General features: G+C 44.8%; 2 protein-coding genes across 5 annotated transcripts in view; both read left to right on the forward strand.

Moving 5' to 3' along the window:
- The first annotated feature begins 52,672 nt into the window (after positions 1-52,672).
- Positions 52,673-180,509, forward strand: LOC141126910 (putative N-acetylated-alpha-linked acidic dipeptidase). The gene is made up of 19 exons (XM_073612968.1): positions 52,673-52,938; positions 57,857-57,965; positions 79,968-80,154; positions 99,017-99,118; positions 104,582-104,707; positions 113,393-113,579; positions 118,309-118,402; positions 119,617-119,715; positions 125,147-125,232; positions 130,384-130,503; positions 138,433-138,515; positions 144,683-144,746; positions 145,452-145,519; positions 146,898-146,989; positions 149,617-149,707; positions 156,423-156,687; positions 168,984-169,065; positions 169,311-169,403; positions 180,202-180,509. The coding sequence occupies exons 1-19, from the start codon at positions 52,815-52,817 to the stop codon at positions 180,389-180,391; spliced, it is 2,262 nt and encodes a 753-aa protein (XP_073469069.1). The 5' UTR covers positions 52,673-52,814; the 3' UTR covers positions 180,392-180,509.
- A 24,332-nt stretch (positions 180,510-204,841) lies between these two features.
- The window catches only part of LOC141126913 (N-acetylated-alpha-linked acidic dipeptidase 2-like), a 160,632-nt gene continuing 77,115 nt past the window's right edge, over positions 204,842-288,358 (forward strand). The window contains exons 1-9 of one of the 4 annotated variants that reach the window (XM_073612969.1): positions 204,842-205,112; positions 205,713-205,899; positions 238,052-238,176; positions 260,222-260,333; positions 266,412-266,598; positions 271,679-271,780; positions 279,695-279,820; positions 284,752-284,938; positions 285,527-285,620. In XM_073612969.1, coding sequence (XP_073469070.1) covers positions 205,766-205,899; positions 238,052-238,176; positions 260,222-260,333; positions 266,412-266,598; positions 271,679-271,780; positions 279,695-279,820; positions 284,752-284,938; positions 285,527-285,620 — 1,067 coding nt within the window. In that variant the 5' untranslated portion in view covers positions 204,842-205,112; positions 205,713-205,765. Of the gene's footprint in view, positions 205,113-205,712; positions 205,900-229,692; positions 229,860-238,051; positions 238,177-260,221; positions 260,334-266,411; positions 266,599-271,678; positions 271,781-279,694; positions 279,821-284,751; positions 284,939-285,526; positions 285,621-288,358 lie in introns of those variants that run through there. The other 3 variants (XM_073612970.1, XM_073612973.1, XM_073612971.1) reach the window with 3 other exon arrangements.

The raw sequence follows: 288,358 nt of genomic DNA on the forward strand, positions 1-288,358 counted from the left end.
TAGTCTATGTGCTGATGTAGCCTCCTTCGTAGCTGCTTGTTCCGTGTGTGCTCAGAGTTAGACACCACGACACCTTCCAGTGGGCCTCCTACAACCCATACCCAATGGAGAAAGGCCATGGACCCACCTGTCTATGGATTTCATTGTGGAGATACCCAACTCTCAGGGCAAAACGGTTATCTTATGGTGGTTGACCAGTTCTCGAAAATGTCTCATTGTATTCCACTTAAGAAGTTGCCCACATCTAAGGAACTGGCTTCCATTTTTGCTTGGGAGATCTTTTGCTTACATGGGCTACCCAAGGTGATCGCCTCGGACAGGGGTAGTCAGTTTGTGTCCCGGTTCTGGTGAGCCTTTTGTGCGCAGTTGGGAATTTAGATTTCTTTCTCCTCTGCGTATCACCCGCAGTCTAATGGTGCCGCAGAACGAGCCAACCAGTCCTTGGAGCAGTTTCTACGTTGCTATATTTCTGACCATCATAACAACTAGTCAGACCTCTTACCTTGAGCGAAGTTTGCTCACAATAGTGCCATGAATTCTGCTTCCCGATTGTCCCATTTATGGCGAACTATGGTTTCCAACCATCCATGTTGCCTGACTCATTTGTTCCTTAGGGCATTCCTGCGTTAGAGAAGCATCTCCATGGTCTTCATTCCACTTGGGTACAAGTCCAGGAGGCCTTGATAATATTGATAGGTACAAACTCCATACTGACCGCAGACGCCTGCCTGTGCTTTCCCACCAGGTTGGGGACAGAGTCTGGCTGTCATCTCGCAACCTCCGACTCTGTGTTCCCTCACTGAAGTTTGCACCTCGGTTTATTTGGCCTTTCCGTATTCTCTGGAGGATTAACCCAGTGGCTTACACTTTAGACCTTCCTTTGAATATGCGTATCTCAAATGTATTTCATACCTCTTTATTAAAACCTTTGGTCTGCAACTGCTTCACCACCTCTGTGCCATGTCCTCACCCAGTACAGGTTGAGAACCATGAGGATTATGAGGTACAATCCATTGTTGACCTCCGTAGGTTTTGTGGGCACATACAATACCTGGTTCATTGGAAGGGGTACGGTCCGGAGGAATGCTCTTGGGTCATATCCTCGGATGTACATGCCCCTGTCCTGCGACGTTTTCCCCTCAAACCTAGTGGTCCTCCGAGGGGGAGGGGTCATTGAGGAGGGAGTACTATCAGGGCTGGGCTCAGCCCTTCCTTCTCTGAGCAGGCTGTTCAGCTGTTGGTTAATTGTCAGCTCCAATCTTTTCACAGTGACTCACCTGGTGATGATATCCTGTTCATCAGTCCTGCTGGTTACATAAGCCGTTCCGTCCAGATCATCTCTGCCTTCACCCTGGTCAAACATATCAAGAGGCGCTCTCCTGTGTTCCCATTAAAGACTTGCTTGGCTGACATCCCTTCTGGTTGAAAAATGCCCTTGTTATAGGTGTAGGCCATTTATGTACCTCCCAAAACCTGACTGATAATCTCCCAGAGATTGCATCTCCCCATCCTTCCTTGTTTCTTGGACATTCCTAAGACACTCTCAACGGTTACCGTTCACATCTACCACCACAGGATCAAACTCTCAAACACTAAGCTCAGAGCTACTGCACCAAGGGAGAGAAAGCACATGTGAAGGGTTTTGAATCAGAGAAAAAGCACCCACCTGTATTAGTGGACGTAAACAGTAAGAGCTGGGAGTCTCTAAGGCTGGCTTCACATATGCCCAAATTGGATGCGGGTTTCCCCTCCCACTATCCTCTTCACCATAACCTAGGGGAAGGTGTTTTTTTCCTTCTTTTTTTTTTTTGCTCTTAGGAAATGGGCATAACAAACTTCAATGGGATATTTAACAGACCAAAATAAATAAATATGAAAAGTTCATTGTAAGGGTTTCCGTACACTTTAAAAAGAATCTGCCACTTTGTCCATTCACTGAAAAGTGACAGGTTCTCTTGATATGACAATTTCTGCTTTCATCCACTGCTCCAATAGGCTTAGGAGCGTTAAGTTTAATCCCTGAGTAAGCCTTGTGTAGGGTGAGTGTCCATATAAAAATGTCCAGCACTTATTCAGTTAACATGCTTCTGTAGCAGCACAGAGGTATTTTCCTTCTTTCTTTCTGAAATTATGCTCTCTGTTCTCTCTGTTCTTCATTGTGAAGATCTGTGTGAAGACCAGCGAGTCCCCCTCTGGGTATATTAGGTAGTGGAGATCATAGTACAGTAAGCAAGAGTATGAGATGCAAACCTCAGAGCAGCACATGGGATTTCATGCTGTATCTGCTGTTTATATATACTTATCTGAAGACTTTATTAATCACAAATCCCAAAATGGCTTCCTCTGATTCTGAAGAAATTATTCATTCAGCAGTTCAATCCTCAGTTTGATGACAGCCTGCTGCTGCATAGATGCCAACAGTCCTAGATTTTCTGGGACAGCCCTGTATCTTGGACCTCAGTCCCGATGATGTTTTGTTCCGGGCTGTGTCCGGGGATCACCCTTCTTTGAGTTGCTGTGTATGCATTCTTTTTCCGTGTCTAGGTTATAAAGTAAAATGGGGAAAACTGTTCTTAAAAGGATAGTTCACCTTTACGAAAAACCTGCCTATGCAGGTAAGGGATGTTTGTAGATAAAAATAAACTGTGCAGCTCTGACTAAAGTTGAATAATACCCTAGTTGTAGATGTAGGCCATTTACATACCTTATGAAGAATGACTGGAATACTCCCAGGATGTTGCTAAGTACACCTAGGATATTGCCTAGTTGTCACTACTCACCTCCACCATCACAGAAGTGAGCTCCTTTCTCTGTTTCAAATCCCCTCACATACTCTATCTATCCCCTGATGCAATAGCTCTGAGCTTAGCATTTGGGAGCTCACTCCTGTGATGGTGGAGGTGAGCAGTGATGACTAGGCCTCATTTAGCAATGTCCTGGGAGTACTGTGATGGTGGAGGTGAGCAGTGATGACTAGGCCTCAGCTATGTCCTGGGAGTACTTAGCAACGTCCTGGAAGTATTCCAGTCAGGCTTCATAAAGTACGTAAGTAGCCTACACCTATAGCAAGGCTATTATTTAACTTTAGACAGAGCTCCACCACTTCTTTTTATCTACAGACGTCCCTTATTTGCATAGGCAGTTTTGTGGTAAAGGTGAACTATACCTTTAACCACTTGCCGACCATCCGCCGTCATTATAGTGCTGCAGGTCGGCACGTTCACGCGAACTGTTGTAGCTGCAAATGAGTGACAGAAGTTCCGCGCTTAGGAAATGAATAAAACGGGACTGCTGCCCCCCTTAAAAGTGAAAATCACCGAGGTGAAATCCAAACTAAAAAATTGTTCTAAACAGGGGAATTGGCGCTGTCCTAGTATGTATGTATGAGTAATAATTCTTCTAAAGTATACAAAGCGAAGTATTAGCTTATAAACAAAAGTGTCATAAATATCAAAAGAAAATTAATGTGCAAAAAATACTAAATTATGAGTGAATCACCTGTGAGATGCAATAGAAAGAAAGTGCAGAGCGTTCTAAAGTGCATATAAAATCGCATATACAAAAATTATATAAATCATAGATATCAATATCTTAAAGGTGATTCCTCTATATCAAAGTGCTTGGGGAACCAAATCCAATAAAATTAATATATTTGATGATCCGCATAGACAGTAAATTCATACAGAGTGAAAACCTGAAAAGGTTAAAAAGTTAGAAGTGTAGGAAAACCTCTGTAAGTGTGCAAACACAGTTCAATGAAGGCAATCAAAGCAAAACACTTCAAAGGTGTATAAACACAAAAAATGGATTAAAAAAACAATCAATAATTGAATTCTTTGGGAGAAAAAAAAAAAAAAAAAAAAATTTCAAAAACAGTTCTAAAAGTGTGTCCCACTGGTGAAGTAGAAAAGTAGTCACAGCTTTCAACCGTTGGTGTTCCGACCTTCACTGCACCCCCACTCGTGTGTACACTTACCGGACTGCCTAACCCCTGCAGGGGTAAAAGGCAAATGCAGACAGTCCTGCGATGGCAACAATGGAAAGTGGTCCTCCGTTCAAGGGTGCTATATCCTGCTCCGGCGTGAAGTCAATCCCAGTGCTGGCAGACAGTCCTGCTATGGCAACAACGGAAAGTGGTCCTCCGTTCAAGGGTGCTATATCCTCTCCTCACACATGACGATGTCTTCAAACAGATCCTCTGCAGATCCCATTGTGGGGGTGAAATCGGTGACAACAGCAGAGACCTTGTAGAAAGCTTTCCTTTCCTGTGAGGCCGCAAACCACACTGTGACTGTGCTAACCAAAGAAACAACAAACCATCACCGAGAACACAACACTTCCAGCACTTCAGTGCTGGAAGTGTTGTGTTGTCGGTGATGGTTTGTTGTTTCTTTGGTTAGCACAGTCACAGTGTGGTTTGCGGCCTCACAGGAAAGGAAAGCTTTCTACAAGGTCTCTGCTGTTGTCACCGATTTCACCCCCACAATGGGATCTGCAGAGGATCTGTTTGAAGACATCGTCATGTGTGAGGAGAGGATATAGCACCCTTGAACGGAGGACCACTTTCCGTTGTTGCCATAGCAGGACTGTCTGCCAGCACTGGGATTGACTTCACGCCGGAGCAGGATATAGCACCCTTGAACGGAGGACCACTTTCCATTGTTGCCATCGCAGGACTGTCTGCATTTGCCTTTTACCCCTGCAGGGGTTAGGCAGTCCGGTAAGTGTACACACGAGTGGGGGTGCAGTGAAGGTCGGAACACCAACGGTTGAAAGCTGTGACTACTTTTCTACTTCACCAGTGGGACACACTTTTAGAACTGTTTTTGAAATTTTTTTTTTTTTTTCTCCCAAAGAATTCAATTATTGATTGTTTTTTAATCCATTTTTTGTGTTTATACACCTTTGAAGTGTTTTGCTTTGATTGCCTTCATTGAACTGTGTTTGCACACTTACAGAGGTTTTCCTACACTTCTAACTTTTTAACCTTTTCAGGTTTTCACTCTGTATGAATTTACTGTCTATGCGGATCATCAAATATATTAATTTTATTGGATTTGGTTCCCCAAGCACTTTGATATAGAGGGATCACCTTTAAGATATTGATATCTATGATTTATATAATTTTTGTATATGCGATTTTATATGCACTTTAGAACGCTCTGCACTTTCTTTCTATTGCATCTCACAGGTGATTCACTCATAATTTAGTATTTTTTGCACATTAATTTTCTTTTGATATTTATGACACTTTTGTTTATAAGCGAATACTTCGCTTTGTATACTTTAGAAGAATTATCACTCATACATACATACTAGGACAGCGCCAATTCCCCTGTTTAGAACAATGTTGTAGCTGCAAGTCGGCTCCCTTAAATGGGGATAGCAGGCGAGGCGCGCGCCGGCTGCACTGCGGGGGTGCCAATGCACGTGGCCGGGAGCCAGAACAGGGACATGTGTGTGTGTGTGTGTGTGTGTGTGTGTGTGTGTGTGTAAACACACAAATCCCTGTTCTGTGAGAAGAGAAGAGAGAGACTGTGTGTTCCTGCTAGCTAGGAACAACCAGAGGTGGCTGGTGCTCAAAATTTTTGGGGGGGCGCAAACAAACTGAAAGATCCTGAAAAAAAAAACCATCAATTGCAGCTTCACTGTGCCATCAATCGCAGCCACTGTGCCATCAAATGCCGCCACTGTACCATCAAACGCAGCCACTGTGCCCATCAATTACCGCCACTGTGCCATGTCAAATGCTCCCACTGTGCCATCAAAGTATTTATTTTGCATGGAAGTGTCACATCCAATATTGTTGGGAATATCGATGTGATGAAGTGCTGAGCTGTCCGGGGGATACATATAGAGTAATAAGAAGACAGATCTGCCAACAAAAGGATAAAATAAGATCTATAAAGTGAATGCGGACATAGAGATCCATGATAACAGAGGACAATGCATGGTTATATAGGAGGCCAGCATGTACAGAATGCACTTCAAACATTTACCGTCCCTGGGCAGTGTGGTTGGTGTCACCTTGCTGGGGTAGTCGGGCTCCTATGGAGGAGACGGGTCGGTGCTGTGCTCCGCTCTGATCAGTGCCCGGTGTCGCTTGGTGGAGTATATAGAGGGGGAGGGGAGTTCTCCGCGGACAGTGTCACTTTTTCTTTTCTTTAATAAAAGCCGATTCCCGGAAAGTGGGGGTTACCGGGGTTGGGAGAGTCTGATAGGCACCCAAGCGAGGGCAGAGACACGGGAAGAGCATCAGAGACCAGACACCAGGGAACAGACACTGGAGAGGACATCAGAAGTCCTGCTAAGGACAGACAGACAGAGGAGTGCATACTGCACATACACAGACTGTGGGCAGCAGCGGCGGCGGAGGAGTCTGATCCTCCAGCTTCCTCCCTTGTATGTCGCTTCCGCCAAAGTGCCTGGCATTAAATAGGTATATATTCTTCTACATATTTTTTGTCAAAAAAAAATCGCAATAAGCGTATATTGATTGGTTTGCGCAAAAATTATTGCGCCAACAAAATAGGAGATAGATTTATGGCATTTTTGTTATAATTTTTTCTTACTAGTAATGGTGGTGATCTGCGATTTTTATCGGGACTGTGGCATTGCGGCGGACAGATAAGACACTTTTGACAATTTTTTTGGGACCATTGACATTTATACAGCGATCAGAGCTAAAAATAGCCACTGATTACTGTGTAAATGTCACTGTCAGGGAAGGGGTTAAAACTAGGGAGCGATCAAAGGGTTAACTGTGTTCCCTATGAGTGTATATAACTGTGGGGGGGATGGTCTTACTGGGACATGACAGAGATCACTGTTCTCGACCACTGGGAACAGTAGATCCCTGTCATGTCACCAGGGCTGGACTGGCCATCGGGACTACCGGGAGATTCCCGGTGGGCCGATGGCTCAGTCTGGGCCAGTTTCACTTTCGGCCGCGCATCGATCTACCCGTCAACCGCCGACAGCTGGCGCCTGACGGGTAGATCGAGATTAGCCAGGATGCAGAGTAGCGCAGGGAGCTTCTGTAGTAGTAAGTTCTCTCTCTCGTGTCATCACGCTGTTCCCCGGCGGCCCCTCCTCTCTTCTCGTCTATACCAATTGGCTTGTACGATCATCTGGTATAGACAAGAAGAGAGGAGGGGCCGCCGGGGAACAGCGTGATGACACGAGAGAGAGAACTTATTACTACAGAAGCTCCCTGCGCTACTCTGCATGCTGGCTAGTAAGATCTCACAATGTGCCCTGATGATGTTTCCCCCGATGTGCTATGTGCCCCATCATGTGCCCCGATGTGCTATGTGCCCCATGTTTCCCCCGATGTGCTATGTGCCCCATCATGTGCCCCGATGTGCTATGTACCCCATCATGTGCCCCGAAGTGCTATGTGCCCCATCATGTGCCCCGATGTGCTATGTGCCCCATCATGTGCCCCGATGTGCTATGTGCCCCATCATGTTTCCCCCGATGTGCTATGTGCCCCATCATGTTTCCCCCGATGTGCTATGTGCCCCATCATGTTTCCCCCGATGTGCTATGTGCCCCATCATGTTTCCCCCGATGTGCTATGTGCCCCATCATGTACCCCGATGTGCTATGTGCCCCATCATGTGCCCCGTGCCCTGATGTGCCACGTGCCCTAATGTGCCATGTAGCCTGATGTGCCCTAATGTGCTATGTGCCCTGATGTGCCCCGATGTGCCATGTGCCCTAATGTGCCATGTAGCCTGATGTGCCCTAATGTGCCCTGATGTGCCCCATCATGTGCCCTGATGTGCCATAATGTGCCCTGATGTGCCATGTGCCCCGTGCCCTAATGTGCCCTGATGTGCTATGTGCCCCGTGCCCTGATGTGCTATGTGCCCCATCATGTGCCCTGATGTGCCATGTGCCCCGTGCCCTGATGTGCCATGTGCCCCATGCCCTGATGTGCACCATAATGTGCCATGTGCCCCATCATGTGCCCTGATGTGCCATAATGTGCCCTGATGTGCCATAATGTGCCCTTATGTGCCCTGTGCCCTGATGTGCCATGTGGCCTGATGTGCCCCGATGTGCCATGTGCCCTGATGTGCCATAATGTGCCCTGATGTGCCATGTGCCCTGATGTGCCATAATGTGCCCTGATGTGCCCTGATGTGCCCTGTGCCCTGATGTGCCCCGTACCCTGACGTGCCCCGTGCCCTGATGTGCCCGTGCCCTGATGTGCAATGTGCCCCGATGTGCCCCATGCCCTGATGTGCCACGTGCCCTGATGTGCTATGTGCCCTGATGCGCCCTGATGTGCCTTGTGCCCCGATGTGCTTTGCCCCGGTGTCCTGTGCCCTGATGTGCCCTGATGTCCTGTTCCCCCGGTGTGCTGTGCCTCAATGTCATGTGCTCTGATGTTCTGTGTCCTGATGTGCTATACCCTGATGTACTGTGCCCTGATGTGTTGTGCCCTATTAGCTGATGTGCTGGACTCTGTACCCTGATGTGCTGTGCACTGTACCCTGATATGTTGTGCCCTGTACGTTGATGTGCTGGGCACTGTACCCTGGTATGTTGTGCCCTGTACGCTGATGTACTGGGCACTGTACCCTAATATGTTGTGCCCTGTACGCTGATGTGCTGGGCACTGTACCCTGATATGTTGTGCCCTGTACGCTGATGTACTGGGCACTGTACCCTGATATGTTGTGCCCTGTACGCTGATGTGCTGGGCACTGTACCCTGATATGTTGTGCCCTGTACGCTGATGTATTGGGCACTGTACCCTGATATGTTGTGCCCTGTACGCTGATGTACTGGGCACTGTACCCTGATATGTTGTGCCCTGTACGCTAATGTGCTGGGCACTGTACCCTGATATGTTGTGCCCTGTACGCTGATGTATTGGGCACTGTACCCTGATATGTTGTGCCCTGTACGCTGATGTACTGGGCTCTGTACCCTGATGTGCTGTGCCCTGATGTGCCTTGTGCCCTGATGTGCCTGGCTCTGTACCCTGATGTGGCCTGATATACCGTGCCCTGATGTGTTGTGCCCTGGGCCGGTCTGGATGAAGTCCAGGGCCACATTTTTGTCCCAGTCCAGCCCTGCATGTCACCTGTCAAAACAAGGAAATGCCTTGTTTACATAGGCATTTCCCCGTTCTGCCTGTGTACAAGGCAATCGTGGGTGGCCAGAGGACATCGAGTCCTCCCGACCCACAACTGAGCCTGCGCGAGCCGCTGTACAGCTAGGGCGATTCGTGCAGGAGAGCCACGGCGGCCGGTCTTAAAGTGGTTAAGGACCAGGCCTATTTCTGACAATTGTTGTTTACAAGTTTAAAATCTGTATTTTTTGCTAGAAAAATACTTAGAAGCCCAAAATATTATATATATTTTTTTAGCAGAGACCCTAGAGAATAAAATGGAGATCATTGCAATATTTTATGTCACACCTTATTTGGACAGCGGTCTTACAAATGCAATTGTTTAGTAAAAATACACTTAAAAAAAAAGAAAAGAAAACAGTAAAGTTAACCCAATTTTGTTGTATAATGTGAAAGATGATGCTACGCCGAGTAAATAGATAGGTAACATGTCATGCTTTAAAACGGTGCACGCTCGTGGAATGGCGACAAACTACGGTACTTAAAAATCTCCATAGGCGACGGTTTATATCTTTTTACAGGTTACCTGTTTAGAGTTACAGAGGAGATCTAGTGCTAGAATTAGTGCTCTCGCTCTAACGATCGCTGTGATACCTCACAGATGTGGTTTGAACAGAATTTATATATGTGAGTGCCACTTAATTATGCGTTCGCTTCTGCGTGTGAGCTCAGAGGAACAAAGCGCTTTAATTTTTTTTTTCTTTTTTCTTATTTATTTTACTTTTTATTTTTTATTTTTACACTGTCCCTTTAAAAAAAACATGTTGATCACTTTTATTCCAATTACAAGGAATGTAAACATCCCTTGTAATAGAAATAAGCAAGACAGTCCTCTTTATTGCGAGATCTGGGGTCAAAAAGACCTCAGATCTCACATTTACACTTAAAGTGGAGTTCCACCCACTTTTACAACTCTTCAGCATCCCTCACTAAACTGTGCACTGTAAACGAGTTGGATATTTTAAAAAAAATTTTCTCAGCACCTACTGTATATCTGCTGTATTCATTTTTCACTTCCTCCTCCCTGGCCGGGGCCCATCGCATCATTTCCTGTTTGCAATGCCTTCTGGAAGGGGCGGAAACTTCCTCTGACACTGCCGTTGCTATGGAATCTTGACCTGAAACTTATTACACTGCTTTTGCTGCACTGAGCATGTGCGAGATCTGCAAGGATGAGAACCAGGAAGAAATACAGTCTGGCTTCAGATGCCCACACTTAAGATGGCCACGGCCTGCTGGAAGTTTATAAAATAACAAACTACTGCTATAAACTAACAAAACAGACTAACTTTACTATAATACATTAAGCTTGTGTATTATAGGGGTATTTTTATTTAAAAAGTATCATTTTGGCCGGAACACCACTTTAAGAGCAAAAAAAAAATGTAATTTTACATTTACTAAAAAAAATAAAAAGGCCTATAGGTGGAAAAGACATCAGACGTCACTCCGGTCCTCCAAGAGCATAGAGTCGAGGAGGGGCCATCTTGCCCTCACTCGACTTCCCGCCCCATCATTCCAGGGCAGGGGTCTACAAACTTTCTAAACAAAGGGCCAGTTTACTGTCCTCCAGAGTTTACGGGGGCCGGACTGTGGCAATTGGGAGTAGAAATTGTCCTGGTGTTAGTGGGATTAAACAATGCATCTTTGGTATTGGGGGAGAAATAGTGCCCTATCGGTGGTGTCAGTGTGGGGAATAGTGCCCCATCTTTTGTGTTAGTGGGAGGAATAGTGCCCCATCATTGGTGACAGTGGGAGCAATATTGCCCTATCATTGGTGTCAGTGGAAGGTATAGTACCCCATCATTGGTATCAGAGGGAGGAATAGTGCCCCATCATTGGTGTCAGTGGAGGAATAGTGCCCCATCATTGGTGTCAGTGGGAGGAATAGTGCCCCATTGTTAATGTCAGTAGCAGGAATATTACTGCATTGTTGGTGTCAGTGGAAGGAATAGTGCCTTGTATCAGTGGATGGAACAGTGCCCCAAGGGCCGGATAAAGTCAAGAAAAGGGCCGCAGTTTGGAGACCCCTGCCTCAGGGGATCGGATTGTTCCCCCCTTTACCAACATCTCTGGTAAGTGGGGAAATGACCAGAAAGCAGCGGGAGGGAGGGCCACCTCTCCCGCTGCCTTTAAAAGTGATTTTGTGGCGAATTCGCCGCTGAGACCACTTTTATCGAATCACCCATTGCCATAACAGCGGTATATAACATCAAAGTAATGATGTATATATACAGTGGGCGGTCCGGAAAAGAGATTAACAGGCAAACTTTTACTTTGAACTCTACCATTACTATAAGTTATGTTAGTAGTAATTGTGGATAGAGAGGAGAGAGATTAGAACACCTGTCAGGTTTTTAACCTCTTCAAGCCGGCCCACGCGCATTTATGCGGCCTCTTGGGGGGTGGGCCTTAACGGCAAGGCGGCCACATATATGTGTACAAGAATGTAAACAGAGCTACGCCAGGAGTTACTGGCTGCTAATGGAAAGCTCCCGATCTCTGGTTTTTGATGTTATTTATTGGCTTAAGCTGGCTAACTAGGCCATTGGTTATGTGGATTTATTATCTATTAAATTATTAATAATGGTTGATAATTTTTTAAGTCACCCCCTAATAAAGCACTGTTCCCTATTAGCCAGGTTCAAACCAAATAAATGAAAGCGGTAGTACACCACAGCAGTTTAACCACCTGCCTACTGGGCACTTTCACCCCTTTTCTTTCCATGCCAATTTTCAGCTGTCAGTGCTCTCACACTGACAATTGCGAGACAGAGCTTTCTTTTGGTATTTAATCACCACTGGGTTTTTTTTTTTTTGCTGAACAAACAAAAAAAAAACCTGAAAATGTTGAAAAAAAAGTTTTCTTAGTTTCTGTTATACAATTTTGTAAATAAGTCATTTTTCTCCTTCACTGATGTGCACTGATAAGTGGCACTGATGTGCACTGATGTGCATTTATAGGCAGCACTGATGGGCACCGATAGGAGGCAATGATAGGCAGCACTGATTGGCAGCACTGGTGGGCACTGATTGGCACAGATTGGCAGCACTGATGGGTACTGCTGGGGCTGCACTGATGACCAGTGCCCTGATTGTCAGTGCAGATGTCCCCTGTGTGGATTTGCCTGTTTTCGGCTCTCCTCTTCTCATGCACTGTTAGCGTGAAGGGAGGATTTCCGATAACCGGAAAATCCTGTTTACATTCAAAATCAGCTGTGATTGGACACAGCTGATCACATGGTAAAGAGCCACCATGATTGGCTCTTAATCCCCATTAAAGATTACAGTCAATGCACGCCGCAGGGGGTGTGCAGGCAGCGTGAGCATGGGAGGACGCCCATCAAAGTGCGGCCGCGCTGTAGCCATCATTCAGCTAAAGCGCGGTCATGATGGGGTTAAAAAAAAAAAAACATGTAAGGCAATTGCATACTGTGCTAGTATGCATCACATACTAGCACATTATGAAATACTTACGTTAGGATGAAGCCCTCCAGCGGACAGGGCTTCCATCTTTCCCCAGTCTTTCTTCCAGGTTTGCGGGCTCTGGCTTTATGAGTGGCCACAGCCACAGTGACATCACATGTGCGCAGGAGCGATCGACTTCGGCGCGAAGCTTCGAAAGTCCGCCATCGAATGCAGGACCTTCAGAGCGCATGCGCCAGTGATGTCCCCGGCTTTATCCAGTGTGAATATCTCCTAAACGGTGTACGTTTAGAAGATGTTTATTTTACCTATAGGTAAGCCTTATTATAGGTTTACCTGTAGGTAAAAATCACAAAGTGGACTTTACTACTGCTTTAAGGTTTTTTTTTTGTCTTTAGATATATAATTAGGCCATTGGTTATGTAGTTTAGTTATTAAATTATTATTTATGGTTAATCATTTGTTTGGGTCACCCCTTTAATAAAGTACAGCTTTTCCTTATTTATTGGTATAAAAATAAGATGGTATGCTTTCAAAGAATTTTGAATAATATGACCTAGTACAGTCTGTGTCGCCATTGTAAAAGTATGGAGCACAATTATGCCCTGCATTACAATTGAATTAATGGTCAAATGTGAAGGAAGATCATAAAAACCGCGACGAACACTGTTATAACAATTTTAATTGTAGCACTACCCCCGTAGGAACCACTAAGCAGTTTGCCCAGGTCCTTTCCCCAGTAGTTTCCTTGCAGAAAAACACACATTTTCAATCACTCTTCAGGCTCATTAACTAGTCTAGGGGTATGCTTTTTCTGATGCATTCTTAGGGACTTGGATAAGTAGTGGGTAATGGTAGGATACCTCAGGAACCCTTAGCAAAGATTTGAGGACACTGAACTTTTATGAGTCAAGTCCTTGTAGAAATGAAGAGTGGACTGAGCTTTGATGTAGCAACTTGAGGAGATGCATCTTCCTCCGTGGACAGTCCAACCAAAGTCTTTTCACTAGGACATAAATAGACTAAGCTCTTCAGGACACAGTGTCCCCTTTAAACAAACTGACTCTAACACAAGAGGCATGGCCTTAGCATGCAGTCTCTAGGATCTCTCTCTCCAGTCTGTACTCAATAATGACCTTGGAAAATTGGTTGCCTCCTTCCAATATCCTTGTGACACTTCCACCCTATGGTACCAGACTAGATCCTCAGAAAACAGTCCCTCAGTCAGCTTCAGCAACTCTCAGTAGCATATGTCCTCAGTTAGCCTGAGGCCTTGACACCCCACAGTCACATGGCAGCAAGGGCTCTATCCCAGAGTGTTTATACAGACTCCCAATCACCATCTGGGCACCTCTCCCCAGGGATTGTCCAGGGCTGTATGAATATTTAGCCTCTGATTAGACTCTTCCTGCCCACTAACTTCCAGAACTTTGTGGACTTTATTTAAGACAAACACAAACACTTTAGCGGTGCACAGCATTTTATTTTTGTAGTACACACTATAGGTTTTACCCCCCCGCTAGCAGCCGAGAAAGGGTTAAAAACCACTGCAAAGCGCCTCTGCAGAGGCGCTTTGCCGGCGGTATAGCCGCGCTGTCCCATTGATTTCAATGGGCAGGAGCGGTAAAGGAGCGGTATACACTCCGCTCCTTCACCGCTCTGAAGATGCTGCTGGCAGGACTTTTTTTCCCGTCCTGCCAGCGCATCGCTCCAGTGTGAAAGCCCTCGGAGCTTTCACACTGGAGACAAAGCAGCGGCACTTTCGGGTCAGTTTGCAGGCGCTATTATTAGCTCAATAGCGCCTGCAAACCGCCCCAGTGTGAAAGGGCCCTAAGAGACATATAGGTAGCAAGCAATATCCCATGTGTAATCCAAGCCTCTTAATAGTCATACTATTATCACTCAGAGTTTATTTTAGCTAGGATTTTGCAGGGACCTAAATGGGTTACAGGTAAAACAATAAAATTAATGATTATTTTACAACGCTGCACTGATATTAATATATATTGAGGTCCCTTGACCACATACGCTATTTTCTGGAAAAGGTGAGCTTAGCCTTTAACAGCTTGCCGACCAGCCGCTGTCATTATACTGCAGCAGGTTGGCACGATCCCGCGAGCCGTCGTAGCTATACGTCGGCTCTTTTAAGCGGGATAGCAGGCGCGCGTGCGTCCGCTGCACTGTGGGGGTGCCGAAGCCCGTGGCCGGCAGTCACGATGACCGTCGGCCACGAGCGATCGCGGGCACGACAGGCAGAACAGGGACGTGTGTGTGTAAACACATAAATCCCAGTTCTGTTCTGTGAGGAGAGACAGATTGTGAGTTCCTAATAGCTAGGAATCACAATCCGTCACTTCCTCTAGGTCAGTCCCCTCCCCCCACAGTTAGAAACACACACAGGGAACACAGTTAACCCCTTGATCGCCCCCTAGTGTTAACCCCTTCCCTGCCAGTGACATTTTTACAGTAATCAGTGCATTTTTATAGCACTGATCGCTGTATAAATGCCACTGGTCCCAAAAATGTCTCAAAAGTGCCTGATGTGTCCGCTATAATGTCGCAGTCCCGATAAAAATCGCAAATCGCCGCCATTACTAGTAAAAAATAAAATAAAAATAAAAATGCTATAAAACTATCCTGTATATTGTAGATGCTATAACTTTTGCGCAAACCAATCAATATACGCTTATTGCGATTTTTTTTTATAAAAAATATGTAGAAGAATACATATCGGCCTAAACTGAGAAAAAATTTGCTTTTTTTTAAAAAAAATGGGGATATTTGTTATAGCAAAAAGTACAAAATATTGTGTTTTTTTTCAAAATTGTCACTTTTTTTGTTTATAGCGCAAAAAATAAAAAGCGCAGAGGTGATCAAATACCACCAAAAGAAAGCTCTATCTGTGGGAAAAAAAGGACGTCAATTTTGTTTGGGTGCAACGTCGCAAGGCCGCGCAATTGTCAGTTAAAGCGTCACAGTGCCAAATCGCAAAAAATAGCCCGGTCATTCAGCAGCCAAATCTTCCGGGGTTAAAGTGGTTAAAAAACATTTATGGCGTCTATGTATTTTATTTATTTGAACTAGATGGACTTGCGTCTTTTTTCAACCTGACTAACTATGTAACTATGATATTACTTATTAATCCCATTTATTATTCCACAATGCCCATGACAAGCAGCAGCAGGGCAGCCACTCGGCATGGGACCCCGGAGCTACGGGGAAGCTAGGAGGAATTACAGTAGTACAAGTGCCTACTACAATGATTTCCAACTTCCACTAGGATTGGCTGGGTATGGTATATACATACTTGCAATAGTCCAAGCTGGACCAATGTAAATACCTGTATGCGACAATTGTCATACCTGGAATTCTTCTTCTTCTTGAAATGCATCAAGATTTCTTTAATGTATATTAATGTATATTCACCTCTGCATATCTGTGTTCTTCTACAACAAACGTCAAGGAAGAGAACAAAGCATTTTTTTTATCGAAAACGGTTGAATATTTTTATTTTATTTAATATTCCGACCTTCAAACTTAGAAAATATGATGGAACGTAGTTCCCCAGCTGGCAATCTATCAATGACTGCGTCTATTCATAGAAAGTTACCAGTGGCCTAAATTACCAGCGCCCCCTCTATCCACGGCAACCACCCCCATGGTCTATCCACGGCCGCTATTTTAACAGGACACCGCCAGCCCCCTATTCATGTGTGCCCGGCCTCTTACAGGATGCCGCCGGACACATGAATTACAGTGGGGTGTTTTTTTTAAGCACCCGTTTAGAGCCATAGGCTCTAAAAGGCTTCAAAATTGGGTGGGCTCATGGCGCAGAGTATTGCGCCAGGAGCCCACCCAGGTGTTACAACAGCGAATGAATCCTCAATCCGGCCAATCAGAAGCAGGTCTGAGACCCGTTTTCCGATTAGCCGAAAAGAGAATGTCCCTATTGGCCGCCGAGGAGGAGGGAGGAAGCGTAAGCCGCCATGATGCCTGTGGAGAGCAGGGGGAAGGGAAAGCCGTCACCACCACCACTGCCACCATGCAAGGGAAGCCGCCGGTGAAGCCCGGGAGAAGCGCTGCCCACCATAGATGGGGTAAGTGCACCAGACCCACCCGACCAGGGGGGTGGTACTGTTTGTCGCCCCCCCCCCCCCCAAAAAAAAAGAATAAATTACCACCGTCCGCCACTCACAGTTACTATGATGGATCACTCCTAAAAAATCAGAAAGAATAACTAAAAATCCTCTTTCCTTTTCCATCTGTCTTATGTTCACTAAGAGAAGTAAACAAAATGCCCTATTGTACATAAACAGTCTTCTAGATCCCATGAACTGTATCTGTTGCCTGGCAACCAGGCAGTGACATTGACATGGAAAGCCCAGAACAGTGCGTACTGTAATCAGACTAGAATCCTCACTAGACATAATGGAACTCCTAAAATAACGCCGCTGTATCTTGCCTCTTTTAAAGCGTAAATATAACTGTTTCCCAAAACAGTTACTTTCAAGGAATGCCATTGATTCTAACTATCACAGTTGCTTGTGCGCTCAACTGAACTGTCAAGTCATCAAATGGCTGGTGTCATAACTGATCACATAGAAGTGCAGATCAAACAGATCTAAGATGGCCGCTTCCATGGCTGGAAAGGATAGGAGGGTTTAGTTCAGCTTTCAGTTTAAAAGGAGACGGGTCATTTAATTTTGATGCACGTAATTTGGTGACAGCTTAACGGCTCAGATAAAATGGTGCATTTTAAAAAGTTAAAAAATAAAAATCACAGAGGTGATCAAATACCACCAAAAGAAAGGTCTATTTGTGGGAACAAAATGATAAAAAATGTGTTTGGGTACAGTGTTGTATGACCGCGCAATTGTCATTCAAATTGCGACAACGCTGAAAATTGGCTTGGGCAGGAAGGTGTATAAGTGCCCTGTATTGAAGTGGTTAATGCTTAAGTTAAGGCATAGCAATTTTTAAAACAGTACATTGGTGCAGCTTGGACCAATGGAAGTATGAATATAGCATACCTGCGGGATCCCACTGGAAGCTGGAAATCTCTAAAGTAGTACTGCACTGATTTTCAGTTTGCTTCCGGGTCCTGCGCTTTCCTGTTGCATTCTTAACACAGGAGGGTGCTCACTTGGCATGGGTTCCATTCAAGGAACACTTTGCATTTTTTTCAATTAATGCAAAGAGTTCATTGATTGGATGAGGTGGAAGGGTGACGTCATGATCTCCACCACATCCAATCAGAGAAAACTTTACATTCATTCAGAAAATGCAAAGTGTACCAAGCAAATGACCTCCTGTGTTTAGGACAGCCACTGGAAGTGGGACCTGGAAGCTAGTGGAGATAATTGGAATAGTGAAGCCTACTTCAGTGATTACCAGCTTCTAGAGCAGGGTTCCTCCAGAGGTTGCTAGGGGTTCCTTGAGCAATTTCTGCCTCCTTGATAAGTTCTCACTGACACCAATGATGTTTTTAGCTATCTAGAAGGAGGGAATTCTTTCCAGTGACCACAAGTGTAAAGAGCATTCTTCCCACTGACCATCACACTAATGTATCATGAGACCGGATTGTTATTAAAGGGTTCCTCTGTGTTGGAAAGTTTGAGAAAGGCTGTTTTGGAGAGATCCTACAGGCATGGTACATACATACAGTACTTACATACTTTGACCATAAAAAATTGCCCATTCCTAAACTTCAGTTTAGGAAATTAGGACAATTTGTCAGAAATGTCAGGATCTCCCTCATTCCAAAGAAGCACACAGTTTACTACTTGTATCATATAGTTACATAGTAGGTGAGGTTGAAAAAAGACACAAGTCCATCAAGTCCAACCTATGTGTGTGATTATGTGTCAGTATTACATTACATATCCCTGTATATTGCGGTCATTCAGGTGATTATCTAATAGTTTCTTGAAGCTATCAATGCTCCCCGCTGAGACCACCGCCTGTGGAAGGGAATTCCACATCCTTGCCGCTCTTACAGTAAAGAACCCTCTACGTAGTTTAAGGTTAAACCTCTTTTCTTCTAATTGTAATGAGTGGCCACGAGTCTTATTAAACTCTCTTCTGCGAAAAAGTTTTATCCCTATTGTGGGGTCACCAGTACAGTATTTGTAAATTGAAATCATATCCCCTCTCAAGCGTCTCTTCTCCAGAGAGAATAAGTTCAGTGCTCGCAACCTTTCCTCATAACTAAGATCCTCCAGACCCTTTATTAGCTTTGCTGCCCTTCTTTGTACTCGCTCCATTTCCAGTACGTCCCTCCTGAGGACTGGTGCCCAGAACTGGACAGCATACTCCAGGTGCGGCCGGACCAGAGTCTTGTAGAGCGGGAGAATTATCGTTTTATCTCTGCAGTTGATCCCCCTTTTTCTACCATCTGACCCATAAAATTGTCCTGCAAGACACTAAGGAACTGGCGAGCCTTAAATGAATGCGCGGTTCCCTCCACCCAGTCTATGTCTGGATAATTAAAATCCCCCATTATGGGGGGCGTGGCCGGCATGGCGAACTGAGTGGACGTGTTCCCTTAGAGCTCCTGGAGTATAGCTCTAACATCATCCGTAAACTGCAACAACCAACCTGAACTGTGACTCCCTTGGTAGCTGGATGCCTTCCAGAACTCCTGGCATACAAAAGCGGGGTAAGAAACTTAAATTCCCCCCGAATACTTCAAAAGAAAGTAGCCCGGTCTCCTGCTCTCCCGGCCCTCCTGCGCGCCATTCTAATATGGCGTCGCAGACAGACCATGAGGGGGATCTCCCTGCTACTAACCCGGACATATCTGACATCATGGCGGCTATAACCTCATGCCAAGCGGCCGTTACCGCCTGCCAATCGGCCCTAGCTTCCAAAATTGATGAGGTCCAGATGGATGTGGGCCTACTACGGCAAGATTTTGATAAAATTAGATCCAGAGTGTGGGAGGCTGAGAGACGAGTGGGGGCGGTAGAAGATACGGTCACAGAACATGCAGCCTCCATCCGCACCCTCCAGACGAAGGTTAAGGCACTTGAGTATAGAGCGGAGGACGCCGAGAACCGCAGCCGGCGGAACAACCTACGTATAGTGGGTCTACCAGAGGGATTGGAGGGGAGATCACCGGCCCTATTTGTGGAGGATTTGCTGCGCACTCTGCTTCCAGCTGCACAGCTCTCCCCTTACTTCGCGGTTGAGAGGGCGCACCGCGTTCCGCCTAGACCCGGTCCTGAAGGAGCCCCCCCCCCGCACTCTAATACTGAGGCTCTTAAACTTCCGCGACAGAGATGAGCTGCTGAGGGCCTCGCGGGCTGCGGGTGAGTTGCCGTACCGCAATGTTAAACTCCTTCTCTTCCCGGACTATACTATGGAAACCCAGCGGCAGCGACGGTCATTTGATGCAGTTAAGGCTGGCCTGAGAAGACGGGGAGTGAAGTACAGCATCCTATTTCCTGCAAAACTTCGGGTGGTGGATGGTGAGTCGATTCGTTTCTTCACTAATCCCAAAGATGCGGCTGCCTGGCTGGAAACCCTGACGCCGTAGGGCGCGCAGAGGCCTTTCTGTCACCCTGTGGATATGTGGCTCAGGCTGAATCGGCCGATACTCTTTTCCCCCCGTTTTGGATAAGTATTCATTTTCTTATTTCTGGATTTTATTTTTTATTATTTTTCTTATCTGCCAACTGTTGCCACATAGATGGTCCGAACACATTCGTTCTGCACCCTTGACTTTCAATTTGTCTAACACAGTAACTGAGGGAGACAGAGGAGAACTAGCTATCTGAAGTCTCACCCACTCTGTCTGGAGACTGCCTCCCTCAAATATCTGCTGCAGGGTGCTGGAGACTTGCACTTGTCGGCACAGACCAGTTTTTTGCCTCTGTCTAGAGGCTCCTGTTTTCCTCTAATGGAAGGTTACACTCCTACAAGTATAGGGAGGAACTGACTACTACAGCTACCTAAGTATGTGCCCCTGCTTCGGCAGGCGATTTTATGGTTTTTCTTTTTTTTTTCTTTTGGTTTTTGCTTAAAGGATTTTCATAAATACTACTCCATGGCTCGGGGACGAGTCTCCTTGTGGAACTTCACGTCCAGATTCCCCTACTGGTGGGAATGGAATAGTGACTGCTTCGGTAGCACGACCCCCCCTTTTAGTTGTCCATAGTTCCCCTGGACTATGGGTGTTTTGGGATATAGGTGCGCCTCGCTGTTTCGAGGCGCACGGGGTGGGGGGTGGGGGAGGTTGGCATCTGTTTGCCCTTGGGGGATGTTATGGTTTTACTTTATGTATTTACTTTTTGTTGGTCTTTTGCTGCTAAAGAAGATGGTATGTGCAATGAGATGTTATGGCTGTGCTGATCTGGAGGCTCTGTTACGGGCCTGCGGGGGAGGCGCGGACCGGGGTGCCATTTTTTGGCTGCCCCGGCTGGTGCATCCTCTGATCGCGGACACGGTGCGGACAATTATGTGCTTGTACATATGGCTAAGTGTCTAGTGGTGGCATGGAACGTGAGGGGGCTTAATTCAGCTATAAAGCGCTCGCTGGTACTGAATTATTTAAAGAAGCTCCGCCCACAGGTGTGTGTACTTTTGGAGACACATCTGTTGGGCTCCCGTATCCTGAGCCTTAAGCGTGCTTGGGTGGGTGCTCACTACCACGCGCCCTACTCTAACTACGCTAGAGGGGTTACAGTGCTAGTAAATAGATCCCTGCCTTTTCAGCTCATAGATGTCAAAATTGATCCCGGGGGTAGGTACGTGCTTCTACATGCCCTACTTTCGGAGGTTCCGGTTGTGATTGTGGGGTTGTACCTACCTCCCCCCGCTGATATAGATGTGCTTCACATGCTGATGCAGCAGGTCACACTTTATAATGTTGAAAATGTACTTTTTCTTGGGGACTTTAATATGGCTCCCTCTCCAACTATGGACAGACTGCATGCTTCTGGCCCTCCGCGGCTGGGGCTCTCCTGTTGGGCTTCCACATTCCACTTGACAGACGTATGGCGTCATTTCCATCCTTCTGACAGGGAATATACATGTCTGTCTACCACATACCGGTCATTGTCTCGTATAGACCTGATTTTTGCCTCGGGGGCTTTGCTGCGGAGGGTGACCTCTGCGGAGATCCTCTCACGTGGTATTTCGGACCATGCTCCGGTATCTGTTACATTTAGGCTCTCTGAGGAGATAGGTGTCAGGGCTTGGAGGCTGTCCAAATTTTGGATTATGGACCCTGATATACAGGAGGAGATGCCGGAGGAACTTTGCAATTTTTGGACTGGGAATATAGGATCGGCTGGACCTTTAGTGGTCTGGGACACCCTTAAGTCTTGGCTTAGGGGATCATATATGGCGCGTATTGCTGCCAAGAGGCGGCGGTCTGAGCAGTCTCTGAGGCACCTGGAGGAGCAGGCACGTTTGAGGGAGGCTGAGTATGTGCGGGCTCCCACTCAGGGAACCTATGTCCCCTGGCAGGATACCCTGAGGGACCTGTCCTTGCTCAGGGTTAATCTTACAAAGAAGGCTATGCTTGATAGTGCCCAGAGGGTGTTCGAGTTTGGAGATAAAAATGGGCGGCTATTGGCATGGCTAGCTAAAGGGCAGCATCCTGTGACCCACATTGGCAGAGTGAAAGATATGGATGGTCGCATTTTGACCGACTCAGCAGATATAAGGGCGAGATTTCTGACATTCTACCAAACGCTATACTCTTCTAGGGCAACTTTCCTCACCACTGAACTTGTGGAATATCTTGACATGATCCCACTCCCCTCTCTAGAAACAGCTAAAAGCGAGGACTTGGATAGGGACATTTCTCTTGAAGAAGTGCAGGAGGCATTGGGGCGTATGCAGGCAGGCAAATCACCAGGACCAGATGGCATCCCTATCGAATTTTATTCTACATACCAAGAATTTTTGGCCCCTAAGTTCACCTCATTGTTACAACAGTCCCTTGACCTGGACTCTCTTCCGGAGTCGTGGTCTGAGGCGATAGTGGTGTTGGTGCCCAAACCTGGTAGGGACCCGGAGGAATGTGGCTCTTACAGGCCTATCTCCCTGATAAACGCTGATGCCAAGTTATTGGCGAAAATTCTAGCACGCAGGCTCAGTGGGGTCATAGAAGATCTGGTCCATGTAGACCAAACCGGGTTCATGCCGGGCAAGGGCACGGATATCAATATCCGTCGGTTATTTCTCAATCTGGCCACTCATCATCAAAACACAGGTTCAAGAGTCATAGCCTCTCTGGATGCGGAGAAGGCTTTTGACTCCATAGAATGGGAGTATCTGTGGGAGGTGTTGAGGAGATATGGGGTTGGACCTAAGTTTTTACATTGGCTTGAGCTTTTATACAGGGCCCCTAGGGCTAGGATTAGGGTCAACAATACCCTCTCAGATTTTTTTCTCCTCCAGAGGGGAACCCGACAGGGCTGCCCTCTGTCTCCAAGTCTTTTTGCTCTGGCCCTAGAACCCCTGGCGGTCTTGGTCAGGGAGGCTGATAATATTAAAGGATTCAGGGTGGGCCCTCTGGAGGAGAAAATATCGCTATATGCGGACGATACTTTGTTATACCTGCAAGACGCTGGCCCCTCCCTGCAGGCTGCGTTAGCGGCCTTTGACAAATTTGGGAGATTTTCTGGAGTCCGGATCAACTGGAGTAAATCAGTTTTGTTCCCGGTTGATGCGCAAGCCAGACAATCCGCGGTGCAATCGTCGCTGAGATGGGTGGAGGAATTTATGTATTTGGGAATCAAGGTAGCGAGAGATCCCCAGTCCTTCCAGCGACTTAATATTCAACCAGTGGTGTCGCGCCTCAAGGAACATTGCTCCAGGTGGTCCAACCTACCCCTTAATCTGCTGGGGCGTATCAATGTTCTCAAGATGATCTATCTCCCTAAGTTTATCTATTTATTTAGGAACTGCCCAGTCCTGCTGCCTCGTTCCCTCTTCCGGGAGCTGGACAGTTGTATCGGTTCCTTTTTGTGGAGGGGCTCCTCCCCTGGACTGGCTAGGTCGACTCTTCAGCTCCCGGTCGATTTTGGAGGATTGGCACTGCCCAGCCTGCTGATCTACTACTGGGCGGCCATTTTGGTCACGGTCAGATGGTGGTTAGAACAATCTAAAACCAATGCTGCGGTCTGCCTAGAGGCGACTGTAGTAGGGTCTCTCAAGGAATTAGGAAATTTGATATATCGGGGAGTCACAGCTTACCTCTCCTTACCGGTATCTACCAAAACTACGTTAGCAGTATGGAGCCTGGCTAGAAAGAGATTTATCTCCCCAGGTAGATGGTCGCCCTTCTGCCCCTTGTGGGGGAACCCCTCCCTTCCACATTTCCGGACAATCCCGGACCCACAGGTCTGGGCCAGGTATAATGTTAAACTGCTAAAAGATATTGTGGTAGCCGGCTCTATCCGCCCCTTCTCAGAATTGAGTAAGACGTTTGGCCTTCCTCGGTGGATGTTGTTCCGATACCATCAGTTGAGGCACGCCTTCCGTGCGCAGTTCCCGACCCGCCAGATCTCACATCTGATGCGGTTGAGGACTTGTTGGCCCAGGAGGATCTGTCCAGGCCCTTGTCGGCCCTATATTTTACTCTTATTAAGAAGGACTCTCCCAAGATGGAGATGCTTTGGACTAGGTGGAGTGCGGATATCCCTACCTTGGATAGGGAATCCTACGAAGAAAGTTTTGAGGAAAGCTTTAAGCTTGTGATATCCTCTAGGGACAAATTGGTACAGGCCAAGTTTTTTCATAGGACATATCTTACGCCTCAGAGACTGCACAGAATATACCCCGATAGATCCCCGGAGTGTCCCAGATGCCGATCACCGGATGGTTCATATATGCATATGTTTTGGTCCTGTCCTAGGCTGCTGATCTACTGGTCCACAATAATGGAAAGTATTAATGCACGTCTTCAACTAGAACTCCCATTAACCCCCGAATTAGCGCTGTTAGGTATTCACGATGATGACCAGCGACCTAGATATACCAAGCTGTTGATATCCTTGCTGTTATTTTATGCCAAGAAAGGGATTGTATTGAAATGGAATTCTCGCAACGCTCCCACGGTAAAGGCGTGGGAAAACTCAGTCAATGCCGTCCTACCTTTGTACAAACTGACCTATATAAGTAGAGGGTGCCCTAAGAAGTATATGAGAGTGTGGCGTCCCTGGACGGACCCCGGATGTTGAGTATATAAATACTATGGTTCCAATGCTACATGGGGTGTTTTGGTATTGCTGGTCTTCCTCCCCCCCCCTCCCCCCTCCCTTCTCCCCTTCCCCCCTTCCCCTTCCCCCCCCCCTTCCCCTCTCCCCTTCCTCCAGTTCCCCCTTTTCCACTCCCCCCCTACTCCATCGATAAGATCAAGTTAATTGCTTATGTTATACTCTATGAAATTGTTTCTTCCTGTAAACCATGTCTGCATTATCTTGTGGCCACTTAATATTCTGTTTGATTCTACTGTATATGCCATTCTTCTTCAATAAAGACCAACCTTGTTGTAAAAAAAAAATCCCCCATTATGATAACACTTCCCATCCTTGCTGCTAATCCAATTTGTGATAGGAGATCCGTCTCCACTTCCTCCCTCAGGTTAGGGAGCCTATAGCATACTCCCAGTATTATTTTCCCCTTAGCTTCATCCCTTTGGAGCTCTACCCATAAAGATTCCACCTCCTCCCTAGCCCCCTCAGTAGGGATGAGCCGAACACCCCCCGGTTCGGTTCGCACCAGAACCCGCGAACGGACCGAAAGTTCGCACGAACGTTAGAACCCCATTGACGTCTATGGGACTCGAACGTTCGAAATCAAAAGTGCTCATTTTAAAGGCTAATTTGCATGGTATTGTCCTAAAAAGGGTTTGGGGACCCGGGTCCTACCCCAGGGGACATGTATCAATGCAAAAAAAACTTTTAAAAACGGCCGTTTTTTCGGGAGCAGTGATTTTAATGATGCTTAAAGTAAAAAAAAAAAAGTGAAATATTCCTTTAAATATCGTACCTGGGGGGTGTCTATAGTATGCCTGTAAAGTGACGCGTGTTTCCCATGTTTAGAACAGTCCCTGCACCAAATGTCATTTTTAAAGGAAAAAATCTCATTTAAAACTGCTTGCGGGTTTAATGTCATGTCGGGTCATGGCAATATGGATGAAAATCAGTGAGACAAACGGCATGGGTACCCCCCAGTCCATTACCAGTCCCTTTGGGTCTTGTATGGATATTAAGGGGAACCCCGCACCCAAATTAAAATAAGGAAAGGTGTGGGGCCACCAGGCCCTATATACTCTGAACAGCAGTATACAGGCGGTGCAAACAAGACAGGGACTGTAGGTTTGTTGTTAAGTAGAATCTGTTTGTAATTTTGAACATTTTTAACGTGTTTAGCTCCAGCCAAAAAATCTTTTCTAAGCTTTTTGGAAAACATAGGGAAGGGTTATCACCCCTGTGACATTTGTTTTGCTGTCTTTCCTCCTCTTCAGAAGATTTCACCTCACTTTTTTGTCCCAATGAAAAATGTTTTTTGAAAATTTGGGTTTTTTTGTGGAACAAGGATTGGAAAGCATCAGTGGAAAGGAGAACTTGTTTTCCCATATTAACTCTTACAGGAGAGAATTTCCCTTCCTAGGGGTAGATTTCATCTCACTTCCTGTTGTCTCCTTCCGTTTGCAAGTAGGAGTCGTTTGTAAGTTAGATGTTTGAAAGTAGGGTCCTGCCCTATATACTCAGCAGAAATTTGGGCCTTAGGTGTTGCTGTGGCCACAACACTGTAAGCCCTCACAGGGCCCTGCTGTGAAATATTAGATCAAGAATTGTAATTACATGCCCCTGTTGAACAGCAGCTGAAAAATTAGGCCTTAGGCACTGGTGCTGGTGCCACAACACTGCAACCCCTCACAGACACTCTAGTTGGAACGCAGGAACGAGCCCTGCTGCAAATTATTGCTTCAAAAATTGTAATTACACGCCCCTGTTAGACAGGGGCAGAAAAATTGGGCCTTAGGCACTGGTGCTGGTGCCACAACACTGCAACCCCTCACAGACACTCTAGTTGGAACGCAGGAACGAGCCCTGCTGCAAATGATTGCTTCAAAAATTGTAATTACACGCCCCTGTTAGACAGGGGCAGAAAAATTGGGCCTTAGGCACTGGTGCTGGTGCCACAACACTGCAACCCCTCACAGACACTCTAGTTGGAACGCAGGAACGAGCCCTACTGCAAAGTATTGCATCAAAAATTGTAATTACACGCCCCTGTTAGACAGGGGCAGAAAAATTGGGCCTTAGGCACTGGTGCTGGTGCCACAACACTGCAACCCCTCACAGACACTCTAGTTGGAACGCAGGAACGAGCCCTGCTGCAAATGATTGCTTCAAAAATTGTAATTACACGCCCCTGTTAGACAGGGGCAGAAAAATTGGGCCTTAGGCACTGGTGCTGGTGCCACAACACTGCAACCCCTCACAGACACTCTAGTTGGAACGCAGGAACGAGCCCTGCTGCAAAGTATTGCATCAAAAATTGTAATTACACGCCCCTGTTAGACAGGGGCAGAAAAATTGGGCCCTAGGCACTGGTGCTGGTGCCACAACACTGCAACCCCTCACAGACACTCTAGTTGGAATGCAGGAACGAGCCCTGCTGCAAAGTATTACATCAAAAATTGTAATTACACGCCCCTGTTAAACAGGGGCTGAAAAATTGTGCCTTAGGCACTGGTGGTGGCGCCCAGAACCAAAAATGTTCTTACAAGCTATCAGCGTGATGATTGAGGAGGAAGAGGATAATTACTCAGGGATAGTCACTCAGCATCAGCATAGGCAGTCTTTGAAGGGATCTGAGATTTCAAAAAAAATTATTCGGTTACATCAGCATCAGGTGCTTGGTAGCTGGTGGTGATCCAAGACTCATTCATTTTTATGAAGGTCAGCCGATCGACCGAGTCGGTGGACAGACGCACCCTGTGATCGGTTACCACGCCTCCAGCAGCACTGAATGTGCGTTCCGAAAGAACGCTGGATGCAGGACAGGCCAGTAGCTCAATTGCATACTGTGCAAGCTCTGGCCAGTGATCCATCCTCAAGACCCAGTAACCCAGAGGATTTTCGGTGGGAAAGGTGTCCAAGTCTGATCTTGCCCCTAGGTATTCCTGCACCATGTAAAACAGACGCTGGCGATGGTTGCTGGAACCGATCATACCTTGGGGCTGCGGACCAAAAAATTGTCTGAACGCATCGGTCAGACGGCCACCTTCTCCACCGCTCCTTCTTTGACTGACCGAAGCCTCAGCAACACGTTGTCCAGAAACAGGAGTTTGTAACCTCCCAGTCTCTGGGAACGCGTTGCACAGACCTTTCTGCAAGGCCTCCCGAAGATGTTTCATCCTCTGCTCCCTCTGCGATGGCAAGATAAGGTCCGCAACCTTACCCTTGTAACGTGGATCAAGGAGGGTTGCCAGCCAGTATTGGTCCTTCTCCTTGATACCACGAATACGAGGATCCTTACGCAGGCTTTGCAGGATCAGGGAGGCCATGCAGCGTAGGTTTGCTGAGGCATTCGGTCCGGAGTCCTCTGGGTCACTAAGAACGACATGGTCCGCAGCCACCTCCTCCCAGCCACGTACAAGTCCATGTGTTTCTTGGGACTGATCCCTTAAAGACTGCTGCTGATGCTGAGTGCCAGGCTCCACCTCCATACTGACACAATCTTCCTCCTCCTCCTCTTCCTCCTCGTCCTCTTCCTGTGTGATCGGCGGGCACGCAGGAACACTGTCTGGATAAAGGGGGCCTTGAGAGCTAAGGAAGTCCTCCTCTTCCTGCCTCTGTTCTGCCTCAAGTGCCCTGTCCATTATTCCACGCAGCGTGTGCTCCAACAGGTGGACAAGGGGGACAGTGTCACTGATGCATGCACTGTCACTGCTCACCATCCTCGTGGCCTCCTCGAATGGTGACAGGACAGTGCATGCATCCCTGATCATGGCCCACTGGCGTGGGGAAAAAAAACCAAGCTCCCCTGACCCTGTCCTGGTGCCATAGTCGCACAGGTACTCATTGATGGCCCTCTGCTGCGTGTGCAGCCGCTGCAGCATGGCCAACGTTGAGTTCCACCTGGTGGGCATGTCACAGATTAGGCGGTTCTTGGGCAGGTTAAACTCCTTTTGGAGGTCCGTCAGCCGAGCACTGGCATTATATGACCGGCGGAAATGCACACAGACTTTCCTGGCCTGCCTCAGGACATCCTGTAAGCCCGGGTACCTGCCCAAGAACCGCTGCACCACCAAGTTAAGGACGTGAGCCAAACAGGGCACATGGGTCATTTGTCCCTGTCGGAGGGCAGAGAGGAGGTTGGTGCCATTGTCGCAAACCACCATTCCTGCCTTAAGTTGGCGTGGCGTCAACCACCTCTGAACCTGCCCCTGCAGAGCTGACAGAACCTCTGCCCCAGTGTGGCTCCTGTCCCCCAAGCACACCAGCTCAAGCACCGCATGGCATCTTTTGGCCTGCGTACTTGCGTAGCCCCTTGAACGCCTACGGAGCACCGCTGGTTCCGAGGAAGAGGCCATGGAGGAAGAAGAAGAGGAGGGGGTGGAGGAGAGAGGTGTGTCACAATCAGCATTTTGGAGGCGTGGTGGCGGAACAACCTCCAACACTACTGCACCTTGTCCTGCATCCTTCCCAGCTGCCAGCAGAGTCACCCAATGCGCCGTGAAACTTAGGTAACGTCCCTGTCCATGCCTGCTGGACCATGAGTCAGCGGTAATATGCACCTTACCGCTGACCGCCCTGTCCAGCGAGGCATGGACATTGCCTTCCACATGCCGGTAGAGAGCCGGAATCGCCTTCCGTGAGAAAAAGTGGCGTTTGGGTACCTGCCACTGAGGAACCGCACATTCCACAAACTCACGGAAGGGGGCAGAGTCTACCAACTGAAAAGGCAGCAGTTGAAGTGCTAGCAATTTTGCCAAGCTAGCATTCAACCGCTGGGCATGTGGATGGCTGGGAGCAAACTTCTTTCGGCGGTGCAGCAGCTGGGGCAGGGAAATTTGCCTGGTACAATCTGACGTCGGTGTACCAAAAGCAGATTGCCCACAAGTACTTGGCTGTGACACACCTAATTCTACACCTTCATTCCTCTCACTGTAGGTCTCAGAGAGGACTGAAGGTCTAGTGGGGTTGGAAATCTCAGCTGATGAGGAGCAAGGAGAGATCCTCTTTGTTCTTTGGTGTGGGTCTTTTAGATACGCTTGCCAACGAACTGCATGGCAGGTCAACATATGTCTGGTCAAGCATGTGGTACCCAAGCGGGAGATATTTTGGCCACGCGAGATACGCTTGAGACATATGTTGCAAATAGCAGCGGTGCGATCTGATGCACTCGTCTCAAAAAAGGCCCACACCAAAGAACTTTTTGAATAACGCGCAGAGACTGCAGCGCCCTGCACATGTGGAGCTTTGGGGTGTGATGCAGTCAATGTGCTGCCCTTAGGCTGGCCCCTGGAGGGCATCCTGCCTCGTTGGTGATGTGCTGCCGCCTCCTCCTCCTCCTCCTCCTCCTCCTCCTCCTCCTCCTCCTCCTCCTCTCTCCTATCAGGCACCCACGTTGAGTCAGTGACCTCATCATCCCCTCCCTCCTCATCACTGGAGCAAACCTGGCAGTATGCTGCAGCAGGGGGAGCATGACTGCCAGATTGCTGTCCTTCTTGGGCACCCCCTCTGTCCGCGCTCATGTTACTGCCTTCATCGAGCTCAGTATCGTCATCAGAGCCTTCCAAACGCTGGGCATCCTCCTGGAGCATGTACCCAACACTGTGGTCAAACAGTTCGAGGGAATCCTCATGAGGACATGGTGGAGCTAGGGAAGGAGTCACTGATGACATTGAGCTGAGGGAAGAGGCCGCTGCTTTGCCAGACAAAGCACCCTGGGCATGGGTGAGAGAGGATGAGGAGGATGAGGACGGCTTGGTCATCCACTCGACCAAGTCTTCCGCATGTTGCGGCTCAACATGGCCAGCTGCCGAAAAAAAGGCCAAGCGTGTCCCATGGCCACGTGCTGATGAGGATGCACCGTCTCCACGACCAGCACTAGACACAGAGCCTGCTTGCCCTCTCTTATTGGCTTGTGACTGTCTGCCTCTCCTTCTTGGCCTTCCAGACATACTAATGGCCTGTAGCTGCACTAAGCTGGGATAGAACACCTGTAATTTTCTTCAAGTAGCTTTATATACTGTAACCAGACAAGCCTGCCTGTCAGTAGGAAGATAACAGGAACGGATCTAGCTGAACACTGTGAGCAGGACGCACTGTACTAAATGTAAATAGTCTAGCTGCCTGACCGTGGTACTAATAGGATCAAATAGAACACCTGTAATTTTCTTCAGGTAGCTTTATATACTGTAACCAGACAAGCCTGCCTGTCAGTAGGAAGATAACAGGAACGGATCTAGCTGTACACTGTGAGCAGGACGCACTGTACTAAATGTAAATAGTCTAGCTGCCTGACCGTGGTACTAATAGGATCAAATAGAACACCTGTAATTTTCTTCAGGTAGCTTTATATACTGTAACCAGACAAGCCTGCCTGTCAGTAGGAAGATAACAGGAACGGATCTAGCTGTACACTGTGAGCAGGACGCACTGTACTAAATGTAAATAGTCTAGCTGCCTGACCGTGGTACTAATAGGATCAAATAGAACACCTGTAATTTTCTTCAGGTAGCTTTATATACTGTAACCAGACAAGCCTGCCTGTCAGTAGGAAGATAACAGGAACGGATCTAGCTGAACACTGTGAGCAGGACACACTGTACTAAATGTAAATAGTCTAGCTGCCTGACCGTGGTACTAATAGGATCAAATAGAACACCTGTAATTTTCTTCAGGTAGCTTTATATACTGTAACCAGACAAGCCTGCCTGTCAGTAGGAAGATAACAGGAACGGATCTAGCTGAACACTGTGAGCAGGACACACTGTACTAAATGTAAATAGTCTAGCTGCCTGACCGTGGTACTAATAGGATCAAATAGAACACCTGTAATTTTCTTCAGGTAGCTTTATATACTGTAACCAGACAAGCCTGCCTGTCAGTAGGAAGATAACAGGAACGGATCTAGCTGAACACTGTGAGCAGGACACACTGTACTAAATGTAAATAGTCTAGCTGCCTGACCGTGGTACTAATAGGATCAAATAGAACACCTGTAATTTTCTTCAGGTAGCTTTATATACTGTAACCAGACAAGCCTGCCGGTCAGTAGGAATTTAACAGGAACGGATCTAGCTGAACACTGTGAGCAGGACGCACTGCATTAAATGTAAATAGTCTAGATAGAAGATAACAGGAACGGATCTAGCTAAACTGAATACAGTGTATATATATATATGCAACACCTGGGATGCATATATATACACAATACACTGTAAGTGCAGCTAACTGACTGACTGTTCTGCCTAATCTATCTAACTCAAATCAAATGACACTGTCTCTCTCTCTCTCTATCTCTCAGCACACCGGAACACACACTACACAGGGCCGCCGTGCAGGCGGCCTTATATAGTGTGGGGTGTGTACTAAATGCCCTGAGCCGTAATTGGCCAAAGCCACCCTGGCTTTGGCCAATTACAGCTCTCTCTACTGACAGCGCTGTGATTGGCCAAGCATGCGGGTCATAGTGCATGCTTGGCCAATCATCAGCCAGCAATGCACTGCGATGCCGCAGTGAATTATGGGCCGTGACGCGCCACACGAATTTAGCGCGAACGGCCCATAACGTTCGCAATTCGGCGAACGATCGAACAGCCGATGTTCGAGTCGAACATGGGTTCGACTCGAACACGAAGCTCATCCCTACCCCTCAGTGATGTCATCTCTCACATTCACTTGTACATTATTCTTGATATATAGGCATACCCCTCCCCCTTTTTTACCCTCTCTATCCTTGCGGTATAGGGTATACCCTTGAATGTTTGCCAGCCAATCATGAGAGCTGTTGAACCAGGTCTCTGAAATTCCCACAAAATCCAAATCCTCCTTGTACAACAGTATCTCTAGTTCACCCATCTTGTCCGCCAGGCTCCTGGCATTGGTGAACATGCCACATAGTTTAGACCGGTCGCATATTGTCCTCGTATTGGGTGTTTCAAGATTGCAACTTGGACTTGCTACTATACTCACCTTGTGTTTTTGTGCTTTGGTTAACCTACCACTAATGCCCCCAATACTACCCTCTGGAATATCTTCCGCGCTGGCTATCACTGTCTCTGGACCCTCCCCCTCATCGCCTAGTTTAAAAACTCCTCTAACTTTTTGGCCATCTTCATTCCCAGCAGATCTGCACCCTCCTCATTTAGGTGCAGTCCGTCCCTTCTATAGTACCGGTTACCGACTGAGAAGTCGGCCCAGTCCTCCAGGAACCCAAACCCCTCCATACTACACCAGCTCTTCAGCCACTTGTTTACTTCCCTAATCTCCCTCTGCCTCTCTGGTGTGGCTCGATGTACCGGTAGTATTCCTGAGAACACTACCTTGGAGGTCCTTTTCCTCAATTTAGCTCCTAAGTCCCTAAAATCGTTCTTTAGGACACTCCATCTGCCTCTGACTTTGTCATTGGTGCCAACGTGCACCATGACAGCCGGGTCTTCCCCAGCCCCTCCCAGTAATCTGTCCACAAGATCCGTGATGTGCCGAACCCGAGCGCCCGGTAGACAACATACTGTTCGGCGCTTCAGGTCTTGGTTACAGATTGCCCTCTCTGTCCTTCTAAGAATTGAGTCCCCTACCACCAGAATAGGTCTTTCCTTTCCCTTTGCTGCCCCCCCACTCTCACCGGAGGAGTTCTTCCCCTGGCAGCTAGGAGAGTCCCTCATCTCCAGCAGTGCTGGTCCCTGACTGGTTACACCAATGTCACTCAATGGAGCGTACTTATTGGGATGCTCCAGTCCTGGATCGGCCTCCCTGGCACTTCCCCCTCTACCCCTCCTGACTGTCACCCATCTACTCTTTGCTAGTGCCTGCACCTCTTTGTCTCCACCTGCCTCTGTGCTGGCCCCTGCCGGCACCTGCTGTGTACGTTCCTGGCTCACCTTTAGTATGGAGGGACTTCTCAGTGCTGACAGTTGCTTCCCCAGATTCAGAACCTGGGCTTCCAGGGAAACAATGCGCTTACATTTTGCACAGCAGTATTCGCCCTCGATCGGATGATCAAGGAACGCATACATGCGGCAAGATGTACAAAGAGTCGCCTCTCCACACCCGCCGGGCATCGTACCTATTAAATTTAGTGAGGATTTGGGGATTTTACCCTATCCAAATTACCTAACAACTAGCTTCCTGGCACTAATACTCAAGACAATACACAGGTACACGACAAGACAATACACAGGTACACAATACACAAGTACTAACGATCCACACACACTACTCAGACAACACTCAGATACTCACACTACACAGGTACTATGACCCCTGTTATAACCTCCTGTTTTAAACACTTGTTTTTAACTCCTACTTAATCCAGCTCCACTTACACCAAGCTCCACAGCTTCAAACTGAGCACGCTCAGACTGAGTCCTACAACAAGTTAAATAGGCACCTGTGAGCAATTAACCACACCCCTTAATTGATAGACTGATGAAACAAGAGAAAAAAAAAAAAAAAGAAGCTATTTAAAAAGTGACAGCAAAAGGCAAATTAAAAACTAAAAGGAAAAGTCCCCAAAATGCAACCCAGCAAACACCAACAGACAGCAGCAAACACACACCAACAGACAGCAGCAAACACACACCAACAGACAGCAAGACTTGTATACTCTAACACTTGTTTTTAACTCCCACTTAATCCAGCTCCACTTACACCAAGCTCCACCGCTTCAAACTGAGCACGCTCAGACTGAGTCCTACAACAAGTTAAATAGGCACCTGTGAGCAATTAACCACCATCAGATAATTGAACCACAGATTAACATCCATGGACCTTCAAACTGGGACAATTCAATCTTAGTGGATTTCCAAGTTCCTCTCTTTTGTATAATCACAAGTTTCCATGAAGGCCCACAAATCTTTATCGGTTTCTGTAAATGCGCATAAAAATCCAAAAAACATAGATGAGCTACAGCAGAAAAAGGCTAAGTGGTCCATCAAGTCAGCTCCTTTTTTTAAAAAAATGTCTTGCTCTTTTTAAATTAGCACCAGGGACAGTACTTACAATGAATGAAAAGTGTCCATTGTGCTGGTCACTGCTTTCTTCTGTGAAATCTTCATTCCTCAGCCATCAAGGTCCCAGCTAGGACTAGATCAGACAGAGAGATAGACTGAGTTAGTATTTGGACCAAAAACCAGGAGATCTGGAGTGGAGAGACTCCATTTTCTGGGACTGAGTGAGTACTTGATCCAGGTACTCAAAGGAAGTGACTTTGGGGTGTTTCACACTGCAAGTCAGGGCTGGGTGCAGCCAGGAGTTGTGCAAGACAACCAGGAGTGCGCCATATTTCAGAGACAGACCTTAGTACAGCCAGGAGCAGTGCAAGGCAGCCAGGAATTGTACTACTACCAGTGGTGGCTAGTGCTAAACTTTTTGAGGGGGGCAGCAAACAAACCCCCCCAGGTCCGCACTCACCCTTCTATGACATGGTTCCCGCCGCACTTACCCCTCCACGACATGGTCCCCCCGCACTCACCCCTCCACACAATAGTACCCCCACACTCAGCCCCTCCGCGGCTTCCTCGGCTTCTCCTCCCAGGCCAACCCGATCCGCCTCCTGTCCTGATTGGCCGGGAGGAGAAGCCGGAGGACAATAGCGAATATTGATTCGCTATTGTCACAAGTGGGTGGGTTCGGGGTGCAGTGCTCTACGCCCTGCGCCCAACCTTTTTTAAGCCAATTGGAGCCTCCGGCTCTAATCATGTAGCTCGCCAATTGAACCACTTCTCTAAGGAGTCCCGCAGGGCTCAGCATTGTCGCCCCTGCTATTCAACTGCTACATGCGCCCACTCGCTGACATTATTGCTACAAACAAACTAACATGCCAGATCTACGCAGATGACACGCAAATCCTGGCTGACGCTGACGATGGGCCAAATATGCACCTACAACTGAGAAATGGACTCCTTCACATACAAAAATGGATGGCCGATAACAAGCTAGGCCTTAATGAGGTAAAGACCGAGGTGATGCTGGTGGGCCCTCAATCAACCACCAACTTTCTCTTGGCCTGGCCCACTTCATTCTGCCCCATCCCAAGGCCGGCAAAACAGGTCAGGAACCTAGGTATCATCTTTGATTCCTGCCTGTCATTTATACCTCATGCAAAACTCTGTATCAAAAACTCCAACTTCTATATACGGAGACTCCGGAAAATTAAAGATCTGTTTTCGTATGAAAACCAGCTAACGCTTGTACAGGGTCTTGTGCAATCCTGGTTGGATTGCTCTAACATCTTTTTTCTTGGACTTCCATCAAAGTGGCATAGAAAATTGCAAGCAACTTAGAATCAAGCTGCTCGCCTGGTCTCCGGATGTGCCAGAACAGACCACATCTCTCCCGTGCTGGGAAAACTGCAGTGGCTTCCTATCGCTAAGCGAGTACTATTCAAGGCAATGTGCTATATGTATAGGGCACACCGGAAACTGGGCCCGATTTATCTGTCTGAATTGGCCTCTCACCATGTACTGTCAAGACCACTCCGATCGGCCAATTTACTTCTCACAGAACCGACAATCAGCAGACTATAATTTACTGGTAACAGATGCCTGGTTACAAAGGGCAATGAGCTGTGGAACTCCCTTCCAGTGACTCTAAGCCGCCTAAGTTTCAGGAAGGGTTTAAAAACCTTCCTCTTTATCTTATCCAGGCCTACAGATAATCTGATGTAGAATAGGAATCGTGCAAAAAACATGGATTTTGTGTGCTCTTTTTCCTCCCCCATCTGGAGGGTTACCCCAACCCCACCCCCCAACACGCCCCGCTGTAGTTTTGCAACAGCTGGAGGTCCGCTAATTGCTTATCCCATGCCCTAGACTGATTATTGAGCCTGTGCACATATGCCAAAAGTGCTGTGTGCCTGGTTGGGAGTGCTGCATAGGGGAAAATAGGCCCAATTGCCAGCGGCTCTTTCGAGTGTAGCGATACACATCCAACAGGAACAGTGGGAACCCCTAATAATAGCCAAAGCAGGTGTACAGACCCAGGAACTTATACAGAGTTATCTCACCAGAAGAATCCCAGAGGGATATAGGAAACTATCAGGGGGTTTAACTGGCCAGTATCTATCAAAGCTTGAAATACCAGTTTTGGGCAGCATGACCCTTTAAATGAGATTTCTAAAAGTGTCAGTAATGCTGCTACGGATTAATGATGAAATGTATCCGATGCTCTTTACAAATCATCATTGCCATTTGGGTCTGCCGTAATGTCTCCTCCAAATGTCTCTCCTGTGCTTATTTTATTAGCGATCGCAATTTAGCTACTGCACCAGTAATTGTTAGCGCTGTAGCGGGATGAAATGTACGCAGAGTGTGAATAATGAGTATTTGCCTTGCAAATGGATATACTTTCTCCTGAAAGTAGGCTTGAGTCAAAAGTTCACATCTGCAGGCTTCTGCTTTAGTCATTTTAATGGCATCCGCATTTTCCAGTTGTTCTCATGGGTAATGTTAAATCGCCACCTAGTGTTAGAGTGACCTACTACAACTTTCTGAAATCGGGCTTTAAAAACCTTTTCTCTGAAATGTAGGAGTGCTGGAAAAGTCAAAGCAATGTTACACATGGTAAGGGCAGCCATATTTAAAGTTAAAGGGGTATTAAACTCAAAAACAAAAATGTATTATATTACGAGTAATTGGATGTGGTGGCTGCATTCATTTTTAGGCTTTTTTTCCGTGCATAAGTTTGTTATTTTTCAACCTTCTTTAATAGACTAAGTTGTCCAGCAAAAGTGATAGAGGGTTGAGATAAAGAATTTACTACTGACAGGGATGCTTACAATGGTCAGCTGTTATTTATTTATGTATGTAGTGCTCTCCCCTAGTTAGGCTGCTAAGTAAATTTAGTTTTGGGCTCCATTGTAGTGAGTGGAGCAGTAATTGATTGTGTAGGTCTGCTCAGGGTCTCCTGAGCTGAGAGTTTGATTACTCCCACCTGCCTCTGAAAAAAAGTTTCCAGAACATAGGTTCGGGAGATTCAAATGATCAGTTAAATATTTATAATGCCCCTGCCAATAGCTGGAGGGAGGCGGAGGTGGCTGGGGAGGTAATAAATGTGCAGGAGGCCTGAATATAGGGTTTTTTTTTCCCTCAAGCGAGGGTTCAAGTTCTCTTTGGGCTGCTGCTCCAGGAATTCAGCCATTTTCTAAAATGTGCCAGATTGCCATGGGTTACGTCCAGTGAGGTGCATGCCACCTCATAGACTTATCTCTTAAAGTTAGTTTACATTTTACTAAGCACCAAAAGCATAGCTTTCACTGTACTTCCGGAGCTCTGACACTAGACCTTTTCTAGCAGCAAAGTTGTATGCAGCCCATCTGCCCACCCCTCCCCTCCCCTCATCCTTTCCAATCACAAAGCACTTTGTATTATATAAACCTATTCACAAAATACAAAGCTTTCTGTGAATGGACAATGGAGGGGAGAGATGAGCAGAGCTGCTGTGTGTGAAAATGCAGTGTATGTCCTTTAAAGCTCCAGGAGTATAGTGATAGCTGTACTCCCAGCACTCGGTAAAGCTCACCATACATTGTATAATTTTCCTTTAGATTTACCAAAACCATATAATATGAGGTCAAACCTAAACACTTTACATTTGTTTGCAATCAGAAAGGCTCTTGCATTTCATAGGTGAATGTAAATGTAAAGGAAATTGAACAAGAAACATATATGGCCAGATGTAAATAAAAGAGATCCATGAGGTGCCATGTACCTTTTTGGTCTTGACCCATAGAAAGCCAGCAGATTTTAGATAGTGGCTGAATCCTTGCAGTTCAGCTTTAAAGAGTAACTCCACTTTTGTTGAGCAATAAACATTCCCCTCTGGGTGATCTATGTACACTAAAAGGATTTTAACAAACACTGTAGCAGAGTCCTACCTGTTTCTGCTCAGTAGAAATAGATGTTAGTTTAAACAGAATGTTTACAGACTGATTCTGAATGGGAAGGTCTGGTTCATTATAATAAACTGATACACGCCTAGTGTTCTGAAGAGAAAAGCTGCAGTGTCGGCATTCCTGTAAAAGTATTTAGCCCATTGGGAAGTATCTCACCAAATCTGAACTTTCTATTGCAAAGGATGCCTAAAATCTGACTTGCATCTTAGAACAGATTTCTGGGAAAATCAGTGAGCCAATCACACAAACATATACAGCAGCTGCCGACTGAAAAGGAAGGGTAATTTTTATGATCATTAACTATAAATTACAAGTCTACAAATTATTAGCAATAATAATAAATATGTGTAGCACACTACCCCCGTAGGAGCTGCTACTTAGTTCATTACAGTACATGCTGGTTTAACCCCCGCTTCTTCCACCCCGCTGTAGTAATCACAGAGGCAGTTGAACAGTTCAAACATTAACTTTTATTCCTGATTCGGCAATAATGTTACTTGAATGATGCCAACAGATATAAGTTGCCTCTTGTCTAAGCTGCACGAGTAGTTAGAATCTTCCCTTAACGAACCGGCTCATGCCCCTCTGAAAAGCATGTGGTACTACTGAAATGTTGGGTGTCTCAGGCATCACCTGCCTTCTCACCTCCGATCACTTCTTCCCTTGCCAGCTCAAGGAAGTCCAGGAATCCCTGGTCTACTCAGGTCGGTTTGCAGCCACTTCTTGATTCTTGGTTGATGAAACCTTCCAGCTATGGAGTCTCTGAACCTTCATGCCTTCCGGCAAAAGTTCAGTGGCCTTCCAGCTCTGGGTCTTTGAACCCCAGGCCTTCCAGCCCTGATCCTTAACGTCACATCTTGCTGCCTCTCCACTCCTACCACACCACACTTCTCTCTCTCTCTCGTAGACACTCGAACTCTCCTAAAACATGTGACCCCCAGTGTATATGTGTGAACCCGCCCCTGCCCAAACAAATTAACCATTGGACCAGGGTCATACACACTGCCTGTCCTTCAAGCCCTGACCCGCCTCCTTTCCAGAACATTACTCTGGAGAAGCAAGGGAGGGTTTTCCAGGGTGTTGATGAACAGGTGGTCACCCCCCAACTCTAACCTACAACTCCACCCTAACCCAAATCAAACCTCCAGACCTATACAAACAGTAAGGCACTGGTAATTTAACCTGTCTTTTAACCTTATAGCACCCACCTGAAAGTGGTGGGCGCTACATATGTGAAAAGTCTGGCGTGCTTTTATATTCAGCCGCCCTGAGTCAAAACCTTGTAGAACCACCTTTCGCTGCAATTACAGCTGCGAGTCTTTTTGGGGATGTTTCTACCGGCTTTGCACATCTAGAGAGTGACATTTTTGCCCATTCTTCTTTGCAAAATAGCTCAAGCTCTCTCAGATTGAATGGAGAACGTCTGTGAACAGCAATTTTCAAGTCTTGCCACAGATTCTTAACTGGATTTAGGTCTGGACTTGGACTGGGGCATTCTAACACATGAATATGCTTTGATCTAAACCATTACATTGTAGCTCTGGCTGTATATTTAGGGTCGTTGTCCTGCTGGAAGGTGGACCTCCTCCCCAGTCTCAAGTCTTTTGCAGACTCTAATGCTGCGTACAGAGGAGCGGACTTTTCGACCGGACTGGTCCGACGGACCAAGTCCGGCGGAGAATTCGACCGTGTGTGAGCTTTATTGGACCTACAGCAGACTTTTTCGGTCGAAAATCTTACGGACTTTAAATTTGGAACATGTTTCAAATCTTTACGTCAGAATTCCGCCAGACCCAGTTCCTATCGAAAAGTCCGCTCGTCTGTAAGCTAGTCCGACAGATGAAAACAGAGGCTAGGGCAGCTATTGGCTACTGGCTATCAACTTCCTTATTTTAGTCCGGTCGTATGCCATCACGTACAAATCCGTCAGACTTTGGTGTGATCGTGTGTAGGTAAGTCCGTTCGTTGGGAAAGTCCGTTGGAAGTCTGCCGAAAGTCCGTCGGATAATCCGTCGGACCAGTCAAGTCGAAAAGTCCGCTCATGTGTACGCGGCATAACAGGTTTTCTTCTAAGATTGCCCTGTATTTGGCTCCATCCATCTTCCCATTAATTCTGACCAGCTTCCCTGTCCCTGCTGAAGAAAAACATCCCCACAACATGATGCTGCCACCACCATGTTTCACGATAGGGATGGTGTGTTGAGGGTGATGTACAGTGTTAGTTTTCTGCCACACATAGCGTTTTGCTTTTAGGCCAAAAAGTTAAATTTTGGTCTCATCTGACCAGAGCACCTTCTTCCACGTGTTTGCTGTGCACCCCACATGGCTTGTCACAAACTGCAAATAGGACTTCTTATGGCTTTCTTCTTGCCACTCTTCCATAAAGGCCAGATCTGAGGAGTGCCCCCACCTGAGCTGTGGATCTCTGCAGCTCCTCCAGAGTTACCATGGGCCTCTTGGCTGCTTCTCTAATTAATGCTCTCCTTGCCCGGCCTGTCAGTTTAGGTGGACGGCCATGTCTTAGTAGGTTTTCAGTTGTTCCAGCTTGGGATATTTTTCTATAACCTAACCCTGCTCCACAACTTTATCCCTGACCTGTCTGGTTTGTTCCTTGGCATTCCTGATGCTGTTTGTTCACTAAGGTTCTCTAACAAACCTCTGAGGGCTTCACAGAACAGCTGTATTTATACTGAGATTAAATTACACACAGGTGGACTCTATTTACTAATTAGGTGACTTATGAAGGCAATTGATTCCACTAGATTTTAGTTAGGGGCATCAGAGTAAAGGGGGCTGAATACAAATGCACGCCACACTTTTCAGATATTTATTTGTAAAGAATGTTAAAAACCAATTATCATTTTCCTTCCACTTCAGAATTATGTGCCACTTTGTGTTGATTGATTAATCAATTATTCAGATAATAACCTTAAAAAAAAGTGTGGTGTATAATTTAGTTAGTATGTAAAGTATAAGTATATACTATAATAAAGTATTTAATCCACAGAATAACACTGTATTAGAGGTTGAATCTGGTAAATATCATTAGACTTGGATCAATTTTTTTATTAAAAGAAAACAAAATTAAAGACTGTTTTGCCGATTTTCAGACAGAACTGTAATATATTATATGCTGACCATACAAAAACAATGTCTTCCTTTGAAAAATTTCAATTTAAGGATGTTCGTTTGATTTTCTAATAATTAGTGGGGTCAAATCAATGTTCTTTTCGGAAAATTCTAAGGAACAGAATAGAAAACTTCTTGGTCAAAGCCGCCGAATGTATGACTCGGCCCAGGTAAGTAAAACGGGGGGGCTGGTCACTGCCAGGTGTTTTTTCACCTTAATGCATAGGATGCAGGTGTAAAAAGGACCTGTCACCTCCAGTGGCGGCACATTCATAGGGGGAGCCCGGGCGCTGCCCCCCTCCTGTAGTCACAAAAAAAATAAAAAAAATATTTTTTTTTTTTATTTAACGACCCCTTTAAGAAAAAATAAATTCGAAAAAAAGTCTTTTAACTAAGTGCACTGTGTTTGGGCACCAGACACAGTGCACTATGGGATTCAATGCAATCACGAGATTGCAGACATGGCGCTTCATTGGCGGGGTTTGGAGCTGCTTTGCGGCGCAATCCATCACGCCGAGCAGCATCCGCCCAAGGCCCAGCCGGGTGCTTTGTGCTCAGTGTGAGAACAAAGTCACGTCCTGCGGGCTACAAAAAGATGGCTGCCATGAGGACTATTTCCCTTGTGTTCAGTGGAGAGGGGAGGGGCCTCACACACATGGAGAAAGCCAGGAACTAGCTACAGACGCGGCTTGAAGGAGTGCTGTGCTGCCGGGGACACAGATGTGAGGAGGACCCTGCTGCTCTGCTGATGGGGACACAGATGTGAGGAGGACCCTGCTGCTCTGCTGATGGGGACACAGATGTAAGGAGGGACTCTGCTGGGGACAGAGATGTAAGGAGGGACTCCGCTGGGGACACAAATTTAAGGACAGACTCCGCTGGGGACACAGAAGTAAGGACGGACTCCGCTGGGGACACAGAAGTAAGGACGGACTCCGCTGGGGACACAGAAGTAAGGACGGACTCCGCTGGGGACACAGAAGTAAGGAGAGGCTCCGCTGGGGACACAGTTGTATGGAGGGGCTCCACTGGGGACACAGATGTATGGAGAGACTCTGCTGATGGGGACACAGATCTAAGGAGGGACTCTGCTGACGGGGACACAGATCTAAGGAGGGACTCTGCTGATGGGGACACAGATCTAAGGAGGGACTCCGCTGATGGGGACACAGATCTAAGGAGGGACTCCGCTGGGGGCACCTGATGTAAGGAGGGACTCCGCTGATGGGGACACAGATCTAAGGAGGGACTCCGCTGGGGGCACCTGATGTAAGGAGGGACTCCGCTGGGGGCACCTGATGTAAGGAGGGACTCCGCTGGGGGCACCTGATGTAAGGAGGGACTCCGCTGGGGGCACCTGATGTAAGGAGGGACTCCGCTGGGGGCACCTGATGTAAGGAGGGACTCCGCTGGGGGCACCTGATGTAAGGAGGGACTCCGCTGGGGGCACCTGATGTAAGGAGGGACTCAGCTGGGGGCACCTGATGTAAGGACGCACTCAGCTGGGGGCACCTGATGTAAGGACGCACTCAGCTGGGGGCACCTGATGTAAGGACGCACTCAGCTGGGGGCACCTGATGGCATCTGGTGGCAGGCGATGTGGCAAGTGACACGCTCAGGGCTCCCACTGATTCTGCATTATGGTGAGTTGAATGATGTCATTTTATATTACAATGTAATAATAGAAATAATGTGCTTCAATCATCCTGACACCATAACAACCATGGTGCTGGGATGATTGAAGAGCTAACACCAGGTTTGGAGTATCTTTATCTGCTGATTGTTAAACTTTCTAGAATACACATATTTCTATTGTTGTGTATGATCTGGGCCTGCTGTCCCTCCCTCTCTCCCTCCCTCTCCCTCCATCCCTCGTTCATCTCAGACGGTAACCACACCACATTAGATCCACCCCCACTATTTAGCTGAAACAATGGCCATTTTCACCAAGTGGGAGGAGTCAAAAGGAAGGCTGGGGTCTGGCGCTTCCCCATCCTAAAACTTCACCAGCTGCCACTGGTCACCTCTGTACTACCCATAGCAAAGAAAAGTACTGTATGCTGGGCATAATTTATTTAAAACTTTATACTCTTTGTAAAACTTTGTGTGCTTTAAATGTTAACTCGTTTGCCAGCCTGAACATCAGAACTATTTTTAGCCCCCTCTCTAGGTTACAGATGGTTGTCCTTTGCCCTAATGGATAGAAAAAAGCAATCTTATTAAGTTACTTAGTAGGGAGGCAAAAAAGAGCCGTATGCCAACTCCTGCTATGATATTAAGAACCTTTTATCTGCTCTTTAGAATGAACAGTAAATGGTTTCCATTAACACTCTGGGGAGTTACTTCTTTTCATTATGCCGTTTAACTCGCAATATCTGATTAAAGCGAAGTCCAATTTTCGGTATCAATAAACTATCTGTGGAAGTCGCGTCTTTCTATCTTTTATTTAAAGGAAGCCTGTAAATATGGAAATATGGGGGCGGCCATTGTTGACCTCATTCTAAGAATACTAGTGACTCATAGAAAGTTAGAATTCCAGCTCCACATAATGACTCAGAATGCAGTGAAGCCACTGGATCAACATGACAGCCATGCACCTTACTAAAGACCTGTAATGTCATCTCGTGTTCATCTTTTCTATAAGATTTTCTTTAAAGTGGTTGTAAACTCATATATACTCAGCGAAGTGACTGGCCTCCGGTGATACACAGAGATGAAACAAATCTTCCTGTTTATCTACAGCAATTTCATCTTTACAGCCTTATAAAGCACACATTTTACACAGCATTTCTCATCTATAAAAGTCAGGGGACGGGGATCTGACATCAGACACTGCACAGCATACTGCAGCGAGCCGAGTGTAATCTGAGTCCTGAGTGGAGGGAAAGGACCCTCCCCCCTACACAGTCTCATAGGGAAACACTCAAATGCACAGTTGAGGCTTTCAGTCACCTGCTGTGTGTTGGGGGGGGGGCTATTATTTGGGATTGGCTGGTGTCAGCATAGACCAGTGATGTCAAATCTTGGCACCCCAGATGTTTTGGAACTACATTTCCCATGCTGCTCATGTACTCTGCAGTGTAGTTGAGCATCATGGGAAATGTAGTTCCAGAACAGCTGGGGTGCCAAGGTTCGCCATCACCGTCATAGACTGTCAGAATGTCAGAAGTGACTCACTCAGATAGCAGAGGAATGAGACAGCAGACAAGAATCACTTGGTGCTTTGGATTGAGGCAAGTACACACCATAGAGGGATATGCTTTGTTCATTTTTCATTTCAGAGGTTTAGGACTGGTTTACACCAGATGCAGTGGGACTGCCTTGGGCGGCTATTCCTGCGCAGTCCCATCACATTGACATGTCTTCTATGTGCCCAGTTCACACCACTGTGTTGCAGGCATGATGCAGTGAAAAAAGTACTGCATGCAGTACAGTGCGAGGCAATCCACAAAGTATACAAGCACATTGTGCCATAATCACTGCAGGTAAAACTGTGACTGTTCTGTCCCCCAATACACGTTTCCCAGTGTGTAACTCGACATGCAGCTTAACCCTCCTATTCTGCAGTAAGCCAGACTGTCAGATAAGGGTACTCACCGAGGCCGAGATGCTGAGAGCGGTAACCTCTTGCGACTAAGTGCACTCCACTCCTGGAGATGGTACAGGGGGTGAAGGGCACAAAGAGGCAGGAGTCACCAGCAGGCTGGGCAGGTCTTGCGTGAAGGTCACCGGGAGGGAGACTGCTGTGCAGGACTGGAAGATGCTGAAGCTCAAGAAGAAGGATGAACAGCTGATCCAACAACAGGCCGGGGGTCAAACAACGTTGACTAGTAAGAGTTTCTAGGCAAAAACAGTCTAGTACAAAGGACTGTTAGCAGGTCTGTCAGCAGGCTGATCACTTAGTACTAAAGATTGATTAGCAAAGTCCGTAAACAGGCCAAGGGTCAAACACAGGTAATTGGAAGCAAAGTCTGTGAGCAAGCCAGGTGGCGAGCACTGAAGACAATAGCAAAGTCCAGGAGCAAGCTGAGGGTCAATCACTGGAGACAGGAAGCAATATCCGTAGACAGGCCGAGGGTCAAACACAGGAAGCAAGTGGAGAAGTCCGAGAGGCAAGCCGAGGGTCAGATGCAGGAAGAGATCAGAGCAGGTCAATCCGGGTCACAACAGGTAATCAAGAATCAGGATACAAGCAGGAAACACACAGGGAGCTGAAAGGCAAACCAGCAATCTGGTCATGGCACAGAGTGGCTTTTATAGGTCAGTGGGAGGCTCATGTTGTGCGCGCTATTGCGTACGCGCGTTTGCCGTTTCGCCGAATTGCACACAAACATTAGCCGTTTCGCTGTATTGTGCCCAGGGATGCGCCGGAGTGCCACTCTACCGCGCATGTGCGAAAGAAGGCAGCGATATTGGCGAGACTGGTACTTGCCTCTTTCCTGACACAGACTAAGTGTCATTTTAAAGCTTTATTAACAAAACAGGGTGAGGTGAGACTATAGGAGGAAAACAAACAAAGTACACATAATCAGTATGTGAAACACATAGAAATAAAGTACAATAAAGTAGTGGATGGCAGCAGGGCCAGGACAAGGGGTGGGCAGGAGGGATGGCTGCCTTGGGCGCGATTGGTTTATTGCAGGGTTGGATGCGCCCTGACCCTAAGGGAAGGGGGGGCACAGTTTGGCATCTTTGGCTTGGGCGCTGAATGACCTTGTCCCAGCACTGGATGGCAGCAAGGTTCATACCGGCGTTGCTGCAATTAATTGCACAAAAGAATACAAGTCTCTGTCAACATGAGCTCTGGTAGCAGGTTCTTTCTATTTCAGTCCCTAAGATGGAGTCTGAGTTCCCAGGATGTACCTGTCTCTTCCATAGATTGAAGAATGATGGGTATTTTTGTTAAAGCTGAACTGTTTCTAGAATCTGCAAACACAGTAAATTTACTACTCACTCCATATTGTGGTCAAATATGATATTGCAAACAAACAACTTAATTTATATCCTGCTGGAGGCAGAACAGTGACATTCAGCCAGGTCTAGAATGGTTATACATCCACAGGACGTTCATACAAATGTATGAACGTACAAACGGTTAGGAGCTATGAGCATATCTTCTAACTGTCTCTGCTTTGGAACCAAATCCCCCTGTCCTCTGTCCTTTCCTCCATGGTTGTCCTTCTTCTTGCTCTGTATGATGTATGGAACTCTAAAAAATGTACATAAGATTTTTAATAAAAAACATAATGGTTTTATAAGTTCCGGTAATGCAAGTCAATCACCATTCAACTTCTGCCTTATGTTAAATTATATGAAAGCCTACACATTTTGTTCTAGCTATAGTCTGGACACAAGTGTTTTCATTTAAAATGTAACTCCACTTTCATTGGAAATAAAAAAAAAATTTAGTGTATACAACTGTGACCAAAGTCATATTGCAATTGAATGTTATTAAAAATTACCTTTCATTTTCAAACTGCAGCTCTGTAATTTTGTGTAAATGCAATACAATATGGCTACCCGGAGGCATTCTGTACATATATGATGTACGGAATGTCCCCCAGAAATGTCATTTCCTGCTTGTGTGATTGGCTCACTGATTTTCTCAGAAGTCTGCACTAAGATATAAGCCAGATATTGGGCATCCCCTGCAACATAAATGTAACTTTTGGTGAGATATTACCAAAGGGAAATCACGTCTAAAGGGATGCAGACCCTGTCACTTTCCTCATTAGAGCCATGAAGGTGCAGGAGCTGATTGATAATTGTAAAACCACTCCCATAGAGATTCAATATGCACATGGAAACAGGCAAACAACTGTTTCTTCAACAAAAGGTAGGAATCTGCAGTTTGTTAAAATCCTTGCAATGTACATAGATCACCCAGAGGAAATTTTTTTTTCAACAAAAGTGGAGTTACTCTTTAAATATATTCCTCTAGAGACATAAAGTAACTTAAAGTGGTTTGTTAACCCACTTTCACATGTTAACATAATCCGTGTTGTCTGCTAATACAGTGCCCCCTTATCTCTGTGTTTTATTAAAAAAATTCCTCCTTTACCGTATCTCACGGCGGCTCTCGGTGCTCATGTAACTCACCGTGTCTCCTCTCTGCCCATCTGACAGAAGCAGCAGGCGGGGCCGAGATTTCCCCACTGATGTCAGGCAGTGGAGGGCAGTATGATGCGAGAGGTGTCAGTGGAGGGCAGTATGATGGGGTGGAGGGCAGTATGATGGGAGGGGGGGTAGTGGAGGGCAGTATGATGGGGTGGAGGGCAGTATGATGGGAGGGGTGGCACTGGAGGGCAGTGTAATGGGAGGGGTGGCAGTGGAGGGCATTATGATGGGAGGGAGGGCAGTATAATGGGAGGTGCAGCAGTGGAGGACAGTATTATGGGAGGGGTGGCAGTATGATGGGAGGGGGTAATGGAGGGCAGTATGATGAGAGGGGTGGCAGTGGAAGGCAGTATGATGGGAGGGGGTGGCAGTATGATGGGGTGGTGGCAGTGGAGGGCAGTAAGATGGGAGGGGTGGCAGTGGAGGGCAGTAAGAGGGGAGGGGTAGCAGTGGAGGGCAGTATGATGGGAGGGGGGGCAGTGGAGGGCAGTATGATGGGAGGGGGGTAGTGGAGGGCAGTATGATGGGAGGGGGGGTAGTGGAGGGCAGTATGATGGGAGGGGGCAGTATGATGGGAGGGGTGGCAGTTTGATGGGGTGGAGGTCAGTGTGATGGGAGGGGTGGCAGTGGAGGGCAGTATGATGGGGTGGAGGGCAGTATGATGGGAGGGGGGTAGTGGAGGGCAGTATGATGGGAGGGGGGTAGTGGAGGGCAGTATGATGGGAGGGGTGGCAGTATGATGGGGTGGAGGGCAGTATGATGGGAGCAGTGGCAGTGGAGGGCAGTATAATGGGGTGGAGGGCAGTATCATGGGAGGGGGGTAGTGGAGGTCAGTATGAAGGGAGGGGGGTAGGAGGTCAAATTGGGTGAAATGTGCAGCGCTTATGTGATCATATAAACCATAACAAATAATATGAGTCCAAAAAACGTGAATAATAAATGATGTGCTAAAAAATACTCCAAGAAGTCCTCTATTATGACATGCGATGTCTATAAACAGAGGAACTTGGACGTGTGATGTCCAAAAAAGAAAGTCAGTGACAAGCTTCAGTCATGTGTGATGATAATCCTCAACCACATGTGGATATAATATAGTAACAGTCTTTAACTTCAAATATGTATGATGTAATAACAGTTAATAGTAGGTCCACAACCAAAGACACCAGAAGCTGCTTACCAGAGGGATTGAACTTAAATAGGTGTACACCTAGTGAGTCAATCAAGCTTTGTGGTATAATATACCAAGGGGATCAGATGCTCTATCCAGATATGACCTCCAAATGGACCTCCGAACAAGTGTAAGGTATGGATGGACTCAGTAGATATAGGCAGTCAGCCCCATCATTAAAAGAAAGAGGAAGGCATATAGTGTAACTCCGTATGGAAATTTTAATACATAAAAAGCAAAGGAAATACACTCATGTGTTTAGCAGTAAAATCAAGCGCTTGTATCAAAGAAGACAGTGGTCTCAGCATATCCTTCTGACGCGTTTCGACTTAGAAGTCATCATCTGGGGTGCTGGACCACTGTACTGGCTGAGTATTTATAGATACTGGTTACCCCCATAACAAGTGGCAGCTCCGTCTGATTGAAAATGCAAATTATGGAGATTACTTCCTGGTTCCTCCAAAATGGCGCCTGGGCTTGCATTCCAAGCCTCGTTTTCATATGTAGAGGAGGATTACTTCCGGGTTCTCCCAAAATGGCGCCCGGACAAGAGTTCCAAGCCTCATTTTAACATGTGAAAGAGGATGCAACATCATGTGGAACAGTGACTGGTTTAAACAGCCAAAAACATGGCACCGCTATTTTCGGGGACATATAGGGGCAGATGTGGCTTAAAACGGCACAATGTCCGGTGTATATAACCTACAACATGGCGCCGTTTGTCATAAGGACATGTATATTAATACACTAAGTAACAAGGTATCACCCTTCTGGCAGCAAAAATGAAAAACAATATAATACATCCAAACATTGCTCTAGCCTGAACATGGGCAGTGGCGTATTTGAGGCATGATGGGAGCAGTGGCAGTGGAGGGCAGTATCATGGGGTGGAGGGCAGTATCATGGGAGGGGGGTAGTGGAGGTCAGTATGATGGGAGGGGGGGTAGGAGGTCAGTATGATGGGATGGAAGGCAGTATGATGGGAGGGGTGGCAGTGGAGGGCAGAATGATGGGAGGGGTGGCAGTGGAGGGCAGAATAATGGGAGGGGGGGCAGTGAAGGGCAGTATGATGGGAGGGGGGATAGTGGGGGGCAGTATGTGGGGACTGTACAACATGACTGGAGGGGATCAGTGTATGGGAGGGAGTAGAGTGACCATGAGCTTCCTCGTGGCACTGCAGGGAGCATCTCTCCTACCTTTCTTCCAGCGGCAGGAACAGCCTTCAGGCGAGACCCGGAGTCGGGGCGGAGCTGGCGGTCCTAGGTACGGATGACTGTGGAGCTTAGGCTCAAAGAGGAGGAAGTTAAATCCTCCTCCGGCTCGCTCTGAATGCTGGAGCCCCACTTTCCTCCTCGTCATGACGTCACTGGTTGCTAGACGCCAGGCGGGCTGCGGCTAGCAACCAGTTGTTTGGACAGTGAGCCAGGCAGCGCCTGGTGGTGAATAATAAAGTGGGTCTCGGCCAGGAGTACACCAGGCAGTGACAGCAGCGATACGGCTTCATTTTTTGGGGGCATCAGATCAGCCCAGGGGGCAATTCTGGGACACTGTATTGTCCCAGAAAGACGGGCCCTGAACCGACCTCCCAAGGCGGGACTTTCCTGGGCAATCCGGGACGGTTGGGAGGTATGGTTTTATTGGGATTTTATGTGAACAGACCAACACAAAGTGGCACATAATTGTGAAGTGGAAGGAAAATGAAAATAAATATCTGAAAAGTGTGGCCTGCATTTGTATCCAGCCCACCTGAGTCAATACTTTGTAGAGCCACCTTTCGCTGCAATTACAGCTGCAAGTCTTTTTGGGGATGTCTCTACCAGCTTTGCACATCTAGAGAGTGAAATTTTTGCCCATTCCTCTTTGCAAAATAGCTCAAGCTCTGTCAGATTGGATGGAGAGCGTCTGTGAACAGCAATTTTCAAGTCTTGCCACAGATTCTCAATTGGATTTAGGTCTGGACTTAGACTGGGCCATTCTAACACATGAATATGCTTTGATCTAAATCATTCCATTGTAGCTCTGGCTGTATGTTTAGGGTCGTTGTCCTGCTGGAAGGTGAACCTCCACCCCAGTCTCAAGTCTTTTGCAGACTCAAACAGGTTTTCTTCTAAGATTGCCCTGCATTTGGCTCCATCCATCTTCCCATCAACTCTGACCAGCTTCCCTGTCCCTGCTGAAGAAAAGCACCCCCACAACATGATGCTGCCACCACTATGTTTCATGGTGGGGATGGTGTGTTCAGGGTGATGTGCAGTGTTAGTTTTCCACCACATATAGAGTTTTGCTTTTAGGCCAAAAAGTTAAATTTTGGTCTCATCTGACCAGAGCACCTTCCTCCACATATTTTCTGTGTCCCCCACATGACTTCTCGCAAACTGCAAACGGGACTTCTTATGGCTTTCTTTCAACTATGGCTTTCTTCTTGCCACTCTTCCATAAAGGCCAGATTTGTGGAGTGCACGACTAATAGTTGTCCTGTGGCCAGATTCTCCCACCTGAGCTGTGGATCTCTGCAGCTCCTCCAGAGTTCCCATGGGCCTCTTGGCTGCTTCTCTGATTAATGCTCTCCTTGCCCGGCCTGTCAGTTTAGGTGGACGGCCGTGTCTTGGTAGGTTTGCAGTTGTGCCATACTCTTTCCATTTTGGTATGATGGATTGAACAGTGCTCCGTCAGATGTTCAAAGCTTGGGTTATTTTTTTTATAACCTAACCCTGCTTTAAACTTCTCCACAACTTTATCCCTGGACTTCATGATGCTTCACTAAGGTTCTCTAACAAATCTCTGTGGGCTTAACAGAGCCGCTGTATTTATACTGAGATTAAATTACACACAGGTGGACTCTATTTACTAATTAGGTGACTTCTGCAGGCAATTGGTTCCACTAGATTTTAGTTAGGGCTATCACAGTAAGGCCCCATACACACTATTAGATTTTCTGCAGATTTTTGTCTTCAGATTTACCAAAACCATGTAGTGCAAGGGCCTGCCTGATTGCATACAAATTGAAACTCTTCAGATTTACCAAAACCATATAATATGAGGTCAAACCTTAAGACAAAAATCTGCAGAAAATCTAATAGTGTTTATGGGGTCTAAAGGGGGCTGAATACAAATGCATGTCACATTTTTTTAGATATTTATTTGTAAAAAATGTTGCAAATCATTTATCATTTTCCTTCCACTTCACAATTATTTGCCACTTTGTGTTGGTCTATCACATAAAATCCCAATAAAATACTGTTACATTTTTGAGTGTAACATGACAAAATGTGGAACATTTTCAAGGGGTAGGAATACTTTTTTTTTTCTGTATACCATAAGATCAGCATAGAGAGACTTTAGTATTAAGGCAAGTACATGCAAAATGCATGCAGTAAAATGCAGAAGGTCCCACGATGACACTCAAAAACGCACAAAACTTTTTTGCAACAAGAAGTGTGAATCCGACCTTGATCTCTGAAAATCGCTTGTCTAGCACTCATTGAATTAGCTTCACTATAACTCTGTTCTCTGCAAGTTAATCTATGCATGAGGTTTCTCAGGGAACTTTGACCTGCTCAGCCAGGCATGCCTATGAGAAAGGGAGGGTCCAGCATTAATTAGGTGAACTTCTTTTGGAAGCTGTTAACTTTCAAGGTCTGGCAGGAGTTTCACATGCTGGCAAGCAGTCTCCTCTGCCTCCCTGTGTGAGGCCTCCGTGTATAAACACTATCCGGAGAGCTAGAACTGAAAATGTTGAGACTGCTGGGTAGCGATGACTATGAGGTGGGCACCAGGATTAAAGGGTTCTCTTCCCGCACCCTCTTCACGCTGGCCATCGGAGCGGTGGCGTTTCTACTCCTAGGATTCATCATAGGTACATTTCTCTGACTGCTTCTTTATTGTGTTGATTGTCTTCCTATTTTTTAATTTTTCCTTTTAAATCTCAAAGCATTAAACAAATACAGCGTTAATCTGTGCAAAGCGTTTACAAATGCAGCAGTAGACTTTAGCAGAATTCAAAACTTTTTCCATTTGCAGCAGCATGCAATAGAAGTCAATGCGGAACAAATTATCTTCGTTTCCATGGACTTATATGGGGAAACTTGCTTTGATATATTACAAGCATTCTCCTGGAACAGATTATGCTTGTAATCCAAGGTTCCACTGTATAAGGATACTTACCTGCTCTGTGCAACGGTATTGCCGACCATGTAACCCATATGTGTGCTGGCAAGGAAGGTGGGCTTCGACACTGCACTGCACTGCACATACGTGCCATGGCAGCCAAGGTTTCTGTGATGCAATCATGCTCATGGTGCTGTCACAACAGTTCCTGGTCTCTGTTTATGATTGGGAGCCAATGCGGCAGCTCCTGATCATGTGACTACCATGACAGCCAATCACATTGATCACGTGACCAAGAAGTCCATCTTGCCCAGGAAGGGGTTAACAGAACTAAAGGCAATTTTTTTTTCTTTTTCATTTTTGAATAGAGTAAGGGAGGGTTATAACCTGTCAGATTATTTTTTGCCATATGTGCCCCATTGGAGAGATTTCCCTTCACTTCCTGTTCCATAGCCAAAACAGGAAGTGAGAGGAAATCCCTGTAAATTAGGGCAATAACTTGGGGACCCCCAGGTCACCAGAATTAGTGTCCCCCATTGGGCGATTCCCCCTCTTTTACTTTTCTGGGGACAAGCCAACATTTTCTTTTTACATTCACTTTCAAGTATAATGGTAAACAGGACAATTATAGAGGGTAAATCTTCCTAACAGGGGTCCAGACAGCAATAAAAACTGACAGGTGTTGTAATCCATCTCCACTCTACCCAAAAAAAAAAAAAAAAAGTTTTGCATTTTAGTTGTACTTTTAGGCATAAATGTACACGGGACGTTTTACAACATCTCCTGAACGATTTAACTTGACAGATAGTAACCGATGTTTAAAAACTTCAGTTTTGCTGCGTTTACATGCCACGTTTGCGTTTAGAAGCGTTTTTTTATTTTTTTTTATTTTCAAATAGTCAAAAATGAAAAACGACTGTAAACGAAACGCGGCTAAACACGAGTTACAATCTGTTACAATGCCGTCCTGAACACATTTTTTTGCCTTCCAAAAAATGCTTCTAAGCTCAACTGCCTAGAAACAGACTACAAACGACCCTGTGTACATGTACTGATAAGATAATATAGAGGGGAGTTTAGGGGCAACTGAAAAAATGCCCAACTGCTCCTAAATGTCCGTTTACCAGCAGCAGAGTACATGAAGCCTAAAGCAGTATTGAACCCAAAAGCAAACCTTTACTTTATTGCAGCTTACTAGTTCTTAGATGTGACGGCTGCATTCATTTTCTTTTTTTAGGCTCCCTTTCTCTTATTTTCACCTGGTGATCTGGCCAGTAAGTCTGTTGTCTTTTAAAAGAACAAGCTCTCTTCCATATGTATCCGCTTACAGGAATGAGACAAACATTTTACCGCTGACAGAGGTGATTACAATGATCAGGTTTTATTTGTTTATGTTAAACATTTATCCCAATAGGAAAAAAACAATATTTGCTGTAAAAAAGAGGGGCAGCACAGTGGTGTAGTGAGTAGCACTCTCGCCTAGCAGTAAGAAGGGTTGCTGGTTCAAATCCCAACCATGACACTACCTCCCTGGAGTTTGCATGTTCTCCCTGTGCCTGTGTGGGTTTCCTCCGGGTACTCCGGTTTCCTCCCACACTCCAAAGACATGCCGGTAGGTTAATTGGATCCTGTCTAAATTGTCCCTAGTATGTATGAACGTGAGCTAAGTTGGCCATACACCATACAATTTTCTTATTCAATTTTCTTTAGATTTACCTTCAACTATGTAGTGCAAGGGTCTGCCTGATTGCATACACATTGAAAGGGTTTAGGTTTCACCTCATATTATATGTTTTTGGTAAATCTAAAGGAAAGTTGAACAGGAAAATTGAATAGTGTATGGCCAGCCTAAGGCCCCATTCACACTAGCGCGTTTTTTGATGCATTTTGCATTTTGCAGAAATGCACGGGAATTTTTTAACATGGGTTCCTATGGAACATGTTCACATCAATGCTTTTTTGTATCTCTGCGTTTTTGGAAAGGGTCGGGGACTTTTTTTCATGCAAAAAGCAGCGTTTTGCATGTAATGGATTTCAATGGACAAGCATCAAAAACGCAAGTGCACCGTTTTTGCACCGTTTTTGCAGCGTTTTTGGTGCGTTTTTGCCGTTTTTTTTTTTTTTTGTAATTTTTTTTTAAGACTGTAAAAAAAAATGAAAAAAAAAAAAAAAAAACGCAAAACGCGGCAAAAACGCTGCAAAAACGCGGCTCAAAAACGTGGCAAGCATGAAAAAAAAACCTCCAAAAACACTCAAAAGCAACATGCATAGGTGTGAATCGAGCCTTAGGGACCTTAGATTGTAAGCTCCTTGAGGGGAGGGACTGATGTGAATGTACAATGTATATGTAAAGCGATGCGTAAATTGACAGCGCTATATAAGTACCTGAAATTAAAAAAAAAATAAATGATAATTGATTATAAAGTGTTAGCTGGAGTTTGGCTTCAATTTGTTATTGTAATTAAATTTGCTCGTACAGCTAACACTCACCTCCCCCTCCAGACTGACAATGCTGCTATTTTAAAGGTGCCCCCTGTGCTTTTTCATCCAGAGTGGGGGCACTCCAATACAGGAGGTGTGTTTACTGGCCAGATGACCAGGTGAAAAAAACTAAAAAAGAAAACAAAGGCAGCCACTACCTCTAATGACGGGTAAGCTGCAATATATTACATTTTTGGTTTAATGTTTAATACCACTTAAAAAAAAAAAGTAGTAGGTCCTGAAAACCTATGACCCTGGGTATAAAAGGGAAGAGAATTACCTTTTAGGTCAGACTGCTCCCTTCAAATTATGATGCTAATGGACCAAGTTTGTGGCACAATTATAAAGCAACAAGAAATGAAATAATTCATCTCTAAGTAGAGTTCCCCTTAATGTGTGCAGATTTTGTGCACAGAGTCCTTTAATTGGGGGGAGAAGAGGAGAGTGGAGGAGTCCTTGTGATGTAGATGTTCAATGTCTTCAGCTAGCTCAACAAGGGCCCAGAAGGATTGCTGTGTAATGGTGACCAGCAACAGAAAATTGCATGTGCAAAGTGTTACCTTTTTGAGGCCTTAAAATGATTGTAAAGTCTCTTTTTTTTTTTTTTTTTTTTTCCTATTAAAATAACAAACATGTTATACTTACCTGCTATGTTGCAGTTGATTTGCACAGAGCAGCCCCGATGTCCCTCTTCGGCGCTCCTGGCCCCTCCCTCCTGTTGAGTGCCCCCACAGCAAGCAGCTTGCTATGGGGGCACCCGAGCCGAGCTGCAGCTCCCTGTGTCCATTCAGACATGGAGCTGTGGTTCGGCCCCGCTTCCTCTCTCTCCTGATTGGCTAACTGGCTTTGACAGCAGGGGGAGTCAATGGTGCCGCTGCTGTGCCCCAGCCAATCCGGAGGGAGAGTCCCGGAAGGCCGAGACACTCGGCATCCCATTACACCTCTTGGGTAGCGCTACATTTTAAAAATAAGGGTGTATGCTGTGACCATAGAATCCCTTTAAACTAATATCTGGCTACAGACTGGAAATGAAAAGTACATTTTTACATTATTAAATAATAACTTCATTAACCGCTTGCCGACCGGCTCACGCCGATATACGTCGGCAGAAGGGCATGTACAGGCATATTAACGTACCTGTACGTTACCCTTTAAGAAGCGGTTTGCGCCCGCCGCGAGCTCCGTGATTGTGATCGCAGGTCCTGCGGACACTCGATGTCTGTGGGGATACCCGCGATCGTCTCACGGAGAGGAAGAACGGGGAAATGCTGATGTAAACAAGCATCTCCCCGTTCTGTCCAGTGACAGGACACTGATCACCGCTCCCTGTAATCGGGAGCGGTCATCAGTGATGTGTCACACATAGCCCCCCCCACAGTTAGAATCACTCCCTAGGACACACTTAACCCCTACAGCGCCCCCTAGTGGTTAACCCCTTCACTGCCAGTCACATTTACACAGTAATCAATGCATTTTTAATCGCACTGATCGCTGTATAAATGTGAATGGTCCCAAAATAGCGCCAAAAGTGTCCGATGTGTCCGCCATAATGTCGCAGTCACGATAAAAATCGCTGATCGCTGCCATTACTAGTAAAAAAAAAAAAAAATATTAATAAAAATGACATAAAACTATCCCCTATTTTGTAGATGCTATAACTTTTGCGCAACCAATCAATAAACGCTTATTGCGATTTTTTTTTTTTTTTTTTTTTTACCAAAAATATGTGGAAGAATACGTATCGGCCTAAACTGAGGGAAAAAATGTTTTTTTTTATATATTTTTTGGGGGATATTATAGCAAAAAATAAAAAATAATGCGTTTTTTTTTTCAAAATTATCGCTATTTTTTGGTTTATTCGCAAAAAATAAAAACCGCAGAGGTGATCAAATACCACCAAAAGAAAGCTCTATTTGTGGGGGAAAAAAGGACGTCAATTTTGTTTGGGAGCAACGTCGCACGACCGCGCAATTGTCAGTTAAAGCGACGTAGTGCCGAATCGCAAAAAGTGCTCTGGTCTTTGGCCAGCCAAATGGTCCGGGGCTTAAGTGGTTCATCATGTGTATCGAGTAGCATTTTTATTTAATAAGTCTTTTACTTTGCCGTGTTATGTTGAAATCTGGAGAGAACGCAGTACAGGATCTTATTATGGTTGCAGTTTACACTTTACTGTCTTCCTCAAATAGGATGGTTTGCAAAATCCACTGGACACTCGAGGGCCACTCCAGAAACTCAAAGTATGAGAAAAGCATTCTGGGATGAGATGAAGGCGGAAAATATTAAACAGTATCTACAGTAAGTTCTCTACACTACTGTTACATCTCTGTAATGTCTTGGCTTTTTAACCAGTAAGTCAAATATAGAGAATTGTACACACCACTCATACTCACCTGATGTTTTACCAGGATTCTGAACCAATCCAGCTAGGGAAACACTTCTGTGTGCCAATCCTGCCGTAATCATCTCACTGCTTCAGAAGACCTCACTACCTATACATAGATTGCTCCTTTTAAAATGCCGCTATATACATACAACCTTAGACCCGGTCTGCCTGGACACAGTATGGTCACCTGCTGTCTTGGCACCATCCACAGGCAGCTTAGCTACTTACCTACCGGGCACTTCCACCCAGGACCGGATTAACATAGGGGCTATTGGAGCTGCAGCTCCAGGCCCCTTACCTTACCCATTTGCCAAAAAAAAAAAAAAATCACAAAAAAAAATCTACTTCGAGGGTCGTGGCTCGGCGACCAGGGGTCACAGAGACCCCAAATCTGGGGGTTAGGTAGCTGAAGACATACCCCACCACTGATCAAAATGTGGAGCTCTTATCATCTATGGTTCCAGAGATATGGGGATCCTTGCGCAGCCTGTCAGAAGCTACATACAGAGCGGCCAGTTTAAATCCAAGCTGGCACACTGTGTTTGCAGCCTCTCCTCACTTCTTGTCAGAGGCACTGAGCTCAATGGACAGCTTAGAGCCTGCAGAGTATGACGGGCAGCACCGCCTGTCAAACTCGCCTCTTGATTTCAATGGGGCCACTCTGCAACTGCAAGCCAAACTCGCTCGCAGTAGCAGCATAGTCCAACAATGTAAAACTACCATTTAGCAATATAAAAAAAAAAAAAAGAAACAAGGAGGTGGCAGTAGCACCTCATGAACGCCTGTCAGCTGCTGCTATACCACTCGTTGAAAAGCAATCCACCACAGATCACTTTTCAGAGAGCAGTAAGCATTACCGCAAATGTGAAAGAAACTTGAAACACATCATCTATTTCACACTCACCACCAACCAGGTCACTCCCCAGCCACTTTCTTTGTTAGCCACCTCCCTTCAACTTATATCACAGGTGACCATTTCCCAACCTGCAGATGACAGACCCTACTCCAAAAGATATCACTCCCAGTTACTCCTCCCACCCGCTGATTGATATCCCTCCATGACCACCTCACCCCCCCCCCCCCCCCCCCCCCGGCTGACAGACCTCTCTCCCCAGCCTGTCCCCACACACACCTTCTCACCTGCTGACCTGTGGATGGGGGAATCACTCCCACAGTGTGATTGTGTTCTGAGACTGTGTTACTGTCTTTCTATCCACACGCCTCTCCTGTACATACTGCTCACTGTCATACCCCCCACACTCCTCTCCTGTACATACTGCCCACTGTCATACCCCCCACACTCCTCTCTTGTACATAGTGCCCACTGCCATACCTTTCATACTCCTCTCCTCACTGCCTTCCCTACCCACACAATACAATGATCAGTGTTGCTAACTATAGCTGGCAGCACTGATTGTTTTGGGAAAAACCTGACCGGCTGGTTGTACTCAAGTCGATTAATAGATTGACTTGTGTACAACCAGCTAGCCCATACATAGATCGACTATGGCTGGTCTCTGCTTAATTGGCTTAATTTCAATCCATGTATGGCTCGCTTAACCACTACGCAGTCCCTAAACATCCTTCCACAAACCTTTACATTTTTCCCAGATTCCTTCATCCTCCTCACCTGTAGATAGTGCTCACTGTCATACCCTCCACACTCCTCTCCTGTACATACTTCTCACTGTCATACCCTCCACACTCCTCTCCTGTACATACTGCCCACTGTCCTACCCTCCACACTCCTCTCCTGTACATACTGCCCACTGTCATACCCTCCACACTCCTCTCCTGTACATACTGCCCACTGTCTTACCCTCCACACTCCTCTCCTGTACATACTGCCCACTGTCATACCCTCCACACTCCTCTCCTGTACATACTGCCCACTGTCATACCCTCCACACTCCTCTCCTGTACATACTGCTCACTGTCATACCCTCCACACTCCTCTCCTGTACATACTGCCCACTGTCATACCCTCCACACTCCTCTCCTGTACATACTGCCAACTGTCATACCCTCCACACTGCTCTCCTGTACATACTGCCAGCTGTCATACCTCCCGCACTCCTCTCTTGTACATAATGCCCACTGCCATACCTTTCATACTCATCTCCTGTACATAGTGCCCACCGTTATACCCTCCACATTCCTCTCCTTCACCTGCGCATACTTCCCACTTTTATACCATCCATACTCCACCCCTATGCCTCTTACCCACAAAAACAGTTCTTTAAAAAAATATTGAATATACTTAATGTTACCAGCTCTAGAATGGGCACACTTTTGTTAGTTCAACTAGAGGAACTCTTCTCCGTCCTCATATTTGTTTTGCCCATTATTAGTACTGTACTCATTTAATTTTATGATTACTACTGTGATGTATAGAGGAACATGGGGGATGTCAGCTACTCTAAATATACCACTAAAAAAAGTGTCCCTGAAAATATTTTTTAAATGTTGGTAACTATGCACTTGGGCACTGCCCAATGGCCACCGGGTCAGTAGGGGGCCCCATGAGAGGCTCCTGTGATATTAAAGCGGTAGTAAACTTCGCTAACATTACTACTTTTTAGAGGCCCTGAGGTAGGTTATGCCATAATGTACTAGTATGCACAACATATTAGCACATTAGGGTACACTTACCTGTCAGACTGAGCACTCAAGAACTTTTTCATAGTTTTGTTATATAAATTTTCAAATAGGTAACTTTTCTCCTTCACTGGTGGGCACTGATGAGGCTACACTGATGGGCACTGATAAGTGAGACTGATGAGGAGGCACTGGTGAGCACTGATTGGCAGCACTTTTGGGACTGCATTAATAATCAGGACATTGATTATCAGTGTACATGTTCCTTTTAAAGAAGCCTGTTATCTGCTCTCCTCTCCTGACGCTGTCAGCATGACGAAAGGAATGGCGATAACCGGCTTCTGTTTACATACGTGATCATCTGTGATTGGACACATCTGATCACGTGGTAAAGAGACGCTGATTGGCTCTTTACCTCAATCTCTGATCAGCAATGTCCTCCAGACACTGTGATCACAATGAGGGAGTGAGGGAATATTTCAAAAAAGGAACCAGACTTAAAAAAAAAAAAAAAAAAAAATCTGACAGAGGTTTTACCCTATTTCCGAGATATCCCAAGCTGGAAAAAAACAATTTTGGCTGAAATGAGTATTTACACATTATTGGCAGTAGCATGCTCTTCAGCAAATCTGAGCCCCACAAGAGGGCAGACATCCTGGTCACCAAATGAGATAATTGCCTTGTCCTCTGTACCAGGTAACCAGAAGATAACTTCCTGAATGTGATGAATAGAACTTGATGATTCAAGCACATAATGATTTGATTGCCATGTTTTTTAAATTGGATTGGATTTTCCTTCTGTATAGAGACTCTGAAATACTACTTTAGTCTTAGAACTGAGCAGTCGTATGTCCTATATTTGGAGGATCAGTATACTGTGTTTTTATTTTTAATGGACAAAGAAGACATTATGGGGTTTAATTACTAAAGCTGGAGAGTGCAAAACCACTTCTGCATAGAAACCAATCAGCTTCTAATCTCAGTTTGTTCAATTCAGCTATGGCAATAAAACCTGGAGGCTGATTGGTTTATATGCAGAAGTAAGGCTGATTTTGCACTATCCAGCTTTAGTAAATAAACCCCCGATGCAACTTTGTGGAGCTAAAAATGAAGCTCTGTTTAGCAAAAAAAAAAAAACATGGAGTCCCTCTTCCCCTATCCCTACTACATAGAGGGTGAACATTTGGGCACATTTGTATAAGGAGCCACAAGTAAAATGGGATTCTCCACAGGCACTCCAGAGTCAGAGAACAGTCCAGTGCTTTGTTTTTGTTTTTTGAGGGATTAGAACCTGGATAAGGATTGCGAAATTATGAGATGCCCACTTGTCTTCATAAAAACTTCAGGGACAACTTTCCTATATACAGTCTATATACACTCCCTCTCTTCCTCCAGCACACTTGCTTGCAGAACTCCACTGGCACACTGATGGTTAATCCGACAAAGCACTCAATCAGATTTTTGAGCAAAAGCCTGTCATAGCCAGGAACCCTTTAGGTGTGTAGCAAATAAGTCAGTGTACATCCCGCATACATCCCTGTGGCTACTGATCCCAGCACAACCTCTTCAGGCACTGCCAACCTGCCTGGCTGCAGCTACCCCTTTCACTAGCCCTCCTGGCTACTTCTCCTCAGTCCTCTCTAGGCTAAAACACTCACCAGCCACCCGGTTGACTGCTCAGGACATCTCCCAGACATGCTGACTCTCTCCTGCTGTCCTCTCCATGCCTCCAGGAAGGGGTTCCTTCGTGTGTTGTGGGGATCCTTCTAACACCCGAGCCCCAGGCCCAAGGTCATGCCCCATCCCCAGACTAGGGGACATCTTCAAGGGCCCCCAACAGCCTCCTCAGCACTCCATATCCAACTTCCACTTGACTGCCCCCTGCTGGCAGGACCCATGCACATTTATGAGGTAAACAGGCCCCCTTCCAGCCCCTTTCTGCCAGGGATTAGTCAGGACCCCATAAATATGCCAAGCAGCTCCTCCTGGCTTCCGCCCACTACTTCTGGTAGCTTCTCCAAGGTTCCAGAAAGCAGGGGGAGGCACCAGAAATGCTGCTTGTTGAGTCATTCAGCCTCCCTGAGTCACTCAACCCTGACCCAGATTCAACCCAGGCCTGTCTCTCAGCCAAGCCAAATTTTCCTACTCTAACAACTAACTACTGTATATGCATCTAATCTACCACACTAGAGACATTTGATTTCAGATATTTAAATTACTAGGTGTATTAAAAAAAAAACAATTCCTCTGGAATTATTTTATGACGGCTAGTGCAAAGGTTGTCAATCAGCCAGGTGTTTGTTTTCCTGATTAATTATTCATCTGTCTAGCTTAGACTGGGTAGGAAAGGACCTTACTGAGACTCAACCATGTTTTTAGTGGACATTCCAGTCCAGTAAAGTGAACGACCAAAAGACAGTGCGGGGTTTTATTAAAGAGTGTGGTAGACACCCTATCTGTCGGAGCTTTGCACCAGATTTATGTACCAACATGAATCTGTTGGAGGCTAGCGTGGACGTAGGAGTATCCATACTGGTGCACTCCCTCCCCAGCCACCGTGCCCATCACATAGACAAGCGTATGGTCAAGGAGTTTTGTAGTGGCGTGGGCAGAGCCTTATGGGGGACTGAGACACTAGTTCCCCATCAGGTCTGCCTTGCTTTTGATTGCTAGTGCACAAAGCTGGGTGGATGGTGGCTTTCAAATCTGTCCACTGCTGTCAATAGCAAGGTGGATCTAATAGAGGACTAGTCTCTCAGTCCCCCCTACGGCCATGGGGACTAGTTCCCCTATCAGGTCTGCCTTCCCTGTGAGCTTGTCATTTTCCAAATCTTACCAATGCCATATCCGGATAATGACAACACCAATATCCCTGAGCCTTTTTATACATTTAACCTAAAGAGCAACCCCACTTTCATGGAAACCAAATATAGAAAATAAAACAAACATAGCTATAGCAAATAAGTTGAACTACAATATTATTCAGAATTACCTTTTCCTCTTCAATCTGCAGCCACTGTAATTTTCTGTAAAATAAAAAATAAAATGTAATATGGCAACCTGGAGGCACGAACGTCCCCAGAAATATCAAATCCTGTTTGTGTGATTTTCCCAAAATTCTGCACTAAGGTGCAAGTCACATTTTGGGCATCCCCTGCAATAGAAATTTCAGTTTTGGTGAAATACTCCCTAATGCCCCATACACACGGTCGGACTTTGTTCGGACATTCCGACAACAAAGTCCTAGGATTTTTTCCGACGGATGTTGGCTCAAACTTGTCTTGCATACACACGGTCACACAAAGTTGTCGGAAAATCCGATCGCTCTAAACGCGGTGACGTAAAACACGTACGTCGGGACTCTAAACGGGGCAGTGGCCAATAGCTTTCATCTCTTTATTTATTCTGAGCATGCGTGGCACTTTGTCCGTCGGATTTGTGTACACACGATCGGAATTTCCGACAACGGATTTTGTTGTTGGAAAATTTTATCTCCTGCTCTCCAACTTTGTGTGTCAGAAAATCCGATGGAAAATGTCCGATGGAGCCCACACAGGGTCGGAATTTCCGACAACATGCTCCGATCGGACATTTTCCATCGGAAAATCCGACCGTGTGTACGGGGCATTAGGGTTCAATACTTACAAAGGAATGGAGACACTGTAGCTTTTCTTATTAGAACACTGAATGTGCACTAGATGATTATAATGAACCAGACCCTCCCATTCAGAATAAAAAAAACGCTATTTCTTCAGAGCAGCAAAAGGTAGTGATGTGCTACAAAGTTTGATAAAAGAGTTTTTTTGGTTTTTTTTCCCATCAGTAAAAGTAGAGTTAATTTTTAAAGTGTAACTAAACTCTCTCAATCAACATTAAATATTTTTTAGGAGGAAGGTATATTATATTTACTCTTTACTCTTTTCATTTTTTTTTTTTTTTTTACATTTCTCCTATTTCTATTTGGGTATTGGCCTAGGCTAAAATAACGTCATACCTCCCAGGAGTTTTCATGAGTATTTTATTTTGAAATAAAACTACCTCCAAAAAAGTGTCCTAAATGCTTTATTGAATTTCCTAGAGTGATTGGAAGCTGTATGTACCAATTGCTTCTTACAGCTGAGTTTTAAAGCGGAACTAAAAGATAAATACTCACCTTTCCCTCACTGCCATCAACATCTTCTCCTGTCTGTGGGTTGTAGGCCATCTTCATTGGCCGGTGCAGGATGACATCACTCCTGCACATGTGTAGGAGCTGGTCATTGCAGCACACAGGGCTCGGCTGCTGCACATGCTCAGTCTGGCATCGCTGTGAGCAGGCAGGTAGGTGTAGTTTATTGCAGAAGATATATTGCATGTCTCTTCTGCAATAAAAAGCCTGCCTGCTCACTGTATTTAACAGAAGAACTTTAGTTCTACTTTTTCTAAAAATGGGAAGAAGCATACATAGGCCATTGATAACAAACTACCTTCGGGCAATGTCTGGGTTAGTGCCACTTCTTAGTGTGGTCCATCTCCTGGGCGTTTTGGGTGGGTGGAGTATGTACCCCTTGATTGTAAGCTGGTGTGGGTTGAGTGCTAGGCAGAAGGAATAATGGGAACAGGGTAGCCCTGATATACATTTAGGTCTGTAGCCTGGGAAAGAGAGGGCTCTTTGGGGCCCGGACTTATGCCTCGTTTCTACTGAGCGGATCGGTTCGGTTTGGTACGGTACGCTATTTTGAGTGTTTCCATTTTGAAAGCAGCCCATACAACCGAACCGCACCATTCTGGGTCCTGCTTCAGATGAGGGGCCATAGAAAATGGTGCGGTTCGGTTAGGGCGGAGCTACGATACATTCCACTGATTGGCGGACGTGTGACGCCATGCTAGGCATTTTTTCTAAACCCACGTATGGCCCCTGGCGGTCCCACTTGCAGGCTTTTCGCATTGACATTCCTTCAATTGCAGAGGTGAGCCTCAGGGGAATTGTTCGTACAAGATGGCAGAATTTTTCCCTTGCAGGTGTGTGCATACTCTAAAAAAGAAGAGGATCAGTGCCCTGGGCCATCATGGGGAGAACTGGCAGTGAATTAGGGCTGCCAACACATCCATATCCAAGAATACAGGTCCAATTTGTCCAACAATGTGCTTAGTCGTAGAGCTTAAACTTTGACAAAGCACATTGATGTGCCAAATGGTTCAAAGTTCTCCTGACCTCTGGCTGTAGAAATACCTGTCTGGTGTTTATTGACAAAAAACATTGTTTTTAAAATGGATGTAGCTGGATTAACCTAGTGTTCTATATGACTAGAGCAGTGTTTCTCAACTCCAGTCCTCAAGGCGCCCCAACAGGTCACGTTTTCAGGATTTCCATTATTTTGCATAGGTGATTTGATCAGTTGCACTGCCTTAGTAATTACCACAGCCTTTTCAAATCTGAGGGAAATCCTGAAAACATGACCAGTTGGGGCGCCTTGAGGACTGGAGTTGATAAACACTGGACTAGAGCACACCTCTCCACTTTCTGAGGTGAGAAAGAGGGACACCTAGTATAAAGTACCTAGGCAAAGGACACATCACTGTCAAGATTAACTCTTTGCTGAAGCCTCCCGGTGGCCTTTAGGCCTCATGCACACTGGACGTTTTTTGAAGTTTTTAAGTTTTTATAGCAGCTGTTTTTGGCTGTAGACATTTTTTTTTCTACAGTCATTAAACTCTCCATCATGTTATCCTATGTGTCCATGCACACATAGGCTGTTATCAGCAGTTTTGGGCAGTGGCGTTTTTGAGCAGTAAAAAACCCCCCAAAACTAGTGGGTTCTGAGAGACGTTTTTCAGCTGTAAAAACGCTCTAACGCTGATGAACGTCAATAAATGCTCAAAAACATCGCTCACCAGCTATTTTTAACATTTTTGATCCATTGAAAAAAATAAAAAGTAAAAGAAATTTTTCTTAAAAAAAAAAAAAAAAAAATAACGCCAATAAGCGCTAAAAAAAACGTTATTGCAAAAACGTTGAAAAAAGTTGAAAAACTCACTGCAAAGCTACTGACGTTTTTATAACGTTCTATTAAAGTGGTTGTAAACCCTGGTAAAAAAAAAAAAGACCTGCAAGACAAAGGCATAATGAGCTAGTATGGATAGCACACTAGCTCATTATGAATTACTTACCCAAGAACGAAGCCCCCGCAGCCATCCTCGTCTCCCCCTCCAGCCGGCGACATCTCTCCCGGGGGTTACTTCCGGCTATCGCCGCTCCGGCGCTGTGGTTGGCCGGAGCCACGATGAAGTCACTCTCACGCGTGCGCACGGGAGCCGCCGGTAACAGAACACAGGCTGAAGCAACGACACATACGTGCCATTGCTTCAGTTTGCCCCAGTGCACATGTGCCGATGTCACCGGCAGATGCAGGGGACAGGGGATATCTCCTAAACCGTGCAGGTTTAGGAGATATCCTGGGTAACTACAGGTAAGCTTTATTATAGGCTTACCTGTAGTATAAAGTTGTTGTAAAGGGTTTACAACCACTTTAACGTCCAGTGTGCATGAGGCCTTTAGGGGGGACTAAAGGCAAGAAATACTCACATTTGGCTCCAATAGTCTGACACCTGTGAGGTCCTTTGCTGGGCACTGGCATCAGCCTGGCTTCCTCCAGGTGTCAGACTACAGCCATCTTTGGTTACCCAGGACGGGATGATGTCGCTTTTGCACATGTGCAAGAATCATTCATTCCTACACTGACCTTATGCCGGAAATGTAAAGGAAGCAGCTCAGTGTACATTCTACAGAGGGTTGTGAACAGCCTTATTTTATAAGTGGATCCTAATGCCGAGAGGCAGAGATGGAGTTCCTGATCATGTGACCCCTGTGATAGACTGGTCACATGATCGGGAGCCCATACCTCTGTCCTGCAATTGTAAACTGTGATAGCTCAGTCATTGTGCTGGGAGCACACTCAGCGGAGTCCCATTGGCCCATACAGAGTATGTGGCAACTGGGCATTAAGACCCACTTGGCAAGCTGTTACGGTACATACTGTATATGCTTTTCAATGATGTGAACAGGTTAATATGCAAAATATTATTGGTTAAACCCTGAGGTGTCCTTTTGCCACTTCCCTTTGTTTTATAATGGCTTTTATGCAATGAAATGCAATGCAATGCAATTCATTTTTAAAATGCAATTAATTTTAATGGCTGAATTAATAGTTCAGAGACGTAAAAAACTTTGATAGTTAAACAGTAGATTTTTCTTTTAGTAAAGTTTATACATTATGCCGTGTACACACGACTGGACTTTTCGGCATCAAAGGTCCGACGGAACGAATCCGTCGCACAATTCAATCGTCTGTGGGCTTCATCTGACCTTTTCTGTCTAAAAGTCTGACGGACTTTAGAAATAGAACATGTTTCAAATCTTTCCGACGGACTCGACGCCTATCGAAAAATCAGTTAGTCTGTATGCTAGTCCGACGGACCGAAAACGACGCAAGGATAGCTATTGGCTACTGGCTATGAACTTCCTTATTCTAGTCCGGTCGTACGTCATCACGTTCGAATCAGTCGGACTTTGGTGTGATCGTGTGTAGGCAAGTCCGTTTCGTTGGAACTCCGTCGGAACTCCATCAAAGTCCTTCGGAGTTCAGTCCGTCAAAGTCCGGTCGTGTGTACACGGCATAAGATTAAAAAGATGGACAAATGAGGAGGAAAGAGGGACAGAAGGATTTGGTTCAAAATAAGGGATACATTCCGATGAGTGATATCTCAACAGTACCAATCGCTGTTTTAAGTTCATATGGTCTACATTGCAGGCAAATCTGGGTCCGATATTGGGGTCGGGATCTAAATGGTTGTTGGGTCCTCACCAATAACAGGTCTTTCTCAATCACTCTTGTCTTAGCTATTGGTCCAAAGCAATACAGAGTACAAATGTATTATTAGCAATCGATGAAGAACTGTATATACGTTGGTTTTATCCCAAAAAATATTTTGTAGGTAGATTGTATTTACCCCTTGTGCTGCTAGCCTCATAGAAGCTGTTTGGGTCTACTGTAGCTATAGAGAGCTCAATCCAGGCGAGCAAAAGACAGCATCCCTTTTTATATTGTATCTAAACCCAAGAACAGAAATTCAATATACTGCAGCTTACTGGACCTTAAATGTGATGGCTGCATTTGTTTTCTTTTTTTCTGCCTATGTTTCCTTTATTTTGGTGACCCTGCCTATACTACATTTTATGTCCTAGGGTGACCGTGTTCACCCACCATACTATATTTATGTTGGGAGTGGAGGCTGGCCGGTGTGTGTAGTCCGATCCAATAGAACAGCTACTGTAGCCAAAATTTCTGAAACATTTAATGCTGGTTTACAATAGAATGGTGTCAGAGCACACAGTGCATCACAGATTGTTGTGTAAGGGGCTGCATAGCCACAAACCTGTCAGGGTTCTGATGCTGACCCTTGTCCATAGCCAAAAGTACCTGCAATGGGCAAGTAAGCATCAGACCTGAGCCACAGAGCAACGGAAGAAGGTGACCTGGTCTGATGAATTCAAGAATGGTTTGAGGAACATACCAAGGAGTGTGAGGTGCTGACTTGGCCTCCAAATCTCAATCCAATCAAACATCAGTGGGATATGCTGAAAAAACAAGTCCGATCCATGAACGCCCCACCTTATGGGACTTAAAATATTTGCTATTGATGGCTTGGTGCCAGATACCACAGCATACCTTCATAAGTCTTGTGGAGTCCATGCCACGGTTATCGTTGGTGGTAATAATAATAATATTATGGCTGACTGGTGTATATCTCCATCTTAGTGATAAAATCACCAAATGGACATTGAATTGATTGCCAGATTTGAACATAAGCCCATAATTCAAATTGCCTATGTGTGAATGGAGCCTTAGGAACACAATATACCCCCTCTCAGTGGCAATGTGCACTGAAGGTTATTTACCCAACCTCTCACTACAACTCCCTTTGGGAGCTGACCCAACGGTGGTACCCTCATCGAGGATCTCCACATTCAAACCGCAACTATCCCCTTTATGCTGGAGAGGATGCTGATTGGAAGGGTCCCTATTTTATACCTTTCTGGAGCTGTCCAATTCTACATAGGTTTTGGGAAGAAACCTTTATGCCCCGTACACACGGTCATACATTGATCGGACATTCCGACAACAAAATCCTAGGATTTTTTCCGACGGATGTTGGCTCAAACTTGTCTTGCATACACACAGTCACACAAAGTTGTCGGAAAATCCGATCGGTCTGAACGCGGTGACGTAAAACACGTACATCGGGACTATAAACGGGGCATTAGCCAATAGCTTTCATCTCTTTATTTATTCTGAGCATGCGTGGCACTTTGTGCGTCGGATTTGTGTACACACGATCGGAAATTCCGACAACGGATTTTGTTGTCCGAAAATTTTATAGCCTGCTCTCAAACTTTGTGTGTCGGAAAATCTGATGGAAAATGTGTGACGGAGCCTACACACGGTCGGAATTTCCGACAACAAGGTCCTATCACACATTTTCCGTCGGAAAATCCGACCGTGTGTACAGGGCATTAGTCTTATCTCAGACGTTGCTCAGATCCCAATCTCTCCATCACCCGGCTTAGAAGAGCGGCCTTTTTTTTGTTTGTTTTTAGCGGGTAAGTGGCGGCGAGGAAGAAAACAGCACAAGGAGAAGTCAGCTCAGGGTTTCTTTTTTAATAAAGGACTTGTCAAAAACTGGCTCTTGTGTTTGTTTTTTTTTAACATTTCACTGCTTTTTCAGGTGAAATGTACCCGATACCCATTCACATGGGGGGGGCGGGATCCTCCTTGTTAAAGGGTGCTTCCAGATTCCTATAAGCCCCCAACAATCGCAGCCCAGGGTTGTCAGGAAGAGGCCCTTGTGCCCATCAACATGGGGGATGGGTGCCCCCAGAGGTGGTAATAATAATAATATTATGGGTGATTGGTGTATCTCTCCATCTTAGTGATAAAATCACCAAATGGACATTATATTGATTGCCGGATTTGACCAGAAGGATAATAAAGAATAATTAGTTAATGCTAATCTCATTAAAAATAAAAACTGTGTCTGTCCATTAGGGTCCATTAGGCCTGGTATGTACCTGATGGGGACTCCATGCCTTTTTTTTTTTTTTTTTTTTTTTTTTTACATTCAGCTGACAGCTAATGACTCATGAAATTTTCCAACAACAAAATCCGTTGTCGGAAATTCCGATCGTGTGTACACAATTCCGACGCACAAAGTTCCTCGGAATCAAGCAGAAGAGCAGCACTGGCTATTGAACTTAATTTTTCTCGTCTCGTCGTATGCGTTGTATGTCACCGCGTTCTTGACGTTAGGAATTTCTGACTTTGTGCGACCGTGTGTATGCAAGACAAGTTTGAGCCAACATCCGTCGGGAAAAATCAGATGGATTTTGTTGTCGGAATGTCTGATCGTGTGTACAGGGCATAAGACTAAAACTAAATTGAAATTTGACTTAGAAATTAACACTGGCCTGTAGTGCATGTTCATACCTCAATACCATAAATAATAACATATTAGATTTTTCACTCCAGCAGTATATGAGTTTGGAAATTGTAGAGAAATGTTCACTAATGCATTACAATTTAATTACACCCATTAGATTTTAGACAACTAAAATTAGTTTTAGTCGATTAAAATGTACTGGAGATTTTAGTCAAGTAAAACGTAGGACCTTTTAGTCGACTAAAATGTCCTGGAGATTTAGTCGACTAAATACCGCTAAAACTAAAACAATTGCAGAAGACTAAAATGGGACTAAAACTAAAATGCCATTTTAGTCCTAAGAATAAGACCAAGACTAAATTGAAATTTGCTGCCAAAATTAACACTGGCCCGCTCACCTTCTTAGATGACCTATTACAGGTCAAGAAATGCCTTTATGGTGTTAACCTTGAAGGCCTGGCATCCATCTGCTAAAGTAACCTGCACTGGTGTTGTCCCCTTTAGGAGCGTTTGCCTGGATAACTTAACCCCTTCCGGGTTACTTAAACATATACAGTAAGAGGAATAAACTCATAGCGCAACAAAGATTGAATTCTTTGGCCTAAATGGCAAGTGTCAAGTCTGGAGGAAACCAGGCACCGCTCATCACTCGTCCAATACCATACCAACAGTGAAGCATGGTGGTGGCAGCGTCATGCTGTGGGAATGTTTTTCAGTGGCAGGAACTGGGAAACTAGTCAGGATCAAGGCAAAGATTAATGCAGCAATGTACAGAGACATTCTTGATGAAAACCTACTCCAGAGCGCTCTGGACCTTAGACTGGGACAAAGTTAATTTTCCAAAAGGACAACGACCCTAAGCACACAGCCAAGATAACAAAGGAGTGGCAATGAGACAACTCTGTGAATGTCCTTGAATGGCCCAGCCAGAGCCCTGACTTGAACCCGATTGAACATCTCTGTAGAGATCTTAAAATGGCTGGGCAAAGAAGCTCCCCATCCAACCTGATGGAGCTTGAGAGGTCCTCCAAAGAAGAATGGGAGAAATTGCCCAAAAATAGGTGTGCCAAGCTTGTAGCATCATACTCAAAGACTTGAGGCTGTAATTGGTGCCAAAGGTGCTTCAACAAAGTATTGAGCAAAGGCTGTGAATACTTATGTACATGGGACTTTTTTCGTTTTTTATTTTTAATAAATTTGAAAAGATTTCAAACAAACTTCTTTGTGTTGTCATTTTGGGGTATTGTTTGTAGAATTTTGAGAAAAATGTATTTAATCAATTTTGGAATAAAGCTGTAACTTCTTATGTCTCTGAGTAGACTCCAAGAAAAGGATTTTCTGGTAAGTATAAAAATTCTATTTTTTTTTTAATTTTGGATAGGGATGAGCACTAGAGCATGCGAACAGGCAAAAAGTTTGAGCGAACATTCAAACCCTATTAAAGTCTATGGGATACGAACATGAAAAATCAAAAAGTGCTAATTTTTAAGGCTTATACAGGGCCATCTTTACCGCAGGGCAAACGGGGCAGCTGCCCAGGGCCCTTTCACTGTTTGGGGCCCAAAGCAGAGCTGCCCCTTAAGCCCATGCGGTGCCAGCAAATCGGCGCTGAAGATCCCACACAGTCTGTCTGTCATAGACAGACATCAGCCAGCATTAGCTGCTCAGCAGCACGCACACACAGTGCAGCAGTTCCAGGTCAAGGAGCAGGCTGTGGGTGGACGGGGCCTTGAGCTCCACTGACGCTCTGGCCCCGCCCCTTGCTATGCTGCCTGCAAGCAAGTGTGTGCATGTGAACGTGATCGGACTCGGAGGAGCGCAGAGGCCTCAGTAGGAGGAGTCAGACTGCAGCGCAGATTCGGAGCTGAGCTGGCCAGGAGGACAAGGTAGGTTTTTTTTTTTTTTTCTCCTCCCCTGACTCCCACGCCGCACCCCATGTGTAGAACTGGAACAGACTAGAAATTTTTTAAATTTAATGGGCACACTGGCAGCATATATTGGGCACAGTGGCAGCGTTTGGCACAGTGGCAGTGTTTAATGGGCACACTGGCAGCGTTTGGCATAGTGGTAGCGTTTGGCATAGTGGCTGCAATTGATGGCACAGTGGCAGCGTTTGGGCACAGTGGCAGCGTTTGGGCACAGTGGCTGCTTTTGATGGGAACAGTGGCTGTGTTTGATGGGAACAATGGCAGCGTTTGATGGGCAAAGTGGCAGCATTTAATGGGCACAGTGGCAGCGTTTAATGGGCACAGGGGCAGCGTTTAATGGGCACAGGGGCAGCGTTTAATGGGCACAGGGGCAGCGTTTAATGGGCACAGGGGCAGCGTTTAATGGGCACAGTGGCAGCGTTTAATGGGCACCTGGCAGCGTTTAATGGGCACCGTGGCAGCGTTTAATGGGCACCGTGGCAGCATTTAATGGGCACCATGGCAGCGTTTGATGGCACAGTGGTAGCATTTAATGGGCACAGTGGCAGCGTTGGGAACAGAGGCAGCATTTGATGGCACAGTGGCTGCAATTGATGATTTTTCTTCAAAAAAATTTTGCGCCCCCCCCAAAAATTTTGAGCACCAGCCGCCGCTTAGGCTGAGAGAAGCTGTGGCTGTATTTTTTTATTACAGAGCACACAGCATTACAGCACATAGATAGCATTAGTGTATTTAACTGCTTGATGGGCTTATTTTGGGCCTGGTTGGTTCACATGTGTGTGTTTTGGCGGCCCACATTTGTGCAGGCACAGCAGCCTATTCATTTGAATGGGCTGCCATGCCTGCGTTTCCTGCAAAAACAAATGTGCATGCATCATGCAATAGGCTGTGCACACCTATGCCCATTAAGCAGTGAAGTACATCACTGTCTGTCCATTCTGCTTTTGCACCATGTGATTTACCTGCATTTCCTGCACCGGCAAACTTGCTGCATTTTTAGATGTTTAGGCCACACAAAAACACAGTGCATTTGTGTGCGCAGGAATTGCAGGTAAGTCGCATGGGGCAAAAGCAGAATGGATTTCAAGGCCACTGCATTTTTAAAATGCTGCATGCACCTTTTTTTCTGCAGGAAACGAAGGCATAGCAGCCCATTCTAATGACTCTGCTGCTGTGCTTGCGCAAATGTGGGCCGCCAAAACACATACATGTAAATATGTGATGTGACAATGGCTGTAATGTAATTGGGGTGCTGTGATGTGTAAATGGGCACTGTGAAATGAAGGGGACGCTGTGATGTGATAAGGGGCACTATAATGTGGAAATGTCTGCAATGTAATGGGGCGCTGTGACATGAAAGGAAACTGAGGACACCGTGAGACTGCTGTGAATGGGGTCTGCAAAGTTTTTTTTAGATAATTTATGTGTGTGTCTGGTTTTTGAGACGTTGCGGTGAAGAGCAAAACTGCATTGGGGGGGGGGGGCAAAAAAAAATGTTTGCCCAGGGCCCAAACCATATTAAAGATGGCCTTGGGCTTATATGCAAGTTATTGCCATAAAAAGTGTATGGGGACCCGGGGACATGTATCAATGCAAAAGTGACAGTTTTTTCAGGAGCAGTGATTTTAATAATGCTTAAAGTGAAAACATAAAAATTAAATATTCCTTTAAATATCATGTTATGTGGGTCCCCTTAGTCTGCCTGTAAAGTGGCACATCTGTGTGATGTATAGAACAGTGCCACAGCAAACATTTCTAAAGGAAAGAACTTAATTCAAACTTGCTCGCAGCTGTAATGTATTGCCGACTCGCGGCAATACAGATAGGAAAAATCAAGTAAAAAATCTGAGTGGGTTCCCCTCCCCCCCATTCAGGTCTGGTATGGATTTTAAGGAGAACTCTACACCAAAATTAAAAAAAAAAATTGGCATGGGGTCCCCCCCCAAAATCCATACCAGACCCTTATCCGAGCAAGCAGCCTGGCAGGCCAGGAAAGGGGGGGGATGAGCGAGCGCCGCCCCCCCCCGAACCATACCAGGCCACTTGCCTGACGTAACTGGATGACCCCGCCCGGACGTCACATGACAGTGGGCAGGGTCACTCTGTTATGTCACCGGGTGACCCTGCCCTTGGCTATATAACAGCTGTTACAGTCAAGAGACAGCAGTCGCCGGGAGGCCTCCCATGGAGACGGAGCTTTTTTTTTCTTTTTTAATAAAGGAATTGTCAAAAACTGTCTATTGTGGTTTTTACTTTTTGACTTTTTTTTGGTGAATGGGTAGGGGTACAATGTACCCGATACCCATTCACATGGGGGGGGGATCTGGGGGCCGCCTTGTTAAAGGGGGCTTCCAGATTCCGATAAGCCCCCCCACCCGCAGACCCCCAGAACCACCGGGCCAGGGTTGTAGGAACAAGACCCTTTACCTCATCAACATGGGGACAAGGTGTTTTGGGGGGACCCCAAATCACCCTCCCCATGTTAAGGGGAAGCGGCCTGGTATCATTCGGGGGGGGGGCGTTCACTCGTCCCCCCCCCCCCCCTTTCTTGGCCTGCCAGGCTGCTTGCTCGGATAAGGGTCTGGTATGGATTTTAGGGGGGACCCCACGCCAATTTTCTTTTTTTATTTTGGCGTGGAGTTACGGTCAAAATCTATGCCAGACCCAAGGGGCCTGATATGGATTTTGAGGGGACCCCATGCCATTTTTTTTCTTAATTCTGTCACAGGGTTCCCCTTAACCACTTCAATGCACTATTATATACTCTGCACTGACTGCACTGTGTGTATGCGTGCATATATATATATATATATATATATATATATATATATATATATATTACACTACACTAAACTGCCTGCACGCCACTAACTAACCTGCCTAATCTAGCTCAAGTTCTCAATCTCTCTCCATTAATGCACATTGCACTCTATACATGGTCGCCGTGTAAGCAGCCTTATAAAGTGTGGGGTGTGGACTTAGCCCCTGAGCCATGATTGGCCAAAGCACCTTGCCTTTGGCCAATCATGGCTCTCACAGCAGATTGTGCTGTGATTGGCCAAAGCATGCAGGTCAGGTGCATGCATTGGCCAGTCAGCAGCCGTCAATGCACTACAATCTCGCAGTGCATTATGGAATGCTCCGCTGCGCTCGAATTTGCCGCGAACGCCCCATATGTTTGTTTGTTTTACGAACAAAGGAACACCTGATGTTCAAGTTGAACTTACATTCGACTCGAACATCGGGACCATCCTTAATTTTGTAAATGGTGGAGAAGGGTTAGTGCCCTTGTCAGGTTCTTATTGTTGCGTCCCTAGTGCAGCAAGTTTCCCTCACTTCCAGCCCAGACAAAAAGTGATGTGAAATCTCTCTAGTGGGGACAAAAAACGTTTGACGATATTTTAAATTCTGTTCATGATGTCATATCCTGTGATCTCTCCACCTCCTGCATCTGGTTCTAGTGCTGCAGGAAGTGAGGAAAATGTATTCCAAATGGGGACACGGATATAAATAAAAACCAAACTGCTGTCCACTCTGAAAACTGAAGAAAAAAAGTGTTACATTTTATGAAAATGTTTCCATATTATCTACATTTTCATTGTGTGTTTTTTTTGTTTTGTTTTTTTGTACAAAAATGTAGGATAATGATTAGAACACACAATAAGAAATAAATTTAATTCCTACACATGTGCACATACACATATGTAATGAGAGCAAATCCATATCTGATAATTGCCAGTAACATTCTGCTCCATGTGGGTCAAGTCATCATAACCGTAATTATTAACCACCACGCAGTTGATGACTAACCGAACCAGACTAGCAATTAATGCTGGTAAATGAGCTGGGAGAAAAGAATATGTTATTAAGCAATGCAACCTTCTTCTGAGGTTGGAGTACATGTAATGCCGTTACTTGTCCTTTACTAATAAATGAGGATTCTCTTTGGGATTAAATAATAAGCATCTCTACTAACCGCAGGCATGGGTCAGAGGTAGGGTTGTCCCGATACCACTTTTTTAGGACCGAGTACAAGTACCGATACTTTTTTTCAAGTACTCGCCGATGCCGATTACCGATACTTTTTTTTTAATGTCACGTGACAGTTTTTTTTTTGCTATTTTTTTTTTGGGGGGGGGGGTGAACGTTGTATGTGTGTGTGGTTTTTTTTTTGTTTTCTTTTACAATTTTTATTTTTTACAATAATATTTTTTTATTATTTATTGTTGTTTTTTTTTTTTTTTTTTTAAATCAGTCCTGTTGGGGGGCTTTGGTGAGATATCAGGGGTCTTAACAGACCTCTGATATCTCCCCCTTGAGACAGAGAAAGAGACAGAGGATAGAGATTCCCCAGTCCTTTTCTCTGCAGCGTCAGCTGCACTGAGAATGAATGGAGAGAAGACAGCGGCTTCTCTCCATTCATAAACTGACACATAGTAATCACAGAAGATTACAATGTTTCAGTTATGTGAATGGACAGAGTCAGCTGACTCTATCCTTACACAAAGGAAGGAGGAGGGGGACGGAGGAACTGAGGGGGAGAACGGAGGGAACAGATGAGAGAGGAATGCAGGGGACAGATAAGGATAGAGGAACGGAGGGGGAGAGATAAGGAGAGAGGAACGGAGGGGGAGAACGGAGGGGGACAGATAAGGAGAGAGGAACGGAGGGGACAGCGGAGGGGGACAGAGGAACGGAGGGGGCATGGAGGAGGATGCAGTGACAGTCAGCGGTGACCGATCACTGCTGTATGTCACTAAAGCTGGTGAAAGCCGCTGGGGGAGAATCTTGTAACTCCCCCACGCGCCGATCACAGCTGTCCTCCAGGTATCGGTGGAAGCATCGGGAGCATTTGCCCGAGTACAAGTACTTGGGCAAATGCTCGGTATCGGTGCCGATACCGATACTAGTATCGGTATCGGGACAACCCTAGTCAGAGGTGCTACTGAAAGCTCAAGGAGATGCTCCTATCTTATCTCTTTTGAAGATCCCTATCTATTCTCTAAAGGGTAACTCCAATTTAGTGTGTAAAAAAATATAGTGTGTCTATCTATCTATCTATCTATCTATCTATCTATCTATCTATCTATCTATCTAGATATGTGGCGCCCCCCCCGGGTCTCCTGTGAGCAAGGAGGTACCTCCAGAGACAGGGAGCGAGCTTACATTCACCCCAGGGCTGAGTCCATGGCTATAATGGGAAGTTAGAACAAAATTTGGGCGCCAGTCACTTTAAGTATTTTTCGATGCTTTAATGAGAACTTTAGAGAAGTAGTAGGAGAGGGGTTGAGGGGAGGTTTCAGATACCCTTTTTGCAGATCACTTACAGACTCCTTGAATCCAAAGGCAAAACAGCTTTCTTTTAGAAGATCTTGGATACCTGGATAGGTCTCTCACACAGACCTAGCAGGCGGTAAAATGTCTGGACACAGGCAGATCCCTTTTCTGTCTCTGCGGGGAACGATCGCGTCGGCCAGACCCGCTGATTGGCTCCCCCACTGGCCAACCGGCACACGCCCACAGAGCCTCGTGCAGAGAACCAATGTACACCTACGGCGATTCGTGCAGCCGAGCCAACCTGCCGCAGTATAACTGGTTTGTAAGAGGTCAAAAAATATATATATACGCACACATTATATTGCAAAAAGTATTGGGACGCCTGCCTTTACACGCACATGAACTTTAATGGCATCCCAGTCTTAGTCCGTAGGGTTCAATATTGAGTTGGCCCACCCTTTGCAGCTATAACAGCTTCAACTCTTCTGGGAAGGCTGTCCACAAGGTTTAGGAGTGTGTCTATGGGAATGTTTGGCCATTCTTCCAGAAGAGCATTTGTGAGGTCAGGCACTGATGTGGACGAGAAGGCCTGCCTCGCAGTCTCTGCTATAATTCATCCCAAAGGTGTTCTATCAGGTTGAGGTCAGAACTCTGTGCAGGGCAGTCAAGTTCCTCCACACCAAACTCACTCATCAATGTCTTTATGGACCTTGCTTTGTGCACTGGTGCGTAGTTAAAACAGGAAGGGGACATCCCCAAAACTGTTCCCACAAAGTTGGGAGCATAAAATTGTCCAAAATGTCTTTGTATGCTGACGTCTAAGAAGTTCTCTTCACTGGAACTAAAGAGCCAAGTCCAACCCCTGAAAAACAACCCCACACCATAATCCCCCCTCCCCCCCGCCCCCTCCACCAATCTTTACACTTGGCACAATGCAGTCAGGCAAGTACTGGTCTCTCGACAACTGCCAAACCCAGACACATCCATCAGATTGCCAGACAGAGAAGCATGATTCATCACTCCAAAGAACACGTCTCCACTGCTCTAGTGTCCAGTGGCGGCTGGCTTTACACAACTACACCTGACACTTTGCATTGCACTTGGTGATGTAAGGCTTGGACGCAGCTGATCGGCCATGGAAACCCATTCCATAAGCTCTCTACACGTTGTTGTGCTAATCTGAAGGCCACACGAAGTTTGGAGGTCTGTAGCTATTGATTCCGCAGACAGTTGTCGACTTCTGCGCACTTCAGCATGCGCTGACCCCGTTCTATAATTTTTCGTGGCTGAGTTGCTGTTGTTCCTAGTTGCTTCCACTTTATTATAATACCACAGTTGACCGTGGAATATTTAATAGCAAGGAAATTTCACGGATAGACTTATTGTACAGGTGGCAACCTATCACGGTACAACGCTTGAATTCATTGAGCTCAAGAGAGTGACCCATTTTTTCACAAATGTTTGTAGGCTGTTGATGTCTTTTATTTTTGATTTAATGCTACAGGAGATGATGGTGATATATAATAATAATAATAATAATAATAATATTATTATTAATGTTTTTTTTTTCTTTAATTCAGGTATGCAGTCCAATATATATCTATATCAACCAATTTTGTATTTTATTTTTTTCAGCAACTTTTCCCGTGTTCCCCACTTAGCTGGTACGGAGGAGAACTTTCTTCTGGCCAAGCAAATCCAAGCTCAATGGAAAGAATACGGATTGGATAAAGTGGATTTAGCACCCTATGACATTCTCTTGTCGTACCCAAATGAAACAGAACCCAATTATATATCCATCCTCGATGAACATGGCACGGAGGTAAAATCACAGAAGACTCAGCATAATATTACAGTTATAAAACTCTATAGGAGGGGTAGGCAACCCCCGGCACGGGTGCAGCAAGAGGCACACAAAGCCTCTTTTGCCGACACTCGACTCCCTCCCCATCAGCAGAGCAGCACAGGGAAGTGTCAGTGATTCATTCCATGCATTCCAATTTCAGAATTCCCCACACACCGAGGGGGAGGCACTGCGCCTCCACACTTTGTAAAAGATGGGAAACATTGTTTGGTTCTCTTACTTTGCTGTAGCTGCGATCGTCAGCTTTAGTGATAAGGAAGAGATTGGGTGCAGTTCTGCAAGGGGGATGGTCCCTGTTTCCAGGAGGGAGGAGGACTGTCATTGGCCACTGCTAAATCCAATCACAGTCCTGCTAACCCTGTCCACCATCTGGAGGAAGATGACTCGCTTGGTTGCCACTACCAATCTCCGAAAGAAGGGATTTCATTGTGATCGAAAAAAAAACACAATCAGGTGACAGTTTGTGGAATTATTGTTGAGCTTCTGGGAACTTTGTTGAAATTATTCCTGAACCTTTGCGTCACTTACTACTGAACCCCGGTACTCTGTGTCCCTTTAAGACACAGCCAGTATTCAGCGCAATGAAAATCGCACACAACTTTTCCTGTGGCGCAGAGCGCCGCACTTTTTCTCAGCTGTGGGGGCCCAACTTATGATCCTGCACCCAGGCCCACTGCTTTCAGAAAATGCCCCTGACCTGAGCTCATTATTACGCATCCTTTTCCAGATGCTTGTATGTGACATCCCATACATCCCATACATCCCATACATCCCATACATCCCATACATCCCATACATCCCATACATCCCATATATCCCATACATCACATACATCCCATACATCCCATACAAGCACGTGGGCTGGATGTGTGAGGTGGATCAGCAGGATGAGTGTGCCAGGACAGGTAGATGTGTCTCATCTCTGCTTCCTTTTTCCACTCTGCATATCGCGCATATCATAGTTGAGAAGAGAGTACAATGGTGGGGAAAATTAGCAGGAGGGATTCAGAGGTGGGACAGAAGAGCAGGAGGGTACAGAGTTGGGGCAGATGTGCGGGGGGGGGGGGTACAGTGGTGGAAGAGATAAGAAGGGGGTTCAGCAGTGGGACAGAAGAGCAGGGGGGTTATAGTGGTGGGACAGCTGAGCGGGGGGGTTCAGTGTTGGGGCAGATGAGCAGGGGGGTACAGAGGTGGGGCAGATGTCCACTTCTAACTTCAGCTTGTTTAGTTAAGCTTTGACAAAAAAAAAAAAGCTGGTTTGTTTCTGACTCGGTTGAATTGATGATAGGCAACTCCTATCCTCATATTGATTAGTGGTTCCAAATTAATAATAACTACTGCAGTAGGGAACAGACACAAAAGATACGCTCAGCATCTTTCCAAATTACTGTTCTGCTTTATTATGACGCAATTGAAGGTTTTTATGCACATGATTACGTAGGTATCACATTAATATTACAATTGTACATTTATGGTAACAAGGGGCGTTACATAGGCAGGCTAATTCTAATCAGGACTCGAAAGAATGTAAACATTTACTGAAAACATTATTAGTGCTGTGTGCACAGTGAGGGCAGTGTGCAATACATACAAAATACAATACAATTATATACAGAACGTACAAATTTCCATTACAGTCTCCCCTCTTTTGATCAATATTTTGATCACTAACCATACCTGCTATCACCTTTAACCTGGAACCTCCACACGCTTAGGTGGAGGTAGTCCTGGCCAAAGAAGCAAAAACTCCATTGTGGAGAAAATAATAGCTAAGCAACTTTTTCATTACCAAAATGACTTTTCATTGTGAAAAACAAATGATTGATAAGACATATTTACAGAGTACTGGCTGTACACTCCTGTGGCCAGAATGGCCTTCTAGCTGAATTGTGGACATGCTGACTTATCAGCATATGTAAACACAGACAATTCTACATATAATACATACATACAAAAGACAAATATGACTTCAACATGGCTAAATATGACTTCAACTACTTTTCAAATATATATATCCCTTACAATTAAAGTAATTGAATCAAAAAGTACCCTAGACTGTGATCACAAGAGGGAAACAAATCAAACACAGAGATTTCTTTAATTAAGTCATTTTTGCAGTGTCTGGTGTGGATCCAGGTGACTTTTCCTTCAAGTTTTGCAAAAACTGTAAATGAAATAGATGCTGTATTGAGTCTCCAAACATTTCCTTATATATAAATGTCTCTTAACAATCCAAAAGTCACCTGGCTTTAGTTTTAGATCCTTCCAAACTTTTAGGATCTGGAATTATGGAGAAAACACATAAATGAGTTTGTAAAAAACCTTAAAAGATCAGCAACATTCTCTATGAGATCCGAATGGAGGACTTCAGCTGCTGAGACAAAATATTAGCAAGTGAGTAACACACTCCCAAACCAAATCCCATAGGAAGAGAGTCCAACATCCCCCTTAGGGGCTTCATAAAATATAAGAAAACATTCAGGCAAAAGTTTTCTAGTTTCTTACTTTACTTTGTCCGCTATATTGTAGACAGTAGGGGGTGTAAAAATAAAACCGCAAAACTTCTAGTAAGGACTCTCCTATAAAAATGATTTCCTCTGTTACTCTCTGTACTTTCTGGCACTCTGTACTTACAAACTACTTCTGATAACACTTTTTACTGTGGCCTTTGCAGTAGCATTTGCCACTGGACATCCAAAAAACATGTCCATACAGACAAAATGCATACTCGTAAGATCCTGACTTGGGCATCTGGATATATCTTTTATGTAATCTCTGGGAGGGATGTTCAGCTTTTGGTAACACCTTTGGTAACAGGTAAAACAAGAAGTGGTGTGTTATAAAAACAACTGTGGAGAACCCTGGCTCTATCCCACGCTCATTTACTAAGGCAGCCATAACTGCTTGTGACTGATGACACGGTCCATGTGTCAAGCTGAAGGGAAAAGAGTGGCTGGCAGACATAAATGATCACTTTTTCCAAAGTCCTGTTTCATAAGAAGTTGCCCCCTGTGGACCACTTGTTCTTCTCGTTCTGGGGTCCTTAAAGTTGAATTATTAATCCCAGCTATACTGGGCCAGAACTAGGGTGGAATCTGTGAGTTGCACAGACCCATCAAGTGTCCGGGGCTGTAAATGCAGCATCCTTAGTCACCTGGTCTGCTTCCATGTGTGAAAGTTAATATGGCTACCTCAGCAAGAAGCTGGAAGGCTGAAAACAGCCGATCAAATTAACTTGGCATGCTTGGTTGGTTTACCTGCCGAAGTAAAAACAAACTTCTGGCCCTTTAAATAGAACCAAAAGCTCTCTATATCTCGACTATCTATATAAATATACACTCTTTTTATAGCTCACAGGCTTTGCTAAAACATGGAGCTCTGCTTCTTGAGCTGGGCAAAAAGGATCCAATGACTTTGAATACAGAGTATCTTTCTGGGTGATAAACTGCATACTCAAATCTACAAAAAATGTAATATCTGGGTCTTCAGGGAGTGTGTCCCGCACTGGGCTCACAGCAGCTGATTCCTACACCATCAATTTAACACATGTGTCTTTTCCTTTCTTTTGAATAAATGTACGCGTTTTTCATTGTTAGATTTGTACATAAACAAACTCATATTTTAAACCTTTCATTAGACAAACATTTAGTTAGCTGTAAATTTGCTGCACAGAATGTCGGACCATTGACCAAAACAATATCTAACTTTGTCTAATAGCACCTTTGCATAAAAGCTACAGCTCTGATATATCGGGGTGAACCCTTCATTACTGGGTCCAGCTTGCATGAATATATTACAATGGCTTGTTTTCTATCATGCTATTTGTGTAAGAACTCCAGTTTCATGTTTCAAAAGACAACTTCTTCCTGGCAATATTATAATAAATGATAACAATACCCTGCGGTCATGGAGAGATGCCCATAAATCCAAAATATTCTTCTGCTTATACCACTGTACTTACAAGAAAAAGGGGCACATCATTTCACAATCCACACATTCTGCTTTGGATTTCAAAAATAAAAATAAATAAAAACAAAAGGACCAAGAATCTGTATGATGGACCAGAAAGCATCAAAAACTATAACACAACTGGCTGCAGGTGGCATCTATCCTAACAGGGTGTGTGGACTTGATGTGATGGGACTGTTATATTTAAATTTTATTTATTATTACTCTTACATCATGGACCGCACATCAAGTTATTATCAAAAACCTTACAATATCATTTTTGTAGAAGAACTTCTTATGTATCCCATCCATCTTGGCTTTGTTAAATATTATGGCAGCTTTATTCCAAATAACAACCTCATCTTAATCTGTTTTTTCTCTCAATAAGGGCTTATTGAATAAATGTAAAATTACAAAATTGTTATCTTAATCTAAACTAATCCCATTTTTACAAATTTCCCCAATAACCTGGATTTCATTTCCAACCAAAGGTTGTCTAAACCAGTTTCAATATATCTATATAATTAATAAAATTGTTAAACTCATATTAGAAATTAATACTCATTATTACTTAATTTTACTTAATTTCCCTTTTTTAAATGCACTGTTTCCACTATCAAAGGATATTCAATTTGTGTAATACACAGTTAAATGTAACCTTCATTTTACCATGTTTGGAAAACAGATTCAAAATAATTGTGATCACATTGTTTACCATTAGATTCGTTAACCCGGCACATTTTGTTATAAATGTTTTGTCTAAAAAACAGAAATTGGCATGGTGTCTTTCCAGCTTATCACTAACCTCTCATCCCAGCCACATTTCTTTCAGGAGAGCACAAAGGAGGGGGTCACATCTGCGTACATGGCACACACAAGCAATAGAACTAAAGGTCCCAGCATTCGCACACACATACACCAATATCTTTCTAAAATCGCTTACATTTTTCCCATTTGTGCACAACACATGCATATCATTCTCTCACTTTCTTTTAACTCTCATTAATATTTCCCTGTCTAAATTCTACTTTCTTTATTTTGTTTAAATAACTTTTATATCTAGCTTCTATGATTCTATGATCAGATGGGGAGCCACAGTGCTCATCCCATCTTCCCTCTCTGACAACATATAAAGTATTCTGTTTTAACTCTCATTTCTCTGTTTCTGACTTTTACTAGTAGTTATAGTGCCTGACCCCAAATTCATCCCACAACTTAACATGAAAATGTCCCTTTCTGTCTAGTGTTAATGTCACCCTTGATCCATCCTGCTCACATAGATAACTTGTTTCTCTAGCTGTTTACTCTGCATTATTCTTAGTCCCTGTGGACTTTGGTAACCCAATTACCTATTGTGGATCTCTGTCCACTTTAACCATTAATCTAGGGGCTCAGTATAGGCGGAACCGCACCTTTGGTTCATATGTAGCGCTCCTCTTGCGCTGGGCATTTTTGAGGGTCTCTTACCCTTCATTCCCTTACTTAATTCAATGCCCATAATGACTGGCCAGTCTTCTCTCTTCTCTACTTGTGACTATACCCTCTTGCCTCTAAACTACTTTATCTAGCAGATTTACTACATATACCTGTGAACAGCACTATTCTTCCCTTTCTTATCTATAACACTCCAATGGACAATAGACAGGGACAACATAACATATAACCACCAATCAATACAGTTCGATTAAGGGGAGTAAAATAGGTACCCTTTGTCCCGAAAATGCCTTACCGATCAAGGAAGTCTGATAACTCAAATGTAAGCAAAAGGCTTACCTCAGCCGGCTGATTATCAGAAATTCCCGGATCGTCTCAAGCTCCTCGTTTCGGATACTCAGGGTCACCTGGAATCCCCTCCTAAGGCAAAGCTCGCCATGCTGACTCGGTTGAATTGATGATAGGCAACTCCTATCCTCATATTGATTAGTGGTTCCAAATTAATAATAACTACTGCAGTAGGGAACAGACACAAAAGATACGCTCAGCATCTTTCCAAATTACTGTTCTGCTTTATTATGACGCAATTGAAGGTTTTTATGCACATGATTATGTAGGTATCACATTAATATTACAATTGTACATTTATGGTAACAAGGGGCGTTACATAGGCAGACTAATTCTAATCAGGACTCGAAAGAATGTAAACATTTACTGAAAACATTATTAGTGCTGTGTGCACAGTGAGGGCAGTGTGCAATACATACAAAATACAATACAATTATATACAGAACGTACAAATTTCCATTACAGTTTCTATGCAGAGCTGCACAAGATTTTGCACTCTCCAGATTTAGTAAATCATCCCCTATGCAGTTGAAGAAATGGCCCATTTATAAAATGTAGGGCATGTTGTGAAGCCTGTGGTCAGTCACTTGACCCAGCAGAGAGAACGTTGTGACTGAAGGGAAGGTCAGTTGCATGACTTTTATTTATTTTTTTCCACACCCCAATTCATTTTAATGGCTTTCAGTTTCTTTCGAGTCCGACAGCCATTGGAGCACAAAATATGCCTTTTTATAGCACTATCCCGAAATAGGGAATAATCAGGGGCAGTCCGTCCATTAAGGGCGCACGGCCGCCTCCCTTATCCATGCGTCCGGCCCCTTACAGGATGCCGATGCATGGATTCCGATGGGGGGGGGGGGTTTGAAGCACCTGATTAGAGCCAAAGGCTCTAATAGGCTTCAAAATTGGGAGGGCTCAGGGCACAGAGCACAGTGAACCGAGCCCACCCAGGTGTGTTACGATAGCAAATGAATTGCCACGGGGGGGGGAAAGGGGGGGCTTGCTTGCCATCCCCCCCAAAACAAACAAAAAACACCAGCCGCCACGGAATAATCCTCTTTATTTTAGGATATGGTATGAAATGAGACATGTGAATACCTTCTGTTCTTAGAAAAAGGCTTTACTGTGCTATACACTGGTTTAGTGGAGGACTTTCGTGTTCCTTTAGTTCCCTCTCACCATAACATTTAGGTTACACTTTCTCATTGGTCCCCAAGCCCTACTCCATAGAAGCTATGGTTTCCATGTGAAGCACTAATGATGGACAGCAATGTTAAGCAGCATCTGTACTATACCCCAGCAATTCTGGATGTACAGAAAACCATTGGGATGAAAATGAATGATTTACATGGTTCTGTCCACCATTCTTAGACAAAAGGTTATGCCCTGATTTTTTGGATATGTGATGGAAGGAGACATGTTCTAAGAAGGCTTTATTGTGCTATTGTCATGGTCAGGGGTAAGGCTCGGAGGGCAGTAGCTATAGCAGTAGAAAGACTCTCACCAACTAGCAGGATAGGTATACAAGCAACTCACCCTGGCGGGTGACACAGGTTCACCCAAGGTGCGGGGTCTAAGCACTAACTGATATTCACCAGAGCTCCTGATGGTGGAGATGGGTTTTGCTGCATGTTAGTACCAGGTTGCGGACGTCAGATTCGCCTCACCAGGAGGTGAGCAAGCCGGGGTCCAGTAGCAGATGTAACGGGAAGGGATCAAGCAGAAGTGAAGTCAGTAAACAAACAAAAGGTCAATAACAAGTGGTTTCAGGTTGGGATCAAGCAGAAGCGTAGCTGAGGAACAAGCCAAAGGTTGGTAATTAGTGGTTAGAGAAGATACGGGTGGCCGCAAGAGAGACGCAGATTCCCCCTGTTGAAACCCCTGATATTTCAGCAAAGCCCCATAACAGGGCTTCTAAAAAATGTTGTAAAAAAAAATAGTGAAAAAGATAACATTGTAAAAAAGAAAAAAAGAAAAACTACTGACACCATTCACTGCTCTACTGATATACTCAGTATATACAGTATCTCACAAAAGTGAGTACACCCCTCACATTTTTGTAAATATTTTATTATATCTTTTCATGTGACAACACTGAAGAAATGACACTTTGCTACAATGTAAAGTAGTGAGTGTACAGCTTGTATAACAGTGTAAATTTGCTGTCCTCTCAAAATAACTCAACACACAGCCATTAATGTCTAAGGCTGGCTTCACACCATTGCGAATTGGATGCGGGTTCTCTGCATCCAATTCACAATAGCAGAATATTTTGACCGGCTCTCTATGGAGCCGGTTCACATATCTCCGCAGAAGGTCCAGTGCATTTTGCACAAAAACGCTGTGCCTCTTTTGGTCCGTTTCAGGTCCGAATTTAGCTCAAAATTTGGGCTGAAATCGAACCTGAAACGGTGAACCAGGACGCACCGGACCCCTGCTGTGAAACGGATGCGGTGATGGTGTGAACCCAGCCTTAACTGCAACAAAAGTAAGTACACCCCTAAGTGAAAATGTCCAAATTGGGCCCAAAGTCTCAATATTTTGTGTGGCCACCATTATTTTCCAGCACTGCCTTAACCCTCTTGGGCATGGAGTTCACCAGAGCTTTACAGGTTGCCACTGGAGTCCTTTTCTATTCCTCTATGATGACATAACGGAGCTTGTGGATGTTACAGACCTTGCGCTCTTCCACCTTCCATTTGAGGATGCCCCACAGATGCTCAATGGGGTATAGGTCTGGAGACATGCTTGGTCAGTCTATCGACTTTACCCCAGCTTCTTTAGCACGGCAGTGGTCATCTTGGAGGTGTGTTTGGGGTCGTTGTTATGTTGAAATACTGCCCTGCGGCCCAGTCTCCAAAGGGAGGGGATCATGCTCTGCTTTAGTATGTCACAGTACATGTTGGCATTCATGGTTCCCTCAATGATCTGTAGCTCCCCAGTGCTGGCAGCACTCATGCAGCCACAGACCATGACACTCCCACCACCATGCTTGACTGTAGGCAAGACACACTTGTCTTTGTACTCCTCACCTGGTTGCCGGCACACACGCATGACACCATCTGAACCAAACAAGTTTATCTTGGTCTCATCAGACCACAGGACATGGTTCCAGTAATCCCTGTACTTTGTCTGCTTGTCTTCAGCAAACTGTGGGCTTTCTTGTGCATCATCTTTAGAAGAGGCTTCCTTCTGGGATGACAGCCATACAGACAAACTTGATCCACCCCTTCAACCTCTGCAGCAATGCTGGCAGCACTCATACTTCTATTTCTCAAAGACAACCTCTGGATATGACGCTGAGCACGTGACCTCAACTTCTTTGGTGGACCATGGCGAGGCCTGTTCTGAGTGGAACCTGTCCTGTTAAACCACTGTATGGTCTTGTCCACCATGCTGCAGCTCAGTTTCAGGGTCTTGGCAATCTTCTTATAGCCTAGGCCTAGGCTGTACGTCCTGTCCCAGAAGCTACGGGCTATTTGGAAGCCGGCCGGCTTAGTCCTTTATCTGCCTTTTTACTTCTCCAAAGCTGTAAGTGTTCATTTTTCTTTTTATATTACAATAAATATAAAGGATTTACACTATGTGGAGCCTTTTATTTTTTTGGTGACCATACTGCCTATCCATCGATTCTTCCACTGATCCTTCCACTGACCTCTGCCTACCATCCCTGCTGACACTGAGAAGTTTGGTGCGTGCCAGTGAGATCCCGGGCTGGGGTTATAGCCACTCGCTCAGGGTGGTCCCCTGTAATAAGTGACCACCGTCTTCTGGTTAGTGGCAGCTGATTCTGTGGTGGAGGATATACCTATTCACTTAGTCACTTGAGTGTGGAACCTCACTTAAACATCACTTTTTGAATCAATATGTTTACTGAACTTCTTTTGTTTTCACTATATGGATTCATTAATATCGATTAAGTCTGGGGGTTTATTCAACTTTTTTTGTATTTTCACCTCAGTCAGTGGATATTTTCAATTTTATTTTGCAAAAAATATATTGTTTTCTTTTTTTGACAACACTCAATTGTATTGATTTTTATGTACTTCAATATGTATAATTCTGTAGTTGATGCATTTAATTTTGCATTTTCTTCTTGATTTTGTGTCACTCACATAATTAATTTTGCCACTTAATATGGGCAACATATATTAATTGATTTTTTATCTAGCGCGACTTTTTGTCTTTGCATCTTTTATGTAGAGCAACAATTTTTTTTTCAGATCCTCAGAGAGTTCTTTGCCATGAGGTGATATGTAGAACTTCCAGTGACCAGTATGAGTGAGAGCGATAACACAAAATTTAACACACCTGCTCCCTATTCACACCTGAGACCTTGTAACACTAATGAGTCACATGACACCGGGGAGGGAAAATGGCTAATTGGGCCCAATTTGGAAATTTTCACTTAGGGGTGTACTCACTTTTGTTGCCTGTGGTTTAGACATTAATGGTTGTGTGTTGAGTTATTTTGAGAGGACAGCAAATTTACACTGTTATACAAGCTGTACACTCACTACTTTACATTGTAGCAAAGTGTCATTTCTTCAGTGTTGTCACATGAAAAGATATAATAAAATATTTACAAAAATGTGAGGGGTGTACTCACTTTTGTGAGATACTGTATACACATGCATGTGTCTGAGCTTTGAGGTGCACAGCTATGCCACCTACTATATATCCATAAAAACTAAAGCTGAACGCTCACCCCCATGCTCATGTCACAAGGCGAGTGCCGCCCCCCGCCACCCACCCTCAGCACCAATTCTATGCTATTTTATAAGGAAATAGAGGGACATTCGCTCGAAGCTTCATTAGCCAAACATTAGAATAGTTAACTTCTCTTATGATCATTTCTTCAACGGGTGTCATTATTCCATTGACCTTTTTAAATGTGACTTTTACAATTAATCACCAAAGAGATAAACGTAGACGATATATTTAGCCGCGTTGATGGATAGTGGCTGGGCAAGGTCTGAAAGTCTTTTTGATTTCACAAAGTTCCATTAAACATAAAATGCAGACCGGGCATATTTTCCAATTAACATTCTAAGAACATAAGCAGGAGAAGGAGAAATCTCAACTAGGGTCAGAAATCTGCATGAGGATCAATTTAAACAGATATTTATTAATGCGTGTTACTTAACCACTTAGGGACCGGAAGGATTTTCCCCCTTAATGACCAGGCCATTTTTTGCGATACGGCATTGCGTCGCTTTAACTGACAATTGCGCGGTCGTGCGACGTTGTACACAAACAAAATTGATGACCTTTTTTTCCCGCAAATAGGCCCAGTACACGGTCGGACATTGATCGGACATTCCGACAACCAAATCCATGGATTTTTTCCGACGGATGTTGGCTCAAACTTGTCCTGCATACACACGGTCACACAAAGTTGTCAGAAAATCAGATCGTTCTAAACGCGGTGACATAAAACACGTACGTCGGGACTATAAACGGGGCAGTAGCCAATAGCTTTCGTCTCTTTATTTATTCTGAGCATGCGTGGCACTTTGTGCGTCGGATTTGTGTACACACGATCGGAATTTCTGACAACGGATTTTGTTGTCGGAAAATTTTATAGCCTGCTCTCAAACTTTGTGTGTCGGAAATTTCCATGGAAAATGTGTGATGGAGCCCACACACGGTCGGAATTTCCGACAACACGCTCCGATCGGAGATTTTCCATCGGAAAATCCGACCGTGTGTACGGGGCATAAGAGCTTTCTTTTTTCCATTATTATTAGGATTTTTGGTGGCTGCACAGTCATATGTATTTTTTGATGCGAGGTCCTGTATGTCCGGGTTAAGCCAAATGCGTACCCATACCTATTTGTTTGGGTTATAATCATTAATTTTGATATCTATCACTGCAATTTTTTTTGAGTTGCATATGTATGCATATGGCTTAGCTGGTCCATTGGTTTGGGGCTAATAGCTTGTTTTCGCTGTAATGCATGCTGAGAGTCCCGTTTACCTGTTGATGAGTTTCTGACAGAGAATGACTATGTAGTTTCATTCACCTGTGTGTGTGTGTGACAGCAATTTCTATGCTTACAGTATTCATGTTCATTACCTCCTTGCATGTCACACTGGGGCGGGAGGAGCGTCGGTGGTAAAGCCTCCCAACTTTTTGAGATGAGAATAAGGGACACCTATCAGCAAACGTATTCAGGCATAGGACACACCCCTTGTCACGCCCCCTTAAAGGAGAATTGTACAAAAAAAACAAGATTGGCACCGCATTGCTGTGCAGATCACATCCGATGCCTGTGTGATACGAATTCAGCCATACAAACTGTATGGCTGAAATCGCATGGCTTTCACACCAAAATGGTGCAGGACCCTTTTTTTTGGTCTGCACTGGAATCGGATGTTCACACCTATGCGATCCGATTGATTCCGGCACCATTTCACAATTCGCACTGCGATTTGCGAACCAATCTGGGGGTGTCATTAACTTTACATTGACATCCCCAGAAGTTTGCAGAGAGCAGTGTGAACCAGTGTGCCATTCAGCTGCGATGCGGGAACTGGCACTGAATTACAGGGTTTTCCCGTATCGCACCAGTGTGGACAGGGACTTCGAATTTTGGACCAATAGGAAGGCTCATGGGGCTGGACGGTGTAGGCCTGGGCTTTAGAGCAGTATTAAATCCAAAGGCAAACATTTATTAGATTGTAGCTTACCAATTCTTACATGTGATGGCTGCATTTGTTTTCTTTTTTAGGCTTTTTTTTTTTTTTTTTCTATTTTCATCTGGTGATCCAGACAGTAAATCTGTTGTTTTTCAAAAGAACAAGCTCTCTTCCAGATGTATCAGTTACAGGAATGAGATAAACCATTAAACACTGGTTACAGTGATCATATTTTATTTCTTTATGTAATTCATTTATCCCAAAAGGGAAAAAACAGTTTGCTGTAACTGCCTATAAAATGTTAGCTAGAGTTTGGCTTCAATTTGTTAGTGTATCTAAATATGCTAGTACATCTAACATCCCCCCCGACTGACAATGCTGCTGTCTGCTGTGCTCCTTCTTCCAGAGTGGAGGCCTCTAATGCAGGGTGTGTGTTACTGGCCAGATCACCAGGTGAAAACGGGGGGGGGAGAGAAAACAAATGCAGTCACCACATCTAATGATTGGTAGACTGCAATATATTCCAATATGTTCCATGTGGGTTTAACCTCTCCAGCCCTGGAAGGATTTACCCCCTTAATGACCAGGTCATTTTTTTGCGATACAGCACTGCGTTGCTTTAACTGACAATTGCGCGGTCGTGCGACGTTGTACACAAACAAAATTGATGACCTTTTTTTCCCGCAAATAGGCCCAGTACACGGTCGGACATTGATCGGACATTCCGACAACCAAATCCATGGATTTTTTCCGACGGATGTTGGCTCAAACTTGTCTTGCATACACATGGTCACACAAAGTTGTCAGAAAATCCGATCGTTCTAAACGCGGTGACATAAAACACGTACGTCGGGACTATAAACGAGGCAGTAGCCAATAGCTTTCGTCTCTTTATTTATTCTGAGCATGCGTGGCACTTTGTGCGTCGGATTTGTGTACACACGATCGGAATTTCTGACAACGGATTTTGTTGTCGGAAAATTTTATAGCCTGCTCTCAAACTTTGTGTGTCAGGAATTTCCATGGAAAATGTGTGATGGAGCCCACACACGGTCGGAATTTCCGACAACACGCTCCGATCGGACATTTTCCATCGGAAAATCCGACCGTGTGTACAGGGCATAAGAGCTTTCTTTTTTCCATTATTCTTAGGATTTTTGGTGGCTGCACAGTCATATGTATTTTTTGATGCGAGGTCCTGTATGTCCGGGTTAAGCCAAATGCGTACCCATACCTATTTGTTTGGGTTATAATCATTCATTTTGATATCTATCACTGCAATTTTTTTTGAGTTGCATACGTATGCATATGGCTTAGCTGGTCCATTGGTTTGGGGCTAATAACAGCTTGTTTTCGCTGTAATGCATGATGAGAGTCCCGTTTACCTGTTGATGAGTTTCTGACAGAGAATGACTATGTAGAGTTTCATTCACCTGTGTGTGTGTGTGACAGCAATTTCTATGCTTACAGTATTCATGTTCATTACCTCCTTGCATGTCACACTGGGGCGGGAGGAGCGTCGGTGGTAAAGCCTCCCAACTTTTTGAGATGAGAATAAGGGACACCTATCAGCAAACGTATTCAGGCATAGGACACACCCCTTGCCACGCCCCCTTAAAGGAGAATTGTACAAAAAAAACAAGATTGGCACCGCATTGCTGTGCAGATCACATCCGATGCCTGTGTGATACGAATTCAGCCATACAAACTGTATGGCTGAAATCGCATGGCTTTCACACCAAAATGGTGCAGGACCCTTTTTTTTTGGTCCGCACTGGAATCGGATGTTCACACCTATGCGATCCGATTGATTCCGGCACCATTTCACAATTCGCACTGCGATTTGCGAACCAATCTGGGGGTGTCATTAACTTTACACTGACATCCCCAGAAGTTTGCAGAGAGCAGTGTGAACCAGTGTGCCATTCAGCTGCGATGCGGGAACTGGCACTGAATTACAGGGTTTTCCCGTATCGCACCAGTGTGGACAGGGACTTCGAATTTTGGACCAATAGGAAGGCTCATGGGGCTGGACGGTGTAGGCCTGGGCTTTAGAGCGGTATTAAATCCAAAGGCAAACATTTATTAGATTGTAGCTTACCAATTCTTACATGTGATGGCTGCATTTGTTTTCTTTTTTAGGCTTTTTTTTTTTTTTTCTATTTTCATCTGGTGATCCAGACAGTAAATCTGTTGTTTTTCAAAAGAACAAGCTCTCTTCCAGATGTATCAGTTACAGGAATGAGATAAACCATTAAACACTGGTTACAGTGATCATATTTTATTTCTTTATGTAATTCATTTATCCCAAAAGGGAAAAAACAGTTTGCTGTAACTGCCTATAAAATGTTAGCTAGAGTTTGGCTTCAATTTGTTAGTGTATCTAAATATGCTAGTACATCTAACATCCCCCCCGACTGACAATGCTGCTGTCTGCTGTGCTCTTTCTTCCAGAGTGGAGGCCTCTAATGCAGGGTGTGTGTTACTGGCCAGATCACCAGGTGAAAACGGGGGGGGGAGAGAAAACAAATGCAGTCACCACATCTAATGATTGGTAGGCTGCAATATATTCCAATATGTTCCATGTGGGTTTAACCTCTCCAGCCCTGGAAGGATTTACCCCCTTAATGACCAGGTCATTTTTTGCAATACAGCACTGCGTTGCTTTAACTGACAATTGCGCGGTCGTGCTACGCTGTTCCCAAACAAAATGTATGTCCTTTTTTTCCCCACAAATAGAGCTTTCTTTTGGTGGTATTTTATCACCTCTGTGTTTTTTTTTTTTATTTTTTGCGCTGTAAACAAAAAAAGAGCGACAATTTTGAAAAAAAAAAACAAACACTATTTTTTACTTTCTGCTATAAAACACATCCAATAAAAAAAAATCAAAAATAAAAATTCTTCCTCAATTTAGGCCAATATGTATTCTGCTACATATTTTTGGTAAAAAAAAAAAATCCCATTAAGCGTATATTGATTGGTTTGCGCAAAAGTTAGAGCGGACTACAAACTCTGGAATATATTTCTGGCTTCTTTTATTTTTTATTTACTAGTAGTGGCGCGATCAGCGATTTTTAGCGGGACTGTGACATTGCGGCGAACAAATCATGTACCTAGCTGACAAAATTTACACTTTTTTGGGAACCAGTGACATTACTACAGTAATCAGTGCTAAAAATATGCACTGTTATTGTACTAATGACACTGGAGGGGAAGGGGTTAACATCTGGGAAGATCAAAGGGTTAAAGGGGTTGTAAACCTTTGTGTTTTTTCACCTTAATGTATCCTATGCATTAAGGTGAAAAAACACTTGGTAGTGACCACCTCCCCAGCCCCCCCGTTTTACTTACCTGAGCCCCGTATTTCCCTCAGCGGAGATGCGCTGTCCCTCTCAACCCGGGGTTCTCGGCTCTTGATTGGATAGATTGATAGCAGCGCAGCCATTGGCTCCCGTTGTTGTCGATCAAATCCAATGACACGGGGGGGCGGGACCGAGTCCTACATTTAAAGTCTATGGACGCAAATGCTGGACTCGGGGGCGCGCCTGCACGGTAACCCCCCTCAGGAGAGCGCTTCACCAAGGGGGTTATACGATGCGGGGAGGAGCCGCAGAGGGACCTCAGAAGTCGAGGAGCCACACTGTGCAAAACGAACTGCACAGTGGAGATAAGTATGACATTTATGTTATTTTTTTTAATCAAAGCTTTACAATCACTTTAATTGTGTCCCTAGGGGGTGCGTGCTAACTGTGGATGGACTATCTGGGGGAACGCAGAGTTCCTGATTAGCATGAACACAAGATCTCTATTTTCCCCCCCGTCAGAATGGCGATCTGCCTTGTTTACATAGACAGACCGCTGTTCTCTGGGGAATGATCGCAGGTGAGCGGCAGACATCGGGTCAGCCAGACTTGCTGATTGGCTCCCCCTCTGTCCAATCAGCATGCAATCACACCTCCGGCGGCGCATGCACGCCCCAAGTGTCTCTATTGCACGAAATGAAGTACAGGGATATCGTTTTGCGCAATAGAGCCGACCTGGCGCAGTACATCTGTGGTAGGCGGTTGGCAACTGGTTAATACTTCTTTAAATGGAAGGGAATATAAATCCAGGAATAAAAAAAATATATATATATATATATATTTAAGTTATCAGTGTGCTGGCTGCATTATATTTAATTCTCCTCCAAGCACAGAAAATGTCTTTTGATTTTAACAACCCAGTGTACTCATATCTCAAACAATGTGACCAGTCTTCACAGTTGTCTTTGGTAAGCTACAAACCCCCTTCACACTACATAATGAAAATGATGGAAGGAGGAGGTGTTTGTAGTCTGAATCCAGAAGCAGCCTAAGGTGACAACACTGGTCCATACATACAGTACAGTGAGTAAGCACATGTGGTAGCCCTCTGAAGAGGTAGATTTTCAGAGGGTGTTTGACAGGCATTGAGGAGGCATTCTGTTGCCTTCTCATTCCCTCCTTTAACCCTTAAAAGCCTGCATCACTGCTCTGCATCCATTGCATTGCACCCGGTTGCAGGACAGCCCCATTTACTTGAATGGGTTGCATTTGGCTGGTACTGAATGCCGAATGTGAAAGGTCATCCATGCTGTACCATGATGCATAGTCATAAATGAAATGCAGATATGTGTGCACAGCCTATTGCATTAAGGTGTGCACCCCAAAGCTCAAACACACGCCTTTCTCTGCAGCCTCAGCTGTTCTTGACAGTGAATGAATGGAAAGTGCTCTGTGCTGAGCGGCTTCCTGTTCATTCACAAACTGAAGCATAGTAAAAACTGTTTACTATGCTTCAGTTAAGAATGAACACAGTGAGTGAGTGTGTTCACTGTGTTCATTTAGAAAAGGAAGGGACCAGTAAATGCCACATTTACTAGCCCCTTCCCCTACTCTCAATTCTGGGAGTGCAACACGGGGGCGGGGGGGGGTATCCCAGGCAATAGGGGGGAATCAGCAACACACTCAGTGATAAGTGTGTGCCCAGGCACACCTGGCACACCCCCTGCGCACGCCTATGGATATGCCGCTGCTCCAGGAAAGCCTGCCATTTTCCTTCACACCCCTCAAGCACTCGGGTGCTAGCTCAGGTCATCCGGCTGCGTACAATGAGCAATCCGTTGCACTTAAGAAAAACATCTGTCTTTATTGAGACTTAAAGTGGTTGTAAACCCCAAAAAAAAAAAACCTGCAAGACAAAGGCATAATGAGCTAGTATGCATAGCATACTAGCCCATTATGTAATACTCACCTTAGATCGAAGCCCCCGCAGCGGTCCTCGTTCATTGCTCCGGCCAGCGACATCGCTCCCGGAGTTCCTTCCGGGTATCGCGGGCTTCGGCGCTGTGATTGGCCAGAGCCGCGATGACATCACTCCTGCGCGTGCACCGCTGGTAACGGCACAGTCTAACTGAAGCAACGGCAAGCACATGCCGTTGCTTCAGTTTGCTTCAGTGCGCATGTGCCGATGATGTCGGCACATGCAAATACAGGGGATATCTCCTAAACCGTTCAGGTTTAGGAGATATCCGGGGTAGCTACAGGTAAGCCTTATTATAGGCTTACCTGTAGTAAAAAGTGTGTTGTAAGGGTTTACAACCACTTTAAAAAAGCACTTCAATACACTAATAGGACACAGTGGGGACAGAGGAAAAGTTGACGCGTTTCGCTCTCAGTGCTTACTCATGGCTTCTGCGAAACGCGTTGACCTTTCCTCTGTCCCAACAGTATCCTATTGCTGTATTGGAGTGCTTTTGTAAGTCTCAATAAAAACAGATGTTTTTCTGAATGCAGCAGTCTTTTTATTTTTTAATTCCTCATAGTTCTGTGGATGTGTATAAACTGTACGGCTACCTTTTGTAGCTTGTGGAGGGAGGGGGGCGGTGGCGGTTTGTAAAAATGCATCTCATCCCGTTTTTACTGCCCCCCCAGCCACAACAGTAAACAGACCTTACTGGTAGGATCATCAGGTGAAATAAAGGGTAAAAAGCCTAAAAAAAAAAAATAATTAGCCACTTAAGGGTCTTCCATATGTTTATGAGTAGAAATGTTCCTGCTAGAGCATCCTGACTTGTAAACATTGCTGGAATGTATGGTGTGATGTGAACTATTTGTTCAGACCAGTTTCAAACGGTCTTTCTTTTTCTATTTTAAATGTATATAACTTGGGTTTTTCCCCTGAATAAACTGAATATATTTTTGACCTCATCTTGTCTGTGGAGTCATTATTGGTTCCCGGAGCTCCGTTCGGGAGGTGCTCAGCCGTCCGGTTCTGAAAGTCCCCAACAACCACCACTAATAAGCTCCAATATATTGCTTTTTTTGCTTTGGGGTTTGATATACATACATTACGATAGGTGTAAAGTAAATCTATACCGCCTTGGTATGGTCTCTGACTCTTTCTGGTGTTTGTATTTGATCTTGCCTAGTTGTTCAACACCTCCTTGCGTGAACCTGATCCTCCTGGATATGAGAACATAACGAACGTTGTCCCTCCATACAATGCATACTCCGCCCCTGGAACCCCAGAGGTAAGCAGTTTTTTTTTTATTTGTATGATTCTATAGTTTAATATATTATATACAACTTCCATATTCCGTGGTACATAGGGCAGCCTCTACAGAATGATCCAACAATATTACGCTTTTGGGCTTCTCATTAACCTCTTCAGCCCCAGAAGGTCCCCCCCCCCTTCATGACCAGGCCATTTTTTTTGTGATACGGCACCTTAACTGACAATTACGCTGTCGTGTGACGCTGTACCCAAATAAAATTGATGTCCTTTTTTTCCCACAAATAGAGCTTTCTTTTGGTGGTATTTGATCACCTCTGTGGTTTTTATTTTTTGCGCTATAAACAAAAAAAGACAATTATGAAAAAAAAAATACAATATTTTTTACTTTCTGCTATAAAACACATCCAATACATTTTTCAAAAAAAATCTAATTTCTTCATCAATTTAGGCCAATATGTATTCTGCTACGTGTTTTTGGTAAAAAAAATCCCAGTAAGCATATATTGATTGGTTTGCGCAAAAGTTATAGCGTCTACAAACTATGCTATGTATTTATGGAATTAAAAAAAATGTTTTAATAGTAATGGCGGCGATCAGCTATTTTAAGCGGGATTGCGACGGACAAATCTGACACTAAGTGACACTTTTTGGGGACCAGTGACACCAATACAGTGATCAGTGCTAAAACAAATGCACTGTCACTGTACTAATGACACTGTCAGGGAAGGGGTTAACACCAGGGGCCATCAAAGGGATAAATGTGTTCCTAAGGAGTGCTTTCTATTTCTAACTGTGGGAGGTGCTTTGACTGGGAGAAGACAGAGATCCTGCTTAGCAGAAACACAAGATGTCCATCTTCCCCTCTGACAGAACAGCGATCTGCTTTGTTTACATAGGCAGACCGCCATGCTATCTGCCTCAGGAACAATCGGAGGGTCCCGGCGGACATCGGGTCCGCCGAACCCGCTGATTGGCTCGCGCTGTGTCCAATCACATCGGAAACGGGTCCCTGGTGGCGCTTGCACACGCCCCAGACCCGGAAATCGAAATCACGTACAGGTACGTGATTTCGTGCTGGAGGCCTGCCCTGCTGCAGTAAATGTACATGGGGAGGTCCGGAAGCGGTTTAAAATGGAATGTGTCAAAAGACAGCAGACCACTGTCCCCATCAGCTGCAACGGTGGAATTCCCTGCCCGCCCCCCAATGTAACAAAGGGGCTGGTGAGTTCACTAATATGGCCAAATTGGTCATTGACCAAACTCAGCTCAGCCTGAACCTTAGCTTATCCTTACGCTTTACCTTGTGATTTAAAGCTCATATAAAGTCTAGGCTTATTTTTACCTTATTTCACTTCCTGTGGAGACACATCAGGAAGAGAGAGGAAATCCCCACTTTCCACTTTTTTCATCCAAATTGGGATAACTCCTACGTTATATTTTTGTCCCCATTAACAAAGCATAACAAAAAATGTTTAACAATTGCTTTTTACTTTTTACTAAAAATCATTCCATGCTCTCCCTGCTTTGTAATTCGTGTTGGGCGAACGGTTCAGGCCGAGCAAAAGTTCAGCCCGAACATTGCTTTGCGGGGCACTCGGTGGGATGTTCGCCCGCCGAGCGCCTCACAATGCACTGCATGCTGCACAGTGCCTTCTAAGCCCTGAGTGCCACCAGTACCCCCTGCCAGTGCCACCTGCCATTGCCACCTGCCAGTGCCCACCAGTGCCACCTATCAATGACCATGAGTGCCACCTATCAATGCCCACAAGTGACACCTATCAATGCCCACCAGTGGTGCCAATCAGTGCCACCTAGCAGTGCTGCCTATCAGTGTAACTAACCAGTGCCGATCAGTGCCTATTATTGCCACCCATCAGTGCCCATTACTGCCACCTATCAGTGCCTATCACTGCCACCTATCAGTGCCTATCACTGCCACCTATCAGTGCCCACCAGTTCCACCTCATCAGCGTACATCAATGAAAGAGAAAAATGACCTGTTTGCAAAATTTTATAACAAACAATAAAATAAAAAAAAATAATTTTTTTTTTAATTCTGTCTTTTTACATTTTTTAACAAAAAGCTTTATTTGTGGGGAAAAAAATTATAAAAATTTCATTTGTGTACAGTGTAGCATGACCGTGCAATTGTCATTCAAAGTGTGACAGCGCTGAAAGCTGAAAATTGGTCTGGACAGGAGGGGGGTTTAAGTGCCCAGTAAGAAAGTGGGAAGGATATCTACAAGCTATCATATTTTATCTACAATTGGACTATGTTTCCTTTCCCTCTCCCTTTTTGTTTCACTTTTTTGCACATATTTTTATTTATACACTCAAAAGAGACTAGTGTTTATTACTTTTTGATACTTTGGATACACTTTATTATTGTGTAAAGGATTGTAAATAGAGGTATGGCGCTTCCTTGTGGAGTGTGTAAATGATATATAAAAAAGTGACTAATATGAAATATACCTTACACAAACGGTAATTAAATACTCAGAGTAAATGACCCCATGAATGGTAAGTCAAAAAACATGTGATAAGAAATGTGATAAAGACCCTTATTAATTTCATACACCTATGTATCACAGGTAATTCCGGAAAATAACCACTAGGTGCTGCTGCTAATACACTATGTAGCTGATGTGATGAATCCAGCATATACGTGTGCAAAAAAATGTGAATGACAGTGCAATCAATTCCAAAAAATTAAAAAATTATAAACACGAATGAGTTCAAAAATGTGTAAAAAACCTATACGCAATAAAAAACAAAAAAGCAAAAAAGTCTGTCACAAGTGGTACGTCCCAAACTATAAATAGCAGGAAAAGAAAAAAAAAAAAAAAGTTCCAAGAGCTTAGTGACTGTGGTGCCCTTATAGATGAAAATCCGTGACTTCTGTGCTCCCCTTTTGGCTCCCCACTCACCGGCTCCCACTACCCCTGCAGGGGTGACAGACACTTTAAGATCCCAATGCCGTCCTCTTGGCCGATATCCCGTGGTCACTGAGATAGGATGTCCTCTCTCCCAGGCGTTTCCAGGTTACCTCTTTATACCACGTCCAAGAAGGGAATCCCCAGAGAAATCCTCATAAGAAGAGATGCCACCTCATAGTGTAGTATAATTAAAACTTTAATAGCATAAAACTCCCCATATGGGAGAAAATAAAACCGTACTACACTATGGGTGAAGCCGAAAGCCAGGAAGTGCTTCACCGCAGCGTGCGGTCCAGCTGCGTTCCAGGCTCTCTCGCTCCGTACCCGGAAATGACGTAAGTGCGTAGCCCCGCCTTACGCGTTTCGTCATCGACGTTATCAAAGGCGGCGCCATCTTACTACACCTCACAGGTTATAAGGTAGGCGGACAAGCTGGATCCTCCCTTCTCCCGTCACTATAGGAATTTTGATTGGACAATCACTCCTAAAGCTCCTCCTCCCGGTACAGTCCCAATAGGAGAACCCAAATCAGATCCCTATGTCCCTAGGTCAAAAGATAATAGTATTTATTACGGACCCATGCATCTCCGCTGACCCTTACATAGATTGGCAGACATATTTCACGCAAAGTAATAGTAGCATCAAACATCTTATTAGTATATAATACAGGTTAAGTTCAGTTAGAAAAATCAGGTAAGCATATCGTATAGGCAAAATCCACAGTGGTGGGTTACGGTACTGCATGTTCTCCATCTTGCAAACCCAGTGCCTATCTTGTAAAAGTTAATATAAATAGAGTGAAAAACTGAGTCCCATTCAAGGTCTGTTTTTGTATAAAGGTAAAGGAAAGATATTAAGTGTTCATTACTATCTTTATGGGTATCCACCTCAGATCTCCAACCGTCAGAAGAAAAAGAATTTTTTGTATTTTACATCTGAGATTTGAAACCAAATGAAATTGGTGTTTCTGAGACCCTCTAAGCCGCTCGGAAAAAATTATAATTAAAAATATATACATAAGGACTAACTACCCCCTGCACTTTCCTTCAGGTCCCCCCCCCCTCTTTTCTCCTCCCTCCCCCCCCCCCTTGCCCCCTCTTTTCTTTTCTCCCTCCTTTTGGTACTTGTCCTAAGCGCAGAGATTTTGTGTTTTTGACACTTTATTATTGGATCACCTATCCTTGTACTGATCCGTTGGCCCAATTTTTTTGATGTCATTGTTATTGCACTGTTTTGCACATTGGGAAGTGAGATATTTGCATATTATTAGCACTTTATTATTAGCACTTTATATTTAAGTATTGTTTTAGAGTTATTGAGCGCTGCTTCACTATATTTTATATTTACTCAAAGGGGTTATTAGGACTGTCAGAGATATGCGTGACCATCAGTAACAATAGAAAGCTATTTTGTACATTGTATATTAACATTATACAGTAGTTGAGCCCCTGGAAGATCTACTTCCAGTGGCGGCCCGACCTGCATGTAGATTAGGGGTCCACATGCGTCTGACCCCTAATCTACATGCAGGGCACCAGACGCATGGATTCAAATGTGCTTTTTTTGTTTTTGTTTTTGTTTTTTTGGGGTTTTTTTTTTAGAAGCGTGTGATTAGAGCCAGAGGCTCTAATTGGCTTAAAAAAAAGGGTGGGCTTGGGGCACCGAGCACTGCCCCCTAAACCCACCCACATGTGTGATAATAGCGAATTAATATTCGCTATTGTCTTTCTGCTTCTCCTCCCGGACAATCAGAAAGCGGGTCGACACGATTAATCAAGAGGAGAAGCGATCGTATTGGCTGCAGAGGGAAGCAGGAGGTAAGCCGCTGAGGACGAAGCCTCTGCCATAGAGGAGGAGAAGCAAGGAGGAGCCAAAGCTACTAGATGTAAGGTAAGTGTGGGGCTGGTGGGGGGGACGGATGAGCAACCGGGGGGTGGGGGTTTAGGTGGCGACGGGTGTCTTATTTGCAGCCCCCTTCAAAATATACAGCATCAGCCGCCACTGTCTACTTCCATAGAGCCATTAGGCCTCAATTTCCCTTTAGTGCTTGAAGAATCTTCTATTTTAAATTAGAACTGTAGGCAAAACTTTTTTTTTTTTTTTTTGGATAAAGTAAGGGAGGCGAGATTCCCCTTCACTTCCTGTCCCATAGCCAAACAGGAAGTGAGAAGAAATCCCTGGAAATTAAGGAAATCCCTTGAGGACCCCCATTTTACCAGAACTAGTGTCCCCATTGGAAGATTTCCCCTCTATTACTTTTCTGGGGACAACCCAAAATTTGGTATTTTCTTCTACTTTCACTTTCAATGATAACGGTAAACAGGACAAATAGAAAGGGGGAATCTCCTAAACGAGGGGCTCAGACAGCAATACAAACTGACAGGGGTTCTAATCCCTCTCCACTCTATCCAAAACTGAAAAAAAAGTTTTGCCTTTAGTTATACTATAAGGCCTTGCAGAGTCAGGACAGACGATGGGTCCTACAGTCATTCCAGCCAATCACACCAATCTCAGAAGGGTCTTTTTTTTTTTTATCTCCACAGGGAGAACCTGTTTATGTCAATTATGGCCGAATAGAAGACTTTCACTATCTACAAAGAGTGTTAAACATCAGTGTTCGAGGAAAGATTGCTATTGCCAGATATGGAAGAATCTTTCGAGGAAATAAGGTGAGTAGCTCAAGTCATTATGTATCAGGCCGCTTGCACGCATGGCGTTTTCCCAGCTCTCCTGAATGCCTATTCCTCCTGGTAGCAGCGTTTTGTCAGAAAAAAAAAATCTTCGCGTTTAGGCGCGTCAAGCGTTTCAGTGTTAATTCATTTCATTGGCTGGAATAATAATTTGTTCTGGCCATTGAAATAAATTACTGCTCAAGTGCTCGACACGCTTTAGCGCTAACGCAACGTTTACACGCGTTAATTGTTTTTCTTGGACGCACTGGTAGTGGGATTTTTCCTGCCCCTAAAACGCCTAAGTGTGCATGGACACACAGGCTAACATGGAGGGGCCTTTAGAGGCAGAAAAAAGAATCGCCAGATGCTCCAAAAAGCAGAATTTTTTACGTTCAGTGTACTTTTTTTTTTATCAGTGAGTACGAGAAGTTCTGGGACATATAATGTGGAGAACAGCGGCGCTCATCTGAGTGCAGTATATTAAAATGATTAATGATGAATTTATTAAGATAAAAAATTTAAATAAGAATGAACTCGCAGGGTAAGGGTTAAAATGCCTAGTCACAAGAGGCGGGGGGCTCGCTGTGTCGTCCTGATCCAGATAGCCGGTGATGTGGGGTGCTGCTGCTGTCTCGCTAGCTGCAGGGGCTTCCAAGGCTCCGAGTTAAGCTGGCAGTCGTCTCCCCGTCGCCTGTTACGTCACTGGATGTGGGGCACAGGGCCAGCAGGCGCGCGCTCGGAGTATGTGTGCTCCTTCTTCAGGCTGTGATCAAGCTCTGGGACCCCTTAGATATGGGGCGGAAATGATGTCAGCTTGCGGGCGGACCGCCTCTTTGTCTCCTCCAGCCCTGTGAGCACCTCCAGCGGCCCAGATTTGCTATCATCGGCGGACCAGGACACCTATGTAGATTATTTTGCATGTGGCCAGATATGTACTGTGAGTTCCAACATTTTTTAAACTGCCCACTAGAAGGTGCTTTAATCCCTTTCTATATATATATATATATATATATATATATATATATATATATATATATATATATATATATATATATATATATATATATATATATATATATATATACACACACACAGGAGCGGTGGGGGAATTGCATGACATTCCTGTTCAAATCGCAGTGCCGCTTGCGCCCAATCATTTTATATTGAAGCGAAATTGCACTGCAAAGTATCAGTTTCGGTATCGGCAGCATTTGGGCAAATACCGATACTAGCGCAAATGCTTGGTACCGGCGCATCCTTAGTTCAGTGTGCTTATGGCCTTAAAGTGTATGTCTGGACAAAAAAATTAAAAGTGAAATATATTTGTGCAACACATGCACATTCCCTTATGTTTTCACTTTTTAAAAAACACTGCAAATACAGAAAAATACCTGACGATCCTGCCAGAAATCCACTGAGCTCCTAACTTTCCAGTGCAGTCTGCCTCTGCTGCACTAAAATCCCAAGCAGCGTTGTCGGCTCTGCCCAGATCAACACTTGGGACTACAGAACACCTTCCCCTTATGGTATGGAGGCAGGGCTCGTAACCTTGCTTGGGATTTCAGTGCCTATGCTGGAAACAGATTCCACAAGGGTGTGTTTGGCAAGGACGTACTTTGTAAATTCCCCCCCCAATTAGATCTTTATGTATTGATGGTGCTGGATAGTACTCCTCTTTGGAAGTTATGCAAACCACTTGTAGACCTTCCAGGGTTAGTTATGCCTCCTTTAGGACTGTGAAGAATCTTTGTACATGGTACCCCTCTAGGAGTAAGCTGGGGCAGTTTTAGAACACCTCTAATGCCCCGTACACACGATCGGAAATTCCGCCAGCAAAAGTCCGATGTGAGCTATTGGTCGGAAATTCCGACCGTGTGTATGCTCCATCGGACTTTTGCTGGCGGAATTTCCGCCAGCAAAAGATTGAGAGCAGGTTCTCTATTTTTCAGACTGAAAAAGTTCCTATCAGAAATTCCGATCGTCTGTAGCAATTCCGACTTGCAAAATTCCTACACCTGCTCGGGAACAATTTGACGCATGCTCGGAAGCATTGAACTTCATTTTCCCCGCTCGTCGTCGTGTTGTACGTCACCGCGTTCTTGACGGTCGGAAGTTCAGAGAACTTTTGTGTGACCGTGTGTATGCAAGGCAAGCTTGAGCGGAATCCCGTCGGAAAAGCCATCCAAGGTTTTTCCGACGGAAATTCCGATCATGCGTACGCGGCATTAGGATAATATGCAGTATATAGTCTTTTTTTTTAGACATGTGCAATTCATTAAGTTCTGAATTTGTTTTTTAACGAATTTCGACAAGTTCGTTAATTCGGATTTATCCGAATTAACCAAGACCCGTCTAACGAATTTTTCAGAATATTCGAAAAATCACAAGTTCGAAAATCTGAAAACCCAAAAATTTTAAAATCTGAAATAATAACTAACTAATAATAACTTAACAATTACTAATTATTAATTTATAGGTATTGGAATTTCCTTTCAAATTTGGCTGTTAGTGAATGTAACGAATACGAATTTATCCGAAGTTACGAATTATCCAAAATAACGAATGCCGTATCTAAATGAATGGAATGTAACGAATTAATAATAATAAATAACAATAATAATGATAAAAATGTTTTATTATTATTATTATTTATTATTAATTAGTTCCGTTCCATTTGTTTAGATGCAGCATTCGTTATTTCGGATAATTAGTAACTTTGGATAAATTTGTATTCGTTACATTCACTAACAGCCAAATTTGAATGAAAATTCCAACACCTATAATTTAATAGTTAATGTTATTCTTTGGAATTTTCGGATTTTCTTTAGTTACGAATTTTTGAATTTACGAATTGTGATCATAACGAATGACCCGAAAAACTAAAAAAAAAAAAAAAAAAAAAAAGGAATGAAACGGAAAACAAACACATTTTTCGGCAACGCACATGTCTAGTCTCTTTGATTTGTTCTTAGGCATGTGAACAAGAACAGCAACTAATCCTTCTGTGTGATTTTACAGCTTGTAATGACATATATACAGTATATTGGCATTTCTATATTTGCCTGTCTTCCTTATCTTCATTCTGCTTTGCAGTGAAAAACATTAATTCTACTTTTAGACCTCTTTCACACTGGAGCTGTGGCTGCGTTAGCGCTAAAGCTTGTTTTCTCTGCGCTTTAGCGCTGTTTAAGCGGCGCTCTTTCGGCCGCTCACGGGGCGCTTTGAACCCCAAAGAAGGGGTTCAAAAACACCTGTGTTGCGGCATTTCCTAAGCGTTTTTCAGGCGCTTTGGAAGCGCTAGTCATTTATTTCAATGGGCAGGGCGTTTTGGGAGCGCTGTACAGCGTTCCCAAAACGCCCTGCCCTTCGAAATAAATGACTAGCGCTTCCAAAGCGCCTGAAAAGCACTTCGGAAGCGCCGCAACACGCGTGTTTTTGAACCAAAAAGATGCTGCTTGCTGGACTTTTCGAAACGCCCCGCAAGCGCACCGCCCCAGTGTGAAAAGTCAAATGGGAGGCAGTTTTCAGGCGCTTTACAGGCGATATGTCTAGCTCTAAAACGCCTGAAAACCGCCTCAGTGTGAAAGGGGGTCTTACTGCTCTTTCTCACATTACACGTCTGACTCACTAACAACCATGCACCCCATGTGTGGCTGATATCACATCCGCATTTGTCAGGGTGCGTTTTGGCTCCTTCTAGTGGTTAATCTGCAAAAGGCTTTACCTATTACACTAACAAATATTGCCCTAGCATTTGAAAAAAAAAAAAATCTGAAAGTAGCAACAAAAAACTTTAGGCCGGGTTCACACTTGCGAATTTGATGTGGGTTCCCCCGCATCCAATTCACATAGCAGTAGATTGTGATTGGCTCTCTATGGACATACCTCCCAACATTTTATGATGGGAATAAGGGACACCTACTAGCAAACATATGTAGGCATAGGACACGCCCCCCTGCCACACCCCCTTAAAGGAGAATCAACCAAAAAAAAAAAGGTTTAATAAATCCACAAGTGCTTTTTTTTACCACTACTATTTCTTTATATTGGCTTTTAAAATGTAAAAATGCAGCAATTTAGAAATCAGATGAAAGGTTTAGCACTGGGGAAACACTTTTTGAAAGATAAAAAGTACATTTTTTATACAACTCTATAGATCAGACCAAAATGAGGGACAAATGAGGGGGAAAGAGGGACAGAGGGACATTGCTCCAAATCAGGGACAGTCCCTCGAAATCAGGGACAGTTCGGAGCCATGTATGGAGCCGGTTCACATATCTCCGCAGCAGCTCCGGTGCGAATTGCAGGAGTCCTGTGCGCCTTTTGGTCTGTTTCCCAAAATTCCGGCTGAAATTGGACTTGAAACGGTGATTGGAGACACACCGGACTCCTCCTCCTCCTGTGAGCCGCCTTGTTCTCCAGTGTGACCCCAGCCTTAAAGTGGACTGTCGGTCATTTTTTCAACTTTCCATCTATTAAATCTTCTTTTGCCCTTGTTGTCGCTTTATCTTTGGACAGTAAAACATTTTTTTTCTGCCAGTAAATACCTTATACAGCCCACTTCCTGTTTCTTGTCTGGTCATTAGCCTAGGCTTATGACATCATGCACAGCGCTCTCTCTCTCTCTCTCTCTCTCTCTCTCTCTCTCTCTCTCTCTCTCTCTCTCTCTCTCTCTCTCTCTCTCTCTCTCTCTCTCTCTCTCTCTCCTGAGAGTTTGCCAGGAAGGGAGGAGGGATGAGTCATAAGAGGGCCAATGAGAGTTGCAGAGCTGGAGGTGTGCCTCTGTGTGTCTGTGTTAATCCAGGAAGTGAACAGGCAGCAGCTTCAGCTGCCCACAGTTAAAATGGATGCAGCCAGACTGAGTGGAGGGAAATTTCTGCAGCATATTTGACAAGTACAGAATCACAGTATATAGAAATGAATATGTAAAGTGGTTGGAGGGAAGCTTCAGAATGGCAAAGATGTTTTTATTACAAATTATGTGAGCAGACTGCAGTTCCTCTTTAAAGATTAATTCATCTTTACTTACATTTGCCAAAAACTTCCCTGAGCCTCACAGTGTCCTCAATACAATAAAGGGGTATTAAACCCAAAAAATGTATATATTGCATCTTACCAATCATTAGATGCGGTGGCTGCAATTGTTTCTTTTTTCTAAGGCTTTTTTTCCCCTCAGTTTTCACCTGGTGATCTGGCCAGTTAACACACCTCTTGTATTAGAGTGCCCCCACACTGGATGAAGGAGCACAGGGGGCACAGCAAACAGCAGCATTATCAGTCTCGACAGAGGGGAGTGTTAGATATACTAGCAGATCTTAGATACACTAACAAATTGAAGCCAAACTCCAGCTAACACTTTATAAGCAATTACTGCAAGCCGTTGTTTTTTTCTCTTTTGGGATAAAGGTTTTGCATAAACAAATAAAAGTTGATTATTGTAAGCACCCCTCTTATGCCCCGTACACACGGTCGGACTTTGTTTGGACATTCCGACAACAAAATCCTAGGATATTGGCTCAAACTTGTCTTGCATACACACAGTCACACAAAGTTGTCAGAAAATCCGATCGTTCTGAACGCGGTGACGTACAACATGTACATCGGGACTATAAACGGGGTAGTGGCCAATAGCTTTCATCTCTTTATTTATTCTGAGCATGCGTGGCACTTTGTCCGTCGGATTTGTGTACACACAATCGGAATTTCCGACAACGGATTTTGTTGTCGGAAAATTTTACAGCCTGCTCTCAAACTTTGTGTGTCGGAAAATCCGATGGAAAATGTGTGATGGAGCCTACACACGGTCGGAATTTCCGACAACAAGGTCCTATCACACATTTTCCGTCAGAAAATCCGACCGTGTGTACGGGGCATTAGTGTTTAATGCATGGGTGCTAAACCTGTGGCCCGTGAGGCATTGCAAAACTGACAGTTACAAGCATGACTCTCAAAGGCTCAGGCATGATGGGACTTTTAGTTCTGCAACAGCTGGATGGGCGCAGGTTGAGCACCCATGGTTTAATGGTTTATCTCATCCCTATAACTTGATACATTTGCAAGAGAGCTTGTTCTTTTGAAAAACAACAGACTTACTGGCAGGATCACCAGATGAAAATAGAAGAAAGAAAGCCTAAAAAAAAAAAAGAAAACGAATGCAGCCACCACATCTAAGAATTGGTGAGCTGCAATATAATGTTTGATTTGGGTTTAATACCGCTGTAACATTCAGTGCTCTTGTTTTGTAAAAGAATGCATACTTTTTCAGATGCTCATTACATTGTCCTTCCCTCTCCATCCTGCAGATGGCGGGATGTACCAAGCACTGGATGCGCGGCCATGAAAACTAACAAGCACCCGCAGCTTCGTTCCCTACCCACGCATGTGTAGTCTGCTCTTCTTGGCGCAAAGGAAGCAAAGCATTTGGACGTTTCTGGGGCTGCACATCCAATACTCGGTACATCCTGCCATCAGCAGCATAGAGAAGGAAGGATAATGTAACAAGTGTCCGAGTAAATAAGGGGGAATAAAGACATTTTTGGTGCTACTTTCCAATTTTTAAATGCTATTTTTTTTTTTTTTACTATGTGTGTATATATATGTATACATTATTTCTCAGATTAGCCACTAGAAGGAGCCAAAACTCATATTCTGCCTCCCATCTGACAACTGCTGAGAGTCTTGTCAGACCGGTACTTGAAGAGACTATTTGTGGCACCACTTTTTATGGACATGACCCAGATTTCTACATTTGGTTATGAATTCATTTTAGTCCTTCTCCACTGCAATATAGGACGTTACTCATTGGTAGGGACTGGAGATCCCATCCCCATATTATATCCTTATTCATCCATTATTCCTCATCCATCTTTTTTCCAATATCATTATCCTATCCTATCAGGACTTGTTCACCATTTATGGACATTTATTTGTTATTAATATTTTATTTCTTTTTTTGATTGCACACAGTCATCTTTATGGACATTTGATACCATCCATTTGGTATATAGTAATTGAACTCACTGTTGAGGGAGTTGTCGGTCACTTATGTTTATGCACTTTTTACTGCACTTTACTCAGTTTTATATTGATTGCACTTCGTGCATTAGAGTGTTTTTTACTTATCACTGCGCGAGATCACTCTTTATATATTTTAACTGCTGAGATGTGATCCCAGCTGCACATGGAGTGCATGGTTTTTAGTGCGCCAATCAAGTTATAGACTTGAACTGTTTTTATGTTTTTACCGAGCAGAGCACTGCATGTTAATGTATTGAGGACACTGTATTGCGTAGGGAAGTATTTGGTATAAATATACGTAAAAGTGAAACTAACCCTTTAAGGTAAACACAACACTGCTATACCATTTTAAAATACAGTGGGACTTTAGATTGAGAGTAACGCGGTTTACGAGCGTTTCAAACTATTATACGAGCTATATTTTTTTAAAATCCGGACTCTCTTTGCCAGACTCGCCAGACGAGCAAGATTCAAGCCGTTAGGGTGTGCAGTACCGCCTTTGGCCCGAGGTGTGGGGGTGCCATTGACGCCCGGAGACGATTGGTTCCCGAGCGTCTCCGAGTGGTCTCCGAGTGTCCCTGAGTGTCTCCGAGCGCCTCTGAGTGGTCTCCGAGTGTTCCCGAGTGTCTCCGTGCATGTCCGAGTGGTCTCTGAGAGTTCCTGAGTGTCTCCGAGCATCTCTGAGTGTTCCCAAGTGTTTCCGAGCATCTCCGAGTGGTCAAGCGCCTCTGAGTGGTCTCAGAGTGTCTGAGTGTTCCTGAGTGTCTCCGAGCATCTCAGAGTGGTCTCCAAGCCTCTCATGCCACGTACACACGGTCGGACTTTTCGTCTACAAAAGTCCGACAGCCTGTCCGACAGACTTCCGGCGGACTTTCGGCGGACTTGCAGCAGACTTTCTAACGAACGGACTTGCCTACACACGACCACACAAAAGTCCGACGGATTCGTACGTGATGACGTACACCGGACTAAAATAAGGAAGTTCATAGCCAGTAGCCAATAGCTGCCCTAGCATGGGTTTTTGTCCGTCGGACTAGCACACAGACGAGCGGATTTCGGGGTCCGTCGTAGTTACGACGTAAAGATTTGAAGCATGTTTCAAATCTAAAGTCCGTCGGATTTGAGGCTGAAAAAGTCTGCTGAAAGTCCGGAGAAGCCCACACACGATTGGATTACCAGCCAGCTTTAGTCCGTCGGCGTCCGTTGTACTTTTGTAGACGAAAAGTCCGACCGTGTGTACGCGGCATCAGAGTGGTCTCCGAGCCTCTCAGAGTGGTCTCCGAGTGTTCCCGAGTGTCTCTGAGCATCTCTGAGTGGTCTCCAAGCGTCTCTGAGTGGTCTCCAAGCATTTCTGAGCGTCACCAAGTGTCTCCGAGTGTTTCCGAACGTCTCCGAGTGTTACTGAGGGTCTCCGTCGCCCCCGCACCTCTGGCCACATGCGGTACTGCATAGACAAGCAGTGGCTGTGGAATGGATTATGTGAGTCTCCATTATTTCCTATAGTGAAACTCACTTTGATATACAAGTGCATTGGATTACAGGCATTCTTCTGGAACGTATTATGCTTGCAAACCAAGGTATTACTGTTTTTATAATGCTTTCATTTAAAACAATGAATATATTTCTATTTGATTCTGACATGAAAGTGTAACAATGCTGTTCAAGGTTAAAAATGCAGAAGATGCAGGAGCCATTGGAATTATCTTGTACTCGGACCCGGCCGATTACTGCGCTCCTGGTGTTCCTCCCTATCCGGACGGCTGGAACTTGCCTGGCGGTGGAGCCCAGCGAGGGAATGTGCTGAACCTGAATGGGGCCGGGGACCCTCTAACTCCAGGTTATCCTGCTAAAGGTACATCCAGTCATCTTCTTAGCTGCATCTACATTTTCTATCAGTACATGGGAGATGTCGTTTTAGAAACTGGTGGTTGTCATTAGAGCTAATCAGCACCTAGTAGTAAAATGCCAAAATGAACTAAAACTGCATACAGCCTGTCCCCTGTGGAGTCTCGGTATGTGACGGGGTCAGTGGTATACGGCAGTGTGTATATACAGGGGGTCCCCGGGTTACAAACAAGACAGGGACTTTAGGTTTGTTCTTAAGTTGAATCTGTTTGTAAGTCGGAACAGGTACATTTTTAAGTGTAGCTCCAGCCAAAAAAACAATTTTTACATTTTTTGGATAACATAGGGAAGGGTTATCACCCCTGTAAGGTTTGTTTTGCTGTCTGTGCTCCTGTTCAGAAGATTTCATCTCACTTTCTGTCCCAATGAGAATTGGATTTTGAAAATGTTGGGTTGTTGTAGAAATAAGCCTTGGTGATAAATCATCAGTGGAGACTTCTTTTTCCCATATTAACTCTTACAGGAGAGAATTTCCCTTCCTAGGGGTAGATTTCCCCTCACTTCCTGTTGTCTCCTTCCGTTTGTAAGTAGGAGTCGTTTGTAAGTCGGATGTTTGTAACCCCGGGGACCGCCTGTAATATTATTCAGTTGTGTTGGTCAAGCTTCAGTTATGAAAATTTGATTTGTTGGTGCCTAGAGGTGGCAAAAGGGCACCTAGAATGACATAAATGTGCCACGTCCCATAAAGTGTATAGGATTTGCAATGTTTGAACAGATGGACTTTAACCACTTCAATACCGGACACTTATACACCTTCCTGCCCAGACCAATTTTCAGATTTCAGTACTGTCGCACTTTAAATGACAATTGCGCGGTCATCCATCACTGTACCCAAACAGAATTTTTATCATTTTTTTTTCCCACAAATAGAGCTTTCTTTTGGTGGTATTTATATCACCTGTGGGATTTTTATTTTTTGGTAAACAAATAAAAAAAAGACCAAAAATTTTGAAAAAAAAAATGTTTTTTTTTTTGTTTCTGTTACAAAACTTTGTAAATAAGTAAGTTTTCTCCTTCACTGATGGGCACTGATAAGGCGGCACTGATGGGCACTGATGGGCACTGATGAGCTGGCACTGATGATGGGCACTAATATGCGGCACTGATGGAGCACTGATAGGCGGCACTGATAGGTGGCATTGATATACAGCACTGATAGTACACATAGGTGGCACGGATGGGCACTGATAGGCGGCACGTATAGGCACTGATAGGCAGCACGTATGGGCACTAATAGGCGGCATGGATGGGCACTGATAGGCGGCATGGATGGGCACTGATAGGCGGCATGGATGGGCACTGATAAGTGGCACGGATGGGCACTGATAGGTGGCTTGGATGGGCACTGATAGGCAGCACGGATGGGCACTGATAGGCAGCACGGATGTACACTTATTGATGGTACGGATGGATGTCAATCAGTGCCAAACAATAATGCCTGCCAATCAGTGATGCCCATTGTGGGCACTCATTGGCATCCATTGTGGACACTGATTGGCATCCCTGGTGGTCTAGGGTGGCATACCTGGTGGTGGGCATCCCTGGTGGTCCAGCGTGGGCATCCTCATGGGTGCTGCGCTGGTAATCGATCAGCACAGACCCCCCTTGTCAGAGGAGCAACCGACTGGCTCTCTTCTACTCGCATCTGTCAGAAGCGAGTGAGGAAAAGCCGACCACCGGCTCTTCCTGTTTACATCGTGATCAACCGTGATTGGACGCGGCTAATCACGTGGTAAAGAGTCTCCGTCAGAGACTCTTTACCTAGATCAGTGTTGCGGTGTGTTGGACTGACACCCCGCAACAACGATCGCTGCAAAGCGCGCCCCCGGGGGCGCGCAGTGGCGCGCAGTGGCTTGATATCCTGCTGGACGTCACATGACACCCGGTCAGGATATTGAAACTACTTTGCCGACGTCATATTGCTATATGGTGGGCAGCAAGTGGTTAAAGACATGTAAATAATTTTTTTAGCAAAATGTATGTATTAATATATATATATATATATATATATATATATATCACGATATTGCAGTACATATATAACGTCAAACATAAAAGTTGGACTACTAGTGGTTCCTCTAATGTACAATCTAGATATCGTTTTAGAATACTAAAGATGCATCCACACGAGGATATCCTTCTTCGTTTGGGTTCCACTTCTCCATTCATTTAAAAACAGTTCTGCTCGACATGTTTCACCACTATATCCGTCGCTTCTTCAGGAGCTTGAATATTTCTATATAGAAAAAAAGTTTTAATAACAGTGTAATGTACGAAACAACTTACAAAATAAATAAAAGTAAAAACAAATTACTACACAAAATGCATTTGATGTGTGTTAAAAATATGTCTAAGCTCACTTGCGCTCTAGGTACCAGACAGCAAGACCTCCCCCCCAAGGAAAGAGGGGAACAAACAACCACCAGGGTCTCCAGAACCAGGAAGCAGCCACAATTAGCACATGAGTCGGGGTGTGGGGACATACAGGATGCTTCCTGGTTCTGGAGACCCTGGTGGTTATTTGTTCCCCTCCTTTTTTTTTTTTTTTTAATTTTGGCGCAGGGTTCCCCTTAAAATCCATACCTTTCAGTCTGGTATGGATTTTGAGGGGGACCCCCACGCCTTTTTTTTTTTTTTAAAATTTTGGCACGGGGTTCCCCTTAATATCCATACCAGACCTGAAGGGCCTGGTATGGAATTTGGGGGGACCCCCCTTTTTTTTTTTTTTTTAATATTGGTTCGAGGTTCCCCTGGGGGGGGAATCCCATGCTGTTTTTATCAATTAACTTTTATGTGTATTGCTGGGACCGCAGTAGTAGCCGCGAGTAGTTTTAAATTACTTTTTTTCCTTTAGAAATGTCATTTTGCTCTCGGACTGTTCTAAAAACAGGAAACATGCGCCACTTTACAGGCATACTATAGACATCCCCCCAGGTACGAAATTCAAAGGAATATTACACTTTTATTGTTTCACTTTAAGCATTATTAAAATCACTGCTCCCAAAAACTTTTTTTTGCATTGATCCATGTCCCCTGGGGCAGGACCCGGGTCCCCAAACACTTTTTAAGACAATAACTTGCATATAAGCCTTTAAAATGAGCACTTTTGATTTTTCATGGACCCATAGACTTTAACGGTGTTCGAACAAATTTTTTGCCTGTTCGCATGTTCTGCTGCAAACCGAACTGGGGGGTGTTCGGCTCATCCCTAAGAGCCCTTTCACACTGGGGCAGTTTGCAGGCGCTATTGCGCTAATAATAGCGCCTGCAAACCGACCCAAAAGTGTCGCTGCTTTGTCTCCAGTGTGAAAGCCCCGAGGGCTTTCACACTGGAGCGATGCGCTGGCAGGACGGTAAAAAAAGTCCTGCTAGCAGCATCTTCGGAGCGGTGAAGTGGTGAAGTAACGGAGTGTATACCGCTCCTTTACCACTCCTGGCCATTGAAATCAATGGGACGGCGCGGCTATACCGCCGGCAAAGCGCTTCTGCAGAGGCGCTTTGCGGTGGTATTTAACCCTATATAACCCTTTCCCTTTCTCGCTAATAATAGCGGTGTTTTACCGCCGACGCCGCCCCCTCCCCAGTGTGAAAGGGCTCTAATTGTCAAACAGTAAAACGATATCTAGTTTGAGATGAGTTTAGACTGAGAAGTTTAGAAGTAATAGTAGTGTTAATGTTAACAGGGATGTTGAAGTCACAGAGAATAATTGTGGGGGTTTCAGAAGAGAGAACGTAGGGTAGCCAGGCAGAGAAGTCATCAAGGAAGGTTGATACTGGTCAAGGGAGCCGGTAGATGACAGCAATTCTTAGGCCCCTTTCACACTGGGGCGGTGCGGGCACCGGCAGTAAAACGGCGCTAAACCATCGTTTTAGCGGCGGTATTCGGCCGCTAGCGGGGCAGTTTTACCCCCTGCTAGCGGGCGAGAAAGGGTTGAAACCACCGCAAAGCGCTGCCGCAGCAGCGCTTTGCCGGCAGTATAGCCGCGCTGCCCCATTCATTTCAATGGGCAAGAGCGGTGAAGGAGCGGTATACACAACGCTCCTTCACCGCTCCAAAGATGCCGCCAGCAGGACTTTTTTTAGCGTCCTGCCAGCGCACCGCTCCAGGGTGAAAGCCGTCGGGGTTTTCACACTTGAGTGTGAGGAGCGGCGCTTTGCGGGCGCTATTTTTAGCGCTGTAGTGCCTGCAAAGCGCCCCAGTGTGAAAGGGGTCTTGGAGAAATAGGCGAGAATAGACGAATGCAATGTGTCTCGAAAAGAGGGAGGTGGGTGAAGTACCTGATAGGTGCTGCATGGGGCTAGAAGGATTCCCACTTCACCTCTCTTCTGTCCACTTTGTCTGGGGGAGCGAGTCCAGAGAAGGCCAACATGGGAGAGGGAAGCAAGAGAAGTAGTATCTAAATTGTATCAAATACTTATCGTAATTTCCCTATCCATGGCACCATACGTGTGGTAGTATGCTGGTATGTTGGCACCAGATAATATAAATATAAAAATATATATATATATATATATATATATATATATATATATATATATATATATATATATATATATATATATATATATATATATATATATATATATATATATAACATACACAGTATATTAAAGTTTCCAGTTTAGAATGAAGTGGTAATTTGTCACATCTCTTGAGTTTTTATTTTCTTCAACAGAGTACGCCTACAGATCTGCTGTGAAGGATGGTGTAGGACTTCCTAAAATCCCAGTCCACCCTATAGGGTACAGCGATGCTGAGATGCTGCTAAAGTAAGGATGAGCATGACCTTCATAAAAACACTACTTACTCCAGTTATATATTCTTTCACAAATGTTCTCAATGACCACAATAGGCTGCTGCAATGGACAATAAGCCTTGGTTCACACCAGTGTGACTTCTCATGCAAAATCGCATGACAAGTCGCACCCTATTTCCAGTAATCGGCGTCGCTGTGACTTTGAAAAAAGGTTTCTTCACTATTTCTGTGCAATTTCATGCGCGACTTGCTGCATTGACATCTGTGTAAATGAAATCTCACAGACGTTAGCGAGCCGCACATGAAATCTCACTGTTCGGCGGCTTTGAAATCGCAAAGAAGTAGCACGATTTCAAAGCCGCACTGGTGTGAATCACATTTATAGGAGTAGATGCCAGCTGTAGATCATGAGGTCTGATCCTCGCATAAGATTAAATTAGACATTTTAAAGTGGTGTTCCGGCCGAAATTATAGTTTTTAAATAAAAATACCCCTATAATACACAAGCTTAATGTATTCTAGTAAAGTTAGTCTGTAAACTAAGGTCTGTTTTGTTAGTTTATAGCAGTAGTTTGTTATTTTATAAACTTACAGCAGGCCGTGGCCATCTTAAGTGTGGGCATCTCAAGCCAGACTGTATTTCTTCCTGGATCTCATCCTTGCAGATCTCGCACATGCTCAGTGCAGCACAAGCGGTGTAATAGGTTTCAGGTCAGGTTTCCATAGCAACGGCAGTGTCAGAGGAAGTTGCCGCCCCTTCCCAGAAGGCATTGCAAACAGGAAATGATGCGATGGGCCGCGGCCAGGGAGGAGGAAGTGAAAAATGAATACAGCAGATATACAGTAAGTGCTGAGAAAAAAAAAATTAAAATATCCAATTCGTTTACAGTGCACAGTTTAGTGAGGGATGCTGAAGAGTTGTAAAAGTGGGTGGAACTCCACTTTAAGTACTTTATATAACAATAACAAAGTACAAGCAACATTTTTTTTTTCCGCCCTGCAACCAAGTGCAATGCATACGGTTCCAGCAGATCTGCTTTTTTTAGGGTCCAAATAGATGGTGAGGAGGTAACATATCGCCTGCCTCTGAAAAGTTACCCACTGCGTATCACTTTTTTTTTTCGATGCACAGCAGGAGCTGCCACACGAATACTGTATACCTGGGCAGCTTTTGGCACCTTTACTTGATGCTAAAATGTGAACTTGTATTTTCTGGATGTTTTACAGGAACCTGGGAGGAACTCCGGCCCCAAATAACACCTGGAAAGGAGGACTCAACATATCCTACAATATCGGCCCCGGGTATTCCGGAAGTCACGCTAAGGAGTAAGAGGGGACATTTTTATCCATAGTGTTCATGATTCCATTTTTGAGCAGCACTCTAGTCAGGGGCTTTGCCTAGGCTGAGATGGTGTCGTCCGTCTACTGCAGGCAGGAGGAAGCATTTTCTCAGTCTCTTCTCCTAGTGAACAGGCGGCAATGTTGTAAGTTTGTGAGAGGCGTCAGCATGGGGCTGATCTGTATCAGAGAGTGAATACTTGTCCCGGCAGCCGCACATGAAGTCAATACCTGCTGTATGATAGTGAATAACAGTCTCAGCCTGGACCCCTGTCAGGCCACTAGGATTGCCACCTGTCCAGGATTCACCCGGACAGTTTCGGGTTTGGACTCATGTGTCTGGGTTTCAAACTGCCTGAAACCCGGACACATGATTCAGACTGGACTATGGCTTCCCAGCGGGGTTGCTGGCTGCAGTTGTCGAACCTGGGAGTGTCTGTTGCTAACAATTCCCCCCCCCCCCCATACACACACACAGACAGGAGAGGAGAGAGGGCTCGATCTGCACCTCTCCCTCCTCCCCCTACCCCTCTGTGTCTGCCCACACTCCAATCCCGGGCGCTCTGTCTCAGAAAAGGAAAGTTGGGGCCGGAAATTTGAAGTCCAGCAGCCTCAGATACATCTGATGAGAGGTGCTGACTGCCAAGAGGTGAGTGAGCTCACCATCCATCCCTGTCTGTGACTGAAGTCTCCCCCCTTCTCTCTCCTGCCTCTGAGTGAGTACACTAATAGCAAATCAGGGTTCTCAGAGCACCCCTTACATCAGAGTTCCCCTTTACACCAGAAGCCACAGTATTTCCCCTTACATCAGAGTCCTCTCTTTACATCAGAGTTCTCAGTTTTTCCCCTAAATCAGGGTTCCCAGAGCATCCCTTATGTCGGAGTCCCCAGAGTTCTCCCTTACATCAGAGTCTGCAGAGTCCCCCCTTACAGTGAAAGAAAACTCTGAAAGTGGATTCAGATGTAAAGGGGGACTCTTCTGATTAACTTCATATGTTTAGAAATGTTACTTAATTGCAAAATATATGTATAGTTTATACTATAAAAAAAAGAAAAAAATTGCTGTGCGCCACTAAAGTGTTCGGGTTTGTCTTGAAGAAAAGGTGGCAATCCTACACGCCATGCAACCAACGCGTTTCACTCCACCCACCGGAGCTTATTCATGGGGAACCTCCATGAGTATTGTCTATCCTGTAAACTGTCAAGGTAGTAGATGGTGACCCTGGATGATGCCAGAAAAATGGCTTCATTCTAATGTAGAGAAAAGCAGATAAAGACATTATCAGGGGAGGTAATAAATTCCTGTGCAACTACACATAACACGCATGTTCTTTAACATTAGAAAATACGCTATATTACCAAAAGTATTGGGACACCTGCCTTTACACGCACATGAACGTTAATGGTATCCAGTGGCAGCTCTGGTGCTCAATATTTTGAGGGGGGGCAGCAAACAAACCTGGCCCCCCTCACTCGCACTACAAACCCCCCCCCCCCCCGCCCAGATGGGAAGGCGATCCATGGCCCTACCTTAAGAGGTGGTGCTGGATCTGGGGTAAGGATCATAGAAGCTGCCCCTCCACCTGCTCTTGCTGAGGGAAGAGCTGGGGCTGCCGCTTCTCCTCCTGGCCAGACAGGAAGTGGGTCCTGAGACCCGATTGGCCGGGAGTCCTTTTTTGAAGCCTATTGGAGCCTCTGGCTTTAATCACGGTCTTCATTAAAAAAAAAAAAAAAGCTATTGGAATCCACACTTCCGGTGCCCCGCATGTAGATTAGAGGGCTGGATGCATGGATAGGGGGGTGGCGCCCCTTATGGACGGGCCGCCACTCATGGCATCCCAGTCTTAGTCCGTAGGGTTCAATTTTGAGTTGGTCCACCCTTTGCAGCTATAACAGCTTCAACTCTTCTGGGAAGGCTGTCCACAAGGTTTAGGAGTGTGTCTATGGGAATGTTTGACCATTCTTCCAGAAACGCATTTGTAAGGTCAGGCATTGATGTTGGACAAGAAGGCCTGGCTCGTAGTCTCCGCTCTAATTCATCTCAAAGTTGTTCTATGGGGTTGGGTTCAGGATTCTGTGCAGGCCAGTCAAGTTCCTCCACCCCAGACTCACTGGGAAGCTCAGAACGAAGCCCTCCAGTGGCGCCCGCACACCGCTGAGACAGCCAACATCTTCTGCGGTGTTTCTTTACGGGCTCTGGAGCTGTGAGCGACCAGAGCCGCTTGATGACGTCGCTCCCGCGCACGCACGCTGGAGCTGCCGGTCACGGCACAGGGCTCTGAAGAATACATCACAGGCGGCTGTTCCTTCAGAGCGCATGCGCCAGTGACGTCATCGGCTGAGTATGTAGTAAATATCTCCTAAATGGTGCAGGTTTAGCCTATAATAAGGCTTACCTATAGGTACAAACAAACCAGGGAAGTTTACTTCTGATATTACCATTTGGGGTCACATTTAATACCTAATTTTCTCTGGAGTCCTTTCCCCGATCTTTTTTTTTTGCATATTGGCTTATTGGATATTCGGACCCACACCAGAATTGGTGTAATAATGGAATTTTAAATATTCTCTCCTCCCTGCCATGGTGTCATCTTTTTGATGACATCATAATCATAACTCATTTATGTACCCTTGATGACATCACTGCATCCAAATTAAGGTATGTAATGAAAACCGCTTTTATTTAGAACATGAATTGGCATTTTGATAAAGGGAGAAAAGAGGAACTGGAGAATGCAAACGAAAAGCAGAGTAAACTTCAGCTTTAAAGGAGAAGGCCACATATCCGTATTTAGGGTGTAATATATATAACATGTTACCAAAGAGTACCTACACATGCCCCTCTAATCCCCTGCTGTGACATTGGGTGGGAGATCTTCTCCCCGCACCCACTGTTACAATTTAAAAAGAGCATGGCAGCACAGGGCTCCGCCCACACAGCTGTTGCATTCATTCACAGCGATCTGTGAATGAATGAACTACAAGTCCCCTCTGCCCGCTGCGGCAGACAGCTTGTAGTTCTCAATGAACTGCAAAGACGCTGGTGAGCACTTTCTTGATTCATTGATTCTTCCTCTATGGGAGGTACGGGCAGACAGCTATACTGAGGTTCTGCAGGAGCCTGACATTGCGCCCATGATCTGCTGATCACAGGGCCTATGCTATGCAGGTTGCAGAAAATAAATAAATATATAAATGCACTTTTTTTTTTTACCTGCAAAAATATGTGTATGTATTATTATTTAAAAAAAAAAATTAAATACATAGATTTTTGCAGGTAAAAATGTGCATTTATTTATTTAAAGGTGAATTTATCCTTGTTTTAAATAGAGAGTGTGTGTTTTGGGGGGGGGGGGGGTAGAACCCCTTTTGGGTTTTTACTGCTATTTGGGGCTCTGTTAGGAAGATCACATACTGCCCTAAATGTGAGTACTGCTCAGTGCACCATCCAGCTGCAGCAGCTTTTAGACTCTCATAGAGTTTTACAGGCTGCCAGCAGTGGGGCTGGATAGTGCGCTGGAGTCTGATTTACTGAGGCTAAAGACCCTGTATGTATGAGGCCTGAAAATAATTAAAAATGTATTTATTTATTACAGTTACTTATATAGTGCCATCAATTTACGCAGTGCTTACATACTGTATTTATTTGTGTATAACACTCACTTTTTCACCATGAAAATCGGGTGCAAATAGCGTGTGCGTGTTATATGCCAATACTTCAATTTTAGCTGCCTCGGAGGGGACAGGGAAGGGTGGCGGGACGAGCGCCGTCAGATTACATACAGTGAGAATCTCCTGTTTACTTGGTGGCCTCTGTAATGGGAAGTCCTCACTGTATGTAATCTGTCGGCGCTCGTCCCGCCCCCCTCCCTGTCCCCTGTAGCCTCCCTGGTGGTTTTCCTGAGTGTGGCTCGGGGTTAAAAATCAGGACCATTAGCGGTAACCCCCGAGCCACACTCGGGATTACATCGCAGGATCCTGGTGTGGCATTACTTACCTTGTCCCCGGGATCCTGCGATGTCCCCCGCAGTGTCCGCAGGCTGTGTCCTCTGCCCGAAGCCTCTCTGTGCCAGGCTCCGTTCCCTGCGAGCGTCGCGACGCACGGGGGCGGAGCCTGGCGGCAAATTCAAAAAAAGTCAAAATCATAACACTTACAGTACTGTATGAAATGATTTCACATCCCTTTTGTCCCCAGTGCTTTGGCCCATGCCCTGCATGCAGTTTTATGTGATATACACTGTTCTTTCTGCCTGGAAACTGGAGATTGTCCATAGCAACCAAAAAGTGTTCCTTTACGTCAAAAATGGCTTTAGACCAGCTAGAAAACAGCGATAGTAAATTAGAACACTTGCAGAATTGAGCGATAGTGAATCGTGGGGAAATTTATTTTATTACTATTATTTTTATTTTTTTTAATTATTTATTTTTATTTATTATATTATAATTTATGTTTTTGTGTTTCAAACTTTATCATACCAGGGATATCTACTAGACTCTTGTTTGGACAGATTTAAGTGTGTTATTGTTAAGAATTACAGACCTACAATATAAAACGCCACATTTCCATGCAAAATAATGGTTCCGCTTTCAGCACCTAAAATCCGAAATAATCATACCGCCAGGGAGGCTAGGGTGCAGATGGGCATTGATCAGGCTGCACTGATGGCAATGGTGAGGCTGCTGCATTGATGGCAATGGTGAGGCTGCTGCATTGATGGCAATGGCGAGGCTGCTGCATTGATGGCAATGGCGAGGCTGCTGCATTGATGGCAATGGCGAGGCTGCTGCATTGATGGCAATGGCGAGGCTGCTGCATTGATGGCAATGGCGAGGCTGCTGCATTGAAGGCAATGGTGAGGCTGCTGCATTGATGGCAATGGCGAGGCTGCTGCATTGATGGCAATGGCGAGGCTGCTGCATTGATGGCAATGGCGAGGCTGCTGCATTGATGGCAATGGTGAGGCTGCTGCATTGATGGCAATGGCGAGGCTGCTGCATTGATGGCAATGGTGAGGCTCCTGCATTGATGGCAATGGTGAGGCTCCTGCATTGATGGCAATGGTGAGGCTCCTGCATTGATGGCAATGGTGAGGCTGCTGCATTGATGGCAATGGCGAGGCTGCTGCATTGATGGCAATGGTGAGGCTGCTGCATTGATGGCAATGGCGAGGCTGCTGCATTGATGGCAATGGTAAGGCTGCTGCATTGATGGCAATGGTGAGGCTGCAGATGGGCATTGATCAGGTTGCATTGATGGCAATGGTGAGGCTGCAGATGGGCATTGATCAGGCTGCATTGATGGCAATGGTGAGGCTGCAGATGGGCACTGACCCTTATTTTGCTTTATATTTCCTGAAACTTCCCTCTTAAAATGAATGTGCGTGTTATACACCTGTAATAGTCTGCCATTTTTTTGCAGGAAGGTGAGGATGCACATCCAAACGCACAACGAAATAAGAAGAGTTTATAATGTCATTGGAACCATCAAAGGAGCCGTGGAGCCAGGTGACAGTGGAATATTAGAATCCTTCCATTAAATTGCAGCAATTATTAATATAACCAGCCTGTAGAAAATGTGACACATCTGAAGTGATAAATGGTTATTAATAGGAGTAGAAAGTAATTCCGCATTCATTCTAACATAAGTACATGCATTTTTAAGTATTCCTGCTATAAGCACATAAGTCTGGCTTTATATTAAACTGAACTTCAGGCACATGTTACAGGAAAAAAAAAAACTTCTGTTAAATCCAGATAGTGAGTCATTAAAAAAACGTAAAAGCTCATTTGAAGTCTCACATCCTTTAAAAAAACCAATTGAAGTCTCACCTCTTTTTATAGCCCTACATGACTTACTTGGAAATTACTTAAAATCTCTTTTTCTGTTAGTAAGAATGCTGCTTTTTGCCCTTGCACTGCAGTGCTCTGTGCTGGCAGAGCTGAGTAACAGCCACACCCCTCAGCACAACAGACTTGTATTGTGTAGTGGAAGGGAGGGGGGGGGGTGTCTGACCAGGTCTGTTTTTTCAAAAAGAGTCTGAGAATTGTTCTTTCTTGCACATAGGGCAGCCCACTGAAACAAATTGAACACTACACACGACAGATGGGAACGTGCAGAAAATGCACATATCACGCCCACACTTGGTGGCGTCTGGATGGTGTGAACCAAGCATTAGTGAAGGAAAGTATTTGTTTCGGCTAAGATAACACAAAACCTGCAGTTAGGCTTTAAGGATTTGTCTTTGGGCCAATTTAAAAGTTTATGGTACATTTTAATCAAATCATTTGATTATAGAATTTAGTTATTTCAATAAATATAAGGAAAATAAAGCAGAAAACTGCTCCCACCCCTCTTCTAACATCAACCTGTAGAGGCAAGATACGTATTATCCGCTAAATCACATACATGTACGTCATTTGGCTTCAAGTGGTTGTACCGGGATGATGCCTACGGCTACAGGCATATCATCCTGGTATTGTTTTTTTAAAGCCGGCGCCGGCTTTTATGTACAGTAAAAGCCATTCTAGTGGCTAATTAGCCACTGTATTGCGTTTACAGGCAGCGGGAGGGGTCGCGCCCACTGGTGCCTCTCTGGGATCTCCCATCCCAGTGACGACCCGGAATAAAAGCCGGCCTACTACAGAGATCATGGAGGACTGGAAGGTCCACCATCATCTCTGTGGTATAGGAACCCAGAAGCAATGTCCCTTTCGGTTTTCTGAATGTAAACCGCTCCATTTTTTTTAAGTTGGTAAAGCATCTGAACACACCAATGTTTTTGTGGTCAAATGCTTTTAGGGCAGAGGAGACATCTGAGTTCTAATAGACCCCAGATCTTTCTTTTAACAGCAATAAAAGTGATACTTTTTTTTTTAACCACTTGCCGAGCGATATACATCGGCACAATGGCAGCGGTGGGCAAATGGGCGTACCTGTACGTCCCCTTTAATTGGCTGGGCTAGCGGGTGCACGCGTCGCGTACAGCGTGACCATGCCCGCGGGACCCGCGGACTGGATGTCCGCCGGTGTCCTGGCGATCGTGTCATGGAGCCGCAGAACGGGGAGATGCCTTTGTAAACAAGGCATTTCCCCGTTCTGCCTAGTGACATGACAGAGATCACTGCTCTCTGTCATCAGGAGCAGTGATCGCTGTCATGTGAGTAGTAGCCTATCCCCCCCACAGTTAGAATCACTCCCTAGGACACACTTAACCCCTTGATCGCACCCTAGTGCTTAACCCCTTCCCTGCCAGTGTCATTTACACAGTAATCAGTGCATTTTTATAGCACTGATCGCTGTATAAATGACAATGGTCCCAAAATAGTGTCAAAAGTGTCCGATGTGTCCACCATAATGTCGCAGTCACAGTAAAAAATCGCAGATCGCCGCCATTATTAATAAAAAAAAAATGAATAATAAAAATGCCATAAGACTATCCCCTATATTGTAGACGCTATAACTTTTGCGCAAACCAATTAATATACGCTTATTGCGATTTTTTTTTTTTTTACCAAAAATATGTAGAAGAATACATATTGGCCTAAACTGAGGAAAAAAAAATATTTTTTTATATATATTTTTGGGGGATCTTTATTAAAGCAAATAGTAAAAAATATTGCTTTTTTTTTTCAAAATTTTGCTCTTTTTTTGCGCAAAAAATAAAAACCGCAGAGGCGATCAAATACCCCCGAAAGAAAGCTCTATTTGTGGGAAAAAAAGGATGTCAATTTTTTTTGGGTGCAACGTCACATGACCGTGCAATTGTCAGTTAAAGCAACGCAGTGCCGTATCGCAAAAAGTGCTGTAGTCAGGAAGGGGGTAAAATCTTCTGGGGCTGACGCGGTTAAAGAAACAGTATAAAAAATTTTTAAAAAATTAAATATATGATAAAAAAAAACATTAAAGCGCCCCCGTCCCCCCATGCTCGCGCACAAAGGCAAATGCACGCATTGGTCTACAACTCACCAATGGAAGCGGTGAGTCGGTAGAAGCACTGGAGGGCGGCGGCAGCGGGGGGGGGGGATCCCCTCTCGCCACCCATAAGAACGATCAAGCGGCGGAACAGCCGCTATGATCGTTCTTATGGTATAGAGAATAGCCGGCTGAAAAAGACGATATCTGATGCCTGTAGCTGCACCTATGATTCAGATATATCCGCTCGAAGTCAAGGACGTCATATGACGTACCTTGGGCAGGAAGTGGTTAATCTCTTAGATAAACACAAACTATAATGCAAGTTCTGAGGCATGTTGAGTTAGGATTATACAAGTCATTTTTAGGTCTCATTCACACAGGCAACCAGGACAAGTGGTTAAGCCGGTATTTTACCGCCTCCCGACCAACCACCTAAACACAGCAATTCGGCTGCACAGAGCTGTTCCCATGCTGCATTAGCAATGCTTTGCGACCACAGCAAAAATTATACAGCATGTTGCCACTTGACTGGCAGTATTGCCTCCGAAAAGCGTGAATGGGGCTGTACCGCAACCATGTACAATACACATGGCTGCGTTGCGGTGTGATGGGTTAGCATTTTGACACTTAACTGCTTGCCTAGCAGGCCAAACATGTTGAGATTTGCATTTTGTTGCTAGAAAATGTAATTAGAACTCCCAACCATTGTATATATTCTGAAATCAGAGGCCCTAGAGAATAAAATAGTGGCTGTTGCAATTTTTTTTATATCGCACAAGATTTGCGCAGCCGTATATTTTTCAGGAAAATACACCTAAATTATTTTTTAGTGCACACATACACAATACAATACCCCATATTTGGTAAAGTTATAAAGGATGGTGCGTTGAATAAATAGATACCAACGTGTCAAGATTTAAGGTTGTGCACACCTGTAAAATGGCAATAAACTTTGGTACCTAAAATTTACCATAGGTGATGCTTTAAAAGCCTTTACAGGTTATCAATTTTGAGTCAATCGCAAGTTTTGGCCAAAGAATTATTGTGCTCTTTCTCTCTGATGTTCACTGTGATATCTCACATACAGTATGTGGTGCAATCAGCATTTACATATGTGTGCCAGACCTATGCGCACATTTGCATGTATGCGTGAGGGGACAGGCGTTAACATTTTTTAAATTATTTTTATCTATTTTATATGCATTTTTTTTTTCATTTAACTTTATTGCTGTCACAGGGGGCAGTGCTTTGGGCAGGTGATGGGCACTCTTTGTAGCCCATGACCGTGCTGACCAATGTCCTGAGCCATTGCCAGCATTATACTGCTGCACAGCCTCTGAGGCTGTGTACAGAGTTTAAAAGTCTAATGCCCCGTACACACGATCGAACTTTCCGACAACAAAACCGTGTTTTTTTTTCCCGAAGGCTCAAACTTGTCTTGCATACACACGGTCACACAAATGTTGGCCCAAAATTCCGAACGTGAGAACGCGGTGACGTACAACATGTACGACGAGCCGCGAAAAAGGAAGTTCAATAACCAGTGTGGCTCCTTCTACTTGATTCATAGCATGCATGAGCTTTTGTGCGATGGACTTGTGTACACACGATCGGACTTTCCAAGTTTTGTTGTCGGAAAATTTGAGGACCTGCTAGCAACCATTTGTTGGCAAAAAGCCCGACAGCAAATTTTCTATGGAGCATACACACGGTCGGACTTTCCGACAATGAGCTCACATTCAACATTTGTTGTTGGAAAGTCCGACCACGTGTACGCGGCATAAAAATCGGTGCACCAGCAGATGTGGGCGACTGATGATTCTCAACACAGCAAATAAGTGCAGCAGCGATCAGCGGAGAAGGGAGAATGTTGAGAATTCATCTTTTATTTTTTTAGTTGTGAAGGTGGAAATGCCCTTTAAAAACTTGACAGAGCTTCTAACCCTTCCCTACTCAACAAACAAAAACAACATTTTGGCTGTACATACTTTTAGGCTGAGTTCACACTTATGCGAATTGATGCAGGTTTCCCATGACAGGAGAGCAGGGGAGGACTGACCATTCGGGCACTCGGGCACTGCCCGAGGGCCCCATACCACTAAGGGGCCCCATCAGGGTTGGCAGCCTCAATAAAACCAGGGACAGTATGTAAAAATCAGTGTTTTTTAAAAAAATCCCAAAATTATAGCTGCCCCGTCTCTCCAGTACCTTTTCAGTGTGTGCATGTGTATTCTGTTTGTGTATATTGTGTGTCTGTGTGGGTATACTGTATGTGTGTATGTGTGTGTATACTGTGTGGCCCCATAATCTCCTATTGCCCGGGGGCTCCATAATCTTCTTCTATTGCCCGAGGGCCCCATAATCTCCTATTGCCCGGGGGCTCCATAATCTTCTTCTATTGCCCGGGGGCCCCATAATCTCCTATTGCCCGGGGGCCCCATGAGTTGTCAGTCCGCCCCTGCAGGAGAGTGTGACTGGCTCTCAATGGAGCCGGTTCACACAGCCCCGGGCGGCCGCGGTCCGCATTAGGCAAAGGTCTTGTGCGTCTTTGGCTCCGTTTCAGGTCCGAATTCAGCCAAAAATTTGGACCTGATTTTATACCTGAAACATAGCAGGGACCGCAGCCACAGCATGTGTAAACAGTAGGGTTGCTGTTGTTGTGAAATCAGATTAGGATTTTGTCTCAGTACATAGAAATAATTGCAACTGGAGTTCCTAAAACAAGCCAATGTCCTTCTTAGACAGGTATGTCATCCTTGGCGGCCACAGGGATTCCTGGGTGTTTGGAGGGATTGATCCGCAGAGTGGAGCGGCGGTGGTGAACGAGATTGTCAGGAGTGCGGGGAAACTGAAAAAAACAGGTAATGCATTTGGCTTCCCTAATTTACTTGATTTCTTTTTTTTTTTTTTATGTTACTTCCCAATGTATTTTGTTATTGTGCTTTTGCAGTACATGCCAATACAGCTGTGCTCAAAAGTTTACACACCCTTGGAGAATTGGTAAGATACAGTATGGCCTTTTTTAAAGAAAACATGAGTGAGCAGGCAAAACACATTTCTTTTTATTCTTATGGGATTAATATTGAACTGCAAGTCACAACAGAATGGCACAATCCTAAAACTAAGGGCACTTTCACACTGAGCAGTGCCAGGCGTCAGTGGTAAGTCGCCGCTATTTTTAGCGCCACTTTACCGTTGTTTTTGCGGCACTCTTTGGGCCGCTAGTGGGGTAGTTTTAACCCCCGCTAACGGCCAAAAAAGGGTTCAAAGCGCCCGCAAAGCGCCGCTGTAGCGGCACTTCGGTGGCGCTGCCCATTGATTTCAATCGGCAGGGGCACTTTAGGAGCGGTATATACACCTACAGCGCCTCAAAGTTGCTGCTTGCAGGACTTTTTTGAGCGCCCTGCCAGCGCACCGCTCCAGTGGACACAGCTGATCACATGGTAAAGAGCCTCCATCAGAGGCTGTTTACCTAGATTGGAGTTCAGACTGACACACCACACCACCGATTGCCACGCTGCGCGTCCCCCCGAGGGCGCGCTGGCTTGTTATCCTGTTGGACGTCATATGACACCCAGTCAGGATAACTGAACCACTTCCCCGCTGTCATTCTGCTATAGGCCGGGTGGGAAGTGGTTAAAGACTTTGCATGACCTGGGGACATTTTGCCAAGACGAATGGGCAGCTGTACCACCTGCAAAAATTTGGGTCCTCTTAGACAACTATTACAAAAGACTACACAAGTAGGGGGAGGGGTGATTGCTCACAGGTGCCTGCAGTCTATATAACTGTGTGTAGGACTCATCCTGAGCCTGCTCATTGGGAGATTGCTGGAACTTATACCAAGTGGAACTTTTCTAAGTGGTGAGTTAAAACCAGAGTTTAAAACAGGAGATTATAACAGGGGTCATAGTACCTGTGTAGTGTGAGTACATGAGTGTTGTCTGAGTAGTGTGTGTGGATCGTTAGTACTTGTGTATTGTGTATTGTATACTTGAGTATTGCGAGTGTACATAGGTCTGCGACTGTTCTGCGATTGCACGTAGGTCTGTGAGTACCTGTGTATTGTCTTGTTGTGTACCTGTGTATTGTCTTGAGTATTAGTGCCAGGAAGCTAGCTGTTAGGTAATTTGGACAGGGTAAAATCCCCAAATCCTCACTAAATTTAATAGGTACGATGCCCGGCGGGTGTGGAGAGGCGACTCTTTGTACATCTTGCCGCATGTATGCGTTCCTTGATCATCCGATCGAGGGCGAATACTGCTGTGCAAAATGTAAGCACATTGTTTCCCTGGAAGCCCAGGTTCTGAATCTGGGGAAGCAACTGTCAGCACTGAGAAGTCCCTCCATACTAAAGGAGAGCCAGGAACGTACACGGCAGGTGCCGGCAGGGGCCAGCACAGAGGCGGGTGGAGACAAAGAGGTGCTGGCACTAGCAAAGAGTAGATGGGTGACAGTCAGGAGGGGTAGAGGGGGAAAAGCCAGGGAGGCCGATCCAGGACTGGAGCATCCCAATAAGTACGCTACTTTGAGTGTCATTGGTGAAACCAGTCAGGGACCAGCACTGCTGGAGATGAGGGACTCTCCTAGCTGCCGGGGGAAGAACTCCTCCAGTGAGAGTGGGGGGGCAGCAAAGGGAAAGGAAAGACAGATTCTGGTGGTAGGGGACTCAATTCTTAGAAGGACAGAGAGGGCAATCTGTAACCAAGACCTGAAGCGCCGAACAGTATGTTGTCTACCGGGCGCTCGGGTTCGGCACATCACGGATCTTGTGGACAGATTACTGGGAGGGGCTGGGGAAGACCCGGCTGTCATGGTGCACGTTGGCACCAATGACAAAGTCAGAGGCAGATGGAGTGTCCTAAAGAACGATTTTAGGGACTTAGGAGCTAAATTGAGGAAAAGGACCTCCAAGGTAGTATTCTCAGGAATACTACCGGTACATCGAGCCACACCAGAAAGGAAGAGGGAGATTAGGGAAGTAAACAAGTGGCTGAAGAGCTGGTGTAGTAAGGAGGGGTTTGGGTTCCTGGAGGACTGGGCCGACTTCTCAGTTGGTAACCGGTACTATAGAAGGGACGGACTGCACCTAAATGAGGAGGGTGCAGATCTGCTGGGAAGGAAGATGGCCAAAAAGTTAGAGGGGTTTTTAAACTAGGCGATGGGGGGGAGGGTCCAGAGGCAGAGATAGCCAGCGCGGAAGATATTCCAGAGGGTAGTATTGGGGGCATTAGTGGTAGGTTAACCAAAGCACAAAAACACAAGGTGAGTATAGTAGCAAGTCCTAGTTGCAATCTCGAAACACCCAATACGAGGACAATATGTGACCGGTCTAAACTATGTGGCATGTTCACCAATGCCAGGAGCATGGCGGACAAGATGGGTGAACTAGAGATACTGTTGTACAAGGAGGATTTGGATTTTGTGGGAATTTCAGAGACCTGGTTCAACAGCTCTCATGATTGGCTGGCAAACATTCAAGGGTATACCCTATACCGCAAGGATAGAGAGGGTAAAAAAGGGGGAGGGGTATGCCTATATATCAAGAATAATGTACAAGTGAATGTGAGAGATGACATCACCGAGGGAGCTAGAGAGGAGGTGGAATCCTTATGGGTAGAGCTCCAAAGGGATAAAGCTAAGGGGAAAATAATACTGGGAGTATGCTATAGGCCCCCAAACCTGAGGGAGGAAGTGGAGACGGATCTCCTATCACAAATTGGATTAGCAGCAAGAATGGGAAGTGTTATCATAATGGGGGATTTTAATTATCCAGACATAGACTGGGCGGAGGGAACCGCACATTCATTTAAGGCTCGCCAGTTCCTTAATGTCTTGCAGGACAATTTTATGGGTCAGATGGTAGACGCACCAACTAGAAATAAAGCATTACTGGATCTACTGATTACCAACAATACAGACCTGATCACGGATGTGGAAATGCGGGGCAATTTAGGTAACAGTGATCACAGGTCAATTAGTTTCAGTATAAATCACACAAATAGGAAACATAAAGGGAATACAAAGACACTGAATTTCAAAAGAGCCAACTTCCCTAAACTACAAACCTTGCTAAAAGGCATAAACTGGGATAAAATATTAGAAACAAAGAATACGGAGGAGAGATGGGTTTGCTTTAAGAGCATATTAAATAAGGGCATTAGCCAATGTATCCCATTGGGTAATAAATTTAAAAGAGCGAACAAAAGTCCTGGATGGCTTAACTCCAATGTAAAAATGCATATAAAAGCAAAGGAGAAGGCCTTCAAAAAATACAAGGTTGAGGGATCATCCTCAGCATTCAGACTTTATAAAGAATGCAACAGGATATGTAAAGGTGCAATTAGGACAGCTAAGATAGAACATGAAAGACACATAGCGGAGGAGAGCAAAAAAAATCCCAAGAAATTCTTTAAGTATGTAAACAGTAAAAAAGGGAGGACAGACCATATTGGCCCCATAAAGAATGAGGAAGGACATCTGGTTACAAAGGATGGGGAGATGGCGAAGGTATTGAATTTATTCTTCTCCTCAGTCTTCACGAGTGAATCGGGGGGCTTCAGTAACCAAAACTGCAGTGTTTATCCTCATGACACAACACAGGAAGCACCTCCATGGTTAACAGAGGACGGAATTAAAATTAGACTTGAGAAACTTAACATTAATAAATCACCGGGACCAGATGGCTTGCATCCGAGGGTACTTAGGGAACTCAGTCAAGTGATTGCCAGACCGTTGTTCCTAATTTTTACAGATAGTCTACTGACTGGAATGGTACCAGCTGATTGGAGAAAAGCCAATGTAGCACCTATATTTAAAAAGGGCCCAAAATACATCCCTGGGAATTACAGACCAGTTAGCCTAACATCAATAGTATGTAAACTCTTGGAGGGGATGATAAGGGACTATATACAGGATTTTAGTAATACGTACGATATCATTAGCAGTAATCAGCATGGATTCATGAAGAATCGTTCTTGCCAAACCAATCTATTAACCTTCTATGAGGAGGTGAGTTGCCATCTAGATAAAGGAAGGCCCGTAGACGTGGTGTATCTGGATTTTGCAAAAGCATTTGACACAGTTCCCCATAAACGTTTACTGTACAAAATAAGGTCTGTTGGCATGGACCATAGGGTGAGTACATGGATTGAAAACTGGCTACAAGGGCAAGTTCAGAGGGTGGTGATAAATGGGGAGTACTCAGAATGGTCAGGGGTGGGTAGTGGGGTTCCCCAGGGTTCTGTGCTGGGACCAATCCTATTTAATTTGTTCATAAACGATCTGGAGGATGGGATAAACAGTTCAATCTCTGTATTTGCAGACGATACTAAGCTAAGCAGGGCAATAACTTCTCCGCAGGACGTGGAAACCTTGCAAAAAGACCTGAACAAATTAATGGGGTGGGCGACTACATGGCAAATGAGGTTCAATGTAGAAAAATGTAAAATAATGCATTTGGGTGGCAAAAATATGAATGCAATCTATACGCTGGGGGGAGAACCTCTGGGGGAATCTAGGATGGAAAAGGACCTGGGGGTCCTAGTGGATGATAGGCTCAGCAATGGCAGGCAATGCCAAGCTGCTGCTAACAAAGCAAACAGAATATTGGCATGCATTAAAAGGGGGATCAACTCCAGAGATAAAACGATAATTCTCCCGCTCTACAAGACTCTGGTCCGGCCGCACCTAGAGTATGCGGTCCAGTTCTGGGCACCAGTCCTCAGGAAGGATGTACTGGAAATGGAGCGAGTTCAAAGAAGGGCAACAAAGCTAATAAAGGGTCTGGAGGATCTTAGTTATGAGGAAAGGTTGCGAGCACTGAACTTATTCTCTCTGGAGAAGAGACGCTTGAGAGGGGATATGATTTCAATTTACAAATACCGGACTGGTGACCCCTCAATAGGGATAAAACTTTTTCGCAGAAGAGAGTTTACCAAGACTCGTGGCCACTCATTAAAATTAGAAGAAAAGAGGTTTAATCTTAAACTACGTAGAGGGTTCTTTACTGTAAGAGCGGCAAGGATGTGGAATTCCCTTCCACAGGCGGTGGTCTCAGCGGGGAGCATTGATAGCTTCAAGAAACTATTAGATAAGCACCTGAATGACCACAACATACAGGGATATACAATGCAATACTGACACATAATCACACACATAGGTTGGACTTGATGGACTTGTGTCTTTTTTCAACCTCACCTACTATGTAACTATGTAACTATGTAACACGCTTAATGCTAAAGGGGGCAATACACAGTATTATGAACTAAGGGTATGCAGACTTTTCAACAGGGGGCATTTCATTTTTTTACAGTTTGTTTCTCATATGGGTTTACTTCCGCTTTAAGTCTGCAGTTTCTGACAGACGTCTCAAGCATTACATATACATATGCTTGTTGCTAAGACCCCTTTCACACTGGGGCGTTTTTCAGGTGCTTTAGCGTGAAAAAAAGCACCTGTAAAGCGCCTGAAAGAAGCCTCATCTGCAATGCCAATGCTTTCACACTGAGGAGCTGCGCTGGCAGGGCGTCAGAAAAAGTCCTGCAAGCAGGTTCTTTGCAGCTCTTTAGGAGCGGTGAATACACCGCTCCTAAAGCGCCCCTTCCCATTGAAATCAATGGAAAGTGCCTGCAAAGCGCCTGTAAAGCACTTTGGCAGCGGCGCTTTGTGGGAGCTTTTAACCCTTTATTTGGCCACTAGTGGGGGTCAAAAGCGCCTCGCTATCGCTTGAAAAACGCTGGTAAAGCTCCGCTAGATTACCAGCGTTTTTCGGGCACTGGCAGTGTGAAAGGGCTCTTAAAGCACTCGGGCTTTCACATTGGGATTGCAGATGAGGCTTCTTTCAAGCGCTTTAGAGGCACTTTTTTTACCACTAAAGTGCCTGAAAAATGCCCCAGTGTGAAAGGGGTCTAAATCCCAATCTGTGTCATAAATAGTACCTCATCCCTATTAGACTCAATTACTCAAAAAGGGGGAACCGGATGGCACTTTAGCGGTACCAAATTGACCAATAAACAAACATGTTGTAAAATATACACTTTATTGCCAAAGATTACAAATTACAATACATCAAGCATGTATGACAACCAATGCATCAGTAAAGCTCTGCATCCTCTGAAGTTCCATCCATTAAAGGGGTTGTAAACCCTCGTGTTTATTCACCTTAATGCATCCTATGATATGCACTTTTCTATTCTACTAAATGCGAGTGGATATTCTTCCTTTTTATTAATAAATTCATTATATTGCTGCACTTAGAAGCACCCTCTTTGGTTCATCTACTATATTGTAGATATATGCCTTCTATCTGATGAGGAGCTGATCTAAAGACTTTGTGGCTAGCTACTGACTGCATTTAATTATTGTTTTGTGGTCTGGCTTCTGCAATCCTTGGGGGCTATTAGTGGCTCTTGTGCTGTAAGAGAAAATATATATACTGAATAGATATTGCATTCTGTCACTAGCATTAATACAGCAGATTTTTTTTTGCGCACCCTCCCCCATAGAATAGTTTCTTTTGAAGCATTTGTTCTAGAAATGTCCCCACCATCTGAATGGTTTAGGTACCCATCCCTATTGACAAGTACAGAGCAAAGTGCAGAGCTGGGAAGCTAATAAACACTGCATAGGCCTTGGGCAAGCCAAGCAGTTGTAGCCACCAACCTTCCTGCATTAGTAACTTACAGGGCTTTATTTAGATATTGGATTTAGTTCTGGGCACAAAGCAAGTCTGGAAATCATTTAACCGCTACACATCAGTCATCGTGCTTTTATGTATTTATTTTCTTATTTAAATTTGCTTTTATTCCTCCACATGTAGCCCCAGCTAAGTGATAGTATGTACAGTGCCTTGCAAAAGTATTCACCCCCCGTTGGCTTTTTACATATTTTGTTACATTACAGCCTTTAGTTCAATGTTTTTTTTTTATCTGAATTATATGTGATGGATCAGAACACAATAGTTTAAGTTGGTGAAGTAAAATTAGAAAAATATATACATAAAACTATTTTTCAGAAATAAAAAAATGATAATTGGCATGTGCGCATGTATTCACCCCCCTTTGTTATGAAGCCCATAAAAAAAACTCTGGTGCAACCAATTACCTTCAGAAGTCACATAATTAGTGAAATGACCTCCCAGCAGGACAATGACCCCAAACACACTGCTAAAGCAAAACTTGAGTGGTTTAAGGGGAAACATGTAAATGTGTTCGAATGACCTAGTCAAAGTCCAGACCTCAATCCAATAGAAAATCTGTGGTCAGACTTAAAGATTGCTGTTCACAAGTGCAAACCATCCAACTTATAGGAGCTGGAGCAGTTTTGCAAGGAGGAATAGGCAAAAATCCCAGTGGAAAGATATGGCAAGCTCATAGAGACTTATCCAAAGCGACTTGGAGCTGTGATAGCCACAAAAGTTGGCTCTACAAAGTATTGACTTTAGGGGGGTGAATAGTTATGCACATTGACTTTTTCTGTTATTTTGTCCTATTTGCTGTTTGCTTCACAATATAAAAAAAAAATCTTCAAAGTTGTGGGCATGTTCTGTAAATTAAATGATGCAAATCCTCAAACAATCCATGTTAATTCCAGGTTGTGAGACAACAAAACACGAAAAATGCCAAGGGGGGTGAATACTTTTGCAAGGCACTGTACCTGATTACTATGGAAAACATTCCTGGTTTCACTTGCGCTGGTTTCTGAATACACGTAATGATTGTAATTTTAGTATGTTTGAATGCAATCATGATGTTTTTGTTCTTTCAAAAAAAAAAAAATAATAATTTTAGGTTGGAGGCCAAGAAGAACAATGATGTTTGCCAGCTGGGATGCAGAAGAGTTTGGACTCTTAGGGTCTACAGAATGGGCAGAGGTAATAAATCTATTTCCCGATGTCAAACCTTTAATTCTAAGGGCGTATTTATAAAGCAAAGAATGAGACAGCCACTGCAAATTCCCCATGTTTATACACTACAGTTCTCCTGTACATTCAACAAATTAGCCACTTGAGTACCAACCAGCAATAGTCCTTCATTACCAGGCCATTTTTCAGTTTTGAGCGATGTTATAGTTTGGCTGACAATTAATCAGTCATGCAGCACTGTAGTCATAACAATTTTATATCATTTTTTTTTTTGATAGCTTTCTTTTGTTGCTATTTAATATCCACTTGGTTTTGTTGTTTTTCACTAAATAAGGGAAAACATTTTGGGGGGGAAAAAAAACCTGCTGTATGCAATTTCTTAAAATGCTTCTAAAACAGTTTAGTTTTAGATTCGGCCCACACGGTTGCCTGTAGCAATGCGCATGAGCGGGTAAATGTTTTTCCAAATGTTTAATATGTGTTGGATTAAGGCCGAATCATTTGAATAGGATTCCTATCACACCAAATGACACCAGTTTGTGAGGTGACACCAGGGTTGTGTTGGTACTCCACCTCATGAAGAAGACCCTGCCACTCAGGTCTGGTCTATAAGAAATATTAGCCAATGGCTATTGTGTGTATGCACTCATTTTTTTCCTTTTCCAATAAAGCTGTATCTGGTAATGCTCTAGGCCTTTCTGTGACTTCTGTTTTGTATATAAGCAAATTGTTATTATTATTATTATTATACAGGATTTATATAGCATAGACAGTTTACGCAGCGCTTTACAACTTGAGGGTAGACAGTACAAATACAATACACTTCAAAGCGGAGTTCCACCCAAAAATGGAACTTCCGCTTTAAGTACTCCTCGCCCCCTGACATGCCACAATTGACAATTTTTGGGGGGAGGCTGGGTACCTGGTTTGGAGTGGGACTTCCTGTCCCACTTCCTCCTTCCGGGGTTCTAACCGCCTAGGCAATTCCTAGGTGGCCCCTCTCTTGGATTCCTCCAGGGTGTTAGTTCTCTAAGGTCCACTTCTGTATCTTTCCCTCCTGGACCCCACCCTAACCCCTTTAAAATCTCTTAGAAGTGCTGTTCCCCTGGGTTACACTCACATGTGCTCCAGAGCAACCGTCCATGCCTGCCACGGAGGGTCCTCTCCCAGTCCTTGTGTCTGTCAATAATAGCAACCTTCTCATAAAATCTTCTCCTGGGGTCTCCTCTCCATATGGCATACTCCCCTCCCCCGCAGGGGAGAGCACCCGAGCTGCACCAGTCTCTACATCCTCTTCTCTGTCTCCCAACTCCAACCTTAAAACAAAAAAAAAACAACCTCTGGAACCATGTGACCTTGTCTTTTATAGGAGTCCCACCTCTGCCCAAGCAAATCAATGATTGGCTCAGAGGGGTCTCCAGAAGACTACTTGCCACTCTAGTCCTTCATTCCTCCCACTTTCCAGATCAAGTCATAGAAAATGAAGGAAATTACACAGGCAGAGTGTAGGTGGCCACACCTTCCTCTACTCTAACCAACCTCCCAAAGAAATTAAACCCACCAGCTTACACCTCAGGGTAAAACACTGGTAATTTGGCCTAGCTTTAATCCTAACTGTCTAATCTAGCACACACCTAAGTAGGTGGGCGCTACACTAAAAAAACAGTGGAACTCCGCTTTAATACAGTAGGAATCAGAGAGGCCTGCTCGTTAGAGCTTAAAATCTAAGAGGGAATGTCAAGAGATACAAGAGGTAGTAACTGTGGGAGATGAACTGATGGAGAAGATAAATATACAGTTGTTAGGTGGGGGCCAGATATGCTTCTATGAAGAGATGAGTTTTCAGAGATCATCTGAAAGTAGACATAGTAAGAGAGCGTCGGACAGATTGGGGTAGAGCATTCCAGAGGATGGGGGAAGCTCCGAAGAAGTCCTGGAGGCGAGCATGGGATGAGGTGACAAGGGAGCTAGAGAGCAGGAGGTCTTGGGAGAAGCGAAAAGGACTATTTGGTTGATATTTTGAGACCAGGCTAGAGATGTAGTTGGGGGCTTACATTCAGGATTTACATGGAACCAACAGTTTACGCCTTGGCTTTGTTTCAAATCCACTGCATCAATCCAGCATCAATCTATTATGAACCCCAAATACACTTTGAGGTCTATTTTTAAAGAATTCCCTATGAGACTTGCTCAGTGAATAATTGCTGCAGATTATTCTGTTCTATATTTTATGGATTTCGCCCAAGTTTAATGAAAAAGATTTGCCAATCACATTTTGCATTTCCATCCAGTAGTTCAACCAACACAGAAAAAAACACACCAATAGAAAACCTCCATATACACTATCCTATACCCACAGTTGATCCAGAGGAAGTAAAAAAAAAAAAACAATTCCAATAAAAGATGATCCAACTTGCTCCAGCAGGGGGAAAAAAATCCTTCCTGATCCTCCAACAGGCTATTGAATATTCCCTGGGTCAACTTTACCTATAAAATATTAGTATCTAGTTATATTACTGTATGTGTATCTAGGAAAGAATCCAGACCTTTTTAAGATTAAGACAATCTACTGAGCTGGACAGAACCACCTCTGGAGGGAGTCTATTCCACATTTTCACAGCTCTTACTGTGAAGAAACCTTTCCATATTTGGAGATTAAATCTTTTTTCCTCTAGACGTAAAGAGTGCCCCCGTGTCCTCTGTGATGACCTAAAGTGAATAACTCAACACCAAGTTCTCTATATGGACCCCTTATATATTTATACACGTTGATCATATCCCCCCTTAATCTCCTCTTCTCAAGAGAGAATAAATTCAGTTCCTCTAATCTTTCCTCATATCTGACTTCCTCCATGCCTCTCATCAGTTTGGTTGCCCTTCTCTGCACTTTCTCCAGTTCCCCGATATCCTTTTTGAGAACTGGTGCCCAAAACTGAACTGCATATTCCAGATGATGTCTTACTAATGATGTGATGGGTGAAAGCTCTTTTAACCACCTCCCGCCCGCCGTATTGTATAATGACAGCGGCAGGGTGTTTCTCTCGTTCTGGGATGACATTGTCCCAGTCTCGCCGCACATGCGTGTCCTGGGACACGGCGCATCCCCGATCTCAGTATTTGTCATTCAAAGTGTGACAGTGCTGAAAGCTGAAAATTAGCCTGGGCAGAAAGGGGGTTGAAAGCACCCAGTATTGACGCAGTTAAAGCGGAGTTCCAGCCTTTCTTTGTTTTTTTTTTTTTGTTTTTTTACTAAAAAACACCCTCGCAATGGTCTCATCATTTCTAATACATTTTGGCATTTGTGCTAAATGTCGTTTTTTTCTTTTTAGATTGTTGCGTAAAAAAACTCACTGTGCTTTCCTCAGCGAGCGTGCTCCCATCTTCAGTGTGGGCATCTGATGCCCACTTGTTGCTCCTTCCAGGATACTGTGCTGCTGGCTACCCAGCATGCACTTCCCAATCTTGTGCACGCGCATTGCGTACAAAGCACGGCTATGGAAATAAAAGCGGAGACTGCCCATTGCCTCCTGGGATTGATGACACTCCTATCCCAGGGGCCAATGCGATATGAGGTACCAGCGGAAGAGGAACGTTCTAATGGACTAATAAGGTAAACTGCTTTGCGGGAAAAAAAAAACTTCCGATGAGCAACGTAATTGTGATCACCAACACAGGCAGGGAAACTTTAAAAAAGTGGGTGGAACTCCACTTTAAAATATGGGCAAATAGGGCAAAATGGAATATTCCTTTTAAACGAAGGGCACATTCCGTAAAGTATAGACAGCAAGTGTCCAGAAAACATTTCCCGAGAGAATTGCACAATAAATCTTTTATAAACAGACCTCTCTCTGTACACAGGAATGAAGGGCTGAATTTCTATCACTGCAGGTACACAACTCTTGGCACACAAACCTACTTCTCTTTATTAAAAGGAACTTCTTTACACAGAACATTTTCTTGCTTTACAGTTCCTTAAAAGAAAAGCATTTCTGCGCTAACCATATAAAAAGAAAAGGTGACCTGCTTGTGTTAGCCTAAATACAAAAAGCCCAAAAACATGTATTACAAAAGAAACAAGCGCGCATCCACTAATTATCAACTAATTATCAAACAATGAACTTATACGTCAATAAATGTGGCCTTAAACCACCATAAAGTAGTATGTGTCACAATATATAACTGTGTAAAGACTATATTTCATATATTCAAGTGAACAAACATCCGTTAATATAATATGAAAAAAAGCAAACAACAAAAAGTCCATGTGAGCAATGATCACAACGTGAGACCTCTTATAGCGCCTATATCAATTGTGTTATGAAACAAAAGTCCATATAAGTAATGATATAAATATGAATAAACTTTTCAACCCTCGGAAAAATAAGATGTTCTTGCAGCCACAACAGATGACATTAATACCGCTTACCGGATAAGTTGGACCTCAAATTATAGAGATCATAAGAGCCTGATGCATCAGCCTGCCGGCAACGATATCCTCCACCTGTCCTTCAATCCAGGAGATAAGCTCTCATCCAACCCCAACGAACAAAGGTAAGTGTTTTCTTGTCACAGTCTTGGATACCTGGATCAAGGAATAAACCACCCCAAACCAGGGTCTTCTTATGGAGATAGTTCTGGGAGTTTGCCACTCAGTAGGGGATAAAAAAGGAAGGCTTCATAGTGCAGATAAGCTTCAAAAAGGGTTTATTTTACTAAAAGTCAAAGCATTCACAGCAAGCGTAGCACTCATAAAAACAACAGGAACAAAAAACGGTTAAAAATGGGGATACAGCCAGGGATCAAACCAAATGGCTCCAGTTGATACCTTCTATGGAGAAACGCGTCGGGTGGAGTAACTGATTCTGATGTCATTACGTTCTTCATTCAGCCATTTGGTTTGATCCCTGGCTGTATCCCCATTTTTAACCGTTTTTTGTTCCTGTTGTTTTTATGAGTGCTACGCTTGCTGTGAATGCTTGCTGTGATTTTTAGTGAAATAAACCCTTTTTGAAGCTTATCTCCATAAGAAGACCCTGGTTTGGGGTGGTTTATTCCTTGATCCCAGTATCGAAGAATGTGACGAGAAAATACTTACCTTTGGTCGCTGGGGTTGGATGAGAGCTTATCTCCTGGATTGAAGGACAGGTGGAGGATATCGTTGCCGGCAGGCTGATGCATCAGGTTCTTATGATCTCTATAATTTGAGGTCCAACTGATCCGGTAAGCGGCATTAATGTCATATGTTGTGGCTGCAAGAACATCTTATTTTTCGTAGGGTTGAAAAGTTTATTCATATTTATATCATCACCTATATGGACTTTTGTTTCATAACACAATTGATATAGGCCCTATAAGAGGTCTCGCTGTGTGATCATTGCTCACATGGACTTTTTGTTGTTTGCTTTTTTCATATTATATTAACGGATGTTTGTTCACTTGAATATATGAAATAATAGTCTTTACACAGTTATATATTGTGACACATACTACTTTATGGTGGTTTATGGCCACATTTATTCACGTATAATGCCGCATACACACAATCGGAAATTCGACAAGCAAAAGACCGATGAGAGCTTTTGGTCGGAAAATGCGACCGTGTGTATGCTCCATCGGACTTTTGCTGGCGGAATTCCCGCCAGCAAAAGATTGAGAGCAGGTTCTCAATTTTTCGGTCGGAAAAGGTTCCTATCCGAAAATGTGATTGTCTGTACAAATTCCGACGCGCAAAATTCCTACGCATGCTCGGAAACAATTCCACGCATGCTCAGAAGCATTGAACTTCATTTTCTTGGCTCGTCGTAGTGTTGTACGTCACCGCGTTCTTGATGGTCGAAAGTTCCGAGAACTTTTGTATGACCATGTATATGCAAGGCAAGCTTGAGCGGAATTCTGTCAGAAAAACCATCCAAGTTTTTTCCGATGGAAAATCCGCTCGTGTGTACGCGGCATTAGTTCATTGTTTGATAAATAGTGGATAATTAGTGGATGCGCGCTTGTTTCTTTTGTATTTACAGTTCCTTACCTGACATTTTGTGACAATTTGTACTGTAAATAAGCGTATTTGAATTGACTTTGTGATTGATGACTATAGAGGAAAAAGCTTCCTATCTGATCCTTACCATAATATACTTTTGATAATAATTTGTAATATTTTCTCTGGTTTTGGATTGCAGGAAAATGTTAAAATTCTAGAAAAGAGGGCAGTGGCTTATATAAATGCTGACTCCTCTGTAGAAGGTAAGACTTTTTTGTATTTGCCGAAATCAGTCCTTGGGAAATACAGTATTTGTAAAATATATGATGTTGCTGTAATGCTGAAAAGTTTGGAGCCCCCTGTTATAAATGATAGTTTTAAGATATTTTGATAGATTTTTTTACCCAAACTCTGTGTCAATTTTTGACCTTCCTCTTTTTTGCATATAGCTGCTGCCGAGAGGTTATGTAAGAGTTGTGTCATTTACTGTGACATTCTGAGACACTAAATAATAGTACAGATTGTTGCATTTAAAGCCAAACTCCAGGCAAATAGCTAAATCCCCGTTCACACCAGAGCGACTTGTCATGCGATTTGACAGGTAAAAATTGCATGACAAGTTGCAACCTATTGTCGACAATAGCGCTGTTCAAATCGGTGCGACGTGGACTTTGCGGTGCAACATCGATTTAAAAAAAGTAGTTCCTGCAGTCCGGATTCTGTGTTTACAAGTGACAGCTCTGCACGTTGTGTGTAACCCCCCTGAACTCTGCACTCTGTAATGCAATCCTGGTATTTAATGCCCCTTTAAGACCCTTCTACTGTTTGTGAAATCTGACCACACTCACTATTTGATGTAATTTAGAGTGTGTGTGTGGGTGGAGGGGTTTTGGGGGGGTCATGGTTGAGTTCCAGCACCTATTGTTTGAGAAAAATAGCCCTGAATATAACAAATTCTTCCTTTTTAGGTAACTATACCTTGAGGGTGGATTGCACACCTTTACTTTACCAGCTGGTGTATGGACTGACAAAAGAGGTAATTATTATAATCCCGGTTTCTGTTTATGCACTAGTCGTGAATAAGCACACCAAAATAGGAGTAGGCTCGAAATATTTGAAATTCACTGTGGAGGTGATATTATGATTTTAAAATTTTGGCTATGAATTTAATAGATTTACAAGAATCAGATTAAGGGTAGATGTGACAGTGAATGTCATTTTCCGACTTTAGATAGGACCTTTGTATTAGAAAGAGTAATGCCCTGTACACACGACCGGTTTTGCCGTCGGAATAAACTCCGAAGGTTTCTCCAACGGAACTCCGACGGAATTCCATCCAAGCGGTTTTGCCTACACACGGCCAACCCAAAGTCCGACCATCCAGAACGCGTAAGACGGGACTAGAAAAAGGACGTTCAATAGCCAGTAGCCAATAGCTTCCATCTCGTACTTGCTTCAGAGCATGCGTCGTTTTTGGTCCGTCGGAACAGCATACAGACGAGCGGTTTTCCCGATAGGAATTGGTTCCGTCGGAAATATTTAGAACATGTTCTATTTCTAGGTTCGTCAGAATAAAAAAAAAAAAAGAAAAAAAAAAGTCAGATGAGGCCTACACACGATCGGAATAGATGATGAAAAGCTTCCGTCTGACTTTTTCTGTCGGACATTCCGCTTATGTGTACGCGGCTCAAGGAGACCACCACCCGTGCCACATCCAAATTGTTCAAATTATTGATCCACACAAAAATTGCAAGAACCAGTCCTGCTGATACTGGACTTCACTGGCACCCACATGAGACAGAATCCAATTTATAAAAAAATATACATGTTTATTGACATCATATTAAAAAAAAAAATCAATATCACAGTGTGATGAATAGGTCCCTATTGGGAGCACTATACAGACACCTCCTACTACTACAATGATTTACCAAACAACAGAGAATAGAGGTGTGTGTATTTCATCCGCTGGTCAGCGCATTTCGCTGTTTGTGTAGCTTCTTCAGGACCAACTTGGAATCAATAGATTATACAGTATATACAAAAGAGTTTTAATTCACATTAGAAAGTTTGGAAGCAAGGACAGGTTCACTTTCCACTGTGGCTGATGTTAGTCAGCCTATAACAGTGTTAATTGTGTCGATGAAAACATTTTCGGCGACTAAATTAACACTATTTTAGTCTACTTAAATATGACTAAAACAATTCAGATGACTAAAAGGCAACTAAAAATAAAATGGCATTTTAGTCAAAAGACTATGATTACAACGAAATCTGACGTCAAAATTAACACTGGTCTGAAGTAATGATAAAAAAATTCTAATAATAATCAAAATATGAAAAACGTTCACAGGTCTTCATTTTATCCATGAAATATGTTTGAATAACAAGTCACTTGTATGTTCTATGTTCAGATCTCCAGCCCAGATGAGGGTTTTGAAGGAAAATCACTTTATGAAAGTTGGCATCTCAAAGACAACTGGACAGAGTACAAGGATTCTCCAAGGTAAATCCTAAAGATCTGGCCCTAAAATGTATTTGAAAACTTTTTTTTTTTATGTTTCTTCTATATTTGGATTAAGTAGAGTAGGGCTGTCCAACTGGAGACCTTCTTTTGCAGCCCACAAGGCCCTAGTTACATAGTTTCCAATAGTCCAGGATCCTGTGGGACAGACCCAGGATTTCAGGCATGGGCTTTTCTGCAGGATCCAGGACACGATGCAGAGCGGTAGTGGGTTGCCAAATGCTGGAACACCCTGTGCATGATCTCCTGCCTGACAGGGTAGAATAGTTCTAGCCAGACGTTGTAAGAGAAGATGAGAGCAGACCAGGAGAGTGTGTTCAGGTACGTAACCAATGAACATGAAGGAGGGTTTATTTTTTGCTTCCACTGAACACCAGTAAAGGGAGAGGAGTATCAGTGCTGCCACTGTCACCAATAAAGGAGAGGTGTTATTTTGTGGTGTTGCTGGCACTGTCACGGACACAAGAGAAGGGAGGGGTTATTATTGCTGCCACTGACACCAGTCAAGAGAGGAGTTCTTGTTTTTGCCACTGACATCAATAAAGGGAGAGGTGATTAGTGCTGCCACTGACATCAATGAAGGGAGAGGTTATTAGTGCTGCCATTGTCACCAATGAAGGGAAAGGTTTAGTGCTGCCACTGTCACCAATGAAGGGAGAGGTTATTAGTGCTGCCACTGTCACCAATGAAGGGAGAGGTTATTAGTGCTGCCACTGTCACCAATGAAGGGAGAGGTTATTAGTGCTGCCACTGTCACCAATGAAGGGAAAGGTTTAGTGCTGCCACGGACACCAATGAAGGGAGAGGTTATTAGTGCTGCCACTGTCACCAATGAAGGGAAAGGTTTAGTGCTGCCACGGACACCAATGAAGGGAAAGGTTTAGTGCTGCCACTGTCACCAATGAAGGGAGAGGTTATTAGTGCTGCCACTGTCACCAATGAAGGGAGAGGTTATTAGTGCTGCCACTGTCACCAATGAAGGGACAGATTATTAGTGCTGCCACTGTCACCAATGAAGGGAAAGGTTTAGTGCTGCCACTGTCACCAATGAAGGGACAGATTATTAGTGCTGCCACTGTCACCAATGAAGGGAGAGGTTATTAGTGCTGCCACTGTCACCAATGAAGGGAGAGGTTATTAGTGCTGCCACTGTCACCAATGAAGGGAGAGGTTATTAGTGCTGCCACTGTCACCAATGAAGGGAGAGGTTATTAGTGCTGCCACTGTCACCAATGAAGGGAGAGGTTATTAGTGCTGCCACTGTCACCAATAAAGAGAGGGGCCACTGTAACTGTCACCAATAAAAGGGGGGTGTAATTAATGCTGCCACCAACAGTGATGAAGGGGGGTTTATTACTGCTCCCACCAATGAACAGAGGGGAAGGGGGTTTATTGATGCCACCACAGACACCAATAAAGGAAGATGTTATTATTGCTACCACTGACATTAATGAAGAGAGGGGCCATTGTAACTGCCACAAATAAAAAGGGGGGGTCATTACTGCTGCCACCAACATCGGTGAAGGGGATTTATCATTGCTACTACCAGTGAACAGGGCGGGGGGGGGGGGATGTTAAAGCTGCCACAGACACCAATGAAGGTGTTGGGGTGGGGGGTATTATTGCTGCCTCTGCTCTGAGTTAACTGTCACTTATACACAGTGGGGATACAGAAGTAATATGCTTGTGAAAAAAAGGACCCCTGAGGAATGGAGCTTCCTGTAAGGGGACTATCCCTGTTATCTGCTTTTATCCTGGTTTTCTAATTATATTTTCTGACATTTTTGGGATTGAAAAGTATCAAAAAGTATTGATTTAAATGCAGGTCTCCACTCAATAAGGTACAAAGTTGGCTCTTGGGCCCATTTAAGTTGGACACCAGTGAAGTAGGGAATGGTTAGCCTCATGCTACATAACTAAGCTCCATTTCATGCTAAATAAACTAAATTATTAATGAATCTTAAAGATAGATTTTTACTCCAAAAGCATTTTATTAAAATAAATTTAATAAAAATCAAAAAAATCGATTTTAAATAAAAAAATATATATTTTATTTATTTATTTATTTATTTAAATCATTGGTTTTTATCCACCCTGCAAATAAACCCTGCAATGTGGCTAAAACATTTTTATAATTGTCTTGTCCATTTACTGGCCATAATGCTATAGTTTCCTTCACTACCTCAATTAGGAAAATACTGCATTATGTCCACTAGATGGACCTGACAGTCATAGGAAATAAACATATTAGACACATTACAGGGATTATTTGTGACTTTTTAAAAAAAATTTTAGCAGTTTTTTTTTTTTTTTTTAATAAATAGACCCCTATGTGTTTTTTCAATAGACAAACTCAATAATCCTGTACAGGATTCTTGCACAAATCCTATACTGACATGTTCCATTACTGGAAGACTACAATTTAAACTGAGAAGGAGGAGATCATTGAAAATAAGGGACGTTTTTGCTCTAACAAACATAGGTTCCAACTGTAACATATATTTATTCCATATAAGCAAGCTTTTGTTTTAGACTTTGCATGTAACGTCTAATGTGTTCCATGTCTCCAGTCCTTACATATCATCTTTTTTTTTTTGCCTTCTATAAAGGATAAACAAGCTGGGTTCAGGAAATGATTTTGAAGTATTTTTCCAGCGGCTTGGCATTGCTTCAGGAAGAACTCGGTATACTAAAAATAGGGTTAGTATTTTGTACCCGAGCACCTGGTAAGTAGGCGGGCATGGTTCATATGGCACTGACTCATCCTGCTCTTCCACCGAGTGACAGGCTAAATAGCTGTTACCCAATTCCAACGGCATGCTGAAGACTTAAATGCTGTAATTGCCCGCAGCTCAACGCTGGCACCTCTGACAGCTAAAAAAAATCAAAATAGAAATCAGTTCCAAGAACAAATAAATAAAAACGTCATGCCTGGTCATCCGCTTGATCCAGTGTCAAAATAACTGCTAACAAAAGTTACTCATCTGAGAACAAAGAGATATATTCTAATTATATGATAATTACATGATGTTTTGCTTAAAGTGGTTGTTAAGCCATAAAGTGGTTGTATACACCATCAGCACTGCCTCATATTGTAGTATCCCCCTCTGTGTGTGATTTATAAAAATAAATGCTGCAAATACCTCATTTCACTGCTGAGATTGCCATCACATGACTGGCCAGCTTTCTCCTTTCCTCTCCTGAGAGATGCAGTGGGCGGGGCTGGGATTCCTCTGCTGATGTCAGTCTGGAGGGAAGGAGGAGAGGAGGAGAGAGCTGGCTGGTCATGTGATCTAAACTATATATAAAGAAAGTGTAGCACTAATATGATGTCAGACATGATAGACACCAAATGATATAACTGCTTGTGCAGTGCAGTAACCCCACGTGTAAGGGAATGGTTAAAATTTATAGCAAGATAGTGAAACAAAAAAGGTGGAATAAAAAAAAGGTATGGGTATGGTCATGTGATCGCAATCATCTCAGCTCTTTAAGCAGAGTTCCACCTAAAAATAGAACTTCCGCTTTTCCAGTCCCCCCCCCCCCGCTCCGGTGTCACATTTGGCACCTTTTGGGGGGGGGGGGAGCATATACCAGTCTAATACAGGTATTTGCTCCCACTTCTGGTAATAGATTGCCACAGATTCCGCGCCGATCTACGCCCTGTCCGGCCCCTTCCCATGGACACACAGGTCCCAGGAGACAGCAGTGACCAGTGAGGACGCACAGCGTGACTCGCGCATGCGCAGTAGGGAACCAGGCTGTGAAGCCGCAAGGCTTTACTTCCTATTTCCCTTACTGAGGATGCCGGCGCCTGCAACCAGGAGCTGAGGGACAGATCGGCTTCGGGTGAGGACATCGCGAGAGCCCTGGACAGGTAAGTGTCCTAATATTAAAAGTCAGCAGCTGCAGTATTTGTAGCTGCTGACTTAAAAAAAAAAATTTCATCGGAATTCCGCTTTAACTTAGGTATTTACAGCATTTATATTTATAAATCATTCACAGAGGGGGACACTGGAATAGGAGGCAGTGCTGATGGTGTATACAGGTTAGTGTTATGAGAGCAGCAGGAGGGGGGGTGGGGGGTTAAACACACAGACAGAGAGGGGAGGGGGGAGGAGGACACAGGAGCAGAGAGGACAGCAGATAGCAGGGCTGAGGATGATGGAGGCATGTAAACTGACCACGGAGTCTGGTCTCAGCAGCCATGATACACCGTGGTCAGTTTACAGAGGGGTGGGGAGAAACTGGCAAGATCAGCCAAGTTTTATAGGTGTTACAGGGGGCCAAATGACACAGGGCAAGCACTGTGTCATATAACATGCTTTAAAGGAGCAGGATCCATTTTTTTGGGGGTTACAAATGCTTTAAAGTTTGTATCTGTAGTTGTCTATTCTCTACATTTGTTTAAAGTGCTGAATTTATAAGCTTGTCTGAGAGTTCAGAAAAAAGGGGGCGGAGAGCTGCAGAGCTCAGTGAACAGAGCTCTGAGTGCTGATTGGAGGAAAGGGACCCCCCCCCCCCATTCACACAGCACACAGGAACAGAGCTGCGGCTGTCAATCAGCTGGAGGTCCCTCCCCGTCACCATTTTTTTCTTGGTGTCAGGAAAACTTTTCAGCAGTGACTCATGCTGATAGCGGAGGAACGAGGCAGCAGACAGAATTGACACTTAGGCCCCTTTCACACTTGGGCACTTTTCAGGCATTTTAGCGATGTAACGCGCCCCTCCTGCCTCCCCAATGTGAAAGCTTGAGTGCTTGCAGGACCAGGGGCGGATCCAGAGTCTAGTCTCGGGAGGGGCACTGCCAGAAAATATATTTTTTTGGGGTACATCTATCGGGGAAATGGCTGGTGTTGGCGCTTCAATCATCACGGCACCATGGTTGTTATGGTGTCAGGATGATTGAAGCGCATTATTACTATTATTACATTGTTATAAAAAATTAAATAGTTTAACTCACCATAATGCAGAATCAGTGGGAGCCCCGAGTGTGTCACTTGCCACGTCGCCTGTCACCAGATGCATATTGTCACTTGCCATGTCGCCTGCCACATGTTGCGGATTGTCACTTGCCATGTCACTTGCCACGTCGCCTGCCACATGTTGCGGATTGTCACTTGCCACGTCGCCTGTCACCAGATGCAGATTGTCACTTGCCACGTCGCCTGCCACATGTTGCGGATTGTCACTTGCCACGTTGCCTGTCACCAGATGCAGATTGTCACTTGCCACGTCGCCTGCCACATGTTGCAGATTGTCACTTGCCATGTCGCCTGTCACCAGATGCAGATTGTCACTTGCCACGTCGCCTGCCACATGTTGCAGATTGTCACTTGCCATGTCGCCTGTCACCAGATGCAGATTGTCACTTGCCACCTGCTAAGGTGGTCTCTTGTGTCCCAGAGACAGGCAGCAGAGAGATGATGTAATCTCTCTGCTGCCGCAGCTGCCTGCATGGTGGGGGGGAACTGCAGGGATGCAGGGCGGGCGGTGAGAGATGATGTCATCTCTCTGCTCCCCCGCCCGCCAGCTCCCTGATTGGCCAGCAGCCGCTCACAAACACATGTCAGCGGTGGCTCTTTTACTCACAGAGCCGCCCAGCGGCTCTCTCTCTCACGGAGCCGCCCGGCGGCTCTTTTACTCACGGAGCCGCCCAGCGGCTCTTTTACTCACAGAGCCGCCCAGCGGCTCTTTTACTCACGGAGCCGCCCAGCGGCTCTCTCTCTCACGGAGCCGCCCGGCGGCTCTTTTACTCACAGAGCCGCCCAGCGGCTCTCTCTCTCACGGAGCCGCCCGGCGGCTCTTTTACTCACAGAGCCGCCCGGCGGCTCTCTCACAGTGACAGTGACACTCACCTGCATTTCTCAGAGGGGGCAATTGCCCCGTTGCCCCCCCCCTGGATCCGCCCCGTGCAGGATGGGAAAAAAAAGTCCTGCAAGCAACATCTTTGGGGCGGTGTGGGAGCCGTGTATACACCGCTCCCAAAACGCCCTGTCCATTGAAATGAATGGGCAGCGCTGCCAAAGCGCCTGCAAAGCTCTTCAGTAGCGCTGCAACACGGGCGCTTTTAACCTTTCAGCCGCTAGCGGGGGGTTAAAAGCATCCCTCTAGCAGCCGAAAAGCGCTATTATAACAGCGGTAAAGCGCCGCTAAAACTAGCGGCGCTTTACTGCTAACGCCGGCACCCTCTCAGTGTGAAAGTACCCTTAGTGCTCTGGATTGAGAAAATTAAACACTATAGAGGGATGTGCTTTGTACATATTTTATGTCTGAGGTTTACAACCACTTTAAGTACTTCATCCTAGGTTCAAACGTGTGTGGGTCAGGAACGCTCACAAAATCGTGCGCATTCCGAATATGCAGGCAAAATGCGCTGCTCTTTAGCAGACACGCGGGGGTGCTTTTAATTCTTATTGGCCCCCCTATACATTGGCAAAACGCACCATGCGGTTCTGTGCAGGCGCAATTTTAAAAAAAAGTGTGTGACTTTTTTTCCCTACGTGTCTGCGACTAAGGTAGCCCACTCAAATGAATGGGTTGCCCTAAATGCAGAACGCAGCCCGCAGCGATGCAAACCTAGGCTTATGGCTGTGCGTTTGTAGATGTTCATTATGATGAAACACACTTTCTCCTCTGATAGGATGTATACGTAAATAAATGAGTTCCCAACCCACAGAGAAATGAGCTGCACTTCAACATACACACAGAATTCATGGCACCCCCACGCATCAGCAGCCACAGCGTAATTTTATGTGCTAAACCGCATGGTGCCGCAGCCCTGAGCGATTCAGTGCAGTGTGATGTTAAAAAAAGGGTTGGGCGTCCTATCCCTGTGTTTCTATTGGGTAGGGCATTAATTAAAATGAATGGGCTGCCCTGCCAGCAATGTAAACGTGTTCGCAAAAGTCTGTTTGCCGGTTGCCGGGTCCACGGACTTGCCCCCCATTCACACCAGTGCAATTTGACCGTTCAAATTGCTACAACTCATGTTGCAGCGACTTTGAAAAAGTTTCCTGCCGATTTCATTGCGAGTTGCATAGACTTCTGTTAGACGAAGTTGCAAGCCACAATGAAATCGGAGGTGCATATCACACTGTTCTGCGTCTTTGAAATCACGTTGAAGTACCCACACCAGTGCGAAGATAGGTTCATACTTGTGCTTCGTTGTCGCGGGTGCTGGGATTGCACCTATTCTTTTTCACTACTTTTTTACTGCCCTTGACTCTTAATGTAAATTGAAGATAAAGTGCAGCACTAAATATATAAGCAAATATGTACACAGTTAGAGCCCTTGCACACTGGGGCGGGGGGCGGCGTCGGCGGTAAAACGCCGCTATTATTAGCGGCGTTTTACCGTCGGTATGCGGCCGCTAGCGGGGCGGTTTTACCCCCCGCTAGCGGCCGAGAAACGGTTAAATACCACCGCAAAGCGCCTCTGCAGAGGCGCTTTGCCGGCGGTATAGCCGCGCCGTCCCATTGATTTCAATGGGCAGGAGCGGTAAGGGATCGGTATACACACCGCTCCTTCACCGCTCCGAAGATGCTGCTAGCAGGACTTTTTTTACCGTCCTGCCAGCGCATCGCTCCAGTGTGCAAGCCCTCGGGGCTTTCACACTGGAATGAAAGCAGCGGCACTTTCGGGGCGGTTTGCAGGCGCTATTATTAGCGCAATAGCGCCTGCAAACCGCCCCAGTGTGCAAGGGCTCTTAAAGTGACAGTGCAAACCTACAATAAGGCCAATGGCCTGCACCTGTGGCATATGTAAATATAGAAAAATATAAACAAATGTGCAAACAATATAAAGTGACAGTGCAATAATTGCAATTGCAAAATTGGTTAGTGAACGTAACGAATATGAATTTATCTGAAGTTACAAATTATCTGAAATAACAAATGCCGCATCTAAACAAATGGAGCGTAACAAATTAATAATAATAATAATAAAAACTTTTTAATTAATTTGTTCTGTTCCATTTGTTTAGATGCGGCATTTGTTTTTTCGGATAATTCGTAACTTCTGATAAATTTGTATTTGTTACGTTCACTAACAGCCAAATTTGAAAGGAAATTCTAATACCTATAATTTAATAGTTATTATTAGTTAGTTTGTTATTTGGAATTTTCGCTCTTTCAAATTTTCGGATTTTCTTTATTTTCAGATTTTCGAATTTCTGAATTTTTGGATTTTCGAAAAAAAAACAATGAAACGAAAACAAACACATTTTTTGGCAGTGCACATGTCTAGTATTTTCTGCATAGATGTTGGGTTGGGTTTACAGAAGGTAGAACAGCAACACCAGATGGTGGGGTCCATCCCTCTGTCAACGAATTGTTCGCCTTTCAAGCCCTCTTCTTGTTTTTATATTATCATATAAAAGACTAAGAGAAGGATGAAGGGGGAGGTGATATATCGGGGTATAAATGGGTGGGAGGCAAATATGCCGTGGTGGAGAAAAACCCAAGTTGGAGGGGTGAAATTCCTAAATGTACAGAGAGCATGAAGATGTGGGGGGAGGTGAACCACCAAAACGGGAAGCAGGGTTTCCCTTTGTATTACCCTTTGTATACTGTCACCCCCCCTCCACAAGCGCCCCGCAACCATGTGTAACGCATGCACTTGTGGTGCACTAGTGCGGGGTTCAGGGGGTTAGTTAAAGCACGTGGTGAGGAGGCAATACGCCACCTGTCAAATGCTCTCTGAAGCACGATCCAAATGTGGATTGCACTTTGGAGATCAAAGCAAGTGTGAACGAGTGCCAAGAGCTTGACCCTGCCACCTCCGGCAGCTTACTGTTGGCCCAGGACTATGATGAGTGGTCTTAAAGGGGAAGTAAAGTGTTCCTGTTTAATTGTACCTACAGGTAAGCCTATAATAAGGCTTACTTGTAGGTACTGAAAATATCTCCTAAACACACACCGTTTAGGAGATATTTACTATATACACCACCAACGTCATGCCGTTTCTTCAGGGCCCTGTGCCGTGCGGCTTCTGCGCGCTTAGCGCAGGAGTGACATCATCGCTGCTTCGGTCAGTCACAGTCTTGGAGCCCGCGAACCTGCAAGGAAACACTGGGGAAGATGTCAGCCACCTCAGCGGTGTGCGGGTGCTGCTGCGGCACTTCGTTCTAGGGTAAGTATTTCATAATGTGCTAGTATGCTATGCATATTAGCGCATTATGCCTTTGTATCACAGGTTTTTTTTTTTGTGTTTACAACCTCTTTAATGACTAATATAGAGCTATGGGGAGGGAAAAGCTGAGTTCTCGGCTATAGGAGAAGATCTATGTCTGATCTTCTATAATGACTAGCAAACTCTGGAAAAGTGACCCAACATGCACAGCAAATTGAGTAAAGGGGGCATGAATTCAATGAAGCTGAACATATTACACTTGTTTCTTATTTATTTTTACAGAAAGAGGGAAGATACAGCGGTTATCCAGTGTATCACAGTGTGTATGAGACGGCCGAGATCGTTGACACATTTTATGACCCATTCTATAAGAACCATCTGGCAGTGGCTAAAGTACGAGGAGGACTTGTGTATGAGCTGGCTGACTCTGCCGTTCTACCATTTGATGTTCGAGAATATGCCGATGCTATAAAGAGCTACACTGACATTATAGTTAACATAACAAAGAAAACCCCATTACAAATGGAAGCTTATAACGTGTCGCTTGGTAAGTTCTGAAGATTGATTAAGCTGATCGATCATTTTTATTTATTTATTTATTTTTATCAGCGGCTCCACAGGAACATAGTCTGCAGAGGTCACTTGTACTGCCCCCCCCTCATTATATCCAGAAACCCTCCTGAATTCCCTAATGTCCCTGAGGACATCTAGTTGGGCAATAAGATTACAGGCTCAGCCTATGTAAGCATGCAGGTTTTTGGGGGAACCTGTTCTGTACATCCATTCACATGTCCAACCCCCAACCTGGAAGACCAGGACCTTGTGGTTAGTCTGGCCATCACCATAAGATCTGCCCAGTTTTGCCCTAACATAAACATAAGGCTCTGTTTGACAGAGCTCCAAGGTTCATCAGGCACACAAGCCATGGGGAAAAAAAAGGAGTCTTTATTTTGGAGATTTGTGCGCACAGGGTTCAGGGCCAGAACAAGGGGGAAGGGGCAGGAGGGGCCACTGCTCTGATGCAGCAGTTTGTGAGTGGAGGAAGGAGGTCACTTGCATTCCTTCTACTATAGACTGACATGAGTAGTGACAGCAGCACCACTACTACTTTCAGCCAAGTCTTCAAACGGCCAGGAGAAGAGAAGAGAACCAGGAGGAGGTGCAGGCTGTGTTCTCTCTCTACCTCCAGCTTCTCTCTCTCCTACCAGTGCAGTTCTCCTGTATTTCTGTAAATATAGCTGCCGGTGTTCTATTGATTTGTGCCCACGCATGCGCAGAATGGAAGGGCACTCCAGCTGATTTGCCGATTAGCATGCACATATCGTAGGAGGGTTTTTTCGACAGGAGATACCATTTCATGGGCACAATTGAAAGCTATGCAAAGAGGGACGTCGTAGTCAGATTGTGCCACGCTGTAAACCTGCGGCGCGACAGCGAGGCACAATATGACAAATACAGTGTCCCTCCGCTGTTTGCATAGCATTAAATTGTGCCAGAGAAATGGTGTCTCCCATCGAAATAAGGCTCCTACGATGTGCGCATGCGCTATGGTGGCGTCACTTCAGCTGATCGGGAAATCAGCTGGAGTGCCGTTCGGTTCTGCTCATGCGCGGGCACTTTTCGACGGCGGGCACATATCGACAGGACATTGGCTTGTTGATACAGAAGCACTGCCAGATCAGGACTGTGTGGGGTTTGCTTAAAGGAGAAGATCGTTTGACTGTACTTCTCCTGTAGATCACAGGAGTGCAGTTCATTTTGCACTCCTGTGACCTGTTTTCAGCTGATGTCACAGAGCCGGTCCAGGCTCGGAAAAGATCACGACCATATGGTCGGGATCCTCCCACATGCCTGGACCGACATCCGGCTCAGCCTCTCCGTGAGCTGGCCACTCCCACCCCCTCCACATCCCAGTGCTCCAGTGAGCGCAGAGGGTGGGGGGGCAGAGCAGAGAGGCGATGACTGACAGCTGTTTGCTCAAGGAGCTCTGAGAACTGAGCGATCGGCAGAGTTTGATCGTTCGGTTCTTAGTGTTAGAGACGACAGGAGACAAATGCAACATTGGAATGATGCTGCATCCACCTAGGTAAGTATGATTAGAAAAAAAAAAAAAAACATTCCCTAACTTCTCTTTTAACCACCTTCTACCTGCTGCTGTCAAAATACACTGATCAGCGGCTGCTGTCACTGATTAAGGAAAATTTTCAGATATTTCTCTTTGATAAAAGTCTATCAAATGATTGACTTCTGTTGAGCAGGAATGGTCACACACACTGACCAAAATTCATCTAGTCCATGCTTAAATTGGTCAAATTTGAAACAGTGTATGGCTTTCTATAGATTATAACATTTCCTGTCTTCGTGTGACAATGTACACCTAATCAGCCACTGGAATTGACAATAATTGTTCTGGGCATCTTGTTTCGTTCATTTGAATATTGGAAGCCTTCTCATCCACGACAAAAACCTAATTTTGTCTCACACTGTCTGCACCCTAAATTCCATTTAGTGGTTCCCCCACTGGCCTCTACCTCACTTCTGTATCCAGCAGATTTCAATGGAAGATTTCTCTTGAACAGAACAGCGCTTAGATGTATATGAAATCTTTCACAGTTTACAGGTGTGTTGACCCACATGTGTACTCGTCCTATGACCTACGTTGTATCAACCTGCTTCAAGCAGCTTTTACATTCCCATTGACTTGTATGGAAGTTCTGATGCAAACAAACACTTCTCAATACAGGCCCATAAGTGTGATCCAGAACAAGCTACCCTGCTGTAATCTGCATGGGCTATCAAAAGGGAAAATGGCAAGTGGTGGTGGTGTATGAGGGGGCTTAGACACTCCTTTTTGCAAGTTTGCGGGGAAACATGGACAACGTCATAGTCTAAGGCCATGCTAGGTCAAACGAGGAGAAAGTCACTCATGACTAGAGGGCAAAACTGTGTGCACGGTCTGAGATATGACAACTACAATGTACAACTAGCATTTGTCACCGGTGTATGGCAATGGCTCACTGTGGTGAGTAGGATCTGAGAGTGGCTGGTCTTCTCCAGAGCTCTTTAAGGTGGAGTTGCACAGCAAACACTCCAAGGCTCTGGTTCTTACTTGTGTAGCGCCTACCCCACATTTCCAGGGGCTTGATGGTGACCCCCAGAGGCAAGGAGAGACAACATAACTCCTCAGGGTGCAGGTTACTAGGCATGGTGGGTGATGAACAAGATAGAAAATTGAGCGTCAGTCACTTTTATGCGTGAACAAAGAGAAGTTTATTTCTCACAACAGGAAAAATGCGGGAGAGAGGGGATGGAGTACAGGACACCCTTAGTCAAAAATAGTAACGATCAGCAGACAGGTAGACTCCTTTCAACAAAAAGGTGAGATAAGACAGACAGCAGTACATGAAAAGAGCCTTTAAGCTGAACCAGCACATCTGTACTTTGTAGAATAGGCTGTCTCCTATAGTAACTGAACTTTACTCACTGCATCATACCAAATTATTTTGGATGAGTTCTCTTGAAGCTCTCGCAGCCACCTCATGGACCCCCGGTCCGTGAAGAGTCACCTCTGGTACTTATCTAGAACTCCATCCCTCTCAGAATTTCTCAGAGGCTTTTCTCCACAGAATCTTGAACACCCGGATAGGCCTCGGATAGGCCTAGCAGCCAGGAGAGCACTTGGATAGGCCTCCGGCTTCAGGCCTAGCAGCCAGGAGCTGTTTCACACACATCCTACCCAGACCGCAATCTGGGCGGGAAAGACCTAGCTCACCTGACTCCTTCCAAATTACATATTTACATAGTAGGTGAAATTGAAAAAAGACACAAGTCAATCAAGTCCAACCTATGTGTGTGATTATATGTCAGTATTACATTGTATATCCCTGTATGTTGTGGTCGTTCAGGTGCTTATCTAATAGTTTTTTGAAACTATCGATGCTCTCTGCTGAAACCACCGCCTGTGGAAGGGAATTCCACATCCTTGCCACTCTTACTAAAGAACCCTCTAGGCAGTTTAAGGTTAAACCTCTTTTCTTCTAATTTTAGTGAGTGGCCACGTGTCTTATTAAACTCCCTTTCGCAAAAAAGTTTTATCCCTATTGTGGGGTCACCAGTACGGTATTTGTAAACTGAAATCATATCCCCTCACAAGCATCTTTTCTCCAGAGAGAATAAGTTCAATGCTCGCAACCTTTCCTCATAACTAAGATCCTCCAGACCCTTTATTAGCTTTGTTGCCCTTCTTTGTACTCGCTCCATTTCCAGCACATCCTTTCTGAGGACTGGTGCCCAGAACTGGACAGCATACTCCAGGTGCGGCCGGACCAGAGTCTTGTAGAGCTGGAGAATTATCGTTTTATCCCTGGAGTTAATCCCCTTTTTAATGCATGCCAGTATTCTGTTTGCTTTGTTAGCAGCAGCTTGGCATTGCATGATATTGCTGAGCCTATCATCTACTAGGATCCCCAGGTCCTTTTCCATCCTAGATTCCCCCAAAGGTTCACCCCCTTGTGAGTAGATTGTATTCATATTTTTGCCACCCAAATGCATTATTTTACATTTTTCTACATTAAACCTCATTTGCCAAGTAGTTGCCCACCCCAATTAATTTGTTCAGATCTTCATGCAAGGTTTCCGCATCCTGCGGAGAAGTTATTGCCCTGCTTAGCTTAGTACCATCAGCAAATAGAGATTGAACTGTTTACCCCATCCTTCAGGTCGTGTATGAACAAATTAAACAGGATTGGTCCCAGCACAGAACCGTGGGGGACCCCACTACCCACCCCTGACCATTCCTCATTTATCACCACCCTCTGAACTCGCCCTTGTAACCAGTTTTCAACTCATGTACTCACCCTATGGTCCATGCCATTGGACCTTACTTTGTACAGTAAACGTTTATGGGGAACTGTGTCAAATGCTTTTGCAAACTCCAGATATACCACGTCTACGGGCCTTCCTTTATCTAGATGGCAGCTTAACTCCTCATAGAAGGCTATTAGATTGGTTTGGCAAGAACTATTCTTCATGAATCCATGATGATTACTGCTAATGATACCGTTTTCATTACTAAAATCTTGTATATAGTCCCTTATCCCCTCCAAGAGCTTGCATACTATTGATGTTAGACTAAATGGTCTGTAATTCCCATGGATGTATTTTGGCCCTTTTTTAAATATTGGTGCTACATTGGCTTTTCTTCAATCATCTGGTACCATTTCGGTCAGTAGACTGAGTTCCCTAAGAACCCTCGGGTGCAAGCCATCTGGTCCCGGTGATTTATTAATGTTAAGTTTCCCAAGTCTTTTTCTAATTCTGTCCTCTGTTAGCCATGAGGGTGCTTCATGTGATGTGTCATGAGGACAAACACTGCAGTTTTGGTTACTGAAGCCCCCCCATTTCCCTCGCTGAGGAGAAGAATAAATTCAGTACCTTCACCATCTCCCTATCCTTTGTAACCAGAGGTCCTTCCTGATTCTTTATGGTCTGTCCTCCCTTTTTTACTGTTTATAATCTTATATACTTAAAGAAATTAATAAATAGCTCCTCCCAGCATTCATAGCAGCAAATCAGATTGGCTGAGAAAGGTATGTTTATTCATAACCTGAATTCACTGTAGCTCATCATATTAATGTCAAAAGCAACAGCGCCACCTACTGAGAAAAAGGAGAAGCCACAGCTAAACAGGATTAGGAGAGAAGCCATTTGACCTCTAAACACTACAAATTAGCCAGGTTGACTACCACCCAGCATAACTAAATTTACCTGTAACCCTTCCTGTACACTTGTGACACAACAAAAGCAAACTAAAACAGGCACTTGATTAGAAGCTTGCCACAAGAGAAAACAGACTAGACAAGAGCAGGGCTAGGAAAGCAAATAGACAAGACAAAAACGGGGATAGAGTAAAAGAGCAAATAGACTAGATAAAAGCAGGGTTAGAGGAGAAAAGAGAATAGACATGAACTGGGCTAGGAGAGAAAAAAGACTAGACAAAAACAGGGATAGGAGAGCAAACAAGGCTAGGAGGGTAAACAGACTGGACAAGAGCAGAACTATGAGGGTAGATAGAATAGACAAGAGAAGGACTAGGAGGGATAACAGACTAGATAAGAACAAGCCTGGAAGAGTAAGCAGACTATACAAGAACCATTCTAGGAGAGCCAGCTGACTGGAGCTCGGCTAAGAGAGCAAACAGACCAGACAAGAACAGTACTCGGAGAGAAAATGGAATATACAAGAAGAGTGCTATGAGAGGAAACAGACTAGACAAGAACATGGATGGCAGAGCAAACCAATAAGACAAGAATAGTGCTAGGAGAGCAAACAGACAGGGAAACAGGCAAGCCAAGAATAGACCTATTAGTGCAAACACAAGAACAGGACTAGGAAGGCAAACAAGAGCAGGGCTATGAGAGCAAGAGGAATAGACAAGAGCAGGACTAGGAGGACAAACAGACTAGACAAGAGCAGGATTAGGAGGCCAGACAGACTAGACAAGAACTAGGTGAGCAAGCCAACTGGAAAAGATCTGGGCTATGAGAGCAAACAGACCAGACAAGAACAGTATTCAGAGAGGAAACACACTGTACAAGAAGAGAGAAAAGCCTGGAGCAACAGCAAGCAATGATGTATGCGAAGGGCGCACATGACAGTGGTAGCAGTGTAAGGGTTAAGGTTAAGTTGTGAATGTGGAGCCGAGGGGGAGGGAGGAGCAGGGGAGGGACTAGTTAAAAAGGGTTCCCGCCCTGGGAGGGACAACAGAAAGATTAGGAAAGTTCTCAGGAAGGTTGTGCTACCAACATGGCTGAATTAGAGGGGCTCATGGCCCAGTTGAGGGAAGAAGCAGCGGTGCGGGGTGCGGAGTGGCTCCAGGAGACGATCGCAGCCGCACTACAGGGCTCCACGATACAGGCAAGTGGGGGAGAGAGAAGCGGCACCAGAGCACGCCGCTCTCGTCCGCCTGAGCGGTTCTCTCCGGACCGCATGACGCCAGCGCAGCGGCACTCGGGTAGTCTGTCTTCCAGACTCCCGGGGGGACCACCAGCGAAACGACCAGCGGGTAGAGAGCGGGTCAGCGGGCGTGCGGCCCCGGGGGGACAGGAGCAGAGGCAAGCCAGGGAACCGGCCACAGTGAGGCCTACTAATAGGAGACGCAGGGAGAGCGCAAGCCCCGCCCCCAGGATGACGGCGGGGAGCTCCGCCATCGCGGCTGCTGCACTGCCTGGAGGGATCCCCGGGCCTTCTAATTCTGCGGCAGGGGACAGGCAGAGGGGAGAGAGAAGCAGGGCTGGCCTAACATCTGCAGGAGCGGAGGCTGGCAGGACTGAGGTGGCCCACACCGGTCCTGGGAAGGCGACACGGAAGTCCACAGGAGGTTTCGCTGCGCGGAGGAGGGAAAGGATGGCGAGCTATGCGGCAGCCGCGGTCCACATCCCGGGCGGGCCACCGTCGGATGCAAGTGAAGAGTCGGGTCGGAGCGGAAGAGATGAGGAGTCCGGATCGGAGGAGGAGGCGGCCCCCCTGCCCAGGAGGATGGGGCCTGAGGAGAGCAGACGGTCGGCTGATGGGACGACACCTATGCAGCCAGGTGAGCCAGCACAGGTCATTACAATGTCTAGTTTAAATGATGCAGCATGTGTAGCAACTGGGGCTGGGGGGTTAGAAAAAAGCATGGTGGGGTCTGCTATAGGGGTGGGTACTACGGGTTTCCTGGGGTTTCTAACGGGCATAAAAGAACTGGTGCAGAGGTTGGAGGCGGCAGAGAAGCCGGTAGAAGGTCCGGGAGCTGCATGGGTACAGCAGTCAGGGAAGGATTTAGGAAGGACTGGGGAGGACCCGACCACAGAGGTGTCAGCTGTGGTCGCGGCGCCTGCTCAGCAAGCCACGGGGAGTGGAGTTGCGCAAGGGAAGGAAAAAGCAGCGCCGACAGGGGAGGCTGCGGCGAGGAAGGATATCATCAGGCTGGCGGACGCGGCTCGCTGTGAAGTGTATGTGTGCTACGAGGGGCCGTTAGGAGCGCACTTGAAACAAGAAGTGCGGGAAAAGTTATGGAAGGGTGAGTATGTGGAAATATTTTCGTTACTGCCCTTGGAGAAGTTCAATCTTGATAGAGTCAAGCCGGACGACTCCAAAAAGGAAGATGAGGAAAGGAGGAGGTATAGGCTGATACCCAGGACATTTACAAATTGGTTACAAGCGTTCGCGATCATGGCAAGTGTGATAGGGGAGAAGCAACCGGAACACTGTTCGGCTCTTTTCTGCTATCAAGATGCGATAGGGGAAGCGTATAGAGTATACGGAGGTACAGCATGGTTGCGATATGACGAACAGTTCAGGCAGAGGAGAGCAGTTCGCCCAGAGCTACGTTGGGACCATAAGGACATCAGCCTATGGATGCGCTTGATGACGACGGCGAGGGCGCCGAATCAGTTTTTTCAAGGGGGAGCCGGTGGACCGTCCGCCCAGGGACATTCGGCTGGAAACAAAAAAGGGGTTTGCTGGCAGTATAACTCAGGATACTGTAAGTTTGGAGGAACATGTAAGTTCAAGCATGAGTGCTCGGGCTGCGGGGGAACACATCCATCATCCAGATGTTTTAAGCAGGGCAAAGGTCGACAAGGAGAGGCTGGGAACAAAAGGGAGGACGCCGGTGATGGTGGAAAGGATGCGGCCGTTTCTCGGTAAGTACCCAGACAGAAAGGCAGCATCGCTATTAGAAGATGGATTTGCATTAGGTTTTAGGATTCCATGTAGTTTATCGGTGACTCCCCCGGTGCCCAAAAATTTAAAGTCGGCCCTGCAACATCCGGAAGTGGTTTCGGAGAAACTGTGGAAGGAAGTGGCTTTAGGTAGAATGAGTGGCCCTTTCCCAGTAGTACCTATAGTCGATTTGGTGGTATCTCCGCTGGGAGTGGTACCCAAAAAGGAGCCCAACAAATTCAGGCTCATTCACCACTTGTCCTTCCCAAAAGGAGGATCCGTGAATGATGCCATAGACCAAGAAGCATGCTCGGTGACGTATACGTCATTCGATGCTGCGGTAAGGTGGGTGAGACACTATGGAAAAGGTGCCTTGATGGCTAAGGCAGATATAGAGTCAGCGTTTCGACTACTGCCGGTTCATCCGGATAGTTTCCGGTTGCTCGGGTGCCATTGGAATGACGGATTCTATGTCGATCAATGCCTACCAATGGGTTGCTCGGTGTCGTGTGCGATATTTGAGCAATTCAGCTCCTTTGTGGAATGGGTGGTAAGGGATATATCCGGGGTGAATTCGATAATTCACTACTTGGATGATTTTCTATGCATAGGCCCGGCCTCTTCTAGAGTATGCGCGGTGTTGCTAGCTTCATTGCAGCATATAGCAGGCAGGTTTGGCATTCCATTGGCGGATGACAAAACGGAGGGACCCTGCACGGTCATCACGTTTTTGGGGATTGTGTTAGATTCAGAAGCCATGGAATGTAGATTGCCTGCGGACAAATTGGAGGATTTGAAAAAAGAGGTGGCAGGGTTGATAGGAATTAAAAAGGTACAACTGCGTAGGTTGCAATCGGTGTTGGGCAAACTGAATTTTGCTTGCCGCATACTTCCGATGGGGAGAGTGTTCAGTCGCCGGCTGGCGGCCAGCACGAGTGGGGTAAAATCACCAAAACATTTCGTGCGTTTAGGAAAGACGCATAGGGAGGATCTGAGGGTATGGCATACCTTTCTGGAATCCTTTAATGGCAGGGCAATGTGGATGTCGGGACCAGTCAGCAATTTTGACTTGGAATTGTTTACCGACGCCGCAGGGGCAACAGGTTTTGGGGCGTTTTTTCAGGGAAAATGGAGCGCGGGTCCATGGCCACAATCTTGGATAGATGAGGGCTTCACGAGGAACTTGGTTCTGCTGGAATTGTTTCCGGTAGTTCTGGCAGTGGAGCTATGGGGTGCATCGTTCAGGGATCTGAAAGTGCGTTTTCATGGCGACAATATGGGGGTGGTGCAGGTGATAAACAGGGTCACGGCGTCATCTCCGCCGGTGATCAGGCTGCTGCAGCACTTAGTCTTAAGATGTCTACAACTGAATGTTTTCATTCATGCTGTGCACTTGCCGGGGGTGGAAAACGTCATTGCTGATGCACTGTCTCGCTTCCAGTGGGACAGGTTCCGAGAGTTGGCGCCGGACGCGGAGCAACAGGGGGTACCTTGTCCAGACTGGCTGTGGGAGATTGCGCTGGCATCATAGAGGGATGGATTAAGCGGTCGGTAAGTGGGAGTACATGGGCAGCATACAATAAGGTATGGCGGGAATGGATGTCATTTGGACAAGAGTTAGGGGAGAAGCCTGTAGGGCAAGGATTAAGTTCGTTATTGCTGTACTATGTGGCAAAGAAATTGGACGAGGGAGTGTCAGTGTCAGTAATGAATACACAGTTGGCTGGTTTGGCTTTCCTTTTCAAGCTACAAGGGCAGCCCGACGTGACTAAGGGTTTTTGGGTACGACAAGCGTTGAAGGGTTATAGGAGGGCAGTGGTCAAGCGCGATTCGAGGAGACCGGTAACTTTCGAGATTCTGGGGGGTATTGTGGATCAGTTGGGTGTGGTTTGCTCATCTGAATACGAGGTTACTTTGTTTAAGGTTGCTTTTGTGTTGGCATTTTTTGGGGCATTTCGGATAGGGGAACTGGTCAGTCCTTCCAAAAAGGTTCAAGGGGGAATTGGGTTACAGGAGGTGCAACTAGAAGAGGAGGGGGTATCGATATTTTTGAGGAAATCTAAGACGGATCAGGGGGGAAGAGGCAGGATGGTGAGAATTTATCCCATTCACGGTTCCCCCCTGTGCCCGGTGGGCACGGTCAGGGAATTCTTGAAGGTTAGGCCGGATTTTGCAGGCCCCCTGTTAATGCATTCAAATGGTACTTTGTTATCACGTTTTCAGTTTATTGCCGTGTTGAGGAAATGTTTGCAGGGACTGGGGCTGGAAGAGAAGGATTTTTCATCCCACTCATTTAGGATAGGAGCTGCGACGGAAGCGGCCAGGTTGGGGATGGATGTGGAGGTAATAAAAAGCATTGGGCGGTGGGAATCTAATAGATTTCAATCTTATGTGCGGCCACAGCTAGCAGTAAAATTGTAGGTGGTAGGGTGGGGTTTCTGTCGGTTATATAGGGCATGGGATTTGGAGTTATCTGTTATGGCCAGGATTATAGTTGGAATAGTCAATGTTGAGAATAGTGTTTTGTTTTCTTCTAATTACAGGTGCAGCGCCGAGAATGGTCTGGATTATGGGCCATTCTTATGTATGTTGGGGGGCTCGGAGGGGAGACGCGCGGCCTGAGGGTAGACAACTAAGTTTTGATAGAAGGGAAGTGTATATAAAGTGGTTTGGTATACCGGGGATGTTGTGGGGTAGGTTGGTACAGGAGGTACAGCGCTACGCAAACAGAGAGGGACCTCCGGATGTCCTGGTGATACATGTTGGCGGGAATGATTTGGGCATTCGCTCGATGATTGACATCACGCGAGATATCAAATTTGATATCTGGCGATTGATGAAGGAATTCCCGCAGATGATCGTTATATGGTCGGATATGGTCGCCAGGATGTCTTGGAGAATGGCCAGGTCAGTGGAGGGTGTGAACAGAGCCAGGAAGAAGATCAACAGGGAAATTAGTAAGTTTGTGGTCGGTAATGGGGGGTTGGCTATACGGCATAGTGAATTGGAATTCGAGACATGGAGGTATCTGAGACGCGATGGGGTACACCTCAACGATGTGGGTACAGATTTGTGGACTTTAGGCTTGCAGGATGGAATACAGCGAGCTATTCAGGTGTGGAGGGGCACCCATTAGTAAGGTGTTACTATTGGGATGCTGTGGCGGGCGTTGGTCTGGGCAAAAAGGAAGGAAGATGGCAAAAAAGTAAGAGTGGGGATCCAACGTTGATATGGGTCCGGAGGTTTTTTGGTTCCCGGTTAACGGAGGTTAGCCGGGAAGTGATATGGGGCACTGTGGTCATGGCCGTCTCTGAGCCAGCTTGTCGGCTTGAGGCCTATTGGAGATTTTGGATTGGGGCTACAGTGCGATAGTTGTTATGGCCATCAGTTTGTTTTGCTAAGCGATTGCTCAGACCAACGCTCTTTTGAAATAACAGGTTGTATAACAGATGTTTTTTGGTTATTGTTTTTCTGATGACAGAATTTTATATTTTTATATTTTATATATTTTATAATTTTATGGAAAAAGGTTTGGTTAAAAATAAAGTAGGCTGCTACGGCCTTTTTTATTACTCCAAAAAGCTGGTGTGGTCTTATTTATTTGGAGTAGGAGTATAAGGATTTTATCAGAGGTAATAGACATCTGTTATCCAATAGTCATGCTATAATAGGAAACTAGCTAGACAAGAGCAAGTATAGGAGAGCAAATCAGTTATACAAGAGCTGTGCTAGGAGAGAAAATTGGCCAGAGTAAAACCGTACTTGGAGAGAAAACAAACTAAGCAAGAACCGTGCTTGAAGAGGAAACAGACCGGACAAGAATAGACCTAGGAGTGCAAAAAGAATAGAAGAGGCTTGGAGAACCTGGAGTATGTACCTGACACTTGTTAGATCTGAAGAAGTGCCTTGGAAAAGCTATGAAACGTCTTCAACGTTGCAGAACAAGTTCAGCTGAATGTGACCTACTACTGAATACCGTACATGTCATTGGATATATTCAGGGAATTTAGCAGTTCCTTATTTATTTTGAAATTATAACTTGGTTTTTCATTAGACTGAGGTCCTTTATTACACTATACGATTTATAAGTAAATGAACTGTTTTTCATTTTTCCTTCTTTTTGCATTTTCTGTTGCTCAGATCCTCTGTTTTCTGCTGTTGACAACTTCACAAGAACAGCAACACAGTTTAACGAAAGATTAAAAAACCTTGATGTGACCAAGTGAGTAAGATCAGAGTGTGAGTTGTCAGCACTTGTGTATATGCATGGGTGGGGGTGAGGGTTTGTACATAAGATATATGATTATAAGCTCCTCAGGGGTGGGGATGATGTATGTATGTATGTATGTGTGTGTGTATATGTGTATATATATATATATATATATATTCTCAAGCAGAGTATAACAACACTGTAATTAATATAAATTAGAGAAAATACATCTAATGAATGTGTTTTTGTCATGATAGCCCAATCGCAGTGAGATCGGTGAATGATCAGCTTATGTTCCTGGAGCGAGCCTTTATTGATCCTCTGGGATTACCTGGACGTAGATTCTACAGGTAAAAACCTCCAAATCACAAGCCTTTTTTTTATTCTCTGTTGTCCCATAAAAAAAAAATGTTATTCATTTTTAAAAAATGTTATTCACTTGCACTGTGCTTTTGAACTTGCTAGAAAATATGACCACTCTAGGAGTCGTCAATTCCCCGGCACAACCAGTTTCCCCTCTCTCCTGCCGATTTATAGATCTCCTATTCCAGGATTGTCTAATTACTGAAAGTGCTGGCCCAGCTTCTCTGACACCCTCACCTTCCTGCATTACCTTTTATGTAGTTGTGGGGAGTAAGGAGAGAAGTGGAATACTGTAGTTTGTCACTTGAGCAACAGCTCTGGGGCTGCTGATACCACATACAAGATGGCGGCACCCAACAGCAGTCTTGGCCTTGTGGATGTCTACACAAGGGAGGCCCACAGGAAGATTGTTGACATTTATGGTCTTTTTTTAATTGCATTCTAAAATATCATTTATTTACAGCTTTTATTCTAGCCTTCATTTTACTGCCTACTTTATTTTCGTATTTAACCAGTTGCTGAACGCCTTCCGCACTTATACTGCGGCAGGTCAGCTCTATTGCGCGAAGCGACGTACCTGTACGTCATTTCCTGCAATAGACACTCGGGGCGCGCGTGCGCTGCCGGAGGCGCAATGGCGCGGTGATTTGACATATTTTCTTTATATTTTGCTGTCCTGCTAGGTGTTGCCAGTGTGATCCATCTATTGTTTTCTCGGATTTCAAGCATCATTCTTTCAGATTCCTCTTTTAATTCAAGGAATCCTTCTTCTCTTAATGCCCAAACTCAACCTTTTTAAAAAAGATAAAAATTGTCCTCCGTCACTCATAAAGAATATATTTCTATTTTCAAGAATATGGGCTGATACCCAGTAATATTCACCATAATATGCAGCCTCTTCATCTTCCACACTGCCAGTTCCTGTTGTTATGACAGGTCCACCAGTGGCGGCCCGTCCATAGGGGGAGCCAGGGCGCCGCCCCCCCTCCTGTAGTCAAAAAAAAAAAAAATTCAAAAAAAAAAAAATTTTTTTTTAAACGGTCCCTTTAAGGACAAAAAAAAAAAGTCCTTTAACAAAGTGCACTGTGGCGCCGGACGCCAGTGCACTATGGGAAGCGCCACGTCAATGCAATCACGAGATTGCAGATGTGGCGCTTCATTTGTGGGCTTTTAACCCGCCTTGTGGCGCAAACGAAAACGCCGATTAGCTTCTGCCCGTAGAATCAGTGTGATTCTATGGGCGGGAGCATTGCTTTTCAAATCTTGAGGTCACTTCCGGCTTTCCTGAAACAGACGAGAACCGGAAGTGATGTCGGCAGCTCTGTTCTTCGGCTGAGCAGAGCTGCAGGAGGAAGGTAAGAGCCATATGAGGGATGGGTTGCTGTCTGGCAAGGAGGGTGAGCTCCAGCACAGCACAGCTGCATATATCTGTCCCTTTCTTCCCCATTCCCCCCCCCTCCTGTCTCACTAACACACAAGTCCACTGAAGACACCTATACACAGACAGAGGGGGAGGGGGAGGAGAATGGACACATACACAGGACGTGAGGGGCAAGTTATCAAAGAAAGATAATCACAGTGATTTGGGGGGCTGGGAGAGGATGCTTTATGTGCTAGGGGCCACTTTGGGAGCAGAGAGGATTTGTGCTAGAAGGGGGTTTGAATATAAAATTAGACCCCCCCCCCAGCATAAATCCTCTCTGCTCCCAAAGTGGCCCCTAGCACATAAAGCATCCTCTCCCAGCCCCTCAAATCACTGTGAGTATCCATCTTTGATAACTTGCCCCTCTTCCCCCTTGTTCAAAGAGATGCTGGCTGCTATTAAGGAGACAATCATGGTTTCTGGGATCAGTGGACACAGTGAATGCGTTTTTGATGACACAGTAAATGCGTTTTGATGACACAGTGGATGCATTTTTTATGACACAGTGGATGCATTTTTTATGACACAGTGGATGCGTTTTTGATGACACAGTGGATGCGTTTTTTATGACACAGTGAATGCGTTTTTTATGACACAGTGGATGCGTTTTTGATGACACAGTGGATGCGTTTTTTATGACACAGTGAATGCGTTTTTTATGACACAGTGGATGCGTTTTTGATGACACAGTGGATGCGTTTTTGATGACACAGTGGATGCGTTTTTGATGACACAGTGGATGCGTTTTTTATGACACAGTGGATGCGTTTTTGATGACACAGTGAATGCGTTTTTTATGACACAGTGAATACGTTTTTTATGACACAGTGGATGCATTTTTTATGACACAGTGGATGCGTTTTTGATGACACAGTGGATGCGTTTTTGATGACACAGTGAATGCGTTTTTGATGACACAGTGGATGTATTTTTGATGACACAGTGGCTGCGTTTTTCATGACACAGTAAATGCGTTTTTGATGACACAGTGGATGCGTTTTTGATGACACAGTGGCTGCATTTTGATGACAGTGGCTGCGATTGATGTTTTTTTTTTCAGTTTGTTTGCGCCCCCCCAAAAATTTTGAGCACCAGCCGCCACTGAGGTCCACCAAAACCATTCTTCAGGTTGGTCTTTAGCCAGTATTGTTGCTGCCCAACTCACAAATATCACTCCTGCACTGTAATCGGTACAGGACCATTAGCCTTGTCATCAGGATGGGAGATGGCTACTGATTGGGGCGGCCAGCCACAATATAGGACTGGACCATAGGCTTTTGCAGGACTGTGGAGTAAGGGGAGTATTAAGGCCTGTGTCAACTGGCTTTGTTTCCTTCAGAATTGTTTCTCTCCCCATGCAAATTTATGAAAATGCAAAAGCGGCTAAAGAAGGTCAAATGCGGGTCAGAAACAGGTCAGATGCGCCTGCAATTAATTCTGAATGATTTTAGAAACATCTCAAGTTGATATCAAAAGCATGCAGCATTTGCCCATTGAAACCCACCCCCTTGCAAAAACAAGAAATAGATTATTCATGAGCAGTGAGTAGGGAAAGTAAGTTTGTTGCATTTTAATATGGCTGGAGTTGAGCTTTAGGGTAAACATGTAGCCTGCAATGATTTTTAGACACCTAGGGGCAGACATACTGTATTTGCTTATTACATATACAGGCATTTTTTTTTTGTATACTGCAGTGCTACAGAATAGTTGTGATTTTCCTTTAGTGTTCATTCTGGCAATGTACATCAGAGTTAGCAAATTTAGTAAAAACAATTCTCTTCTTATGTAACCGATATTTTATCTTGACAGTTGTTAGGCATCAAAGTCAGGAAAAGGAAAGCGTATGAATCAAGTACAGGGCTCCCTCTAGTGGCTAATCTGTAATTCTCTATTTTTAATTCTGTAGCAAAAAAAAGAAAGAGCAAGGTTGTAAAAAATTAAAAATAAAATTAAAAAATACTTTACAGTAAACACTAGCTTAATAACTCCAAAATAAGAGCTTATAGAAAAAAACGCATACTAACATACTGTATGAACCGGGAAAAAGCTGCTATAAAGATGGCTGCAATGGAAAGCTTTGACATGTCAGTACTGGAGTAGGGCAAATCCAGAAGTAAGCATAGGCGTGTGCGCACAGGGTGTGCCTGGGCACACACTAATCACCCTGTGCTGCGCAGATTGCCCCTGCTGCTTTGCTAAAGAGAAAGTGGCTGGGGAATCTCTGTCCTCAGTCCCTTTCTCTGTCTCAAAAGGGAAACATCAGGGGTCTGTTTAGACCCCTGATATTTCACCAAAGCCCCCCCAATGGAGCTCCTAAAAAAAAAAAAAATAATAATAATAATAAATGACTGTAAGAAAAAAAAATACATTTGTAAAAGAGTAAAAATAGAAAAATAAAAAATTACTGACACCAATCTCTGCCCTACTGACACTGTCCACTACTTTATTGATACCAACCCCCGTCCTTCGCACACACACACACACACACACACATACATGTGTGTTTGAGCTTGGGGCTGCACACACCTATGGAAGTAAATCTGCCATAACGTGAAACTATGCTGGCAAGAGCCTGCCTACAGCTAGTGGGTTTATTTACGCTTTCAGTCCACCAAGCAATATCTCTGCTCTTGTATACCGGAGGGCTGAAAGAGACAGGGCTATCTGCTATTGCACAGATCAGGACTAAAGTATTTGCTTTGAACATTATTTTTTAATAAGAACCTTTTTTAAGCAGAATTTTTACAAAAAAATAAATAAATAAAACTGAATATGCTGGTATGTAAATGGGTAGCAAGGTTCACATTCCATCTTGATAACATGGGTGCAGGTATGAAGACTGGTCTTACTGACCAGCATGGGTAGACAATAGATGGCAGACTAAGGTTGGTATTATTTAGTGTTACAGCTAGAGATTTAGGAGATCCTGGAGCATAGTGTTGTTTTGTTTTTATGTTTGTTTTTTTGTGACCAGAGTTCCACTTTAAAGCTCAAATAAGCTTTAAAATGTTCATTTATTTATAAAAAATATTTTAACAATTTTTAAAGCTGCTCTTTTCAACAAAATAGCACTTTGTAAACCTGCCATGAAGGTCCTTGTTATAGGGTGACAACGCTCTGTCCCGGTCTCCCAGTTTTTCTCCTATGGTGTCCGGCTCTCCCAATGGAGGCTACAAGCAACTCTGCATGTATTGCTATACAGAGGCATTTCCCACCATTGTCACTATCCAATAACCTTCTCTGCGAAATGATGTGTAGCAGCTGCTGGAGTGCATGTATGTGGAGGGGTAGTCGTGGCAGCAGGATTTTAGCAATGCTGACAAAAAAACAATGGATCAAAAAAATAAATTAAATAAATTAAAAGGAAAAAAAATCTATCTATCTATCTATCTATCTATCTATCTATCTATCTATCTATCTATCTATCTATCTATATACTGTACACTCACCAGCCACTTTATTAGGTACACCTTACTAGCACCGGGTTGGACCTCCTTTTGCCTTCAGAACTGCCTTAATTCTTCGTGGCGTAGATTCAACAAGGTGTTGGAAACATTCCTCAGAGATTTTGGTCCATAGTGACATGATAACATCACACAGTTGCTGCAGATTTGTCGGCTGCACATCCATTATGCAAATCACCCGTTTTACCACATCTCAAAGGTGCTCTTTTGGATTGAGATGTGGTGAGTGTGGAGGCCATTGGAGTCCAGTGACCTCATTGTCATGTTGTGGTGAGATGATTGGAGCTTTGTGACATGGTACATTATCCTGCTGGAAGGAGCCATCAGAAGATGGGTACAATATAGTCATAAAGGGATGGACATGGTCAGCAACAATACTCAGGTAGGCCGTGGTGTTTAAATGATACTCAATTGGTATTAAGGGGCCCAAAGTGTGCCGAAAAAAATACCCCCCACACCATTACACCACCACCAGCCTGAAACGTTGACACAAGACAGGATGGATCCATGCTTTCATGTTGTTTAAGCCAAATTCTGACCCGACCATCTGAATGTCGCAGCTGAAAACGAGACTCCTCAGACCAGGCAACGTTTTTCCAATCTTCTATTGTACAATTTTGGTTAGCTTGTAGGAATTGTAGCCTCAGTTTCCTGTTTTAGCTGGAAGGAGGGGCACCCGGTGTGGTCTTCTGCTGTTGTATCCCATCTGCTTCAAGGTTCAATGTGTTGTGCGTTCAGAGATAGTATTCTGCATACCTTGGTTGTAATGAGTGGTTATTTGAGTTACTGTTGCCTTTCTATCATCTTGAACCATTCTGCTCATTCGCCTCTGACCTCTAAAATCAAGGCATTTTCCTCCACACAACTGCCGCTCACTGGATATTTTCTCTTTATCGGACCATTCTCTGGAAACCCCAGAGATAGTTGTGCGTGAAAATCCCAGTAGATCAGCAGTTTTTTTTTTTTAATACTCAGACCAGCCCGCCTGGCACCAACAATCATGCCAGATTCAAAGTCACTTAAATCCCCTTTCTTTACCATTCTGATGCTCAGTTTAACTGCTTGCCGCTCGCCCACCGTCAAATGACTACGGGACAGTGTGGCTTTCGTTCTGGCACAACATCATATGACGTCATGCCAGAACGGCCGCTCTCGCGGGAGCAGGCAGCGATCGTGGCCGCACCGTGTTGCTAGGACACGGCACGATCTCTGGAAAGAGCCGTGGCCATGGCTCTTTAACCATGTGATCGACTGTGTCCAATCACAGCTGGTCACATGTAAACACGGAAATGTCTCATCGCCTCACACTGACAGTATGTGTGACAAGGAGGGCTGATCATCGGGATCTCCTCCCAGGGGACATCGAGAACTGTAGTCAGTGCCCTGATTACAATACAGCACCACCAGTGCCAGCAATCAATGCCCACAAGTCACACCAATCAGTGCCCATTAGTGATGCCAGTCAGTGCTGGCTATCAGTGCTGCCTATCAGTGCTGCCCATCAATGCTCATCATTACTGCCCATCAATAGCCATCAATGCCACCTATCCGTGCCACCCATCAGTGCTCATCATTGCTGCTCATCAAAAGCCATCAGGGCCACCTATCAGTGCCACATATCAGTGCCACCTAATCAGTGCCCATAAGTTCCACCTCATTAGTGCCCATCAGTGAAGGAGAAAAATTACTTATTTACAAAATTTACTGACAGAAACTAAGAAAAACTTTTTTTCAAAATTTTCAGTCTATTTTTCAGCTGAAAGCTGAAAATTGGCCTGGGCAGGAAGGGGGTGAAAGTGCCCAGTAGGCAAGTGGTTAAACTTCAGCAAGTCATCTTTACCGTGTGTGTGTGTGTGTGTGTGTGTGTGTATATATATATGTATATATATATTTATTTATATATATATATATACAGTATCTCACAAAAGTGAGTACACCCCTCACATTTTTGTAAATATTTTATTATATCTTTTCATGTCACAACACTGAAGAAATGACACTTTGCTACAATGTAAAGTAGTGAGTGTACAGCTTGTATAACAGTGTAAATTTGCTGTCCCCTCAAAATAACTCAACACACAGCCATTAATGTCTAAACCACTGGCAACAAAAGTGAGTACACAATAATTTCTAAAGAACCTCTGCACTACTAAAATGAACTAAACAAAGTGCCAAATAATAAAGATGAAAATGCTGCAAAATCTAATAGTGATCACAAATCACCACTGACATAAGAAAAAATATATAAATGATCCTGCGCATAACCTAGTGATCAAACATCCTAGTAATGAAATATAACAATAATAAATGTTCATAAACAATAGTGAAAAATAGCGTGATTAAATGAGTGAAAGAAGAAAGTCAAAAAAAGATCCAATACTTCAAAACTATGGTTCAAAATAATGTGTAGATAAAAAAAAGTCAGGATCCAGGACTAATGGCCCGTACACACGGTCGGATTTTCCGATGGAAAATGTCCGATCGGAGCGCGTTGTCGGAAATTCCGACCGTGTGTGGGCTCCATCGGACATTTTCCATCGGATTTTCCGACACACAAAGTTGGAGAGCAGGAGATAAAATTTTCCGACAACAAAATCCGTTGTCGGAAATTCCGATCATGTGTACACAAATCCGACGGACAAAGTGCCACGCATGCTCAGAATAAATAAAGAGATGAAAGCTATTGGCCACTGCCCCGTTTATAGTCCCGACGTACGTGTTTTACGTCACCGCGTTTAGAACGATCGGATTTTCCGACAACTTTGTGTGACCGTGTGTATGCAAGACAAGTTTGAGCCAACATCCGTCGGAAAAAATCCTAGGATTTTGTTGTCGGAATGTCCGAACAAAGTCCGACCGTGTGTACGCCCTATAACAGTGATTGATGCTTAATTTAAAAAATTACACCCCCTCCAGAGCGATGTTCAGTTTCACACCACCTCGTATGTCACTTCCGGTCTGCGGGCATTGCCAGATGTTTTACCGTGGATCGGAAGTGGCGTACGAGGTGGTGTGAAACACCGGGGTTTTTTTTGGCGCACTTGCTGCTGCTGTAATGTAAGCGGGTATTTTACTCAATAAATTGTGGTTAATTTGGTAATACACTATCGGAGGCTTACTTATTTTGCATGTGGATCTGAACATCGCTCTGCAGGGGGTGTACTTTTTTAAAATAAGCATCAATCACTATTGGTCCTGGATTTCGGAATCGAGGCTGTTCCCAGTGGATTTACTAAGGCATTTTACTCATGCCCATGAGTTGAGAGTTCTGTGAGCACATTGGTGTGGTGTCAGTGGTTTAATTCACCGGAACAACTGTCAACACTTTTTTATCTACACATTATTTTGAAGTTAAGTTATTTTGATAGTTGAAAGTGAGTACACCCCTAAGTGAAAATGTCCAAATTGGGCCCAAAATGTCAATATTTTGTGTGGCCAACATTATTTTCCAGCACTGCCTTTTGGGCATGGAGTTCACCAGAGCTTCACAGGTTGCCACTGGAGTCCTCTTCCACTCCTCCATGATGACATTACAGAGCTGGTGGATGTTAGAGACCTTGCGATCCTCCACCTTCCCTTTTGAGGATGCCCCACAGATGCTCAATAGGGTTTAGGTCTGGAGACATGCTTGGCCAGTCCATCACCTTTACCCTCAGCTTCTTTAGCAAAGCAGTGGTCGTCTTGGGGGTGTGTTTGGGGTCATTATCAATTTGGAATACTGCCCTACGTCCCAGTCTCCAAAAGGAGGGGATCATACTTTGCTTCAGTATGTCACAGTACATATTGGCATTCATGGTTCCTTCAATGAACTGTAGCTCCCCAGTGTCGGCAGCACTCATGACACCCCCACCACCATGCTTGACTGTAGGCAAGACTCACTTGTCTTTGTACTCCTCATCTGGTTGCCGCCCCACACGCTTGGCACCATCTGAACCAAATAAGTTTATCTTGGTCTCATCAGACCACAGGACATGGTTCCAGTAAGCCATGTCCTTAGTCTGCTTGTCTTCAGCAAACTGCGGGCTTTCTTGTGCAGCATCTTTAGAAGAGGCTTCCTTCTGGGACGTCAGCCATGCAGACCAATTTGATGCAGTGTGCGGCGTATGGTCTGAGCACTGACAGACTGACCCCCCCCCACCCCTTGAACCTCTGCAGCAATGCTGGCAGCATTCATACGTCTATTTCCCAAAGACAAACTCTGGATATGACGCTGAGCATGTGCATTCAACTTCTTTGGTGGACCATGGTGAGGCCTGTTCTGAGTGGAACCTGTCCTGTTAAACTGCTGTATGGTCTTGCCCACCGCGCTGCAGCTGGTTTTCAGGGTCTTGGCAATCTTCTTATAGACTAGGCCATCTTTATGTAGAGCAAAAATTATTTTTTTTCAGATCCTCAGAGAGTTCTTTGCCATGAGGTGCCATGTTGAACTTCCAGTGACCAGTATGAGAGAGTGAGAGCGATAAAACCATATTTAACACACCTGTTCCCCATTCACACCTGAGGCCTTGTAACACTAACAAGTCACATGACAACGGGAGGGAAAATGGCTAATTGGGCCCAATTTGGACATTTTCACCTAGGGGTGTACTCACGTTTGTTGCCAGCGGTTTAGACATTAATGGCTGTGTGTTGAGTTGATTTGAGGGGACAGCAAATTTACACTGTTATATAAGCTGTACACTCACTACTTTACACGTGTAATTTCTTCAGTGTTGTCACATGAAAAAATATAATAAAATATTTACAAAAATGTGAGGGGTTAGTAATACACTGTCATTGGAAAACTGAATATTATTTAGTTAGGGTTTACATCTACTTCAACTTCTTAGGGCTCGATTCACACTAATGCATTTTTTGATGCTTTTTGAATTTTGCAGAAATGCAGGCAATTTTATTAACATGGGTTCCTTTTGGAACACGTTCACATCAATGCATTTTTGTGCCTCTGCATTTTTTGAAAGGGTCGGGGACTTTTTTTGTTTTGCATGTAATAGACTGCAATGGACTCGCATCCAAAATGCAAGTACTGCGATTTTGCCACAATTTGCGTTTTTTGAGGTTTTTTTTTTTTTACATTCACTGTATATAGCTGGTTGTTAAGTGGCCGGCCGCTGCGTCCTTAACAACCGACGGATGTAAAAAAAAAAAAAAATTGCCAGTTAAAAAAATTCATGAAATAAAAACGGTGTGGGGTCCCCCCCAAATACCATACCAGAAACCTTCGGTCTGGTATGGATTAGGTGGGGACACCCCCACGCCAAAATGTTACAAAAAATGGCGAGGGTCCCCCCCAAAATCCATACCAGACCCTTATCCGAGCACGCAGCCTGGTGAAATAAAAACGGTGTGGGGTCCCCCCCAAATACCATACCAGAAACCTTCGGTCTGGTATGGATTAGGTGGGGACACCCCCACGCCAAAATGTTACAAAAAATGGTGAGGGTCCCCCCCAAAATCCATACCAGACCCTTATCCGAGCATGCAGCCTGGTAGGTCAGGAAAGGGAGGGGATGAGCGAGCATACCCCGACAATACTAGGCTGCATGCCCACAACATGAGGGGGTGGGTGCTTTGGGGTAGGGGGGTTTTGCCCCAAAGCAGAGCCCCCCTGTGAATGGGTATTGGGTGCATTGTACCCCTACCGATTCACCAAAAAAGCGGTGAAATGTAAAAAAAGAAAAGAAAAGCCGTTTTTTGACAAGTCCTTTTATCTTGTTTAAAAAATAGCTCCAAGCTGTCTTCTGCCCAAGCAAAATCGCGGTAAAATCGGTGTAAAAACGTAGTAAGCATAGCAAAAAAAGCACTACAGAAACGCTCCTAAGCAACATGCATAGCTGTGAATCGAGCCTATGTGTATGACTGCTAAACCTTGTTGTTTCTTTGCTTCTCTCCCCCCAGACACGTCATCTTTGCTCCAAGCAGCCATAATAAATATGCAGGAGAATCTTTTCCAGGGATATATGATGCACTGTTTGATATTGCAAACAAGGAAGACCAAGCCTCAGCATGGGACGAAGTAAAAAAACAAATTTCAGTGGCTGCATTTACTGTCCAGGCCGCAGCACAGACACTTGAAGAGACGTCATGAATGTATCACACCCCCAACTATTGTCACAAGTTACAGGATTGTAAATCTGAACACTTCACTAACTGTATGCTAAGCGTGCCTAACATATTCATTATTAAAACCATAAACTTTAAATAAACAAAAAAAATGAAGTTCTTTTTGCACAATGGCTTTATCATTAATAATTACATTTTTCAATTATTTGTTATATTTTCTTTACACTTTATAGATGAAAATGTTTTGAATGGCTTCATATCTTCCCCATACGCTGACTACACAGTCAAATTTCCTTATTTTGCTAAATTTTGCTAATTTACCAAAAACCACAGAAAGGCTAGACTAGCCCACTGGATATGAATTGTTTAGGGAGACCCTCACATTGCCTAGCTATTGTCCTATCTTAAAGTAGAATTGAAGTTAAAACTTTTTTCTTTTTCATTTTGGAAGGGTTATAACCTCTGTCAGTTTTATTTTGCCATCTGGGTCCCATGTGGGAGATGTCCCTTCACCTCCTGTCCCATAGCCAAACCAGAAAGTGAGAGAAACCCCCCCCCCAAAGTGAGGGAGTCCAGGGGTGTCACCAGGCTCTATTATTATTCTGTTGATAACCCAAAAGTTGGGATTTTCTTCCACTTTTGGTGATGTTGGTAAATGGGAAAAATAGAGAGGGCGAATCTCCTTAACAAGAACATAGATGGCAATAAAACCTGACATGGAGGTTCTAATCCCTCTCCACTCCATCTAAAACTAAAACGATAAAAAGTTTTGCCTTTCATATATGTTATACAGTGGAACCTTGGATTACGAGCATAATCCGTTCCAGGAGAATGCTTGTAATCCAAATCACTTGCATATCAAAGCGAGTTTCCCTATAGAAGTCAATGGAAACGAAGATAATTCTTTCCACATTGACTTCTATTACATGCAATACCGCATGTGGCCAGAGGTGGGGGGCGCTGGAGAGCCTCGGAAATACTTGAGGACAGCTCGGAAACACTCGGGAACTGAGAATTTCCGAGTATTTCTAAGTATTTCCGAACGGCTCCGAACCATTCCGAGTGTTCCCCGGCGCCCCTGCACCACTGCATACCCCATTAGCTTGAATTCTGCTCGTTTTGCGAGACAACACTCGCAAACCTAGTCAGAATTTAAGAAAAAAAAAAAGGTGCTCGTCTTTCAAAACGCTCGTTAAACGCGTTACTCATAAACCAAGGTTCCACTGTATTTTAAGTAGATTGTCGTGTCAGTTTGTAATGGATGGTTCAAATTTATTTAGGTAAGGGGATTTGTTTAGTGATATATATAGACCAGTGTTTCTCAATTCACATGAGAGTTCCCAGTCCACCCCCTCCTTTGACATGAGAGTTCTCAGTCAACACTCTAGGCAGCATCTTAACTGGTTCTCTCTCTTGCCAGTTCCAGTGCCCTCTGTAAATCTCCTAGCCTTCCATACATTCTCTCCAGGAGAGTCACCAGGCTCTTGCAAGAAACCAGCCTTCATCCTGGCTTTCTCCAGGAAGGTCTTCTTGCAGGGTCTCCATCTTGGCACAGCTTCCCCTATCAACAGGCAGGAGTCAGGACAGACTTCACTTCAGGCCTATCTCCACATCCTCAGTGGTAATGAACCTGTTACTGGGTTGACTGAAGGAAATATAAACACCCATAACTTTCAGTATCACGATGATCTGTTCCGAAATATGGGACTTAATGTGGCACCCCTGATGAACCTAGATGGCACCCTGTTTGAGAAATGCTGATGGCACCCTGGTTGAGAAACGCTGATATCGACAATATTTCTTTTAAAGTCTGAGCCCTTATTTAGAATAAGCCTTGTGGGGTGAACTGGAAAGTACTATCAATAATGCTTTGGCAAAACTCCTAACATCTAGTCCAGCATTACCTTTTGTATTTAATGTCCTCCAAACCTCTAAAATTCTAAGCTCATATGGGCTGTTTTCTATTCCAGTCTTAACTTTGTACTAGTTTGAGTCCATGATTTGCACTTATTTTTAACTACTGTTTGCACTTCATATATAAAGAAAGATAATAAATAGCTAAATGCAGTGAATTTCACATAAGGATTCAGCCATACACTTGTCAGTTTAATGATTTTTAATGGCAATGCTTCACATCCAGTATAGCCTCTTTTTGTATCCAATGTTCCCCCACCTCTAAATGTATACATTCTAGGGATGAGCCCGTGGTTCGAGTCGAACATCGGGTGTGCGTTTGCTCGCAAACAAACCGAACATATGGGGCGTTCGTGGCAAATACGAGCGCCGCGGAAGGCCCCATAATGCACTGCGATGACGTCTGATGATTGGCCAAAGCATGCACCTGACCTGCATGCTTTGGCCAATCACAGTGCACTCTGCTGCAAGAGCCATATTTGGCCAAGAGCAGGGTGCCTTTGGCCAGTCATGGCTCAGGGGGACTAACCTGCCTGCCTAATCTAGCTCAATCTATCTCTGTCCACGCCCCACACTATATAAGGCTGCTTACATAGCGGCCATATATAGTGTGTTGGCGTGGACAGAGATAGATTGAGCTAGATTAGGCAGGCAGGTTAGTTAGTGGCCGTGTATTTAATATATACAGTATATACAGTCTCATATATATATATACAGTGGGGATGGAAAGTATTCAGACCCCCTTAAATTTTTAACTCTTTGTTAGCCATTTGCTAAAATCATTTAAGTTCATTTTTTTTCTTCATTAATGTACACACAGCACCCCGTATTGACAGAAAAACACAAAATTGTTGACGTTTTTGCAGATTTATTTAAAAAAAAAAACTGACATATCACATGGTCCTAAGTATTCAGACCCTTTGCTCAGTATTTAGTAGAAGCCCCTTTTGATCTAATACAGCCATGAGTCTTTTTGGGAAAGATGCAACAAGTTTTTCACACCTGGATTTGGGGATCCTCTGCCATTCCTCCTTGCAGATCCTCTCCAGTTCTATCAGGCTGGATGGTAAACGTTGGTGGACAGCCATTTTTAGGTCTCTCCAGAAATGCTCAATTGGGTTTAAGTCAGGGCTCTGGCTGGGCCATTCAAGAACAGTCACGGAGTTGTGAAGCCACTCCTTCGTTATTTTAGCTGTGTGCTTAGGGTCATTGTCTTGTTGAAAGGTAAACCTTCGGCCCAGTCTGAAGAAGGATATCCCTGTACTTGGCCGCATTCATCTTTCCCTCGATTGCAACCAGCTGTCCTGTCCCTGCAGCTGAAAACACCCCCACAGCATGATGTTGTCACCACCATTCACTGTTGGGACTGTATTGGACAAGTGATGAGCAGTGCCTGGTTTTCTCCACACATACCGCTTAGAATTAAGGCCAAAAAGTTCTATCTTGGTCTCATCAGACCAGACAATCTTATTTCTCACCATCTTGGAGTCCTTCAGGTGTTTTTTTTAGCAAACTCCATGCAGGCTTTCAATTATCTTGCACTGAGGAGAGGCATCCGTCGGGCCACTCTGCCATACAGCCCCGACTGGTGGAGGGCTGCAGTGATGGTTGACTTGCTACAACTTTCTCCCGACTGCATCTCTGGAGCTCAGCCACAGTGATCTTTGGGTTCTTCTTTACCTCTCTCACCAAGGCTCTTCTCCCTCGATAGCTCAGTTTGGCCGGACGGCCAGCTCTAGGAAGGATTCTGGTCATCCCAAACGTCTTCCATTTAAGTATTATCGAGGCCACTGTGCTCTTAGGAACCTTAAGTGCAGCAGAAATTTTTTGTAACCTTGGCCAGATCTGTGCCTTGCCACAATTCTGTCTCTGAGCTCTTCAGGCAGTTCCTTTGACCTCATGATTCTCATTTGCTCTGACATGCACTGTGAGCTGTAAGGTCTTATATATAGACAGGTGTGTGGCTTTCCTAATCAAGTCCAATCAGAATAATCAAACACAGCTGGACTCAAATGAAGGTGTAGAACCATCTCGAGGATGATCATAAGAAATGGACAGCACCTGAGTTAAATATATGAGTGTCACAGCAAAGGGTCTGAATACTTAGGACCATGTGATATTTCAGTTTTTCTTTTTTAATAAATCTGCAAAAATGTCAACAATTCTGTGTTTTTCTGTAAATATGGGGTGCTGTGTGTACATTAATGAGGAAAAAAATGAACGTAAATGATTTTAGCTAATGGCTGCAATATAACAAAGAGTGACAAATTTAAGAGAGTCTGAATACTTTCTGTCCCCACTGTATATATCCACATACTCTGCATTTAGTGTATAGACTAGCTATTCAGTGTAGACTCTATATACAGTCAGTGCAGGCAGTGTAGTATATAAAACACAGTGTATTGAAGTGGTTAAGGGGAACCCCGCGCCAAAATTAAAAGAAAAATGGCGTGGCGGTCCCCCCAAAATCCATACCAGACCCTTATCCGAGCATGAAACCTGGCAAGTAAGGATGGGGGGGGGCGAGCGAGTGTCCACCCCCCCGAACTGTACCAGGCCACATGCCCTCAACAAGGGGAGGGCGCTTTGGGATCCCCCCAAAGCACCTTGTCCCCATGTTAATGAGGACAAGGGCCTCATCCCCACAACCCTTGTCCAGTGGTTGTGGGGGTCTGCAGGGAGGGGGCTTACTGGAATCTGGAAGCCCCCTTTAACAAGGGAAGAACACGGCTCCACCCTATGTGAATGGGTATCGGGTACATTGTACCCCAACCCATTCACCAAAAAAGTGTCAAAAAAGTAAAAACGACAGGAGACAGTTTTGGACAATTCCTTTATTAAAAAGAATAAAAAAGTGTCCCGCGATGTGCATCAATCATGTGACGTCAGAGGGGGTGGGGTCACCCATTTATGTCCCCGGGTGGCCCCGCCCTTGCCTATATAACAGCTGTCACCTGTCACAGCCAAGAGACAGCAGTCGCGGGGAGGCCTCCCATGGAGGAGGAGCTTTATTTATTTTTATTTTTCATGTCCATCTGCGCAGGGATTGATGGACAGACATTGTGGGACTCTTTTTTTTTTTTAATAACGGAATTGTCCAAAACTGTCTCCTGTCATTTTTACTTTGACACCTTTTTGGTGAATAGGGGGTGGGATTTGGGGGCCCCCTTGTTAAAGGGGGCTTCCAGATTCCGATAAGCCCCCTGCCCGCAGACCCTCACAACCACCGGGAAAGGGTTGTGGGGGGGCACTTGCTCGTCCCCTCACTATCCTGACCTGCCAGGTTGCGTGCTTGGATAAGGGTCTGGTATGGATTTTGGGGGGGACCCCCACGCCATTAAAAAAAAAAAATTGACGAGGGGTTACTCTTAAAATCCATAACAGACCTGAAGGACCTAGTATGGATTTTGGGGGGGGGGACCCCACACCAGTTTTTTTTAATTTTGGCATGGAGTTCCCTTTATTACCCATATCAGACCCGAAGGGACTGGAATGCTCTGGGGGGGAGGGGAGGACCTCGCGCTGTTTTTTTCAATTTTTTTTTTCATCTATATTGCCGGGACCCGAAAATACATTACAGCCGCAAGCAATTTTAAATTACGTTTTTTCCTTTTAGAAATGTAATTTTGCTGCGGTACTGTAATAAACATCGGAAGGATGCGCTACTTTACAGGCAGACTCAGAGGACCCCCCAGACACAATATTGAAAGGAATATTTCATTTTTATTGTTTCACTTTAAGCATTATTAAAATCACTGCTCCTGAAAAGAACGGTCGTTTTTAAAACTTTTTTTTTGCATTAATACATGTCAAAAGATTAAATTCACAAAGATGCAGCTGCAAAAAAAACTCCAAATATCCATGAAGTGATAAACATATAAATAAATATAAAAATTTGTGCGCTAGCAATAATATAATTGGGAAAAATGCCTAGGAGACACAATTTATATATGAATCCCAGCAAAAATAATAATAACAAGTGCATAAAATCCTCTCTCAAAGATCCAAAAAGAATATTTGCATATTCTGAAAATAAATTATAAATAATCACACATCCAAAGAACACCTGTAATCAGTCCATGAATAAGCTAAGCAAAATAAGGTAAAGAGAAAAAAGTCCATTTGGTATATCTCATCACAAAATCAGGAATAATGTATTTCCGAATACACATTGATTGCAGAAAAAGCAGTAATGGATGTACGCTTACCCCAATCGTTGGACCTCCTCTATGGCAAGGTCGTATGAGCTTGCAGATATAGCCCTCTGCGGGGACAGATGGAATATTGTTATCCGGGTCTTGTCAGTGTGCACCACCGACTCCAATATGGTCCGGCCGATCCAACTGCTCCAGCATCAGAGGGGGGACTCAGAAGTGGAAGAGTCCATATGAAGAAAAAAGCAAGGGGGAGAACTCCAATAGTGTAATAACGTTGGGGATTTATTGGTTAAAATAAACCACAGATGTACATATAAAAAATTCCAATAGGAAAGAATATTTCTCTAAAAGAGCCGGCATAAAACAGAGGCTGAACGCCCGTGCAAACAAGAAATTCAAAACACGTGATGGCAAGCACTGCGAGGCCGCGCCCTACATGTTTCGTCATACGTGACGTCTTCTACGGGGCACGGGCGACGCAATGAACCATCACCTTATATAAACAAACAGAGTGTAACCACGCCCCGTCTCCGCCCATGTCTGTCATTCGACAGGGCATGCGCAGAGATTCAACCGAGCCGTCATTGAAGACCGCCTTCAGGGCGGAACATAAACATAAAACCAAAACGAGAAACCAAAACGAAAATACATCCAAGCCTCATTTCGGCGCCAGCCCGTCGTGCGACCAGGCATGCGCAAGGATATACCAAGCCTCGGTCTGGCTGTCATTGAAAGCCTCCCATAGAGGCGGACCATGATTAAAAAACCGGAAAGACTCGAGCGTGTACCCTGGGTTAAAAAATAGAGAGAACCATCCATGGCACGCCAGGAACTTCCGGTATCTAATAAATAAAAACGAGTTTAAAAAACCTTAATACAGCAATTAAATCTAAAAAGACTACTGAGCAGTACATGTGCATAACTATGTTTAATGCACCGCACATCTACTGCAATAAAGGACTCTATGATATGAAAAGTGCTAATTTTGTCTATTAATTTTTAATTCATGTATATAACAAAAACTAAAACTAAATCACGGATACCGATCATATATTATCTCCCAAAGGTCCATAAGGACCCTGTCCATCCGCCTGGCCGCCCAATAATTAGCGGTATCGATTCAATCACTTCGAGGGCCGGCAAATATATCGACAACTTTCTCCAGCCCTTAGTCCGTTCACTACCTGCCTATATTAAAGACAGTAGACATGCCATCAACCTACTTAGGGATTGTGGGTATAAGAGCGGATACTGGCTTGTTACGGCGGATGTCACGTCTTTATACACGGCGATTCCCCACGTTTGGGGTATATCCTCAGTGAAATACTATCTGTATAAGGACGTGACATTGCCGAGAAAACAAAAGAGGTTCATAATGGATTTGCTGGAGTATGCCACTACCCATAATTTCTTCTGGCATAGGAATTTTTTCTTTTTACAGAGGAAAGGGGTAGCTATGGGGGCAAAGTTTGCCCCCAGCCTGGCTAATTTATTCATGGGGAAATGGGAGGAGGACGTCATCTATGCTCAACGTAGACCAGAATTGGTCTGGTGGGCAAGATACATTGATGACGTCCTCCTCCTATGGAATGGTACCCATGACTCTCTGTGTAGATTCATGGAGGGCTTGAATGACAATGATAGGGGAATCCATTTCAACTATGAAGCTAGCTTGAGTACAATAAACTTCTTGGATCTTAAAATATGGGGAGAAGGAGATACGATACTGACTTCCACTTACTTTAAGTCCACTGATCGAAACGCGTTCATATCGCGAGATAGTTGCCATCATAAAGCTTGGCTGGATTCAGTCCCGAAAAGCCAATATGTCAGAATCAGACGCAACTGTTCTTCCATTGGCGATTTCAGGATTCAGTCCCAGGTCCTTACAGAGCGATTCCTTGAAAAGGGCTATGATGCCTCTTTTTTAAGAGAGCGAGTTGAGGAGGTGGAAAAACTAGATAGAGAATCCCTACTAAGAGATCAAACAGAAATAGGGAACACCACAAAGAAAGACCTTATCTGCCCATTTGTAACCAATTATTCTTATCAACATTTCACAATAAGAAAATTGATATACAAATATTGGCATATTGTCAAAAATGACAATATATTGGGTCCTCTACTCCCTGAGAAACCCCAGGTGGTTTTTAAGGGATTGCCATCTATTAGAGCATCGGTGGCTCCCAGTGTATGTGACCCTCCAATAAGGAAACCAATGTTTTTTCAGAATTTAGTTGGGTACTACAGATGTAGAAAATGTGCGGTTTGTACTGTTAATGCTATCAAGGATCGGAAGGTGACCCATTTTCATTCCATCAGCACTTCACAAATCTTCCCAATAAAATCGTTCATTACATGTTCTACTACCCATGTAGTGTATCTTTTAACCTGTCCGTGTGGGTTTCAATACGTGGGACGTATGGTCCGCCCGCTTCAGGTCAGGTTAAACGAACACATTAGTAATATTCGGAGAGGGTTTATAGGCCATCCGGTATCTAAACACTACCTTAATGTACACGATAAAGACCCCGAGGGCACTCAATTTGTGGGTATCGATAGATTGAGTGTACCTTGGAGAGGAGGCCCCAAGAGACGAGCCATATCCAAGCTAGAAATGGGATGGATATACAAAATTGGGTGTCTCAAACCACGGGGGCTTAATGTCGATATTGAAATCAATGCGTTTATTGATAACGCATGATGGAAACTTCAGACATAATATCTTATATGCCCCTTGTAACTGTATCTATCTACATAGGGCAATTAGAGTTTTTTTCTAGGATGTTTATGATTATTCGAATTGTTTTCTTGTTCATTATACCTACAAGATTTTATTGTTTCCTCCCTCAGGTTAAAAATTGTAAAGGGATAGGCTGGGCCTGCTCTGGCTGTCAGGTCAAAATTTAAACCTTTTAGGTGAAATTCTAAAGATATAATGGTTCCATCTTTAATATGATTTTGCCTATATACAACTTCACTAATAAATTTGCACACTTTTTCATAAGTTTCAGGGCAATTTTATTTTTAATTTTATTTTTATTTTTATATTTTTGAATAAATATTCTTTAGTTTTTGTTATATACATGAATTAAAAATTAATAGACAAAATTAGCACTTTTCATATCATAGAGTCCTTTATTGCAGTAGATGTGCGGTGCATTAAACATAGTTATGCACATGTACTGCTCAGTAGTCTTTTTAGATTTAATTGCTGTATTAAGGTTTTTTAAACTCGTTTTTATTTATTAGATACCGGAAGTTCCTGGCGTGCCATGGATGGTTCTCTCTATTTTTTAACCCAGGGTACACGCTCGAATCTTTCCGTTTTTTTAATCATGGTCCGCCTCTATAGGAGGCTTTCAATGACAGCCAGACCGAGGCTTGGTATATCCTTGCGCATGCCTGGTCGCACGACGGGCTGGCGCCGAAATGAGGCTTGGATGTATTTTCGTTTTGGTTTCTCGTTTTGGTTTTATGTTTATGTTCCGCCCTGAAGGCGGTCTTCAATGACGGCTCGGTTGAATCTCTGCGCATGCCCTGTCGAATGACAGACATGGGCGGAGACGGGGCGTGGTTACACTCTGTTTGTTTATATAAGGTGATGGTTCATTGCGTCGCCCGTGCCCCGTAGAAGACGTCACGTATGACGAAACATGTAGGGCGTGGCCTCGCAGTGCTTGCCATCACGTGTTTTGAATTTCTTGTTTGCACGGGCGTTCAGCCTCTGTTTTATGCCGGCTCTTTTAGAGAAATATTCTTTCCTATTGGAATTTTTTATATGTACATCTGTGGTTTATTTTAACCAATAAATCCCCAACGTTATTACACTATTGGAGTTCTCCCCCTTGCTTTTTTCTTCATATGGACTCTTCCACTTCTGAGTCCCCCCTCTGATGCTGGAGCAGTTGGATCGGCCGGACCATATTGGAGTCGGTGGTGCACGCTGACAAGACCCGGATAACAATATTCCATCTGTCCCCGCAGAGGGCTATATCTGCAAGCTCATACGACCTTGCCATAGAGGAGGTCCAACGATTGGGGTAAGCGTACATCCATTACTGCTTTTTCTGCAATCAATGTGTATTCGGAAATACATTATTCCTGATTTTGTGATGAGATATACCAAATGGACTTTTTTCTCTTTACCTTACTTTGCTTAGCTTATTCATGGACTGATTACAGGTGTTCTTTGGATGTGTGATTATTTATAATTTATTTTCAGAATATGCAAATATTCTTTTTGGATCTTTGAGAGAGGATTTTATGCACTTGTTATTATTATTTTTGCTGGGATTCATATATAAATTGTGTCTCCTAGGCATTTTTCCCAATTATATTATTGCTAGCGCACAAATTTTTATTTTTATTAATACATGTCCCCTGGGGCAGGACCCGGGTCCCCATACACTTTTTATGGCAATAACTTGCATATAATCCTGTGCGAACTGAACCGGGGGATGTTCGGCTCATCCCTAATACACTCATAAGGGTAGAGCTACCTTGCCTTTGTACCTACGTTCACACTGTAGCAATGCGAAAACCAGCACGATTCCAGCACCAGTTCCTGCATCGCATCTTTCCCGCAGGCAGTTCACACTGCCCTCTGCGAACCGCTGTGGGTGTCAATACAATATTAATGACGTGTAGCACCCTGATGTTTAGACAGGGTTGCTATTAAAATTAGTTGCCAGGCAATAGTTGCCTTGGCCAATTGTTAGGAGATCAATTGATTTTCCCCTAATTCTGGAATTGCTGCACTTCTCTCTTCTGTCACTAGGTGGCATTGTATCTGGTGACATTAGATAAGGGCATAGCAAGGACAGATTAGGAATGAATGGGGTGTCTCAGCCCATGGGCAGGGATTTTCTTGGGTCCCTTGACCTGCTGGGTGAGCCTATTTATTTGTGTGGAGTCAGGTGATTGGGGATTTGTGCCACCTGGATGGCTGTCTGGGTGGACGTGTGTTGTAGTGCCCCGGGCTGCTAGGCCAGAAACCTAAGGTCTATCCCAGGGACATTGGCTGCTAGGCTGTCTGAGGGCCTATCCAGAAGCAGGAGAAGCAGTGTAGGGTTGGGACTGCGGGCTTGTAGTCCAACCAGAAGAAATGGTTCGGCCGGCTGGGGAACCAGTCATGGTCGGAGGTAGAGGGGAAGCTGTTGCCACTAAGGGACCATCCACCTTGCTACCGGAGACCACTGTGAGTAAGCTGATGCCAGTGCCAGAGCAGACTTCTCACCAGCCGGGGACGGTGAAGAAGTGTGAAAACTTCAGCAAGTGCCAGGTCAGGGACCCAATGTGGCAGCAGAGGTGATGCTTGTGGAGCATCAGTGAGTGCCAAGCTAGAGACCTAACGTGTCAGCGGGGGTGAAGCTTGCGGAGTATCTGAGTGCCAAGCCAAGGACCCAGCAGGGAAGCGGGGGTGGCGCTTGAGGAAGATACTGAGTGCTAACAGTGGAAAAGCTCAGGGGATCCAGTGGCTAGTGGATCTGAAGTTTAGTGAGAGACTGGAAGCTCATTGAGTGAAGACCCACAGTGAGTGATCGTGGGGTAAGTTGGGAACTGTTCGTGTTGCAAATAGTTGAATACAATTGCCGTTAGTCACCTATACAAGATTGTTGCCAATGCCATAGGAGACAGCGGTCCTACCTATACAGAAGTGGTGTCAGCTGGAGGCCTTCACCTGTATAGCTGTCTACCTATAGAAGTCTCGAAGTCTGCCAATTATCTTTGCATCTACCTAAGGGTGTCCTGGCCCTAATCCTCTCTCCCCCAGTTCTGTTTAACCACTTGCCGACCGCCGCATGTACATATACGTTGGCAGAATGGCACGGACAGGCAAATGGGCGTACAGGTAAGTCCCTTTAAATTTGCTGCCGTGTGATGGAGTGCGCGCAACCGGCGGGGCGCACGCGACCCTACCGCGAGCTTCGTGAGTGTGATTGCGGGTCCCGCGAACTCTATGTCCACGGGAATACCTGCAATCGTCTCACAGAGAGGGAGAGCGGAGAAATGCTGATGTAAACAAGCATCTCCCCGTTCTGCCTAGTGACAGGACACTGATCACAGCTCCCTGTGATCGGGAGCGGTAATCGGTGTCGTGTCACATGTAGCCCCCCCCCCCCATAGTTAGACTTTGTTGTTTGTATAGTCATTGAGATCACACCGGAATTTACCTAGCTTAGTTTTTAAAAGATCATCGTCCTGTTTTTGAGTATTCCTTTTGAGAATATCCAACCAAGACAAGGGGACTGGCTGACCCATATCCCTGATCTCCTGAGATAATAGTTGCACTTGGTGAGAGAGTTGTTCGTATTTTGCCACTCTGTGTCTGATTAAAATATGAATCCACTTAGTGGTTCCAAATTCCGAAATGTTGAACCATTCTTTGGCTTCCTCAGGTCCAAGGAATGAACCATCTTTATTAATTCTTAGGCCTCTAGGTGAGATTCTATTTTCGAGATATTTATTCAAAAAATATTTATCCCACCATTGGAGGCTTACAGAATGCATTCGACGTTCGAGTTTCCTAAATTTACCACATAGGACATATCTGATGTTTTTGTTTAGTACTGCATCAGCACTGAACAAGGAAGGTGGTAAGGTGGTGTATAGGTCATTAACCACTTGACGACCGCCTCACGCCGATTTACGTCGGCAAGGTGGCACGGACAGGCAAAATCACGTATATATACGTGATTTGCCTTCCGTGGGTGGGGGGTCCGATCGGTCCCCCCCCCGGTGCCCGAGGCGGTCGCCATTTCTTCCCGGGCGATGAGAGGTGAGGGGGAGGCCATCCATTGTTGGCCACCCCCTCCCGATCGCTCCCGGCGAATGAGAATGCTTCCTTTCCCTCTGTAAGGTAAACAGAGGGATAGGAAGTGATGTTATCCCTCCTCGAGTCGGTCTTTTTGATCCGGCGCCGAGGAGAGAAGACATCAAGTAAGTCTGCACAACACTACACTAACAGTAGAACATGCCAGGCACACTTGTCACCCCCCATCACCCCCCGATCACCCCCCGATCACCCCCCTGTACCCCCTGTCACTCTGACACCAATAGCAGTTTTTTTTTTTTTTGCATTGGTGTCAGTTTGTGTCAGTTACAAGTGTTAGGGCAGTTAGGTTAGCCCCCTTTAGGTCTAGGGTACCCCCCCTTAGGTCCAGGGTACCCCCCTAACCTCCCCTAATAAAAGTTAACCCCTTGATTACCCCCCGTCACCAGTGTCGCTAAGCGATCGTTTTTCTGATCGCTGTATTAGTGACACAGGTGATGCTAGTTAGGGAGGTAAGTATATAGGTTCGCTGTCAGTGTTTTATAGCGACAGGGACCCCCATATACTACCTGCTAAAGGTTTTAACCCCCTGATTGCCCCCTAGTTAACCCTTTCACCAGCGATCACCGTATAAGTGTTACGGGTGACGCTGGTTAGCTAGTTTGTTTTTTGTAGTTTATTACAGTTTATTACAGATTATTATAGTTTTAGGGCACCCGCCGTTTATTACCCTATAAAGGTTTAACCCCCTAATTGCCCGGCGGTGATATAAATTACATTTTTAGGGTCAGCTAAGGTCTGCGTCGCCCCAGGCAGCGTCAGGTTAGCGCCAGTACCGCTAAAACCCACGCACGCAGCATACACCTCCCTTAGTGCTATAGTATCTGAGCGGATCGATATCTGATCCGATCAGATCTATACTCCCCAGCAGTTTAGGGTTCCCTGAAACGCAGTGTTAGCGGGATCAGCCCAGATACCTGCTAGCACCTGCGTTTTGCTCCTCGGCCCAGCCCTGCCCAGCCCACCCAAGTGCAGTATCGATCGATAACTGACACTTACAAAACACTAAGCACACATAACTGCAGCGTTCTCAGAGTCAGGCCTGATCCCTGCGATCGCTAACAGTTTTTTGGTAGCGTTTTGATACAGTCGCTGACAGTCAGGAGCTTTTTTGCCTGTGAGTCTCACTAGTGTACCCCTAAATTTAGAGCCCAAAATGGCAAATCGAAGGTACACTAGTGAAGAGGCCTACACGTTTCTGAGCATGACAGATAGTGAAGAGGAAGTCACTCATCTGTCAAGTTCAGGCTCAGAATACGAACCTGTAGAGGACAGCGGCTCCATGACAGATAGCTCTGACGACAGAGTTGTGGTCCCTGCTAAGGTCAGGCGTACCAGACCCCAATCTTCTTCTGTCCTTGAAGTGCAAGAACCGCAGGGCTCTCGTATGGAGCAGAGAAGTACTAGTGCCGCTATTCCTTCTGGTGAACTGGCAAGCACCAGCGGCCTAGTACACCCTGGTCGTACATCCAGCACTGCAGTATCACGTGGTGACGTGGCGAGTCCCATAAGTGCAGTTCAAGCTGGCGAGGTGGCAAGCACTAGTAGTGTCCCGCTGCCACCAAGAAGACAAAGACAGGCCCGTCGTGCCCATAGTGCCCTTCCTGCTGCATTGGCCAATCCGAATTGGGAACCCACCACTTCTGCAGCACCCGTACTTCCCCCTTTCACTGGCCAACCCGGAATTCAGGTGGAAACAGTTGACTTTACGCCACTGGATTTTTATTCACTGTTTTTCACCGAAGATCTCTATAGATCTATTGTGGACCAAAGCAATTTATACGCTGGTCAACACATCGCCGCTAATCCCCAGTCCTCCCTTGCCAGAGATTGGAGTCCAATTACGGTCTCCGAATTTAAGACCTTTCTGGGCCTTTCCCTCCTCATGGGCTTGAATAAAAAGAGTAAGTTGCGGTCATATTGGTCCACTGACCCAATTTACCATTCACCCTTGTTCTCTGCTTCCATGGCCAGGGCACGATACGAGCAGATTTTGCGGTTCATGCACTTCAACGACAATGAACTCTGTCGTCCTCGTGGAGACCCTGCATACGATCGGCTCTACAAAATTCGGCCCCACGTAAACCACTTCAACCAACGTTTTGCAGACTTGTTTACCCCCCATCAAGTTGTCTGCATTGATGAGTCCCTGATTAAATTTTCTGGCCGCTTGTCATTCAAACAGTACCTTCCCAGCAAGCGTGCCAGATACGGGGTCAAGATGTATAAGCTCTGTGACAGGGCCACAGGCTATACATATAGTTTTATGGTTTACGAGGGCAAAGATAGTCACGTAGAGCCGACAAACTGCCCTGACTACATAGGAAGCGCTGGCAAGATAGTGTGGGACTTGGTGTCACCCTTATTCGGAAAGGGGTACCACTTGTACGTGGACAATTATTATACGAGCGTGCCACTTTTTAGTCACTTGTTTGATCAGCAGATTGGAGCATGTGGCACCGTGCGACCTAATCGCCGGGGCTTTCCCCAGCGGCTTGTAGATTCCCGTCTTAGGCTGGGGGAGAGAGCCTGCTTGAAGTATAATAATTTGCTCGCTATGAAGTGGAGGGATAAGAAGAATGTTTTCGTTCTCACCTCCCTTCATGCAGACACGACGACCCAAATTTCTACGGCGACTGGTGTTGTGGAGAAACCCCTCTGTGTCCACGAATACAACCTTAATATGGGAGGGGTGGACCTCAACGACCAGTTGTTGGCGCCGTACCGAGTTGCCCGTAAGGCCAGACGCTGGTACAAAAAAGTGTCTGTATACTTATTTCAATTGGCTTTGCTGAACGCTCATGTGCTATACAGAGCTTCAGGACAGACTGGATCCTTCCTTAAATTCCAGGAAGAGATCGTCAGAGCCCTTCTGTTTCCAGACGGTGCTCTACCTCACCTTCCCCAACCAAATGCAGTAAGCCGGCTGCATGAGCGGCATTTTCTTTATGCCATCCCGAGTACCCCTACCCAAAAAGCCCCCCAAAAAAGATGTCGTGTCTGCAGCAAGCGCGGATTTAGGCGTGACACCCGGTCTTATTGTCCCTCCTGTCCTGGCAATCCTGGTCTTTGCATGGGTGAATGCTTTGAACGCTACCATACATTAGTTGAGTATTAGCGTAGGGTTCAGCACTGCACAGACTAGGCACACTAACACAGGGTCTCCCAAGATGCCATTGCATTTTGAGAGACCCAAACCTGGAACGAGTTACAAAAGTTAAAAGTTACTAAAAAAAAGTGTAAAAAAAAAAAATTTAAAAAAAAATTAAAAAAAATAAAAACACAAAAAAAATATAAAATAAAAAAAACAAAAATAGTTGTTGTTTTATTGTTCTCTCTCTCTCTATTCTCTCTCTATTGTTCTGCTCTTTTTTACTCTATTCTATTCTGCAATGTTTTATTGTTATTATGTTTTACCATGTTTGCTTGTCAGATTTTTTTATACTTTACCGTTTACTGTTTTGTTGGTAACCATTTTATTGTTTTCAGGTACGCCATTCAGTTGCAGCGCGGATTTATTTATCTTGACAGCAACAGCGTTTGCTCCCACGATATATAAAGCCGTGACTCCAGCGCTGTCGGAGGTGATTTCACCACCACAGTTACATACTTCAGCATATATGCCGAAGCGTGGGGGCAGCAGTGGGTGGAGGAGCAATTTGCTCCTGCCTTTTGCGGGAGGATGCCCCCATGCTTCGGCATATATATATTTTAGGCACAGGTTGCGTTAAATGTTTTATTTTTTACTATGTTTTTTTTTTTGTATTTGCTTTGCAGGTATGGTAAGTCTTACTGTTATACTGTAATGTTACTTTGTTTTATTGTTAACCATCATTTGCTTAGCAGGTACACCATTCAGTTGCAGCGCGGATTTATTTATCTTGACAGCAACAGCGTTTGCTCCCACGATATATAAAGCCGTGACTCCAGCGCTGTCGGAGGTGATTTCACCACCACAGTTACATACTTCAGCATATATGCCGAAGCGTGGGGGCAGCAGTGGGTGGAGGAGCAATTTGCTCCTGCCTTTTGCGGGAGGATGCCCCCATGCTTCGGCATATATATATTTTAGGCACAGGTTGCGTTAAATGTTTTATTTTTTACTATGTTTTTTTTTTGTATTTGCTTTGCAGGTATGGTAAGTCTTACTGTTATACTGTAATGTTACTTTGTTTTATTGTTAACCATCATTTGCTTAGCAGGTACGCCATTCAGTTGCAGCGCGGATTTATTTATCTTGACAGCAACAGCGTTTGCTCCCACGATATATAAAGCCGTGACTCCAGCGCTGTCGGAGGTGATTTCACCACCACAGTTACATACTTCAGCATATATGCCGAAGCGTGGGGGCAGCAGTGGGTGGAAGAGCAATTTGCTCCTGCCTTTTGCGGGAGGATGCCCCATGCTTCGGCATATATAAATGGTGCATGTATGCCCATCATTAGAAGTGGGTGGATGAAGGGAGGTATTCTAATGGTGGGCATACCCACCGATCAATATCTTTTTTTGTTCAGCCCACAGGCTGCATGAAAAAAAAGTTTACAATATATGCCTAACAAGGACCAGCAACGTACTGGTATGTTGCTGGACTTTGAGTGGTTATACCAGAATGATGCCTGCAGGTTTAGGTATCATCTTGGTATCATTCTTTTCAGCCAGCAGTCGGCTTTCATGTAAAAGCAATCCTAGTGGCTAATTAGCCTCTAGACTGCTTTTGCAAGCAGTGGGAGGGAATGCCCCCCCCCCCACCGTCTTCCATGTTTTTCTCTGGCTTTCCTGTCCCAACAGGGAACCTGAAAATGCAGCCGGTGATTCAGCCAGCTGACCATAGAGCTGATCAGAGACCAGAATGGCTCCAAACATCTCTATGGCCTAAGAAACCGGAAGCTACGAGCATTTCATGACTTAGATTTCGCCGAATGTAAACAGCACCATTGGGAAATTGGGAAAGCATTTCATCACACCGATCATGGTGTGGTCAGATGCTTTGAGGACAGAGGAGAGATCTAGGGTCTAATAGAGCCCAATTTTTTTAAAAAAAGAGTACCTGTCACTACCTATTGCTATCATAGGGGATATTTACATTCCCTGAGATAACAATAAAATTAATAAAAAAAAATAAAAATGAAAGGAACAGTTTAAAAATAAGATAAAAAAGCAAAAAAAAAAAAAAAAAAAAAAAAAAAAAAGCATCCCTGTCCCCCCCTGCTCTCGCGCAAAGGCGAACGCAAGCGTCGGTCTGGCGTCAAATGTAAACAGCAATTGCACCATGCATGTGAGGTATCACCGCGAAGGACAGAACGAGGGCAGTAATTTTAGCAGTAGACCTCCTCTGTAAATCTAAAGTGGTAACCTGTAAAGGCTTTTAAAGGCTTTTAAAAATGTATTTATTTTGTCGCCGCTGCGCGTTTGTGCGCAATTTTAAAGCATGTCATGTTTGGTATCCATGTACTCGGCCTAAGATCATCTTTTTTATTTCATCAAACATTTGGGCAATATAGTGTGTTTTAGTGCATTAAAATTTAAAAAAGTGTGTTTTTTCCCAAAAAAATGCGTTTGAAAAATCGCTGCGCAAATACTGTGTGAAAAAAAAATATGAAACACCCACCATTTCAATCTGTAGGGCATTTGCTTTAAAAAAATATATAATGTTTGGGGGTTTAAAGTAATTTTCTTGCAAAAAAAAATTATTTTTTCATGTAATCAAAAAGTGTCATAAAGGGCTTTGTCTTCAAGTGGTTAGAAGAGTGGGTGATGTGTGATATAAGCTTCTAAATGTTGTGCATAAAATGCCAGGACAGTTCAAAACCCCCCAAATGACCCCATTTTGGAAAGTAGACACCCCAAGCTATTTGCTGAGAGGCATGTCGAGTCCATGGAATATTTTATATTGTGACACAAGTTGCGGGAAAGAGACAAATCTTTTTTTTTTTTGCACAAAGTTGTCACTAAATGATATATTGCTCAAACATGCCATGGGAATATGTGAAATTACACCCCAAAATACATTCTGTTGCTTCTCCTAAGTGTGGGGATACCACATGTGTGGGACTTTTTGGGAGCCTAGCCACACACGGGACCCCGAAAACCAAGCACCGCCTTCAGGCTTTCTAAGGGCGTAAATTTTTGATTTCACTCTTCACTGCCTAGCACAGTTTCGGAGGCCATGGAATGCCCAGATGGCACAACCCCCCCCCATATGACCCCATTTTGGAAAATAGACACCCCAAGCTATTTGCTGAGAGGTATAGTGAGTATTTTGCAGACCTCACTTTTTGTCACAAACTTTCGAAAATTGAAAAAAGAAAAAAAAAAAAACAGTTTTCTTGTCTTTCTTCATTTTCAAAAACAAACGAGAGCTGCAAAATACTCACCATGCCTCTCAGCAAATAGCTTGGGGTGTCTACTTTCCAAAATGCGGTCATTTGGGGGGGTTTTGTGCCATCTTGGCATTTTATGGCCTTCAAAACTGTGATAGGTAGTGAGGAGTGGAATCACAACTTAACGCCCTTAGAAATCCTGAAGCCGGTGCTTGGTTTTCGGGGCCCCGTATGCGGCTAGGCTCCCAAAAAGTACCACACATGTGGTATCCCCATACTCAGGAGAAGCAGCTGAATGTATTTTGGGGTGTAATTCCACATATGCCCATGGCATGTTTGAGCAATATATCATTTAGTGACAACTTTGTGCAAAAAAAAAAAAAAATTGTCACTTTCCCGCAACTTGTGTCAAAAAATAAAATATTCCATGGACTCAACATGCCTCTCAGCAAATAGCTTGGGGTGTCTACTTTCCAAAATGGGGTCATTTGGGGGGGGGGTTGTGCCATCTTGGCATTTTATGGCCTTCAAAACTGTGATAGGAAGTGAGGAGTGAAATCAAAAATTTATGCCCTTAGAAATCCTGAAGGCGGTGCTTGGTTTTCGGGGCCCCGTACGCGGCTAGGCTCCCAAAAAGTCCTAAACATGTGGTATCCCCGTACTCAGGAGAAGCAGCAGAATGTATTTTGGGGTGTAATTCCACATATGCCCATGGCATGTTTGAGCAATATATCATTTAGTGACAACTTTTTGTGTATATTTTTTTTTTTTTCTTTTTTTGTCATTATTCAATCACTTGGGACAAAAAAAATAAATATTCAATGGGTTCAACATGCCTCTCAGCAATTTCCTTGGGGTGTCTACTTTCCAAAATGGGGTCATTTGGGGGGGTTTTGTACTGCCCTGCCATTTTAGCACCTCAAGAAATGACATAGGCAGTCATAAACTAAAAGCTGTGTAAATTCCAGAAAATGTACCCTAGTTTGTAGACGCTATAACTTTTGCGCAAACCAATAAATATACGCTTATTGACATTTTTTTTACCAAAGACATGTGGCCGAATAAATTTTGGCCTATATGTATGACTAAAATTGAGTTTATTGGATTTTTTTTATAACAAAAAGTAGAAAATATCATTTTTTTTCAAAATTTTCGGTATTTTTCCGTTTATAGCGCAAAAAATAAAAACCGCAGAGGTGATCAAATGCCATCAAAAGAAAGCTCTATTTGTGGGAAGAAAAGGACGCAAATTTCGTTTGGGTACAGCATTGCATGACCGCGCAATTAAAAGTTAAAGCGACGCAGTGCCAAATTGGAAAAAGACCTCTGGTCCTTAGGCAGCATAATGGTCCGGGGCTCAAGTGGTTAAGAACACCATACTTTGATGACTCTATTTCTCTATATCCATGGTATATTTTAAAAATAAAAATTAAATAGAAAACAAATATTGAAAAATAAGAAAAAGGAGGGGGGGGGGGAGAAAGGTGTGATATGAAAATTCAGACGTATAGCTGAGTATACAAATGTGGATGAAAGTGACGAATTAATATAATATATGTATATATATACACAGTAATATATGCAATATACGGGGAATAATCACAGGTGGGGACAGGTGTAATCAGTACACAATAAACAGCAGCTGCAGCTAACAAAAGCTTCAGAAATACATACAGAGCAAAAAAAAAACAATAATAAGTAGCGCTGTTGCTAGTTTAAAAATGAATGAAATACACATGCCCTCTGGGGGGGGGGGGGGGGGGGGGGGAGTGGGTAATTCCACAGTATAGTTAAAAATAAATGGACAAAAAACCTTTGTTGTAAAGCTTAAACAGTCTGTGATCCAGGGCAAGCTTTAGGGGGGGCGTGAAGCAAACTCCCAGGAACATGTAAGATATAAACAGAAGAAAAGCGCCTCCGGATCAGAAGGCAGGGCCTGAAGAGGGCTGACTGGGAGCAGTAGTCCATCAGTGAGACAGCTAGAACTAAAGACTTTCTACCTTTTTCTGCTACACTCAGTGGCGTAGCGTGGGTTGTCAGCGCCCGGGACGAGGCAAGTAATTTGCGCCCCCTTGACCCACAGACTTACCTATTTTCAGCTAGCTCCAGTCTGGTCACATGATCTCCTGTGTGAGACAGTGATGGCTGTAGGGGAGAGGAGAGTGTGCTTGACAATGACTGGTAAAGCATGGAGTGGTGACATCATGCATAGGTTCCTATGTCCCATCTGATGTTGGCGCTCCCTCCTCTCTCCTGCATACACCACTGGCTCACACAAGGGATAACATGACTGGACAGCCTGAAAATAGGTGTTTACATTTTTTCTACACAGGTTAGCCATCATAGGCATTAGGAGGGGGGATTTTATAATATTTCAGTTAATGGGAGCTACATATGTCATATTCACACTATGATACTTGTTGCAGCACCGTGCCGGGATCAATACCCCAACGGCACAGTGCTGCAGCAAGTATTATAGTGTGAATATGACATACTGTATGTAGCTCCCATTAACTGAAATATTGAGAAAAAAAACCCTACTGGGTGGTGAGTCCTAAATCACCAGTGCTGCAAGAAACCTCAACCTCATTGTGCAAATAAAGCACAGGAAATGTCATATAACAATTCATCAAATACAATAATTCTAAGATAGCCCTACTGGGTAGTGAATCCAAATCACCAGTGCTACAAGAACACACAATTGTGCAAATATATAAATAAACAAACTAATTTCATATAATAATCAATAAAAAGCATCCAAAAAACATGGCTATGAATGGACTTTATGGCTATGAATGAACTTTTTATTGATTATTATATAAAATGAGTTTGTTTATTTATTTATATATTTGCACAATTGTGTGTTTTTGCAGCACTGGTGATTTGGATTCACTGAGAGAAAGGCAGAGAGTGACATTGGGATCAGAGAGACGGTGGAGCTGAGGGAAAGGGGGGGGCTGAGAGAGGGAGAGGGGCCTGTGGGGGAGATGAGAGAGACTGCTAGCCCTACCTTTCATGCCAGTCTGTCTCCTTGATCCGGGGGTGCTTTGATCCTTCCAGCGGCTCCCTGGCAATGTCCGCCTCCTTGCATGTCGTCTGGGTCCTCAGTCAGCCTGTTCTCCGGGCCTCATGTTAGTGCGGAGAGGAAGTTCCAGCAATCCGTGCTCTGGAGGCATGAGAAATGCTGTGCCCGCCGCTTCTCATCTCTTGGGGGGGGCGGGGTCAGGGGGGCTAGGTCAAGGAGGAGGCGGCTGTGATGGAACTATTCTCCCCAGTCCCGGGCTCTCAGTCAGCCAGCCTATCTGTCCTCGGCTCGGCCCCTCGCTGATCACCACCGTGAGACTGATCCCCCAGCCGCCCGCCCGCACTCCAAGAACGGCCGCTGTTGCTGAGCAACGTGGATTCTCCTGCATCATAAGTTTAACAAGGGGCTTTTATTCCCGTGCTAGACGGTCCACACTCATGACAGCGCCCCTCTAAATTTTGCGCCCGGGGCGGTGGCCCCCCTCGCACCCACCACGCTACGCCACTGGCTACACTATAGGGGCCCACGGGCCCTGCCTGCAAAGGGCAATTGCTGAAGGCCTGGCTGAGTCAGGTCTCACATGTGCTAGCTGCTCCTGGAAGTAAAGAGATGTGCAGGAGGAAAGAGGAGCAATAGTCTGCAATCAAGGAAAGTGCTGGAGGAGACTGAAGTAGTAACATGTACAGGGAGTGTACATAGTTTGTCCCAATTGATTGTTCTACAATCCACCAATTGAACATTCTACAATTTACTGGGTATCCCATATTACCCTTACCCCATCCAAGTTAAATCCCCTCAATAAAACAAACAAAAACAAGCATATGGACTGTTCATTGTCTTAAGAGTGACTGAGAAGTGAATGCCGGCCTAGGCAGGGTGACAGGGGGGCCACATCACTTAGCCCCTACAGGGGTACCACTATACCACTATAAACAATTTAAGCAGTGAACAAAGGTGTTTCCATGCTGCGGTCACAATGCTTTGTTCCTGCTGCAAAAATCATCGCTCCTGATGGTGGGCGGTACTGCTGCTGAACGTGACCCATTTAACCACTTGCCGACCGCTGCACGCCGATATACGTCAGCACAATGGCAGCGGTGGGAAAATGGGCGTACCTGTACGTCCCCTTTAAATGGAGGGGCTAGCGGGTGCGCACACGCGCCCACCGCATGCTTCGTGACCGTGCCCGCGGTTCCCTCCCGGCGATCATTGCACGGAGCCGCAGAATGGGGAAGTGCCTATGTAAACAAGGCATTTTCCCGTTCTGCCTTGTGTCATGACAGAGATCACTTCTCCCTGTCATGTGACTGGAAGCCCATCCCCCCCACAGTTAGAATCACTCCCTAGGACACACTTAACCCCTTCCCTGCCAGTGTCATTTACACAGTAATCAGTGCATTTTTATAGCACTGCTGTATAAATGACAATGGTCCCAAAATAGTGTCAAAAGTGTCCGATGTGTCCGCCATAATGTCGCAGTCCCGATAAAAATTGTAGATCGTCGCCATTACTAATAAAAAAAAAATGATAATAAAAATGCCATAAAACTATCCCTTTTTTTGTAGACGCTATAACTTTTGTGCAAACCAATCAATATACGCTTATTGCGATTTTTTTTTTACCAAAAATATGTAGAAGAATACATATCGGCCTAAACTGAGGGAAAAAAATTGTTTTTTTTATATATTTTTGGGGGGATATTAATTATAGTAAAAAGTAAAAAATATTGCGTATTTTTAAAAAATTGTCGCTCTTTTTGTTTATAGCGCAAAAAATAAAAACTGCAGAGGTTATCAAATACCACCAAAAGAAAGCTCTATTTGTGGAAAAAAAAGGACGTCAATTTTGTTTGGGTGCAACGTCGCAAGACCGCGCAATTGTCAGTTAAAGTGACGTAGTGCCGAATCGCAAAAAGTACTCTGATCAGGAAGGGGGTAAACTATTCCGGGGCTGAAATGGTTAAGCAAATAGTGGTGCTCTGCAAACACCCCACAATCCATTGCACCTGGTTGTGGTGTGTTGGTGCAGCGTTTGCAAAGTTAAAAAGCTGCCTTATGCTGCATTAGCAGATTATTTTCTACTATGAACACGAGGTCTTCACTGTTTACCTTGGCAAGATCTCCTGCTGCTTCCTAATGAACCTGCTTGACCAGTTTTCACTAATGTTAACAACACACCTTCCAAGCACACTGCTAGTTATTTGTGGCCTTGCTCGACAGGTCTGTCCTAAAAAGTACAAGGCTATTAGAATATCAGCTCTCCCTGTGCATTTGTTGTAGTATATATAATATAGATGGTGCTGCGCTGTTAACTGGTCAAAGATAGAGCTGAAATAGAGCTGGCGTGCGTGCGGTGGACTCAGAGATGAGCAGCGCCATTGAAGGGAACAGATCTGCACCGTTACACTGAGAGTAGTATGTTATCGAGGAGCCAGCATTGTGAACACCATTGATCTTCACTATTATACATACATGCGGTTGCCTCATAACCGTAAGGTAAGAGGCCATCTTCACTGAAGTGTGTTACACAGAAGAGGGGAGAAATCACTTTTTGCACTTTGCATATTGCTTTTATTTGCACAACTTTTTTGCACTTTAAGGATAAGTCACTTTATATGTTATATTTACACTCAGCTGGAGAGTGTACTCATTACCTTATTTTGTATTCATCTATAAGACTGTGGTTATCTATTCATTTGGGAGAAAAAAAATTCACGTATATACTTCTACCTTTAGCGTTTTAATGTATGCTTCACTGTTTGGATATTCTTTAACATATATTACTCAGGTAGTTTTATTTAAGCTATATCTTTAACCTGTTAACAGCGCAGCACCATCTATTTTATAAATTTCATATGTGCGGGTATGGACTGACCCTTTTCGGGGCTTGCAGTTGAATTATTATTTTCATAGTAGCACAGGAATATATATTTAACTTATTTGTTGTGGTATAGGGTCATTCGCCTATGGTATGGGTAGGAGTGCACGCTGACATTTTTAGAAGTCATAAACAATTTTATGCAGAAAGGGGAAGGAAATTTGGTCAGTTCTTTTCCTTTCTCTTAGCTGACCTTAGTTGATGAGGTTTTTTTTAAGTCCATACAGGTAATTTCAGCCCTATTCCTTTGTCAGTGGATATACGTAGTTAAATGGCTGATCAGGAGATACTTTTTCGAAAATGTGGCAGCCTCCAGAATATGGCAGTGGAGACGAAGGATGAGTTGGAGAAGACTTCCATCACCTTACCAGACCCAGTGAACAGTGGAATGAATCTTCAGCAGATGTAAGAATTGTAATGACCAATTGGGCAGTTTTTTTCTTCTAAAGTAACTCAAATGTTCTGTCAAAACATGACTTTGTCTGGGAAGGGTTTGAATGGATTGGAAGGGGTCTCAGGTTAATATGTTTCAGCTTTTAGTTTGAGAGATTGGGAAGTATGCTGTGTGTGGTGCCAATAAGCTCATTCACATACTTGAAGAGAACTTGTTTTGTCCACGGAGGACAAAGTTTATAATATACTGTGTGTATATATATATATATATATATTCACCCTGGTGGTAATTGTCACTGAGAGGACTTTCTCCCGTTGGGCGATTCTACAATCTGCTTCGGTGTGTGTACTGAACTTCAAGCATTATAGTAAAACCCTTTGCTGCTCATTTGAGTTGCCTCACGATATAGTTTTTGGTTCCCCCTGGTTCCACTTATTTCTTATGTCCACATTATTTGCTGCATTGACTATGGTGTCCCATGTTTGTCCATTTTTCTACTTTGTGACATTGCAATGCCTCTCTTTTCTGCTCCTGCTACTCAAATGGTACTCATGCCTTCACGACTGAGTAGTGAGGGCAGATTCTGGAAATAATAGGATTTTTTAAAACAGCTTACCTGTAAAATCCTTTTCTTTCGAAGGACATCACGGGACACAGAGCCACAGTAATTACTGATGGGTTATATAGGTATCACTGGTGATTGGACACTGGCACACCCTATCAGGAAGTTCAACCCCCTATATAATCCCTCCCCCTTGCAGGGATACCTCAGTTTTGTAGCCAAGCAATATAGTGTATTAGAAGAGGGGTGGGACCTCTGTGTCCCGTGATGTCCTTCGAAAGAAAAGGATTTTACAGGTAAGCTGTTTTAAAAAATCCTATTTTCTTTCTCGAACATCACGGGACACAGAGCCACAGTAATTACTGATGGGATGTCCCAGAGCAATGCTACCTGAGGGGGGGGAACCACGACCAAGTAGGGTGCAATCAGACCTGAGGACCCTGTACTGCTGCCTGCAGCACACTACGCCCAAAGGCGATATCCTCATGCCTTCTCACATCCACCTGATAGAATCTGGTGAATGTATGAACTGAAGACCAGGTTGCGGCCTTGCAGATTTGAGCCATAGAGGCCCGGTGATGCACTGCCCAAGAAGCACCAATAGCCCTTGTGGAATGTGCCCTGATCTGAAACGGAGGAATCTTCTGTTTCAAACCGTAAGCTTGAATGATCAACTGTCGAATCCATTTAGAAATGGTAGCTTTTGACGCTGCCTGTCCTCTATTGGGACCCTCTGGCAGCACAAACAAAACATCCGTCTTGCGGATCTGAGTAGTTGCCCCTAGATAGGCCTTAACTGCTCTTACTACATCCAACGAATGTAGAGATCTCTCTTCCGGAGAACAGGGATCTGGAAAAAAGGAAGGTAGAACAATGTCTTGGTTTAAATGAAAATCAGAAACCACCTTCGGTAAAAAACTAGGATGAGGGCGTAGTACCACTCTATCCTTGTGTATAATCAAATAAGGCTCCTTACAGGAAAGGGCTGCTAATTCTGATACTCTTCTAGCAGAAGAGATGGCCACCAGAAAAATTAATTTCCTTGTCAACAAGACCAAAGGAATCTGACTTATTGGTTCAAAAGGCCGTTTCTGTAACACAGCCAGGACCAAATTCAAGTTCCAGGGGTTTAGGGGCGCTTTAACCGGAGGATTAAGACGCATCACCCCCTGCATAAAGTTTCGGACCAAAGAATGCGAAGCAAGTGGCCGCTGAAATAATACTGATAAAGCAGAGACCTGGCCCTTGATGGTACTCAAGGCCAGCTTCATCTCTAATCCCATCTGTAGAAAATCAAGGATTCTACCTATGACATATTTCCTGGGATGCCAACCTCTGGATTCACACCAGGTTATATAAGCTTTCCAGACTCTATGATAAATCATCCTGGAAGCTGGCTTCCTTGCATTAATCAAGGTAGATATGACAGGACCTGAGAGCCCACGACTCTTCAGAACGTGGGTCTCAATAGCCAAACCGTCAAATTTATTGTTTGTAAGGCAGGATGGAACACTGGACCTTGAGATAACAGGTCTGGGCGTACCGGTAGGGTCCACGGGGAACCCACCGTCATCCTTACTATTTCTGCATACCAAGTCCTTCTGGGCCAAGCGGGGGCCACCAGAAGTACCGACTTCCTTTCCTGCCTGATCCTGCGAAGGAGTCGTGGTAGTAGCAGAATAGGCGGGAATGCGTAAATCAGTGAGAACCGATGCCACGGAATCACCAACGCATCCGTCCCGCATGCAAGAGGATCTTTTGTCCTTGCCACAAATCTGTCTATCTTTTTGTTGAATCGGGATGCAAAGAGATCTACATCTGGAACCCCCCATCTTTGGCATATGGCCCAAAAGACGTCGGGATGCAGAGACCATTCCCCTGGAAGTAACTGCTGGCGACTTAGATAATCCGCCTGCCAATTCTCTATTCCTGGGATGAAAACTGCCGATATGCATGGCACATGCATCTCTGCCCAGACTAAGATCTGGTTCACCTCTTTTTGAGCAGCTCGGCTCCGGGTGCCTCCCTGATGATTGACATAAGCCACTGCTGTGGCATTGTCGGACTGGATCCTGACCGGACAACCCTGTAGCCTGATAGTCCAGGCCTTTAGAGCTAGATGTATCGCCCGGATCTCCAGAATGTTGATGGGTAAGGTCCTCTCTGTCTTGGACCATACCCCTTGGACCGCAGCCTGTTCCAGAACTGCTCCCCAACCTGACAGACTGGCATCTGTTGTTACCACCGTCCAGGTAACCGGTAGAAAGGATTTCCCCTTCTGCAGGTTTTCGGGTATGAGCCACCAATTGAGGCTCTGACGCACCGCATGCGACAGGTGCATCGGAAAGTCTAATGCCTGAACCTTCTTGTTCCAGGTCGACAGAATACTGTGTTGCAGCATTCTTGAGTGAAACTGAGCATAGGGAACTGCTTCGAATGAAGACACCATCTTCCCTAGTAGCCTCATACAAAGGCGGACTGAGGGACCCTTCTTGGTCCTTACTGTCAGAATCAGCTCTCTCAAAGCAGTGATCTTTGCCTGGGGTAGAAATATTTTCTCCTGGCTTGTATGTATAATCAGACCTAAATATTCCAGTCTTCTTACTGGTTTTAGGAAAGACTTTTCTAAGTTGAGGATCCAACCCAGGTGTTCTAGATACCTGACCGTGGTCCTCAAGTTTCCATTCAAAGAGGCTACCGACCGGTCTATCAAGAGCAGGTCGTCTAGGTATGCTATGACAGCTATACCCTGAGCCCTTAATCTGGCCAGAGGAGGAGCCAAGATCTTTGTGAACACTCGAGGTGCAGTGGCTATCCCAAAGGGCAGAGCCATAAACTGGAAATGGCGCCCTCCTACCTCGAAGCGCAGAAACTTCTGATGAGCAGGAAAAATGGGCACATGCAGATATGCATCTCTGATGTCTATTGATGCCAGAAATTCTCCTCCCTGCAGGGTGGGAACTACTGTTCGAATTGATTCCATGCGGAAGGATTGAATCCTTAGGAATCGGTTCAGATCCCTTAAGTCCAAAATGGGCCTGACATCCCCATTTGGCTTTTGGACCGTAAAAAGGTTGGAATAGAAGCCCAATCCCTGGTCCTTTGCGGGAACTATCATAATGACCTCCTGCGACAAAAGTCGCTCTAACGCTAGAAGGAGCGACTGCTTCTTCTCTGGGTCTCTGGGAACATTTGATCTGAGGAACCGAGGAGAAGGGAATTCCTGAAACTCCAGCTTGTACCCTAAGGTTACCGTGGAGACTACCCATCTGTCCTGGAAGTCCTCCTGCCAGAGCTCTGAGAATTGTCGCAGTCTTCCCCCCACTCGAGTGAGCGGGGGCGCCCCCTCATGCAGAGGTCTTAGTGTTTTGCCTAGTAGGCTTCTTTCCCCAGGACTTCTTTTGTCCCTGGGGTTGACTCTTGTCTCTGGACCCCGATGGAGGCGGCCGTCGAGACTGCCTGGAGGCTGAAGCCCCCAGCGCTGGGGAAAGAGTCCGTTTGAAAGAGGGACGCTTACTCTTCTTCTTGACAGGTAAGAGAGTGCTTTTCCCACAAGAGATTCTCTTGATATAGTTATCCAAGTCCTCTCCAAACAACCTTGCACCACGAAATGGAAACCCAGCCAGTAGCTTCTTACATGGTGCTTCGGCTGACCAATTTTTCAACCATAGGATTCTACGTATATGCACCAACCCCAGTGAAAGACGGGAGGTTTGCACGATAGAATCTCTAATGGCGTCAACCACAAAGCATAAGGCCGCTGGAAGGTTAGCAAACCCCTGGGCCTGCTGTTCAGGTAATACTTTGATGACCTGCTTAACATGGTCTCTTAAGTATTGACAGACTCCAATCGCTGCTATTGCAGGTTGGGCCACTGATCCTGCTAAGGAGAAAACATCCTTCAATAGGGATTCCATCCTTTTATCTACAGGATCCCTGAGCATCTGAGCATTGTCTACAGGACAAGTCAGGCTATTATTTATTGAGGAAATGGCGGCATCAATAGCCGGAATTCCCCACATTTTAATAAACTTTTCTTCCATCGGATAAAGTGTTGAAAACTTTCTCGGCGGAAAAAAACGTTTGTCTGGGTGATCCCACTCAGAATAAATAAGCTTTTCAAGTGAAGTATGAACAGGAAAAGCATGTGCTGCTTGGAAAGGTTTCAGTGACCCCAAAGCAGAAGAGGATTCTTTAGCAGTTTCAGGTATGGGCAACTTAAATGTGGAGCGGACCAATCCAGTGAGGATCTGCACTAAGACTTTCTCCTCTTGGGAAGTCGCAGAGGGTCCCTCTCCACCTGAATCCTCCGAAGAGGAATCATCCATCCCATCCCGATCCTCTGAAAGGGATTCATCTCCTTTATCCCAGAGCTCCTCTGTCTGAGGGTCTTGGGGAACAGAGGAAAGCCTAGTGCGTTTTCTTCCACTGAGTGAAGACGTAATCACGGCCATTAATCTTTCCTCTAGACCATTAATGGTTGAGGAAAAAACCTCTTGTGTAATATATACAGGGGCTGAAGTGCCAGAAGCAGGTGTAGCCCCTGACCCCAATGGCTCTCCCTGGCTAGCCGTCCCTGGCCCATCTTTAGGGGGGAAGGATGCTGCCGACAGGGGGCCCTCAGAACCTGAACGAGATCCCCTAGTGTCTCTGGTTCCTGGGGTGCTTGAACCTCTTCTACCCATAGTGCAAAGCAACAAGGTGTGAGGTATACAAATGAACACTGTCCGCTGAGCGATGTAGTCTGGCTAAAAGCCTTGCTACCCAATGCTCAGTCTGGTGTTACTTCAGTAAATGCTGCCTAGGAGAATGCCTGTGTCCCACCTTACATGCGACCGTCAGCTCTGTGTCTCTCAGAAGGCTGAGTGCACCTGTACAGAGTGCCTTTAATAGCCTGCAGCTGGCCTGAGTGGGAGTCTAAACACTCTGTGCTGACATCCCGCCCCCTCCTCTACCGCCCCCCCCCCCCTCGAGTTTTGAAAAAAACGAGCGCTTCCCACACTGCCGACTCTCCTGTCATGCTCTGGAGAAAAGGCTGGGGATGGGGGGGGGGGGGAAGGAGGGAGACTGGTAACAAGATTTGCCTGAACGGCTATCTTCAGAGATGGTGGCCATTAGGCCACAGAGCCCGGGTGGTATAACCACTTTCTAGACCCCTGTGGCCCCTCTCTAGCCTGGGGGGGAACATTCAAACATGAGAAATCCCCCCATCCACCTTACCTGCTTGCAGCCTGCTTGATACGCTGGGACATACACAGCGATTACAACACCTGAGACAGACATTCAGCATGTGTAGGTTTGTGCTCTTGGCAGCCCCCGGTGGTCACAATAGGCATAGCATGCATTTACCCTAAAGGAGAAAAGCCACTAGAACTCAAAAATTCTGTGGAATCTCCTCTTACCTTATCCAGCCGCAGGGTGCTGTTTACACAGACCCAATCTTCACCTCTCACGGTGGGCTCCGTTTGAAAAAACCGTCAGAGACTGGGGCCCCCATCAGTAGGGGGATCCAACAGTTCTGGGACCGTAAAGCACCTCGCCAGAAATTAGGAAGTTTAAAGCCATTTTCTGATCTGCGGGGTCCAGCTCTCTAAAAAGAGAAGCATTACGGGTAAAACCTCGTTTCTTCGGACACGAGGCCCGGGTACCATTCAATTCGGCCATGAAAAGACACTTTGAATGGATCCGGTTCGCCTAGCTTGCCCCAGTATAGGATCTTAGGATATTCCCTTTGGAGCTCAGCACAGGACATCTTTACACGTCCATCACCTAAGACACTGGCGTAAAAACTGAGGTATCCCTGCAAGGGGGAGGGATTATATAGGGGGTTGAACTTCCTGATAGGGTGTGCCAGTGTCCAATCACCAGTGATACCTATATAACCCATCAGTAATTACTGTGGCTCTGTGTCCCGTGATGTTCGAGAAAGAAAAGGGGATTATTAGTACACAAATAGGAGGTGGAAGCCTATCCACATCTTGGCCCTCATGACCTTATGGGATAGAAGCTGGAAAACACTAGACTGAGGAGCAGGGGGGATTTGCACCCTGTGCCAGTACTAATAAGGTGTGTAGTGCTGGTGGCACAGAGTGTATATACTTTCAGAGATTGATCAGAGTGGAAAACACTGTCAATGATGCATGCGGGGCATTCTATAGTTCTAGTATGCGGGGCATACCTTTTAGATTCCGATGGGTGGCGTGCCCCTTGTGTGTCAGTACCAGGCACTGACACACAGGGGGCACGCCACACATCGGACTCGAATAATTACAGGTTACCTCTACCCAGGGACGCTTGGATATTATTCGCTTGTCACCTAGCCCATATTTCAGGCTTGTATGACAGTTTGTCCCATGCTCCTTCTATCAATCCTTAGTGATATTGCAGATATAGTGCAACTGGGTATTGGCCATTGCGGTCTGGCGTCCATTCAACAGGCTGCCTTGGATTTATAAGCTCCTCAAACATGGAGTCATTCTATTAGAACTTAAACATATGTAATTACACCCAACTTCCATCCCTGATGAAGGTATCAGAATAATGGAAACACGTCGGGCATCAGGGTACATTATGGAAAATTGGTGACTCGCGCTTAACAAAGTACAATGTGTATAGCTGGAAAATAGTCCCAACCTTACTTAAAACCAAACGCAAAAAGACATATAATGATATATGACAGACTGCAATATACAAGTGATCAAGCCCCTCTTAAAACAAATACAGAAAGACATATGATAATATATAGAAAAAGGGGTTGGTGCAGAAAAATAAATACATAAACATAAAAAGCTGCAGTGTATGTTGCACACAAATAAAATTGGTGAAAAAGTAGTCCATATACAAAAACACCCAAAAGTGATGTAACAATCCAAGATTGTCCAATTGTATGGAGTCATAGGTGTATGGGTCCACCACCATAAATAAGTGCCTGGCCGCTTACCAGAACCCCATGACCCCCCGTTACAGAGGGTCTAAATGGGCTGTGAAATCTTGCCACTCCGGAACAACAAGGAGTCAAGATGGAAACTGGAATGGGATATCAGGAACTGTAGTGCAGATGGATGGATCCACAGAGAAAAAAGGCTTAGCCCTCAGCAGAATGGTATCATCATAAAAGAGAAGAGAGGAAGGCTCCGATAGTGTAAAATCAAACAGTATTTATTTAAAAGTATAGTAAACACTCACATGTAAAATAGGAAGACGTGCCCCTGGAAGACGTAATTCTTTTACGAAACGCAGCGTAGGGCTGAGCGGTGTCATCGCGTCACCTCCCACTGTCATTGCAACTCCAACAGGATGGGCTGTCTGTGAGCATCCGGCCGGTACCACAGACTGTTCTTCTTCAGAGGACGTTTTTTCCTATTTTACATGTGAGTGTTTACTATACTTTTAAATAAATACTGTTTGATTTTACACTATCGGAGCCTTCCTCTCTTCTCTTTTATGATGATACCATTCTGCTGAGGGCTAAGCCTTTTTTCCCTGTGGATCCATCCATCTGCACTACAGTTCCTGATATCCCATTCCAGTTTCCATCTTGACTCCTTGGTGTTCCGGAGTGGCAAGATTTCACAGCCCATTTAGACCCTCTGTAACGGGGGGTCATGGGGTTCTGGTAAGCGGCCAGGCACTTATTTATGGTGGTGGACCCATACACCTATGACTCCATACAATTGGACAATCTTGGATTGCATCACTTTTGGGTGTTTTTGTATATGGACTATTTTTTCACCAATTTTATTTGTGTGCAACATACACTGCAGCTTTTTATGTTTATGTATTTATTTTTCTGCACCAACCCCTTTTTCTTTATATTATCATATGTCTTTCTGTATTTGTTTTAAGGGGGACTTGATCACTTGTATATTGCAGTCTGTCATATATCATTATATGTCTTTTTGCATTTGGTTTTACGTAAGTTTGGGACTATTTTCCAGCTATACATATTGTAGTTTGTTAAAGCGCGAGTCACCAATTTTTCATTTTTCACGTTGTGTGTTTGTGTCACATATAGGACTTCTCAGCATGTTTTCTATATTTTTTGATGCGCAGTTATTTTTCACGTTTTCTTTTATCAGGGTACATTACCCCTAGGAGAGTACATATGATGATCTGTATCTGTGTTTACTCTTCTTTGTTTTATTTTTTATGTGATGGATTTCATATATTTATGCTATGTGTAGACGACATATGTCTTTTTATTCTTATTATTAAAGATATTTTTTATCGTTGAGTTGGTGGTCTGTCAAAGTCCCATTTAGGGGGTATTTTTTCTTGTTCCACTTGGTTGATTGGGTCCTCTGTTTTTTTACCTCGACTCAATTAATAATCTGAGCCCCCCTGGCACACCTGGTTCAATGAAAACCGCTGTAAGCACTCTGAAGGACGCCAGTATTGATACCTTTAACTTGATTTTGAGTTAGTACCAAGAAATAGACCCAAGACCTTTTAGCCGCTCATTTACCACTAGGATATGGTGCAATGTCCTCTGAGAGGTACCTCTTAGCATAACCATTGAGTAAAGGTCTCTATGTAGCAGCTGAAAAGGGGCAATCTTTAGTCCTGACTCTTCAGCTGGCTAGCGTTGGGGCCCAATCGTATCATTGGTGCGCATGAGAATAGCCCAGTCAAGCCTGCAGGCAGCAATAAGACTACTAGATGGCTGTATGATCAGTTACTAATGAGTCAGTCTCAATAGCAGCAGCTCACCTATCAGGACCAGGGCTCGAACCTGGGACCTCTTCTGTGTCTGGTTTTGACTCTTCCCACTGAGCTATCTGGGATGCTGTTGAATCTTGAACTCCTTGCTCCTCCCATGAAATTCCTATATTAGCCTTGTCTCAGCACTTTCTCTTTGCCAGGTTATTGTGCCTTCTCAGTCAGTGCCTTGCTCTCGTCTTCCCTGCTGCCGTCTGTATTTTGCTACAACTCGTGATCGACCCTTGGCTTGTTCTTTGACCACTCTACTGCCTGATCCCAACCTGCAACTACCCGTTACTGACCTTTTGGCTTGTTTTCTGACCACGCTGCTGTTTGATCCTTATCTGCCCATCCGCTACTGAGAACTGCAACCTGGTACTAACACGCAGCTAAATTCATCTCCACCATCAGGAGCTCTGGTGAACACCGGTTAGTACTTAGAGGTGAGCCTGTGTCATCTGCCAGGGTGACTGCCTGTGTACCTATCCTGCTGGTCAGTGGTAGTCCTGTAACTGCTATAGCAACTGGTCTTCAAGCCTGACACCTGATCATGACATCACCATCCGGTTACAAACAGTGATTAGTGCACTCTCTGCTCTGTGTCCAGGTGATTATGTCTGTCGGCACTCCCAAACTCAGTACTCCGGATCTCGCTCAGGCTGGGGATATGCAGAAGTAATGGTGCACACTGGACAGCGATGTGCTCCCTCCAGTCTCTGTCATGGCAAGAGGAATCTGTATCCTCTACAGTCCAGGAAAATGCACTCTTCTGCCTCCTCCTGGCATTTTCTCCCTGGGATATGTAGTTCAAAAGCCTTGATTACACAGTAGTGTCTCACCTCAGGATTAACACTCCCTAAGTGCATTGCTGCCTGATTCAGTCTAATTAACTCTTCCTGCTCAGCAGCTCCCTCCTCTTGCTGAAACAGCTGTTAACCAGTTCAGCCCCGCAGGGCAGTAGCTACAGAGAGCAGCTGCAGCCAGTGTTTCACTCACTCTTATTCTTAGGCTTAGCCAAGCACCTGGCTACATTTATATACTGTAGGTAGTTTCAGTCCTCTTTCTTGGTCAGTGGTTGCCCAGGGCTGAATGGTTGGGTAGGAGATACTTCTTAGAAGCTGTGGCGGTTCAAAGGGCATGGAAATGGAAACGAGTGATGAGATAGAGAAGACTTCCATGACTGTACCAGATCTGAAAGATCGTGGAATGAATCCCTGGAAAAATTGTAATGACCTAGTGGGTATTTTTTGAGAGCAGTCCAAATTCTTTGCAATTATCATGATTTAGAGTTCTTGGGAAGAGTTGCACTGATCAAAAGCAATGTGTCCTGTCAAAATGTGACCATTTCTGGAAAGGAATTGGATAGATCAGAAGGGGTCTTAGGTCTAACCCCAGCCCCAGTTTTATTTAGTTTCAGACATTGGGATGTATGCTATGTGTGGTGCCATTAGACTCATTATTATATTTTAGGAAAACAACTCAAATGCTCCATCCCATACTCCACCCAAATAGCGAAAGGTGTGGTATGATTCCTAGATAAACAGGTTATTAACAAACAAAAAGGAAAATATGGAAGATAAACCGCACTCAGAGTTTTACAAAATATACAGTGGAACCTCGGTTTGCGAGTAACACGGTTAACAAGCATTTTTGCAATCCGAACACTGTATTACTAAAAATCCTAACTCGGTTTGCGAGTGTTGTCTCGCAAAACGAGCAGGATTCAGGCCAAAAGTGGTGTGCAGTACTGCTTTTGGCCTGAGGTGGGGGAGCGCTGGAGCCGAGCAGAGCCGAAAGTCGCCGTTCGGAAATGCTCGGAAAGGCCCAAGGACAGTTCGGCTGACCTCAGCAAACCTCGGAAAGGCTCGTGAACGGAGTCTTTCCGAGGTTTGCCGAGGTCAGCCGAAGTGTCCCTTGGGCCTTTTCGGACGTTTCCGAGGCTCTCTGGCGCCCGCCGCTTCTGGCCACATGCGGTATTGCAACCCACTGAAGTCAATGCGGAACAAATTATTTTCGTTTCCATTGACTTCAATGGGAAAATTGGCTTTGATATGCGAGTACATTGGATTACGAGCATACTTCTGGAACGGATTATGCTTGTAATCCGAGGTTCCACTGTACCTTTATTCACAAAATCCCTTAAATAAGGAAGCTTACCTCCAACTTACTATGTCCCCTGCTTTCCATGATGCAGTACTGGGTCCTTTGGTGGTCAGTTGTCAGTGCCGAGTGCTGATAATGCCCAAACATTTTTCTCATGACAGACATATAATATTTAATATACAATCACTGCAGGGCCGTCTTTAAGGCAGAGCAAAAGGGGCAGCTGCCCTGGGCCCTGTCGTTGTTGTGGGGCCCAAAGCAGCTGCCTCATACTTGCCAACTATCCCAGTTTAAATTCCCTTGTCCCTTGAAGTTTTAGCTCCATGCAGTGTCCCGATATCTCAGTGTGAAGTGCTGGAACTAATGCTGCCCAGCTCTGCCCTATTGTTGTGTACAGATGACTTACCTGCAGACCCTGTGTTTACATGTAAATAACCGGCATTCATATGTAAATAGCGGCGGCATTACTAAGTAACTAGCTGCGGCCAGCGGTATTGATATGTAAATAAAGGCGGCATTCATATGTATATCATGCTCCCCTGCAGTGAGGAGATGATATGCTGTAACCTCTAGCAACCAATCAGTGAGCAGTATTACTGTACAGTAATCTCTAGCAACCAATTAACTAGCAGAAATCATTTGCTGTAACCTCTAGCAACTAATCAGTGATCCCTAATGTGTGCTGTAACCTCTAGCAACCAGTCAGTAAGCAGTAATGATAGCTGTAACCGCTGCTAACCAATTGCAATTGCTGTCTGGTCTGATACAGTAACTGATTGTAAGTCTAGCTGCTATTTATTGTATGTCTCATAGCAGGTGGAGATTGAAATTGCATGGAAAAGAACATTTTTGCCCAGGGTCCAAAGGATATTAAAGACGGCCCTGAATCACTGTGTAGCCCTACTAATCACAGTCAGCATATTTTATGATCAAATATGTCTCTTTCCTCGATCATATATAGTTACAGCCTATGCATAGGAAACAAGGCCTCTAAAGAATATGTAAACCCAACATTCCTGATATATGCCTGCTGTACCCTGTACTTGTATGAGAAAGTATCCTGTTCTCTTTGTATTGCTTCCTTTGTGCAAAATCCCTGGTGTTCCTGCCAGTCTCTTTGCTTTCCTATAAAAAAAACTAAGCACACTAGACAGAAGAGCACAGCATAGTCAGTTTTCTACCTGTGCTGAGTACTAAGCTTGCTCTCCTCCAATGATCAGACTTGTCTTGACCCCACCTCCCCCCTGCACAGCTAGGCCAGTGTGCTGCTGTTTCTCCTCCCCCAACTCATAAGCAGCTGAGAACAGCTGAAAACAGAGGGAAAAAGGTATTTATAATGTGTTTATTTTTTTAAATTTTTTTATATCTATACCCACGTGTTTTCACTTCTATTTTAAACTGAATAGGTTGTTTTACAAGGTGAGGGTTACTTAGACTTTAAAGCACGTCCTGTGATAAAATGATTTGCATCCTGTTCACTTGTACTGTACACATACTACATGTCCCGATTGAACAAATCCTCCGAGATAACATTCTATAATCACATGGCTCAAGCCTCTGACTACTCTGTAACCTCAATGTTAGATCTCGCCTGTTACATGGAGAACTGTTGTGTTGAAATGTTATTCCATTGTTCATTGTTTGTGGAGCCGTCCTCTCTCTTTCTGTCTCTGTAGTTTCTCTGCAATTATAAGTTAACACAATGTACCCTCCATTGAGCTACACTTTTATTTCACTACAATTCTTCCTTGTCTGGCGATGCATTACTGTATATATTATGAATTCTGAATCTATTTTTTTATTTTATTTTTTGGCTTAGATGTCATTTTCTATTACATTTAGGAAAAATGTCTTTCATTGGTGCCACCACCAAATTTATGTATTAACAAAACACAGCACATTTCTACTTATTTGAATTAATGTTCGATCAAACAACAATTTTCACCATGCTTCAAAAGTTCAAAATTAAAAAAAAAAAAAAAGAAAAAAACACAAATTAATTTTACAAATGTTTGCAGACCAAAAAAAAAAAATTAACAAATTAAATTAAAGTTTTTTTTGGAACCAGCATTGATATGATTCAGAACAACAGAGAAAGAACTTCAGTAAGACAAAGCCAAGAAATTTTATAGTGGTTGTAAACCTCAGACATGAAATATGAGCAAAGCAAATCCCTGTATAGTGTGTACTTGTCTCAATTAAGAGCACTAAAGTTGGTCATAGACAGTTCGAATCCCTTGCTGAACCGGCTGAGAATCCAACCACGTATGGGCATGCTGAATGTACCAAAGTTGATCGATCGATCAACTTAGGTACAACCAGCTTGCAGGATTTTACATACAATTATTGCTAGTGGCTGTTATAGCCTGTTATATACCCCCCCGAGAACACAATAGCGCCTGCAACTCGCAATTTCAGAAAATAAGTTAGCTTTGTCTTTGGCTGGCCTTAGGCTCCATGCACACTTATGTCTGTTCTCTTGGGAGTAAAAAACGTTCATATAGAGCATTTTTTGTAAAAAGTTTAGAGGAGTTTAGGAGAGTTTTACATTTTTTTTTTCTGCCAGTAAGCTCCAATCAGAAGGGTTTTTTGCCTTCCTCTAAACGTTGATCTCAAAATATGCCTCTGATCGTCCTAATGTGCATGGACACATAGAATAACATTGAGCTGCTTCTACAGGCCTGAACACAAAACTCTCGTAGAAGCAAAGTTTTTTTGACGCCAGTCTGCATGTCACTTTTGTTTGCTGCTTTGTTCCTCTGCTATAAGTATGAATCACTTCTGACAAGTTTTCCTGACACCAAGAGAACAATGGTGACAGGGGAGGGACATCCAGCTGATTGACGGCCTCAGCTCTGTTCCTGTGTGCTGTGTGAAGGGGGGGGGTGTGTCTCTTCTATCCAATTAGCTCTCAGAGCTTCCGTCACTGAGCTCTGCAGAGTGTAACTTCAGCTCTCAGCCCTCTTTTTTCTGAACTCTCAGACAAGCTCTATAATTCAGCACTTTGAACGGATGTAGAGAAGAGAGGGCTGCAGATAGACAGATACAGGATTTGTTTCATCTCTGTGTATCACCCGAGGGCAGTCACTTCACTGGGTATATTGAAGCCACTATAATAGTAGAGAAGGACAAACCAAAATAAATTCAGTTTGCATATTTCTTACCAGAATCTTCTTTACATCAAAGTCCCCATCAGAATCTCACCTTACTTCAGAATTCCCATCAGAGTCGCTGACTACATACAAGTTTTGCTTACAGAGTGCCCATTAGAGTCATTGTTACATCAGGGTCCCTATCAGAGCCCCCCTTACATCAGAGTTCCCTTTACATCTGACTCCACATCCGAACCCCCCTTTACATTAGAGTCCTCCTTACATCAGGCTCCACAATAGATGACCCCTTTAAATCAGAGCCCTCATTACATCAGGGCCCCAATCAGAATCCCTCCTTACATCAAAATCCCCTTTACATCAGATTTTACATCAGAGTCTACCCTTACATCAGCGTCCCAACTTACATCAGGGCAGGGGCGTTGCTAGGTCTACAAAAGATCTGGGGCTAGAGCCCATAACAGCATAGTAAAGAAAGTCATATACTTGAGCAGGGATACACATGTTTATACAGTAATATACGTGTGTGTGTATATCCCCAGAGAGCTCCCCCTATATCAGAGTCCCCAGAGAGCCTCCCCCTTGCACCAGGGTCCCCAGAGAGCCTCCCCCTTGCACCAGGGTCCCCAGAGAGCCCCCTTACATTAGGGTCCCCAGAGAGCCTCCCCCTTAAATCAGGGTCCCCAGAGAGCCACTCCCTTAAAATCAGGGTCATCAGAGAGCCTCCCCCTTGCATCAGGGTCCCCAGAGAGCCCCCCCCACTTACATCAGGGTCCCCAGAGAGCCTCCACTCCCCTTGGGGACCCCTGCAGAGACTCGGGGCTATGGGCCCCAGATTCGGGGCTATAGCTCCAAAAGCCACCCCCTAGCAACGCCACTGCATCAGGGTCTTCATCAGGGTCCCAATCAGAGTACAACCTTACCTTACACACTTGCAACATGGCTGTAACAGCAGGCAGGGAGCATTGTTTTGCAGCAGGTCGGAGCTGGTAGGTGAAGCAAAACTGGAAATCCTATCTTCCTGTAAATGCTGGGGTAGTGATGCTGGTGGTACGAACAACCAATGATGGGGATGAGGACAGCACAGCAGGGGGAGGCCTGCATTGGAGACTGGGTGGGGAAAGAAGGGGACCTCTACTGAATTGCAGTCAAAGCATGTTGGGCCCAAACTGAGGATACACATCTGACCCCTTGCTGCTAAAATCTTGTAGTGGACTGCATTTGGCCTGCAAGCCATAGTTTGGAGACCCCTGATATACGTAGACACTACAGTCCTATCAAAACATGCCATAGTTTCCATTCTTGATAATCACTTTCTGTTTATTTCGACTTCAATCAATCAATCAAAAAATGCCCACACCCAGTTCTGTTGTTTTATAGACTGAGTCAGAATATCAAATTGATTGAATCATCAAATGATCACACCAATACTTGTGCCGGCACCAGAAGAGTAGCTTTTGTGAGAGGTTGTCACCAGCACTGGAGGGCATGGACAGCAATAAATATATTAAAGTTCTAACCCTTCATACTACAAAAAAATGTGTTTTTGTCCGTGTGTCCCCTGAAGGGATTCCCCATCCCATAACTTACTGTGGAATCCCCAATAGGGACACAATTTCCTACTTTATGTAAAGCGAAAGAGAATGTTTTGGCAGGTTGACTTGTTGATCTAGTGCAGTCAAGCCATTCTCAACAAGGGTTCCATGGAACCCTAAGTTTCCACCTGAAGATGTTGTGGGTTGCTTTACAAGTGAGCAATGACAGATTGATCTCCTACCTACAATGACCACAAATATAAGGAGGGGGTCCCACTGACATTCAATGTAAGGGGTCACTTCTACATTGATCTCCAGCGCAAGAGGGACTTTTCTCCCTGAGACCTGAAAATGTTTTGAGGGTTTCTAAAGTGTAGAAAGGTTGAGAAAGGCTCATCTAGTACATTTTTTTTTGCAGTAATAGCACACTGATAGCAATCAAAGGAAACCTACTTTGTGTCAAAATGCAGCATTGCACAAAAACACATTAGCACATACTGCATTGTAGCCCATAACACTTTTCTTACTCTTAATAATTTTGCCCATTTACTGTTTTACTATTACAAGAAGGTTGGAGTGAGCCAGTAATATGGCACCACATACAAATCATACTAATAGGAAATATTCAATAAAATTGGCTTTTGGATGTCCAAGGATATTCATTAAAAAAAAATCTATATAATTTTATTATACTTCATCTTAAAAAAACACTAAATATTTACCAGCACATTAAAAAGCTCTGATACAATTATCATAGCTTCCTCCTAAATAGGGGAATCTCATGTATATATACTCAAATAGTTCACAATTGGGGATGAGCCCAATGTTCGACTCGAACATCGGCTGTTCGCCCATTCGCCGAATTTAGAACATTATGGGGCGTTCGCGGGAAATACGAGCAACCCCGGAACGCCCCATAATGAACGGCTGCTGATTGGCCAAAGCATGCACCTGACCTGCATGCTTTGGCCAATCACAGCGCACTCTGCTGTGAGAGCCATGACTGGCCAAAAGAAAGGTCGCCTTTGGCCAATCATGGCTCAGGGGGCTGAGTCCACGCCCCACACTATGTTACGCCGCTTACATAGTGTGGGGCGTAGACTCAGCCCCCTGAGTCATTTTATGAATGAGAGCAGCAAAATGACATTTGTAAAGAAAATAATGTAATTTAAAACTGCTCGTGGCTGTAATGTACTGCCGGATCCCGGCAATATAGATTAAAATCATTGGAAAAAAAAATGGTCCCCCCCCCCGTCCCTGTCCATTACCAGGCCCTTTGGGACTGGTATGGATATTAAGGGGAACCCTGCACCAAGATTTCAAAAAAAAAATGGTGTGGAGGTTCCCCCCCAGAATCCATACCAGGCCCTTATCCAAGCACACAACCTGGCAGGCCGCAGGAAAAGGGGGAGGGGGGCGAGAGAGCGCCCCCCCCCCCTCCTGAACCGTACCAGGCCACATGCCCTCAACATCGGGAGGGTGTTTTGGAGGGTGTTACACATTCATCTCATTCATTTCACTGTCTCCAAGTTTCCAAGTCCATCTAGCTTTGAACTACATTGGTTCATATGTGTTTTGGGCCATTTCTTCAGGAGCTGTGCCGTAAAACCGCGGCTCCTGCGCGCATGCGCGGGAGTGATGTCATTGGGGCCCTGGCCAATCACAGCCCTGGAGCCCGCAAACAACTCCGGGAGACATGTCGCCGGTCACAGCGGTGTGCCGGGGCTGCTGCAATAGCTTTGATCTAAGGTAAGTATGCCATAATGAGCTAGTATGCGATGCATACTTGGGCCATTTCTTCAGGAGCTGTGCCGTAAAACCGCGGCTCCTGCGCGCATGCGCGGGAGTGATGTCATTGGGGCCCTGGCCAATCACAGCGCCGGAGCCAGCAAACAACTCCGGGAGACATGTCGCCGGTCACAGCGGTGTGCCGGGGCTGCTGCAATAGCTTTGATCTAAAAAGGTAAGTATGCCATAATGAGCTAGTATGCGATGCATACTAGCTCATTATGCCTTTGTCTTGCAGGTTTTTTTTTTTTTTTTTTGTGAGTTTACAACCACTTTAAAGCATAGATTTTGTTGAATTCACAATAAGAGCACTTATGGACCTTTTTTTTTTCATTTTTTTCTTTCTGACACTTTCAGATGTGGACTTTTCTTTGAAGAGCGCTTTATATAGCAATATATTCATTTACACAGGTTGTGCACTTATTTGGATTGAGTATTTAGATCTTTATGAGTTGCGGCACCTTTACATATAAGTAAGAAGGCTTCTCCCGGTGCTTAATCCGGCATCATCAAGGGGGGGCGACTGCCGCTTCTCTCGGTGCTCACGCCGGCATCATCGGGGGGGTCGGGCGCCTGCCCGCCAGGAGGTGGCTAAATTGTATGCATTTCATGGCGGTTTTCAAAAGAGATCCTTGTAAAATACTCTAGACATGTGGATGTTGGCTGGGAATCAAGGATGGGAAGCAGTGTCTTGCACAGTGTGCCGGCCATGCTGCTGACTAGCAATGGGCAAGTCATCGGGGGCTGTCAGATTTGTCCAATCTGCAGAGAATAATCAAATTCCTGGAAAGAACCTGATTGCTTAAAGGGGTAGTCTTTTAGGAATACTTCAGATATAAAACTTGAGTAACAATCTTTTTATCAAAGTGTGCTTCTGTCATATCAGGGCTGTCATAGCGCGTCCAGTCATAGCGTGTCCAGTCACGGCGTGTTTCAGTCGGGGCGTGGTTCAGTCGCAGCAGTTAGGTCATGGCATGCTTTGGTCATAGCGGGTGAGTCATAGCGGGGGCTGTCATAGAGTGTTTCAGTTAGAGCAGTTTCTGTCATAGCGGTTCTGTCATAGCGGGTTCTGTCACAGCGGTTCTGTCATAGTGGATGCTGTCATAGCATGTTTCTGTCATAGCGGTTCTGTCATAGTGGGTGCTGTCATAGCATGTTTCTGTCATAACAGATCAGTCACAGCGGTTCTGTCTTAGCGTGTTTCTGTCATAGTGTTTTTCTGTTTCAACCCCACATCCAATCACTTTCCAAAGCTTGCCGCCTCAACCTCCGCAACATCTCTAAACTACGTCCCTTTCTAACCAGTGAAACTACAAAGCTCCTGATTCACTCCCTGGTTATCTCTCGCCTTGACTACTGCAACTCACTCCTCATTGGCTTACCTTTAAATAGACTATCCCCCCTTCAGTCCATCATGAATGCTGCTGCCAGACTCATCCACCTTACAAACCGATCAGTGTCTGCTACCCCTCTCTGCCAATCCCTCCATTGGCTGCCACTCGCCCAACTAATTAAATTCAAAATACTAACAATAAGTTTCAAAGCCATCCACAACTGTGCCCCCAGCTACATCACTAACCTAGTCTCAAAATACCAACCTAAACGCCATCTCCGTTCCTCCCAAGATCTCCTGCTCTCTAGCTCCCTCATCACCTCCTCCCATATCCGCCTCCAGGACTTCTCCCGAGCCTCGCCCATCCTCTGGAATTCCCTACCCCAATCTGTCAGACTGTCTCCAAATTTATCCACTTTTAGGCGATCCCTGAAGACTTTCCTCTTCAGAGAAGCCTATCCTGCCTCCATCTAACAACTGCATTATTTTCTCCATTAGCTCATCCCCCACAGCTATTACCCTTTTGTATAACTTGACCCTCCCTCCTAGATTGTAAGCTCTAACGAGTAGGGCCCTCTGATTCCTCCTGTATTGAATTGTATTGTACTTGTACTGTCTGCCCTAATGTTGTTGTAAAGCGCTGCGTAAACTGTCGGCGCTATATAAATCCTGTATAATAATAATAATAATAATAATAAAAAATGTCGTAGCATGTTCTGTCGTAGCATGTCGGTACCATGCAGTTACGGCATACATCAATAGCCGTTTCATCTTTGTTTGTTTCCATGTCTCATAATACCTTTCAGTCAGATTTCTTTGTATACCTGGGTTTAGTTAACTAGTGCTCACATCTCAGGATCTGTCACGTCTACAGATCCATACGGGCTGAGGTTTATTTTTAAATGTTTGTTGACCACAATCTTCTCGCCTATCCACTATCCACCACGGTCTGTGGGTATGCTAGCCCTGAGTGTTCAGTTTTTAATTACCTATCCCTGCAGGTTACTCGTGCTCACTTATTACATACACTTGGGTGGGGGGCCGTCAACAGGTTCATTCATGGGTTATGGTCTTGTCATTACTGCTTACGTCCTTATACTCAGGTAAGCACACAGGGGTGGTGTTCTCCTGTCTGGTTGTCTGTTGTCACTTTCTCTAGTTTGTGTTTCCTTGGGTTTGGGCATGCAGGGGTTCAGAGCATGGTAGGAGTTGGTCACACAGCGGAGCTTTGTCCCAGGGGTTTTCCTTTCCCGGCCACAGTCGGGATGGCGGTACGCTTCGGTTTGTTTCCAATTCCTTCCCAGCTACTCTCATCTACCAGCATGGAACATGCTCTAGGCATTATCCTTTAATGCAGATTCATGTGGGCTAAATATACTCTCCACAACCTGTTACGGTTGCAAGTCAGGATGGAGGTGTTCAAAACTCGCTCGGTCAGAGGCGGAGTGTGTCAGAACACCCCCCAGCTCCTGCTTTTCCTACATTCCTGCAGGCAAGGTCAGCATCCCCTTAGTCCACAGGTCTTATCAAGCCTTCTGGTTTAATATGTCTAAGCCAAGTAAGGTTCCTTGTCAGGGGAATCTCCCATCCCCGGTCTTCAGACAGCCCCTGCTTGAAGGATTCAGGCCTGCATGCGGGCCTCATCATTATCTTGTTGGAGTCTTTCATATGTAGTATCTTGGCTTTAGCAGACAGTCATGCTTTCATTGCCAATCAAGTTACTGGAGGCAGTAATTTCCAAGGTGCTTGGTCTGGTTGTTTACCTTCATTCTGAAGGTGATGGGTCGGCCCCCCAGGGTTGTCCAGTGGCAAGTTTCCGATATTGTTTGTTACATTTTAGCTGCCCTGTTTACCGCGGAAACATTTTCATCGAAGTACTCGTCCGTGGATTTGACCATTCGGCACTTGCTACAGTTAGGGGGTGGGGGGGTATTGGCTATCCAAGCTGATATCAACAATGCTTGAACCTACTTCCTGTAGGTTGTTGGTAGGGCAAGATAATGGTGCAGATGTCGTTTCACCACTGGGCTTACCCTTGGGTCAAAAGCAGTCCTTGCTTCGAAACCTTTGCCAAGCACTTCATTGGATCTTGGGTACCTGCAGGGGGGTCAGGGGTTAATTCATTTACTTGATTTCCTGTTGCATGGAGACCCTGGTTACCGCCCAGGGATCTGCAGTCCCTCTCAGGGTTTCTTGCTGAGCCAACGTTCCCTTGACAGCCCACAAAGTGGTAGGTCCGGGCCAAATATCATCATTATTCTGGGTTCCACTCTCAGGTCTAATCTCTTGATTGCGAGGTTGCCTGGAGAACTGCTCAGGTACGTCAGACCATTCATCTTTTGTCCAATCCCCAGCCTGTTCCAAAAAGGGGGGCTTACAGTCACTTTGGGTTTGCTGAATCATGCCATGAGACTTATTCCCCAGGATGGAATCTGGCCCTCCTTCCCCTGTTCAGGACTCAGACTCGGTTGTCAGGTTACAAGCAGAAGCACGTCCAAGTTTAAATCATGTGGGACCAGTTTCTGTGTGTCTGGTATGGTTTCTTCATGTTTAACGATGCATATTGCCACAGCGTATTGGCCTTATCCGCCAACACTATCAAACACATCCATCAGGTATCCCAGCACTTCAGACTCCTGCAAACTCCTGTCAGTTCGTCCATTTTTGCGGCTCACTCTCTCAAACTTCCCCATACCAAGTATAGACAGGCCAGGGGTTCATGGGAATTTCACAGAGCTACTTAAGCCAGAGTTCCGCAAAAAAAAAAATGAAAGTCAGCAGCTATAAATACTGCAGCTGCTGACTTTTAATATTAGGACACTTACCTGTCCAGGACACCCGCAATGTCCTCACTCGAAGCCGACTCCAGGGTGCAGGCGCCGGCATCTTCAGTAAGGGAATCATGAAGTGAAGATTTGCGGCTTCACAGCCTGATTCATGCTTGAATCACGCTGCGCGTCCTCACTGGTCCCTGCTGTCTTCTGGGACCTGTGTGTCTCCCAGAAGACAGCGGGGGGGGGGACGGAGGAGGGGCCAGACATGATGTAGATCGCCCCACTTTGCTGGAAGTGGGAGCAAATACATGTATTAGAAAGGTGCCAAATGTGACACCGGATGGGGGGAGGAACATTGATTATCAGCACAGCACCCATCAGATGTGCCCATCAGCTGCCAGTCTGTGCCCCATCAGTAATGACCATCAGTGCCCTTCAGATGCCAACCAGTAATGCCTGTCAATAGCTCCTCATCACTGCCTATCCAGTGCCACCTATCAGTGCTGCATAGCAGTGTAGCTTATCAGTGCCCATCAGTGCTGCATATCAGTGCCCATCAATTCTACATATCATTGCTGCCTCATCAGTGCAGCCTCATCAGTGCCCGTCAGTGAAGGAGAAAACAAATTTTTTTTTTTTTAATTTTGGTCATTTTTAGTTTGTTTAGCAAAAAATAAAAACCCCAGAGGTGATCAAATGCCACCAAAAGAAATCTCTATTTGTGGAAAGAAATTACCGTATTTATCGGCATATAACACGCACTTTTTTCCCCTGAAAATCAGGGGAAAATCGTGGGTGCGTGTTATAGGCCGATCCCCCCCCAATTGTGTGTGATCGGAGCGATCGCGGCAATTGCCGCGATCGGCGCCGACATACACAGCCGTGTGGAAATTCAAATACGGCGCTGAGACTGCAGGGACTCGGCGGAGCGGAGCTACACATAGCCGAGAGTCCTCGGGTTTTCTCGGCGCCGCTTACAGTCCCGCCCATAGGGCGGAACTGGGCGGGACTGTAAGCGGCGCCGAGAAAACCCGAGGACTCTCGGCTATGTGTATCAGCGCTCCGCCGAGTCCCTGCAGTCTCGGCGCCATATTTAAATTTACACAGGGCTGTGTATGACGGCAGGGATCGCGGCGATCCCACAAAGCTGCACGGGGGCAAGGCTGCACTGGGGCAAGGCTGCATGGGGGCAAGGCTGCATGGGGGCAAGGCTGCATGGGGGCAAAGCTGCACTGGGGCAAGGCTGCACTGGGGCAAGGCTGCACTGGAGAAAAGCTGCACTGACAAGGCTGCACTGGGGCAAAGCTGCACTGACAAGGCTGCAATGGACACTGGGGCAAGGCTGCACTGACACTGACAAGGCTGCAGATGGACACGATAACGCTGCATTGATGGGCATTTTAATGTAAGTTTTTCTTCCTTAAACTTTACTCCTAAAAGTTTTTTTCCTTAAAATTCCCTCCTTAACTTGGGTGCGTGTTATACGCCGGCGCGTGTTATATGCCGATAAATACGGTATATAAATAATTTAGTTTGAGTACAGTGTTGCATGACATTGTCATTCAAAGTGTGAAAGCGCTGAAAGCTGAAAATTGCACTGGGCAGGAAGGGGGGAAAGTGCCTGGTATTGAAGTGGTTAAGTAGTAGGTGGGTATGGATTATTTTTGGAGAATAGGGATAATGTTTAATGTAATACAAGCACAGGGGGTAGCAAGAGGTGTCAGGTGTCCTCCTAATTTGTACCATATCCTTAATTCTTGGGCTGTACAGTTGATTATTACATAAAGCAGACTTCATACTACCTCCGATAGAACGTTCTCACATTCGTTTTTACTACAATGAGATACTACGGGTGGAGCTGATATAATAGGACATCATGATTTAGGTGTGCCTGGGGAAGCGTGATGTCCAAACACAACCCAGCCAGGACCATCAACAATCAGTGAAGGACTGGTTAGCAGAGCCTGCCTAGTCTCCAGCAGAGAAGTAGATGTCTATAAACGAACCTGATGTGCTCTCCTCTGTTGTTGTACCTCGACCAATGCCATGGATCCAGAAGGTGAAAGGTAATGTTCCATTATGATAGTATATGGGCTTTTGTTCATACTGCTTCAAGTTAATTGTTTAATATTTTGTTTTTTGGTAAGTTTAGGATATAATATAACTATTTTTAGTGTAGTGTGTGTAAATATTAATCTCTTTCTCTCTCTCTCTCTATCTATATATATATATATATATATATATATATATATATATATATATATATATATATATATATATATATATATACACACACACACACACACACAAAAACTTCCACTCATGGTTAATGTTTGTCTGAAGCCATTTATTATCAATCAACTGTGTTTACTCTTTTTAAATCATAATGGCAACAGAAACTACCCAAATGACCCTGATCAAAAGTTTACATACCCCAGTTCTTAATATCGTGTATTGCCCCCTTTCTTTTGTGGATGAGGCTCTTTATCTTCTCAGATGGTAAAGATGCCCATTTCTCTTGGCAAAAAGCCTTCAGTTCCTGTAAATTCTTGGGCTGTCTTGCATGAACTGCACATTTGAGATCTCCCCAGAGTGGCTCAGTAATATTGAGGTCAGGAGACTGAGATGGCCACTCCAGAACCTTCACTTTATTCTGCTGTAGCCAATGACAGGTCGACTTGGCCTTGTGGTTTGGATCATTGTCATGTTGGAATGTCCAAGTACGTCCCATGCACAGCTTCCTGACTGATGAATCAAATGTTCCTCCGGTATTTTTAGATAATATACTGCATTCATCTTGCCATCAATTTTGACCAAATTTCCTGTGCCTTTGTAGCTCACACATCCTCAAAACATCAGCGATCCACCTCCCTGTTTCACAGTAGGAATGGTGTACCTACCATCATAGGCCTTGTTGACTCCTCTCCAAATGTAGCATTTATGGTTGTGACCAAAAAGCTAAATTTTGGTCTCATCACTGAAATTGACTTTGTGCCAGAAGGTTTGAGGCTTGTCTCTGTGCTGTTTGGCATATTGGAAACGGGATACTTTGTGGCATTTGTGTAGTAATGGCTTTCTTCTAGTGACTCGACCATGCAGCCCATCTTTCTTCAAGTGCCTCCTTATTGTGCATCTTGAAACAGCTACAACACATGTTTTCAGAGAGTCCTGTACTTCACCTGAAGTTATTTGTGGGTTTTTCTTTGCATCCCGAACAACTTTCCTGCCAGTTGTGGCTGAAATTTTAGTTGGTCTACCTGACCGTGGTTTGGTTTCAACAGAACCCCTCATTTTCCACTTCTTGATTAGAGTTTGAACACTGCTGACTGGCATTCTCAATTCCTTGGATATCTTTTTATATCCCTTTCCTGTTTTATACAGTTCAACTAACTTTTCCCGCAGATCCTTTGACAATTCTTTTGCTTTCCCAATGACTCAGAATCCAGAAACGTCAGTGCAGCACTGGATGAAAGATGCAAGGGTCTGTCAGGAGTCCAGAAACTCATTGACCCTTTATACACACACACTAATTACAAGCAAACAGATCACAGGTGAGGATGGTTACCTTTAATAGCCATTCAAACCCCCTTTGTGTCACTTATGTGCATGTTATGAGCCCAAAATCACCAGGGTATGTAAACTTTTGATCAGGGTCATTTGGGTAGTTTCTGTTGTGATTATAATTTAAAAAGAGTAAACACAGTTGAATGATAATAAATGGCTTCAGCCAAACACTAACCATGAATGAAAGAAATTTTTTTGTGTTATCATTCATATTCTCTGAAAAATGGGCAAGAAATCATAAATTCTGCCAGGGTATGTAAACTTATGAGCACAACTCTAATATATATATATATATATATATATATATATATATATATATATACACACACACACATACTCACCGGCCACTTTATTAGGTATACCTGTTCAAATGCTTGGTAACACAATTTGCTAATTAGCCTATCACATGGCAGGAACTTAATGCAATTAGGCATCTAGACGTGGTGAAGACGACTTGCTGAAGTTCAAACCGAGCATCAGAATGGGGAAGAAAGGGGATTTAAGTGCTTTTGAACGTGGCATGGTTGTAGGTGCCAGACGGGCTGATCTGAAGATTTCAAATACCGCTGATCTACTGGGATTTTCACGCACAACCATCTCTAAGGTTTACAGAGAATGGTCAGAAAAAAGAGCAAATATACAGTAAGCGGCGGTTTTGTGGACAAAAATGCCTTGTTGATGTCAGAGGAGAATGGGCAGACTGGTTCGAGATGATGGAAAGGCAACAGTAACCCAAATAACCACTTGTTACACCCAAAGTATGCAGAATACCATCTCTGAACACACAAGACATCGAACCTTGAGGCCGGGTTCACACTGAAGCCCGGATCGGCTCGCAGCAGGGGTCCAGTGCGTCTCCATTCACCGTTTCAGGTCCGATTTCAGTCCGAATTCGGACCTTAAACTGACCAAAAGATGCACAGGGATCCTGTGCAATTTGCACCGGAGACACCCCGGAGATGTGTGAACTGGCTCCATAGCGAGCTGGTCACAATCTTCTGACATGCGAATTGGATTGGGGGAAACCCACATCCAATTCGCAATAGTGTGAACCCAGCCTGAAGCAGATGGGCTACAGCAGCAGAAGGACACTCCTGTCAGCTAAGAACAGGAAACTGAGGCTACAAGTCTCACAGGCTCACCAAAATTGGACAATAGAAGATTGGAAAAGCGTTGCCTGGTCTGATGAGTCTCGATTTCAGCTGCGACATTCAGATGGTCGGGTCAGAATTTGGTGTAAACAACATGAAAGCATGGATCAATCCTGTCTTGTATCAACGGTTCAGGCTGGTGGTGGTGTAATGGTGTGGGGGGATATTTTCTTGGCACACTTTGGGCCCCTTAATACCAATTGAGCATCATTTAAACACCACGGCCTACCTGAGTATTGTTGCTGACCATGTCCATCCCTTTATGACTACAGTGTACCCATCTTCTGACGGCTCCTTCCAGGACAATGCACCACAGGGCTGATTTACTAAAACTGGAGAGTGCAAATTCTGGTGCAGCTGTGCATGGTAGCCAATCAGCTTCTAACTTCAGCTGCTCAATTAAGCTTTGACAATACAACTTGGAAGCTGATTCTTTTTTATGAGGAACTGCACCAGATTTTGCACTCTCCAGGTTTAGTAAATCAACCACCATGTCACAAAGCTCAAATCATCTCACCACTGGTTTCTTGAACATGACAATGAGGTCACTGGACTCCAATGGCCTCCACAGTCACCAGATCTCAATCCAATAGAGCACCTTTGGGTTGTGGTGGAACGGGAGATTCGCATCATGGATGTGCAGCCGACAAATCTACAGCAACTGTGTGATGCTATCATGTCACTATGGACCAAAACCTCTGAGGAATGTTCCCAACACCTTGGTAAATCTACGCCATGAAGAATTAAGGCAGTGCTGAAGGCAAAAGGGGGTCCAACTAGGGTTGCCACCTCACCCCTTTAAAACCAAATACATATGAGTTACACAGGTTCTGGGGCTAATTTTAATACAGGTAAGGCACTAAGTGAATTTAATTACCACTTTATTCAGCCACAGAACCTTTTTAATCAACCACTTCAGCCCCGGAAGGATTTTCCCCCTTCCTGACCAGGCCATTTTTTGCGATTCGGCACTTTAACTGACAATTGCACGGGCGTGTGACGTTGCACCCAAACAAAATTAATGGCCTTTTTTTCCCCACAAATAGACCTTTCTTTTGGTGGTATTTGATCATCTCTGTGGTTTTTATCTTTTGCGCTATAAACAAAAAAAGCGACAATTTTGAAAGAAAAAAAAAATACAGCATTTTTTTTTTTTTTTTTTACTTTTTACTATAATAAATATCTCCAAATTATAAAAAAACAAAAAACAAACTGATTTCTTTATCAGTTTAGGCCGGTATGTATTCTTCTACATATTTTCGGTAAAAAAAATTGCAATAAGCTTATATTGATTGGTTTGTGCAAAAGCTATAGCGTCTACAAATTAGGGGATAGATTTATGGCATTTTTATCTTTTTTACTAGTAATGGCGGTGATCTGTGATTTTTATGGTGACTGCGACATTGCAGCGGACACATCGGACACTGTTGACACTTTTTTTTTGGGACCATTCACATTTATACAGCGATCAGTGCTATAAAAATGCACTGATTACTGTGTAAATGTCACTGGCAGGGAAGGGGGTTAATACTAGGGGGCGACCAAGGGGTTAAATGTGTTCCCTCGTGTGTGCGTTTCTAACTGTGGGGTGATGGGACTGACTGGAGGAGGAGACAGATCGCTGTTCCTGATTAGTAGGAACAGGAGATCTGTCTCTACTCTCCTGTCAGAATGGGGATTTGTGTGTTTACATATACAAATCCCAGTTCTGGCTCTCATGCCTGCGTTTGCGGGCGGTTGGTGGACATCGCACGCGCACCTGCTATGGCTCTTAAAGGAGCCGACGTACAGGTACGGCTATTCGCACAGGAGAGGATAGGCGAAGAAATTCTGGACAGCCGCACACCGATAGAATTTTTCTTATGCCTTTATTTGTGAACCAGGATCACAAAGTATACATGACACCAAAGCAGAGTGGCACAGGAAGACAGCTGACGCGTTTCACACTTATCCCAAGTGCTTACTCATAGCTCAGGAGAGACAACCTGCCGCCGTAAATGTACAGGGTGGCTACCCTAGGTCCAACCCGGTACTACCAAGGTGTGTGTGTGTGTGTGTGTGTGTGTGTATGTGTGTGTGTGTGTGTGTATGTATGTGTGTATATATATATATATATATATATATATATATATATATATATATATATATATATATATATATATATATATATATATATTGTGTGTGGCGTGTAAATATATATCTATAGATAGATAGATAGATAGATAGATAGATAGATGTGTGGTGTGGTATGTAAATATATATATAGTTACTGAACCTAGGGGCTCATTCACACCAACCCCATTAGACTGTGTTGGGTAATGTTGCCTATTGCAGTTCCATCGCATAGACCACACCAGTTAGCACCAATGCATGCGTTGCTGTGTGCTGAAAAGAAAAGCGTGATGAATTTCTGGGCAGTATGTCAACATATGTAACACAATTGGGTAAAAAAAAAAAAGCCAAGAATGTTCTACTGTATGTGGCAAATTTGGTGACATTCACAGCCATCGTGTGCAGTGTAGATCCTCACACTTGTGGTCACGTATAAAGCCGCAGATTTCAGCTGTGTACTAGAAACCACAAGAACAGGAACACGACAATAGACGTCATACCTTCATTTACAGATAAGGTTGGTGGTTTTGTGGTTGCGCTTTTTCTTTTTTTCCCCATGAAGCTGTCTGTTGGGATGACCATCCAGATCAACAATATTTAATACAAGATGTTTAGTGTGACCACACACGGTACAATCCTAGTTAGATGTAGCATGAGGTCCAACCCAAGTCTATTCATTTTAAACCCTCATGGTCCATTCATACCATAGCGGTGGGTTAGCACAGTGCGTTCATGTAGGTTATGCCGCACATTAAAGAGGAACTGTAATCTGCTCACATAATTTGTAATAAAAACATCTTTGCCATTCTGAAGCTTCCCTCCAACCACTTTGCATATTATTTTACATATACTGTGATTCTGGACTTTCCAAATATGCTGCAGAAATCTCCCTCCACTGAGTCTGGCTGCAACCATATTAACTGTGGGTAGCTGAAGCTGCTGCCTGTTCACTTCCTGGATTTACACAGACACACAGAGGCACACCTCCAACTCTGCAGCTCTCATTGGCCCTCTTATGACTCATCCCCCCTCCCTTCCTGGCAAACTCTCATCAGAGTGAGAGAAAGAGCTGTGTATGATGTCATAGCCTAGGCTTTTTACCAGACAAGAAACAGGAAGTGGGCTGTATAAGGTATTTACTGACAGGAAAAAAAAAAGTTTTACTATCCAAAGTTAAAACAGCAAAGGCAGAAGTTTTAATAGATGAAAGATGAAAAAATTACTGAAGGTCCATTTTAACTACTTGCCGACCGCTAACGCCGATATACATTGGCACAATACCTGTACTTCCCCTTTAAGAGCTGGGGATAGCAGGCGCACGCGTGCCGCGTGACTGTGCCCGCGGGATTGGCGAACTCGATGTCCGCCAGTCTTCCGGCGGTCGTGTCACGGAGCCTCAGAATGGGGACGTGCCTATGTAAACAAGGCATTTCCCCGTTCTGGCTTGTGTCATGACAGAGATCACTGCTTCCTGTCATTGGGAGCGGTGATCGCTGTCATGTGACTTGAAGCCCACTCCCCCCCACAGTTAGAATCACTCCCTAGGACACACTTAACCCCTTCATCGCCCCCTAGTGGTTAACCCCTTCACTGCCAGTGTTATTTACACAGTAATCAGTGCATTTTTATAGCTCTGATTGCTGTATAAATGCCAGTGGTCCCAAAATAGTGTCAAGTGTCCAATGTGTCCACCATAATGTCGCAGTCCCGATAAAAATCGCTGCCATTACTAATGAAAACAATTAAAAATAAAAATACCATAAAACTATCCCCTATTTTGTAGACGCTATAACTTTTGCGCAAACCAATCAATATACGCTTATTGCGGTTTTTTTTTTACCAAAAATATGTAGAAAAATACAAAAAATTATAATAGTAAAAAGTAAATAATTGTTTTTTTTTTTTTTTGCAAAATTGACGCTATTTTTTTGTTTATAGCGCAAAAAATAAAAACCGCAGAGGTGATCAAATACCACCAAAGGAAAGCTCTATTTGTGGGGAAAAAAGGACGTCAATTTTGTTTGGGTGCAATGTCGTACAACCGTGCAATTGTCAGTTAAAGCGACACAGTGTCGAATCGCAAAAAGTGCTCTGGTCTGGAAGGGGGGGAAATCCTTTCCGGGGGTGAAGTGGTTAAAAACTGTGAGCAGAGAGGCTCTTTAAGGCAGAAGAGACCTGCAATGTGAGATTGCTAAAAATGCACTTGAATGGCATACGGAGCCACACACTAAAATGCAGGGATTGTGGCGTATAGGATCCCTTGGAGCAGTGGTCATCAACCCTGTCCTCAGGGCCCACTAAGGCTTGATTCACATCTATGCATGTTGCTTTTGAGCGTTTCTGTAGTGCTTTTTGCGGTGCTTGCTGCGTTTTAGAACATGCGTTTTTGCTGCGTTTTGCGTTTTTTTTTTTAGTGTTTTTTTATACTGTATACAGTGTAAAAAAAAAAGAAAAAAACGCAAAACACGGCAAAAATGCGGTAAAAACGCGGTACTTGCGTTTTGGATGCGGGTCCGTTGAATTCTGTTACATGCAAAACGTGGCATTTTGCATGAAAAAAAGTCCCCGACCCTTTCCAAAAACGCAGAGGCACAAAAATGCATTGATGTGAACATGTTAAAAAAATCCCCATGCATTTCTGCAAAATGCAAAATGCATCAAAACAACGCATTAGTGTGAATCGAGCCTAAGGCTCGATTCACACCTATGCATGTTGCTTTTGAGCGTTTTTGGAGGCTTTTTTTTCATGCTTGCCACGTTTTTGAGCAGCGTTTTTGTAGCGTTTTTGCAGCGTTTTTGCCGCGATTTGCGTTTTGCGTTTTTTTTTTTTCATTTTTTTTTACAGTCTTAAAAAAAAATTACAAAAAAAAAAAAAAAAAAAAAACGGCAAAAACGCACCAAAAACGCTGCAAAAACGGTGCACTTGCGTTTTTGATGCTTGTCCATTGAAATCCATTACATGCAAAACGCTGCTTTTTGCATGAAAAAAGGTCCCTGACCCTTTCCAAAAACGCAGAGGTACAAAAAGGCATTGATGTGAACATGTTCCATAGGATCCCATGTTAAAAAATTCCCATGCATTTCTGCAAAATGCAAAATGCATCAAAAAACGCGCTAGTGTGAATGGAGCCTAACAGGCCAGGTTTGCAAGATAACTGAAATCCATCACAGGTGATATCATTTGCTGCTCAGTGATTGCAGTATTCTAGTCTGCATCTCCCCAAGGTAATACATAAAACCTGGCCTGTTAGTGAGTCCTGAGGACAGGGTTGATGACCACTGCCTTAGTGAATAGGCCCTGCAATCATACAGAACATGCTGCAGCGCCAGTTTCTCACACTAGGTGTCATGAGAGTAGACCTGTAGAAGGGAAGGAAAGTTTTTAGTAAAGTTTTGTGTGCTGACATTGTGTCTCCTGGTGTTTGTTGCAGAGATCACAGAGGAGACGAGACCAGTAAGACCAGTGTCACCATGGTCAGGAAGAAGGGGCTGAAGCGCAACTGTGTGGTGGTCATATTGGGGCTGGCCGTCCTCTTCCTCCTGGGGGTCCTTGTAGGTGAGTTCATGTAACTTTTCATGGGATACAAAGTATCAGAGGACACATTATGGAAGACCCAGCTGGGACTGAGCCAGGGACATCAGGGACTGTACATGGGCAGCATTGCTAATGAGCAGATCTTCAGTCCTGAGCTCCCTCCAGGCTCTGGGATCACATTGGATCATGTATGTAATTCCTCTGTAAATATTATTCCAAATTGTGTCTTGTTTTGTGTCAACAATATTTACTGCAAATACTGACACGTCACGGTGCAACATTTGTGCTACTTATGTGCAAAAAATAAATTTGTGCTCCCTGCTAATTGGAGGGTTCTGAGACCCTAGAGAATAAAATGGTGATATGTACATATACTGTGGCTGGTAGGGAAGTGGTTAACCTCCACCCTAAAGCCTGGTTCACACCTATGCATTTTTTTTTTTTTTTTGTGCGTTTTTCAAGTTTTGCAGAAACGCACCACAGTCCATTTAACGTGGTTTCCTATGGATGTAGTTCACATCTGTGAATTTTATAGAAAGGGCCATGGACTATTTTCTGGTTTTTGGTTCCATAGACTTCAATGGTTTAAAGATGTGTGTTGAAAAAAAAAATGCAAAATTCACCTGCAATATACAAACTGCAACCTGTACAAGTGTGAATCAGGCCTAAATGCACGCTATAGTGTCTATGTAAAAATGTTTTGTGCCGATGTGGGAAACGTTAGGGTGAAAATTGCTGTGCTTTTATGTGTGATTCCCATATCGTCAGCGCCACCTGGTGGCAAGAATATTCTTTTCTGCTTTTGAAGTATTTCTGGAAAAAAAATGCATTATGGCCACTTGGTGGCGCTGATATAGGAAACACACATAATAGAGCAGGGGTAGGCAACCTTTTGAGCACAGTGTGCCAAAAAAATGTTTTCAAAGAAATTGAGCGTGCCGATTTTATAACAAAAAAATGTTAACTTCACACTCTCAATCACAAAAAGGTTTTTTTATAAAGAAAATTCTGTAAACTACTTTAGTAGTGAGAAATTAACATCCTGCACTCACGCGTCAGATCAGCCCCAATTCCTGCACCTTCATACCTCAGATCACTGTACCCCCCCTGCTCATCTGCCCCACCACTGTACCCCCTCTGGTCATCTGCCCCGCCACTGTAATCCACTGTACATCTGCCCCACCACTGTACCCCCCTGCTCATCTGCCCCACCACTGTACCCCCCTGCTCATCTGCCCCACCACTGTAATCCACTGTACATCTGCCCCACCATTGTACCCCCCCTCCCTGCTCATCTGCCCCACCACTGTAATCCACTGTACCCCCTCTACTCATCTGCCCCACCACTGTACATCTGCCCCACCAATGTACCCCCCCCTGCTCATCTGCCCCACCACTGTAATCCACTGTACATCTGCCCCACCATTGTACCCCCCCTGCTCATCTGCCCCACCACTGTAACCCCTCCTGATCCTCTGCTCCACCACTGTAATCCACTGTACATCTTCCGCACCATTGTACCCCCCCTGCTCCTCTGCCCCACCACTGTAATTCACTGTACATCTGCCCCACCATTGTACCCCCCTGCTCATCTGCCCCACCACTGTAATCCACTGTACATCTTCCCCACCACTGTACCCGCCCTGCTCATCTGCCCCACCACTGTACCCCCCCTGTTCTGCTGCCTCACCACTGTAATCCACTGTACATCTGCCCCACCATTGAACCCCCCCTGCTCATCTGCCCCACCACTGTACCCCCCTGTTCATCTGCCCCACCACTGTACCCCCTCTGCTCATCTGCCCCACCACTGTACCCCCCCATGCTCATCTGCCCCACCACTGTACCTCCCCATGCTCATTTGCCCCACCACTGTACCCCCCCATGCTCATTTGCCCCACCACTGTACCCCCCCATGCTCATTTGCCCCACCACTGTACCCCCCTGCTCATTTGCCCCACCACTGTACCCCCCTGCTCATTTGCCCCACCACTGTACCCCCCCCTGCTCATTTGCCCCACCACTGTACCCCCCCTGCTCATTTGCCCCACCACTGTACCCCCCCTGCTCATTTGCCCCACCACTGTACCCCCCATGCTCATCTGCCCCACCACTGTACCCCCCTGCTCATCTGTAGGGATGAGCCGAACACCCCCCTGTTCGGTTCGCACCAGAACTTGCGAACAGGCAAAAAATTTGCTCGAACACGCGAACACCATTAAAGTCTATGGGACATGAACATGAATAATCAAAAGTGCTAATTTTAAAGGCTTATATGCAGGTTATTGTCATAAAAAGTGTTTGGGGATCTGGGTCCTGCCCCAGGGGACATGGATCAATGCAAAAAAAGTTTTAAAAACGGCTGTTTTTTCGGGAGCAATGATTTTAATGATGCTTAAAGTGAAACAATACAAGTGTAATATCCCTTTAAATTTCGTACCTGGGGGGTGTCTATAGTATGCCTGTAAAGGGGCGCATGTTTCCCGTGTTTAGAACAGTCTGACAGCAAAATGACATTTCAAAGGAAAAAACGTCATTTAAAACTACTCTCGGCTATTGCATTGCCAGTCCGACAATACACATAGAAGTTCATTGATAAAAACGTCATGGGAATTCCCCACAGGGGAACCCCGAAACAAAATTTAAAAAAAAATGACGTGGGGGGTACCCCTAAATTCCATACCAGGCCCATCAGGTCTGATATGGATATTAAGGGAAACCCCGGCCAAAATTTTTTTTAAAAATGGCGTGGGGTCCCCCTCAAAATCTATACCAGACCCTTCGGGCCTGGTATGGAATTTAGGGGGACCCCCCACGTAATTTTTTTTTTTTTTTTAATTTTGGTTCGGAGTTCCCCTGTGGGGAATTTCCATGCCGTTTTTATCAATGAACTTTTATGTGTATTGTCGGGCCGGCAATTCATTAATAGCCGCGAGTAGTTTTAAATGACTTTTTTTCCTTTAAAATTTAATTTTGCTGTCAGACTGTTCTAAACACGGGAAACATGCACCCCTTTACAGGCATACTATAGACACCCCCCAGGTACGAAATTTAAAGGGATATTACACTTTTATTGTTTCACTTTAAGCATTATTAAAATCACTGCTCCCGAAAAAAGCGGCCATTTTTAAAACTTTTTTTGCATTGATCCTTGTCCCCTGGGGCAGGACCCAGGTCCCCAAACACTTTTTATGATAATACCATGCATATAAGCCTTTAAAATTAGCATTTTTGATTTCTCCCATAGACTTTTAAAGGGTGTTCCGTGGCTTTCGAATTTGCCGCGAACACCCCAAATTGTTTGCTGTTCGGCGAACTGGCGAACAGCCGATGTTTGAGTTGAACATGAGTTCGACTCGAACTCGAAGCTCATCCCTACTCATCTGCCCCACCACTGTAACCCACTGTACATCTACCCCACCACTGCACTACCCTGCACATCTGCCCCACCACTGTACCTCCCCCCAGCTTTTCTGTCCAACCGCTGAACCCCCTTCTCACCCCTCCCACCACTGTACCTCCTATACATCTGCCCCACCACTATACCTCCCTGCACATCTTCTCTCTTCTCTCTTTGTCTCACTACTGAATCACCTTCTCATCTGTCCTAACACTGAATCCATCTGCTCTCCTGCCCCACCACTGTAACCCCCTGCTCATCTGCCCCACCAATACACCTCCTTTTACATCTACCCCCTGCTTTTCTGCCCCACCGCTGTACCCTCCTGCCCTTCTGTCCCATCTCTGAACCCCTCCTGCTAATTTTCTTTCTGCTCCACCGCTGTACCCTCTTCTCATCATGATATGTGTGATATGCAGAGTGGTGAAAGGAAGCAGAGATGAGACACATCTACCTGTCCTGGCACACTCATCCTGCTGATCCACCTCTCGCATCCAGCCCACATGCTTGTATGGGATGTAAGTGATGCATGGGATGTATGTGATGTATGGGATGTATGCACTGGCGTCCCTAGTGGGGGCCATAGGGGGCCCTGGCCCCCCCCAACATTATGCTGTACCCCCCCCATGTCCCCCCCTCCCAATTCAATTTTTTTTTTTTTTTTTTACAAAAAGGCAATGTCTAAGAGGGAAAGCGTCCCCAGTCAGCTCCTGCGGGTGATTCCTCCCCCCTCCCTCTGCTTGCTGACACCGCATAATGCGAGCGCTCACACAACCACATAAACAAGGAAAAGGGGCGCCTCTGAGTATATATCAGCAATCATTTATTCAGCAAACAATATCCACTCACATGGAAGACTGTAATGTTGCCAGTACGTCTCTGGGTAGAGGAGAAGATGGAGGACTACAAGTCACAGCAAGTCCATACAGTGCTGACCCCACATCGGATCCTGGCGAGGATGGGGTGGGATAACTGGGCACAGCAGGGTTTCCCTCAGATGTCCAGATAGCGCATCAGGATTAAGATGAGTTCGGGATGACACAGTCCATCTGTCTGCGGGTTCCAGGGATAAGGCTGTAAGGACGCCAAAGCCGATCACCGGGCGTGCTGCGGTGTGTAGTAAGGCTCATACGGCTCCGTGAGATGGAATAGCTACGGCCGTGCAGGGAGCCAAAACGAGGCCTGGAGGGCAAGCACAGCGCAGCGCTGGGCTGTGACGTCACAGCTGTGCGACACGTTTCCGAGTTCGCTCGTTATTGGTGGTAAGAATAGCGGCACTCCTTTCTCAAGCATGAGACCACAGTGGCAGAACACCAGGGCCCGGTGGCAAGACAACCTTTGCAACCCTGATAGTTCTCCCACTGCGTTGGACCCTTATATTTTCTTGGTATGCTGGTGACATATAACTCTTGTTTTCTGCCACCCTGGGGGGGGACCCCAATACAGTAGGAAGAGAGCTCACTGCAGAACATGTGAAAGGGCCATTGTGGGATCATAGTAAAGGACCCCAGGATGGATGTGTGTATATATATATATATATATATATATATATATATATATATATATATATATATATAATTGCATTTTTATAGTTGCCCCCCTACTTTTGTCCCTGTCCCCCCTTGTACCCCCCCTAAATATGAAAGCTGGAGACGCCACTGGATGTATGTGATGTCACATACAAGCATCTGGAATGGATGCGCATTGATGAGCTCAGGTCAGGGGCATTTTCTGAAAGCAGTGGGCCTGTGTGCAGGATCATAAGTTGGGGCCCCCGCAGCTGAGAAAAAGTGGTTGGGTGTGATTTTTTCATTGTGCTGAATACTGGTTCTGGCCTAAAGGGACACAGAGTACCGGGGTTCAGTAGTAAGTGACGCAAAGGTTCAGGAATAATTTCAACAAAATTCCCAGAAGCTCAACAATAATTCCACAAACTGTCACCTGATTGGAGTTTTCTCAATCACAGTGAAACCCCTTCTTTCTGAGATTGGTAGTGGCAACAAAGCGAGTCATCTTCCTCCAGATGGTGGACGGGGTTAGCAGGACTGTGATTGGCTTAGAAGTGGCCATTGACAGTCCTCCTCCTCCTGGAAACAGGGACCACCCCCCCCCCCATAGCAGAACTGCACCCAATCTCTTCCCTATCACAAAAGCTGACGTTCGCAGCTACAGCAAAGTTAGAGAACCAAACAATATTTCCCATCTTTTACAATGTGCCCCCACTCGGTGCAGGTGTGGTGTGGGGAATTCTGAAATTGGAATGCATTAGTGTCTCACTGACAATTTCCTGCGCTGCTCTGCTGATGGGAGGGAGTCGAGTGCCGGCAAAATAGGCTTTGTGTGCTAGGGGGTTGCCTACCCTTGAAGTAGAGTGTGAAAGGCTTAGGCACTTTGGCTACTTCTTTGTAATATTTTATCCAGTACACTCTAATCTTTGTTCCAAGGAATCCAGTATTTATTTTTTTTATTACATCTAAAGTATTATTTATAACACTGTAATGCCGCGTACACACGGTCGGACTTTCCGGTGTAAAATGTGCGATCAGAGCTTGTTGTCGGAAATTCAGACCGTGTGTAGGCTCCATCGGACAGTTTCCATCGGAATTTCCGTTGCACAAAATTTGAGATCTGGTTCTGAAATTTTCCGACAACAAAATCCGTTCGCGTAAAATCTGATCATGTGTACACAATTACGACGCACAAGGTGCCACGCATGCTCGGAATCAAGCAGAAGAGCCGCACTGGCTTAATTTTTCTCACCGCGTTCTTGACGTTCGAAATTTCCGACAAGATTTGTGTGACCGTGTGTATGCAAGACAAGTTTCAGCCAACATCCGTCGGAAAAAATCCATGGCTTTTGTTGTCGAAATGTCCGATCAATGTCCGATCGTGTGTACAGGGCATTACTCTCTGATTCAAGTATGAATATCTGAGAGGACGGTGTGAAGGAACTTGCTATTGTGTATTCATAATGAAGGGTGGATATTGGCTGTACACTGATTTGGAATGGATGTATCAAAACAAGAGTTGAGCATCATGGGGAAATGTAGTTCCAAGACATCTGGGGTGCCAAGGTTCGTCATCACTTCTATAGGCCCATTCTAGTTTTCAGTTCTCTTATTGGTAAGCATGGGCGCTCTTGGCCAGATTTGCTTGCTCTGTAGTTTTATTGGAAAAAACACACACCCATTATGTAAGCGATGAGGATCTTGTTATCGTGAATGTAAATGATTCCTTTTGTTATGAGAAAAGCAAAACATCTTGCAGGGTACGAATGTAAGCTCATAATTATTATTTTAGCTAATGAGCTTCAAAGTGAACTTTACTTTGCACATAACCCGCAGCCGCACCAAAGCTACAGTACACAGAGTTGAGAAAAACATTGACATGGGAATATTTTGGACACTGTTGTTTAGGTGACAAAGTAAACGGTTGTTTTAAAAGGTCAGTCCACCCACAAATTATATTTCGGTTAGACCTTAGAGGGCTTCAGAAGTGAGATCTTCCTTGTTCTTGGCTCAGTTCCCATCCACCTTGGTGTTTTTGTATGTTTTGCCAACCTTGTAATGTTTCAGTTATTTTTACAATCTTCATAATATAAATTTTGAAATCTAAAGCCGAAACGTTTTAGCTTTGCGCTCTGAGGTGTGGGCAGGCACAATCCGGTTGATTTACAAAGAGCACTAAGAATCTTTATACTCAAAATGTAGCTTTGTTCACTTTGAATACACAATTCTGTGCAGGTGAAAGAAATAAACTGGAATTTTGCTTTTCACATGACTGGATAAGTATATCCTAGTATTTGGTCACATTTAACTGGGTTTGCAGTAAAACAAAATCCAAACACAATTTATTTATTTATTTTTTTCCATTTTGGATAGAGTAAGGGAGTGTTTTAATCACTGTCCGTTTAATTTTTGTGCCCATTGGGGAGGTTTCTGTCACGGAACGTCCCACACTCCGCTTGAGTGCTTCTGTCATATACCACTTCCTCCCAGTCTGTATACAGATATCCCAACCTCTCTGAGCACAAACAAGGCGACACTTGCTTGTTGCTACCAAGAACTGACTTTATTCAGAACCAGAATACAGTCTTATATACACAGGAGAAGATTACTCTAACAATACAAACGTAACCTAATTAACATGAGCTAATTATCTAATCCTTTATACAGCCTAGGTGACTGAGACATGACCTTTCACCCAGACTTGTGGTCACCGAGCTTCACACTGTTATAGCAGTCGTCCCGTCTCCTACATTGTATAGAGGACAATGTCATTAGCTCATTCAATTAACATAAACACAGGTTGATAACACCAGCATCTCCTCACAGGATGTGTCCCAACAGAATGAATCCATTGAAAATCCATGGATTCCAGTTCTCTACTGCCTGTACCCACACAGTACCCCAAACAAATTGTTCCAAACAGAGTATTACTCACCCAGCCAACCTCTGCCTCTCTCTGAGAACATATCTGCCGCTGGGGAGAGGCCTGGACTGGCTCTTCTCCCTGGAATCCTTTCTGCCGCTGGAGAGAAGACAGGGTGTCTGGGCTCACTCTGTCATGCTGTTGGGGATCTGGGCCCACTGCCCAGCATCCCTGGGGTATACAGGTGGAGACTGAAGTCCCATCCACCTTCACAGGAAATCCATCCTCTGTTAGTTGAGGGCAGAGTCCAGCAGTCCTCGGCCCTGTTGCCAGCCCTTCTGCTGGAAACCCCACACCATCTGCTCTGGCTACCTGTTGGGGAGGGAGGCCGACTGCCCCACCTCCCTGGAACTCTGTAGTTGTTGCAGGTGATGGCCAGAGGTTGGTAGCACTCTGCCCGGTTGCCGGTGCTTCAACTGGGGAAGTTCCCTGTAACTCTACAGATACTGCTGTTGGTGCGGGGCAGAGCACAGTGAAGTTTGGCCCCAATAGCAGCTCTTCTGCTGGAGGCTCATCAGGTTGTTCTTCCTCAGCAGAAAAGTCTATTAAATCCCCTACCTCTATAACTGGTGTCTGTGGATAGAGGTTCACCATCTCCTGTCCGTGGAACTCAGAAGATGCCATCAGTGCTGAGCAGAGCGCAATGAAGTTTGGCCCTAATCCCAACTCTTCTGCTGGGGGCTCACCCGATGGTTCTTCCTCAGCAGAAAAGTCTATCAAATCCCCTGTCTCTGCAACTGGTGTCTGGGGATGGAGGTTCACCATCTCCTGTCCATGGAACCCAGAAGATGTTATCAGTGCTGGGCAGAGATTAGCAGAGCTCTGCCCTGTTGTCAGCACTTCAGCTTTGGGGATGGCAATCTCCAGATTTTCCACTGCAGATTCTCTGGCATGCTGCTGGACAGGCACATTCCTCCATCCAAGATCATCCCATGCAGAAACAGGATCATCAAGGTCAGTCAGCACTTGCTGCATCCGCCATAAGACCTCCGCCTCCATAGCTGTGGGGGTAGGTTGGCAAAGCACACTATTGCTCTGCCACATTGCCGACTCTTCAGCCAGGATTTCAGGGTTGTCAGCTGGTATTTCCTGATAGTCCCAGGCAAAGGGAGCCCAGCCCTGGCACTGAGCAATGTCTAGCAGCCGTCTGTAGGCGATCTCTAGCTCCCATTCCTGAACGGCCAGAAACTCCAAATCTTCCTGTGCCCAGTGCACTTCCGAAATGTTCAGTAGCCCTTCTCTGAAATCCATGATTTCGTCCACCCGCCGCTCCAAATCACTCCCAAAGTTAGGGTCCCCTGTCAGCTTCACAAACAACAGTCCCAAGCCGCCGTAGCTTAAGCCTTCCGTTGGGCTGTCATCCGCTATCCAGGGACATGCTTGGGATACATGCCACCGGAGAGCTCTGTAGCTCTCATCCAGCTTTATCTCTGCCCAGACTAGCCTGCTTAATTCAGCTGTCTGCTTCTTGTGTGGTTTTTCTCCCAAAAACCACACCCGCAGTCCGTACTGCGACCAGTACCTTTCCTCGATGGAGGGGAGAACTTTTCCCTGGTGTCGCTGCTCACGGGCTAGCGCTTCCTTCCAGAGTTTGCAGCGAATAGAATCACACCATCCCAGCAGGACCTGCTCCGATACTGGTCCTCTGTGCTGTATCTGCATCTCTCGCAACCTCCTTCTGAATTCCTCATCCATGGCGGCTGGTATCTGTACCTCTCCTCTCCTGCTATCTGGACCTTGGATCCAGATGGAAGTTTGGATGTCCCAGACTGCAGGAAGCTTTCCCGCTGCTTGCCACCAATGTCACGGAACGTCCCACACTCTGCTTGAGTGCTTCCGTCATATACCACTTCCTCCCAGTCTGTATACAGATATCCCAACCTCTCTGAGCACAAACAAGGCGACACTTGCTTTTGCTACCAAGAACTGACTTTATTCAGAACCAGAATACAGTCTTATATACACAGGAGAAGATTACTCTAACAATACAAACGTAACCTAATTAACATGAGCTAATTATCTAATCCTTTATACAGCCTAGGTGACTGAGACATGACCTTTCGCCCAGACTTGTGGTCACCGAGCTTCACACAGTTATAGCAGTCGTCCCGTCTCCTACATTGTATAGAGGACAATGTCATTAGCTCATTCAATTAACATAAACACAGGTTGATAACACCAGCATCTCCTCACAGGATGTGTCCCAACAGAATGAATCCATTGAAAATCCAGGGCCCATAATCAAATGGCAACAGGCTTGCATACAGTCCTCTCCAACAGCCTCTGTTCTGGCTAGGTCTGTGACAGTTTCTATTTACTTCTGCCCCATAGCTAATTCAGAAAGTGAGGGGGAATCCCTGGTTGTCACTAGGGCCATAAAAGCTAGTGTCCCCACTGGAATATTTTGCCTACATTACTGTTCTGGGACAACCCAGAATTTGGGTTTTTATTTCACTTGTTGCTATATTAGCAAACAGGACAAATACAGTGCATCCAGAAAGTATTGACAGAGCTTTACTTTTTACACATTTTGTTATGTTACAGCCTTATTCCAAAATATATTAAATTCATTATTTTCATTAAAATTCTACAAACAATACCCCATAATGACAACGTGAAAGAAGTTTGTTTGAAATCTTTGCAACACTTTGTACAGTGGGGACGGAAAGTATTCAGACCCCCTTAAATGTTTCACTCTTTGTTATATTGCAACCATTTGCTAAAATCATTTAAGTTCATTTTTTTCCTCATTAATGTACACACAGCACCCCATATTGACAGAAAAACACAGAATTGTTGACATTTTTGCAGATTTATTAAAAAAGAAAAGCTGAAATATCACATGGTCCTAAGTATTCAGACCCTTTGCTGTGACACTCATAAATGTAACTCAGGTGCTGTCCATTTCTTCTGATCATCCTTGAGATGGTTCTACACCTTCTTTTGAGTCCAGCTGTGTTTTGATTATACTGATTGGACTTGATTAGGAAAGCCACACACCTGTCTATATAAGACCTTACAGCTCACAGTGCATGTCAGAGCAAATGAGAATCATGAGGTCAAAGGAACTGCCTGAAGAGCTCAGAGACAGAATTGTGGCAAGGCACAGATCTGGCCAAGGTTACAAAAAAAAATTTCTGCTGCACTTAAGGTTCCTAAGAGCACAGTGGCCTCCAGAATCCTTAAATTGAAGACGTTTGGGACGACCAGAACCCTTCCTAGAGCTGACCGTCCGGCCAAACTGAGCTATCGGGGGAGAAGAGCCTTAGTGAGAGAGGTAAAGAAGAACCCAAATATCACTGTGGCTGAGCTCCAGAGATGCAGTCGGGAGATGGGAGAAAGTTGTAGAAAGTCAACCATCACTGCAGCCCTCCACCAGTTTGGGCTTTATGGCAGAGTGGGCTGACGGAAGCCTCTCCTCAGTGCAAGACACATGAAAGCCCGCATGGAGCTTGCTAAAAAACACCTGAAGGATTTCAAGATGGTGAGATATAAGATTCTGTGGTCTGATAACTTTTTGGCCTTAATTCTAAGCGGTATGTGTGGAGAAAACCAGGCACTGCTAATCACCTGTCCAATACAGTCCCAACAGTGAAGCATGGTGGTGCCAGCATCACACTGTGGGGGTGTTTTTCAGCTGCAGGGACAGGACGACTGGTTGCAATAGAGGGAAAGATGAATGCGGCCAAGTACAGGGATATCCTGGACGAAAACCTCCAGAGTGCTCAGGATCTCAGACTGGGCTGAAGGTTTACCTTCCAACAAGACAATGACCCTAAGCACACAGCTAAAATAATGGAGTGGCTTTACAACAACTCCGTGACTGTTCTTGAATGGCCCAGCCAGAGCCCTGACTTAAACCCAATTGAGCATCTCTGGAGAAACCTAAGAATGGCTGTCCACCAACGTTTACCATCCAACCTGACAGAACTGGAGAGGATCTGCGAGGAGGGATGGCAGAGGATCCCCAAATCCAGGTGTGAAAAACTTGTTGCATCTTTCCCAAAAAGACTCATGGCTGTATTAGATCAAAAGGGTGCTTCTACTAAATACCGAGCAAAGGGTCTGAATAGTTAGGACCATGTGATATTTCAGTTTTTCTTTTTTAATAAATCTAAGGGGGATCTGAATACTTTCCGTCCCCACTGTACATACGTATTTACAGACTTTGCTCAATACTTTTTGTTGAAGCACCTTTTGGCACCAGTTACAGCCTCAAGTCTTTGAGTATAGTGCTGCAAGCTTGGCACACCTATTTTAGGGCAGTTTCTCCCATTCTTCTTTACAGGACCTTTCAAGCTCCATCAGGTTGGCTGGGGAGAGTCGGTGCACAGCCATTTTAAGATCTCTCCAGAGATGTTCAATCGGGTTCAAGTGTTGGCTCTGGCTGGGCCACTCAAGGACATTCAGAGTTGTCCCGTAGCCACTCCTCTGTTACCTTAGCTGTATGCTTAGGGTCATTGTCCTGTTGAATGATGAACCTTCGCCCCAGTCTGAAGTCCAGATCACTCTGGAACAGGTTTTCATCAATGATGTCTCTGTACACTGCTGCATTCATCTTTCCCTCGATCTTGACCAGTCTCCCAGTTCCTGCCGCTGAAAATTTTCGCCACAGCATGATACTGCCACCACCATGCTTCACTGTAGGGATGATATTGGCCAGGTGATGAGCGGTGCCTGGTTTCCTCCAGACATGATGCTTGCCATTCATGCCAAAGAGTTCAATCCTTATTTCATCAGACCAGAGAATTTTTTGCTTCTCATGGTCTGAGAGTCTTTCAGGTGCCTTTTGGCAAACTGCAGGCGGGCTGTCATGTGCCTTTTTATTGAGGAGTGTCTTCTGTCTACCCACTCTACCATATAGTGATGCAGAGATGGTGGTTTTTCTGGAAGGTTCTCCTCTCTTCACAGAGAAACACTGGAGCTCTGTCAGAGTGACCATCGGGTTCTTGGTAACCTCCCTGACTAAGGCCCTTCTCCCCCAATCGCTCAGTTTGGCCGGGCAGCCCACTCTAGGAAGACTCCTGGTGGTTCCAAACTTCTTCCATTTATGGATGATAGAGCCACTGTGCTTATTGGGACCTTCATCACTGCAGAAATTTTTCTGTACCCTTCCCCAGATCTGTGCCCTAATACAATCTTGTCTCTGAGGTCTACAGATAATTCCTGGGACTTCATGACTTGGTTTGTACTCTGACATGCACTGTTAACTGTGGGACCTTATCCAGACAGGTGTGTGCCTTTCCAAACCATGTCTAATCTACTGAATTTACCACAGGTGGACTCCAAGTTGTAGAAACATCTCAAGGATGATCAGTGGAAACGGGATGCATCTGAGCTTAATTTTAAGCGTCATGGTAAAGGCTGTGAATACTTATGTACAGGTGATTTATTTTATGTATTTATTTTTAATACATTTGCAAAGATTTTAAACAAACTTCTTTCATGTTGCCATTATGGGGTATTGTTTGTAGAATTTTGATGAAAATAATGCATTTTATAAAATTGTGGAATAAGGCTGTAACATAACAAAATGTGGAATAAGTGAACCACTGTGAAAACATTCCGGATGCACTGTAGGGAGATTCACCCCCTCTACTCTCTAATGGGGACATAGATAGTGTGCTGTTACACTAGTTGTGTAAAATGTAATGATATGCATAGTTATGTTAATGTTTATATAATTGGTTATTATACTGCCATCTTGTGGTCACTTTGGTTGTAGCACTATCCGTTTCTGTTTATTATCTGTGTCCCCTCCCACATTGCGATGTACTTCCTTTTCCTGTTCCTTTGCTGTCTTGGGAGAACAGAGATGGTCACTTCTGTATAGGCTGCATGCAATCTGCTCGCATCCAGGAACACATTACCATGTTTTGACCTACAGATACCGTCTTTCAATCATCTGCCACATTTTGTTGCATGCTATACCTGCTTCTTGCAATAAAACCCACGCCTATGGAAGAAACTTATGTCTGGTGAGTTCAAGCTATCTGATCAAGACTGTCCGCTGTAATTATATCTGCTTATACAGGCCAGGCATAGAGGTCTCAGCCAGGGATAAGTCACTATTACAACAGTTGGAGTCAGAATAGTCAAAACATGTGGTAGAATTCCTACAGCCTGCTGTGTAGATGTGTGTGTTTAATCTTCAATCAAGTGCAGTGCCATCCGCCATCTTGTGAAAGCACATGGTCCAACAAGCTTACTGCAAGTCATCTGTGAATGTTGAAAACCTGTTTTCTGCATTGAACTGTGTATCCCCCCCGTCTAAGCTGCTGTTCACCTTCTTAAAGACAGTAACCATTTTTTCCAAAACTTGAAAAAAAAATGTCTAGACAAGCCTCTGAGCACTCTTTTATAGCTGAATCAACACAGATACATCATGCCTCTGACCACACAGATGTACAGGGATTCTGCAGATATTGCAGAGCAAAGTGTAAGACCCAAACGTACAATAATACAAACACAGAAACTTGGAGAAAACTACGAAACCGCTAGAGATGAGTTTTCCAGCAATCTGTCAGAACTGTGGGACAAACCTACATACTGCATGTCAGTCTTGCCACGCTTCAATCAACAATCTGAATTTGGAAACTCTACAGATCGCCTATCTGCAGCGTAGGAACGCTACCAGTGGTTGTCTGCAAAATACACAGCTTTCTTAAAGGACTCTAATATAGAGGGCTCTTTAGCAGAATTGACCAAGACTGATGAACTAAACCAACAAAGAGATCTCTTGGTGCAAGATGACAAGGATAAGGCGGAACTCCGCATTGCTCAACTTCAGGAGACCATATCTCATAAATGCACATCTACTAAGCTCACAGCACGTTCTTCCAGAAGCTCAACATTAGGTGACAAGCTAATAGAGGCCCGTGCAAGTCTGGAAGCAAATAAATGCAAAGCTCATTTGCCAGAAAGGAAGCTGAGATAGCAGCTCGCCAAGCAGAGATGACAGCTCGCCAAGCAGAGGCGGAATCCCAAATAAAGATTCTGCAAATCAAAAGGGAGGAAGCAGCTGCCCTAACAAGGCTTAAGGTCCTTGAACAAGCAATGGGAGAAAGTACTAACTCGGACTGTTCTATTCCAGTAGAAATGGAAGATCCAATTGAACGCACCAGTGAATATGTGCTAAGGCATAGTGTTTGCAATGATACAGAATCGTCTCCTGTACAGCCTACTGACATTAATGTTCGGACTCTCAACACAGAAACCTCCAATCTGCACAAGCCTGAGCCTCTTCAAGTCCACAAAGCAAATGCATTTATACAGCAAACCACATCACCTCCTGCAAGTGACAAGGTGGCTCCCAGCAACAAGCCACAGTTCAAGCAGCAGCCAGCAGAAGCCTTAGAGCGCGGTGCCCGCCATGTCTTGCTCTAAGATGGCGGGTCGGCAAGCCCAGATCGCAGGTTCCCGACCCGCCATCTCCGAGCATTAGTGTGAAGAATGGAGCCGCCGCTAGAGGAAGCAGAGCTGATGCTTCCTGTATAGCGCCGGCTCCTTCACAAGCGGAGTGATGCCAAATGTACTCCATCTGTGACAGGAAGCATCGGCTCTGCTCTCTACTGCAGTTGCTTGCTTCTGTCACAATTATGCTCAGGGATGGCGGGTCGGGACAGGAACCCGCGATCTGGGACAGCAGCCACTAGTATCAGTACCAGCAGTACCTACCAGCAGTACCAACGAGCAATACCAAAAGTACCAACCAGCAGTGCCAGCTAGTAGTACCAGCCACCAGTATCAGTACCAGCCACCAGTATCAGTACCAGCCACCAGTATCAGTACCAGCCACCAGTATCAGTACCAGCCACCAGTATCAGTACCTGCCAGCAGTACCAGTACCCGCCAGCAGTACCAGTCATCAGTACCAGCCAGCAGTATAAACCAGCAGTACCAGTCATCAGTACCAGTACCCACCAGCAGTACCAGTCAACAGTACCCGCCAGCAGTACCAGCCAGCAGTATCAGCACCTGTCAGCAGTACCCACCGGCAGTATCAACACCTGTCAGCAGTACCCACCGGCAGTACCAGTACCTGTCAGCAGTACCCAAAGGGAAGAACCAGCCAACAGTACCAGCCAGCTGCAGGAATCCTGAGGAAGAAGTGAAGATTGAGGTCAGTTGAGGAGCAGGTAAACCGCTGTGCATCAGTGTGAAAGCAGCCTTAGGCCCCTTTCACATGATCGGTCCGATTGGGTCCGCCTGTCTGTTTTTCAGGTGGACTCATACAGACTCTCCATTCACCTCTATAGAGCGGCAGATGTAAACGGACTCGTGTCCATTTACACCCGCCTATCTGCAATCCGATCTCCTTAAAAAAAGAAACAAAAGGGGATCTGTCCCCTTTTGTCTGGGCAGATCGGAGGGCCCTTAGGGTAGAGCGGGTTGCATCCATGTCTGCTCTACATATGCAGAGTGGACACAGACCTGCCATCCCCCCTTTATGCTCATTGTGGCCCGCGACCAGTTACCAAGTCAATAAAGTGGTCCTCGCTCCTCAAAAGTTTGGGCACCCCTGCCTTAGAGACTAAGCTAAATGCTCTTGTAACATTTTAACCTGGTAAACCTCACCCTTATTCACCAGAGAACTTTAACACCCAAGCGGTCCCACAAGTTACTTTGGCACCAAAGAGTGAGAGATCAGACCTGTCTGACTTCACCAGCGATATGATCTGCCGCAAGCTCATTAACATTAGCCTCTCAAGGTTTGATGACTGTCCAGAAAACTATAAAGCTTGGAGATCAACCTTCAAAGCTTCTATTGCTGATCGCAACCTTGCTGCCAAGGAGGAACTTGATTTGCTTATAAAGTGGCTAGGGTCAGAATCTGCAGATCGAGTTAAGACTGAGAGCAGTACATGTTGACCACCCAGATGCAGGTCTTGCTGCTGCTTGGGCAAGACTTGAGCAAACCTATGGTAGTTCTGAAGCCATAGAAAGTGCTCTATTCAAGAGACTGCAAAACTTTCCAAAAATAGGTAGCAAGGATCATCGCAAGCTTCAAGAACTAAGCAACCTCCTCAGCTAGAGTTGACAAAGGCAGACCTGGGCTGAGCTACCTGGACACACCACCCATGGTGTGAATCCAGTGGTGTCTAAACTGCCATACCACCTACAAGAGAAATGGGCACAACAGGGCTCAATATATAAAAGGGACTATAATGTATCTTTCCCTCCATTCTCATATTTTTGCAGGTTCATTAGTGAACAAGCCTGGACGAGAAATTATTTCGGCTTCAGTGAGTCTAGCTTGCCTGCCTCATCATCATCAAGGTATAACAAAGCAGCTAAATGTGGAGACTTAAATAGAACTGTATCTGTGAAAAGACAGACATCTCACCTTCTGTATCCTCTCCCGCTCACCAGAGTGATTCGGTGATAGAGATAAAGATCCAAATTGTCCGTGCCCTATTCGCAAAAAAAACTCACCCTCTAAAGAAAACGTCATGGACTTAGGGCAAAGATTGTCCAAGAATGCAGGGAGATTCTCCAGAAACTTGGAATATGCTGTAGGTGCTGTGCTTCCTATGGCCATTTTGCTAAAAACTGTGTAAGGTTGCCATCAAGTGCACAGAATGCATTAGTGACAAACCCATTACAGCTATGCATGCTGCTCCACTTCCAGACAGTTCACAGCAGCCATCTACATTGAATGCTGCATCAACTCATGGTGGGGAGAAACAAAGCCATGCTTCAGCCAATACAATTGTTTGTTCTGTGGAGAAGGATTAAGCCCCAAATGCTTTGCCAAGGTATGTCTAGTCAAAATATATCCAAGATATTAACCAGAGAAAGCTACCAGGATGTATGCCATAATAGATGAGCAGAGCAACAGATCCCTGGTTAAGCCTGAATTCTTACATATACTCTCACAACCTGTTCTGGTCGTGTAGAAACCTCTGGCAGAAGGGCCAATGGGTTCATGGTCTCCCAAATCAAGGCAAAGAAGGGCATGCCCTTGCCAACATTAGTTGAGTGTGACCCAAATACCAGACAACAGGGAAGAAATTCCTACTCCAGAAGCTGCATATCACCATCCCCACTTAAGGCACCTGGTTTCCCAGATTCCTCTAATGGGCATGGATGCTGAAATCTTAGTCTTGCTGGGAAGAGACATTCTCAGAGTACATAAAGTACACCAGCAGTGCAATGGATCTGACAATGCCCCATATGCACAAAGACTTGATCTAGGCTGGGTAATAGCGGGCGATGTATGCTTGAATAGAATGCACACACCATCTGAGATTAACTCCTTCAAGACGCATGTGCTAAGAAATGGACATGCATCTCACTTTAGACAATGCCCTCATTACGAAGTAAAGGAGAAGCCTCTTGACATCATTCAATATCTGATGTTACTCCCATCCCCTGTGATGACAACTTAGGTAGCACAGTGTTTTGTATTACATGTGATGACAACAGAATAGCCTTGTCGGTTGAAGATAGAGAGTTCATCGCAATAATGGACATAGATAATCGTGAACAAGCTTTATCCAGATTCAACTCACCTCAGCGAACGCTAAAGAACAGGCCTGAAATGAAGGAACATTTCATTGCCTTTTATGAAAAGAATCTTTGACAATGATCATGCTGAGCCAGCTCCACCTCTTCTTGATCATGATGAGTGCTGGTATCTGCCTTTCTTTGGAGTGTACCATCCACGTAGATCAAAGCAAATCTGGGTAGTGTTTGATTCCAGTGCCAAGCATCAAGGCGTATCCATGAACCATTTTCTTCTTAGTGGTCCTAACCTAACCAACAACCTTGTAGGAGTACTTATAAGGTTCAGAAGAGAGCCAGTTGCCATAACTGCTGACATTGAACAAATGTTCATTTGCTTTATAGTAAGAGAAGGCCATAGGAACTTCCTAAGATTTCTGTGACACCGTGACATAAACAATGGAGTGATTGAATACTGCGCGAAAATACATGTTTTCGGAAACAGTCCCTTACCTGCTGTTGCAATATATGGTTTACAATGAACTGCTGTTGATGGCGAAAAGGAGTATGGTGCAGATGCTTGACACTTCGTTGAGAGAGACTTCTACGTGGATGATGGACTCAAATCCTTACCCACAGATGAAGCAATAGACCTGCTCCAAAGGACTCAAGGTATGTTTTCTGAGGCCAACCTCAGACTTTATAAGATTGCCTTAAACAGTGTTACTGTGATGAAAGCCTTTCAGCCTGGCGATCATGCCACAGGATTTAAAGATTTAAATCTGGGCATGGACATGCCTCCTGTTCAGAGAAGTCTGGGTTTACAGTGGAACTTATTTAAAGACACCTTTTTAGCTTTCAAGTCAGCTCTGCAGACAAGCCATTCACCAAACATGGTGTTTTGTTGGTGGTGAACAGTCTATACGACCCACTGGGATTTGTGGCTCTCATCACCATACCAGACAAATCCTTTCTAAGACAGTTATCGGAGACTATTCCAGATTGGGATGCTCCGCTACCAACAGACAAATATTCAAAGTGGGAGTCCTGGAAACAATCTGTACATGCCTTAGATGGAATTGACATACCACAACTTTTTTTTTTTTTTTAACTTAAAAGGGCTGTACATGGACTTTCAGTTCTCCTCATTCTTCCCACATGGATGGCTCATGGGAGGGAATGATGGGCATTACACGTAGGATACTGGACTCTTATGTTAATGGACTTGAAATCCACAAGTCTTATGCCGCGTACACACGAGCGGACTTTACGGCAGACTTTGCCCGGCGGACGGGATTTGGTCGGACAATTCGATCGTGTGTGGGCTCCAGCGGACTTTGTTTTCTCAAAAGTTGGACGGACTTAGATTTGAAACATGTTTTAAATTAATCCGTCGAAATCGAGTCCGGTCGAAAAGTCCGCCGTCTGTATGCTAGTTCGACGGACAAAAAGCCACGCTAGGGCAGCTATTGGCTACTGGCTATGAACTTCCTTGTTTTAGTCCGGTCATACGTCATCACGTACGAATTTGACGGACTTTGGTGGATTGTGTGTAGGCAAGTCCGTTCATTCAGAAAGTCCGTCGTAAAGTACGTCAAAAAGTCCGCCGGGCAAAGTCTGCCGTAAAGTCCGACCGTGTGTACGCGGCATTACTCATGAGAGTTTAATCCACCTTTCTGGTAGGAGTGTCTACCATAATCAGTTCAAGACCACTTGTTCCAGTGTCTACAGACCCAGAGTCCCCAACCATCCTTACTCCGGCCACTCTTCTTACACAGAAGCTTGGGTCTGTTCCCGTTCCACCTGGAGACTTTAAAGCAGGAAACTTATACCGTGAACAATGGAAGCGAGTACAACACCTCGCCAACTACTTCTAGAATAGTTGGAAGATGGAGTATCTTTCTCTTCTGCAAGAACGCAGAAAATGAAACCCTAACCTCCAAGTTGGAGACCTTGTTCTGCTCAAGGACCAGCAAGCCAAAAGCATTGAATAGCCCATGGGTCTCATTGTAAACACCATTCCTAGTGATGATGGTATGGTACAAAAGTTTCCAGAAAAGGAACTGTAAAGACTTTCCTAAGATCCATCACAGAACTTGTTTTGCTCTTGCCTTTTGGATACTGAACTTGCTTACCTGGGTTTGTTGGATCCACTTTCTACCACAAGAAGGATGTGCCTCAAACTTTAAGTGACTCTTCTTGATGCCTTTTTATTGCAGTTATTGTTGTTGCATATATTTGCATGTTCTTTTTTGTCTTTCAGGTCTTCAAGACAACTGCAAATTGCACCATTGTTTGCATTGCATAACTACCGTTATAATGTAGCATAGTGGTATTTACGATACCAGACTGGGAGTGTGCTGTTACACTAGTTGTGTAAAATGTAATGCTATGCATAGTTATGTTAATGTTTTATATAATGTTGTGGTTATTTTGGTTGTAGCACTATTCGTTTGTTTTATTATCTGTGTCCCCTCGTACATTATGATGTACTTCCTTTTTCCTGTTCCTTCACTGTCTTGGGAGAACAGGGATGGCCACTTCTGTATGCAATCTGCTCGCATCCTGGAACATGTTACCATGTTTTGACCTGCAGATATGTCTTTCAATCATCTGCCACATTTTGTTGTATGCTATACCTGCTGCTTGCAATAAAACCTACGCTTATGTGTCTGGTGAGTTCAAGCTATCTGATAAAGACTGTCCACTGTGATTTATATCTGCTTATACAGGCCAGGCATAGAGGTCTCTGCAAGGGATAAGTCACTATTACAACATTTTGAGTCAGAATAGATGGTAATAAGAACCTGGCAGGTGTTCTAATCCATCTCCACTCCATCCAAAACAATATATATATTTTTTGCCTTATGATTTGTAGCTTGACAAAGCTACTGCTTAACTCTGAGTGTATATTCAAAAAGGTAGCACTGACACCTTGGCCCATTTACCATGGAAAGGCAAATGTTGTCTAAGAACAGGATGACAGGTATGTGAAAATTGTGTACCACCCTGTCCTAGTTGCATAATCCCATCCTTGATGTCAGGAAGGGTTATGTTAATCCTATCCCATGGCTAAATATGTGAATTGTTGTCAAAACGTTGGGTGTAGAAATGTTTAATACAGCATTATGTGTGGCAACAGATGGCATTGAAAGCCCCACCCTGTGCAGTGATGGTTGTTCCAGTTTGATGTAGATGGTATCTTTCACACCTGTTGCAAACAAGTTGTCCTCTCTGTCAAATGTGCATCTTGCTGTCCTTTAAAGGGTAAGTTCACTTTTACAAAAAATATGTAAGGTGAACACTAGAATGTGTCCTCCTACTGTATACTGGGCCATTCTTTTGTTGTGAGGTGCTTTGTCTCCCCAACATATTCCTCACTACAGTACACCTTCATGTACCAAGTTTCTTCACTTGTGTTTGGGTATTGGGTGTTTAGGATGTATGTTGTTGTTGTCTTGCCGTGCTTGAAAGACAAATCCCAGTTGAATGTGAACTACTTCTAGATATATCATGACCGAGGCAAATGAGGCCTTTCAACGATTGGGATCTCTTTTAGTATATAAGCCCTCATATATTTTAGGATAAAAAAGCTTCTGGATCATATTCTCTGCCATTACTAGGAAAAGTAAAAGGTTTCTTTAGCAGAATTTGGTTATTTCAGCAGCTCCTCAATTCTTAAATGGTGTCTTGCATTTCCTCTAAGCTTGAAGTTCTTCTGTTACTTTTTTTTTACTCCTTGGCAGAATATTTTCTTACTTGACAATTTTTTTGCCTTTTTGCCCCCAGGATGGCTCATCCAACCAGCAAAAGATCAGGGGGATGTCTGGCATTCCCGTGTAGATGTACGAAAGGAGCTTATATTGGAAATGAAGGCAGAAAACATAAAAATGTTTTTACAGTAAGCTATTTATTTTCTTTACAATCTGCACACAAAGGGACAATAAATGCTGGGTGTAATCATGACTTCATTATAGGGTTTGGATTGTGGCACCAGTGTAAATTTATGCCAAGCTTTAAACTGGCATATGAGAAAAGCATTTGGCAAGAATTTGGGGTACAATTGCCCTTCCTCAAGTCATTATAGTATGTCTAAGCACAAGGACAAAATTGTATATATTATTATATATTTATTTTATTTTTTTGCCATTTTTAGAAAATCTTAACTGACTGCATATTGAACTAGAAAGGCCATTTCTTAACACTGCATTACAACTATCAATGTGTTGTACAAAGTGATGAGCCCAATTCATCCCTAGTACCTTCTGATCAGATAGGTCTTTTATGTGTTTTTTATTTATTTGATGTATTTATGATCTCATTTATCTTCAGGTTATGGGTTTGTTTTATGTCTGATATATAGAGTGCTGTGAAAGTATTTGCCCCCTTCCTGAATTTATATATCTTTTTGCATATTTGTCACACTTAAATGATTCAGACGATCATAACAAAATTTTAATATAACGCAAAGATAACCCGAGTAAATACAAAATGCAGATTTAAATGATCTTATTTATTAAAGCGGGGTTCCACCCAAATTTTGAACAATATCTGTATGTATTCTCTTCCTTGCCTAGATGCTGACATGGCGTTTAAAAAAATTTAAATCGCTGTAATTACCTTTTTATTTTTCTATTCTTCTTTGCACTTCCTGGTTCTCCTCCCGTGGGAGTAGGCGTGTTTCTAGCCTCTCCCAGACTCCTGGGAGCTAGTCTCAGGCTTCCCAGGATGCCACTGAGCATGTGCGGGAACGAGTGGTGAATGCTGGGAGCACAGCATTCACCACATCCAGGAAATAAATGCTTGTGGGCTTCAAATGCCCACAATGAAGATGGAAACCGCCTGCAGTGAATAATATAAGTTATTCTTTCCGATGAAATCTGACACTGGCGGACATATCACACACAATATGTGAGTATGTAATGCTGAGAAGAAAAGTTTGTGAATGAACTCAAAAAAAAAAAAATGATAGATAGGTGGACCCCCGCTTTAAGGGGGGAAAAGCTGTCCAAACCTGCCTGGCCCTGTGTAAAAAGGCAATTGCCCCCTAAACCTAATAACTGGTTGTGCCACCCTTGGTGGCAACAACTGCAATCAAGCGTTTGCGATAACGGGCAATGGGTGTTTCACATCGCTGTGGAGGAATTTTGGCCCACTCTTCTTTGCAGAATCTGTTGAAATTAATTCCTTTGTATAGGCTATTCCAAGACCTTCCTTTTTGTGTGTGTGGTGTGTGTTTTTTTTTTTTTTTTCCATTTAGAGGTGGACCTGCTTGTTTCGGATTATTGTCCTGCTGCATAATCCAAGTACACTTGAGCTTGAGGTCACAAACTAATGGTGGACATTCTCCTTTTCTGGTTTTCTGTTTTTTTTTCTTTTCTCTAGTTTTCTGGTAGAGCGCAGGTGGTTCCATCAATTATGGCAAGTCATCCAGGTCCTGAAGCTGTAAAGCAGCCCCAGATCATCACACTACCACCACCTTGTGTGACTGTTGGTATGTGGTTCTTTTTATGAAATGCTGTGTTGTACACCAGATGTAACGGGGCACAGACCTTCCAAAAATTTCAACTTTTTTCTCATCAGTCCACAAAATATTTGCCCAAAAGTCTTGGGGATAATCAAGATGTTTGGCAAATGTGAGACGAGCCTTTGTGATATTTTTTGGTCAGCAGTAGCTTTGGAACTCTCCCATGGATGACATTTTTGCCCGGTCTCTTTTATTGTTATATCATGAACACTGACCTTAAGTGAGGTCTGCAGTTCTTTAGATGTTGTTCTGGGTTCTTTTATGACTTCCTAGATGAGTCATTGTTGTGCTCTTGCAGTAATTTTGGTAGGGCGGCCACTCCTGGGAAGGTTCACCACTGTTCCAAGTTTTTCTCCATTTGTGGATAATGGCTCTCGCCAGGGGCGTTGCTAGGGGGTGGCTATTGGGGCTATAGCCCTGAATATGAAGCCCATAGGCCAGAGTCTCTTGCCACAGGGTCCCTGCCTAACCAGCAGGTTGCATGAGAGAGGCGGAGGAGAAGAGAGAAGCGAGCAGGCGGACGAGCAGAAATTACATCTCTCTCCGTCCACTCCACATCAGCGCTCTTCACAGCTGTGCCTCTTCAATTTGGGAGCGAGGTACAGCGAGCAGCAGAGAGATGACATCATCTCCCACTGGCCACCACACATCAATGCTCTTCCGCCCTCACAGCACGGTGGAGTGGAGGTCACGTGCTTCCTGTCATCGTGCAGTTGCACTTTGCAGCCAGACCCCCTTGCTTCAATGTTGGAGGTGCGGCAGGGAGCAGCGAGATGACATCTCTCACTGGCCGCCCGGCATCACCGCTCTCCCTAAATGGACCAGTGCTGTCAGCTTGCCACCAATGCAGCGTCAATGCACATTTGGTGGCCCTGGTTGGCTTGGCAAGTGACAACCCACATCTGGTGGCCGGTGACGTGGCAAGTGACAATCTGCAAATGGTGGCAGGAGATGTGGCAATCTGCAAGTGGTGCCAGGAGACGTGGCAAGTGACAATCCACATCTGCTGCCAGGTGAAAGTGGCAAGTGACAATCCCTACCTGGTGGCAGGCGACATGGCAAGTGACAATCCACATCTAGTGGCAGGTGACGGTGGCAAGTAACATGCTGCATCTGGTGACAGGCGATGGTGGCAAGTGACACGCTGCATCTGGTGACAGGCAACAGTGGCAAGTGACACGCTGCATCTGGTGGCAGGAGATGTGGCAAGTGACACGCCCAGGGCTCCCACTGATTCTGCAGTATGGTGAGTTGAACCACTTCATTATATATTAGAATGTAACAATAGAAATAATGCACTTCAATCACCCTGACACCATATCAAACATTATGCCATGATGATTGAAGTGCCAACACCAGCCATAGGCCGTGAAAAATTGCTTACCACTGGTCTCCCCCCCCCCCCCCCCCCCCCGCGGGCATGTAAAAAAGGTTGGTGACCACTGCTGTGGGCTCTAGCCCCAGATCTTTTGCAGACCTAGCAACGCCCCTGGCTCTCGCCATGGTTCGTTTGAGTCCTAAAGCCTTTGAAATGGCTTTGTAACCCTTTCCAGACTGATACCTGTCAGTTACTTTTTCTCATCTGTTCTTGAATTTCTTTAGATCGTGGCATGATGTGTTGCTTTTTTGAGATCTTTTAGCGTGCTTTACTTTGTCAGATGTCTTCTATTTAAGCGATTTCTTGATTCAACAAGTCTGGCAGTAATCAGGCCTGGGTGTGGCAAGTAAAATTTTAATTTGGCGTTCCAAAAAATATGGCTAATCAGTTCATTCATGATTTAGCAAGGGGGGGGGGGGGGGGCAATTACTTTTTGACAAATGGCCAGGCAGGTTTTGCATTTTAATAAATGAAATCCTCATTTAAAAACTGCATTTTGTATTTGCTCTGATTATCTGTGTGTAATATTAAAAATGTAGTTTGATCTGAATCATTTAGGTGTAACAAACTTTTTGTGCCAAAAAATCAGGAAGGGGGCAAATACTTTTTCACAACACTGTGCATTGTGGTATAGAAATATACAACTTAACCACTTCCGGACCGCCGCACGCCAATGTACGTCCCTACTTTGGGGACAGATATCGTTGTTATGGCAGCAGCTAGCTGCCATAACCCCGGTATCCCCGTGTTCGGCCGGCGGTCTGGTACAAGATAAAAGTGGTCTCTGCGGGGTATTCGCCACAAGATCACTTTTATCGGAGGCGGCCCCTCCCGCCGCGATCCGGTGCCCTCCGGCGCTTACTGGAGCCGTCGGCAGCAGCGGAGGTGATCGCGTCTGTCCCTAGGCTGACATGGAGACGAGTGAGGGGAAGATGGCCCCCACCTGTCTCCATGACACTGCAGGGCGTAAGCGACGTCAAAACGTCACTTCCGCCCATAACTCTTAAAGGGCCATTTTATTTTTTTAAATGACAATTTTTTTTTTATTGCATTTTAGTGTAAATATGAGATCTGAGGTCTTTTTGACCCCAGATCTCATAATTAAGAGGTCCTGTCATGCTTTCTTTCTATTACAAGGGATGTTTACATTCCTTGTAATAAGAATAAAAGTGACACATTTTTTTTTAAAAACAGTGTAAAAAGTAAAATAAATAAGGAAAAAAAAAAGGTATCGCTGCGATCGGTAGAGCGAGAGCAATAATTCTAGCCCTAGACCTCCTCTGTAACACAAAACATGCAACCGGTAAAATTTTTTAAATGTCGCCTATGGTGATTTTTAAGGGTAAAAGTTTATCACCATGCCATAAGCGGGTGCAATTTTGAAGTGTGACATGTTGGGTATCAATTTACTCGGCGTAACATTATCTTTCATAATATAAAAAAAATTGGGCTAACTTTACTGTTTTATTTTTTTATTCAAAAAAGTGTATTTTGTCCAAAAAAAAAGTGCGCTTGTAAGACCGCTGCGCAAATACGGCGTGACAGAAAGTATTGCAACGACCGCCATTTTATTCTCTAGGATGTTAGAAAAAAATTTATAATGTTTGTGGGTTCTAAGTAATTTTATAGCAAAAAAAAAACAGTTTTTAACTTGTAAACACCACATCTAAAAAAAGAGGCCCGGCCTTAAAGTGGTTAAGTGGTTGAGATGCACGTAGGTTGGCTCTTTGTGTAGTTGAGCACCTAATGATTACTACATTACAAAAAAGTTTTTAGAACAAATGTGTTACGTGTTTTAACAAAAGAAGTTATTAAAAATCGTTCTAAACCTGATCACTACGCCACATTCACACCTGCCATTTTCTGTGCGCATTCCTAAGAAAAATGTGCCAAAATGTGTATCGCAATTGCAGTGGCATTATTGATCCCCCCCCCCCCCCCCCAACTTAGCTAGTATTTTGCGACAATGTGCAAGGCTCCCTGCCTGAAAAAGGTGCAGGAGATACATTGCTGTGCCTTGGATAGTCTATTCAGGTGAATGGGCTCCCTTATGTTGTCATGGGGGGGGGGGGGGGGGGGGGAGTGCATACGTGTGTCTTGCTGATGTGAAAGGGGCTTAATCTCATGTAAGTTTTAACATGCTAATATAATTTCAAAGGCAGCCTATAAATTTTTTTTTATTTTTGCTCAGCTGAACTAAACTCATCATATTTACTGGTTTCAAAACCTGTTACATTCCTGGCATGCCAGGAATGCTAACTGTCACGTATGCTTGTGCAATCATCCAACTGTCAAACCATCAAATAGCTGGAGTCCTAACTGTTTACATGTGCATCACCATGGCAGTTGCAGATCAAACAGAAGCTAAGATGACAGCTTCCATGGCTGAAAAGGATAGGAGGGTTTAGTTCTGCTTCAATACTTGGTGATCCTGCCATGAAGGTTCTTGCTCAGCACTTCCTGTTATAGGGTGACAACAGTCTCCCAATTGTGCTCCTGCGTTGTCATCCTGTCACATGCATCTGTGCTGACACACATTACGCAGGCATGGTCCAGCACTCTCAATGGAAGGAAACCTCCCCTGATGTGCAGCCACACCAAGTGCATGCAGACAGGAAGTGGCTAAAAAGGCTGGAGAAGATCAGTAGAGATGAAATGAGAGGCGGAAGGATTGTGGGGGTTGGAAAAGGATGAAGATCTAAAAAAAAAAAAAAAAAAAAAAAAAAAAAAATGATGGTAGATATTAAACTTTACCAAAGTAACTGTTATCCAGTTAGGATTTTCCTCTACACATATAAACCAGGAAAATACAATCTAGGAAAATCTGTGTCTATATGCATAGTTCTTCCATTCATTGTCCTTTTGCACACCTGTAATACTTGATGTGACCATAGTTTAGTCCCCTGCACCCCCTGTTAAGAAAATATTCCAAAAATGTTAATTCCTCGATATTAAGCTGAAATCTAATTAGGCAAGACTATTTCAGACATTCGGTTATTTGCATACCTCAGGAGCGTGTGCTTTGTGTCTTGCTGTTTTTTGTATTGTTTTTCATTGTGTCCTTTTTGTTTCAGGGATTTTACAAAAATTCCTCATCTGGCCGGGACAGAGCAGAACCTGAATCTGGCAGAACGTATCCAAGCCCAGTGGAAGACGTTTGGGTTGGATAGCGCTGAGTTAGTCCACTATGATGTCTTGCTCTCTTATCCCAACAGCAGCAAGCCTAATTATATTTCTGTTATTGATGACCAGGGAACAGAGGTAAGAAGATCTTTTCAGTATTAACATTCTGTGTTGGGTGGAACTCTGAACACCAGTTCGAAATAAATCAAAAACTGCACCCAAATATATTAGACGGAGGAGCATGTGGCAAGGCGGGGGTTCATTTGACCCTGCTCCCCCTTCCCTAGTCTGGAATGGATTAAAGGTTTTCTCTGCAAACATTTTTATTTAGATTGACTCTAAACTATTGTCAGATATTAAAAATACCAATGAATGCTGTTTAACTGCTTCAGATCCGCGCTATAACCGAATGACCGCTACAGCGCGGATCTGCTTTGCCAGGAGTACGTCTATTGACATCCTCCCCTTTGCAGGCTCGCCACGCTCCCCTGAAGGGCGCACGCCGTGATCACCTGAGTCTCATTGATGGCTGATCACGTGATGTAAACAGAGGATCGTTAATCGTTCTTTTCCTTCTCATGCTGACAGCGTGAGGAGAAAAAAAAAATGATCACCGGCTTCTGTTTGAAGGGACATCGGTCCCAAAGAGGAAGAGCCTCATATGTGCCCACCAGTACAGCCTGCTAGTGCCACCTGCCAGTGCCACGAATCAGTGCCCAAAGTACGTAAGTGCCAGCAATTAGTGCCCACAAGTGCCACCTATAAATGCCCACCAGTGGTGCCAATCAGTGCCTCATCAGTGCCACCTAGCAGTGCTGCCTATCAGTGTCACCTACCAGTGCCGATCAGTGCCCATCACTGCCACCCATCAGTGCCAGCTATCAGTGCCACCTATTAGTGCCCTTCAGTGCCACCTATCAGTGCCCACCAATGCCACCTACCAGTGCCGCCTTATCAGTGTCCATCAGTGTCGCCTATCAGTGCCCATCAGTGTAGCCCTCATCAGCGTACATCAATGAAGGAGAAAAATGACCTGTTTGCAAATGTATTAACAAATTATAAAACGGTTTTGTATTTGTTTAAAATAAAATTTGGTCTTTGATCTTTTTAACAAAAAATAAAAAACCCAGAGGTGATCAAATACCACCAAAAGACATTTCTATTTGTGGGAAAAAAATGATAAAAATTTCATATGGGTACAGTGTTGTATGACCGCGCAATTGTCATTCAAAGAGTGACAACGCTGAAAGCTGTAAGGAAGGAGGTGCCCAGTAAGCAAGTGGTTAAAGAAATCTTGTAAAATTGATTTAATGTTAACTAGTATGTATATCTAAAATCTGACCTGATTTAAAGAGGAACTGCAGTCTGCTCACATAATTTGTAATAAAAACATCTTTGCCATTCTGAAGCTTCCCTCCAACCACTTTGCATATTATTTTATATATGTGATTCTGTACTTGCCAAATATGCTGCAGAAATCTCCCTCCACTGAGTCTGGCTGCAACCACTTTAACTGTGGGCAGCTGAAGCTGCTGCCTGTTCACTTCCTGAATTTACACAGACACACAGAGGCACACCTCCAGCCCTGCAGCTCTCATTGGTCCTCTTATGACCCCCTCCCTTCCTGGCAAACTCTCACGAGAGAGAGCTGTGAATGATGTCATAAGCCTAGGCTAATGACCAGACAAGAAACAGGATGGGGGCTGTATAAGGTATTTACGGGCAGAAAAAAATGTTTTACTATCCAAAGTTAAAACAACAAGGGCAGAAGATTTAATAGATGGAAAGATGAAAAAAATAACTGCAGGGTCCGCTTTAAGGCTTTTGTAATTTGTACAGCAGAGTTTAGATTAGGAAAAGGAAGGATCGCGTGTGCCCCTTCCACTGTGCTGACAAGTATAGAACATGTTGATGGGGGGAGGAGCAGATGGATGACAACTTACATGTGTCTTTTGCTGCTCCTTTTTATTGTCAAATCACAGGCTGGGGTGGGAAGGTTACCAGCCTGTCTTGCTTGACTGCAGTAGAGAAGAGTTGGGTTATTGGGCTGTGCTGAGTGATAAGGCAGTTTAAATCTAAACACTGATTGGTATATATCGTTTGCAGATGAGACAAATATTGTATCCTTTTTTTTTACGTGTATCTATACTCAAAAAGGTGTGTGTTTTTGAAAGGAGAGGTTGAGGATGTGTTCTAAGATATCTATCTATCTATAGATCTCTATATCTATGGATATATATATATATATAAATATATATATATAATATATATTACATACATACATTTTTTTTTTTTCCATCATCCAATCATGTACAATGTCCCCCTCAGATCTACTGCGACTGCACTTCCATGTACACTTGTAGTGCAAAGTGGATTTGCCTTTAGTAAATAAACCCCCCCCCCCCCCCCAGTCTCCCTTCCTGTCCTTGGGACATCCTTTTCACCAAAGAGCAGGTATCTCCCCAGTGAATGGCAAATACCGCAATTGACTGCTACAAAACTTTTTCAATCTATCCAAATGTTTAAAGTTTTGGATATCGATACTTCACGCCACCACATTGGCGAGGGGGTGGGGAAGCATTTGGTTGGAAATGTTTAGCCAAGTTACCCCCTTGGTAAAAATGGCATTGGGTATCTACTTAAAAAGGTACATGTAGTGGTACCCCCGTAGGGGCTGCTGATGGTTGTGGTTCGTCTGTCACCCTGCCCAGCCAGGCACACAATCTTAAGTCACTCGTTAGACAGGAAACAGTCCATGCACTTTGTTTTTTGTTTTTATTGGGGGGATAAGGAAGATATGGGATGTTCAGTAGATTTCAAAGAAACAGTATAGGGACTAAGAACTATATACACTTCCAGTATATACAATTTCCTCTTCCTCCAGCAAAAACTTGCTTGCAGGCTATCAGCAATGTAGTTTAGGTCTGACACTGGCTCTGCCAGGCCTTAGCACATGCCCTTTGCAGGCAGGGACTACGGGCCCCTTTTGGTGTAGCAAAATGTTGGTAGTGCTAGTTGTCCGCGTAGCTACCAATCCCAGCACCACATCTTCAGGCCCTGCCGGCTGCAGCTGCCTCTCTCCACTGCCCATGCCACCACAGTCCAGTCCACTCCACTGCTTCTGCACCCATCTCAGAACTGCACTCTCCCAGTCCTCTCCGGTGTGCCACCCAGTCTTCCTGACTGTGTGAACACTCACCAGCCCTCTTGACTGCCTCTGTGTAACTCCTGGAGACCTCATGTCTCTTGCTCCTCCTGGTCAGGACACCTCTGTTTGTTGTAAGAGGGTCTTGTCCGCACCGGAGCCCAGGCCCAAAGCCATCCCCCCCAGACTGGGGATCTCCCTCAAAGGCCCCATTAGTCTAACACTCTGTCTCCATCTTCCACCCGATCACATCTCCTCCCCAGCTGGGCTGACCCTGAGTATTTGAGGGGGCCTGCCCCCTGCCAATCTAAGTTGGGTATTGGTCAGGGCCCTCAGAATACTCCAGGCAGCTCCACCTCCCCTTTCCAGAAGATTCTAGCATGTCCTGGAAAGAAGTGGGAGGTCTCGGTGATGCTGCCTGTGAGTCACCCTGCTCTCCCTAACTCACTCAAACCCTGACCCAGAAGAAAAACGCACACAGGCTTGACTGCCAGCAAAGCCTTGAAATTTACCTACACTACAAAAAAAAATCCCTAAACTGTTCCCACAAAGTTGGGAGCATGAAATTGTCCAAAATGTCTTGGTATGCTGACGCCTTAAGCGTTCCCTTCATTACAACAAAGGGGCCAAGCCTAACCCCTGAAACACAACCCGCTCCCCCCCTCCACCAAATGATTTGGACCAGTGCACAAAGCAAGGTCCATAAAGACATGAATGAGCGAGTTTGGGGTGGAGGAACTGTACTGGTCTGAATTTAGTCCCGACCTCAACCCCTGATGGAACACCTTTGGGATGAATTAGAGAGGAGACTGCAAACCAGGCCTTCTCGCCCATATCAGTGCCTGACCTCACAAATGTGCTTCTGGAAGAATGGTCAAACATTCCCATAGACACACTCCTAAACCTTGTTGACAGCCTTCCCAGAAGAGTTGAAGCTGTTATAGCTGCAAAGGGTGGGCCAACTCAATATTGAACCCTACGGCTAAGACTGGGATGCCATTAAAGTTCACATGCGTGTAAAGGCAGGCGGCCCAATACTTTTGGTAATATATAGTGTATATGCATGATTAGTGTTCATCTCATGGATAACAGAAAGTTGTCTGGTTTGCTTCTTTAACAGTGATCTAAGGTCCTTGCCCAGCTTTAAAATTGAGGTGCCTGGTGTGCTTTAAATTTCTGAACGTGCACTTCCCATTTTCCAAAGCTTTAAAGGGTGGTTTTTAGTTGCATGGTTTGGCAATCTGGAGCCAGAAGTAGTACTTGCAATGTCTAACAGACATCAATGCTTTAAACCAGCCTTTCGCAAACTTTTTACTCCAGTGGAACCCTTGTAATATTCTGCAGGTACTGGGGGAACTGAGGAAAAGATGATCCGCACTCCGCTGATTGCTCTTAAAATATGTTGTATTTATTGTCAAACCACAGTGACCAAACGCAAATGAGAACAGTTGACGCGTTTCAGCCTATAAGGCCTTAGTCATAACCACTTTACAGACATGAAACTTTGAAATAAATAGTAGCTCTAAGGATCACTGGCTCCACCCATTAATTGTCTTTATTGACTATCCAAAAAAGGGGATACTGGGGAACCCCTGCTTAAAAAAAATGGAAAAGGAAAAATGCCGCTTATGTTGGCAGTCTGGAAATACTGCTCTTTGGATTGCTGGCCAGTGGGTATAATGCTCCTTATGTTGGTGGCCAGAATGCCGCTCCTACAGATGGCTAATGACACGGATGTCAATAACGCTGGCTTGAAGTGCTGTTGGACCTGGGACTATGCAGGCACCATAGGATGGGAAGTCATCAGCCACAGCTCAAAGAACCCCTACCAACTTCTAGCGGAACCCTGGTTGAGAATGGCTGCTCTAAACTGGCATTGTTCAAAGATTGCTGGATTGTTACATGATATTTAATGCAGCTATTATACTGTATACAATCTCTTGGTTTTGCCTTCACAGGTTGGCCATTCTGTCCTTTAGAGTACTGAGCCTCTGCTATTTTAACTAATCAATATTGATTTAAACTGGCACTTTAAAAAAGCTTTTAACCTAGAATAAATTCTTGTTTTTCCAGGTGTTTAACACTTCTTTATCAGAACCACCTCCGGATGGCTATGAAAACTTCACAGATATAGTCCCTCCATATAATGCCTTTTCGGCTCAGGGGGAACCAGAGGTAAGCAGTCCTAACGCTGGCATCTGGACCTATTTCACTTCTAGGTGTTTGTTTTTATGCACTCCTGATGCATTCTTCTGCAGAGCAGCTTGCAAGTGACAGTTCCCTATAGTTGTCTCAAACACTAGGACTACTAAGTCCAATTAAGTTTAAACTCCAGTTTTTTGTGGAATGGAACCATAGCACTTGGCAAAATCCTACACAGAAATGCAGTACAATTACACCGTTCATTAGGGATGAGCTTCGTGTTCGAGTCGAACCCATGTTCGACTCGAACATCGGCTGTTCGATCGTTCGCCGAATTGCGAACGTTATGGGCCGTTCGCGCTAAATTCGTGTGGCGCGTCACGGCCCATAATTCACTGCGGCATCGCAGTGCATTGCTGGCTGATGATTGGCCAAGCATGCACTATGACCCGCATGCTTGGCCAATCACAGCGCCGTCAGTAGAGAGAGCTGTAATTGGCCAAAGCCAGGGTGGCTTTGGCCAATTATGGCTCAGGGGATTTAGTACACACCCCACACTATATAAGGCCGCCTGCACGGCGGCCCTGTGTAGTGTGTGTTCCGGTGTGCTGAGAGATAGAGAGAGAGAGAGACAGTGTCATTTGATTTGAGTTAGATAGATTAGGCAGAACAGTCAGTCAGTTAGCTGCACTTACAGTGTATTGTGTGTATATATATGCATCCCAGGTGTTGCATATATATATATACACTGTATTCAGTTTAGCTAGATCCGTTCCTGTTATCTTCTATCTAGACTATTTACATTTAATGCAGTGCGTCCTGCTCACAGTGTTCAGCTAGATCCGTTCCTGTTATCTTCTAGACTATTTACATTTAGTGCAGTGCGTCCTGCTCACAGTGTTCAGCTAGATCCGTTCCTGTTATCTTCTAGACTATTTACATTTAGTGCAGTGCGTCCTGCTCACAGTGTTCAGCTAGATCCGTTCCTGTTAAATTCCTACTGACAGGCAGGCTTGTCTGGTTACAGTATATAAAGCTACCTGAAGAAAATTACAGGTGTTCTATTTGATCCTATTAGTACCACGGTCAGGCAGCTAGACTATTTACATTTAGTACAGTGCGTCCTGCTCACAGTGTTCAGCTAGATCCGTTCCTGTTATCTTCCTACTGACAGGCAGGCTTGTCTGGTTACAGTATATAAAGCTACCTGAAGAAAATTACAGGTGTTCTATTTGATCCTATTAGTACCACGGTCAGGCAGCTAGACTATTTACATTTAGTACAGTGCGTCCTGCTCACAGTGTACAGCTAGATCCGTTCCTGTTATCTTCCTACTGACAGGCAGGCTTGTCTGGTTACAGTATATAAAGCTACCTGAAGAAAATTACAGGTGTTCTATTTGATCCTATTAGTACCACGGTCAGGCAGCTAGACTATTTACATTTAGTACAGTGCGTCCTGCTCACAGTGTTCAGCTAGATCCGTTCCTGTTATCTTCCTACTGACAGGCAGGCTTGTCTGGTTACAGTATATAAAGCTACTTGAAGAAAATTACAGGTGTTCTATTTGATCCTATTAGTACCACGGTCAGGCAGCTAGACTATTTACATTTAGTACAGTGCGTCCTGCTCACAGTGTTCAGCTAGATCCGTTCCTGTTATCTTCCTACTGACAGGCAGGCTTGTCTGGTTACAGTATATAAAGCTACCTGAAGAAAATTACAGGTGTTCTATTTGATCCTATTAGTACCACGGTCAGGCAGCTAGACTATTTACATTTAGTACAGTGCGTCCTGCTCACAGTGTTCAGCTAGATCCGTTCCTGTTATCTTCCTACTGACAGGCAGGCTTGTCTGGTTACAGTATATAAAGCTACCTGAAGAAAATTACAGGTGTTCTATTTGATCCTATTAGTACCACGGTCAGGCAGCTAGACTATTTACATTTAGTACAGTGCGTCCTGCTCACAGTGTTCAGCTAGATCCGTTCCTGTTATCTTCCTACTGACAGGCAGGCTTGTCTGGTTACAGTATATAAAGCTACCTGAAGAAAATTACAGGTGTTCTATTTGATCCTATTAGTACCACGGTCAGGCAGCTAGACTATTTACATTTAGTACAGTGCGTCCTGCTCACAGTGTTCAGCTAGATCCGTTCCTGTTATCTTCCTACTGACAGGCAGGCTTGTCTGGTTACAGTATATAAAGCTTCTTGAAGAAAATTACAGGTGTTCTATCCCAGCTTAGTGCAGCTACAGGCCATTAGTATGTCTGGAAGGCCAAGAAGGAGAGGCAGACAGTCACAAGCCAATAAGAGAGGGCAAGCAGGCTCTGTGTCTAGTGCTGGTCGTGGAGACGGTGCATCCTCATCAGCACGTGGCCATGGGACACGCTTGGCCTTTTTTTCGGCAGCTGGCCGTGTTGAGCCGCAACATGCGGAAGACTTGGTCGAGTGGATGACCAAGCCGTCCTCATCCTCCTCATCCTCTCTCACCCATGCCCAGGGTGCTTTGTCTGGCAAAGCAGCGGCCTCTTCCCTCAGCTCAATGTCATCAGTGACTCCTTCCCTAGCTCCACCATGTCCTCATGAGGATTCCCTCGAACTGTTTGACCACAGTGTTGGGTACATGCTCCAGGAGGATGCCCAGCGTTTGGAAGGCTCTGATGACAATACTGAGCTCGATGAAGGCAGTAACATGAGCACGGACAGAGGGGGTGCCCAAGAAGGACAGCAATCTGGCAGTCATGCTCCCCCTGCTGCAGCATACTGCCAGGTTTGCTCCAGTGATGAGGAGGGAGGGGATGATGAGGTCACTGACTCAACGTGGGTGCCTGATAGGAGAGAGGAGGAGGAGGAGGAGGAGGAGGAGGAGGCGGCGGCACATCACCAACGAGGCAGGATGCCCTCCAGGGGCCAGCCTAAGGGCAGCACATTGACTGCATCACACCCCAAAGCTCCACATGTGCAGGGCGCTGCAGTCTCTGCGCGTTATTCAAAAAGTTCTTTGGTGTGGGCCTTTTTTGAGACGAGTGCATCAGATCGCACCGCTGCTATTTGCAACATATGTCTCAAGCGTATCTCGCGTGGCCAAAACATCTCCCGCTTGGGTACCACATGCTTGACCAGACATATGTTGACCTGCCATGCAGTTCGTTGGCAAGCGTATCTAAAAGACCCACACCAAAGAACAAAGAGGATCTCTCCTTGCTCCTCATCAGCTGAGATTTCCAACCCCACTAGACCTTCAGTCCTCTCTGAGACCTGCAGTGAGAGGAATGAAGGTGTAGAATTAGGTGTGTCACAGCCAAGTACTTGTGGGCAATCTGCTTTTGGTACACCGACGTCAGATTGTACCAGGCAAATTTCCCTGCCCCAGCTGCTGCACCGCCGAAAGAAGTTTGCTCCCAGCCATCCACATGCCCAGCGGTTGAATGCTAGCTTGGCAAAATTGCTAGCACTTCAACTGCTGCCTTTTCAGTTGGTAGACTCTGCCCCCTTCCGTGAGTTTGTGGAATGTGCGGTTCCTCAGTGGCAGGTACCCAAACGCCACTTTTTCTCACGGAAGGCGATTCCGGCTCTCTACCGGCATGTGGAAGGCAATGTCCATGCCTCGCTGGACAGGGCGGTCAGCGGTAAGGTGCATATTACCGCTGACTCATGGTCCAGCAGGCATGGACAGGGACGTTACCTAAGTTTCACGGCGCATTGGGTGACTCTGCTGGCAGCTGGGAAGGATGCAGGACAAGGTGCAGTAGTGTTGGAGGTTGTTCCGCCACCACGCCTCCAAAATGCTGATTGTGACACACCTCTCTCCTCCACCCCCTCCTCTTCTTCTTCCTCCATGGCCTCTTCCTCGGAACCAGCGGTGCTCCGTAGGCGTTCAAGGGGCTACGCAAGTACGCAGGCCAAAAGATGCCATGCGGTGCTTGAGCTGGTGTGCTTGGGGGACAGGAGCCACACTGGGGCAGAGGTTTTGTCAGCTCTGCAGGGGCAGGTTCAGAGGTGGTTGACGCCACGCCAACTTAAGGCAGGAATGGTGGTTTGCGACAATGGCACCAACCTCCTCTCTGCCCTCCGACAGGGACAAATGACCCATGTGCCCTGTTTGGCTCACGTCCTTAACTTGGTGGTGCAGCGGTTCTTGGGCAGGTACCCGGGCTTACAGGATGTCCTGAGGCAGGCCAGGAAAGTCTGTGTGCATTTCCGCCGGTCATATAATGCCAGTGCTCGGCTGACGGACCTCCAAAAGGAGTTTAACCTGCCCAAGAACCGCCTAATCTGTGACATGCCCACCAGGTGGAACTCAACGTTGGCCATGCTGCAGCGGCTGCACACGCAGCAGAGGGCCATCAATGAGTACCTGTGCGACTATGGCACCAGGACAGGGTCAGGGGAGCTTGGTTTTTTTTCCCCACGCCAGTGGGCCATGATCAGGGATGCATGCACTGTCCTGTCACCATTCGAGGAGGCCACGAGGATGGTGAGCAGTGACAGTGCATGCATCAGTGACACTGTCCCCCTTGTCCACCTGTTGGAGCACACGCTGCGTGGAATAATGGACAGGGCACTTGAGGCAGAACAGAGGCAGGAAGAGGAGGACTTCCTTAGCTCTCAAGGCCCCCTTTATCCAGACAGTGTTCCTGCGTGCCCGCCGATCACACAGGAAGAGGACGAGGAGGAAGAGGAGGAGGAGGAAGATTGTGTCAGTATGGAGGTGGAGCCTGGCACTCAGCATCAGCAGCAGTCTTTAAGGGATCAGTCCCAAGAAACACATGGACTTGTACGTGGCTGGGAGGAGGTGGCTGCGGACCATGTCGTTCTTAGTGACCCAGAGGACTCCGGACCGAATGCCTCAGCAAACCTACGCTGCATGGCCTCCCTGATCCTGCAAAGCCTGCGTAAGGATCCTCGTATTCGTGGTATCAAGGAGAAGGACCAATACTGGCTGGCAACCCTCCTTGATCCACGTTACAAGGGTAAGGTTGCGGACCTTATCTTGCCATCGCAGAGGGAGCAGAGGATGAAACATCTTCGGGAGGCCTTGCAGAAAGGTCTGTGCAACGCGTTCCCAGAGACTGGGAGGTTACAAACTCCTGTTTCTGGACAACGTGTTGCTGAGGCTTCGGTCAGTCAAAGAAGGAGCGGTGGAGAAGGTGGCCGTCTGACCGATGCGTTCAGACAATTTTTTGGTCCGCAGCCCCAAGGTATGATCGGTTCCAGCAACCATCGCCAGCGTCTGTTTTACATGGTGCAGGAATACCTAGGGGCAAGATCAGACTTGGACACCTTTCCCACCGAAAATCCTCTGGGTTACTGGGTCTTGAGGATGGATCACTGGCCAGAGCTTGCACAGTATGCAATTGAGCTACTGGCCTGTCCTGCATCCAGCGTTCTTTCGGAACGCACATTCAGTGCTGCTGGAGGCGTGGTAACCGATCACAGGGTGCGTCTGTCCACCGACTCGGTCGATCGGCTGACCTTCATAAAAATGAATGAGTCTTGGATCACCACCAGCTACCAAGCACCTGATGCTGATGTAACCGAATAATTTTTTTTGAAATCTCAGATCCCTTCAAAGACTGCCTATGCTGATGCTGAGTGACTATCCCTGAGTAATTATCCTCTTCCTCCTCAATCATCACGCTGATAGCTTGTAAGAACATTTTTGGTTCTGGGCGCCACCACCAGTGCCTAAGGCACAATTTTTCAGCCCCTGTTTAACAGGGGCGTGTAATTACAATTTTTGATGTAATACTTTGCAGCAGGGCTCGTTCCTGCATTCCAACTAGAGTGTCTGTGAGGGGTTGCAGTGTTGTGGCACCAGCACCAGTGCCTAAGGCCCAATTTTTCTGCCCCTGTCTAACAGGGGCGTGTAATTACAATTTTTGATGCAATACTTTGCAGCAGGGCTCGTTCCTGCGTTCCAACTAGAGTGTCTGTGAGGGGTTGCAGTGTTGTGGCACCAGCACCAGTGCCTAAGGCCCAATTTTTCTGCCCCTGTCTAACAGGGGCGTGTAATTACAATTTTTGATGCAATACTTTGCAGCAGGGCTCGTTCCTGCGTTCCAACTAGAGTGTCTGTGAGGGGTTGCAGTGTTGTGGCACCAGCACCAGTGCCTAAGGCCCAATTTTTCTGCCCCTGTCTAACAGGGGCGTGTAATTAAAATTTTTGAAGCAATACTTTGCAGCAGGGCTCGTTCCTGCGTTCCAACTAGAGTGTCTGTGAGGGGTTGCAGTGTTGTGGCACCAGCACCAGTGCCTAAGGCCTAATTTTTCAGCTCCTGTTCAACAGGGGCATGTAATTACAATTCTTGATCTAATATTTCACAGCAGGGCCCTGTGAGGGCTTACAGTGTTGTGGCCACAGCAACACCTAAGGCCCAAATTTCTGCTGAGTATATAGGGCAGGACCCTACTTTCAAACATCTAACTTACAAACGACTCCTACTTGCAAACGGAAGGAGACAACAGGAAGTGAGATGAAATCTACCCCTAGGAAGGGAAATTCTTTCCTGTAAGAGTTAATATGGGAAAACAATTTCTCCTTTCCACTGATGCTTTCCAATCCTTGTTCCACAAAAAAACCCAAATTTTCAAAAAACATTTTTCATTGGGACAAAAAAGTGAGGTGAAATCTTCTGAAGAGGAGGAAAGACAGCAAAACAAATGTCACAGGGGTGATAACCCTTCCCTATGTTTTCCAAAAAGCTTAGAAAAGATTTTTTGGCTGGAGCTAAACACGTTAAAAATGTTCAAAATTACAAACAGATTCTACTTAACAACAAACCTACAGTCCCTGTCTTGTTTGCACCGCCTGTATACTGCTGTTCAGAGTATATAGGGCCTGGTGGCCCCACACCTTTCCTTATTTTAATTTGGGTGCGGGGTTCCCCTTAATATCCATACAAGACCCAAAGGGCCTGGTAATGGACTGGGGGGTACCCATGCCGTTTGTCTCACTGATTTTCATCCATATTGCCATGACCCGACATGACATTAAACCCGCAAGCAGTTTTAAATGAGATTTTTTCCTTTAAAAATGACATTTGGTGCAGGGACTGTTCTAAACATGGGAAACACGCGTCACTTTACAGGCATACTATAGACACCCCCCAGGTACGATATTTAAAGGAATATTTCACTTTTTTTTTTTTACTTTAAGCATCATTAAAATCACTGCTCCCGAAAAAACGGCCGTTTTTAAAAGTTTTTTTTGCATTGATACATGTCCCCTGGGGTAGGACCCGGGTCCCCAAACCCTTTTTAGGACAATACCATGCAAATTAGCCTTTAAAATGAGCACTTTTGATTTCGAACGTTCGAGTCCCATAGACGTCAATGGGGTTCTAACGTTCGTGCGAACTTTCGGTCCGTTCGCGGGTTCTGGTGCGAACCGAACCGGGGGGTGTTCGGCTCATCCCTACCGTTCATGAATTTAAAAACTTAAGAATTGATCCCAGTGCTAAAAGGCAAACCTACTACTGCATTATGATTTTAGATTTGTGAATTCCTTATTTATTCAAGCCCAACCAAAGCGTAAAAGGAAGGAGGAAGAGATACATTTTGCAGTCTTAAAAATGTGTTCACGTAAAGTTCTCACTTCCCTTAGTGAAATGGTACCCAAGAAGCAGCCTAAAATTTGGGGCACATGGAAAATGGGAAGGCTGCAGAGATGGCCAGTCATGTTCTTTGAGAGTAGCAGTCTCTCTCTGCAGTGGTCTGATAAAACTTAAGGAAGAGACCCATAGCGCTTTGCTGTGACTGCTACAGGCTATATCTACCATTGACATCTAAGATTGCCCATAGAGGTCTTCAGAGATTAGTATCATTGCTCCTTGTCTACTGTAGGGTTGAGCCATGAGTGGTCAGCTGCTGAACCATATAAACAAGCTGATGTGTTTCTTGTTTTTTTCCACCTGCCAAAATATAACGTATTTTTTATTTTGCAGGGAGACCTGGTGTACGTGAACTACGCACGCACTGAAGACTTCTTCTATCTGCAGAGAAACTTGAGTATCAACTGCACTGGGAAAATTGTGATCGCCAGATACGGCAAGATCTTCCGAGGAAATAAGGTAGGAAAGTTATGCTAGCTATATGCAATTCGATTTTTGAGCATTTGTAGAAAAATCGCTCGTCAGAACATATTATTGTAGCACCCTGGTGTTTAGGCAGGGTCTCTAAGTAAATTTAGTTTGCCCTTGTTAATTGTTTAGTAGATCCAATGATTTCTCTCTAGTTCTGGACTTGCTGCACCTTTTTCTTTTCTGTCGCTAGGTGGCATTATGCTAGTGACATTAGATAGACAAGGGCTTAGCAAGGTCAGGTTAAGAATGAATGGAGTGTCTCAGCCAATTGGTGGGGGGTGGGGGGTTCTTTAGTCCCTTGGCCTGCTGGGAGAGCCTATTTATTTGGGTGGAGTGTCAGGTGATCGGGGTTCTGTGCCACCTGGCCGTCTGTCTGGGTGGACGTGTGTTATGCTGCCCCGGGCTGCTAGGCCGTAAGAAAGAGGCCTATACCAGGCACATCTGGCTGCTAGGCTGTCCGAGGGCCTATCCAGAAGTAGGAGAAGCAGCACAGGGTTGGGACTGCAGTATTGGAGTCGAACCGAGAGTAACGGTTCAGCCTAACGGGGAACCAGTTGTGGTCGAAGGTAGAGGGGAAGTTGTCGCCACTAAGGGACCATCCACTTTGTTACCAGAGACTATTGTGAGTAAGCTGTAGCCAGTACGGGTCTTCTCACCAGCAGGGGATGGTGAAGAAGTGGGAAAACTTCAGCAAGTGCCAAGCCAGGGACCCAACGGGATAGCAGAGGTGATGTTTGAGGAGTGCCAAGCCAGGGACCCAGCTGGGAAGCGAGGGTGATGCTTGAGGAAAATACTGAGTTATGGAAGTGGAAGAGCTCAGGGGATCCAGTGGCTATTGGGTCTGTGAGTCTAATGAGAGACTGGGAGCTCAGTGAGTAAAGACCTACAGTGAGACTGTAGAGTGCGAGGAGAACTATTGTGTTACCAATAGTTAAGTACAATAGTTAAGTACAAACCGTTAGTGACTGTTACAGGATTTGTTGCCATAGGAGACAGCGGTCCTACCCATACAGAAGTGGTGTGCGGCTGGAGGACTTCTACTGTATAGCTGTCTACCTATAGAAGTCTTGGAGTCTGTCAATTGTCATTGCATCTACTTAAGGGAGTCCTGGCTCTAACCCTCTCTCCCACAGTACTTGTTCAAGAGACAATAAATCTTTTTGCATTCGAAAAGTGTCTGGCGCCCAGTACTTCAGCTTGTATTACACCCACCATGCCTCGTAAACCCACTCTACCAAGAAGCATGTCAGCTCTCCCTGACTCGGGAGGTCACCATTAGGCCTCTAGAAGTTCGGGACCTTGCTACATTATTATTTTTATTTATTTTTTCTTGCCATCGAGTCAACTAATTTTGTTTGAAGCCCTTAAAATATCATCCAGACCAGCTTTTTGAATGGATTCCCAGACGTGTTGAAACAGGGGTTTAGGGTCATAGGATACTCCAAACTGATTAATAACAATAATGGGAGGACAAACTTCTCACTATTCTTCTAATAGCAACTCTTCCTGTAGGTAGCAGAGAATGACCATTGTATCTAGGACCCTACAGCAGCAGTCCCTTTTGGCACTTGGTTCCCCCCTGACACTTCCCCAGTAAGTTCTTTACTTTGTGTCCCAGGAGCTGTCTACCACTCAGCATCCAGAGAAAGATCCTCAGTGAGGGAGATAAAGATTTTTCTCCAGACCAGGACTTCAGTGCAGTACCCTCCAGCATACATCCATTGGCAATCTTCTTCTAGCTCTCAGCCCAGAAGCTTCTGAAGCCCAGCCTGCAGTTTTTGTGTTTCTCTTGTAAAGCTTGTGAGCGGTGTCATCTGCACCTATGTATGTTGGAGTACCTTTTGTGGGGAGCACGCTTATCAATGTTCGGGACCAGGCAGAGACTGTGGTCATGTGAAGAATCTAACATTAAGGCAGTTCCCTGACTTAGAGATGAATAATGTGCAGAATTCCTTTGACAAAGCGCTGTCCCATGTCACTACACACTAACTTAGTAGATGTTGCATTGGAAACAACATATTTTGCCTAGCCCTAACTAGAGTAATGTAATGGCCCAGGCATACCACCAGTGGGGTGAAATTCCATAACAGCATTGTCCATGGCTGGATGTCTTCTGGAAACTTCTGTGTCCTTAGCAGTGTCAGATGATTGCACAATGTAGTCTGGAACCCACTGGACCCCGGGAACTCTTGGACCTCAGCTGTTCCCCTTTTTATAGCATAGGTGGGTGCCCAGGAACTGAGCATGTAACAATTTACCCTTACCCCAGCCTGGGGCAGCCACTGATTCACTACAACTAAGCACCGTTCAAGCTGCCTCCAGGGGCAGGAGCCTCAAGAGAGCCAGAACCCTCCCTTGAAGGGAAAAGAACACTCTGGCAAGGCTTCCTAAACATTAATCACCTCCCCAGCCACCTTTTGGATGCCTCCTTCTGGGGCATGGCAAATATTCACACTGATCATTTGAGTCTCCCTGTCCTATACTCTGGAAACTTTTTGTTTTTTTTTTGGGGGGGGGGATCAAACTCTCAGCTCCCAGAACCAGACAAACTAATCAATCGCTGCTCCACTCACTACAATGAGGCCAAGAACTAAATTTACTAAGCAGGCTAAGTAGAGGAGGGCGCTACAAGTACATTAACAGAGGTATAGACTATGATTTATAAATGGTAATAGGCCATGACCAGATCTGTAGATTACAGCCGATAATTTGATTAGGAACTAATCTCTGACATGTCTGGAAGCCTATAGGGCAACATAACAGGCAGACAACTTTCATGTGCAAGAGCGTGGGCATTTAAAAAAACAGAAAAAAATAGCAGCATTACTGTTGTAATCAAAGTTCCAGAACAATGATCGATTGGTCCTTTTGGGTCCATTATACATTGCACATGGGTAATCTGTGACACAGAGCAATGGTACCCTGGTCTACAGGGCCTCAGAACAATATCACAGTGGTCCTCTGAACCCTCTGGACAATGGCACACAGGTCTTTTGGGCCTCCTTTTTGGAACAATGACAATCTGGTCTAGTGGGTCTTCTGGACCCCAGATCCTTTGGACTCCAGAATAATGGTACTCTTTCAGCTAAATACAACTGGTGTCCTGATTAGGTGATGGCTCAGCCTTAAAACAACATGTATTTTCCTATAGTGTCCTCTGCTTAATGTGCGGTAACTCCCACTTCAACAGCCAAGGCTGTTATTTCTGGAATGTATGGAAGACCAGAGGTTAATTTATTTAGTTACATCCCCCAGTGGATTGTGGTTTACTTAGTAAATGTATTTCCCTGCTTCCAACAGGTGAAAAATCTCACCAGCTGACCTTTTTGACAACTTGAACTTACGTCTGTCATGTTGTAATTAATACTTCCACACTAATTACTGGGGAGATCTTCTGTTAATGATCTGCTTAGGTCCACCAACTGTAACATCTCGCTCAACTATTCTAGGTCAGAGGACAAGACCAGTCAGCACATTGTTCATTGTATCTTAGCTGCTCCTGTGATTTGAGGTCTCTTGTCCGGGCTGTATTATCATGATAGCACTAGGCCCTAGGTCATTAAGTTATTAGTAGGTATGAACTAGTTCTTGGGGCAGCATGGTTAGAGGGGGCAGCATCCAGTCTCAGAAGTGACAAACTGGAGAACTTTTCCTTGTATTGATCTCCTTTGTTGGCCAATACTGGAAATTTATGGCTGAAGTGAGCGCAAAATATACGAGAAAAGGGGTGTAGGTAATGTTATAGGGGAGTTGAAGGCTCTTTAGAATTCAGGGAACCTGAAGGCATTTCCCCCCCCCCCTTTTTTTTTTTTTTTGTTTGTTTGTTTGATGGTCAGTACAGGTAAAATAAATGCAGACCCTGTGCTGCCTCCAGTAGTGCATTCTAACATTTGTACAAAAAAGATCACATGGTGCCCGGGGCTTGCACAAAAGGGCATCATCATTTCAGTTTTTAGCTTTGTTGTAGAGTTGCGGCAATATGATTTTGGATTGAATGCAGTGGATGACCACTCTTTGCACATCATCACTTCTTTGCATTGCCTTTAAAGTGCAAGTTTACCCTTGGGCAGCTGTTACAACAGAGGATCTTTATTTACTCGGGCGGTTAATTTTTGATTAGGGGAGCTAACATTGTAAGGTTTACTTTTATGGTCTGTGTGTGCTCTCCTGCCCCTTGACGATGGCTAGTTTGAGATCAATTTAGAGGATGGAGCGTTTTTAGGTTTGGGCGGACTTCTGTGTTCAACACATCAACACATCAACTTTCCTGAGTGACACCATGCAACTCATGGGGGTTGATTTACTAAAGGCAAATTGACTGTGCACTTTGCAAAGTGCAGTTGCACTCTACAAGAGCAGTTGCTCCAGAGCTTAGTAAATGAGCAGAAGCTCTGCTGACATCCATCATCCACTCACGTGCAAGCAAATATGCTGTTTTTTTTTATTTTCCTTCGCATGTGATTGGGTGTTCTTTGCAAAGTGAAGCTTTACCTCATTTACTAAGCTCTGGAGCAATTGCACCTGCAGAGTGCAACTGCACTTTGCAAAGTGCACAGTCTAGTTGCCTTTAGTAAATCAACCCCACGGTGTCGCTCAGCCCCACCATGTTATATACAGTACATGTTGTGATTGAAAGACTTGACTGGGAAGAAGTTTCCTCTTCCTTTCCTCCCTGATGCTGTCGAAGACTTGGATAGCACAAGGGGTGACTGAGCAACACATTGAGTTACTTGGTGTCTCTCATAAAAGGCCATCAGTTTTTCAATTGCTAAATGCTGGGACAGCCTAAACCAAAGTACACAGTGGTGCTAAGCATATAGGATGGCTATATGGCTGTTTTTAATGTTTATAGAGTAATTCTGGGGTGAACTTCCACCTTTATATTGCAGATTGACCCAGTAGTATATTCCTTCTTGCAGGTAAAAAATGCTATATTAGCAGGTGCCAAAGGAATCATCTTGTTTTCTGATCCGGCTGATTACTGCGCCCCTGGCGTTAAACCCTATCCGGATGGCTGGAACTTACCTGGTGGAGCCGCTCAGAGAGGAAATGTTCTGAATCTCAATGGAGCTGGAGACCCTCTAACTCCAGGTTACCCTGCTAAAGGTTGGTAAAACAAAGAATATGGAAAAGTTACATAATTAGTAAGACATATATGCATTTAAAGCAGACATTGAATGAAAGAGGTAAAATCTGCTTTGTGACCCCTGTCGTGTAAGCTAAATTAATGTATAAAAACATTAAATCTAACAACGAAAGATGGGCAACTGTGCATGTTCTAGTTTTTTGACCCCACAGTCTGACAGCTTTGGGTCTTCCGACAGCGATCAGGGAACAAACAGCATGGTTTCTGATCGTGCGATAATCGTTACAACCAATTATGTTGATCAGGGCTGCCAACAGAGTGGGTACAGGTGGTACCCATTAGGTCAGCAGGGGACCCTGAGCCTGGCATGTGCTGCCTTGGGCACCCCAAACGCAGTGTCATTCCAGAAGAGTTCAAAAGAACAGTGCAGTATCACAGAACGACTCAGACTCCTTCCTTCCACTTCCCATGCTCCCAATATGGCATATACCTAGGCCCACACCCTTCTGTGTTATGTTTTGTGTGCATGCATCAACGTTGTGTCATTGGGTACAAAAAATTAAAAAATTTTTATAACTGAAATTTTGTATTTGTTTTCTGCCGGGCAGAATTTATGTACAGATACAATGCGGATGAAGGAGTAGGACTGCCCAGCATTCCTGTCCATCCTATAGGTTACCATGATGCAGAAAAGATCCTTAAGTAAGTTGTTTTTTGATAAAAGCAATCTCTTCTTTATAAAAGATATCTAACCCAGTAATGTTAATGTAGATTAATCAAAGCAATCCTCACTGTGTCTAAATATACTATGTAACCTCTTTGCGAAGGGGCACAGGTATTCAAAAAATGCTGCATGTTACAATAGAACGCACAAGACTACCCTTTAAGCTGTACTCTAGGCAGATATAAAAGACACCTAAAGACAGTTCTGTAATCTTTAATACATTATTAAATGTATGTGATGGAGCGGTCCAGTACCCAGCATGGGTGCCTTTGTCAAGATACAGCTTCCTCCAGTCTGGAACCAGGAACCAGGTATTATAGCTGAATATTGCACCCAAGATACTAGACGACACTAGCTTAGATGCAAACTGGAACTCACTTTATTGAAAATTCACACAGAATATATAGCACAGAAGATCAGTTAGAACCTGATCACATTACTCTAACAATGCAATTTGTAAACATGAATATAATTAACACAGCTAAGGAACCACGAATGTAAACGTTAAACTAATTAAACAACTAGCCACCTAGGTGACTCAGTACCCACCCTTGGGCAGCTGTTACAACAGAGGATCTTTATTTACTCGGGCGGCACCAAGCCCACAACCTTGGATACAAAATACATTACACATTATAATAATTATAAACATCCTACAATGGTTCGATAACCACGTAAAGTGGTCACAGTATTAATCACATCTCCAAGAGATGATCAGACAGACAGAAACAATAGGTGACTCAATCAATTAATAATGGGATTTCACACCTAGGAGGTGCACAGTGGGAGAGAAATATTTAACAATAAACACATATCACCTTAATAAACAGACTATAACAGGAGACCAAAGTATCAGGTTGCTTTGAGCTGACCATATTAACATCTGCTCTGAGTTTCCGTCTAAAGCAGTCATTGCTGGTTTGAGCACAAATGACCTAAATCTGTGTGTTTCATGGAGACATTGACCCAAATCTGAAGCAAGACCACTCCAAGGATCCCCCAGGCACACCCCCTCCCAAAGAGTAGTGTTCCTTTAAAAGCCAGGGCCCACCCATAGTCGGTCCCCTCCAAAAGCCCCTGTCCTGGTTGGGTTTGTCACAATGTCTTTTTAAATACAAGCAGTGTAAGTACGTAAATTTGACCTGGGTCAGCCTTTCAGTTCCTGTACAGCAGGGCTGGAGTCTGAGAGGAGGAAACAGTACAATAAGCAAATGAATGTGCTTCCAAGAAGCATGCTGATTGGAGGAGAGAACAGGGTGGTAGACTAAATTATCACTGTACTGCTTCTATTTTCATTGTCCAGTCACAGGCTGGGGAGGGTCCAGGACAGCCTGTGCTCAGAGGAAAGGGATTAAATGATGCAGGACATCAGACTGAGTACCTCCTAGCGACAATAAAATAGTCTTGTGATCTAGTGCAAAGAACAATCTATAGATTGAAGGTGAATATTGCAGCAAAAGTTTGGCTTCCTATTTCATTTTTAAAGGGCTATTCATTTTTATAGTTGAGGGAGTGTGGGGTGTGTGTGGGTTTTTGTTTTTTTCTGAGGTTCTGCTATAACAAAAGTAAAACGCACGCATATAGCCAGAACTTTTTATGTTTTGGACGGAGTAGGGAAGAATTTGAACTGTCAAGTTCTTGTTGCTATCTGGCAGGGCTGACGTTGTTTTTTTTTTTGTTTTTTTTATTATTATTTTTATACAATGCTGTTTGAGAGGAGGGGGGGTTAGATAAAATATCTGACATCTCAACTTTGAGGCAGAGAGCAATCGAGGACACGGTCTGCACTAAGTCTACTTTCACACTGAGGCGCTTTACAGGTTTTTAGCACTAAAAATAGCGCCTGCAAAGCACCTCTCCTGTCACTCCAGTGTGAAAGCCCGAGTGCTTTCACACTGGAGCGGTGCGTTTGCGGGATGTTAAAAAGTCCTGCAACCAGAATCTTTGGGGCACTTTAGGAGTGTATACACCGCTCCTAAAGCGCCCCTGCCCATTGAAATCAATGAGCAGCGCCTGCAAAGCGCTTTGGCAGCAGCGTTTTGCAGGCAAAATTAACCCCTTTTTAGTGGCGCTTTACCGTCGAGGCACTTTCAATCCCTACTAGCAGCCAAAAAGCATGGCTAAAATGACAGTAAAGCGCCACTAAAAATAGTGGCGCTTTAATGCCAATGCCCGCCCCCCGCCCCTGTGTGAAAATGCCCTAAAGATGAATGAACAGACAGAGGATCGCTCACTGTGTCCAATTCAGAAAAGGAAGAGGACGGTAAATTACATATTTACTCGCCCCTTCACCCACTCTCCATCCACCTGTGCCAGCGGGAGAGGGAAGCTGGCAGCGCTGCCGGGGGACTCAAATGTGGGCAGCCCAGGGAGGGGGGATCAGTGCGGTGGGACGAGAGGACCATTACAGAATAATGCACGCTGTCTGTGTCTCTCCCTCCAGCAGCTTGAGAGGGGGAGAAACCGGCTTTCAGCTGCTGGAGGGATAGACACAGTGCATTATACAGTAATTCATGTAATAAAGGGAGAGAGGCTGGTGCCATGAAAATCGGCTAAAACATTGTTTTATTATTGCAGGCGAACAGTCAAAACCGCAAACGTGTTTCAGCCATCAGGCCTTACTCATGATTAAGGCCTGATGGCTCAAATGCGTTGGATTTTTTTAATGTTGTTCACCTACAATAATGAAAACAATGTTTTAGCTGACTTTCATGGC

Source organism: Aquarana catesbeiana, linkage group LG02 (assembly GCF_042186555.1).
Source record: "Aquarana catesbeiana isolate 2022-GZ linkage group LG02, ASM4218655v1, whole genome shotgun sequence".
In the NCBI taxonomy this organism is placed as follows: domain Eukaryota; kingdom Metazoa; phylum Chordata; class Amphibia; order Anura; family Ranidae; genus Aquarana; species Aquarana catesbeiana.

Bases quoted from the DNA above. Each gene is read 5' to 3' on its own strand.
- LOC141126910 (XM_073612968.1), top strand. From the start codon at position 52,815: ATGTTGAGACTGCTGGGTAGCGATGACTATGAGGTGGGCACCAGGATT. The intron at 104,708-113,392 runs GTGAGTAGCTCA...ATGCTGTTCAAG, and splicing joins GAATCTTTCGAGGAAATAAG to GTTAAAAATGCAGAAGATGC. The intron at 125,233-130,383 runs GTGACAGTGGAA...TGTCCTTCTTAG, and splicing joins CAAAGGAGCCGTGGAGCCAG to ACAGGTATGTCATCCTTGGC.